Here is a 265,792-nt window from a genome sequence, read left to right on the forward strand (position 1 = left end):
TTTGAGATATTTGTCGATAATGTTGGCCGTGAGCGGGAATCATACTCGGGTTGCCGGATTCGTAGTGCAGCGCACTAACCACCGTGCCACCCATCAAAACACGCTCGCACCCAGTCGCGTTTTGGTCTAAACTCTCGAGCCCTTTGCTGCAAATCTTTACTGGCTAAACAAATTTGACGCGTGTTTAGTTTGGTGTCCTTCCCCGCACCTCCGATTCGCACGGTTGGCTACGTACGGTGCGTAAGAAAGTTCAACACGCATACACGCAATAAACTCTCACAGCACCATCCTTCTTCACATGTGCCACCAACACGACCCTAAAAGGAAAGTATATACATAATAAGCGGCATTTTGTGCAATAGCCCTTCTTCAGAGGAGATATCATTATTCTTCACGTTTCAAGATTATTTTGTTGAACCAGATGAGAACTCAAGAGGCCAAAACGAGTCTTATTTGCAAGCGTGACCTGGGTCACTAAAATGCAGAGAGCAAAACAGAATAAAATAAAAAAAGTACGTAGCAATGCAGCAAATGGAAATCGGCGCAAAAACAATTGTTTCATATGAGAAATCTAAAACATTTCACACACAAACAAAGACGAAAATCAGTGTTCCTGGTCGCGCGAGTTTGGCTTGAGCAGATTATTTTTAGACCGACGCTTGCTCACACACACCAAGGGCCTCGCTCTCCCGAGGGTCCTTGCAAAGATGTCCGGCAACGCTTTGATTGGCCCCACGAGCCCGTCATCATGTGCGGCACAGTTTTGATTTGCGATCACCGGCACAGTTTGATTTGCGATCAACAGTTCGCGCAAACCAGACCTCCCGTTTATCGAGTCATTACCACCACAATACAGGCGCGACTTTTCGGCAAACTGGCACCGCTACATACTTGCCACATTACGAGTGCCTGCTAATGGAAAGGGTCACTCAAGGTCAATTGACCATCAGACTTTGGTGAGAATTCCTCCCTCGCACTTCTCATCATGCTGGCAGCAGCAGCAGCAGAACAAAACAGAAGCACATGGCCCGTTGCTTTTAAAGTGAAATGGCACTGAAACACAGTTGTTGGCACACGGGACTGTGTTTACTTTCCGTTTTCTGGTAGATATTTCTCTTTGGACTGACTTACAAGACTGGCCATAGGATTTAGGCAAACAGATGGAAGTCTTGGAATTGCCCTGCCCTCGGTGTGGATTGTTTCCACTTTTGATCCACCTTCAGTTACAGGACGACTGTACCGTCCCTTCACGCACGCTGCACACAGCCTCCACGAGATTAATGACCCAGTCCAGCCGTGCAGCATTTTCTGGGTGCTTTGTGTTCACACACAGGTAAAACGAGTAAATAGAGAGAAGACTGAATACTTGAACGAGTCAATAAGTGCTTATGGATAATTTGACCTCAATTACATATGCTCTGACCACTGGGCCATCTGGCCGCCTCCTGTGAAATATTTCTTCGTACCAACCCAGTCGATTGTGACAAGATTTGGCATCTGCCGTAGTCATCATCGTCAGCCATGAGCTATCCACTCCTGGATGAAGTTACCACCATCCTTCATAGTAACTTCATACAAACATTAATCTGTATTGTGGATTAATCTGGCTCCTCCACACTGATTTAATTGCCCCACCCTCTTAGTGAACGCACTCGCTATAACAGTTTGCCGTCTCTTTCACGTGTTCCTCTCTCTGTCCGTGAGTGTAATTTCAAAGATGCACCTGCTCATGCTTATTTGTTCAATTTTGTTTAAAGATCTTGTACCTAAATTTCGATTTAAAGCTTTCGTGACTGCAAGGATTCATCTTCTTTGGTTCTTTCGGTAAAGTCACGTAGAATGAGAATAAAATAATAAATTGATAAAATAAAATAACACAATAATATTCTCACGACGTTTCGGCCACAACACAAGCGGCCTTCATCAGGTGAAGGGACGAGACTGTCTGGTAGGACAGCGCTGGAGTGCCACATCACGAGTGCTCCAGCGCTGTCCTACCAGACAGTCTCGTCCCTTCACCTGATGAAGGCCGCTTGTGTTGTGGCCGAAACGTCGTGAGAATATTATTGTGTTATTTTATTTTATCAATTTATTATTTTATTCTCATTCTACGTGACTTTACCGAAAGAACCAAAGAAGATATTGTACCTTTTCAGTATTAACGAAATCAATGAAGGTGAGAAATTAAACCAGAGGTTTGCACTCTCAAAGCTCTACAGCCAGGGATTAATTGTCGCTCGATATTTAATGGAACGCTGCAAGGCTGGTTCAGAGTAGGGATTGCCGGCAAATGGCACTACCAAAAGAGTGCAAGTTACCTCCATCCATAATAAAGCAATATTGTTTTACCCCATATTCCTCTAATCCTATGAACATGAAGTTTATCAAATTTAGATACGTGGACTCACAGAATAAGGCGAGATGGATGCGGCGTGCCAACACATTCTGGACTGTTCCGGCTAAAATGCAGCGCTGTGTAAGAGCAAAGCCTGAGCCTGAGGTTAGCAAAAGCCCCCTTTAGACCTCATACCATGAGCAGTCATCGTCTGTAGGGGTCCCAACCCCCACTCACCACCCACCTTGCTTTATAACCTTAAAGATCACTTGACAAGGCCACACTACTCCCATTGTGGCAAAAACAACTGCCCTTTGAACTCCCGCCAGCCACCGACCGCAATGGAGACCATAAAAAAACCATCCCACCACATCCCCTTGCAGCTGCGAGTCGGCTCTACGAGTGCAAAAAATTGAAGATTGCGCCGGTTATACTTACGTATGATAAAACATACGTACGTGTCTAATTGGTATGATAATAATAATAACAATCATTCCCGTTAGCGTGCCCTTTTTTCAACGCGGGGGGGGGGGGGCATACAAAAATCAGGGGGGGGGGGTGCCAGGGGTGGAAGCAATACACAGCCAATCTTTAAAAAAACTTTAAACAAAAGTTCAACGCTTAAACAGATTGAGCAACGACATGATCTGCGTTTGTCTCGTCACGCATTCGGCTCGAGCTCTATGTTGTTCTTTATTCTGTCCAGCCCCCTCCAACTGCTGCACAGATCTTGAATTTTCAAATCACTTAATTATAAAAATATAAAAGGGGGGTGTGGGGGGGACGAGGGGGGGGGGCGCTACAGCTTCGGCAGAGTGCGGCGCTCAACCCTATATTCCTTCAATCAACCAGCCCCAAACGCTACGGGCTTGATAATAATGTAATCTCAATTCATAGAGGATTTTTTTTCCTTCCCAAACAGATAACAATAAATCGAAATGAGCGTTGAGCTATCGTTGAAAGCGCACGCCGCGACCGTGAATCTGTGTCCACCACGGCCGCACGAGTGGCCACACACAGCAGGCGTCACGTCGGCAGTTAATTCGAGTCACTAATCGAACTCCAGACAAGGCACCAACAAGCAAACAACACTTTGACACCTGCAGAATTGCAAGCTGACCTCACACGAAGGAGAATAAGGTACTCCCAACAGGCACCCGTTTTTACAAGACTTCCCCTTCAACAAGACGAATTGGACTTCACAGAAACCCGCCCCGTTGGATTTCGCCCACTAAAGCCGGCGTTTCACGAGTCAATTTTGATCCTCCCATCCGAGTTTGTTTAACAACGACAGATAGACATATAACATAGATGTAAAACACAGCTGGGAGCGTGTGCACACTGCCAAGCTGTTGGGCAATTCTGGGCAGCACGTGACTGTGGCTGATGTCACTGAGCTTGTAAAACCGAGTGGGCTGAAAATGCTAAATCTCTTTCGTCTTGAACGGCGAAGAATCCGCGGGGACTTAATCGAGGTCTACAAAGTTTTCTAACTAATATCGACCAAGTTGATGTGGACTATGTCTTTACGTAGCCAACCGTGATAATCAGACGTGTGGGGGAAGGACAACAAACTAAATACAAAAAAGCAGTTTTAAAGAAATCAGTTTTCAATCTAGATTTAAAAGTACACATAGCTCCAGTGGCTTCCTGATATTGGAAGGAAGGGGCGTTCCAAACGGCCGCGGAAACGCAGCCGAAAGCGCGCTATGCAGTGGGCCGCCTTTGTTTGATGGCCGGCCGAAAAAGATGCTTGGCTTCTAGCAGTCTGGGAAAGTTCAGGACTAAGGCCAGAGGCGGCAACTTTTATTTCAATGCAAAGCGTGGTAGTGAGAGTGTGGAACTCGGCTGACCACACAGCACACGTGGTCGAAGTGGATTCACAGTGGACTCTTCAACGAACGCGGCGATGAGATTTTAGAATCGATCTGCGATGAACAACGGGACGAGCCGGATGGACCAAAGGGCCACCCCTCGTCTGTAATCTTTCTTACGTTCTTATGTTGTTCTTGTAAAAAAACTTAAAATAACAATTATTTTAGCTGTAATGCTGAAATACTACTGGTAAAAGTAGCCAAACTTTTCAGTCGTGTTCATAGTCTACTCATAGCAATGTCGTGACATCGAGTAAAAAAATATTATTTTGCATTAAAAGTTGAATTTTTCCCGTAAAATAAAAATAAAAAAATAAGATATCTGATTACAATAAATAGAAAAGTAACATTGCTCACACCTCCTATTATCACGGTTGGCTACGTACGGTGCGAAAGAAGTTCACCATGTATCCAACAGTCGGTAGTTATCTGTTCCTGCAACTACACAGCACAACACTGACATATACAATTCAACTGTGAGGCTTTGTTGCATTGTTTTTGACTCAATGTAATCCTTTATCACGTTTCACAGGCTCAATATGTGAATCAAATGCTCATAATTAAACCATTTACATGTCCTGTATCAAGAAACAAATTAGTGCAATATACCATCATCATTGAGCATCAATGTGTGACCTCATACACTGCAATGCTATCACGAACCACTTTAATTAAATTATTCACATAAAGCACCATACGTGCGTCTGAGTGAATATTCTGGAGGTCATTTCGTTGACCAGTTCTGTATATTACGTTTTTGGAATTGACTGCATTTAATAGTAATACTAAAACACATACCGATATCATTTCACGACGTATATCAAGTCGCACACATTATAAACATAGATGTGAAGTCCCACGAAAATTAATACAGTTCGTTAATTTATCAGATCGACAATGTTTTTATCTATATATGTACATGAATCATTTTACGAACGTAACCACAGCAACACCATCATCGTCGTCGTCATCACAAGCCATGTTCAATCCACTGCTGAACCAGGGGCTTCCAAAGCCACCGAAATATCCCGCGATCCTGCGACGTTATAACGACCGCTCGTCTATGCCACAGCACGATGTGGCTTTAAGTTGGGACACTTTTTCAAACATTTGCCTAAAATAATACAAACACATTTTACATTTTAAAAACAGTCCATGCACTGCTGTGGAAGGGTAAACGTGACATCTCGACGTGCCGGGAATGTAAACGTCTCAAACAAAAAAAACACTCCCCCAAAAGGTGACGCAGAGAGAAAGTCCCGCCACGGAATGGATGCATGGAGGCCACACTGATCAAAGCTGCCGAGTTAATGTGCCCATTCTCACCCAGGAGCTTGGGGCTGCTCGAAGTTGGTGGGGTGTGGGGGGGGGGGACGAAGGACGTCTACGGCATTCTAATCGGTTTAAAGTAGAGTAATTTGCCCACTTTACTGGATTGTTCTCTGCTCAAACACAGCTGTGCAAAGGGGGAACTGGCACGGCGCAGATTATACACCAGGAAATGGCCTCTCCTCCCTCTCTCTTTTTTTTCTCTCCTCCCCCTCCTCGGCAAAACTTCAAAAACACAACAGGGGAGCGAGACGGCAGCCCTAATCGCTGTAAACAGGGGACAAAAGGACGACTCCGCTGCGGCGCACACGATGAAACGTCACCACCCAGCCGCTCGACGTTTGCCACCTGTCCCGAGCTTTCTAACTACAGAGTTGTCCTCTTTTTGAGGTAGCTTTTCTTGGGGGGGGGGGGAACAACAAAATTATGCAGAGTCGTTCATAGGATACGGCGAAACGGGGCGAAAGCCCCGGGCCCCGCGTTTTGGGGGTCCCCCGCGCTTTGACGCCACAGTGTTAGGTGTAGGTAATACTCACGGTTTAGTTTGAGGCGTCCGTGGAGGTGGGGGACAGTGAGATTTACCTCGGGCCCCGCATCCCCCTCGGGATGGCCCTGCTTCCGAGGACATTCAAAGTCCGAGTTTTTGTAAGTTGTGTAAGAATACTCATAATTATTAGTATTCTTAATCCCAATACTGTACACCACGATGTATCTACATGTGATTCTCCCGTATTCGTCTTCCCATAATAAGTCTCCGTTTTTTATACTCCGGGGGTGGCATCCTGATAACCGCACATACACCCATCATCCCTGACACGGCCACCCAAGCTTGTCAATGTGGCCATCTAACCACCCACCCTGTGCACTGGTGGTGGCATATGCGCAGACCGCTCCCATCTGCTCATTATGTAGACAATGCGTCCGTGCGCATATGCTCGCTACTCCCGCAGAGAACGAAGACATACGCTGCTGCTACCACATGTTGCACTCGATTGTGTGACCCTAATTTACGGGCATGTACTTTGTCTTGCTTTTAAAGGGCCGGATGGCTCAAGATTCAGCACGCTGAACCATCAAACTCTGAGTTTCCTGGGTTCGAATCTGGGCCTCCACTCGCGGTTAACACAGTGGTTTCTAGAACCAATGACAGTGACAAAACAAGCGTCGTGTAAACTTAGCTTCTCGCTTCTATCGACCAGAATCCTGCTCGCGATTGAAAATGCTTGGCTTGAACATCGTCGCAGCAGCGCGGATGGGAAAATGACAGAGCCCCGAGAATGTGAATAAGAGGTCACTCGTGTGGACGTAATTTGTTGACCCATGTTTCCCTTGCAAAAAAGGGAAAATGTCTCAATGTGTCCTCATCACGTTAAATAAAGCCTGCAACTCCTACGACCGCTACTCATTGAGGAGAGCTCAGAAATGGTTCAATGCTCTCACCTTTCACAGGTCCGATGTCTCACTCGGACGATGCACTTGCTCTGTGAGAGCTGCGAAATGGACCTTCCTTCATCCCATGATACGAAGCCGACAGCACAATAGGAATATAATTGCGGTAAAGGCAAAAAAAACAACCCGTAAACATGCCAGGCCTACCCACGCCATGTCAGTTATAAGCGTTGTTCGACCATACTCCCCCATGTTGCTCAGTGCGTGTTGGCGAAGAGTACAAACGTGAGAGCCCAGATCCAATTAAACAAAAAAATCACCAACCTACTGGTGGTATAGCCTTGGCCTTGAATGAAACTCAGATAACCAGCTTCATATCGCAGTTCACTAACAACTCCACCACAGCGCCCGCTGTTACTTGCTCAAGCATCAGTGCAGAAATACCGCGATGAAACGTGTAACGTGGCTTTCATTTGTGCGAAAAAGCTGTAGATCAGCGTTCCACATTTTACGAAACTGTACTGTATTGAGACTCGGAGATTTATTACGGCTTTAAATTGTGATTACTCTATTATTACTTATGATGTGAAACACCCCATTGAATTGCCATTATCCAATAATGATATTGAATTGAATGCTCCAGGCGAGTAATTACCACTCACACGAATAATATACTGCAATTGTAGAATTGATTCATAAGTCACACTTAACGTGCCACGGTTGCTTCCCCGTTCATTATCAAATTACCCTTGAATGTGCCCGATCTTGTCAGAAGAAAAACAGAGTTGAGGCCGGTTCGTACTTGAACGCGAAACTGCCTGGAAATACCAGAAGCTGTAGGCTTGGGCCTGCGAGGTGAACAAGAGGTGGAAGCACAAGCAATGGATTGTTGACCGTAGATGTTATACCCCCTCAATTTGTTGTAGGCGTTCTCTGGGAACATCGGTCGCCTGCCACGAGATAAGCACTCCCAAACGTCCCGATCAAGGACCCCTCCTGCAACAGAGATACGGAGACTCAGTAAGGGCACCCCCGGTTGGCAGGGTTGGCTATGTACAGTGCGAGAAAAGTTCAACATAGATACATACATGGGGGGATTTGGCTAACGGCGTTTTTTTTCATTCTTTTTCCAGTACAGAGAGGGCTGTATCGGCAATCATCATGTGATAATTACCATGTTTCTTTGGGTACAATGCCAAAAACTAAAATGATTTGTATGGAAAGCGTACAAAGAAACACGGAGGGACGCATGATTGTAATTACACTGAGGAACATGTACAGGAACAACATATTCGAGTTCATGCAACGTTAGAGGGATCATATCGACTGTTAAGAAAAGTGAGCGGGCTTGGTCTTCACTCGAAGGGGACGTCGGCCGATGGTCGAGATTGACGAAGGAGTGACAGCCAAAGGAGGGAAACACGCTCCGTGAAACAGTCCACCGCGGAGATGGAGCGATGAAATCAGCTGTGTGTGCAGGAGCTGTATTGATTGTTGTCCTTTCCCAGCACCTCCGATTAGCACGGTTGGCCACGTACGGTGCGAAAGAAGTTCAACGGCCATACATACATACATCGCAGGATTGAGAGATGGCAAAATCTTGGGGCTGCCTTCACCCAGCCGCTGATCATGATGACGGTGCAACACTCACATTCAAGTTATAATAGGTGGGTGCGCCAAAATGAGAACAGTGAAACAGTTTGCTGTTGTGTGTGTTTTTAGTTTTAAACAAATATATATAACAGGAGGTGTAATTCCCCCAATATACAAGAGCCCATGGAAAATAGCCCCCAACACACAACCCCCCTCCCCCTTCACCTTGGCTTCCACCTGGGAATTGAGCTTTCGTTGTGCTCCTGCAACTCGAGTCGCCTTGGATTAGTTTCACCCGTAAAGGCCTCCGGTAAAAGCAAATTGTCCCTGTTGGGGGCACTTGATGCCAGATACGGCGATCGTTAAGGGGGGGGAGGGGTGGAGCTCTGCGATTCCCATCCGCCCCCGCCCCCCACACCCCCCCCCCCCCCCCAGTGTCACGACGCGCGCCCCGCGTGTGCACCCCAGGCAATCGAGCTACACATCGTGTCAACCACTTTCCCCTCCGGTGTATCCTCCCTCCCTCCAACCGCTCCCCCCCCCCACCCCCCCGACTCCCGTGCTCCAACCTTCCCCAAGGAACACACGATGTTCTGCGCCTTTTTTCTCGTGCATCAGTCGTCGCGTAAGAAGAAGAAGAAGGAGAAGACTCATCGTAGGAACTTTGCGACGTACCGTATTTGGTATTGGCAGCATTCTCATTGCACGGTTGGCCACTCGCGTAGCGCATTGGCTGTCACAGTGCAGCTGCGCGTCACAGGCGAGGGTAGTCTCGCAAGTCAGGGGTGACGTTACCAGGTGTCGGTGATGAGCTTCGGGCTTCACCTACAAGTGTCCCTTCAATTTAGACAACGTTGGCTGATGTTGTGAAGCATCAAATGCCCCCACCACTTCCCTCGTCATCGCGAACATGCTCAGATGTTGAGCAACAGCCCGAATAGCCGCTCGTGGAACGTTGCCACAATGCGTACGGGTGTCACCGCGTTGAGGCGCTAACCTTCAATAAATCATGTCAGTTGCGATTACATCGTCAGAGGATGAACGGTGAATAATGACAGCTTGCTGCTGCTACTGCTGCTGTGTTTCTAATGTGCCGGTGTTTAAGTGTGTCGCAGTCTTTGATCAAGCCATACGCCTGCCGTGTTAAAGGGGAAAATATGGAAAATATATATTGCACACGAACAGCAGGGCCGTGCCACGTTTACGATGACAATGTTTACCGAAATCACACCGAAAACACGGATTTTTTTTGTTTTATTTGTTATAAATGTCTTAACTTAATTTAACAACGCCATGCATTAACTGATTTTGTAATTATACCGCGTTGTTAGCACAGACGAGTGGTGGTGGTGTTGACCATTGTTCTGTACGAAATAAAAAAATACTCACGATAAACACGATGTATTACGCTCACATATTTCGCGAATCAGATGCAACGATCGATCGAGAACACGGAGGCGTGGAGCCAGAGCTCAAAGTCTCTCGTACGTCAACAGCCTGGACAGGTGAGAGCCTGGACAGGTAAGAGCCTCAACAGGTGACAATCTACAGGAACAGTAAACGAATCGCTTTAAAAAATGACACAAAAATAAACAATGTTGTATCTTACCAAGTAAGGTCAACTGAGCTATTAGCTTCCTTTTCAGAAGCGACCGGGCCACAAATGAAAGCTCAACGAAGTGGCTTATCATGTGGAAATTGATATATGTTCGAGCGTATGCACCACTGCCATCACAGTATCACAACAACAACAACAAAAACAATACGATATCTGGATATATTCCACACCTTAAAGCTGCCTTCACAGTTTAACAAAATAAAATCCGTGGTTATTTTCCCCCTACATATAACAAAAAAGGATTGCAAACTATCACGTATACTTTAATCGTTACAGTTGTTTTTTGATAATTTGTTTACGCAGTGAACAATGCACAAAGTCTTGTAGAAGCTGTCGGAGTGAATGGACGTTGGCAAGGGTCGTTAATTGTCATAACATCCCAAATTTGACCATTTACGAACGAGAGATACATTGTAAAAGCAAGCATCCCCATAGGAACTTGTATAACATAAACCTCTTCCAGTAACAACCGGCTTGTCATAGCATAACGGTGGAACTGGTCCCAACACGTACTCGCTAAACGCAATGCCATTCACAATAAACGTGACGCCATTCTTATACTTTAGGATCTCAGCAGTATAATGATAAGGGAAAAAAAAGAGCCGATCAAAGGTTTTCGCAAAGTCATCAAGATATGTGTGTTGTTGTTGATTTTGTTGCGTGTGTGGCCCTCGCGAGAGACCGCACAAGACAAAGTCGTTGAACGACACACACACACAAAAGGCGCGCCGCTAAAACGAATCCAATCTTGGGAGAAGAACGCGATCGAACCCATGTGGGCTCTGGCCCGGGCCGCCCTTGATCACTCCTCCTCCACTGGAGTTTCACAGGAATCTTCACGCTCAGTTGGAGCTAAACAAACTAATAATAAATTAATAAATGAGCCAGGGTGCTGCCCCACGGGGGAAATGGGGGAGGCAGACGTGGGGCGGGGGGGTGCGGTGTGGGGGGGGGGGGCTTTGGGGGAGGGTGGTGGGGTTGGTGGGGGGGGGCTTTGGGGGAGGATGGTGGGGTTGGTGGGGGGCTCTGGTTACCGTGACGTTGGAGTGTGCAGGTGCTGGTGACACTTTTCTGACTCGGCAATGCCGCTGTTGGCAGCCTTGACGAGCCCTCTTCAGCAGTTAACGAATGCAGCGTCCATTGCAGTGGTACGGATGGGAGCGATGTGTGTACATTGCACAATCACGACCGCACGTTCATACGTACCTACTTTAAAACAATAAGGGGCCTTCCATAAATTATGTCACGCGATAATATGACGTCACAAAGCTCTACCCTCCCCCCAAAAAATAAAACATGCTTCAAATCGCTTTAAACTTTTGCCATTGTAGTGCGTATTTAATGTGGCGCTGCACTCTGATGTTGTAGGAGAAAACATTTTTAAAAAGTCTATTTCATTAAGTAGAACGTGTTGTCTATATTTATTTAAAGTTGCGCATTTTGATGTGACGTCACATTTCTCAACCCCCCCCCCCCCTTGTCACACATCGTCACAAATGTCTGACCCCCCCCCCCCGCCCCTAGGTGCGTGACGTCATTTATGGACGGTCCCTAACCCCAGACACGAGACCGCGCACCGCATACATACAGTGGACATTTCTCTAAGGCAGCGGTTCTGAATCCGGGGTGCACGCACCCTCTGGGGGTTGCGAGCCTGCAGTAAAGGTTAAAAACTACTGCTCTCAGGTCTAATACAGTTACCAAAAGTAAAACGTATGTCATGCAAGTCGTAATTTACGATCCAATGTCAACTCAATGCCTCATCGCCATGCTGCGTGTGACTTTATTAAACCACGCTAGTCATTGCGGATTGTTGAATGCCATTTAGACCCAGGGACCGGTTGCAGTCACCACGTGGAATCGAACTCGGGTCGCTGGGTTCATCGTGAAGTGTTCTAACCACTGTGCCACCACTCTCCCCACCACCATCTGTAATACAACAATGTGTTTATTTTTGTTAAATAGGGAACCTCAATGAAATGTTCAAACACACGGCCTCTTAAGAGAGAATAAATTTTTGCTCTGCAAAAAAAAACCCCATCGGACTCCCTTCATACATATGCAAAAGAGTTTGGTTAAAGGTGCATTAATCGTCTTCATCTTTGGGGCGGCAGTGAGCAAACCTCGGGGCAATCATCTTTTTGACCTCTGCTCATCACGAGAGCGATGTGTACCCACGTGCGTGGCTATCTCTCTCTGGGCAGTTTAAAAAAGAACCCAACCACCACACCGTCTATCGTGTAAAACGCATTAAGTAATAATAGAACCCGTTTGCTAAATAAATAAAAAAGCAGCGTCGAGAGTCGTCTTGCCTTGTAAATCTAAAAGTATTAAGGGTAACGGGGGAGAGAGGCGGGGAATTTAAAGTGTTTTTGAATGAACCCCCCCCCCCCTCCACCGAAAGACGCAATTTGTCGCTTCACTACAAACACAGCTGACACGAACTGTTAAGTGTCAAAATCTTTTTTTTAAACCGCCAGTTAAATTTCACATTGTGGGTCTCCCCCCCCACCCCGGTAGTGGTTAAGAAAAGGGGGGGGGCAAAGGGCGATTAGCATAAAGATTGCGGTGCGGATGCGGAGAAGCAGCTGTTTGAAGATGTTTTCTCGTGCGCGTTGCGTGCACGCGCGCTCGGCTATGAATGTTGAGAAGATGACAAGAGGCATGGGGGGGGGGGGGGGGGCTTATCTGAGTGCATTAGGCAACGTCTAATCCACGAGCCGAGCCGGAACCTTTATCCCCGGAACACTCTCATTCCAAAATCCGCTCGCTCGGGTAATCTGCACAGAAAAAAAAAATCATTTGCATCCCATCCAAACACGGAACGAAATGTAAATGGGCGATAAAAGGGAACGGGGGGGGGGGGGCTAGGGGAGGGCGTTTACATTTTAATTCGAAGCCCCGGCCAGCCCTCTTGCCGTGTCGTGTGTGTGTGTGTGCCCGTGTGCTTTAATACCTTAAAGTGCACATAGCCTGGCACAAGCGCCGTGGTGACATCACCTTGACTTAGTGGCGAATGTCGCTTGTTGTTGTTGTGGCCGTGTTAAAATTGTTGTGCGGAGGGGGAGGGATGGGGAAGAGAAAAATAACAGGCATGAAAGTGTTTATTTTGTAAACAAGTGTGTTTTATAAAGTTGCTACGGGGTGCCCCGCGTACTCATAGAGACGTCGTTTTCTTTGTAAAGAGTCATTGTGAATAGTGTGGGCCTTGTTCTTTGGGTCTTTCGGTAAAGTCACGTAGATAGGTTCAAAGAAAATAACAAAAATATCAAAAAAACTACGACGTTTCGATCGCAAAGCCTTTTTTCAGCCTGATGACGACCGCTTGCGTTGCGATCGAAACGTAGTTTTTTTTGTTATTTTTGTTATTTTCTTCGAACCTATCTTCGTGACTTTACCGAAAGACCCAAAGAAAATGAATTCCTGCAGTCACGAAAGCTTTAAGTCAAGATTTAGTGTGGGCCTTACCGTTGACACTGTGGTGATGGAATTTATCCGAAATTACCGAGTTTACACAAAGGACCCTGTGGGGGTTTCCCCCCGTTGTATTAAAAGCTCCATTGAGTCACTAAATGAGTGCTAACCATGTGCCATTAAGCACATTAAGCACGGGCACATTTTTTCACGCATTAAAGGGGAAAAATAAATATATATATAAACACTGGACAATGACTAAACATTGCTTCTTGTTCCACTTCGTTTAGCAAATGAAGAGTTTTAAATGCAGTAAAAAGAGTTTAAAATGAAGTAAAAATAAAAAGGTTGGAGCACACATAGGGCTCATGCTTTATTAATGATTCACCCCTCCACTCCAGAAATTCGGTGAATTTTCCCAATTTGCGGTCACGACTCGATCACGAATTTTCTTTTCGAAGTCATTGTATGCCGTCTCTCTTTGTGTCGTTTCTCATTTCATGTCTCGTTTGCAGAGCATTTCCATTGTAGTCATTTGCACACATTGCAAAATGATTGATGATCACGCGTCAGATTCGATGCACGTGCAATCGGTTATTTTGTTAACATGCCTACGTTTGGCAATATTCTCTCCAGTGCCCAAGTCGTATTTCTTATTTGCTCATCCGGAGTCTCTGCTCAGGAGCGCGTCCGAGACGATTCCTGCGGAACAGACGGCGCGGTGACATCAGCTCGTCGTGTGTCGGTACTCGGTGGATAGCGGCGTCGCAGATTAGCGAGAGGTGGCGACTGACCTTTGGGGGAAGCTTCCATCCAGCAGCAGATTGATCGTTGTTGGTGGTGGTGGTGATGATTCTCTTCTGCCCACAGTGTGGCTGCTTTGACAACTTTGCACGTACATGATATATTATTATTATTTTCTACATACGTGGCTTTACCGAAAGAACCAAAGCGTATGGATTCCTGCAGTCACGAAAGCTTCAAATCAAGATTATATTCAGAACTTAAACTAAAATTACTGTCAGTGTTTTCTTCGAATGTACAACATTGGATCGCATTCATTCACGTGAATGAATCTAGAGGTGATCTATTGGTGCCAGCAGTGTCTCACAACAAAGCCGGGAGATTTCAGGTGGACAGATTCGTTTCACTTTCATATCTGCTCATGTTAGCACATCAACCAGGGTTGAGTTTTCAAGATAGTCGGAGCATTGTCCGTGCCAATGGTGAAATGAAGAAGGCAACCTGTTCCTACCCAGCGATTCCCAACAGCGCTTTACACCTACATCTACCCTGCTGTCATCATGGATTAATGAAATCAGGTCATCTCCTTTTTTGAGTAAAGGAACACATATTTTCACAGAGCGAATAAAGGATCCCATTTAATACCGAATATCCAAGTTCGGAAACGCTTCCACTCATAACACGGTGCAGCATTTGAAAATGCATTCAGAGTCCAAAGATTTTCGACAAAACTAATAATGAGGTATTGATGATCACATAACTTGTGTAACCTGTCCTATTATGCTTAATTTGAGACGCATTAATGTGAGCCCCTTATTAAAACAAAATGCCGAATAACTTACCTAGGGGCAAATATGCAAAATTGTCCTGTGTAAAAAAAAAAGTGCAGTAAAACGCTGCAAAGATCCACCTCGGCAGTGCCGAAGGTGGCCCTAGGCAATGTGTTTATTGCGTTGTGAATGCGGGACAATTTTGCATATCTGCCCCTTGGTAGCTAATAGGTATTTATTTAATAAAGGGCTCACTTAAATATAATCTCCCGAGAAGGGATGATGGAACAATGTCAAGAATAGTAATGGAGTGACAGCCGAGGAATGTACGTCCCCCACCGAAGAGACGGAGCCATGCAATCAGTTCGTGTGTAGGTACTCGGTGGAGTATTACATCGCAGCATTATCAGAGATGGCAATGGCTTAATGGGGGCAGGCCTCCATCCAGCCGAGGCTGACGATAATGAAAGTTACCCTGTACAACCTTTTTGTTTTCAATGAATACAAAATAAATAAGGGATAAACTTCCCTAAATAGGGAGGATACATTGAATGTTGTAATTTACACTATCTGATGACATTGTATATAACAGCTTACATTTGCAGCATCACTTTATTGGCTAAATATAGAAACAAATTGGTGTTTGGTAAACAATGCAACCCCTACTTCTATCTACCACGATGCCCATCCATTGTTTTCACACTGCCAGCAACCATACACATCACCGTCAGCCCCTATTCAACTGCTGAACGCTGGAATTCTAAAAGACAGTCCCTTCCCTCAAGATCCTACGGTGCGATGATCCACCTAGTACCTTCAAACGAACTGATTTCATAATTCCATCTCCCTGGCGGACGTAGAAATCGTTGCACTGTCATGCTATGCTCTCACGCCTGCGCTCCACCACCTTCGCCGATCCGCACTACTCATTAGCCAGTGTGGTGAAGTATGGTCAATCCGAACCTAGCCCCATGACTGGTACACCTAAACCAACATAGTCAGCGAACGTCATCAACCAAGACCTGAACAATGTACATTGCCGCCGACACACGCCTTGTTCTCCCTACTGGAATCACGCTGTCACCATCATAGGGCTTCACCCATATTCAAAAGAACGTCGGTGAACAGAGTGGAATAACGCGGCCGTCCAGAATCAACGCCTTATGCCAGACCCAAAGATCATCACGCCTCCTGGCTTCGACATTCCCTGAAGGCACCGGTGGAACGATCAGCGGCATCAGAATATCGACAGGACGATGTGCACATCTTCTTCATGCATGGGAAATTAAAAACAAGCCACAGTGGTGTGATTGTGGCCATGAAACCCAACCCATGGACCATATAGTGAACCACTGTAGTCTGCGCTCCTTCTACAGAGGAGGAGGGGGAATAATAAAATTACACAAACTCTGTTTCCTGAAGCCCTCTCGTCGTGGCAAGCAGACCTCGACATTGGCATTTAGTGCCTGAACATCTTGCTGCCATCACACGCAAGAACAGAATTACATTAAATGACACACACCGTCCTTCAGCACAGCAATTCAAATCTACTCAAAGATGATGGCTTAAAACCATCATGAGAGTAATTCCTCTCACTCCCGGCCATCGTTCAGAAAGCAAACAGTAAGGATAGAGTGTTTGCAGATGGCAGGGCAATGACCGTCCCATTTGCTGATCTTTTTCCTGGAACGGGTCCTTGTGGGGGGAAACGAAAGGAATTGCTCACAAGATAAATTCAGCACGAGTGCAGCTTCTTTCTTTAATCAAATCAAGATGTGACATCTCACATTCGCAGTGCGGTATCCATCACGGTGTAGCCAAAGTCATTCTCTTGCATTTTTTCCATATGCACGCACGCCACTGTGAACCGTTAATATGCGGAGACTTGAAAATAAAATAAACGACGTGCACTATTGAACACAATAAAACTCTGGACCGGTTTCAACATTCAACGTCGCATCAGCAGAGTAAGGCTTTCTTAAACCGATTGTTCAACATAACCAAACAACACCTCCTTATATCAGAACATATTTCGTGAGGCTGACGTTTCAGGCAACGGCCCTTTTGATTTTAAAGAGCAAAGCAGAAACAAGAGCCATTTCTAAAAGCGTCAGCCTGTGACCTATTTTCCAGATAATAAAAACAAAGCACATTTCCTGATGTATATTAAAGAAAGTTGGGGGTTGCGTCTCAGAATCCAGATATGTGAGCAGACTTGGATAACTTTATTGACACTGGACTCGAGTTATGGGTGCGTTTTACTTTCTGGAACTACTTATAACTCAGAGAATACGGCACGGTATATACACATATTCTGCCATGGGGCCACGTTAATATCAAATATGCTGGGTTTATTTAAATTCACGCTTGCACACCATTGCCAGCGCAGTCCAATATTTATTTGATAAATGACAGAGGCCGTGTTATCTAACGGTGCCGAACGAATACACTAACTACATTTGGAAGCAGGCAGTGTAAATGTTATAACGGCGAGTAAACGACACAATCCTGGCCGGAATGCTCCCGATCTCGTCTGATCTCGAAAGTTAAGCAGGACTTTTAAGCCTGGATTGTGTTGGGATTTGGTGACCACACAGCGCATAACGACAGGTGCTATAGGCTGCTGCGGGACTACGTGGTGGGCAACAGAGGGCAGTGCAGCAAACTCCACTGTTGTCCTGTACTTCTATACTCCCACGTCTATGCTCCCCGCCTTCGCCAGTGGTTGAAGCGTGGTTAAATAATCACCACGAACCGCAACGGCGTCGGGAAGAGTCCTCATCTAGCCGTGGATTGACATCGGGGGCTGTACGTGTACACACCTTCAATAACAGACAACATGGTCATGCAAGGGCACACCCAGTCCTGCCACGTGTGAGTAGAGCCTAAAGCCACTAGAGGGCAGACAAGACCAAGTAATGAGCAATGGCATAGCAGGCGTAAGGGGTGTGCTATTGCTCATCGTTACGTAGTTCTAGTACTCTGGAAGTAAATGCATAGACATGTATTTTGTCAGTCCACTGCTGGATGAGAGCTTCCCGACGCCTTACGGATTTGTGGGGGTTATTTGACAGTACTTTACTACTCCGGACAATGCGGATCTTTGCTGTCGGCAAGGAATGTGTTTTTTTTTTTTACGTGAATGACCCATGCTCCCATTCTCAAACTAACATTGGGTGATGTGTATCTTCAGTGCGAGTGTAAGTCTTGAGTCAGTGGTGGAAATTCCATATTTATATGGCAAAGCAAAGTCTACCCTTAGCAGAACCGGCAATGTCACCATTGTGCTTGTGCCAGGCTAGGTGCACTTTGAAGCCTTAAGGAATTTCGAAGTCTTGCTTTGCACAACAACTGACTGCCTTTCGCCAATATTTTGTGGCATTCTCACCACGGTGTTGTGTCAGGCTAGATGCACTTTGAGACCGCGTCAAATTTTAAAGGTTCACTGTCATGGGAGAGACCCATGTGTTGTGGGATAACTGACTGAATTTATTGACAGATGCTGGCACACACGCAAACAATTTTATAACATGGTAATAGGAATTAATGTTAATAGTGTCAGTCAATTGAAGCCAGATTAAGTTCAGCAATATTACCAATTATAGAGTTTAAAACCATTCACAAATAAGCACGTGGTCAATTCGATGGTAAAGGAAGGACAGCATGAGACAACTCACGTGATAATCACAGAATTAAATGTAATCGTGATTTCGGCTTTAAGGAGACTCTAAATGTTTTGAGACAGGAAGATGGTGCTATACATACAACAAACCCATTACATGGCTCTGGCTAATACTTCAACATTGTTCTTGTCATTCCGTTACCGTGGAACAGACCATATATGTACAGTATAATATATTACAGCACGGTATGGATATATGGTTCACCTTCAATAGGGTTTGAGCGGGCGAATATGAAAAAAGAAAACCAAAACAAAATCTTGAATTCATTGAAAACCCATTAGAAAATTATATCGCGCTGTAAGAGGCCTCTGTATTACAGACATTTATGAATCATAGTGACCCCACGTAATCATTCCCAGGTCTCTGAAAAATCCATGCCTGATTAAGTGAAATGATCGTGCGGTGAAGTCACGAGTGTGACTCGGCCGAGGGAAAGTGCTCAATTAACTGCAAGAGAGTTCGAGCATCCTTTTTATCCTCCACACAGCGCGCTACCTTGACGGTACACACGTGCGACACGGACTTCGCATTCCATTTATCTGCATGGGGAGGCCCCCATCCAGCAGTGGATTCCCAAAAAGGCCTGTACATTGCAGCAGTTAACACCAGGTCACCTCTGTGCAAGGCTGGCAAGCAAGCCGTGTTCATGCTTGGGCGCCACGGTGGCTAGATGACACCTCGGTCTCAGGAAGATTGTGGTTTCAATCCCAACTCTGACGCCTGTATATTTGGAGTTTGCATGCTCTCCCCGTGGTTGCGTCGATTTTTCTCTGGCTCCTCCGGTTTTTTTCCTCCATATTTAGAATCATGCGTTGAGAGTATTTGGCTGCTATAAATGTCCACTTGGTAAGCCAATTTTGTTAGCCATTATTTGTTCCCATGTAAGGCCCACTGAGCTACATAGCTCTTTTTCAGAAGCGACCTGGCCACAAATGATGGCTTTCAACACAGTGGCTCATCGCGTGGACATTTATAGCAGCCAAACACAACCATAAAAGGCACGTTTAACAAACAAAAAATAGCGTACAGCGTAGTGTGAGTAGAAAATGACGGGAAAGATGCAGATTTCCTCGCGCTTGTCCCCGATCGTTCGCGTACTGACCGACGCCAGGGCGCGAGGCGGAGAGGGCCACCGAGACTGGAGACGGCGAACCGCTCGGAGGTCCGTTTCCCTGCGAATTAGTAACGCGGAGTTAAAAAATAAAAATCACTCGGCTCGGAACAATGCGGGCACGGTCGTGCGTAACCAAACGCCGCGCTAACGTTCATTCGTTAGCATTCACGCTGCGCACGAATTTCGATTGCGCCTAAAGTAGCCGCCACCCGAGTGGTTTTAGGGTTCCCAAGAAAATTTGCCGTGACGCAACCCCCGAGAACGTCGCTCGATTTTTTGGCCTCGCACTGCACCTCGAGGTTGCGTGTGAGAACCCCGCGTCCTATATACTGTCATCTGGGGGCGTTGATGTCGACGTTTACGGGGTAATTCAAATAATAATAATGATAAAATTTCAGCCCGTTGTCAATCCGCTGCTGGTTGAAGGCCTCCCAATGCTTGCTGCTGGACTGAAAGCCTTCCTTATGGACGTGTGGGCCACGGGCGTTGTTTGAATGTACACTCTGTTTTCCTATAACGCCGCGTGTTTTCATAACGTGAACTGGACATAGCGCGATGAATGTATTAGGGAACAATTTTTTTGTTTACATATAACGCGATCGAGTGAACGGAACTACGCCACGCGAGTAGGAATAAGTGGTTGTACGCTTGTCCTCGGCGTCGAAATCACGCATGGCGGGATGCTGCTGGATGCTTGTAGATACTACCCACGCCCCTTAGTCTTAGTTTAAGCCTGCACACGCATCTCGCGTGTTACCGCGGACTATGCTTTACCCTACATGAAATATATATTTTTTATTATGACGCGATATTCCATAACGCGGTGTTATTCAGGAACGCAACTACCGCGTTATAGGAGAACAGGCTGCTGTTATTCACCACGCTGGTCACTGCTGGTTGAAGGAGGGCAGCTGAGGGAGGATTGGTTCGGATATCACTTACCGCTGATACTAGATGTGGCCGAAGAAATGATTGCATTACTTGCAACAGGAATGTAGGACATACGCAGACCATGTGTTCACACCAGTGAATTAACAAACATTTGTAATACTACTAGTTATCATATTTGCGAGTGATTTGAGAGGGCTCGCTGCCATAGAACGACGGATTACAATCTGGCTGCACGACATTACATGATTGTGCGGTCCTATATTAAAATTCGCATTTATCTTTGAGGCGCTCAGCAATTAAATAAATAAGCAAATCAATGAAAATATGCTCGGTGTGAGTGCAAACCACATCATAGGGTGAGTGGTCATCCTCTGAAGAGACTGGACTCAGGTTACCAGGTTTATAGCACAGTGCTGAACCACCGTACCGCTCCTCCCCATCCTCGCTTGTCGTCGCTTGGGTCAATTAATAATTGGCACCTCTTTTGGTTATTTGAAGAGGTGAGGATTATTGCCCTGGTTATCGTGAATGTGTCACAATCTGCCAGATACCAAATTGTGACAATGGACACGTACGGTGTAAAAGGAAACGGGGATGGATGTACTGTACGTTGAACTTCTTTCGCACCGTACATAGTCAACCGTGCTAATCGGAGGTGCGGGGGGGGGGGGGGGAAGGACAACAAACTAAACACAAAAAGCAGTTCTAAAGCAATGAGTTTTCAATCGAGATGATGATTTAAACGTGTACAGCTTCAGCGGCTTCCTAACATCGGAAGGAAGAGCGCGTTCCAGACGGCCGCAGAAGCGCAATCTGAAAGCGCGCGATGGCCCGCAGCCACCGCTGCGAGGACTACCGGGGATGTGCCCGGCTGCGGTCGGCTTGGACCGACGAGGGCTTAGCCCCGTCCGACTCTTTACACGAGCCCCCCCCCCCTGCCCCCGCTGCTCAAACCCGGCCCACGCTGGACCCCCCCTCCACTCTACGCAAGACTTCGGCGTGAAGACGCAAGGCCACCGCCAGCAGAGCGCGTTGCCCGAGGCGACCGGCGGAAAACCCGTGCCCTTGGGTGCCGTTGGGTGCCCTTGGGTGTCTTAAGTCGACCGCGTGCTCTTCGAGCGGCGACCTGGCACTCCTGTCGACTAGAAATTAGACGGCCACTGACTGCGACGTTTTGCCGCGCGCTCTGCCTGCAAGGGGCGCGTTGCGCTGCCTCGCCGGGTCATTTGTGGCCAGGACACTTCTGAAGGTTATGACAATAGTGGCGAGATGTTAACTACCTCACCTGTATTGCAGGAGGTCGTGGATTCGATCCTAACCCTGACGCCTGTTATATTTAGAGTTTGCACGTTCACCCCGTGATTGTGTGGATGTTTCTCCGGATCCTCTGGTTTCTTCCCTCCACATTTAGAAGGATGCATTTAGAGTTTTTGGCTGCCATGAATTGTTTCAAAACAAATCATGAATTTAAAAAATGTATCGTTTAAATTCAATAGAATATTTCCATCAGCCGCTTGGTCAATGCACACATTCAGGGACGTCGAGGGCACGATGCACGACAGAGAGAGAGGGAGGCCTGGTGATCGCGTGTGGGCTAACAGCATCCCGCATTAATTACCAGGTAAACTTTCCCCCTATTGGCTGCATGAGTGTCATGTAATTAAGCCAATCTCACCTGATCAATGCCATGAGAAGTCCCAAAACAGTTTATCTGAACGAAGTCATTAAGACCACCTATCAACCCTCCGGCACTCCGGAAAATGGAAATATTCACAACGAGCATTGGTGTGTTTTTTTTTTATACACCGAACTGGATTCTTGTGATGGCAAATGTATCTTTGTCACGTGATTTGTTTGGCAATGATGCACTTTTGGGGGTAGAACGACGATGCAATCGCTTCGCTCAACGCAAAAAACCCAGTGCCCTGAGTTCGATTTCCCAGACGTGGAGAGGCCTTCATCCAGAAGTGGATGAAACATGGCTGATAATGATGATGATAAGAAGGAAAACGAGAAAATACAATTGTACATATATGTTGTTGCTTGACTAAGGGTAGTTAAATCGTGTTCAAGTCAGATTGTCTGTCCGCCTCAATCGAGCTATAGGGCAATGTTTGTCTCTGGTGGCAGCCCTGAGCCAGTGTTGAAAGACCTTTGTGATTGTACTACTTATAGATTTATTTACAGATGCTTGTTTGTCATTCCGTTTATAACTCGACAACCAAGATAACTACAAGAATGAGCATTACAATTCACCCAAAAAAATAATCTGAAATTAAATTCCCCTTTCCAGATTACCACGGTTGGCTACGTATGGTGCGAAAGAAGTTCAACATCCATGCTATCGTGGAGGAGCGAGCAAAACAAATGTAATGGGGCGATTGTTTGGCGGTGGCTGTTGCCGTTCGCTAGAGACACAACGAGACAGATGGCAGAATTCCAAAAAATGTAAAGTCCTCAATATACTTCATGTCCGATTTCACGGCGTGCGTCCACAAACACAATTCTCTTTCAACACACGAAGCTCCCACGTGCGCGGTCTGGCCCACCGCACTTTTAACTGCACAACAACAACAAAAACAGCGACACAAAACTTTAACAAAACGCGACTGAAGGCCCTTGAGCTAAAACCACACGGCATCACGTGCAAGCCATTACAGCCGCCAAAAAAAGCCCCCCCCCCTCCCGCCACAATTGTTTTTAAAAACAATTTAGAACCTTAAACAAACGAGCATGAGAGACAACTAAATTTCAAAAGCTGTGTCCGGAATGCCCCACTGTTATTTGCGCTCGCGTTTAAGGTTATTTGTTTGAAAAGTGTCTTAAACGCCATGAGATTATTGCTCGCCGCTGTTGCGCCTATCTGCAGACGACGGATTAAATGTTTAAAAAAGAAAAGCTGACTTATGCGTGTGCGTGTGTCCTGGAAACAGCTTTAGGAAGATAAAGAGGTAGCCCCATAGACGGACGCACTTGACAGCGATGGATAAAGCACTGTGCGTTTTTACATCCTATTTTAATGTTACTACATGGTGCAAGTGACACAAGAGCGCAATTGTAGCTGATGGGCAGGAAGCCTTGGATGTCGGCAGGAAGGTAGGTTGGAATATATTGTGTGTCGTAGGTAGGTAGGCTGGGGGGTAGAGTTCCGCGATGGCGAGATGTTAACTACCTCGCCTGGTATACAGGAGGTCGTGGGTTCGAATCTCAACCACTGACGCCTGCTGTATATTTGGAGTTTGAATGTTCATCCCGTGGTTCACGTGGATTTTTCTCCGGGTCCTCCGGTTTTTTCACCCTGCACATTTAGATATATGCGTTTAGAGCATTTACCTGCTACTGTATGGAACTGGTGAAGCGTACCACGGCCGAACATCGGTGCTGATATGTACAGTAAACTGGTACAGGGCCCCACCTTCACCAACCCGAGCTGACCAGCGTGGTGAAGTATGGTCAAATAACACGCATGACCGACGCAGTAGGGGAAGACCTTCATTCAGTAGTGGATTGGAAAATGGGCTGCGCGTGATGCAATTACATAATAAATGTAGGCAGGAATGTCGACAAGCAGACAGACTACGATGTGGAGGTAAATTGGTTGATATATGTGTTAGTGTGCTGAGACATAGCCTCGAGGTATACATTACTTAGAACAAGGTTAGAGGCTGACAGCCTAATGAGATAGGTCTATTTTGACGAATTTGGGAAATATAGCATAAAATAAATATTTAAAAAACCTGTTTCCCGCGTTCACTCCCTGATGAAGCTCAAAGCAGTTTCAGTAAAGCGTCGCCATGTGTTGACGTTCACTTCAGCCGTGAAGAGTCTTTACACCTCACGTGAGCGGGGGCTTTATTGGTCAGAACTTGATCAATACATTGGTGTGTGTGTATGTATTATTAATATCTCTGGTGGCGTAAAACTGTGGCCCAAGAAAACAGTGCGGTAAATAGAAACGCACTGTAGGCGATGGTTGAGAAACATTTCCTTCACTTCGGCTTGCTCGTGAGAATGGTTGTCCTCTAATGTTGCTGTTATTCTGTCCTCAATGATCTTCACGAAGAGCCTCTAACCTTGTGATTGGAGCTGAACAGAAATACAGGGTGCTTCTGAAAAAAACGCTCACACTTTTATGGGACTATCGCTTTTAATAGAAAAAGAACGGATAATGCAGTGTAACATGATAATAAATTTATGTTAATAGCCGAAAAGAGTATCCACGTGTTCGCCATCGTTGTCAACACGTGGCCTGGAATCTTCTCCAGGTGGTCTCCAGAGCCCGAAGGCAGCAGCACATGTCACGTGGTATTGTTGCAAAGTCTCCGAAGTGTTAACATGTTTTTGAAGCGCTCTGTATTGGCAGGTGCTTACTTTATGGGTGCCACACTCGCAAGATGTTAACTACCTCACATCGTGGGTTCGATCCCGACGCTATTTGGAGTTTGCATGTTCTCCCCGTGGCCGCGTGGATTTTTCTCCGGTTCCTCCGGGTGTTTACCTCCACATTTAAAATCAACGTCACGTGTTTAGAAAATGGGTCTGCCATACATTTTTCCACGTGATAAGCCACTTCCTTGAGCTAGCATTTGATACCAAGTCTATTCTGAAAAAAAAGTTAATAGCTCAGTTGGCCTTACCTGGTAAAATAAAAAAAATTAAACGCTTGAGTTTAGTTTGGGAATGACACTGAGAGACGGTGTGACACGCGGATTAGAAAACAGGCAGGAATTAGAGACATTGTGAAAAGTAAGTGAAGTCTGACAGGAAACGTAGCGAGAAGGGATTATGGCTATGGTTGAGACTAATGATGGAGTGGCAGCCAGACTAGGTGACACTTCTAAGATAGCGTTGACCGTGGAGATGACTTCTATGTCAGCTTGTGTGCAGGCACTAGAAGGACTATTCCATCTCGTGACCGTGATAAAAAATGGAGTGGCAGCCACGGGATGGAATGGATATGAGATCACGTATGCTAAGGAGATTGGAGCAATGAAAAATGGACATGTACAGGTGTTCCGTGGTTTATGACATCGCATGATTGTGACAGGCGGTGGCGACTTGGGGAGGCCTTCATCCACCAGTGGATTGACCATGGCTGTTAATGATGAAAAAACAGTGACAATATATTTGTATTAAAAACTAAAACTGAAAAAAGTCCAAATCAACCAATTAGGAAAAACAAATCACGCAAATCACAATGCATTTATGATTTATTTTCCCAATAGTTGCTGAATACTTTGGGATTTGCCACACGTTATCAGTGCTGTAATATGCCATGGCATACTTACCAACAGTATAATCTACAAATTAACAGGCCCTTACCTGTTGGTTCAGTATCTCACCTGGTTCAGGCTCTCACCTGGTTCAGACTCTCACCTGGTTCAGTATCTCACCTGGCTCAGGCTCTCACCTGGTTCAGACTCTCACCTGGTTCAGACTCTCACCTGGTTCAGGCTGTCACCTGGTTCAGTCTCTCACCTGGTTCAGACTCTCACCTGGATCAGTCTCTCACCTGGTTCAGACTCTCACCTGGTTCAGGCTGTCACCTGGTCCAGACTCTCACCTGGTCCAGACTCTCACCTGGTTCAGTCTCTCACCTGGTCCAGACTCTCACCTGGTCCAGACTCTTACCTGGTTCAGTCTCTCACCTGGTTCAGTCTCTCACCTGGTTCAGACCCTCACCTGGTTCAGTCTTTCACCTGGTTCAGGCTGTCACCTGGTCCAGGCACTCACCTGGTCCAGGCTCTCACCTGGATCAGTCTCTCACCTGGTTCAGACTCTCACCTGGTTCAGGCTGTCACCTGGTCCAGACTCTCACCTGGTCCAGACTCTCACCTGGTTCAATCTCTCACCTGGTTCAGTCTCTCACCTGGTTCAGACTCTCACCTGGTTCAGTCTCTCACCTGGTTCAGGCTGTCACCTGGTTCAGTCTCTCACCTCGATCAGACTCTCACCTGGTTCAGGCTGTCACCTGGTTCAGGCTCTCACCTGGATCAGACTCTCTCACCTGGTTCAGGCTCTCTCACCTGGTTCAGTCTCTCACCTGGTTCAGACTCTCACCTGGTTCAGTCCCTCACCAGGTTCAGTCGCTCACATGGTTCAGTCTATCACCTGGATGAGACTCTCACCTGGTTCAGGCTCTCACATGGTTCAGACTCTCACCTGGTTCAGTCTCTTACCTGGTTCAGTCTCTCACCTGGTTCAAGCTCTCACCTGGTTCAGTCTCTCACCTGGATCAGACTCTCTCACCTGGTTCAGGCTCTCAGATGGATCAGACTCTCTCACCTGGTTCAGTCTCTCACCTGGTCCAGGCTCTCACCTGGTTCACACTCTCACCTGGTTCAGGCTCTCACCTGGTTCAGACTCTCACCTGGTTCAGGCTCTCACCTGGTTCAGGCTCTCACTTGGTTCAGACTCTCACCTGGTTCAGTCTCTCACCTGGTTCACACACTCACCTGGTTCAGGCTCTCACCTGGTTCAGGCTCTCACCTGGATCAGACTCTCACCTGGTTCAGACTCTCACCTGGTTCAGACTCTCATCTGGTTCAGTCTCTCACCTGGTTCAGGCCCTCACCTGGTTCAGTCTCACATGCTGGCTAACGAGGCACTTCGATCTTTGGCCGGACGCCTCCAAGTTCTCCATCAAATTGTGTTCATCATCATTATTATGACTGCATACTTTGTTTTAATGACCCAAAGTGGGGTTCAGAGACTTTGTCCTCTGATAAGAGTCGAGCCAAATTGCTGTGACCCAATTAACGGGTTGTTTTGTCGCCAGAGTGAACTAAACCCCGCCAATGGGCTAATGCGGTGTCGAATGACCCACTTTTCTTTTCTCTCTCTCTCACTCTCTCACCTTATTTAACGCTTTAACTTCGACGAGGCGAAAATGGACAAAAGGCGCCTATGGTATATACACGGGGCTTGCGCAAACCAATTACGAGAGTATGAATGCGCGCCGTCGAATTACGCAGTTATAAATAGACATTCGAGTTTGTGCGGCAGCCAGCCCCATCTTAATCAGTGTGAGACTTTTTTTACATGTAAATATATAAAGTGCTCGGTGTAAAAAAAGACGCCTCGCCAACGTCACAACAAACGAACACAGGTGTTTAATTACGCGCACGCCGAAATACACCATCGCCACGTGTTAATTTCCATTTTACACCAGCCCCCACATGAATATACAAACACGTCCTGAACTGCAAAACGCGAAAACAACAAAATAACAAAGTTGGGTAAAGTCACCTTCGGCCGCGAACAGACGTTAATAATAACGACTGAACCCTCCCTCCACGCAAATTGCCACAAGCTGGTGGAGACGATCGGAATCGTTGATTTATACCGGAGATATCCGGTAATCTATGAAGCTCTTTTTTCACACATGTCCAGTAGTTAGGGGATACGGTACATGGGGGGGGGGGGGGTTGGGTTAGATCGCGTAAATATAAATGTGTCGTTAAACCCGCCACCACCCGACAATTGGTAAGGTTTGTCACGTAAACAAAACGTGTGAATTCGTCACTAGTACAGGCCACCGGTGATTTGGAGAGTCGCGAAAGCCTACCTGTTAAACAGTAAATTGTATTGCTTTCGAAAACTAACGATGGTTTTACGGTCCCCTTTTGTAAAAAAAAATCGCCGATCCCTCCCAACAATGGTTCGCCGTGGTTCAGTGACCCGTGATGTACGTGGCTTATTGTCAGGCTCACTTTGATATGCGTATTGGGCCCAACGTTGCAAACCTGCATCATTCATATATAAAGGGGTTTTACACTTTACGGCATAAATACAGGAGGTGTTAAGACGTTCAAACACCAATAAGACACCAATTACAAGGCATCAATTTGCGCATTAACTACACGGACTTGTGGTGAAACATGCAAACGAAATATATATGCACTGATACGGTATGCATTGGTCTCGAAACTGATTGTGCCTAACCCGAGCTATTCATGATTTGGGCGTTCGCATTGCCCTTGTACTGTTCGCACTTTGGTGGCCCTTGGCCAATCAGTTTCAAGGACTATGCACACATTACCAAAGCATTTTTTTCTTGCATGTTTGTTATAGTATGTCAAACATTTCCTGTACATTAGCTAATTTACGTTGGAGTGTAATAATGAATGGATATTTGAGAGGTAATTATAATCATAAGTCCTCTGTCAAACATAACTGGAATTGTTTGGTTATATAATTAGAGGCGCTGAAATGTAAATATTATTAGTGTAAATTTTAAATACATTTATGTACATAAGGTGGTTTCTAAAATGTCAATATAAAACGTTTTGACTATTGTGCATATATATTATACCTGTCAACCCACACGTTTTACCCGTATTCTTGTACAGGGAAATTGAGTTTTCAGGTCCATACGGCGTACAGCCGTTTCACTACGGGCAAAATTTAGTTTTTGCCTATTTGTTTGCGTTTCTCCCTTGTGATGGGACTTTTTAGGATGAACATTGAGATTTATAAGCGCACGGGATGACTAATTAGGTCTCTGAATTGGTTTGTAATAAGGTGCGGCATTGATAAGGGGTTGACAGGTATGATGTATAAGTTCAAAATTTTAGTTTGATTTACACGTGTGAATACAATGCAATGCATTGTGCGGTAAAATATACTAGTTTGAAATACCATTGTTTAAGTGCGGATTGTTTTTTTTTGTTATACATTTCACACCTTTGTAATTATCTCACATTATCGTGCCGTGATTAGCACACTTGTGATTCAAGGTGCGTGCTGGCTACACTTGACAATGTTACCGCGAGCCGTTCTTGGCACGCATGCAGCGAAATGTGTTTTTTTGTTTAACCAAATAAGCAAAAGTTTTCCTGGGGTAAAACAGACTTCTGTTCGAGCGGTGGCGCAGTGATTAGCGCGTTGCGCCATCGTGAGCCCGGCAACCCGGGTTCAATTGCCTGCGAACATCAGCGGCGAGTGATGTCTGAACTTCTCCGATGCAGTCCGCACTGACCAGCGAAGGTGAAGTGTTGGTCCAACGACCCCGAATACTGACCAGCACGCTGCGTACGGGGAGGCCTTCATCCAGCAGTGGATTAACTTTAAACAATTATGCAAGGAACGAAACGGGTGGACTTTTCCACGAATCTGGCTGTCGCCTGATGAAGCTAGTTGTAATTACTGGCGGAACGTCGTACTCAGATTGTAAATGTTGTGGCTCGGCTCTCCAACACACCGGTGTGCTGTACTAGTGACGAATTTGCCACGTTCTGTTTACGTGACAACCCTTACTTCTGTAGTTGGCCGTGTCGGGTGGTGGCGGCTTTAACGACACATTTATTTATTTACGCGATCTAACCCAAAAACAAAACCTCTATTATGAATGATATGCACAGTACTTTATAACAGACTTAGAGGACAATCAATGGTGAACTAACCCGAGCCCAATAGTCAAAACAAATGAAATGTCCAAATTGTTCGACATACGAACCGACCACATAATTTAAGCGGATTGCTTGCATGTGATGAAACACAGACTTGTGTCGGACGATTAACTTATACCCATCCAGCGGTAAAATCAACGCCGGCATAGGCCATCAACTTAACATCAGCATCTACTGAACCCGAGTCCCCCAGTGCTCTGTGATCCAACACTCGGCAGTGAGAACCAGGCATGGGTTTTTTTTTTAAACTAGCCCTGCCACGTACGGAAAATGTAACAGCCCCCTTTTTTTGTTTTTGTAAAATCCACTGCTGGATGAGGGCCTTCCCCCACACACCCTGAAGGTCGTGCGGCTGTTTGGACCCACGCTACACCACGCTCGACATCGCGAGTTGGTCAAGGAAGGGGAGCAAAGATTCGCGGTACGCGTGACGGATGTTGCCGCCCCACCACTCACGTGACACCTCAGCATCACACGCAGCACGTGCGTTATGCCTGGCGGTTCTCCCCATAAGAGCCACTATCCAGGTTCAACCCCGCTTATCTTCTTCCGAGATCTAACGAGATCGGGAGCATTGTGGGTGAATTGGTCACAGGCCTATGGGCGTGCAGTCATTGCCAAGCGGCCTGCTCGATAAGTGGGTTATGTTTTCAGTAAATATCTGTTTATTTTCCATTTCCGTGCGCACCTGCATTACTGGCAAAGTGGAACCCTAACACCCCCCCACCCACCCCCCGCCTCGTTCCCTCCCTCGCTCCGTCTGTCCAGTCTGTCCGTCTGTTCTGACTTGTCGCACTTCGCATGAAAGGCTAAACCTACCAAACAAGGAAACCCTATACAAGAGGTCACTGGGCAGGTGAAAAGAGGTTGAGCTCTTAAACCTCGCCCAAGGAAGGACAAGGTAAGTGAATCCTTCGCAGATTTGCGACCGACACGGAAGTGAGATGAACGAAGATTACGTCGGATTCAGCATCCGGGCTGTCAGCACGTACAACAAAGCGGTAAGCGCAATACACGCGCACGCAGAAAAGGCAAAGACCACCCCCCCCCCGCCCCCCACAAATGGCCATAAACACTTTTGGGGCTAGTGCTGTTAGCGAGCACCTATTAAGGGCAACACGGTGCATGGGGCAGTGGTGGGTCAGCACCACGTCCGGCCACCTTTTTCTCCCCAGGTCCTCGTTTAAGGGACTCATATGAGGCTGAGTCGACGTAGGGGAGACCCAGGACCAGCTCAGACAATCGCCACTAATTTTAGTTGTGGCTCGGAATCCAAGTCGGGTTTGCTGGAAATGTGTGTCACGTGCATGCAATTTTATCATCAGCTCAAATGAAGAAAGTATTCCATCAGGGAAATATCCCATCGGCTGTGCGCTTTACACCGTTACGCACTCACATAATCGTGTCATCATAACGCTTCTTTACGCAAGGTCCTGCTAGGTTGCCACACTAGGGGGCGATGTTGCCATGTGTAATCCCAATCGAGAAATTGTTAGGTGCTGTAATTATTCAGCAACATTCGGTCATTACCACCTACAATGTATATATATATATTTTAGTGATTGGACGACAAGGGGAAAATCCATGAGGAAACCGGCTGGGAGAACATACAAACTCCACACAAAAAGACGCCCGAGTTGGGAATAAAACCCAGGACCTTGTTGGTGTGAGGCATGAGTGTTGTTAGCACCGCGCCATGCACCCTGTCTCATTAGCGAATGCGAAAGCTGCGCTCCCTTAAAGGGTTCACCCTGCCACGCGCGCAGTATAAAACTGCACGTTTGGTTAATTGTTACGATTCGTGTTGCGTTGGCATGCAAGTATTCCAGGCTTTAGTCAGACCTGCGCAGATGAGAAGAGATGTCCCTTGCTTTACCGACGTGCAAAGAGTGGGAACTTCAGCACATGACAAAGAGTTTTAAAAACGTTACAATAAAAAGAATTAAAATGTAACAATAATACTTTTATTATTATTATTCAAAGGGAAATATCGGTCTCATCTCTGTGCCAGCTCGGGAGCAATTAAGTTGTGGCAGTTCACGCTCCGAGTAATACCGCCGTCAACAGACTATCGCAATAGGGATATTTCTCTTAGCTCTTTCGGTAAAGCCACGTTGAAGGGAAACAATAAAATAATAAAATATATTAAAAAGCAATATATATTTTATTATTTTATTGTTTCCCTTCAACGTGACTTTACCGAAAGCGCTAATAATATGAATAACTGCAGTCACGAAAGCTTTAAATCAAAATTTAATGGGGACATTATTAGGCCTACATCTTTTATCACGAAGGTGACTTTCCAACATTAAAAAAGCACGAGTGAAACGACAGGTGAACTACACCCAACCATGCCAGCGTGTGACCCTTCGCCGCTCTGCTTATTTGTGTCTCTTCCACCTTGTAGAAAACTATACTCAGAAAGTAATGTCACGTAGGTATAAAATAAAATAAATCACGACGGACGCTTGTGTTGCGCCAGAAACGCCGTGATTTATTTTATTTTATACCTACGTTACTTTACCGAAAGAACCAAAGAGTATGGATTCCTGCAGTCACGAAAGCTTCAAATCAAGATTATACTCAGAACTTAAACTACATTTTTATTTTGTATTCTTTACCAGGTAAGGTCCACCCAGCGATTAGCTCTTTTTCAGAAGCGACCTGGCCACAAATGATAGCTCAACAAAGTGGCTTATCATGTGGGAAAATGTATAGCAGCCAAATACTCTAAACGCGTGATGTTGATTCTGAATGTGGAGGGAAAACCCGGAGGACCCGGAGAAAAATCCACGCGACCACGGGGAGGCATGCAAACTCCAAATATACAGGCGTTCGGGTCGGGTTCGAACTCACGACCTTCTGTGTTCCACCCGACAAGATCATCGCGTTTACAGAAATATAAATTATACACACACATTAATGTATTGATCAAGTTCTGACCAATAAATCTCCCGCTCACTGGAGGCGTAAAGACTCTTCACGGCTGAATTAACGTCAACATATGACGACGTTTTACTCAAACTGCTTAAAGCTTCATCAGGGAGTGAACTCGGAAAACATGTTTTTAAAATATATATTTTATGCTAAATTCCCCAAATTCGTCAAAATAGACCTATATCATTAGACGGTCAGCCTCTAACCTTGTTATAAGTACCTCGAGGCTATGTCTCAGCACACCAACACATATATCAACCAATTTACCTCCACATCGTAGTCTGGCTGCTTGTCTACATTCCTGCTTACATTTATTATAATAATGCATCACGCGCAGCCCATTTTCCAATCCACGACTGAATGAAGGTCTTCCCCTACTGCGTCGGTCATGCGTGTTGTTTGACCATACTTCACCACGCTGGTCAGCTCCAATTTACATATCACCACCGATGTTCGGCCGTGGTGTGAATCACGCTTCGCCAGTTTCATAGCACAGTGTGCTCACCACTTTGTAACTATCTGACCTGGCCACAAATGAAGTGGTTTATCGCAGAAAAATCCACCGCGACCACGGGCAGAACATGCAAACTCCAAATATACAGCGGGCGTCAGAGTCGGGATCGTACCCACGACTTCCTGTACCCCAGGCGAGGGAGTTAACATATTGCCACCATAGTGCCAATGGCGTGGCTCTTTACCCACCTCGCGTTCTTCCCAAGAACCACCTCCCTTAACAAACGTGACAACAGAAACTCTAAAGTTGCCTCTGCATAGTCCTGCCGAAATCACTTCCCACGTTCAAGTTCGGTCAAATTCTCTCGCCAGCCGTTATTTTAACCGCTTGTTCGCAGCTAGGATGAGTGATGATGCAATATGCTTTGTATCGTGCATTCTGCTCCAGCTTGCATCCCATGTGTATCAGAGGAAAGGCAGAAATGCCCACTGCCCTAATTGTATTCAGTTACGCACCATTTGTTTTATTTTTTGGCAAGAAGTATTTAAAGGAGGCTAAGCCTCTTCCAGCTAGGACTTATTCATGGGAATAAGAGCATCTCATAATACCTGAATAGACGAGAACTACATGTAAGGGCGTCGCGGTGGCGAAATGTTAACTACCTCGCCTGGTATACAGGAGGTCGTTGGTTCGAACCCGACCCTGACGCCTGTATAATCGGAGTGTTCATGTCTCTCTCCCCGTGGTCGCGTGGGTTTTTCCTACGGGTCCTCCGGTTTGTCCCTCCACATTTAGAATGAAGGTGCGATTAGTGCATTTGGCTGCTGTACATTTCCACACGATGCACCACTTTATTAAGCTATAATTTGTGGTCAGGTAGCTTCTGAAAAAGAGCCTTATAGCTCAGTGGGCCTTAACTGGTAAAAAAAGGAAAATGGTTAAGTTTAAAATGCATTGCCACGAGTGGTGCAATTATTACACAACTGACATTAGGCAACCATGGTAGGCCCAAACTCTGAATAATGAACGTCCGTCAGACGTGAGCCTGTTCGTCTGTGAATGCCGCTCACAGAAACGAAGTAGCAACCCCAATCTGACCCCGCGGTGTGACCTTGTTTGAAGTGGGGGTGGGGGTTGGGGATAGACAACTCACGGGGGCACAACACAGCAATGGTCAACAAACGTTAAACAAATGTTAAACGCTACATTGCATGAGTAATGACACATCGGCGTTTGGCTATCGTGCAATTCTGCCCTAGCTCACTCTCACTCCCTGTGCATATGATGAAAGACGACGCCCATGGGTTTAATTGCACTAATTTTTGTACTAATGTTATTTGATTTGTCTATAAGTCTATATATATATATTATGGGGGTCTGAACCTTTAACAGCCAATACCCCACCCCACCCTCGATCAGTGGAAGAATTAGAAAAGCCCTGAAACCATACCCGGAGAACCTTGGCATAGTTCAACGAGGGAAGAGCAGAGGTTAACATTGCTTCCACTCACCTCGCGGAAAAATGGGGTGAAGAGCCCTCTTGGCTCGCTTAAGCCAGGGACTCAGGAAGGTATTAAACCAAAGCAAAGCTTAGAGAAAGGAGGCCTGGAGAAGAAGAAAAAAGAGAGAGGGAGAAAAAACAAAACATAAAAACATGCCGCTCCTTTTTTTCTGTTTTTCGCAGGTGCGTGAAACTGTAGAGGCTCTCGCTTTAACTGCCGCTGGGAATTTGTGGAATTTTTTTTTAATTCTTCTTCTTCTTCCCTCCTTTCCTTTCGAGCAGGACAAAGAAATACAGCTGCGTGGTGTGGGGGGGGGTGATGAAGACCAGCAAATTAACTTTCCATGCCGAATTACCTAGAGATTGCTTTAATTTATATTTCCTTCTTAATTCGTACCATCTGGTCATAATTGCGTCACATCTGAGATGCGTTAGGCCGGCTATTCAATTTTGACAGCAAAATGCCGTAATTTTTTTATTCTGATTTTGCACCGCGTCCCACCGAGCGAGCTGAAGAAAATAAAAACAGAATAACATCACCGTAGCAACACAGTCGTAAGAAATATTGCAATGATGCAAAATGCTGCCACGATATGAGCTGGGTGCCAGCTCTAAACAACTGCGCAGGGTGCGGATGGTTGAGTGTTGTATTTGTTCACCTTTCTTGTACTTTGCACGACTATCATGGTGTTGTACTGTTTGTTGTTGTAACGTTCTTACCCGCCCCTACTGGACATCTGTGAAGAAGAGCTTTGCAGCTCATCGGATTCCACACGTATAAATACATATTGTGATTCTGAACAGTGCCATACCGCTGTCATCTATGAAATAAAGTGGTTCCTCTGGACGTTTATAAATCAGTGGCGTGCCCTCTTGTCCTGTTTTGTTTGGCATGAAGCTCCGTTGCAGATGTGATAGAAGAGAACGCGTTTGTGTGTGTGTGTGTGTGCTTTCGTACCGCTCTCAGTGGCAGCATTCCTTTGCCTTCGTGACGTCGCTGGGTCCTAACTCTCCAGCTAAAGGGGGAGCTGCGGGGATGTTCGCAGGTGCGCTTCGCTTTAGGATTCTTCAGCGTTCGCTGGAAATGCCCCCCCCCCCCCGAGGCTTAAGGAGAATCAAACGAAGGCATCTTTGACAGCGACGACGAGTGATAAGGCTCCGGCTTGAAGGAACACGACTGATTATTTCTAATAAAAAAAAAACGTGCTCACTCGTACGTCCCTTTGTCCTGCTTGAAAAAGGTGGAGTTTTACAAGGCGGGACAGGTGTGTTCTAACAAAAAATGGGACCTTTCTTTTGGGCCAGTATCAAAGTATGGCAATAAAACTATTGTCGGAGCGTGATGATTACACGTTCACCACAAGTACCGCGCGTGTGGTTAACGCAAGACAATATTTCTTTGCAAAAGGTTACTATTTGGTGTTTGAACATCTTAACACCTGTTTTATTTAACCGCAAGGGTAAAATCTATTCTTATTTTGTCAGGTGTGTTCTTAGATTATTCAGAAAATTGTATAACAACCCAACGTTCGTTTTGCTTTGCTTTGTTTAATAGTAATCTTGAACTTGTTTGTGTCATCGGGCGATGCTTTTTAACTGTTTGTTTACATCACTCGCCACAAACATTAATGTCCATCGTCAACGGACGGCACGGGCTAATGCAAGGCGCGCTGCGGGTATTTATTACCTTATCGGGACGGCGAATCGCAGATTTCAATTCATCTTCACGGGGGGGGGGGGGAGGCAGCAAAAGCAAGGCTTGAGGGTGGGCGAGGCGAGCCAGGTTTGGGGTGCTCTCCATCAAGATTACCATCGGATGGCATTTTTACACCAAGCGTTTTAAACGCTGTTTCTTTGTCTTCTTCCAAGGGTAGAAAATAATTGCTCAGGGGGTGAGCGGCTGGGGCTGGGAAGAGGTTAGCGGCAGGACAACGGCGGTTTAATGGGCCTCGTGATTTGAGGTGTCGCTGACCGGGAAGCCCCATCTTGACGCGTCCGTTGTCAAAACTAAAGCCAAATCTGCTCCACTTCTCTTTCTGCCTTCTCACGGTCAGTTGCTTCTGCGATTTGGTGGATGGTCACGAAGAGAGCGGAAAGAGTCGCCTATAATTTAAATGCTCACAATGGCCCTGTTTGCACCTAGCAACTCGCTCGCTTCGCCGTCTGTACGAGCGTCCGAGCGGCGCGCTGACAGCACTGAGTAAAGAGCCGCCCCCCTCCTTTGTAACCATAAACGTCAAGACCATTTTGCAGCTAAGTGCCCAGGAGGGCACACAGGTGTTTGGGTGAGCTGGGCTGGGGTGCAGGGCGAGTTTGAGGTGGCGGGGTGGGGAACGGTGAGGCTGAGTGGCCTGTGGGCTTGTTGGGGATAGATATAGGTTGTTGCACTGAAAACTGCTGTGATGGTGGTGTCTGCAGAAGGAGGGGGCTGATGGGATTTAAGGGAGGGAGGGCTTTCTCTTGTGCATATGTGACACGCTTAATGAGGGATGCGTGACTCACCCAAGGCAGCTTATCTCAGCGAAGGTATTCAACCGAACCCAGCTAGCTTCCAGTCATGAATCTTTCCAAGAAATAGATTCCCGTGACTTACACCGTCAAGCTGTGAATTTTTCTTCGTGACATTTATTTGCTGGCCTTTCGGGAGGCGGGGGGGTGGTGGCTTGCGGGGGTTGAGATAATGTGTGTAGCAGCTTGACAGATTGATTAAATTAGTTTCAATGTTGCAAAGGGGGTACTCTTTTTTCGTTAAAAGGTCTCACTGGAGTTTGTAGAGAAGCACACGGATGCAGACATGCGGGCGTGTACAGAAACACACAGACACACAGGCGTGCACGCACATACACATATACAGGCATGCACACGCGGGATGATGTGGCTGTGTGGGAAACGCTGCGCTCATTCAGCGGCTATTTCCTCTCTGCGACTGGATGTTTCCTCGTTACGAGTACAACTTCACGTTTCCTAATTGGCGGGCTCTACCCCTGTCGAAAGCAAAACCTACGAAATGGATTTAGACAGACAACGCCGTGGAGGTGATAAACTGCAGTACGCACCGATGATAATAATTATTGTAAGAGTTATAGCTCCAACATAAATATACTACGTGAAAATGATCTCGTTTCAAGATCACAGAAGAAAAAAAAGTCGCACTTATATATCACGTTTTTATCAACGTTGAAAGGTTCATAATGCTGTATTAAAACAATGGGGGGGGGCAGCAGTGGTGCAGTGCAGGGCGGTCCAGATGTATTGAGACCTCCAAACAATTGGCCCCTACATATTTGTTTTTCCTTTGCATATTCATTGTTTTAAAATTTGTGTTTAATAAACGTTACTTTAAAACAACTACGACAATGGACCACCATTGTCGTAAACGCGCTGCACTCTGCACATTCTTGCTGCGTGCGTTCGAGTGAAGAGCGTTATCTGAACCACTCCTGTCTGCCCCCTACTTCAAACAAACGCGCCCTGACCGGCGCGGTGAAGTATAGTCAAACAACCCCCATTACTGACACGGCATGGAGGAAGATGCCTTCATCCGGGAATAACTCAACAAAGAGCTGGGAATGATTACGAATTGCATATAAAACACATTCAAGGGATTTAAAAGGCTGGAGAACTAACATACGGACTACCCTCATATATTCTACAGAGTCGGTGAGATATGCATTCATATTCTGTGTGATTTGCAGAAGATTGACAATCTAAGTAAAACAATGGGCTTTGAAAGTGATCAAAAAGGCAATTTACAGTTCTGCAGATAAAGCCTTTTGCCTTGAGCCCTTTCGGTCGCATTTACATTTGAAATCCCTCAATGGCACTTACAGCTCCATAAAATGTCCCAGAAACAACCCTACCCCCTGGTAAGGGTCGGATTGGGTCAATAAAAAAGCCCTCTTAATTAAAGGAGCAGGAGGCTGATGATCTGTTTGTGACAATTCCTGCATTTTATGTCACTTCTTTGGTTGCGCTCCAAATCTCAGGATCTCCAAGTTGTTTCATCGCGGTTGCAAACGGGAGCGTGCGTGCACGCGTGTGCGTTCATTCTCATAGCGACCGGGCACAGGTGCTGTCATTGTTGATAAGCTAATTGATGTTTACATTTAAGATTTTTTTGCATGCGTAAATTGATGTTGATTATAGTTCAGAATACAGGTTTTAAGTATGTAAATAAATATATAACCACATTTAGATATTTACGCGATCTAAACCAAAGAAACATGTATTATGGATGATATTGCTTGCGAAAGCCGACGTGTTAAATTGATTATAGTGGTTTGCTGTCCACGACGTTTGGGAAGGAATACACTCAATTTAAGTCTAGATTTTCACTGGAGCAGTGAAGCATGTTTGTATAATGAAAACCACCCCCTCTTAAAATAAAAGCACATCCCAGTTGATGTCCCACACCTGCCTTATAGCCTATATTATTACGAGACCATCACATAGTTTTAACAATGCATTCATCATCTTCTTCAGGCATGAGCTATCCACTGCTGGATTAAGACCTCCGCAGGTCACCACCTCTCCACGGTCTTGTGATGGCGACAATCCATCGAGCTCCTGCGCATGAAGTTGACGTTGTTGCTCGGGTCCGGAGGGTTGATAGTTCATGTATTTTCAGATATTTTATCTTCCTTTTGGCTGCCACGGCATCGTCAGTCTCGACCACTGGCCCATCGTCCTGCCTGAGCCCACTTACTTTTCTTCACAGCGAATATGGCGTCTATAGAATTGGCATATGCTCTCTAATCTGTGCGTGTTTCTTTCTGAAAATTCCAAGCCTGCAACGTTCCATCACCATGCTTCCTGCATTTAAGGAAATATTTGTTGTTTATTTATTTAGTCACCAGGTAAGGTCCACTGAGCTATACACCTCTTTTTCAGAAGCGACTTGGCCACAAATGATAGCTCAACGAAGTGGCTCATCGCGTGGAAATGAAAAGCAGCCAAGTCCTCTCAACGCACGTTTCTAGATGTGGAGGGGAAAACCGGATGATCCGGAGAAAAATTCACGCGACCACGGGGAGACCGCGCAAACTCCAAATAAACAGGCGTCAGGGTCGGGATCGAGCCCACGACCTCCTGTATACCAGGCAAGGTAGTGAACATCTCCTAGCCACCGCGGCGCCACAGAGGCAATGCCTTATATGTCGTTCGCCAGCCCACCAACAAAGCAAATCAGTTTAATTGTAGAATTGATAAATATACATTGTATTGCTGTAATTTGGCCAAGCTCCGATAAACATCGACGGTTGCGCTGCACAGCTTGCGGGATGAACACTAGGAGGTGCTTTGGCTCCACGGTTGACGCGAGGCAGGTCTCGTGGCATTTCCCACCCAGACAGGGTAAGCCGGAGTCCGTCCCCGCCTGCGAAAGGAATGCCTGCTGTCTTGCCGCAATGTTCATCGCAACCACAGACGTGCAACGCAGAGCTCGCCCGTCCAATGCGATCTCTCGGCGCGGCAGCTGAAACAATGGGCAAGTTTAAATCCACGCCCCCCGGCCTCTGTCCACGCAGCAAAATGAATGGTGTGTTTTGGGTTAGATCGCGTAAATATAATTGCGTCGTTAAACCCGCCACCACCCGACGAAGCCAATTAGTAAGGTTTGTCACGCAAACAAAACATGGCAATTTGTTACTAGTACAGCACTGTGTCGGGTGGTGGCGGGTTTAAAGACAGATTCATATTTACGCGATCTAACCCGGCAAACCTCTATTACGGAGAATATCGGTCGCGAAAGCCTACTGCGTGTTAAACTTGGGACACCACAGTTAGTCGACCGGTCGGTCGTGTGCCATCGGGAGAAGTGTGGTGAACACACAGGTGTGGAAGAGCAGGCCAAATACCGTTCAGAGGGGTCCTTCAGAGCTCCCTCGAGCGGAGACGCGCTTCAAGCAATGGCGCATAGGAGGAGAGACACTGCAAAAGCTGCATCTTTTAATTGTTTTACCACCACCTTGCGAACCAAACGCCAGATTTGCCGTCACGCTACGAGATTGCGCAGAAACCACGCTGCCGTTCGAGCCAAAGCGTCCCGGGCAAATAACATCGGCGCCGCGCTCAATGTGTCGCTTTTAAAAACAGGTCACCTGCCTGACATGTCGCGTGTAAATTGGCAGGCGCACGGGGCCTTCCACTCGCACGGCATCCGACCGCGCGCGCGCTTTTTGTGCGTGGGCATTAGCCGTCGCTCGCAAAATGTTTTCTTTCAAGGTATTTTTGTTGTTGTTGTTGTTGCTGCAGCGATTGGATTATTTACGCCGCAGAATTGTGAGAGGTGGCGGGGTGGCTTTGGGGAGGCCCCCACCCAGCAGTGGATTGACGATGGCTGATGAGGATCATCATAATGATAATGCAAATATATTCAGGGGAAAGGGGGCAGCGGTGGAGCGGTGGACTGCAACATCAGCTGATCTTGTCTCTCCGGGTACGTATCCCTGCTTTGTCTGCCGTTCCGTCCCTTAGTCTCGATCACCGGCCAATGTTGCTTCTAGAAACGCGCCCTGCTACCCAAGCCCCCTTGCTTTGAAGTCAAACGACGCCTCATTTCTTTAGAACCGCTTTTTGTGTTTAGTTTTGTCGGTTGGCTACGTATGGTGCGAAATAAGTTCAACATACGTACGCACATCTCTAGTTTGCATTTGTTCTCCCATCTATGCGTTCGTCTTCCTGTCAGTGTAGTTCCCACCGTGCACCTCTCACGAGTCTCTTGTTCATCTTCCTCGTTAACGTCCGTGCTTCTCATCCATGTGTCATGAGTAAATATCGCGCGTTAAATGTATACTTTTGGCGTCCTCTGGTCTACCACCGTTTGAAACGAGGCTCAAAAGGAAGCTGTCTCTGGTGTGAACAAATCAGTTTCAAGGACAATGCATATATTATCAGAGTGTGTTTTTGTTTGCATTCTGACCGCAAGTATTGTGGTTAATGCAGACATGATTCCTTGTAAAAGGTTTCAGTTTTGTTGCCAGAAAAAAAGGGGAAAACCCCATTCTTATAGCTTTATCAATATTTGTTTAATTTTTCTTGTGATTTTTTTTCACCGTCAACGCTTCTTTGTTGATGTTTATAAAACAACAACATTACTTAGCTTTCCGCCACAGCAAGTTCTCAGCTTACATCTCAGATCTCCCTGGCAACAAAGGACTCGCGTTCATGGGCTGTCTCACCATTGCACACACAGTTATCTGTGTGTTAATTCGAAGCGTAGGGTGATAATATAACGTATCGTACAACGTCGCCTACACGACCTGCTGGCCACCGAGGTAGAGGCTTATATGTGGAAAAGGTCGGATATGAGAATATATTTTTATATATATATAAGATTACAGCTACACCACGCACTGTCGCGGTACCGATCAACAAAACAAAATGAAGTTGCCAAACTCCATTCGACCGCGGGCGAACAATAATCGCCGTGCTCGAGACGCAAGCGCGTTGCACGACGCGATATTTCGGAAGAGCGCATTGCCTGCGCGTGAACATTTGTTGTTGTTCGGATATGAGAACGCTTGAAGCGGACGGCGGTCAACAACCTCGGGCGAAACAAACAAACAAACTAACAAAAATAGAGCACCGAGTCGTTGCGCGCTCGGATATGCGACTCTCCGCTGCTGTCCCCACCTCGCGCACGCAACCGGATCACTCTTCATCCCTCGCACACGCAACCCCCACGGCTCACCTCCCTCCCATACGAAAACAAAAATGTTGTGCGTTAAATAACGAGCGGACAAGCAGTGACAGGACTGCACGCTCCGTCTGCTTTCGCGCTGCGGTTTCAATGGCATGAAAAATGTCCGTCACCACCTCACTGCAGGCACTCTTCCTTGCTGTCACCTGTGGCTCTGTGCTCCCTAAACTGTTATTAAATGGCTGTTTTATTGCAGCAGCAGCAGCAGAGGGAGAGGCTGGGTGTGGAGCGGAGCCGGGGGGAATCGAGCATGCGAGGGGTTGAGATTTATGCCGAGGCGTCCCGGACAAAAAACTGACAAGGTGATTAATGGCAGATGTCTACTTAAAAAAAAAGAAGACAAAAATGACCCGGTCTCGAAGAAACTTAAGATCGTTATCGCCCGTCGCAAACACAAAGGCCGGCATTGTTCCATCACCCACCCCCAAACCCCCCGCCGAGCGCTCTGCTGAAGCAGCGACGGCGGTCCTGGAAACCACAAAGCGCATTCATCACTCAGAGCGGGGCCTTAAACCCTGCCCAATGCTTCAGCACCTTTGGAGTCCGCTAATGTGACAGCGCAGACAAATTATTGCAATTACGCCGTTCTTAAGGGCCACGTTCGGGCACGTGGACCCGAAAGTGCCGTGTGACGAGAGGACAAGCTCCGTTTAAGGCGTGGTCGTCGAAGGGTTGGGGTTGAGATAGGTGGAGCGAGAGTTGGGGACAGGAGGGGGGGGGTACCCCTATTTCTCCCATCATCCCTCATCATCCCACCAGGACCACCACCATCCCCAATTTCCTGTCTTTAACACCATCGCTGACCAGGAACCCGCAGCGACGCTGCTCCTGCAGCCCAGCGCCCACCACGAGCACGCGGGAACGTGACGATGGCAAATAACGTCCGATTAGCACGGTTGACCACGTACGGTGCAAAAGAAGTTCAACATACATACACACACAGGGAGACAAACGGACGGTCGCGCGAGGTTGTTCAGCAACTGAGATCTGCTTCCGTGGGATCCTCCCTCTTGTGGAATGTACAAAGATACGTCGTTGTCCACCCCCACCGCCCGCTCCCCCGCAACACAGATGCGGTATTTAACTTTGCAATGCGCCTTGCAAAGGCCATGTTATGAGTCCAACTTCTAAGCTCAGACAAGTTCGTAGGCCGGCCGCACAACTCAGCGTGCACACGTACTGAGCTGCTATAAAGTAATATCGGTATGCACGTGTGTACGCACGTACGGGTGGCGAACGTCTTTTCGCGCCGTGCGTAGCCAACCGTGGTCATCGAAGGTGGACAAATATGAATAGTTTCTTTCGAATAATAATTTAAATGAGCCCCTTAATATTACCCAGGAAAGATTGGTGATGTTCGTGTAAATTCCATTAATTAGTGGAATACGAAGAAACTGAAAACAACAGAGAAAACCCACGCACACTAGGGGATAACATTCAAAGGTTCACCAACACAATTTCAATTCACGAATAGACTGTATATATAATCATATGTAGAAGATCCCACTGTTTGTTGTTTGACCATACTTCACAATGCTGGCCATTGTGGGTTGGTGGAGGGTAGGGACCAGTTTCAGACGTCACACGCTTCTGATGTCTGCCGAGAATTGAACTCAAGTTCGCCAGCTTCAGAGCACCGTGCGTGAACCACTGCACCCCCCACCCCTCCCTTAACATCATCCCCTGCTGAAAGAAGGCCTCCTCCAATATGTCCCCATCTCTCATGGCCTCGCAATGCAACACTCGTTCCAGCGCCTGCATATTCGCCGAATTCACCGCTCCATCTCCACGGTCCCTTGCCCTCCTCCCTCGAGTGTTTGTTTCCCTCCTTTGTCTGCCACTCCGTTGTTAGTCTCGACCACTGGCGGTCACTCCTTTCTCGCTACGTGTCCTGGCCAAACTCCCGAAGCTTCATGAACAGTCGACACGATGCCTCCAGCTTGCACGTGTCCTCCGATCCGGAGTGTTCCCCCTCAGTCTCAACGAATCTCAATGCACTTGGCCGCAGTGTGGTTTTCTAAGTATAAATCACCGGCACTGTGGGTGAAGGCACTAAGTGAGGCTTTATTCTCAGCGGGGGTGGGGGGGAAAACCCCATTCCCCTGACAAATTGAGACCCATTGTTCCATGTAGTGTTCCTCGCAGCCACTCCTTTGTAGCTGCTGTTGCGGCAGTGACATGGCAAGACATGTTGTGCTTTGGACTGTTGGAAAAGTGACACGTAACCGTATAGATTTACGTGTCAACATTGCTCTAAGGTGAGCTTTTTTTGAACGGGCATTTATTTAAAACTGACACTTTGCCGATGAGTATTTACAAAAGTCACACATGGGGAGGGTTTCAGACTAGGGGGAGGATGGTGAATCGCCACTTATATGTGTAAATACGTTTTAGCCAACTGTGTATTTTTGCTGAAAACAAAAAAAATACCAACGTCAATGCAATGTGGATCATTTACGTCCCATAGATAAGAAGGTTAACTGTTACGCGAACACGCATGTTCAACAATGAATCACTTCTGTCTGCAATGAATCTCAATGAGGTGATTAGTCTGAATTGCACAGATTGTCTGACTATATTCAAGATGATAGATTCCTACTAGGTGGGGAAAAAAGGCACGCAACATTTTGCAACTTCCTCTATTTCAGCCACACATTCCATTACTCCTTGGGGTCAGCTGCTCCGATTTTCTGTCTTCATGTGCTCTGTTTACATCCACTGTGCTCATATCTGCTGGACATCTGTGAAAACTACTAGACATCTTTGAAAAAAAGCAGTATAGTTCATCAGATTCCTCCAGTATAAATACATATTCTGATTCTAATCTCATTTCACTGCATCTTTCAATTTCTCCCTCGGCCCCCCTCTAGCCTTTCTGCCCTGCACCAGTGACATCTCTGTGCGACTCTATGGGGTTTTCTGTGAGTCTATGGGTCCCTCCGTGAGTTTCTAGATCGCTGTGTGAGTCTATGGGTTTCTCTGTGAGTCTATGGGTCTCTCCGTGAGTTTCTAGATCGCTGTGTGGGTCTATGGGTTTCTCAGCGAGTCTGTGGGGATTACCGTGTGAGTCTGTGGGTTTTTGTGTGAGTCTGTGGGTTTCTCTGTGAGTCTATGGATTACTGTGTGGGTCTATATGTTTGTCTGTGAGTCTGTGGGTCTCTAATCTCCATAGGCCTTCTCATGCTATAATCTTTGTCGCTTCTCCCAGTCTCGAGAATATCAAAGGCTCCCACAAAGGCAGTAGTAATGTCTTCATTCTACCTTTCCGCTCCCTCGGAGGAATTTCAAAACAAACGTGGATTTTTTTTTCATCCAGCGTTGTATATTTCCCACATTTAATAACCATCACATTGTACGCAATGCCTTTGAAATGCTGCAGCATATGCTCTAATGACATCATACACAAAAGTAATTATCACACATCTGTCTTTTTTCGCGACTACTAATATGTTTTTGCATGCACACTATTAATACTCACAAGGCCCACGTGACGTTTCACCCCCCCCCCCCCACCCGAGTGACTGGGTTTGATTGGAACGAGTCTGTCGTTTTTTTAGCCTCTCGCTCGTATTGTTTCTCGTTTTATTTTTTGTCTCGTTGGTACAGTTTTGCTCGCTCAATTAGCCTGAATGTGTAAATATTGGCATATAATTAGCATATAATTGGCATATAATTAGCATTTCATTTGCATACGGTGTCACGAATTGATTGCCACGCGCGCGATTGGCGCGTGTATTGCGAGCACCACAATTGATCGCATTGATTTGATTAATTATACTTCATTGTGCCTATTAATCAATGCGAACTGCTTTTTCACTTAACATATCCAAAACTGGGTAACGAACAGAGAACCCCTCTAGTGTACTTGCACACGACCAAACAGCAAACACCTTCCGTCACTTAGTTCAGTTTTAATAAACTCACGCAAATTAGCGAGTAACAACACCTTAATGCATTGGATGTGACTTCTTTGGATATAATTAAGTAGTTTAAAAGGCCCCAGGGTGGAGCACTTTTTTATTTTTCACAATTTTTTTTTTTACAAAAAACATGAATCTTTCCTGTTTGTCACTAGAAAGAGAAAACGGATCGAGTCTTGACACGGGAAACCTTGCTCAAAGCAGACCATGAGGCAAGGATGGGATTAATGCCTTGACCTCTCATTGATAGTTGCGCGGCGTGGCTCTCTTTTTTGTTTAAGAGCACATTGTGGCATCAGTCGTATGAAATATGAAGGGCAATGACAATCACGGTTTCTCACACACTAAAAAAACCCCGTATTTGTATGAAACGCCAACATGTGCACACATTATTGCATTCCCCCCCCTTCTTCTGAAACCGTACAAAGAGCGCTTTTATAAGCAGCAGGGCATTACACGGGAGTAATAAACTGTAGGGGCAAGTGCTGTTAGCGAGCACCGACGAAGGCCGGAACGGTACACGAGGGGGTGGGTGGCCAGCACCACGCCCGACCGCCTTTGTCTCTCTAGCGGCGATGTTTACACGCCACACCAGGTACTCATTTGAGGCGGAGTCGACCTAGGGGAGGCCCAGGACCGGCTCAGATAATCGTCACCGGTGTTGGCCGTGAGCGGGAATCGAACTCGGGTCGCCGGGTTCGTAGTGCAGTGCGCTAACCTCTACACTACCGCTCCCCATACTTGGATACACGCACACACGTTACATTAGACAACACAACAGTCAAACAGCTCTTAAGTTGTAGCCACACGCATCGAGTGTGTGTGTGTGCCCTGTCTGGACTGTCCGACGCGAGGCTGAAGCTTAATTATTGAGGGGGGAGAAATCATTTTAAGTTACATTGAAGTCCATAATACAGTTTTTTTTTGGGATTAAATCGTGTAAGTATATGTGTGTCATTGAACCCGCCACTACCGGACACAGCCAATTGCTAAAGGGTTTTCACGTGAACAGAACGTGGCCAATTCATCACTAGTACAGCACACCGGTGTGTTGGAAGAGCCAAGCCACAACATTTACAATCTGAGCACGACGTTTCGCCAGTAATCACAACTAGCTTCATCAGGCGACAGCCAGATTTGCGGAGAAGTCCACCCGTCTCGTTCCTTAAATAGAGGCGTAGCTGCGATGACGTCACTTGTGCGCTCTTCTCGCTGCGAAGTGCAATGCCACAGCAGCGCCGTGACTCGAGCATCCGCGGACCTATTGTGACGTACGCGAGTGACGTCCCCATGGCACGGCGAGGGCGACATTGTAATGACGGCGCGTCTGGGTGTAACGTGAGTGAGCCGGGTGGGGTAGTCCGCATTCAAATATCTCCTAACGCGTCCCAGATGATCGGAGTGAAGAGACGCGAGGCTGCTGAGAGACAACGACGGATTTGAGCTTGCATCGTTCTAGCAGTGGACAGATCTTGGCGCGCGATTATTTGCCTGCACTTTGTTGCGAGCAATACGTTATGATCGATGCATAATTTGTCTCGGATCAGAGTCGCAGCGTAGTGGTTTACGCACTGCAGTATAAACCCGGAGCAGCCGAGTTCCATTCGCGGACAAGGCTAACATCGGTGATGACAAATATCTGAACCGGTCATGGGGAGTCCCGCTTTACCGACGCGCACGCACTAGCTTTGGTGAAGTATGGTCAAACAACCCCCATGACCGACGTAACACGGAGAGGCCCTTATCCAGCAGTAGATTAACCTCGGCGAGACCACACCGTATAAATCTCGTACACCTTGATTTGAAGCGATGGATTGGTTGGGATTCGGTATCAGGATGTGATTCGAATACCATGTGTCGTTAAAACCCGCCAGATTGTAAATGTTGTGGCTTGGCTCTCCAACACACCGGTGTGCTGTACTAGTGACGAATTGGCCACGTTCTGTTTACGTGACGACCCTTACTAGTTGGCCGTGTCGGGTGGTGGCGGGTTTTAACGACACATTTATATATTTACGCGATCTAACCCACAAAAAAACCCTCTTATGGACCATTCCCTTTGTTTACGCTGCTTCGCGAATGCAGTAAGTGAGGGGTTGCAGTGGTGAGGTGACCCCAACGACAACGCGTACACCATAGACGAATCAAGAGGTCCATCCTCACACACACACACGTGTGATTCCCGGCGGGTATCGCGAGATGAAGAATCGCTATTGATTTGACGCACTGTTACACCCCCTAGCATGGCCAAGAGCCGTTGTGATTTCGTGGTACGCAGATGTACTGAAGCAAACGTCATAAGTAAACAGGACTAAGTTAGAGTTTCAAAAGGCATGGATTTGGTGGGGGGGGGGGGGGTGACTTGAAGAGAATGAACATTGATTTGCAGCACTGTGAGATCATCTATGCAGTTACCTCCAAATGAAACTCCGCTTCACGACTTTACCTAAACACAGTTAATTGAACCGCAAAAATATTTTACCGATGACACGCATGGATATGTTTCGTAAAAAAAAAACCCTACATTCTTTGAATTCAATTTTCATTCGTGAAGAAATAAAAACAAACCCGCAGCCATTCAAGTAGATTTGCAAAACAGCATTTCCCCAATTATCTTCCTGCATCATTACTTGATTACATAAAATGCGGTAATACATGGCCCTCCACCGCTGACTGAGTGCAATTGTGGCTAATCGTACAACACTTGTGTGGCGCTTGCATTCAATCCGCAGTGAAACTTTATTTTTCTTTCGGATTACCGCCTTCCAATCGGCGATTGCTGTTATTAGCTCTTGGGTAATCTCTTCAGACGTATAGGTGTGCCCCGTGGAATTTTTTCAACGGCAGTCTTTTTTTTAATGGGTGGGGGGGGGGGGACGTGGCTGGGTTGTTCCCTACGCCGCATGTCTCTGGCTTGCTCGCGCGCGCACGCGCGCGAGTGGACGGTCCCTCGTCGTGATCACGTGGGCGGCCCCGGCTCTGTTTTGGTGTCCGCACACGCGGCGATTGGGCACGCGTGGCCCGAGATGCAGCGGTCGGCTCGTGCAGCGAGCGAAGCGCCGCGTGGGATTGTCGCCTCGCGAGCAAGCCGAGAGACGCGAGACGGATTTGAGGTGGCATCCTTCCTTGGAGTGGACGGATCGTGGCGCGCGATTATTTGTTTACTGCGTCGCGTTCGTGCGTGCAAATGTTGCGTGCAATACGTTATGCCTGACGCATACTTTGTCTTGGATTAGAGTCGGAGCGTAGTGGTTTACGCACTGCAGCATAAACCGGCGGCAGCCGAGTTCGATGCCCGGACACGGCTAACTTCGGTGATGACAAATATCTGAACCGGTCATGGGGAGTCCCGCTTTACCGACGCACACGAACTAGCTTGGTGAAGTATGGTTAAACAACCCCCATGACCGACATGACATGGAGAGGCCCTTATTCAGCGGGTGGATTAACCTCAGCGAGACTCCACCATGTAAATCCAGCTCAACTGTCTGCAAGTTATATACCTGTACTAAAAAAAACTCATTGTGCCCCGTACGTTTAATTCCTTGCGCAAGCAAAGTTCATTTTCCCTACGGAAGTCACCATGATCTCATCATTATGTTATGAGACCTCCTTTTCCAGTAACAAGATAAAGTAATAGGTTTTTACCCTTTTAGCTGGCACAACAAACTGACACCTTTATACAAGGGATCATGTTTGCAATAACCACAACACAAGCAGTCAAAAATGCAAACAAAAAGAAACAACTCTGATAATGATATGCACTGTCCTTGAATTTGATTGGTCCACACCCGAGACGGCTTTTCTTAGAGCCTAGTCTTCAAGGACAGTGCATATCATTATCAGAGTTGTTTCTTTTTGTTTGCATTTTTGACTGCTTGTGTTGTATACTCTTTGGTTCTATTCGGTAAAGTCACGTAGGTAAAAAATAAAACAACAAAAAAATTACGACGTTTCGGCCACAACACAAGCGGCTTTCATCAGGTGAAGGGATCAGGCTGTTCAAGGACAGCGCTGGAGTGAAGCACAGCCACGCTCAGACCGCGACCTTTAAGCTGTGTGCGAGGAAACAAGGTGCTTTGACAAAGGAATTAGCATAAAATTATGCATTTGATTGGCCGACTTAGCATAGAGGTGGTGTACATGCAAGTGCACATGCTGGTTGGCGCGGGGGGGGGGAGTTTAACTATTGATAGTGTGAAAGGGAAATTTAAGAGCTGCGAAAGTTTGGGGTACCACTACTTGAAAAATATACCGTACCATTGAAAATTAGTTTAATGTTTGGTTCGATTTAGAACATGTTTCCAATGGTTGCTTAATTTGAAGCCATCTTCTCGGTTGAAATTGTGTCTGTGCTTGTAGATCTGAATTACCTCGTGAACAAATCTCTGATAAAAACCCGTGGGTTTGCAAAGAACCTTGGTATCGGAGAAAATTGTATCGTGATCACCCACAGCGTTGTAACAATGATCAGCTACGGCAGAAGAATTCGTTTTGCCGTGTTTCAAATCTGATTTGTGCTCGCGAATTCGGTCAAAGACATGTCGCTTTCGATTTAAAGCTTTCGTGACTGCAATGATTCATCTTGCATTTTTGACTGCACTAATTTTTTTGACAGCACTCCAGCGCTGTCCTACCAGACATTCTCGCTCCCTTCACCTGATGAAGGCCGCTTGTGTTGTGGCCGAAACGTCGTGAGAATATTATTGTGTTATTTTATTTTATCAATTTATTATTTTATTCTCATTCTACGTGACTTTACCGAAAGAACCAAAGAAGACATGTCGCTTTGTCTCCCCGATATAGCAATCACCGCAGGTACAACTCAATTTGTAAACCCTGGGGTACTGTAAGTCAGGAATGACATCCTTCAAGGATGGGATCAGATCACGAATTTTGTGTACTGTATTGAACCGGACCTGGATCTTGTGTTTGTTTAGATTTTTGGAAATCCTTTTAGTAACGCCTGCTATATACGGTAGTGTGATGGTTTTGACCAGAGTATCAAGTGGTTGTTTCTGTATGGAGGGAGAAACAGCTTGGCGGATGGTACGGTCAGAGTATCCATTCCTTTTGAGGGCCAGGTGTACATGTTTTAATTCACTGGTCAGGTGGTGTTGGTCCGAAATGCAATGAGCCCTATGGTATAAAGTTTTGATGAGAGAATTCTTCTGGGCTGGGTGGTGGTGGGAATCAGGCTTCAAGTAGGAATCCGTGTGGGTGGGTTTCCTGTAGACAGAATGCCCCAATGAGCCATCAGGTCTCCTCTCAAACAGAACATCCAAGAATGGTAGCTTGCCATCTTTCTCCACCTCCATGGTGAATTTGATGGCGGGATGTCTGGAATTGATGTGGTGTAGAAAAAGTTTCAGAGCTGGGAGGCCATGTGGCCAAATGACGAAAGTGTCATCCACACAATTGCTTGTGTTGTGGTTATTGCAAACATGATCCCTTGTATAAAGGTGTCAGTTTTTGTGACAGCCAAAAGGGTAAAAACCTATTACTACCTCATCGTTATAATTCAGCCATGCTCAATCGACTGATGGATGAAGGCCTCCGCAAGATGCCCGCCAGCATTCAATGGGGGCATTTGTTTGCGAGACCAGAAAAGGTATCGCCAACAACCTCCGTGAGCGAAATGCAGCGCACGCCCCTTGCGATGGGGTGACGCGCAGCTCCGCTCCAGGAGTCCGTTCCATCTCCGTGGGCTCCACGTCCGGCTTTATTGGCAGCACGCCGACACATTTTATTTGTGATGCGCAAATTCATAACAGTAATTTTCACTCGCTTCTAAATTAGCACTATTTTTTTCTACTACCTTCCCCCACCGCCCCCCCCCCCCTATTTAAAAAAAGAGATAAGTGGCTTACCAGCTGTGTGTATCAGCATGGGACAACTGCGTGATAGAGGCCAGACAGCATTCTAACCGTTCTTTTGAGGCATGTTTATGGCTGTCAAAATGCGAGGGGCTATGAGGCGTCTCAATGCCAGAAAACTGTAGAGTTTTTTGTTTCCCCCACAGCACAATTTGAGGTGATTAATAAAGAATGGGCCACCAGGGTCCCTAAACTGTAATTAAACACCTTCTTAATTGCTCTTAAACATAGCATATTGTTTAAAATGACACGGTTGTAACTTGTAATTATTTTTTTACGTGTTTAATTGATAGATTACTGCAGCAACGAGGATGACATCGGCAAATGCTGAGACTGGAATTAAGTTTTATGCAACGAATGAATAAGTACGTTTAAAACGCTGAAGACATCGCGCCAAAACTGGAGAGAGAGAGAAGAAAATAAATCCCTTCATGATTTGAACACAAACACACTCATCGTCAAGAAGCCACTTGGATACCCCCCCCCCCAGACCCAGCATTGCCGCGCAAGAAGAGAAGCGAGGAGGACCACTCAAGTGCGTGTGTCGGTGTGCTCGCCAACAAACGTTGTTGTAATGTGGCTCAATTAACGACGTCAAATCAACCTGAACTCGGTCGCGATCACCTCCCCGTGCAGCGGTGGTCAATTCAGGCGACAGGGACGGTTACACGGCACAGGGCCAGAACGACCACGGTGGGCCGTGCCGATTTGGACTGGGCGCTTACGCCACCCGACTCGAGCACTATTATTCCTTTATACCGCCACTCACTGCCTCTCTCTCTCTCTCTCTGTCTCTCGAGAATTTAGAAATCCGCAGAAGCTCTAAAGTCCACTTTACCCAGGATTCTAATCTTACCGCGCGAGCCCCAACAGATCTGCCGCCCACATCCAAGACTTAAGCTTAACCGTGTTCCATGTTTTTTTTTCATCATAAACTAGGTCATACATGGAGGCATCGCTGGGTGATTTGGTTTGTTTGTTTAGTTGGTTTGCTATGCACATACACTGAAGTGTTGTAAATATCACGCCTGTTTTCGGGTCAAATTATTGTTACCCAAAACGTGGGAAGAGACTGCAGGATCATTGACGAATATATTCCAACTCGAATTCCACAACTAAATTACAAAAGATACGTTGGTCGAGTAGAATTTCTGAAGGGAGAAAAAAATACAAATAACGTAGCTTGTTAGATCTTATTTTTTAACAAAACTCTTATTTTGACGTGGCAAGAAAATATTCATTTTAATTGGCTGCAATTATGTACATCGGGGTTGTAATGTTTAAAATGTAATAGACCGTCAGCAGATGTCAAAATATGCCAACAAATATGATTGCATAAATAAACAATGATCTATTTTCAACAAGCACTGATCCTATTAAAGTGGGTTTTGGCAAAGGTTCAAGGTTCCATATTAGAATCATTAGCTTCTCAACGTCCACCATAGATTTTAATTCTCAGGTGGGGAGGGGGGGGGGTATTTTGTAGTTGTTAATTGTTCGTTGAGGCCACGCTATTGGAACGGATGCCTTCAGACGTGCAGACGTGGTGGGAAACGCGCAGTAATGTGGGAAGTGAGAAACGGATCGAGACGAATGTGGCGAGTGGTTAGGCAGGCAGGGGGGTCAACCCAAGTATTTGCCCCACCGCGTTCGATCAGATTGACCGTGAATGCATGCGTCAATTAAACCTCGTGCCCTTCCTTGTTACTGTATTAGTGCGTGCTACATCACAGCGTTTAAAATAAATGCGCAATACCGTGGTGGGTCGTGGTGGAGCGGTGTGGCGCAGTGGTTAGCGCACTGCACTATGAACCCGGCGACCAGAGTTTGATTCACGACCGCGGCTAACATCAGTGGTGAGTGATATTTAAACCGGTCCAGAGCTTCCCACTTTCACCAACTCAGACTGACCAGTGTGGTGAAGTATGGTAAAAAAAAAAAACTCAAAATGAAGGCAGTGCATGGAGGCCTTCATACAGCAGTTTTTTTTTTACAAAAGGCTGTGAATATTTGTAAGACCATAGCACTCTCATAGCAGAGCTTTCGTGAACGAGCACACCCTAACGTGCAGAGGATGGCAGGCCAATTTAAGTACTTCCCTTGACATGATGACAGCACACCATTTTGGAATTAAATGGAATTCCTACATGCTGTATGTAATTGGTTCACATGACCACTGCAGCCACGAGTGCTGTCACCACAATGTCGAAGAAAATTATAATCCGTTACAAATTATGAGCCCATTATTTCATCAAATCATGTGCCCATTATTTGTTTTGACATCACATTCAATCGAATTATTTTACATATTATATCCAATGCATTTATCAAACAGAGAAATTGACCCAAGAATATAAAAATTGGCAGTACCTCGCAAATTCTGTCAGATTCTCTCTTTGGAAGAAAAAAAAGAAGTAATGGGCTTTCACCCGGTTTTCAACAAAGGACTCATCTATCATCTGGCAGTGGATGGAGCACGGATGCTGCTGATTGTGATGATGCTGATGACCAAACTCCTGTGGATTTTAGCAAAACTGACGGTCAACGGCATCGCAAAGCAGCAACATTCCGCTTCGCGTCCACGCCGTTCATAGCCCTGCGTCTCTCTCTCGATCGCTCTCTCTCCATCGCTCTCTCTCCATCGCTCTCTCTCTCCATCGCTCTCGCTCCATCGCTCTCTCTCCATCGCTCTCTCTCCATCGCTCTCGCTCCATCGCTCTCTCTCCATCGCTCTCTCCATCGCTCTCGCTCCATCACTCTCTCTCCATCGCGCTCTCTCTCTCCATTGCGCTCTCTCTCTCCATCGCTCTCTCCATCGCCCTCTCTCCATCGCTCTCTCTCCATCGCTCTCTCCATCGCCCTCTCTCCATCGCTCTCTCCATCGCCCTCTCTCCATCGCTCTCTCTCCATCGCGCTCTCTCCATTGCTCTCGCTCCATCGCTCTCTCTCTCCATCGCTCTCTCTCTCCATTGCTCTCTCTCCATCGCTCTCTCTCTCAAACAACTACATGATGGCTTCAGCTATTAAGGTTGCCAGTCTGAATTGTAACAGCGCTCGCAGTGACAAGAGGTGGGACCAGATCTGCCGCTTTGTCAGGGAACACAAAGCAGATGTGGCTCTCCTCCAGGAAACTCACCTCGACGCCACTCTGGAAGCCCAACGGCAGCCTTTCCTAGGCGGCCGGGCCTTCTTCAGCCATGCCGAGGACAACCTCGCCGGCGTGGCAATTGTGCTCAGTTCGCAGTTTGCACCAGAGAATGTCTCCTTCAAAGAAATCGTCAAAGGTCATTTGATTTCTGTCGAATTCGTCCTGAATAAATCCTGCCTCAGGTGCTTTAACGTGTACGCGCCGAGCAAGGCCCCCGAGAGGAAGCTCTTCTTCGACGCGCTGCGAGATGTGCTCGCGACAGACGACGTGGACGACGTTGCTCACCGTCGTGGGAGGAGACTTTAACTGCACCCTCGACCCAGCTCTCGACCGTAACACTGCCGAACCTCACCCTGAATCCGCACGGCCGCTCGCCGAGCTCGTGCGGAGACTGGATCTGCGTGACGTGCGGCGACTACAGCATCCAGGCCAGCGGCAGTACTCTTGGTGCCGCTACGGCTCTCAAGGCAGGATAAGCCATGCCAGGCTCGACCGACTGTACGTCAACGCCAGCGGCGTTAACCTGCTCGGGGACAGTAAAATCGTACCCTCCGGTTTCTCTGATCACCGCCTGGTCTCTGTGCTGCTGCGAATTCCCAGAGCGGAGTAACACAGCGCCTACTGGAGACTCAACGTACAGCTACTTGATGACACCGACTTCAGAGAAACCTTCAAAGCCTTCTGGGCTCAGTGGCTGCCTACCAAAGGCAGCTTCAGCTCCCACCAGCTGTGGTGGGACAACACAAAGGCGCAGGTCAGGGTTCTCCGTCAGCAGTTCATGAGCCAGCACGCCGTCGCCAAGAACGAGGTGGCGCACCAACTGCAGAACGAGAGCCGCTGGCACTTGAGGCAGAGCTGAGCTCATCCCACGGCACACAGCAGGGTGAGACGCTACCGGAGAAGCAGCGGCTTTTCAGGTCCATCACGGATGAGCAGGCACATCGTGCTTTTGTGTGCAAAAAGATGCAGCACCTGTCGCAGATAGACTCTCCCTCTAAGTTTTTCTTCCCGTTAAACAAAGCACCGGCCAACACCACAAAAATTTCCAGATTGCGAACTCCAGATGGACAAACAGCAACATCTGAGAGCGAGATCGCCAAGACCGCCAGGGATTTCTACTCACAACTTTTCGCCGCCGAAACCATACACGACGAGGCTGTCCGGGAGCTACTGGACGGGGGCCCTACCTTAGGAGTCCCCAAGCGGGATCGTCTGGACAGCCCCGTCACCCTGCAGGAGCTCCACACCGCTGTGAAATGCTCGCAGCTGGTAAAGCCCCGGGGATTGACGGCCTGCCGGTTGAGTTTTATGCGGCCTTCTGGGATGAGCTTGGCCCTCCACTACTACAATTGTTGACAGAGAGCCTGCAGAAGGGGGAACTCCCCACAGAGCTGCAGGAGAGCGGTGTTCTCCCTGCTACCCAAGAAGGGGGACCTGCGCCTCCTCGTGAACTGGCGACCCGTTTCTCTCTTGTGTGCTGACTACAAAATTTTCTCCAAGGTGCTGGCAAACCGTCTCAAGACAGTGCTGGGTCAGCTGATCCTGCCAGAACAGTCGTATTGCATCCCCGGATGGTGCATATACGACAACATCGGTACGGTCAGAGACATAATCTCCCTTGCAGAAGTGCACAATATGGACTTAGGCCTCCTCTTCTTAGATCAGGAGAAGGCCTTTGACAGGGTGAGCCACGAGTACTTGGATAAACTCCTAACGTCGCTTGGCTTCGGCCAGGCCTTCATCTCGCACGTTAGGCTCCTGTATACTGGCACATCCAGCCTCTTGAAAATAAACCAGCGGCTCGGCGCCCCTTTCCCTGTGACGAGGGGGTTAGACAGGAATGCCCCCTCTCGGGGCTGCTGTACACCCTGTCCATTGAGCCACTGCTATGCCACCTGAGACGAAATCTGACTGGCCTCAAAGTCCCGGGACCTGAGAACGTGGTCATCAAGCTCTCGGCTTACGCAGACGACATATGCGTCATCCTCAACGACGCGCATGACGCCTCCGTGCTCTGCCAGGCGGTTGCGGTGTACGAGAGGGCCTCCTCCGCCAGGGTCAACTGGGCCAAGTGCGAGGCCCCCTGTGTGTTTGGGGTCGCGAGGCGGCGTTCGCTCTGTGCTCCTCCCAGGAGGAGTCGTTTAGCGGGTTGACGGAATCAAGTACCTGGGGGTTTACCTGGGGAAACTCACACGACGTCGCTCTGAACAACTGGACAGATCTGGCCGACACAATCGAGGCTAAATTACTGACATGGGCACGCCTCGCTCCGCAGATGTCATTCAGGTGCATCTCCTACGGTGCCAGGGAGGATCTGCCCCACTAGTACTTACACTGCCAGCGGCTCAAACTCAATGTTCCGTCTTTTGGGGGACATCTTCAGGAAACTGGGGGTACCCTTCAACAACGGCAGCTTCGTAAATAGGGTGCCTTACCTGGTTAACAAACGCCATGACCTCGCCAACTTCGCCTGTGCTCAGGCGAAGATGGCGGTGTACAGAACGAGAAAAAAGATGCTGGAAGTTGACACTGACGGCTGCTCTGTGGTGCTGGAGCACGCATACCACACACATGTCGGTGATGTGCACGTCTTCTTCGAACGCTGGGGAGCCGGAAAAGCCCTCTGTACTAGCGTGGACGGCACCCTCATGTTCATCTTCTGAAGCGCTCGCTCGTCAACGTGGCGTGCGCAAATGACCACCACAACCACGTGACTTTTCTTTCGTGTTGTGCGCGGTGCTTTTTAGTGCCACAACGCGTGGATTTGTAACGTTTATTTTAATTTGTTTGCTGGTGACTGTGTATTTCATATCGAGATCGCCTCCAGTGCTTTTGCTGCTGGCGGCAATAAAAAGTTGTTTAAAAGTCAAATCTCTCCATCGCTCTCTCTCTCCATCGCTCTCTCTCTCCATCGCTCTCTCTCTCTCCATCGCTCTCTCTCCATCGCTCTCTCTCCATCGCTCTCTCTCCATCGCTCTCTCGCGCGCGCATTAACATCCTCGTCGTACAACAAGGGATTAGGGAGCGCGCACATGCCGTTCACGGCACGCCGCTCGGATGCTTGCATTATGACAGCAGTAAATCCTCCACACCAAAGCAATGACAAATCAAACTTGAAACAACATCAAAGGATTCTGGCCAGATAAGGCACCTCTTCCGTGGCAGCGGCCAACAAAGGGATGCATTGATAACGTAGTGAGAAAAATAGATGGAACAGATTAAAGCCCGCTCGGAGCACATTACCAAAAACATGGTATTTGCGGGAAACTGTCGGGAAAATGACAAACGCTGACGGTGCGTGGCGCAGGAATCTGGCCCACGTCGAAGGATCCACATCGCAAACCTGATCCGACAAACCAAGGAAGACGCCGCCGAATGTTAACAATAAAAAAAAAATCGCTGTGGTGATTACCATCGATCTATAATGGCCGATATTATGATTGATTATAATCATAATATCCATTGATCATTAATCAAATAAATGTCAGAACGTGAGATGTATTTTATTTCGCATTCATGGGTGCGTTCCCTCTGATCTGTTGTGTGTATTGTCTGCGTTCTATTGTTTTTAACAATACAATACAATGCATTGTGTTCGGTCTATCCGAAGCAATTACCTCGAATACAGTAACCCTTTTGTTCTGCCGCTTCAGGATATTCTGCACGGGTGGTGCGGTGCACATTAAATGACGATGGTGATATGGTTGTCGCAAATAACGCTCAAGAGTTGCTCTATAACGATAATGGTGACTAATGGGCATTCGCTCCTCCAGCACATTTTTTTTAAGTATCGTGCACGATTCAGTGTCATGTGATTCATTTCGATCATCTATCATCTTTCGTCTTGCTTTGTACCATTTCGTTTGGATCGTTTTGTTTCATTTCCAATTGCTCCGTTGGCATAAAAGCAACGTTCGCAAATCATCTGCAGAAAAGGTTAATGAATTGCAAGAAATGCATTTTCATGTTGTACGCATTGAACTCAACGATCGATTTTTAACCGACGAATCGAAGCAATTGAACACTTGCCTCGTGGCTAGCGAAAACACAAAAAAAAACAATCAGGTTTCACGCACCAAACCAAGCGCCTGGCTATGGTAAAATCAACGCAAGCGCAATACAAGCGTGTGCGTGCGTGCATGCCACCATGATTCATACTTAATTTACACTACTTTTAAACAACAAGCGGGTGTTGATGGCATCTGGTGCCTGCAAGAATGGGGGTGGAGAAAGGAGTGGAGAGTGAGCGGACACGGGGAGGAGGAGGAGGAGGGGGGAGGTTCGGCAGTTCTCGCTGGGCGTTAGCACACACAGCGGAAACACCTTGCACAAGACGAGACACCTCCATCCGTCAGTCAGGATTGCTGGAATTAACGTCCAAATGACATAATTAAAACCATTTTGACAAGAGACGGCTTCGGAACGCCCATTATGCCCCGTTCGGTCTCTGCTCAAATGAAGGCCGAGTGTGTGCGTCACGTACATCTTTCTGCCAGCCAGACGGCCGGACTGCTTCCTCAAGAGGGCTTTTTTCAAACTGCCAGGTGATTAATACCCATTCCCTTCTGGTTTCAACACATAGCTTTAAGTGGCGATGTGTTTAATTAAAGTGCCAGCACTTTTTTTCCCTTCTTCTGAACAGCATTTTGTTTTAATTCCCTTCCTGCAATACGGCCTCTTTGAAAAGTGGGGAGTGCGCTTCGTAGAGATCTGAAGGTTTGTCGCGAAAAGTTATCGTGCCCTGTGGACACCGTTCTTCATACTCATTGAACTCCGTTTTCAAAACGGCAAACATAACATAAATTATCCCTGGAAATTAATAACGCTCTATATTGGCCCGCAATTAAAATTCTCAATTTGATCTTTTTAAAAATTTTCCTCCCAATGTTTTTCTTCTAATTGTGCTATTGGTGTCGAGTCGCGTGACAAAGTATCCGCGCGAAACTCTCACGCTGAGTCGTCTAAGAGAGTGGCCCATGGAAGAATATATTACAGACTTACTTCTGAAATTCCACCAAGTGACATTTTTGGTTGTATCCACAAGCTAGGGAGCACATGTCCCCACATGCCCTGCTGCAAATATGTGTTTGTCATGTGACAGACAAAGCAATATTTTTTTAATTCTCAGAGATGTAATTTTGCTCGCGTGAAAAATCTAATTTAGTTTGATGGGGGTATTTTTTGTATGTGTGTGTGCAGTCACTTGGTAGCTGGGCTGAGAGCGTGCATTTACTACATTGGGGGACTCAGTTTAATCTTGGTGGCTGAAACCTGGATTATAACCAAGGGCTTTAGTAGTGCCAACTCAGTGCCTCTGACCTTTGAAGCACCCGGCCACATTAATGCAAAATAATAATTCAAACATTTGTTTACATAATAATTTCCTGGAGTGATTGCAAAATGTCCTGTTTTAATGTTAAATGTTCATGACAATTTTGATTTTCATGTTTAATTAAAATCTGCTCGCACTATAAAACCGACATAACCCACACACACAGAAATAACAGCGCACAATATTATTAGGGAATTCGGTGACTGCCACGGGTTTATTCTATGACCCGTGGCAGGTTCCACTCGCCACTGATTTTAACCACAGCAGGCAAACTCGGGGAGCTGGGTTTACAACGCAGTGGATAATGAATGTATGCTTAACTTATTTCGCGCGAAGCCAATCGTGCTAAACCACTGTGCGACCGCTCACCCATGCTACGGTTAGGGACGAGAGGAATCGATGTAAAAGTCGCTGGTGCTGATTACCGAGTACAGAAGAGACCCCCTACTCGTCCCCCTTCCCCAAATCCCCTCCCAAGAAAGAGTGAGCGGGAGAGTCTGCGCAGGATTAAGACTGGACAAATCGCTCGCACCTGGGGTTCGTTTGTCAGCGAACCCACGAAGGCTTGTAAATGCCTCGTGTTAATCACACGGACAACTTGGCCACAGGGGGCAAACGCTTGCTTCTTAAGCAAGAGAGGCGATTATTTTTGTATATTTGAAAAGACGAGATTAGCAGGTTTTCTCCACGTGTCTTTTTTGTGCGCGTTTATTAAAATGCATCCTTCAAAAGGCTGACAGTTTAATGTCCATAAACGTCCCCGGGCTGACTTGAACCTAAAGGTATCTACTCAGAGCGGTGACAGCCTGTGCCTGCAATCCTCTTCAGTCTTAGACGGCCCTGAAAACAGCAAATATGACATCCACACACACACACAGCGTGTTTGTTTGGAAACAAAATAAAATTGTGTCCTTTCCATCGATGTTAATTAGTTTTCGTTTGGCAAAAACGGCTGTTTGCACGCAGTCACGTAACGTCGCATTGTGATGTGGCGGTGGCCGCTTGTTTTGTGGTAATATTCTGCTCGACAAATGCAGTCATAAATCACGCCACTTTTACTGGCACGAACAAAATGCTACATAGTTCGGCAGGGCTTTACAGAAAGAGCAAATAGGCCAGTGTCATCCCATGCATGACTGCTTATCCGAATCGCTACTAAGGCAAAGAGGAACAGGGTCACGTTTGTCATCTCCGACCCTATTTTTAGCAAAACATCCTGAGAATGCTATAACGATGACACAGCAATGACACTCATCACCCAAAGTACAAATTAGGCAACTCCACCACCACCACGTGCAAGGAGCTGCCATTAGCGTGGTTGGCAAAGGCCCTGGTGCAAGGTATGAAATGGGCAGCCCCCCTCCCCCCCCCAAATAAACTTTCCCCCTTTATCCATAGTCCAGTGCCTGGGGCCCTGCAACTTGTGGAGCTCCAGCGCAGTTGCACCGCCTGCACACTCGATGGCCGAGCCACCCGATCGTTAAATAGCTTGCCCGCGTGTACGCGTTTACGGTTACAACTCGGATAAGTTCACGAGGCTGAAGCGAAACGGGAGCGCGTGGAGTTTGAGCGGGGTGGGTGGGTGGGTCGGGCTAACGAACTGTGTTCACCCAAAAAACGTTGTGGGGGGGGGGGAGAGTCTGACGTTTTGGGAGATAATTACAAAAGCGACTGTATACGTGAGCGCATGTTTGCGTGCGTGCGCGTGGCTGCAAGGACACACACACACACGCGCTCGCACACACACAGGCGAACAAAACGTCTTCAAATATCTTGAAATCTTTATTAATTAATCAAAATTATGTATTTTCCTCTGCACGGTAAATGTAAACACCCACCTTCCCAGATCCATCACTTGATAGAATGTGTGTTTACAGACAAACTTCCTGGCACGTTACAAGGCGAAAACGCGATCGTTGTTATTATTTGCATCTCCGTAATGTATTTATTTTCTCTTCTACCGAACGTCATTTTGCAAAAAAACGTACACCCTTACGCACGTGCGTTCGGTTCAGCCATTCGTTCGGTAATCCTCCTACGTCTGGATAGCTTCCCTTTGCCTGATTAGGATTAGGGTGGGGAACCAAGGGAGGGGGTTAGGGGGGCAGGGGCAGTGAATAAGAGAGAGATGCAAAAAACACAAAGACATCAATGCAGAAAATTGGACCAAAATTTTAAAAGAAAATTGTGCAAATAAGCTTTCTCGCGTAAATAACGAAGCATATTTTTTTTGTTTTTATTATATTTTGCATGGGCAATCATACAATCATAGTCAAACCCACTTCGTACGTGCAACGCCTTTTTAAAATCACTTGCATGAAAAGTTCACACAGACGGCGTGGGGAGACGCAGGGTTGGAATTACACCGAGACAGAAAGAGGAACACGTGGTTTAAGAGAATATACGCAGGAGGGTTCCGAGACATCATTTTCACTGTAAAAAAAATACGTTGGGTTTGGTAAGGCGTGACAGGTGGTCGCGATAGGGGACATGAGCCGGTGATCGAGACTAACGATGGAGTCGCAGCCAAGGGAGGAGGAACGCGCCCCAAAGAGGATATCCATCGTGGAGATTGAGCGACGAAACCGGCTAGTGGGCAGATGCTAGGTGGATTGCGGTGTTAGCTAAACCACCTCTTCGTGTGCCGTACCGGCTTTAATAGGTGCTCGCTAACCGTCTGTTAAGACTATATGGTGGGGGGGGGGGGCATATTTGCCTTTGTTATATCGCTGAACGGAGAGAAATGGAAATTGCTTTCAACCAGCAGTGGATAGATCACGGCTTATGATAACGATGATAATCATGACGCATACAAAAAAATCAAGCTTTTAACCAAGCAACAGGTGTGACCCGAACTCACTGGGTTTTATTGCTTTGTTAGGCTGGAGATGGGCACTTAGCGAGATTCGCCCTCAGGGCCGTAATAAATCAGGCTAATGGCTCCGTTAATGGCTCGCCCGCACCCAGCACACAGGCGCATACTTGCACAGGAGAAGAAGGGGAAATGTTTTTTAGAAGAAATGGGGGAGAGAAAAAAACCCGCCGAGAAGTGTAATTTTCTTCATAAAACGTCACCGTACACGATGAGATAATTGGCAGGGCTCATTAAGGTCAGATTATTGCAAGGTAATAATGGTCGAGGTTATGACTTTGAAGCGCACAATGCAGCCCTCTCCACGTTTCCAACGGGTTTCGATTAATCTGGTCCGTTCCGTTGCGTTTTTGGCAGATGTGGAATGCGAAGGTATATCTGTAACAGTAGTCCCCCCCCCCCCCCCACAGTCGGAGCCTGGAGGCTTGAGTTACACAACTGCCATCTGGGAAGTCGGTTATCAAAATTGGTGCGGTAATTACGGTATTTATAATGTCAACGTGATGGCCTGGCTGAGACCTCCCTGGTTAACTTCCAGCAATGTTGAGGACTATAAACAACAACAACAACAGGTAAAGACTACTTATTGTACACGTAACATGCGCAGTCATATTTTGGCAATCCACTGCTGGATGATGCCCCCCCCCAACTTTCTGATAGTAGGGGGGAGGGGGGGGGTTTGTTTGACCATACTTCCCCCACGCTGGTCATTTGCGGGTTTGTGGAAACAGGAGGGAAGAGACGTGGGAGCATAGAAGTACAGCAGAACGATGGATTTGTTTTTTCCACACGGCCCAGCACATAGCCCTGCAAGCCCTACGATAACATTTTTGGGTACGTCGTGGTCGCACAACCAAGCACTATGCAGGCTCAATATCTGCTTAGCTTCCGAGATCGAATGTGATCTATTGGGTGCATACCAGGTGATTAGGTCATAGGCATGGCCGGATTAACCCATAGGCTTATAAGCCTTAGGCCCTCGTATTTTATAGACCCTGCAAAAGTGTCTCCATTCCACAATGAGCGATGGTAGCGTGGCCATCGGAACATTCTTTGTCTTTGAATTACGATGACAGCATTCATGACGTGTGCCACAGCTAGAGCTAAGAAAAAAACAACTGCATTTGTTTTAAGAGTGCGGCGAGTGATTTACGTTTCATGAATTTAGCTTGAGTCGAATGCCTTTGTCAATTTTACATAGGAAAGTAAATAAATATCTTTGATGACTTCATCATTTTTGTTTGCAATATGTACTACATACATATGCCCTTACTTCCTATTAGCCTTTGGGCACTCATAACCTTATGTTCTCTCAGTGGGCACGTGGATTTTTCTCCGGGTCCTCCGGTTTTTCCTTCCACATTTAGAAACGTGCGTTTACCGTATTTGGCTGCTATAAATTTCCACACAATAAGCCACTTCGTTGAGCTATCATTTGTGGCCAGGTCACGTCTTAAAAAGGGCTGTATAGCTCAGTGGGCTTTACCTCGGAAAAAAAATTATAGTTTATTTTAATTTTTAATCCGGCCCTAATCATACGTAAGACTTAATCATTTGATTCAAATTCCTCTCTAATGGAGCTACTTTCATGGATGGCAACAGACGTTACGTGAGCATACTGAACTCTTTGTCACCACGCCTTGCCCTCTGAGCTGCTGCCGAGGCATTTCCCCCAAAAAGTTTGGAGGCTCACAAAAGGTCGCTCTGTTGGTCGCGGCACTGGCAACGACGAGGAGCCACTCTCGTGCACATCGGAGCCCCGATTACGAGAGGCTTGAGCAGTATCGCGTTACACGATTGGCTGACGGAGCAGACACAATTGTTTATTAACTCCTCGAGGCATTCGCCATTTGTTTTTTTTTGTAATCCCCCAATTATTCGCCATTTATTAAGTGACCAACCTGTCAAACGTTACGCGCTGGCGAAGTGGTGGACTTAGGGACAGAATGAAATGCAATGTACCACTTATCCCAACACATTGCATGTAAACCTTGGTGTAAATCCCCAAAGGCAAGCCTGTGATGGCTGTTAAGGTTACAAACGGCAACAACTATATTTACATTGCCAAGAAATGTAAATGGGCAGGACGCGTCGCCAGATGCAATGATGGCCGATTGGAAACGACTGGTGGCAGACTGGCAAGCCAAAAGATGGAGGTGGACAACCACCCTGGAGATGAAGCGGTGAGATCAGTGCAGCCGCGAGACGGATGGTCGTGGCGGAATGTGAGTTCCCGGCCACAGCTAATATCGGTGGAGAGTGATATCTGAAGCAGTCCGGCCGGGCCAACCTCCTCCGACTTGACAAACTCGCATGAACCAGCATGGTGAAGTCTGGCTAAACAATCCTGATGAAACGGCATCAGGAGCAGTGCCGGATTATCCCAGTAGCAAAAGTAGCTACATATGTGGCTACGGGCCCCGCACTTTCAAGGGCCCCACGCTAAATGCTTTCAAGCTATCATTTCCGGTTCAGTGATTCTGCACTTGCTCTATTACTATAGTACTATACCGCCTTCAACTTCTATGAACGACTGGTTGTTTAAGGTTAGCGATTTGTCGTATTATCTGGCTGCATATCAAATGAAAAAAATACAATTACTCTACTATGCAAGTAAAAAAAAAGTGTGTGGTTTAATATTTATGTTTTTTTTGCATATAGGGCCCCTTTATAACAGATGCTACAGGCCCCGCACTAGCTTCATCTGGCACTGATCAGGAGGCCTCCATCCAGCAGTGGACTAACAAAAGGGTTGTAAATTATTGTATTAATCAGCAGCATAGCATGGCTGGCGCGGGGTCCCTTGCCCAATGTTCTTTTCCCTTCGTAGTCCCCCACCTGGGCCCTCCTCTGGCCCATGCCCACACATGCCCCCCTCCCCCCAGTGCGGTTGCACCGCCTGTACACTTCACGGCTGCGCCACCGACGCGGACACATATCTGTGACAGCACCCAGCAAAATGCAACTCGTGCGGTGTCATACATTTGCGCTGACCTGGCCAGGTGAAGCCCGATACGCCGAAGACGAGAATAGGTCATAGGATGACCCCTGTCTTGTTCCAAGGAAAACAGGGACGCCTCTTCACCTTCCACCGTCCTCTCCGCCTCCACCCCGACACCAGGGTGTTCCTGCTTAAACCTCCCTCTCAGCGTCGGGATTTCTTTCAGCAGGGAGAGATACGTCATGATTTCTGGCGAATGCTTGTCAAGGGAACACCCTTGCCGAGGCTACGGAGCGCGACAGCAAAAAGAAAGTTCGCGACGGCGGCGCTGTCGAAGGTTCTCGACGACAAGAATCGTCGGTGAACGAGAGGCCCAGTCGCATCGAATCCGTGTCCTCGTGTAATAACAGGGCGCCACGGTGGTGAGATGTTAACTACCTCTGCTGGTTTACAGGAGGTTGTGGGTTTGATCCCGGCTCTGACGCCTGTATATTTGGAGTTTGCATGTCTCCCTGTGGTAGCATGGATTTTTCTCCGGGTCTTCCGGTTTTTCCCTCCACATTTAGAATCAACATGCGTTCAGAGCAGTGGTTGCGAAATGCCCTTTCTGAGAAGCAAAGGGGTGCGTGCCGGTTGCAGTGAAGGTTAAGAAACATGCGTTTAAGAGTATTTGGCTGCTATACATTTCCACATGATAAGCCAGTTCGTTGGCCAGGTCGCTTCTGAAAAAGAGCTATACAGCTCAGTGGGCCTTACCTGGTAAAATAAAAAGTTTCGTTTCGGTCGCACATTGTACTTGCAATGTCGACCGTTTAATGTCCCGGCGGAACAGTAGTAAGGTGAAGTGTGGGCACTCCCACCTCTTCCAAGACGTCTGGCCAGTCGTGGAAGAGTAGGCCAAATACCCTTGAGAGGGGCTCTCTAAATCTCTCTCTGTAGCGGAGGCCATTCTGCTAGCCAAGTACTTTCAGGGCTGCACCCTTATCTTTTTTAGCCACTTACTGCGCACGCATGTAAATTGCCCAAGAAGATCATTCGGAACAAAATAATGGGCATATTTTGGGTTAACCACCCACACGATTATGCTGGGTTTAGGAAAGGTTAATCTACCTTTGGACACACACCAATACTATAAATCGTATTCTGGAAAAGACTAATAGTGAATTAAAATGCGATTATGGGGAGTCTTTGTCGACATTGAAAAGGCGTTTGATGTGGTGGGAAGCCTTCCCTGACCTCACAAAGCAAATTAATAGCCTAAATACAAAATAAATAAACATGTTTAAGTAACGACGCAGCACATTGGAAGGGGAGTCGGACCTGGAGATGCTCCTTTGCCAAAGGTGTTTTTCACAGCGACATCATAACATGATATTAGAATGTGATTGGAGAGAAAAAAGAAAGGAAACAAACATAAACAAATAAAATGTGAACCATCTCAGGTTTGATGATATAGTCATTATGAAAACAAGCAGGCCACACTCATATATATAGCTCAGTGGGCCTTTCCTGGTGAAATAAAAAAACAAGTTTAGCTTCGTAAATGCTCAATACTACCTCATTAGCACCAGCATGACGCTGTCAAACCGTCTTGAGAGAGCAGGATGTTGAAAATATACGTGCCCACTTATTTCCTTACCTTTCATCATCATAAAAAAAGAAAACCAGAAAGCTGCTTGGCCTCACTAGGCTGACGAGTTTTAGTCTCAAAACTTTTCGACAGCTCCTCCGATTTATACCTGTTGTTATACCATTGACAAGAAAAAGTTGACGCTTGGATGTTTCCATTGTTGTATCAATTGTTGTCTAAAATTAGTCTGGACGTGCTGTCTTACTTGCTTCGCTGCGTGCTGCAGAACTTGCGCTCTGCGAGGGAAAAATACGCGCGCCGTTTAATTTGCTACGATAATGATGCGCGGTGCGCTTTCATGCCGGAGCCCCTTTTTTTCTTTGCTGTTTACTTCTGCCGGGACGGACGCTGCGCATCGCGGCGTAGCAGCTCTTCGCACCTCCTCTCGCAAACGGAGGGTTTTGTCACCATTTTCGCACCTCCTCTCAGGCGGCGGCCTAACGATTACATCCGTGCGGATTCGAAGGCCCGCTTTTGCAACTGGCGTGCAAAATATGTAAAAAGCAATACATAAAAAAATACATACACCGGCCGAGGCAATAAACCACGAAACAAATAGCCGCGACAGAGCGCGTTTGCTGTCTAACTTGCGCCGAGCGGCGGTCAAAAAACATTCCGGGAAGGAAATTAAAGGTGTATGAAAGCTCACACTTGTTATTTTTGTTTTTCAATGCACTCATCGGTTAATTTCAAACGCGCGCGCCTTCGATTAGATCATTACCACGTATATTTGGGGCTTCAAAATAAAGCAAACGTTATATTGGTGTCGACCTGTTTATAGACCTCGCGCTTAAACCGTGTCCATTGCTCTGCCGTCAAACTCAAAAGCGCGCTCGCGCAGTCCGGCCATTCGCGAACTCTGCTGCGAAATAACCTTTCAGATCACTGTTATAATTCAGTAGGCTCACATGACATTGACTTCTCCAACACAGAGGTTCTTTGCAAGCCATCTGGCTACCATGAAAGATTCGTCCATGAGGCTATCCCCATATACAAGCACAGAGACAATTTCAACCGAGAAGATGGATTCTGCCTTAGCAATCATTGGAAGGATTTGATAAACCATTTCGGGTCTTCATTGATTGTTCACGCTTACGGTGGCTTTCAGACCGCATCCATTATTTTCGTCTCCCCCATCCTCTTTTCCGAACATAGATGGACTCGTCCATTTGAATAACTGCCAAATCGCTCTCCGTGGTGCTAACGTTAAAAAAACAGCCACTTTTTTCAAATTTTCTTGCTGTGGTTTTCATACCTGATGATGATTGCTTGTGTTGCAGTCGAAACGTCGTGATAATTGATTGTTTTAAATTTTTATTATTTTATTGTTTCCCTTCTACGTGACTTTACCGAAAGAACCAAGAATATAAAAAAGGCAGTTAAGTGTTGGTGGCATATTTATGAATTGTTTAGAAATTGGAATAAAGCTGGTAGAGAAACGTCCACCAGCGTGTTTTGCTTTTGAGAATCTGAATCTGATCACGAATTATGGCATAGCAATGTGCTCGAGAGAGAAAGGTTTCAATCAGTGCATACAGCAAACCTATTAAATATGGATCAGAGCACATGGTACAACTCGACATAGGAGAGAGAACAAAGCGTACGTATGTTGAACGTCTTTTGCACCAGACATAGCCAACCGTGCTAATCGCGAAAAAAGGCACGCAGAGATACATGCTGTGGGCGCCATGGTGGTGAGATGTTAACTACCTCAACCGGTATACATGAGGTTGCAGGTTTGATCCCAGCCCTGACGCCTGCTGTATATTTGGAGTTTCCAAGTTCTCCCCATCGTAGCGTAGATTTTTCTCCGGGTCCTCAGGTTATTCCCTCCACATGTAGAAACAACACGCGTTTAGAGAATTTGACTGCGATACATTTCCACGTGATAAGCCACTTTGTTGAGCTATCATTTGAAAGAGAACTATATAGCTCAGTGGGCCTTACCTGGTAAAATATTTTTTTTATAGTTTAAATACACCGAGAGGCAGAAAGAGAAACGCGTGGACTAGTTTGTTGCCCTTCCCCCGCACCTCTGATTAGCACAGTTGGCTATGCACTGTGTGAAAGAAGTTGAACATACATCCATATATATCGGTGATGGTAAGTGGGCTTGAGCAAGACACACGACACGGACACATGTGTCTCCCGAGCACCAATGTCTGCGCACCATGCCCCAGGTACTTTTCATTTTGTCACCCCAGTGGGGATGAAGATGACGGTGACGATGGCGATGATTACAGTGATGGTCTTTATTAATTACAATGACGGTGGCAATAGTGAAAATTGCAGGGAAATAACGACGGTGTTTATTGTAATGACGATTCTCATAATAGTGATGATTACGGTTATTATAATGATGACAGTGACGATGACAACCGATGGGGATAAGAATATCAAGGTTACCGTTTGCGCGTGTGTGTGTGTGCACGTGATTATAATCTGCGGCCAGGATACGAGCCACGTTCTGCAGGGGGATGTTCCCGCTGTGCAGCCGGGCGGCCGTCTGCTGCATCAGGTGTCGCCACAGCTCTTCCCCGCCGGCCAATGGGGAGCCCTCCAGGGCACCTGCCAGCTCCGCCACCGTCATGTGACCCACCCCCTTCCCAGCATGCACCGCAAGCCTGGACTCCCACTGGGAGGCGCTCACACACAGACGGGCGACAGGTCGCACAGATTAAATCAACTACATCGACGCAATTAAAGCAATCATCCGTCCCTTACAGCAGCTCATTAGTGATGACGGCTCCAAGCAAATGTCTCCCTTTGTCCTCTTTCTTTATCCGTATTACGGCTTCATTCAGTCTCAAGCCTCTCTTTTCTAGGCATTCTACCGCTGCATCTATCCACTTAGTTGTTTTTGTCTTCCCCTTTACTCCTTTTTCCCTTCCACTCATGTGTGCATCGCCAGGTCTGGGGGTCCTGTCTGGCGTCGTGACGCAGGATGCTGTTTGCACACGGAAGCATCTGAAGCAACGCACGAGCACAATAAGACGTTTTGGAGGGAAGTGTTCATCTTAAACCCCAAGAGCGAGCAGGCGCACTGATCTGCAATGAAGTCCAATTATAAACACAATCACATTGTCAAATTAACATGTAGGCTTTCGCGACCAACATCATCCATAATATAGGTTTCTTTGGGTCAGGTCGCGTAAATGTGTCGTTAAACCCGCCACCACCCGACACAGCCAATTAGTAAGGTTTGTCAAGTAAACAGAACGTGGCCAATTCGTCACTAGTACAGCACGCCGGTGTGTTAGGGAGCAAAACCACAACATTTACAATCTGAGTACGACGTTTCGCCAGTAATTACCACAAGGATCATCAGGCAGACAGCCAGATTTGTGGAGAAATCCTCCTATTTCGTTTCATAAATAGAGGGATAAATGTGATGACGTCCCTTGTGAGCCCTTCACATGCGAATGGGGGGGGGGGGGAGGATTAGTGAATGCATATGAATGACAATGGATATACATTGCTGCTTGGGTTATTCATATGGTAATCAGCGTGCATTATGCAATCATATTGTGCTCGCCAATTGCTCAAGTCTGAAGGCACTTTCTGCAATGAGTGAACACAGAATTGTCAAGGGGTTCCTGGATCGTCGATGCTGCAAGTATTTGGGTGCAAAATCATCACGCACTTGGCAAGGAAGAGGGGGGCAGTGGTTAGCTTTGCTGAGTATCATCAAACGTCAGGAGGCCGAAAATAGAATGATATGTTTAGTAATATGTTCCTACACCTCCGATTCGCACAGTTGGCTACGTACGGTGCGAAAGAAGTTCAACATACCATACATAATATGTTGTAAATATATCATGACGTTATGTAGCGACAAGTAATTGTATCGTGGCGTGAAGCGAGCTACTCAACGCCGTGCTCAACTACAGGCTGTACGAGCAGAAAATGCACCGCAGAGCTCGATTCAATAATAATAACAATAAAAAAAATAATAGTTACGGCACCGAACAGAAATGAGAAACACGGGACGGGTAAAATCCAGCTGCGCGTAAAAGCAACCCAGCGACTCACAGGTGTTGGGATGTTTGTTGGTCGTGCGTTACGGCAGGGTATTATATTGTCGCACTCGCTCGAATTATAAGGTGGCGGAGAACGAATGGGAGGGGACAATGTAATATTTATTCTGTTGCCGCACTTATTAAACAGGTGAAAAACTAATTTCGGGTCAAATAAACGTAAACGCGCGGTTTTGGATTTCATCGTTTTGTGGTGTTCATAACAGAGAAGAGGATACGGAGAAAAGGGGGCGGCTTTGAAACGTAAGAGCCACTGTACTGATTCAAACGAAACAAACACAAATTGGCCACGATAAATAACAAAGCAATCATACGGTGTGACACAACAATAGCGGTGGGGCGGGGGGGGGGGGGGCTTCCCTGCAAATTTCAAACCGTATCGTCTTTAAGAGATCGCTTTCAAACTGTTGCCTGTTAACCACACAATACTCCGAGTGACGGCCACGCAGACGCCGTGCGATTGCCGACATCATCCTGGCCAACGCCGCTGTCCGTGCGGCGTGGACGCGATACGCCATGTGGTGCGATGCACGGTGCAAACCCTGCTTCGCCGGTTGACTCAACCCATCATTGCTCCCCGGTTGATACAATGACAACCACTGTGTCGGGAAGTCAACAGTGGGCCGTCCTATGGATCCACTGGCCCCGCCATAGCAATGCGGAATTTACACGACTGGCTCAGGGATGGTAAAAAAAAAAGATCTGAGCACAACCTCAATGCTCATTTGAGTAGGAAAAATTATTATAATGCAATGTAATTCACGGTGCTACGTCAATCCACTACTGGCTGAAGGCCACCCACACCGTGTCCGTGTCTGCTGTGGGAATCATTTCACCCATACTTCACCACGCCGGTCAGTTCAGGTTGGTGAAGTGGGGTGGGGGGGGGGCAGAGGGGGGGTCCTATACTCTTCTTTGGTTCTTTCGGTAAAGTCACGTAGAATGAGAATAAAATAATAAATTGATAAAATAAAATAACACAATAATAATTTTATTTTATCAATTATTTTATCAATTTTTTTTTATCAATTTATTTTATAAATTTATTATTTTATTCTCATTCTACGTGACTTTACCGAAAGAACCAAAGAAGATGAATCATTGCAGTCACGAAAGCTTTAAATCGAAAGGGGTCCTATACTGTTAGGTATCACCCGACGCTGATGTTATTCCAGGCCTGGAATTGGAATTCAGGTGGAAAGGTTGATTGCGTCCATGCGCTAACCACCACGCCGCTGCTTGTGACGTGAGAAATGTCACGACTATTAATATGCAACAAGCGTGGTCATTCGCAGAAAGGAGCTCTGCGTGAAGCAGACACACGTTTCAACCAAAAATGCTTCGTGACGTTATAACAATTACTCTCCACGTTTGCAACGTTTGGCTGACAATTCAATAAATGGGACCTCCTTTGCCAGTACCAAAATATGATAATTGGTTTTTCCCCTTTTTTTCTGGCAAAAAAACAGGTGTTACGATGTTAAAACACCAAACTGAAACCTTTTACAAGGAATCATGTCTGCATTAACCACAATGCTTGCGGTGAGAATGCAAACAAAAAAACTCTGATAATATATGCATTGTCCTTGAAACTGATTGGTCCACACCAGAGACAGCTTTCTTTTGAGCCTCGTCTCAAACAGTGTTCGACCTTTTGGCTGTCTCTGGTGTGGGCCAATCAGTTTCAAAGAAAATGCATATATTATCAGAGTTTATTTTGTTTGCATTCTGACCACAAACTTTATGGTTAATACAGCCATGATTCCTTGTAAAAGGTTTCAGTTTGGTGTTTTAACATCTTAACACCTATATTCTTGGTTCTTACGGTAAAGTCACGTAGAAGGGAAATAATACAATGATACAAATAAAACAATAAAATTCTCACGACGTTTGTTTTATTTGTATTATTTTATTATTTCCCTTCTACGTGACTTTACCGTCGTGAGAATTTTATTGTGTTATTTTATTTTATCAATTTATTATATTATTCTCATTCTACGTGACTTTACCGAAATAACCAACGAAGGAGAACCAATAATATTAATCCTTGCAGTCACGAAAGCTTTAAATCGAAATCTTAACACCTGTTTTGTTGCCAGAAAAAAGGGGAAAACCCTATTATCAAATTCAATAAATGTTTTGGAAATTCCCCACCACCACCACCGTCAAACCCCGGTATACAAAACAACGTGCTCGTAATGAGATATGACAAAGCATGGCAATTAGAAATACGTTAGGCCGAAGATTACAACGTCTGGTTCTGTGGGGCTCTTTATTTATTCGTTCAGTCTGTTAAATTGTTATCATCTTGAGTTCTAAACAAACCAAAACTTATGCCATTGTGTCAAATAATTTACGCGAGTATCCTGGGCAAACGCAACCGGCTCAACAACAGCGGAGTGTCGTTATATATTCTCAGACCAGGAACACATAAACCTTGGTCTTGTTACGTAAACATTTAAGAAAGGTAGCATTTCCAGCTGCTCCCCCTTATTTAGTTTTTCATCCGCCGATCTCCTGTGTGTTTAGTAAAGTGTCACGCGTGATTAATATTAAGCCTTCTGTCTTTACACCGTAACTAACACCCGCGTATTATTTTGTCCCTGGCGCGGTGGTTTATTGTTCCGCTGTTTACACAATGTGTCCACAAGGCGCCAACTGATATCAAAAGCGTAGTGTCTTTTCGGCAGAGTCAATATCGAGAATAGTGTAATTACAATGAAAGGTTTGACTGATTTTGAACACTTGATGACATACATACAAGGTTGTCTGTGGCCCGGCCTGGATGATGTAAACAGTCATAAGCCATTTAGTTTGGCGCAGTAGACAAAGCTCTAAGCTCATTCACTGCACGGTCCTTGAGCCATTTGCCCAGAAGTGCCTTATGGGTACCCCATGGGGTGGCAAATACGAACTAGTATTCTCTAGAACCATGTTCTATGTTATTAATGAATCTTTCGGTAAAGTCACGTAGATATGTTCAAAGAAAATGATCAATAATAACAGAAAACAACGATGTTTCGATCGCAACGCAAACGCAAGCGTTGCGATCAGTATGTTATAGCGTTGCGATCAGGGGCGGAGGCAGGATTTCAGGCCGGGGTGACATTCAACAAATATTAATTTCAAGAATGATTAGAGAGTCAGGCTGTTGAACTAGACGCCATCGGTTGGCGACACACTCTGGACAATGCAGTTGCACGGAGTCCGCCAGACTGAGTGTCGTACAATTATAACGCAGAATGTCACCCCTGTCACCCCCCTGGCTCCGCCCCTGGTTGCGATCGGTATGTTATAGCGTTGCGATCGGTATGTTGTAGCGTTGCGATCAGTATGTTATAGCGTTGCGATCAGTATGTTATAGCGTTGCGATCAGTATGTTATAGCGTTGCGATCAGTATGTTATAGCGTTGCGATCAGTATGTTATAGCGTTGCGATCAGTATGTTATAGCGTTGCGATCAGGTATGTTATAGCGTTGCGATCACTATGTTATAGCGTTGCGATCAGTATGTTATAGCGTTGCGATCAGTATGTTATAGCGTTGCGATCAGTATGTTATAGCGTTGCGATCAGTATGTTATAGCGTTGCGATCAGTATGTTATAGCGTTGCGATCAGGTATGTTATAGCGTTGCGATCAGTATGTTATAGCGTTGCGATCAGTATGTTATAGCGTTGCGATCAGGTATGTTATAGCGTTGCGATCAGGTATGTTATAGCGTTGCGATCAGTATGTTATAGCATTGCGATCAGGTATGTTATAGCGTTGCGATCAGTATGTTATAGCGTTGCGATCAGTATGTTATAGCGTTGCGATCAGTAAGTTATAGCGTTGCGATCGGTATGTTATAGCGTTGCGATCGGTATGTTATAGCGTTGCGATCAGTATGTTATAGCGTTGTGATCGGTATGTTATAGCGTTGCGATCAGTATGTTATAGCATTGCGATCAGTAAGTTATAGCGTTGCGATCGGTATGTTATAGCGTTGCGATCGGTATGTTATAGCGTTGCGATCAGGTATGTTATAGCGTTGCGATCAGTATGTTATAGCGTTGCGATCACTATGTTATAGCGTTGCGATCAGGTAAGTTATAGCGTTGCGATCAGTATGTTATAGCGTTGCGATCAGTATGTTATAGCGTAGCGATCACTATGTTATAGCGTTGCGATCAGTATGTTATAGCGTTGCGATCAGTATGTTATAGCGTTGCGATCAGTATGTTATAGCGTAGCGATCACTATGTTATAGCGTTGCGATCAGGTATGTTATAGCGTTGCGATCAGTATGTTATAGCGTTGCGATCAGTATGTTATAGTGTTGCGATCAGTATGTTATAGTGTTGCGATCAGTATGTTATAGTGTTGCGATCAGTATGTTATAGCGTTGCGATCAGTATGTTATAGTGTTGCGATCAGTATGTTATAGCATTGCGATCAGGTATGTTATAGCGTTGCGATCGGTATGTTATAGCGTTGCGATCAGTATGTTATAGCGTTGCGATCGTTATGTTATAGCGTTGCGATCAGTATGTTATAGCGTTGCGATCAGTATGTTATAGCGTTGTGATCAGGTATGTTATAGCGTTGCGATCAGGTATGTTATAGCGTTGCGATCAGGTATGTTATAGCGTTGCGATCAGGTATGTTATAGCGTTGCGATCAGTATGTTATAGCGTTGCGATCAGGTATGTTATAGCGTTGCGATCAGTATGTTATAGCGTTGCGATCAGTATGTTATAGCGTTGCGATCAGGTATGTTATAGCATTGCGATCAGGTATGTTATAGCGTTGCGATCAGGTATGCTATAGCGTTGCGATCAGGTATGTTATAGCATTGCGATCAGTATGTTATAGCGTTGCGATCAGTATGTTATAGCGTTGTGATCAGTATGTTATAGCGTTGCGATCAGTATGTTATAGCGTTGCGATCAGTATGTTATAGCGTTGCGATCAGGTATGTTATAGCGTTGTGATCAGTATGTTATATCGTTGCGATCAGGTATGTTATAGCGTTGCGATCAGTATGTTATAGCGTTGCGATCAGTATGTTATAGCGTTGCGATCAGGTATGTTATAGCGTTGCGATCAGGTATGTTATAGCGTTGCGATCAGGTATGTTATAGCGTTGCGATCAGTATGTTATAGCGTTGCGATCAGTATGTTATAGCGTTGCGATCAGTATATTATAGCGTTGCGATCAGTATGTTATAGCGTTGCGATCGGTATGTTATAGCGTTGCGATCGGTATGTTATAGCGTTGCGATCAGTATGTTATAGCGTTGCGATCACTATGTTATAGCGTTGCGATCAGGTATGTTATAGCGTTGCGATCAGTATGTATTAGCGTTGCGATCAGGTATGTTATAGCGTTGCGATCGGTATGTTATAGCATTGAGATCAGTATGTTGTAGCGTTGCGATCAGTATGTTATAGCGTTGCGATCGGTATGTTATAGCGTTGCGATCAGGTATGTTATAGCGTTGCGATCGGTATGTTATAGCATTGCTATCGGTATGTTATAGCGTTGCGATCAGTATGTTATAGCGTTGCCATCGGAACGTCATAGTTTTCTGTTATTTTTGATGATTTTCTTTTAACTTATCTACGTGACCTTACCAAAAGACCCAATAATATTAATTCGCTTTAAGTCACGTGTTATCTTCACAATTATCTATGATAACAAGGTCCCCGTGGTAGCTTTATAACAGAGAACGTTTTTTTAAAAATGTGTTTGATAGAGAATATTGTTTTTTTACTAGCCAAATAACGTGATATGAAAAGTCCGCGGATTATGAAAATAAACAGCAAGTATAAAACTGACAGTATGAAAACGTACAAAGTGTCATGCCCATAGTGGACACTTACCACGGTGGACATTTGCTACCCCAGGTGGGACGAGCACTATGCGTAAAGAACCACATCTGCACCCGCGTTCTGCTGACCCATACAAAAGGGTTTCGCATTAATATCTCAATCGATGGAATTTCAAGTTCGGCCGGGAGTGATCTCTGGCTCGGAATTCAACTGAGACGATTGTGAGTGGGAATCACTGCTGCCAAACCAGCCGTGCTACATTGCAGCGTTGACCTATTTCGCCCCCAAATTCATGCTCGCACGATGATCCGATGTGAACTCTCTCAGCTGCTCTTGCACGGCTTGACTGCTGTAGGACATTGCACTTTGGTCATCTGTCAATCAACGCAGCACCGCACAAGGTGCACAAACTGTAATTTGCTTACGAGGTAAAGTACTCTAAATAACAATTACAACGTTCACAGCCCGTTGTCATTCCAATGCTGGATGAAGACCTTCCCAACGCCATATCAGTTATCGGGTTTTTTTTACCATACTTCACCATACTGCTCAGTGTGGTCCAGAAAAGGGGGGACCCTGGACCCATGCGTATGCCACTCGCCACTGATGTTAGCCGTGGCCGTAAATCGAAATCGGGTCTCCGAGTTCGTAGTGCATTGCGGTAACCACTGCACCACCGCTGCACCTCCACAGTTATAAATTACCCTTATGTCATCATCATCATCATCAGCCATGATCTATCCACTGCTGGATTAAGGCCTTGGGACGGGCGACCCTAATGTATAATTCCCATATTTAGATTGCCTTGGTGCCTATTTGATTAGGCAGGAATGGATTCACACATCCAGATTTTTTATGGATTATCACGATTCTATTTTAAAAAAATATATACTTTTCGTATTTTTTTTTTACATCTCACAGCTACAGTTGTATTCAGTGCCTTAGTCCATACGTATACATCGCATATAACGTGCATACCAGTTCGAGGAACTCAGAAATAAACCATTCTCGTGCGGATGATTTTACGTGCGGCACATTGAAACAATTCATCCACGGGAACCGACGTCCCGGTCGTAGTCGTATCGCCAAAGTCGATATCCGCGCATCGCATCGTGAAACACGATGTCGCGGCCATGCCCCGTGTCTGCAAAGGCGGTGTTGGTTTGGGTTTGCGAGCGCTACCTCCGCGAAGGCTGGATCCGCGTTCCCAATGACGCGCTGCAGCAGGAACTCCAGCACAAGCCGCTCGGAGAAGGAGTTTTCGCTGAACGCGACAAATCCCATCACCAGCTCGTCCAAATCCTCCTCCTGCGGGAGGGTCGGCGGGAATAACGGCGGACGCACGCTCACGGAACGTCCATCCGTCCATCGCGCCCCACTCATTCTTTCATTCATTTCCACATCGCGAACGTAGTACACTTGCAATGCACGGTCACACACGTACCGCTGCGTAACACGTACCCCCCACACTCCGCCCTCCCTCCCCATCGCCAGCGATTCCACATCCTCCTCCTGCTGAGCGAGCGTCGGCACACGCTCTTGTAACGCCGTGCCCCCCTCTCGTTCGTTAGAGATTTGCGAACGAAGGCGGCGCTCCACCGATACTTCTTTGCGAGCGGTTTAAAGCGGCGTTGCAGTCGGCTTCACCGCTCGGGCAATTGGCCACGACTGGCATGGCAACGAGCGTCCGTCCGTTGTGCGTGCGTAAATACCTGCTATAGTTGCGCAAAATAGCGCGCCGTCACTTAACCCAATTGGCAATTGAACTACCAAACGGCCTTGGCCATATGTTTGACCCGCACCTCTGCTGAGCACGGTTGGCTACGTACGGCGGGAGAGAAGTTCAACGGTACATGCATACACATGTTGTTTTATTCTTTTGTTACAGATTTTTGTTTTTCGATTACTGGATCTTAGGTTGTGGCTAAATATAAACGAGCCGGCCCTGCCGAGATGCTGGGCTTGCATGCGCGTTTCAGCCACCCATGCTCAACCCGGCTTCTCAAGCGTGGCGGGTTGATGATGGTTGTACTAAATTAGTTTGTTCACTTAATCTGGTAAATCCTCAATTCTCAGAATGAACGCGTTTCAGTTTGATTACCACGTGACAAACACTGGTATAGCATTGCACAACCCTTGGTAATTTGATGATTTCTCACAATTCAGGTGTTTTATGTTACATATATTTAAATGGTGGTGGATGTAGCAGCCTCTAGTAGAAGTAGTATCAGGGGTCACACGATCTGGTTACGTACAAAGTACATAAGTAAAAATAATACATTTGTCCTATGCACGGTTCAAATAACGCGTGGTAAAGTGTAAAGATCGATTTAATTGATGTTTTTGCCTTCGTAAGTTGTGTGACAGAGGTCACTCTTGCAAATGAAACTTAGCCTGGTCTCTTAGAGTTCTCACTTGATTAAACAAATAAATTGAAGAATCGATGCAACGGTGCACCCGCATTGATCAGTGTGTGCTTACACACGTAACAGAGACAACATTAAGCTCACTCTGTTAATTCTCTCTCTACGAAAACATTTTAACGACCGATTTACGGACCGACATTCGCGGCTCCCAGATTTTAACTCCGCTGTTGGAAACAACGCACGAGGCTTCGAACGCGCGCCTCCCGCGTAAAGCCTAGCTACAGCAATAACGACGACGCAATGGATGTCACGATAAAACAGCTGGCTGCAAGCATCATAGAGTGAATAGCAGCTGCATTGATTAAAATACACCACGTGAGAAACGCAAAATATAACTATGGCCGAGTGATATTGACAAAATGCGGAACGCCAATTTAGCATTGTATCCCTGTACACACAAAAGCACAGCTGACACGTAGCTGTGCTGGCACAACAAGCTCGTACCAAAGAGAGCACGCACAGCACGGGGCAGTGTACACACAGGTGAGGGTGAGTGCGTGACAACGGCTCGGCGGACAGATAATGATCACCCCCGCGGTGAAGGGACGCAACCCCTTCGCTCGTTCACTCGTTCATCCCAGCTGGCTTACGAGCGCACTCATCAGCTTTTGTTACGTTTTCTGTGTCCACGTGAAAAAAAGTATCGACACGTGACTCACGAAGTTTGGTGGCCGTCCGAAACAGACCGCCTATGTGCTGGATCGCTGCGATTCGGTTGTCGCCATCCGATCCAAGGCCCCGTTCTACCTTTTAAAAGCACGGTTCGCGGAATCAGCGGCCTCCATTGAGTGTGCGGGTCATGTTGAACCCATTCCACACAGCATGTACGAATATTGCGAGCTCAAAGAATCGATGTCAATCGATTATTAGACGCATCCTTACACCACCGAAATTACATTTTCTCCGAGTAGTTTGTCTGAGCAGTTAACCTCTCGTAATAAATATTAATGAGGTGGCACGCTTTGGCATGAACGCGGTGACCTGAGTTTGATACCCAGCCACAGCTAAAGTCAAATATGGAGCGATCGCTGGGTTACGCCCTTCACCAACCCACACCGATTGGCGTGAAGTATTTTTATCAATAAAAAATAACCTCTACCCAAATGACACGCGTAGAGGCTTTCCACCAGTGGATCTACTTGGCACCCTGTTGTCTTTCTCTCGCAGACACGGCCACTCGATGAGGCGCGCCGCATCGCGGTCGTACGCGGAGAGACTACGAACGGAGTCGGAGCCGACGCCAAGAAGTGTTAAGGGGGGGGGGGGGGGGGGGAGAGAGGAGGAAAAAAAAGGGCGAAAAAAAAACTGGTGCAAATTTTCTAAATCAAATTGGTCTGGCACCAATGCGCAGGTGATGTGAAGACTCCGTGTCAGCTCAGGCTCACCAGTAGTTGGCGTAAACAAGCGCCGCTCCACCGCTCGCGATAATTGAGGAACAGTTTCTGTTTGCCATGCCTTGGTGTGGCCGCAGGGACTGCGGGCTTCGCAATTTTAACGATGAGATCTGCGTCCGCACAATTAACAGGATGCGGAATTCCTATTTCAGGAGACGGAGTCAGCGGAGCGCCTCGCGCTGCGCTTTGTTCCGCCGACAAACGACGGGGCGACCGACCGAGCGTTGCCGCGTTCGCTTTGCGATGCTTACGACCGTGGGCACCGGAGTTCAATTCCCAAACCATGGCTAACATCAGCGGCATGCAGTCACACGGTTTAAAGAACGGCACATGAGCAACACAGAATGAGACCTTCATCCAGCAGTGGATTGACAAAGGCACTGTACACGTGAGCACACGTGCACATGTCCACAATGCAGTTCGGGAGTCAGGTCAATGCGTGACAAGAGTATTTTTACATTGTGACCGGAACATAAATCAGTTCAGCGTGCAGATGAATGAACTTAAACAAATATATGTCATACGTCCAGAAGCCATGTGAACAAAAACCTTCGGTAAACCGAAATGATGATGTCATACAAAATGATTCACATACAAAGCAATGCATTGCGCCGTAACAATGCTTCCAATAAACGGCACACACGTGGCTGCATTGTGTGTATGTGTGTGTGTACAGCCCTCTGTCATTCCTGCTGGAAGAGGGCCTCCTCCATGCCATGAGGATCGTGGGGTTTATTCGACCAAATGAACGTGGGGACCATGGACGTGGGGATAAAGAAGTGGTGGACAACAATTGACTTTGCTTCACTGCCCTCCGTTTCAGTTTTTTTTTTACTTCAGTTTCTTTATTTTGGTATAGCCCTGTGAGCCATTCGGCTCTTGAATCGGGTGCAACCGCAACAAACAAAAAACCAAAAAAACACGAACAAGAAAAACATCTTAAAGTGACGCAGCTCGTGATGCAGCGCCGGAGCCGTACGTGCGACGTCATCCCGGTCGCATCTTTAAAAAATTCGTAAAACCCCTGCCTTACATCCCCCATGATGCGGACGCTCCCGCTTGCAGAAGCGTGCGTTCTAGAGTATTTGGCTGCTGTACATTTCTACGTGATGAGCCACTTCGTTCAGCTATCACTTGTGGCCAGGTCACTCCTGACAAAAAGAGTAAAGCGGTAGGCTTTACCTGGTATAACAAAAAAAAAAACATGTTTATAGTTGAAATAGTAATGGTTAAAAAAAAAAACATTTTCCCGTGCAGTGCCTCGAGCTGCCGACTGATGCCCCTTTTCGGCGCTGCCACGCAAATTCCGAACCGTGCCGCACTGCAACCGCGCTCCGGACGAACGAAGCTCGCGTCGCGTGCGACGTGCGGCGCGCGGCCGTACCTGCAGGAAGGGGTAGAGCGCAGACGCAAGCTCGTAGAAGTCCACGACGCCGCCACACGCCACGCAGCCCGCCGCCTCGGCGAGGAGACTCGCGTAGCGCACGGCGGCTCCGTCCAGACCGCCGCTCAGCGCCAGCGCGAAAACCCTGCACAGCTGCGGCGACGGCCGCCGCGGGTGCCAAGACCGACACCACGGCGACGATCGCTTAGGCGTTAAAGTCACGGGCATCAGGAACGGCAAAACGATGGCGCGACTCCCTGCCTGGGACCAGGCTGCGTGGTGGTCGGACGGTGGCGATACGGCGATGGATCGCGTTGAAGCTATCGGAGCTCTGGAGATGTATCTCCTCGTACGTGCTGCGGGCTCTCTCCGGGGCTCTCCGGTTTCGGCCCACACGCTGAGCGCTCGTTTGCGCCGTTGGTCAATCACCCTGATGCATGGCCGTCCTCCCCTTAAGCATTGAGGCTCAGTGAGGCCTTCCTCGATAATAAATGGCATATTTATTCTTCGTCCTGTGCATCTCATTTTGTTGTTTCATAACCAGCCACTTGACAGTTACGAACAGGACACAGCAAAACAAACCGGGATTTGTTTCCCACTGCGGGCGATTGAGTGCGCATGCATGCGTGTGCGTGCGTTTGGAAGTATTTACTTGCATTTTTGCATGTAAATACTTGTGACCCGAGTTCGATTCCCACTCACGGCCAATACCATTGACGATTATCTGAACCGGTCCTTAGCCTCCCCTAGGTCAACTCAGCTTCAAATGAGGAGACAAAGGCGGCCTGGCGCGGTGTTGGCCACCCACCGCCCTCGTGTGCCGTGCCGGCCTTCATAGGTGCTGCTCGCTAACAGCACTTGCCCCAACAGTCCGGTAAGGCTAGACGGTGGATCTTTGTCTTTGCTGTTGTGGTACCTTGTTGGAGGTGCCGTGCTTCATAACCGCGCTGAGGAAATGGTGCGCGGCCTCTCCCTCCAGCTCGTCCGTGTAGCGCTCAGCGATGAACTTCCACAGGCAGCCCTGGCGCAGCCACACGAGGGGAAAGCACCCGGCGAGGGTAACGACACGACCACTGCACCCCGAGTGTGCTCGAGCTCGCAAGCTAAAGCAGGCTTTTGAACCTGCTTAGTGCTTGGATGGGAGACTGCCTGGGAATGCCAGGAGTATCTGCGGCGCCCGTGAGATGTCGCCAAGGAGATGGTAGCAGCAGCAGCAGCGATGGATTAAATCCATCAGCAAAACAATTATTAAAATTGCAAGAGAAAATATTAAACCAATTAAATGTGAATTTTACATGGCCAGGAGATGTAAATGCGGCAATAGATTCTGGAATCTCTCAGCAAAGAGCTCTCAGTGTTATCCCCGTTCACGTGTAGTTATTCTTTGGGTAGTCTGGTTTCTGACACGACAGAGGCAAATCATGATGGATGAAGTTGGTCACCCCAATGCAGGACCCTCCTGAAAAATGAGTCGGTGAGACTTTTGCTGGTGCACACCAAGGTCGTTATTAAAATAATTCTTAAAGCATTTCTAGTTTTCTAATTCCGTTTTTGAGTGGGAGGAAACCACAGTACCAAGGACAAAGCCACACATTGCCAGTATAGAGCATTCCCAACATCCATATGGATAGGTCAACGCTGGTCTAGAGCACTCCCAACATCCATATGGATAGGTCAACGCTGGTCTAAAGCACTCCTAACATCCAGATGGATAGGTCAACACTGGTCTAGAGCACTCCCAACATTCATATGGATAGGTCAACGCTGGTCTAGAGCACTCCCAACATCCAGATGGATAGGTCAACGCTGGTCTAGAGCACTCCCAACATCCATATGGATAGGTCAACGCTGGTCTAGAGCACTCCCAACATCCAGATGGATAGGTCAACGCCCTTCTGAGCCCATTGCTCAGGCCACGTCATAGATCTGGAGGTGTTTGTGTCTCGTGCAGATGAGTGGTCAAACAACGATGCCACTAAAGGCTATAGGCGTGTGGCACTATGCAAGCAGTAGTCTTATTATAAATAGGCCTGTGCCACTATGCCCAGATAGTATTAGTGTGAGTATTAAACATGCAAATAGGAATCATGCATCAAGTTTATACAGCAGCCTCGCTGAATGAGACTTCAATGTCAATTTCACAAACAGTTTTTCTTCCAATTACCAGTTTGTGTGTCACAAATTGCTTGTGATTTTTTTTGTTTGTCAATAAAGAAAGTGTTGCATTGATTTAACCAGTGTTCTCATTTGCCTTGCTTTCTGGATAACACACGATCACGTGACTTGGCAATAACATCCGTAACTCCAACTTCGCACAAAGGCAATTTGAGCTTTAATTAAATTAGGATTCATTAAGCAGTTGAATTTGCTTAATTACAATGTATTTAACATCCAGTGCGACATGAACAAACACTGTTTTAAACAGAAATAATGTCGCAAAAACAAGTTCAAAATACAAAACTGCGTCCAAAGTCATGATGCGTTGCTGCGGGACATGATGGAAACTATAACATTCTAAAATTCCACCCTATAAATAAAAATACGATTTATTTCACCAGCCTATTGGGTTTGCAGACGTAATATTATCCAGCAGAATTAGTTTTCGTGGAACAAAGTCCGCTCCGACAAAACTGGTTGCTGTCGAGTCAATGCGTCGGGATGGATAGCTGCGTGTACGCATTATATGTTGAACGTCTTTCGCATCGTACGTAGCCGACCGTGCTAATCGGAGGTGCGGGAAAAAAAATGCCTCCGTTGCGCACGTTACGCTGGGAGTACCCGATGGCTCACCAGGACGGACGGACTGGGAGCGCCGGCACGACCCGCGTCGTCATTCCACAGCAAAGTGGCCACAAACTGCTCCACCAGAAACAAGCAGCGCTCCTGAGCGAAAACAAAAAAAACGTTCAGAAAACAACGGCGATAGACTCAAGGCAGGGGTCCGGCAAAACCCGCCGCTCCGGAGTCACGTGCGGCTCTTTGAGGACTGGCCTCGTGACGTCGTTTATTAAGGACCCCCACCGTCTACGCATTCACGTGCATTGCTGCTCCTGAAATATTGTTTACCGAATTCGGAAAAAAAATTGTCTCTTCTTGTTATGTTTGGTTGCCGACCCCTGAATCAGGTCAACACATTATCCTTACGCCAGGATGCGAGCAAAATATATAAAAATGCTCGTATTTAAGCATTTAACAAAAAAAAATCACAGCCCTTTGTCAATCCACCGGTGGATGAAAATATCCCCCATGCCATGTCAATCATGGGGGTTTATTTGGCCATACTTCACCATGCTGGTGAGTATAGGTTCGTGAAGGAGGGGAGGGCCCAGGACTGGTTCAGACATTACTCGTTCGCCACTGATGTTAGCCGTGGCTGGAATTCGAAAGCAAGTAACTGGTTTTGAAGAACAGCGCGCTAACCACTGTGCCACCACTCCCCCCACCCCACCTGCCACCTCCATTATGCCTTTACAAAAATTAAAATGTAATCATCCTCCAAGTCATTTGGAAGAAAACCAAAATGCACATGGTAAAGATGATTATTAATAACATCCAAATATTCGTGAACATCAAGGTATAGTCTTAAAATGTTTTGTCCTGAGGGGAATATTACCTGCACGCATGTGTAAGTCTTAATTTGTGTAATCGCCCACATTATTCATATGCCGTATTGGATTATCTGTGGTGATGGAGGGGAGGGGTGGAGCGGATGAATAATAAAAAAAAAACATTGATAAAGCAAGACATCTACTTGAGGATATAAACACGAGTATTTTGGTTATTCATAGACTCCGGCCGGCAGCACACGGCGACTTGATTGTACCAAGACATCAAGATACGGTCCCCCGCAGTCTAGTAGTGTCCGGCCCATCTCCTCACCTACCTACTCATCCACTCGCTCACCTACTCACGCACTCGCTTGCTCACATTAGTAGTGTCCGGCTCTTCTCGTCTACCTAGTCACCAACTCACTCACCCAATCAATCAAATCACATTCGTAGTGTCCAAGCCCATCTCCTCATCTACCGCCTCACTCACCCACGTGCACACGTTAGTAGTTTGCCGGCCATCTCTTCCCATTTCTACTCACCCATTCGATCACCCACTGACTCCCTCACCCACTCACGCACGTTAGTAGTGTCCGGGCCCTCTCCGTGAAACTCACTGCTGGTCACCGTTCGCAATTTGTCTGCAAGTCCCAACCAGTTCTGCAGTAGTCAAGTCAAGACAGAACACTTCAGTAAAGCTTATAATCAAAATGAGAATCTGTATTCATCCTGGAGAAATCCAATGAGCTTTGAAGCTCCCTTTCACAGCTTACAAACCATAACCATGGCACCTTTGTGACGGAAACCTTTGCGCTGTAGGAATGGCGCGAATACCACGTGTATTGATTTATCATGTACTTTTCCTTACCTAAGCAGGACGGGGGAAGGAGGTGACGATTTAGAATGTGTAATCTTATATTGGTTTACTTGCCAATTCGTTTGTGGTCATGTGGCCAAATGAGTCACTGTCTGCAAACGGTGTTAATCCACAGCCCAGATAATCCAACCACAGTTGATCGACAGTGATCTGCACTTTAGGCCCATGATTTCCCGGTTCTTTTTCTTGTTGCTCAAATTGAACTGAAGTGCTGATTGTGCGGAAGGAAGTTCGGCCGGATGGCAGTAAAGATTTACAGGCGTAGCCCTGCTCGTTCCTCGCGCCTTCAGTGAGCCTCTAACGAGAGACAGAGCGAACACACCTGAGCACGGCATTGCGCTCTGCCACTTCTTACGTGTCACCGAAAACGCCGTGGCCGACATCGTAATCGCTTATTCACATTCCAGCGTGTGCCAAATCAGTCGTGTGACATTTTTAATAAACCGTCATCACTGACAGCTCTTTCTCAATGCCCTGCTGGATGAAGGTATCCAAGCATCGTCAGTCATGCGGAATGTTTTGACCATACTTCACCATGCTGGTGAGTGCGGGTTGTTGGGGGGGGGGTGCCACTGACGTTAGCCACGGCTGGGAATCGAACTCCGTTCCCCAGGGTCGTAGCACAAGGGATGCTAAGGCACTGCCCCACTGACTTGTGAGCCACTGCTCTGCACGCACAAATGGTTGTAGTAATATGTAAACAAAGCCCGAAAGGGTCGTCACTCCACGGAGACGGAGCGATGGAATTAACTCGTGTGCAGGAGCCAGATTAAGAAATGGTGATGGCCGGGTGTGGGAGGGGGGGTGAGACGTTAATCCAATGGTGGATAGATCACAACGGAGCTTGGTGATGGTGAGACCTATGACACTGCAGCAAGGATCATGATGACACTGATTGCTGCGCCCTCTAAAGCGCGCTTTACTCCTCCCATCCCCTCCAAACGCAATTAGATGCTCGGTACACTTGAAGGCAGCGGGTGACCTTCACATTGCACCTGTAATTGGATCAATTACGTGGACACCCTTCTCTGAAAACGACATTTGCCTTGTGTGTGCCCCCTTTTGTGCAGTAAACGGGCAACAAAACACGGGCGATGGAGACTGTATGAGCTCTAAATAGAAGCATCCCCAATGGCAAATCAATGGTGCCTCTCATCCACCAGCGCCACAGCAGAATGTATCCTATCCAGTATATCTTGCCCTCTGCTGCTACAGATACGCGACTGGTCCAGAAATGCGCTTCCTTAGCGAAAGCCTGGAATCAAACTGAAGTCTCGCAAATCATTGCTCCACCCACTACCCCCTCTGCCATCATTGGCATTAAATCATCGTTTCTAACGCACAACGGCGATTGGATGCATGCATCCCGAGCAGCAGTAATCACGATAATTAATCGACGCGTCACGCGCTCGCTCGCCGACTCGCGCCGAGACTCCAGCTCATGATGTTCGTCCGACAGCCGCATCGCAGCCTGTCGGCCCACCGAGCCACTCCAGATCACCTCTGGACTTTAATTCCATCGAATCCAGTAATGTGCAAATAATATTTTTAAGCGTTAATTGAGTCTCGGAGGCACGTCTATAATGAGTTTTCGGCAAACAAAACTATAAAGTTAATTTCCTCTAATGGAAAGGCCCCCCGCGGTTTCCCAAAGACTGTGGGAGATGAGCTGTCACGCCGCAAAGTGACGGCGGTATTTATAAACACAACAGAGCGAAACGTCACTGGCAGACTCGCACATGCAGGAAGCGGGTTAATCAAGAGGGTTTCATGGAGGCGTGTGGGTTTTTTTTACTGGCATAATAATAATAAACAGCAAGTCAACGCATGTGCTCGAGAATATTCGCAGCAGGTTAAATAACACCATCAATCTGTTAGGAAGAACCGAGAAACAAGCCGATGCCACAAACAAAATCTGGTGACTTTTTTTGTCTTAAGTGTGAAGCAAGCTCAGCTGGAAACAAACCGTAATAAATGATTCCGTGGAAATTACCGTGTAATGACTGCAACGCGCAACTAATATGTGCCAATTGAAAAGTACGAAGGCATTTTCGTCACTTGCGATGATTACAAAGACGGTCCCACAAACTGACCCCCTTTGCGAGCGCAATTTCTTGATTTTTTTTTATCTGCGAGGCGCTAAAAATAAAAAATGGCCGTGCGTCTCACGGGAGAGTTTGGGCCGACCGTCTGCGCGTGTTCAGGTGTCTGACCGCGGGGGTTCGTTCGACGCAACACTTAATTCTGTCGCGCGCTACCCCACGGTGAAATTACCTGCTTTGCATTGCTCACACAAACAAACAACAAAAATCCCCCCCCCCCACCCCGCGTGGCCTTTGAAGAGACTGTTGGGGAAATCGCTGTTCGCGAGCACCTATGAAGGCCGGCACGCCACACGAGGGGGTGGCCAACACCACGCACGGCTGCCTTTGTTTCCCCAGTGACGATAATTATACACCACACCAGGTACTCATTTGAGGCTGAGTCAACTTCGGGGAGGCCCAGGACTGGCTCAGATAATCGTCACTGGTGTTGGCCATGAGCAGGAATCGAACTCGGGACGCCAGGTTCGTAGTGCAGCGCACGAACCGCTGCACTACCGCTCTCCTTACTCGCACAAACACACACACACGCAGCACGCACACACACACACACACGTGCACGCTGGATACATAAGAGGAACTGACGTGCTTGAATGACGGTGGAAACAGGGCAGATCACGGTACGTACCAAAGTTATGTTTCTTGGAAGGTCGCTTATTTCTTGGTGCCTTTTCTTAAATTCCTTCCAGATACACTCAAACGATTCATCCTGTGTGGGAAAGGAAATGTTAAAATCGTATGAAAACACGAAGGGAAATCTAATAGGGCTAAACCTAAACCGTCATCGCCATATCCTGTGCGGTAGATAACGAGTATGCAGGCGGTGCAACTGCACTGAGGGCCCATGGGTCGGAGAGGCCCAGGCGCCAGGCTACAGGACCCATGGCCAACCACGCTACGCTACTGGTTCCTTGTCCCGGCAACCCTTGGCCCCAAGCGCAAGTTCAGTTGAGGAAACCAACGGGAATTATTATAATACTCCACAGGACAATACGTTGATTTTGTTGCACGTTTTTTCTATTGCCAACCGGGACACATTTAAGTCTTGCACGCATTCTCAAGTGAGCTGTGCCCAGACTCCAGTTCACCCGATTGAGGTCGAGTTTTAAAAGATCGAGCAAAGTTGCAGCGGGAAGGACGCCTTCTGCAGTTCGGTATTGGGGAAGTAAAGTGCCGTGGTAGCAATGTAAAATCTAAACGAGCCTCCTTCACCTCGTACGTATGGCTTTTCTCCAGGGCACTCACTCCAGTTTCCTCGCGGGCGGAATAAAAATAAAATCCTGAACAACGGTGTTCGGCTACCACTGGCCGAGGTTGTTGCGGTTGTGCTGCTGCTGCTGCTGCATCTCTCCGGTGTGTTTTCTGGTCGTACCGCGTGGTATGTGGCATGGTGTCCGACCTTCCTCTCCGTCGGACATCATGCCAAACAACACGCGGCGGTACAACCCGAGAAACAAAACGGATTTCATTTATTTATAAACATATATACATGTATATTGAACTTCTTACATAGCCAACCGGCTGACTGGAGGTGCGAAATATATCACGGTTGCTTGAACAGAGGCACAAAGTGCAAAGCTGCCAGCAATAATAACATTATGAAAATTATCATGGACGAAACTTCACACGATACAGTGCTGCATTGGACAAACATCCCAAGCAAGGCCATCCAGAAAGAAACAAGAATCCTGCGATTGCCCTCAATGAATCCCGCCCTCCCGTATAAATGAAGGGATAATGATAACACCGTTATTACAGGACGCCGGCGCGGGTGAAACGTGCGGATTTGCATTTCCGATGAGCGCAGACACTGAGCGCAATCGTGCCCCGTGGCACCGCACGGCCTGGGAACGGGCACCACACTGGCAGAACCAAAACAGGCGCTGTGCTTGCGCTCCAGTGGGCATCAGAGCAGGGGTTAAGCATACCCTTCCCGGGTGGTTAACTACACAGATTTTGGCACAACGGGGGAGATGGGGTAGGGTGGAAGGGGGAGGGGGGGGGACGTGAGGAGGAGTGAGCGGCTGGAGGGGCAGCCGTTGCGACCGAAGGACGCAGGGGAGGAGATGGTAAATGAGAGTGCGTGGAGGGAAGAGTGGGCGGCGGGGGGATAGGCAGAGGTCAAGACTCCGTGGGGGTGCGTTATTCTGGCTCCCAGACGCGCTTTTCCGAACGGATCAAAGTGGCTACAACGGGTCAGTGGCCAGGGACACTGTGTGGAAAAACGATGCCGTCCCCCGCGGACAGACCCCTTGCCACGCTGCAGACAATTGTCCCGCTCCGCTACCCACCCCCCTCCCTCACGCCGCCCCCCGCCCATCATCCCCCCCCCCTCCGCTACCACCCCCCCGCCTCTCCTCTCTCGCCTTCAGCCAACGCTCAAGGGATAATGTATGTCGTAATGAGCCGACCAGATTACACTGAAAGTATGCGCGTTTTAGTTGTTGTGAATATATTATTAATGAAATCTAATTGCCGCTCTAAACTAATGAAATGTTCACGCGAGCTCGCGCGCGCGTGCGGAGATAAATACCAAAACATGAGCGAGCCGCCGCGAATATATTATTTGTGTGCGCGTGCGTGGGTGTGTGCCGTAGCTAACGGCGTGACGATGGCGAGAATTCAATGAAGCATTTGGTCCACGAGAGCAGGAGTGCAGGTTGTGATCGCCGTGCCGTGCGACTAACTCAGACCGCAGCCGGGTGGCATCTGACCTGGTCCCAGGCATCTTTTGCCACGAAATGAGCGCGTAATTTCAGTTCCAGCGTCATTTGAACCTTATGGCGGGACCCCGGGGGCCCGAATAAACGGAAGTCAAAATCGTAATGATTTAATTTTATTTTTGGTGACTCCGTCCCACCGCGCACATAAACGCCGCGACCCACCTGGCGCGGATCATTCTGTTGTCATGTCGTCCAAGCGCAGCGAGGACGAATGCCGTAGTCATAAACAAAACTTTTAAACTTTGATTAGCGCATCGTGTAGAGCCCATCGAGAGGAATAGATTGCAGCATCGTTCGCCTTCGACAGACATCAAATGACGTCGCAACGCAGAAAGAGCCGGGGGCTTATGGGACCCTGGGGTCCCGCCATAAGGTTCATTTCACCAATCACGTGTTTGCTACCTGGTGATCTTCCAAGGGGCGGTGCGTGAGGCCAGATATCGGCGGTCGATCTTCGGAGGGCGCTGCCACATCAGCGGCAGTTACGGCGGCGGCAAGGCTTGCGCCTTGCCCTGGCAGTGACCCACCGGTGGGAGACCCGTCGCTCTTGCCGCCACCACCACTTTTGTCAGAGGAGGAAAGCAAGGAGAACAATATTAATTAAAAAAAAATATATATAGGGGTTTTTTTTTTATAAAAAAAAACACGTTATTTGGTTTGCAAGTTTGCACAACGTCTTGTCTACAAGTATTTCTGGTGTTGTTGTTCGCACGCATGTTTTGGACATTGCATGTCCTACTTGCCGATAATATTAACACAACAAAGAACACGCATGTTAACAGGATCGTTGCATGAATTTTTTTTTATATACTCCACCAAATGTCCCACTGCATTATTTTTTTTAATTTACTTGACTGCCACCACCGCACATCTGCGGGATGTGACACAGGCGCGCGCTAAAACGTAATAAAGGATGCGTCAATTCTTGCACAACGCTGGCACGGGAATACTTGTGGTTGCCGTGTGCCTCGACAGATTAATGGTGATGTCGCGTGCAGGTGTCGGGAATGCTTGAGACACGTTGGGGAGGGGAGAGGAGTTTGCCGAGGAGGAAGAAGGTGGGTGGGGTGGAGTATTTTACGTCGGCAGGAGGCCAAGCCAGAGAGCCAGAGGGTGGTAACTGTCGAAACACCAGAAGGGAAATAGGTGAGACCCATGCACAGGTGCTAAAAGTGGAAGAATCCAGAGCACGCTGCCGCCCAAATGAGCATCAATACAGTGGGCCATGTCACGTCTACAGCCCTGAGCCATCGGTGAAAATGTCACGTTTCTGTGGCGGGTGGCGAGTCTATCTGTTGCACAACAAACAGTGTATTTATATATGTATGTTGAGCTTATTTTGCGCCGTACGTGGCCAACCGTGCTAACCGGAGGTGAGACTACCGACTTATTGAGAGCATGGGCTCAATCAACGGCCCACCCAACCCCACGACCACGAGCTGAACTCGCAACCATTCCGATTGCGAGCCTCTCGCTGTACCGCCGAGCCACCTGGCCGGATTAAAATATAATTATATTCTTATTATTTATATATCTCACGGCACCTGAACGTGCCTCGGCGCGCACGTGTGTGTGTGTGCGTGTCGCGGTGGAAGTACCGCTGGCGGGGGCCTCGGGGAAATTATCCGCTTAATAAGCGGCGGTTTTGACTCCCGGCACAGCGGCCCCTGAGAACAGCGCATGCCACCTACAGCGGAGTCGTCTGCACAAAGACAAAAATCCCCCCGCCCGTATGTAGCCTCAACAGGCTGATGGGGCAAGTGCTGTGAGTAGCGCCTATGAAGGCCGGCACACGGCACAAGAGGGGATGGGTGGCCAGCACCACGCCCGGCCGCCTTTATGACTCGCACAATTGTTTACACGTCGCACCAGGTGTACTCATTTGAGGCCGATTCGACTCACGGGAGGCCCAGGACCGGTTCAGATTATCGTTATTGGTGTTGGCTGTGAGCGGGAATCGAACTCGGGTTGCCATATTCACAGCACAGCGTGGAAAACCGCAAAACCACCGCTCCCCACGTCTGCACGCACACTCCCGCACGCACGGGCACTGTATGCAGGAAATTCGCTCTTTAGTGCCGGTCACACGAAAACAAAGGTAGCCCTGGTGGGACGCTTCCACGAGGGTGTAAAACTTCTGGCCAAGATTTTTGTGCGACGGTTTGCGTGGACGTGTTTAACGGAATTTTTTTTCGTAATATTTCGGGGCAGAATTATCGTACTTAATATATATGCATATATACGCCTCGATGTGTATCCGTGTGTTTGGTGTTGCGTCAGTTACGTTTGGGCTACCGGGGCACCTCGAGTTATCCGTTTTCAATGCACTGCAAGAAGAAAGCCTCTGCAAGCCGATGTCACAGTCTGATACGCACATTTTTTTGTGATTCTGCATTGGTAGTGGTACACAAGTATTGTAAACAAAAAAGAATCAACACAATCATCCATACCACTATCTTAAAATAAAAAATAGGTGATGTTTACTCTTTGGTTCTTTAGGTAAAGTCACGTAGGTAAAAAATGATAATAAATAAATAAGAACAAAATCAAATCACGATGTTTCGGAGGCAACACAAGCTTCCTTCATCAGGAATTCACGAAAACTTCAAATCTAGAATAGGTGATGTTGCAGGCAATAGCCCTTCTTCGTAGCACATAAATAGCCCAGAGAGAGTGAATTAGGTTTGGTATTGCACTTAACAACAGCATGAGGGCCTATTGAGAATTACATTTTAAATATGCTCTTTGATGACCAGTTCTTGAATTCGCATATCAAGAAACCTAATAGTAGCTACTGAGTGCCATATAAACCATTCAATAATAAAAAAAAGTATTCCTGAATAAACTCATTTGTAATCAAAGAAAAATAACAAAATGTTGCTGGCACATTGCATTGTCATGAAGAGCCATTGCCCTAAACATTGCCTGTTATATAAACTAAACTATTTTTTTTATTTGCCCACTGAGTTACATAGCTCTTTTTCAGTAGCGACCTGCACACAAATGATAACTCAAAGAAGTGGCTTATCGTGTGGCCATTTATCGCAGCCAAATACTCGAAATATATTTCCCTTTCAAGGCCACACACGCGATGTTGTTATTTTCGCGGAACGTGTCGAGTGGTTTCGTTGGCTGTGCTTGTGCACCACTGCCAACATTGCGTCACCCAATAAAATATTACCGTTGGATCAGCAACCGATTTGCCGCTAACCGCCACCACCACTTTTGGCAGAGGAGGAAAGCAAGGCAGAACAATATTAATAAAAAATTTTTTTTTTAAAAAACCCACGTTATTTGGTTTGCAGGTTTGCCACAATGTCTTGTCTACACAACAATTATTTCTGGTGTTGTTGTTCGCAAGCATGTTCTGTACATTCATCGTCCTACTTTATGATCTCCACCAAATGTCCCGCTGCATTTTTTTTTTAAATTGACCTGAACTTCCGCCACCGCACATCTGCGGGACGCAACACGATGGAGACAAGCGCGGCCGGGCGTGGTGCTGGCAACCCACTTCCTCGCGTGCCGTGCCGGCCTTCGTAGGTGCTCGCTAACGGCACTTGCCCCGACAGTCTGTCAAGGCTCTACAGGGGATCATTATGTGCGTGCCACACATACGTCTCCACATCACTCAATTACCGACGCGTAGCCGCCACACGTTCCATACGTGTGCGTGTGCATACAAAAAAAACACACACACGGACGAGCGCACGTATGAAAACATAATTACCGTTGATGACTTACGAAACACCGCCACTTAATTTTAATACGAGCGCTAAATGCTCAACGCCGAAGGGGCACGGACGGCGCAGGCTGGCCCAAAACTGATTTCGACCATGGCACCGAGGCAGAGATGATAACAATAATGCAACACACCGAGGAGCTCTTTATCTGTGCCGTTTCCACCCCCTCTGCTGCTTTTGCAAAGGGGGAGGGGGCGGGTTTTTAAAGGGTGGGATTAGCGGGGGGCCCGGTGAAAGGCCTAATTAATCCCCCTTCACGCACGCACAAATCGGCCGGCTAGGGGACGAAAGCGAGCAGTCAACCAGAAGGGCGGTGGGGCGTGTCGTCTGCTCGAGAACGACTGTTGTGACAACAAAGGATGCAAAGCAGATGTCTGGGGGGGGGCCCATCGGGGCAATCAATGCGCCTCCTCCTCCATCCCCACCCACCCACCCCGCCGCGCCCGTTCTCTCTGCCGCTCCTCACTCCGCTGGGACCTTTTCAGCCGCCGCCGCCGTCATAATCATCTCCGAGGATTTGTAATCAGCAGGGAGAGTGTAGAAACGACTCCCAGCCCCCCCCCCCGGGCCGCCTGCCCCCCACACCCCACCCAACGCCCCCGCCCATCATCTCCGCCGTAGGACCCCGTCAACTCACGCGGACGAACGGGCCGCAGGGATGAGGGCGGACGGTCGAGCGATCATGATGCAGCGGCAGTTTTCAGGCAGCTGGATGACGCGGTGGTCGGGCATCAGTTTGTGCGGGCAGAAGAGCGTCTGTGGATAGAGCGTGGAGTCGTCAATTCCTTTGTTTGCTCCAAGGGACAACCTCCATTTGAGCCGCAAGCCTCTTTTATTCGGCACGCAGGCAGGCTTCGATGTGGGATGTTCAGACAGTTATATGATTGGGCGTTCAAAAAAGAATCGTACAACTAACCCAACCGATAATAGGTACTGCATATTCTCAGATTAACATCATCCATTGTGATTTAAAGCTTTCGTGACTGCAGGGATTCATATTTTTGGTTCTTTCGGTAAAGTGACGTAGAAGGGAAACAATAAAATAATAAAAAAATATATATAAACCTTTGTGAAAATTTTATTGTTTTATATTTTTATTATTTTATTGTTTCCCTTCTACGTGACTTTACCGAAAGAACCAAGAATATCATCCATTGTATTTCATATGGCGATATTTACCCCCCCCCCCCCCGCTCTGGTCTCCGCACCTGATAGGCTCACAGCGATGACATCACCTTTACTCTGTTTCAGACCGAAGCAGGAGGACTTCTTCACAATTCTGGCAAATCGCCTGATGAAGCTGGTTGTAATCACCAGCGAAACGTCATACTCAAATTGTCAATGTTGTGGGTTTACTATCCAACACGACGGTATTGTTGACCCTTACTATATTGTTGAACCCTTACTAATTGGCTGCGTCGGGTGGTGATGGATTAACGACACATTCATATTCTCGCGATATAACCCAGACAAACCTTTATTATGGGGAATCTCTACAAATTGGTAGAAATATAGATTTATTCACATGGGCGTTATTCAAAAAGGACTTTTGCCTAAGAGACGTGTTACAGTACCTAATTGGGGCTCACACAGAAGGTTGAGATTATGGTGCATTTAGATAATGTGTTATGTTCAATTGTATTGTGGCAAGATGTATTATAATATCTACTTATGAGCTGTGAAACTTTGTTAATTAAACAATATACGTGTGTACAACCGTGCACTGTTTGGTGTATTTATTAGGCAGCACTTGGCAAAAAAATTGCAATGATCAACTACAGCTCTCGGTAAACACACCACACCGTGTCGGTCATGAGAGTTGCTTCACCATACTTCACCACAATGGTCAGTGCGGGCTGGTGATGCTTATTTTGCAATTCATGCGAAAACGAACAAAGACTCAAATGTTTAATAATCAGCCCAAATGCAAATACAGGTACTTCGCCAATACTTACATTACCGTTGGCACGAACAACCCTGACGTGAAAATTTCACCTCATCCCTGTATCATCAACCATACGCTATCCTGCCACTCAAAAGACAACCTCACGTACGTATGTTGAACTTCTTTCCCACCATACGTAGCCAACCGTGCTAATCGGAGGTGTGCGGGGGAAGGACAAAAAAACTCAACACAAAAAGCATTTACAAAGAATCTAAAAGTGCATAGCTCCAATGGCTTCCCAGACGACCGCACAGGCGCATCTGAAAGCGCGCGAAGTATTGACCATCATTGTTCGAAGGTTAGCCAAAAGCCGCCGCTACTGCTGCTGCGACGATGACCGGAGGTTTGCGTGATGGGTTATGCCCCTTGACGTGATCGGCAAGGTATTGACGTTCATTTGTGGCGAGCGCTTTGTGTGTAATGAGTGCCACATCAATGCTGGAATCTAAAGAATTCAACAAATTTCGTAAAAACACTCGCACCCAGAAGCGGCGCTTAATACCCCCCAACACCATATTAGCGGCGGCGAATGATTACGCACAGACACACACACACGCACAGACACACACACACACGCACAGACACACACACACACGCACAGACACACACACACGCGCGCGCACACAGACACACACACACACGCACAGACACACACACACGTGCGCGCGCGCACACGCGCGCACGCGCGCGCATGGGAAAGGAATTAAAACGCCGTAATAAAAGGGGGGAGGTAAAACGCGCGGACAAAGGCGCTAATCTGATCACCAGTGGTGGGGAGCGGCGGCACACAAAGCGTGTAATGGAGTGAGACCGCACGCGGATCAACGCGAGCGGTGGGGAGACAAAGGCAGCGCGAGCGGGACACGAAAGAGCGGACAAAACCGGGAGATCAAAAAGCACTTGGCTGTGGCAAGCGCTGGGGAGCTGGGGGGGGGGGGCTCCGTTGGCAGGTTCGGCTCGTTCACGTGCGTGCGTGAGAAGCGCGGACAACCGCTCATCATCGCTCGCGCCAATGAGCAACAATGCAATGGGTGAGCACACGTTGCTTGAGGATCCATGGGCCCAAAGTCAGTGGTTCTCAAACGTTTTGGTAAGGCTGCCCCCCACACACCCCCCCCCCACCCCTCCCAAGATTGAGACGACTTGTCCTCTGGCCACAACACCACAACTGAGGTCTACGACTTTCGTATGGATATAAACGGAGCAGCAAGTAGCGCGGCTGGTTTGCGAGGACAGCGAATGTGGGTCAGAATCATTATCATTATTTACACTGGAGGAATCCGATGAGCTAAGGAGCTCTTTCTCGCAGATGTCGCCACTCGTGCCCGTGGACACGAGTGCGCGAAGCGTCCCGACGTGGTTCGTTGCGCGCCGCAGTCGCAATCGGGTCGGAGCAGAGATTATCATTATTATTATTATCGGCTTAACGCACGAACCACTCGAGTACAAAGCGCGCCTATCCATAAGCAAACCGATATTCTTATCGCGATTACTTAATAACCACGGGAGCATGTGGACACTGCGGTGACGTTTGCGAAGGTCACAGTACAGAGACATCACGTGTCGACGCCTAGAAGTCAACGCCGCGGTGGGAAGGAGTCGCTGGGCTTGTTGCGCGTGCGCGGTGATCTGTCGCCGAAACGTGGTGCCCACGTTCCACACTCACATCCGAAATTGCTCCTCCCTCGCGGTATTCATTCCACAGCCCGAGCCAACCCTCTCGCCACCTCTGGAAAAGGTGACCTGTGGGTTAGGAACCGCTGGCCTGACTGCTCACTCACCTGGAAAGGCAGCGCTCTTGGCATTTATTGTGTTTCCCATGGGCATTATGTGGAGCCCTTTGTCAGTGCAATGCTGGATGAGGGCCTCCCCAAGTCGTCCAGGTCGCAATGTGACCGTATTTCACGACGCTGGTGAGTCCTCGTTGGTGACGTTAGATAATACAGTCATTGAGGGATGCATAACAGTGCGATACAACAACGGAATTGATTCGTTTTAGACCCCCCCCAGGTTTTGTGTCGATCGTGCTTTTTAACATTTTGCTCTTAATGTTGGTGATGGTTGTGGATTAATGAAAATTCGGTAACTGTAAAGCTACTGAAATTACAATTAGTACACTCACTACTACCAAACACGTGCTGCCTCATCATGATGTTGTGTTTGCGAGTTGCCTGGTTGTGGGCATGACTGGGTCTGTGCCACTGTTTCCATGTTGAGAATTGGCCTGTTCCCCCCCCCCCCCCCCATAATTCATGCTGTAGTTTATTTTGATATTTCACGAAATGTTAATGACATTACTGAAATGTTTATTACTCAAAGTGAAAAAAAATGCATTTTACTTGTTCTGTTTAAGCAAACAGGCAACATCTGTTTTGAAGCCATGTAATGTCGTTTCACAGTGAACATTAATTAAGGGGAATATTAATTGACTATTAGCTATAATGACTCTATTTATATAATTATTTCACAAATTAGTGGAGCTTTTGAGTAGCAACGCTTACAATAAAAGGTAATCAATTCAAGCTGTCAATCACACAAGGAAATAAATAGCAATTTTGTAAACAGGAGGAATTACGAGCACACTGACAAATACGGCACCGTAATTATGGGTTAATTTGTCCATTAAAATGTGGCGGATTTACGACAGAACCACATTCGATAGAATTAGTACATTTACTACAGATCTCCAAACGGCTCCGATCGAAACACGGAATTACTTTACCAAGGATTGCAGAAATGACAGTTTTTATAAGTCGTTTCACACAATTATCAAATGGGAATTAAATAAACATTGTCGACGAATGTACAGCGGCTTCATCTGGTTTCACACATTTTGTTTAAATGTGAAACCTTCATTTTCAGTTCAACGTGGCGGTAATAACGCTCGCCCAAGCTCTCCGATTTACCGCTTTCCAAGCTCAGCAGTCGACGTTACGACGAGAGATTTAATCCCAACAAACCACTGCCTTTCGTAAGGGAAGAGGAATGTAAACGTGTGGCTTTCTTTGTCATGAAATAACGTCCCAGGTTTAATCCGACCGATTTTGTGGCTAATCCGTGAGCGAGGTAGAAAATTATATTGCTCATAGCGAAAATAATAAACAAAACAGATTTAAAATATTTGTTTGTTTTCAGCGTTCAGCCACTTGACGTGTTCATTCACTCTATTGCAGGTCGAGTGTGAGCAAATCAACACTGCGGTTACACGGGAAAATTAAAACTAATGGTGCATCACCACATGAACCAGTAGGGGAAATTCCTCATTCATATGGCGGGGGCAAGTATATCCGTGGGGCAACCGACTGTTGACCTCGCCACAAAGTGGTACTTAATTTATCGACCCCAGAGGGATGATGGGCTGATTAAAACCCAGATCTGGATTTGAACTCGCAACCTTCCAATGTGCGAGCCGGCTTGCAGTAGCGCTGGGCGACCTGACTGCGCAGAGCAACGGGTGCTCACGTGCGAACAGTTTTTTTTTTTATATTAAATCTGTAGGCTTTACGCTTTCCTGCCGACTCAAGTTAACGTCTACTCCGATATTTGTATGACGTGATAAAAAAACGACTACAACAACAAGAACCGTGCGTTGTTAACGAGCGCTTGTTTGCCGATTTGCACTACAGCCGAAATGCAGGGAATATGCATGCATACACGAGTGTATCGTGTGAGTGGAATAAACAGTGGACATGAGTGGCAGTTCCAATGGACAGCATGCCAGACATGTAATGGAAAATAAAACGATACGGGAAACACATCCAACATATCGTGGTGTTACGGTAAAAACGTGAATGGACACGGACACTAATTATGGAGATGCGTCAGTGATCCCGTGCTTTGCTGTCAAGCGCTCTCAAGCACTTTCGTTCATATACCGATGATCATGCTGTGTGCACAATCATCAGGATCGGCAATTAATGGATTGTCCATTTCAGAACACACACGCGTGTAGTCGAAATGTTTACAGCACACGCAAATGAGAATCTACGCTTTGCAGCTGTGTCACTTCTCACTGCGGCAGCTTAATAGTCACATCTTATCATTATCTGCTGTGCTGATGTATCACTGCAGCCCCCCACCACATTCCTTGTCAACGATGGAGGTCGTTTGACCATACTTCACCATGCCGGTCAAAGTGGGTTGGTGAAAAGTTGTGCCCAGGACTGGTTCACTTATCACTCGTGGCTGCCATATATATATATCCCATGGCTTTGTATCGAACTCAGGTGGCTGGGTGCATCACACAGCACACTAACCCCTGTTTCACCGCCGACAAAGACTGTAAGCGTCAGCAATTACTTCTTGCCGGGCACCTGGAAAAGAGGGTTGGGTGACCATCACTCGATCCAGCTGCAAAGCCCTGGGATTTTTACTCCCCAAGTTCTTCCAGCTCAAGGTGCACATTCCATGACACGAATCCCATGATGCGCGCATCACCAATTGACCTGGAGCTGGCATCTCTCCTTCTTTAATCCACAGATGGATGAAGGCCTCTGCACGTCGCGTCGGACATGGGGGTTGGTTCGCCATATAGAATCAGAATGAGAATATTTATTTATTCATACTGCAGGCATCCGATGAGCTATAAAGCTGTTTTTTTCATGGATGTCTAGTAGGGGCAGGTCAGAAAGTTACAACAACAAACAATACAAAACACGATAGGAGTGCAAAGTATAGGAAAGGTAAACAAATCATACAAAAAATGTAAGTTTTTTTATATATAAATAGTTTTTTTTTTATTTTACCAGGTAAAGCTTACTGAGCTATAAACTTCTTTCTTCAGAAGCGACCTTGCCACAAATGATAGCTCAACGAAGTGGCTTATAGCAGCCATTCAATATAAATATTATATTATAAATATTATACATAATATTAAATATTATAAATAATGTAAATAATATAAATATTATTAATAATATAGATAATATAAATATTATAAATAATATTAATATTATAAATAATATAAACAACCAGACTATGCTGACCAGTACAGGTTGGTGAAAGGAGGGCCCAAAAATCAGCTCAGACATCACTCGCCACTGATGCAATCCACAACGTGAAATAAAGCTCAGGTCGCACACTGTCAGAATGCAGTGACCTAACTACTATGCCACTGCTCCCCAGTGGTCATGAACCCACTGTGAATGAGTAGCACCTCCTCACACCCAGTCACCTCCCTCCGCTCACACATCACAAAGGGACGAAAGGAGATACTTACAATCGTATATACACAATGTGCTGATGGACGAACAAACGTACAGATGGACAGAGTCCACTGACTGATGGACAGAATCAGGGACAGACACTGAGGGACTGATGGATGGAGGGTCAGACTGACGAACTGACACACAGAGTTGATGGACAGACACACTGATGGACTGACCGATCGACCCACATACTGAACGTACTGATTAACAAACGGACGGATGGACGCGCGACTCTCATAACCCAGGCGTGATCACGGAGCGCGCGCGTACCCGTTGAGCACAGGAGCGGCAGTGCGTCGCCTGGGGCAGCTCGCGGAAGGTGAGCCCTCCATCCGGCGACACGAGCACAGTGCCGGCGTATCGACTCAGCGGCCGCTCCTCGGCGCACAGCAGGTCGGCAAACAGCTCCACGGGGCTTCCCGACTCGGTCTCCGCCGCGCCAGCGCCTAAGGTCATCACGGGCACGCCGGGCGAGCGAGCACGGCTGACATCGTCGGGCTAGGAGCCGCAGGACGTGACTTGCTGACCCGCCCACACTGGACGTATGTGAAGAAGAGATTCGTAGCTCATCGGATTCCTCCAGTATAAATAAAGATTCTGATGGATCCTCTGCATTGTTTTTGTTATTGTTTTCGGGGCCGTACCGTGGGGTTGGGCACGATGTCTGAAGTTTCGCTGTGCGTGCCGGGAGCTTCTTCAGGAACCGAACAATACGGTTGAATAATTCAGAACTCAAGAAGCTCCCGGAGCGAAACGTCGCGACATCGTGCTGAACAGCACGCGGCGCGAGCCTGGAACACGTCGGAGAGTTAACGCAGCAGCGCAACCGCGAAATCCTACGCCGTAGCCACTAGATGTCACCGGAGATCTTATCGTGAGCTTCGCTTGATGGGAGCCGTGATGGGGGGGTGGGAGGCATCTAGTCAGTGGCGCTTGCGCTGGGATTTTAAAACATTTCTCTAATTTCCACAAGCCGCGCTTCGCTCTGCACACCAATAATCGAGCGCTTCCGAGGCTGGGTTGGTGAATCGAGCAAACGTAACCAGGCGCAGGACAGCAAGCCGGCCCATCGACCTTTCTGTTCAGATTTTGGAGCGTTATCCCTGATTATCTTTGGGCACGACTTTTTTTTTTCTTTGAGCGAACAAAACAGGGCACGTTTGTTCTGGAAACAAATGTGAAAATGTGTCTCCAGGCTCAATACGGTTTTCTTGCTGAAAATAAAGGACTAAAATTTAAGAATTTCACTTGAACTCATCCCAGCGTATCATGTTTGTTTTGTTTTTGTGCATAAAGCCCTGACAGCGAGGCAACCATAATGGGTGTCACGGCAGCGAAATGTTAACTACCTCGCCTGGTATGCAGGGGGTCGAGGGTTCAATCCTGACCGTGCTGTATATTTGGAGTTTGCATATTCTTCCCCTGGTCGCATGGGTTTTTCTCCGGGTCCTCCGGTTTTTCTCTTCACATTTAGAATCAACATGCATTTGGAGTATTTGGATGCTATACATTTCTACGTGACAAGATAATTCATTGAGCTATCATTTGTGGCAAGGTCGTTTTCTGAAAAAGAGCTATGCATAGCTCAGTGGTCGTTACCTGGAAAAATAAAAAGTTTAAGCTTAGTTTTAGTTTAATGTCATTCAGGTTACGTGCGTCACCCACCGTGCTTATTATCACACTAAACGTGACATCTGGAAATGATCCTTTGTTGAACAAACACCGTCTCATGTTGCTGGCGTGCGGCAGTGTTGCGCACTTATGTCATCCTAGCAGACTCCGATTCCGGAACTGTTTACGATTAGGGGGTGGAATTCACAGATTACTGGTTTATTTGTCTATACATCAAGTATAGTGACATTTAAATTAAAATAATAACATGTTTTCGAAAATGTGCTTTAACCACACCTATTATATATTTTATCTTATGAATTCGTAACTACACGACGCATTTGGCTTTCACCTACAAATATATAATGACTACGCATGTCTGGTTACACTTGTTAAAAGGATGGGCCATCGACTAAATTCTCAAGAGCGTGGGGACATTTTTAACTTTAATAATCCGAGCGAGCAGTCAGGAGGGAGTTCTGCCCTGGGTTTTTGAGATTTTATTCAGTGGGAATTTATCCAGGAAGCAGGGGTCAATGCTCCAGGCCTTTATCAAAGAGCCCTGCAGAATCTCCAAGGTCCATATGGTTGAGAGGGCTTAGATTTAACATCTCATCCCATGAAGCAGCTAAAGCACGTTAAGCGAATGTTCTGAGTAGGCATTACGATTTAAGTTGATGTTAAAATTAATTTTCTTAATGCCGTATTTGAGATTTATATTTTCTGTTATGTGGTCTTTTTTTGTACTACAAAAGATTGCGCTGAGAGAATTGTTCGTCAAATGCTGACAGCTGAATGTCACAAAAACTAGCTCCATCGCACACGCTTGTGACAATAACGCCGGCACCAATCACGGTAATGCATCACGGTACAGCGCTTTAATTATTCATTTTCTTTTTAATTGCAATTATTCTCATTTTCAAAGATCAACCCCCCCCCCCCCAAATAAATCTTATTAAAAGTAATGAGTAACAATTAAAAAAAAATAAGCCGGGCAACTTACCTGGGTTTAAATTTCCAACGCTGTCAGTTGCCCTCAGCTTCATAATGTGTTTCTGTCGTTCCTGAAAAGTTATTTAAAAAGCTGTCAATTCTGCGACACTCGAATTTGGGATGAGGCAGTGCTTAATTTGTTGCGGTGAAATTAAAATCCATTGCACACGGAAAGGTTGTTATAGCCGCTAATTCGCGAGGCGTGTTTGCCGAAAATGATTTTTAGCGCACGCCAAAAAAGTGACTGAGTATGCCACTTTGGACTTTTGTCACATCTTCAGAGGGCCATTTTAAAATAAACATTTGAAAGTGTGATCCTTTTCATTAAGTGAGAATATTCAAATTACGCAAATGGAACGTGTGATCGAACAAAGAGCAGTAACGGCAGAGAGAAAGATCTGTCCTTGTGATATTAAAAGATTCTTGAGGGTCCCATTAGAGGCGTAAGGATTCAGTAGACATTTTTTACATCTCTAAGAGAGAAAACGACGTTTTATAAATAAGATAAATCAACGGCTAAGGGCTACGAAAAGCAGGAAACACATTCTACGGTGAACTCACTTTTCCAAAATCAACCTCTCTTACAATTCACATTAAATATCCTGTAAAAAAAGTGATTACTATAACTATTAACAGTGGTGGCGCTATGCGGTTAGTATGTGTAATGTGAATTATATTTTAAAGCTTGAACCTTCGTGTTAAAGGGCATTTGTTGCATTGAGATTAAAGGCTACACTCTACTTTAACAGTGGGACTACATCTCAATTACACCTATGATCGCTGATCATGTACTTTGTATTTTTTCATGGCAGTGTTATTGAGATATGTGTTGCGTTTGTTCAAATCCCCATTGGAGGGGGGGGGGGAGTTGGTCCATTCAGACCTTCATCGTCACTCCAGGGTCGATAAAACGAGTACCACAATGTGAGAAGTCAGCAAGTGGTTGCCCTAAAGAGTGGATCACCCCTGCCACAGGAATGTGGTGTTTCCACCGCTGGCTTAGGGGCTGTAATAGTGGGAGACGGGGACCGCCAACGCGCACCCGAGCAGCAAACCATCTTTGACCTTCCATTGACTTTTTTCGCTAGTAAATAAATCACCCTGAATGCGCCCGATCGTGTGAGCCAAGCAGGTGTGAGCTTGGTTATGGATTTACATGTGCAGGAGAATGCTTGGGGAAGCGCCAGGTGGTCTAAACTTGGACTTGGCAGTACCGCAGTGGATTTTTGAAGCTCTGTACGAGTTTGAGCGTTATGCCCCAGACCCCTACCCTGATGTAGGATTTCTCCGGTTGATCCAGTTGCTTTGCACAAGCCAAACATTCTCAAGACGGAATTGGCCGAGCATCCTCAGGCAGGACTGTCCTGAAAGAATTTTACATCTCAGTTCGGCTTTCCCAGGTAAATAAAGGACATTGTGAAACTGCTACAACCATTCGCGTACAGTCCTACCAAAACGAGTCCAGGTGTAGCTTACAAGGCTTTTTTTATTCATTCAAGAGCGCAGCTGAACTAACCTCATCCCAACATCCGGATAGCGGCACGCAGTGGCCTAGTTTTCGAGTGTGCAGGCCGGTGCAACTGCACCGAGGCCTACGGGCCACAGGGGCCAAGGAAGCAGCTGGGCTACAAATAGACGGGAGGGGAATTTTTTTTAAATATAAACGAAATTTTGTATTTGACAAGGTAAGGCCCACTGAGCTATATAGCTCTTTTTCAGAAGCGACCTCGCCACAAATGATAGCCCAACCAAGTGGCTCATCACGTGGAAATGTACAGCAGCCAAACACTCTAAACGCACGTTTCTAAATGTGGAGCGAAAAACCGGAGGACTCGGAGAAAAATCCACGCGAGCGCGGGGAGAACGTGCAAAATCCAAATATACAGGCGTCAGGGTTGGGATCGAACCCACGACTTCCTGTATACCGGGCGAGGTAGTTCACATCTCGCCACCGTGGACATGTGGTGGCCCCATCATTTCATTCCCAGCACCGTGATGCACGCCAGCCCACGGCTAAACCACTGGCGGCGGCGGTCGCGGTGGGTGAAGGGAGCGTAGATCGTCACCTGCTCCGCGCAATCCTCCAGGAGGCTCAGCTCCTGCTCCAGGCTCTCGCGGTGCCGCCTCAGGAGGCCACGCTCCAGGCTCAGTTCCGCCGCCGCGCCGCGAAACGCGCCGCGCTTGCGCGCGCCCTGCACGCCGCACGCGCCAGGGTCTCATTCGTGGCGGTTTGTCCGGGGGTTGGTGACCCAGAAAATATTTCCCTTACCACAACACAACCACCACATCCAGGGCATAATTTATTATGGAATATTTTTTCTGGGGCCACGGCAACACCACCCCCCCCCCACTCCCCTTCCCCCCACCACCCTACGACCCGCAGGGACGATGGTGCAGAGAAATATTTTCCTGAGCTTAGCCCCGGGACAGCTCCGGACTGAAATGAAGCCTCTAGCTATGACCGCGGCTACGAGACATGTGCCACCTACTCGAGTCTACAAACGAGCCGCACAATGAAGAATCGTTCTGCATCCCCAGACGCCACATCCAGTACACGTCTCGCTATGGCTGTGGCTACTCTTAGCCACGTGCCACCTCGTGACTCCCGAGAGTCTACCGGGGACCGAAAACACTCCATGAGAAATTCAGAGCCCTGGCAAGACAACAAGCACGCACACCCGGGCGCACGCAGCAGCACCTCCGATGAGCAAGGTTTGCTAAGCACGATGCCAAAGAAGTTCGACATCGACACATTAGCATGAACAGTGAAGCTCTGCCCCTCTCGCCTGCAGCACCATGTGCGTTGGGTGATGGCAATAAGTCCGGACTCACGCGCCTATTGGTTCTGTTATGGAAAATTGCGTGGGGTGTTTTTTTGGTGGGTGGGTGGGTGGATGGATGGCGTTCAATGCTGACCCGCCCATACTGGGCATCTGTGACAAAGAGCTTCATAGCTCATTGGATTCCTCCAGTCTACAATAACGATTCTGATTACGAATGTACAGGGTACATTCAATTGTTACTACTGCGTCGGTTTTGACGGTTGTGCCGTGCTGCGCTTTTGGCTTGTTCAGCACGATTTCAACGGGCATTAATTTTAGGGCAGCTTCCTCAGGACTATTAACTTCTTTCCGCGCGCCATTTGCTTTGCGAGCGATGTGGAATGCCTGCTCAGATGCTGCGAAGGTTTAAATAACAATGAAAAAAAAAACATTTTTTCTATTTCACCGGAAAAGCATTTGTAAGTAGGGCAGTACGTTGGAGCGTTTGACCAGTTCCTCAAACGAGCGTTTGGCATCCGAGAGGAAACTGAGCTGCTGCCCGGAGGAATCCGAATGCACACGAAGGGGTGATGCTCGGAGCTCCGATTCAACACTCCATTGCTCCACTGCCACTTGCTGTCCAATTCTAATGGCAACTGCAAAAAAACCCTGCAGCTTAGTTTAATTGTCCTTTCCCCACACTTCCGATTAGCACGGTTGGCTACGTACGGTGCGAAACAAGTTCAACATATATGCATACGGTGGTATATACAAATATAGTCATTTACAACCCGCTTTGTCAACCCACTGCTGGATGGTCTCCCGTGTCAGTCGTAGAGGATTTTTCTTATTAATATTACAGCTATTTGATTGCACTGGGTGCAATTGTGAACAATAGCCGTATCAGATATGAGTACATCTAATCGGCATGATCATTGGTTGACTGCAGCTCAAAGACTCAGTCCTACACGGCGCGTGGTGAAGTCAGCAGATGTCCAGGTGCTCAGCATTTGAAGGCCCGAAGACCGGAATCGGTGATCTCGCCAACAATGTGTCCGAGGAGGCAGTTTCATATCGCGGACAGCAGAGTGAAGGCAGCTTCTGTCCAGGGAGCATTGTTTGACCATACTTCAGCCACGCCGGTTAGTGTGGGTTGACGAAGGGGCAGACACCCAGAACGGGGTCGGATATCACCCGCCGCTGGTGTTTAGCCGCGAGCGGGAATGGGAGCGGGGCGGTCGGATTTGCAGGCGCAGTGCTCAAACCACTGCACCACCATTCCTCCCAGCGTGAGCAAGTTTAACATTTACAATTACCCTTGTGTACAACAAAAAGCAGCCCCGAGCACCGATCGCTAATTTGACAGTAAAAAAATCGTAAAGCAGATAAAAAAAAATTGCGTTAATTGTGCTTCTGACATGTGCAATAAATATCGATTATCGAGAATATCACCGCACCACCAATTAAGCCCAATGCATGAGATGATTTTTCCCCCATATAAATGCTAACGGCACTATTATATGAAATATGTTGCACAATCAATTTAGATAATACATGATTTCCTCCTTTAAAAGTATATTTAACAGTCCCATTTATTAAAAATCACACTTTGGCAGCAACATAGGCCCAATAATGAACAAAAACCATCTCATTTACAGTAAATGAGGTAATTCAATACAAATGTCGAAACAGTAACGTGTTTGAATGAAGAAAATGAATAAACCTTCCACATCGAACAGTAAGACTATTATACAGGGTGTTCATACAAAAATATACGTTTTGCTTATAGCCTGTACTCATGATGGAGACATAACAGCGAGCACTGTCTACTCGGAGCTCATCTCCTCCCCTCCTGCTTCTTCCCCACGTTTATCCTTCACGAGCCCCCTTTCTCGAATCTTCCCTCGCTGTTTTTTTTTCTTCCCCGCAACCAATCCCCGTCCCTTCACTGGCAACGGTTCCCAACCGTCACCGCTCCGTTTCCCCGCTTTTTTCCCCCTTAAATATTTTCCTCCAGTCGCTTCGAACCCTGCCAATCATCGTGGAGGCCTCTTTCCGCCAACAGGACGCCTTGGCCTACGTTTTGAATAACAGTTTGGCTGCACATTGGCTTGAGGTGAGTGCCTCTTAATTTCGGTCATCATTAGATCATGATTTTATCATCGCACAGCAGGGTTGAACTCGATGGTTGAATGTTGGGTACGCGTGCGCGGTAAAGCACGTTGCCAAATGAATTAAAATCTTGAGTGACCTTCAACGGTGCAATTGAAAACGGAAGCATTTGAGTGACCATTGCGCAGCTGGGATGGTGGCCAAGACCTGGGACTCACTCCCTCTCTCTCTCTCTCAAAGCTCGACGTGACGCATGTCGCCAACGCCCTGGTCGACACGTGGAGGTTGAGAGAGGGATGAGACTCATACGAGGAGATATTTCATCATAACTACCGGAGTGTGAGTGGGCATGCATAGCTCTATTGACCTAGCTCAAACTGGTGGGGAGCGGTGGTGTAGCGGTTAGCACGCAGCACTCCGGACCAGGTCACCTGGGTTTGATTCCCACTCACGGTCAACACCGGTGACAATTATCTGAACCGGTCTTAGGCCTCCCCTTGGTAGACTCAGTCTCAAATGAGTACCTGGTTGCAGTGTGCAAACATCGCCACTGGGGAGACAAAGGCGGCCGGGCGTGGTGCTGGCCACCCAACCCCTCGTGTGCTGTTCCAGCCTTCATAGGTGCTCACAAACAGCACTCGCCCCAACAGTCTGTTAAGGCTACACGGGGGATCTTCGCATAGCTCTATCGACCAAGCTCAAACTGTAGTTGAATTGGAATTCTTTAATAAACAATCATAACTTTATGGCGGGGAGGGGGGGGGTAAATCCTATGTGGGTCACATACAAGCACATCATTTCATTTCTCGCGGCTCTGACGCATTGAGGCCTTCCGTTTCGACCGGCTCCACAAAACGATATTCATCCGCTGCCGCTGCGAGCGTCTTAGCTGCACCAATCGTACACTTTGACCCAGCGGGGCTACGCTTCTCATCTCAGCACGCTCATTCACATGTAAAAAAAAAAAAGGACCATCGTTATTTGTTGTGACGTTATTGATAACGCTAAGCCGCGTGTTAAAGTGTGGTGGCCCGCCACAAAGGAAAGTCACCACTCTGCCCTTGGTATGTTATTGGGTCACTTTGGCCCCCGCTTTATGAATGCCCTGTATATAGATCATTAGAAGCGTGTGTGTGTGTGTGTCTGCTCTATACCCAACCTCATCGTCGTCGGGCAACGGAGGAAGAACTTTGTCCAAATTTTCTGGGAGCGCTTCCACGTCTTGAGTTCCCAGCGTCAGCCATTGTCGCAGTTGACTGTCCAGGTATTCCTCGTATTCTGGCAGAAACACGTCAAACGTTCAGCACAGCCTTAAAAAGAGTTGTTCATGTGCTATGCAAACACAAGCCTTCTGGGGAGACAAAAGCAGCCGGGACGCGTGGTGCTGGCCACGCTACCGCCCCGCGCGCCGTGCCGGCCTAAATTGAGCGCTCACCACGAGGCCCTTGCACCCCCGCCCGACCAGTCTGTGAAAGGCTACACGGGGGATCGCTGTCTTTGTGCGTCGGACAACCTAACGGCGTGCTAACAAGGGGGCTCCGTATTTGGACCTTTTGAAAAGGCTTTGTCTGTCGCACAAAACGCCTCACGGTGCGAGAGCGTCGCAAGATGTTTTAGGCGTCCGCGGACCAATTCGCTTACGCCGTGCACGGGGAGGGGGTAAGGGTGGTGCAGCCTCGCCGTGCAAGTTGGGCGGGCGTCTTGCCAGTGAACGGCTCCCGGCAGCTTTTATTATTATTATTACTCGGGACAGCCTTACCGAGTCTCGTAGCTCTTTTTCAGGAGGGTCCTGCCAAGTTTGTCGCGCGAAGCGGGCGACAATTGCTATTGTATGACCCCCCGAATGAGTCAACTGTATGTATACGTATGTTGAACTTCTTTCGCGCCATACATAGCCAACCGTGCTAAGTGGAGGTGGGTTAGGCGACGGATACAATCCGCAAAGTTCGCCTCGCACTTCGTCGCAGATGAAGAGGGAGTTCTGTTGCACCACGATTATGTTACATTTACGCAAGCGCTGGCTAAGCACAAAGTGCCGAACCGGCCGCCTGAGTGCTACTGCGCGCTTAAAGGTTCCGTCGTCAGCACAATCAGCATCCTACGTCGCCTCGTCGGATGCGGAGAAAAAAATACGGGGTTTTTTTGGTCAAAAATGCTGTGGGTGACCTTTTGCAAGATTCAAAACAATTTTAGAGGCATCCGAACGCCCCAAGAGACCAACAGCGACTGTGCACGCTGCTTCATACGATGACGGAGATGGTGGGGGAGGGGGGCTCGAGACTAAGGGGGGGGGGGGGGCGCCTTGGTGGGGGTTCAAACACAGGAACCCCGAACCCAGAGGGACACAACTCACTTGAGAATCACGCAATCCGACATCCTCATTACATGAGAGACCAACACTCCTTGGGGCAAAAAACCTTTCGGCAAATACCTGGCCGAGTTGCAAGGACCGTCGGGCATTACTTGACGAGGAAGTTGAGGGATGGAGGGGATAGGTTACCTGCGAGGTAGCTCAGCAAAAAAGATAGAACAATTGGCCGTGGGCATTCACATGCCCCTTGCAGCAAGGCCTCTGATTTAGTGGCGTCCATTGCTCAACGTTAAGAAATCGTCGGTCTTGCACGGCCGGACGCTAAAGCCAGCCGTCCCAAATAATAATTATTCACGTGGCACACGCGCCAAAAGGTACCCGTCTCGGACGAATTTTGCCAACCTCACCCGCCACGAGCTAATATGTCTCTGCTAATGACATCTAGGCTCCCTTTGAACCCAGTGGAAGATCTGGGCCAAGCCATGAATAACTCTTCGGCCGCTAATCTAAAGCACTTGCAAAGACCTGAGAAGCACGTGTGAGCGCACATCGACGGTCGCGACGACGATGATGAATCGGGCGGTCGCGACGCAGAGAACTGTTTTCGCTTTCCACGCATTCACAAAAGTATGCGGCGTTCAAACAAAGTAATTGTTGCGCCATTGATCTCGGAGGCAGACCCCCTTTAAAGTGTAAATGTTTCTCCTATTAGTACGAGTGATATTAATGGCCTGCCCAATTGTATTTGAGAATAACAACATATTTTGCGGATGAATAATACATTGAACAATACGGTTTATTTGATTTTACATTCTTATAGCCGTCTACGATAGACACGTACACATATCACGTAATTGATTATTTAAACAATATTTATTTAAATGGGAATGACAAAACGCATTACAGATGTCACGCCTTACTTTAAGACAATGCGGCAATTGTTCACTAAGTGTAATTATTGCTCCCGGCTTCGCGTGCCAAAAAACGTGTACACAATGACAACAAAATATCATGAGAGAGCTGCACAATTCGCGCATAGCGTATTTCTTGTGTGTTTCGTTTGTTGTCCTTCACCCGCACCTCCCATGAGCACGGTTCGCTATGTACGGTGAAAAAGAAATTCAACAAATGGAAATGTGCACGGCATATGCGCCATGTATTGTATGCGAACCCCAAGACTAATTAAATTATTCAACACGTGTGGCTTGGTTGCACATTTATAATATAATAATTAAAACTAGATGTCCTCTCACGCAGCGGAATAAAGATTCATGAAATGTACGGATGGTATTTGAATATGCTAGGGGGGAAAAAAAAAACATTAACCTCAATACGTAATTAAAACGATATGAAAACAAACGCATCAGGACTAAAAGTTATGGTTGTCCCAGGACACACTGGGTCATTGGATGAGAGGCTAAGGTTCAGCAATGTGCCAGTGCATATGTGGTACACATGTGGTCATCATTTACAAATGTTACCAAGACGTTGTATTCAGGGGCGGGGCCAGGGGGGGTGACAGGGTGGGTGACATTCTGCGTATAATTGTACGACACTCGGTCTGGCGGACTCCGTGCAACTGCATTGTCAAGAGTGTGTCGCCAACCGATGGCGTCTAGTTCAACAGCCTGACTCTCTAAATCATTCTTGAAATTAAAATTTGTTGAATGTCACCCCGGCCTGAAATCGTGGCTCCGCCCCTGGATGTATTTATCACATTAGCTATTATCTTAGACGCAGCAGCTTATCGACTGGAGTCGACTCTTACGGTCACGATGCCTGCATTGCGCTGCGTCACGTGCGTGTAAGAATCGATTAATAATTTACAGTTTAACGAGACGTTGCGCTAGCGCTACGGCTGAGCAAACGGACCGAACAAAACTGTGCAAACAAGACAGAGAAACAAGAAAAGCGATACAAAACGAGACAGATAGAACAAGGCGACAGCTAATTATTGTTGAATTGAATCGCGAGCCCTGAATCATGATGGTCTATCGAATCACTGGAGGAATGAAGCGTGCCATGCCTATTCGTCACAATAATCATCAGCATCATCATCATAGCCACACTCTTGAGAACCAAACATCAATGCCCATCTAGCCATCGGCTCATTGATTAATCTAATTTCTGGGAGAAGTGGGAAAGTGGCAGCTGGATCATCGCATTCTTACATCGTACAAACTATAACCGCTATCGGTGAACATTCACCAAGTGACACGACAATTGCATTTGAAATTTGGGTTTCCATGAATGCCTAAAACACGTTCAGACCCACACACAAACGCGCGGCTTACACTCACCGTCCATAAGTTGGTGACGAGTTGGTAATATTTGATTTTCCAACTGCCGGCTCATCTCAATATCACTCAGCAGATGGTTCTGACGGTCGGGAAAGAGTAGTACGCAGAAAAAAACACAACACCAAATCTGTGATGTATTACTGCTCCGAGTCTTTTGATTCATTGCCTGTTACAATGTGCAACGGACATCGTTTTTTGCGCTTTGCATTTGCGCTACTTTTATGTAAACGTTTTGATAAAGCTTGAAAGCATAACTGGACGTCTAAGCCATATGTCATTGTAGTAATCTTCACAGAGCAGCATAACCAGCTGCAGAAGCTTACACAATGTGCATTAGACATTTGAGAAGCACCAACGTATTTTGTATGCAGTAACGTGGCAGATTAAGCGTTGAGAGAAAATATTACATGAAGAGCCAGGCATTGACAGAGGAGTTAGAATAGAATATTCGTGCGTGCATGCATGCGTGCGCGGGCATGTATGTAAAAATGAGTTTGCAAAGCCACTCTCGGCACGGTGTATAAATCGCACGACGCACATTAAAAAAATATACAACTTCCTTCCCTTGCGCAGAACGGGTGTGGTGTAAGAGGATCAACAGCAATAGCAGTGTTGGTGGCCGGCCCCACAATGGGGACCTGTACATAGTCTGCTAGGCTGTGTAGTTGGGTGTTAGGGCAGTGGTGGTGGGGTGTGGGAGCTGTACAATTGAACCAAAAAAAATGCCCACCAACCCTAACGCAACCTGCACCATCCCCCCCACCCCACACGTAAAAAATCCGCCCACATTCAAGGGGTCCCCAGACGATGCGTCGTGCAGTAATCCACTGGCTAAGATTATGTTGAACTTCTTTCGCACCATACGTAATCCAACCATTCTAATCAGAGGTGCGGGCGAAGGACAAGCCTAGGACACGCCACGCCCGGCACACCACATATTTAATAACTTTCCTAATGGCGAGGATCGATTAAGCTTATTAATCGCCTAAAATTACAACTGGGCCGATTTTGTTTGTCAGTTACTCGGGCCCATTTAAAAACGGCGGGTCACTCTCACAAGGCAGAAAACCCCCGGTAAGCCACGCCCAGCGTGATGCAGGCGATGGCATCGCCAGACTCCGCCCATCACCTCCCATCCAGCGGCACACGTAGGAACAGAGGTGAAGCCGTATTTCCAGCTATTTTCTTGCAATCCGTTTCGTCAAGTAATTCAACCTGTGGTATAATCGGTAGGGTAATCGGTTACTAATATGAATCGGATAGCCCGGCTCTAACAACTATTACCGATCCGTGCGTAACTTTGGTCGACACAAGCTAAGAGAGCAATAAACGCACGCTCCCCCCAATCCCCCTCCAACCCCCCCCCACCCCCCCCCCCCCCCCGCTATCTCACAAACAGATTTGCGATAATTGCCCGCACTTATACACAAAGCGAGGGTGCGATTATCAAGTGTGAATAATTTATATGTATAAAAAAGAACTACCGTAAGGCAATTCACCAGAGCACGGTTGGCTGTGTACGGTTCGACGACATATACCCACGTGCACACAACGCGGGAGAGATGACTGTGCGGGAGTCGGAGCACGCTGGATAGTGACGGACGCGCTGATTCTACCTTTTTAGACGCCAGCACAGCTTGTCTGATGCTGGTCGGCTGCTCGCTGCTTGAGCTCCCATTGTTCTCTTCTGCAGGAAATTGAAATGCTGAAACCGACACGATGATTAAAGTCAATTATCTGAATGCTTGCGAGGGTAAACAACGACACTAATTACATTACTTAATAGGCAAACAGCAACGTGGCCAATTTAGCCCGCGTTTATTATCAGTTAATGCCTATTAATTCCACATTGCGTCTTAGGAGGATGGCTCCATTCCAAAGTCATAAACACGGTAAAGCTGATGCTTTTCGAGTACCTCTTAACAGGTGGAGCAATTAATTGGAACAAAAACGTATTCGGCGATCAGCCAATGAATTACAACCTTCATTTGGCCAAACTTGGCACGAGTAATGCTGCTTTCCCTTTGGGGGAGATTGTTCCATGTACGTATGTTGAACTTCTTTTGCGCCGTACGCAGCCAACTGCGCTAGTCGGAGGTGTGGGAGGAAGGGCAACAAACTAATTGAGATTTAAAAGTGCAGAGCTCCAGTGACTTCTGAATATCGTAAGGAAGAGCATTCCAGACGGCCGCAGAAGCGCATCTGAACGCGCGCGATGCGGTGACCGCCTTTGCTCGAAGGCTAGCCCAAAAGCTGCTACGAGTTCGTGCGATGGTTTATTTGTGGCATGGGAATGTGGAACTGCCACCACTGGCTCGGGACCATGAGCACGGCTCATTTGAGCTGGGGGACGCGTTTGCGTGAACTCGGACAACAATCGTGGGATTGTAAAAGTGCGTCGAGGCTGAAAAGAAATAAGGACACAATAATTCGGTACTCACAAAATGTGACTTATAGACAGCAAAAGGTGAAAATGTGACCGTAGGATTATTCTTCCCAGCGTGCTCTCCCATTGTTACAGATTCTAGGGACACAGTCGCATTTTTTGCCGTCTAGAAATCACTTTAACATGCATTGTTATTCTTTTAATCTGTGTCGAACCTACAATCTTTTTTTCTGACACGCAACGCATGATGGAAGGGCTGATCCTACGGCGGTGACCAGATTGTACAGGAGCCAACTGGACCCATGGATTGCAGTTTTTTGCATTTGTTATTAACAAAGTCAAGTAGTACAGAAAAAAAGCAATGGCACCTATTGCTTTCTGAAATCGCCTTCTCCTCTAAATCATCAAACTATCCAATGAAGGTAGACTGATAGACTGATACAGAGCACAGAAGTGTCAGTGCAAACACACGCAAGTGAATTTAACAGCAACAAGACGCGACCAGGCTGGCCTAGGAAGGCAAACCACGGAAGGTCCTGGGCCGTGTGCACGCAGCGCGTCACTGCGGACAGCCGCTGACCGGCTTCCAGCTTCCTGATGCCCTCCCGGTACTGCAGAAGCGATCGTCTCTCTCCAAGCAGCCTCTGCATCTGCCCGTTGGCCTCACGCAGGAAATCGCGGCACTGCCCAGTGTCGGCCCTGCTCTCCTCCAGCTCCGACTCGAAGCGCGCACGTGAGCTGTACGCCAAGAGAGACAGAGGGGAAAACAAACGTGGAAATGCAAAGCTCCATTGTTTGGTTTTTTTACACCAAGGAAAGGAAGGAAGCTGCCCGGAGTCTCTGGAACAAACGCCAGGGCAGGCGTTTGCCGCATAAACCTCGCGAGCGCTGGCGACACGGCGCCCGTGCAAACACGCCCGACCGCTCGCAGTCCCGCGCAAGCCCAAGATGCACGCACACACACAGCGAGCACAGCTGTCCGCGCGTGATAATGGGTGTGCAGGTATAGCTTTATCGCGGATTTGCAAACCCGGTCGGCTGATTGAAGTTGCCGGAGCGGCATCCCCTACGAGGGGTGTTAGCCGGATAAGAACCCGGCCCCTGTTCTTTGGCACCGCGAGCGCTGAGCTGCCCCCAATTCCCTTTACTCTTTATAGGGGGGGGGGGGGAGAGTTCTTCCGCTTTTCTCTTTAGTACTTTGGCTCTGCCCCGAGAGTTCAAACCCACGAGTTTTCCTATTCTGTGCTCTTTAATCAGCTGATTAAGCCTTAATTAAAGGGAAATCCAAGTCTTTTTGGTGTAATGCAACCATTTTTTTTCTAACAATATCCTTTTAAAGTAAGCCACCAAAGGAATATGCCCTCATTAAAATTACCCTGGGCGCACGCACTTATGTATGCATGTGTGCGCGCATGCAGCAATTCGAGATCCATTAGAGCAATCGCAGACGATAATTTGTAAAGTTCATCGGTAAGATAAGTGAGCATGGATGGTCCGCTTAGTTGTTGGGGGCGGTCATGCTGTTGTTCTGTATTGTGGTAATTTCAATCGGCATTCAACTATGCACGGACAAATACGTTGTATAATATCTGGTATCAACGTGCAGAATACACACGTGCAAAAATATCCCCCGTAAAGCCTTCACAGACTGTTGGGGCAAATGCTGTTAGTGAGCACCTCTACACATGTTCATGCACTTGTACACACATACACACCCCTCGTCCAGAAGTGCAAATGTCAAAAGGGCTCCACATGTGCACATACATATGTAGTGTATGTGCACATACATTTGTAGTGTATGTGCACATACATGTGTAGTGTATGTGCACATACATGTGTAGTGCATGTGCACATACATGTGTAGTGTATGTGCACATACATGTGTAGTGTATGTGCACATACATGTGTAGTGTATGTGCACATACATTTGTAGTGTATGTGCACATACATGTGTAGTGTATGTGCACATACATGTGTAGTGTATGTGCACATACATGTGTAGTGTATGTGCACATACATGTATAGTGCATGTGCACATACATGTGTAGTGTATGTGCACATACATGTGTAGTGCATGTGCACATATATGTGTAGTGTAATAGCGCCGGCTGGTGACCAGCAGCGGCAACTGTGGTGGACAGACAGGACACACGCCGATGAGCGTGTGCACGGTGTGTGTTGGCAGGGCGGAGGAACTGAGGCAAGGGGTCATGGAGGACCCCATCTGGAAGCCCCTGGAACCTGCTAGCGTGTTCGAGAAGGGAGGCACGGGCAGGGCGGAGCCAGGCCGCGCTGGTAGGATAAAAGGCGCCGAGGCTGCCGGTTCTGGGATTGGATTCGTCTCGTCGTCCTGTCGTCTCGTCGCCGTCGTCACTACCGTCTTCGATTGATATTGCGCTGCTAGATAGTTGTTGGCTGTCTCCGTCAGCGCCGTCGGCGTTAGACGGCTCGTGTTGTGTACAGGCTAAGCGACTGTAGAGAGTGTGCAGACGAGACCGTGAATGTTCAAATAAAAGAAGTTGCCTCCTACAAACTTCGCCTCCGAAACACTGACACTACATATGTACCGTAAACGCACGTGCTCATGTATAAAGAGTAAACAATCGCACACGTGATGGGGAGTGATAGGGTAGTGGTTTCCGAACTGTGTTACAAACCCAGCGATCCGCAGTCAAAATAATGGTGACAGCGGATATTTGAACCGGTCCTCAGCCTCTCCTAGGTCAACTCAGACTTAAATGAGTATCTCATACAGTGTGTTAACATCAGCACTGGGAAGACAAAAGCAGCTAGGCGTGGTGTTGGCCACCCATCCCCTCGTGCTCTCTGCCTTCCTTCATAGGTGTTCGCTAAAAGCACTTTCCCCAAAAGACTGTTCAAGGCTATACGGGGAATATTTGTATTTTGCAGTAAACATAATGACCCATTTGTTAATTAGCATGTTTACACAGAGTTATCGTCAGTTAATAAAGCACCAATCAGTCCCAATGAAGCCCTATTTTACTCTCGTGTGAGTAATTCTTGGTGGTCTCATGTAAAAGGCCGAAGTAATTTCTGTCTGGGAATTCTTTGTTTTCCATGCACCCAGGATGAACGCTAACTTTTCAGAATTTTCTTTGCTTACAGGGTTTATATATATATGTCAGTAGATATATGTGTACTGGGGTCCGTGACTCTGAAGACATATACTCATCACATACTTGGATTTTTATAACCGTGTCATCCGTCGACCCCGAAACAAACGGGTTTTTTTTAACAATCAACAAAGGGGGGCGCCTCCCCATGTGTGCCAGAGCCTTCGTCTAACGGCAGACAATTAACGCAAATTACCACTGGGTAAAAAATCCCGTTAATTTCATCTCTTTGGCGTAATTAACAAAAACAGCCACTGTGCGAGGCAATTATCATAAATAAACAAAAGCTTGGAGCGGTTAGCAAATAGAGCGCCCGGCTTGGATGTAATTATCACATTAATGCACTGGGGATTGTTTACATCTTTACTCCCCCCCCAACACCCAGCCTTAACAACAGCACAACTTCAAAATTGCACACTCCATATCTTTAGCGCACACAGCGCTTATGGAAGAGCAAATCATACTCTTCACAAACAGATGGACGCTTTATGATGTTATACATATAATTTGTATATGTTTTTTTTCTTTCAGAGACCCGATTCTCACATCACAATTCAATAAATTTTAAAGGGAAAGGGGGAAGGGGTGGGGCAAATGGAGGCGGGAATTGCTTTTACAACAGGGGCCCCGATGAGAGTTTGCTTAATCCATCCGTGCAGAAGGCTCTGAGCACGTGGTCTACACATTACTTTGTCATTTTCGGAACAAAACATTCAAGTGGCTTCACTTCTGGTCAAGGTTGTAGGGGACATAGTGGGGCCCCTCCCTGATTAACGCGGAGCACTGAAGAAGCTGTTGCTGTTTTGAACTCGTTGGCAAAACACATTTTTCGTCTCGCACAAACGGGGCACTATGTTCCTCGTGACTCTTGAGATAAGCATTTTAAATATATATAAATATACGCCTATTACAGCAACTAACCATACCAATGTACCAAAACACACAAAATTGCTTAATACAGCATTTAGATGCAGTGGCGTCTCAAGATGCTGTAGAGAAACAGTGGGCATGTGTGTCGTATAGAGAGTAACTCTCAAAATGCTTTGACAAGTGTCGTGACGGGTACTGCAAGATCTGACTAAGTCTGTCCATTGGCTTCCAGTTTCCGAAAGAATACATAAGGTCGCACTCATTACACACAAAGTGCTTGCCACAAATGAACCTCAATACCTTGCGGATCTCATCAAGGAGCATAAACCATCACGTGAACTCCGATCATCCTCACAGTGGCTTGTGGCAGGCCATCAAACAAAGACGGTCACTGCATCGCGCTCTTTCAGATGCGCTTCTGTGGCCGTCTGGAACGCTCTTCCTTCGGATATTAGGAAGCCAATGGACCTATACACTTTTAAATCTAGATTGAAAACTAATTTCTTTAAAACTGATTTTTGTGTTTAGTTTGTTATCCTTCGCCCGCACTTTGGATTAGCAAGGTTAGTTATGTATGGTGCGAAAGTTCAACATACATACAGTGAGGGAAAAAAGTATTTGATCCCCTGCTGATTTTGTACGTTTGCCAACTGACAAAGAAATGATCAGTCTATAATTTTAATGATAGATTTATTTGAACAGTGAGAGACAGAATAAAAAACAAAAAAAATCCAGAAAACGCATGTCAAAAATGTTATAAATTGATTTGCATTTTAATGAGGGAAATAAGTATTTGACCCCTCTGCAAAACATGACTTAGTACTTGGTGGCAAAACCCTTGTTGGCAATCACAGAGGTCAGACGTTTCTTGTAGTTGGCCACCAGGTTTGCACACATCTCAGGAGGGATTTTGTCCCACTCCTCCTTGCAGATCTTCTCCAAGTCATTAAGGTTTCGAGGCTGACGTTTGGCAACTCGAACCTTCAGCTCCCTCCACAGATTTTCTATGGGATTAAGGTCTGGACACTGGCTAGGCCACTCCAGGACATTAATGTGCTTCTTCTTGAGCCACTCTTTTGTTGCTTGGCCGTGTGTTTTGTTGGTCATTGTCATGCTGGAATACTCATCCACGACCCATTTTCAATGCCCTGGCTGAGGAAAGGAGGTTCTCACCCAAGATTTGACGGTACATGGCCCCGTCCATCGTCCGTTTGATACGTGAAGTTGTCCTGTCCCCTTAGCAGAAAAACACCCCCAAAGCATAATGTTTTCACCTCCATGTTTGACCGTGGGGATGGTGTTCTTGGGGTCATAGGCAGCATTCCTCCTCCTCCAAATACGGCGAGTTGAGTTGATGCCAAAGAGCTCCATTTGGTCTCATCTGACCACAACACTTTCACCCAGTTGTCCTCTGAATCATTCAGATGTTCATTAGCAAACTTCAGACGGGCATGTATATGTGCTTTCTTGAGCAGGGGGACCTTGCGGGCGCTGCAGGATTTCAGTCCTTCACGGCGTAGTGTGTTACTAATTGTTTTCTTGGCGACTATGGTCCCAGCTGCCTTGAGATAATTGACAAAATACTCCCGTGTAGTTCTGGGCTGATTCTTCACCGTTCTCATGATCATTGTAACTTCACGAGGTGAGATCTTGCATGGAGCCCCAGGCCGAGGGAGATTGACAGTTCTTTTGTGTTTCTTCCATTTGCGAATAATCGCACCAACTGTTGTCACCTTCTCACCAAGCTGCTTGGCAATGGTCTTGTAGCCCATTCCAGCCTTGTGTAGGTCTACAATCTTGTCCCTGACATCCTTGGAGAGCTCTTTGGTCTTGGCCATGGTGGAGAGTTTGGAATCTGATTGATTGATTGATTCTGTGGACAGGTGTCTTTTATACAGGTAACAAGCTGAGATTAGGAGAACTCCCTTTAAGAGTGTGCTCCTAATCTCAGCTCGTTACCTGTATAAAAGACACCTGAGAGCCAGAAATCTTTCTGATTGAGAGAGGGTCAAATACTTATTTCCCTCATTAAAATACAAATCAATTTATAACATTTTTGACATGCGTTTTTCTGGATTTTCATGTTGTTATTTTGTATCTCACTGTTCAAATAAACCTACCATGAAAATTATAGACTGATCATTTCTTTGTCAGTGGGCAAACGTACAAAATCAGCAGGGGATCAAATACTTTTTTCCCTCACTGTACATGAGGTTGTCTTTTGAGTGGCAGGATAATGTATGGTTGATGATACAGCACTGAGGTGAAATATTCACTGCAGGCTCTTCGTGCCAGCAGTAATGTAATATTGACGAAGTATCTTTCCTTGCATTTGAGTTGGTTATGAAACATTCGAGTCTATGTTCGTTTTCACATGAATTGCAAAATATAATCGTCACCAGACCACACTGACCATCATGGTGAAGTATGACCGACGCGGTGTGGTAGGTTTTACCGTTTAGCACGGTTGGCTACGTACGGTGCGAAAGAGTTCAACGCATGTGCACACGCGTGCGTGCGTACAGAGGGGGAGAGAAAGATGTGGAGCCTGGGCCTGAACAGGGGCTAGGAATCGAAGCATGGACTGGTGGTGGCAGGGAGTTCTAGAACGCTCGGATAGCAAAGGAGAAGGGGGGGCGACCTCCCGCTGAGTGGAGGTTGATTCGGGCTTCGACGCAAGGGCTAGGATGTGGGAGTGGTGATCCATGTCAAGTGAGTTCTAGGCCAAGAATGGTTGAGAGTGAATGAACAAAGCAACTCTTTTCGTGGCATACGGAGAGCATCCAGCCATTGAGCGGAGATGTCTGACAGTGTTATTACGCTGCCAATTGATCAAGTGTTCAAGTAAAATTTTTTAAACCAAACTGAGAACTCAAGAGGTCGAGGACAGTCTAAATTGCTGCTCAAAGTGAGTGTTAACCGGGGTCCTGAACACAACAAGAGTTCAACTTTTCACCACACTCAAAAGATGCGAGGCCTAAACATCGTGGCTCACCTCCAAAATCAATCACACATCACCATATCAGGTCATTTTTCACAACAAGAACCATGACCAAAGAGGGTGATCCATTTCAATTGAATGCCTCCTTTGTGTTCTCTTAATTACATTTTTATTGAACTGACATGCATCTTTAAATGTTCATTGATGGGAATCGTCAGGAGGCTTATAATCATAATCGCAGCAGATTTTTCTGTCGTGTCTGAGACCTCTGCAGTTTCTAAGTCAATCAACGGTGATTAGCCACCAAATGTCCAGGGGACCTAAATTATTTACGTCCATTTGTCTGATGGTAGGGGCTCCCTCCTCTGATACAACATCGCCAGACCACGCACAAGCCTAAGGACATCAGAGGTCATTTTCGAGTTCAGGTGAACTGTGCTGCCCCCATCCACCACGCCTGTATATTTTGAGTTTGCATGTCTCTCTCCCCGCGGTCGCGTGGATTTTTCGTGCTTTTAGAGTATTTGCCTGCTATAATTTCCACGTGATAAGCCACTTTGTTGAACTACCATTTGTAGCCAGGTCACTTCTGAAAGAGAGCTGTAAAATAAAAGCTCAGTGGGCCTTACCTGGTAAAATAAAAATAGCTTATAGTATTTATAGCCCAGATCTGGCACGCCTCATGTCTCATCGTACCATATTTTAATTTATATCACACCTTTACCAAGGTGCTGAACATAGAATTAAGCTATTTGTACAGCGGAATAGTGGTGATGAGATGAGTTGATGAGAAGGATGGTTGGACATGGATATGACGATGCGTGAAATAAACGGTGATGAAAGTGGCAATAAGTGGTCAATGATGAGAGAGTGTGATTAATGGGAAGGGAAATTGGGAAGACGGATGGTGTTAGTGATGGGGGAAGGCAGGGGGAGGAGGAGTTTGGGTAAGCGAGGGAAAAGAAGTGAGTTTTAAGGGGAGAATGAAAAATAAAGAGTGAGCCGATTGTTTGACGTGTAGGGGCAGCTTGTTCCAGTGTAAGGGGAGCAGAGGTGAGAGAGAGAGTGGAACCGTGATTAGGCACAGACAGAGAGACAGCTGGGATTGTGAACAACAAGGACGAGCAAGAGGATAGAATGGAACGCGGGAGGCCGGATACTTTGGGGTGAGACCATGGACAGAATTTTTAAACTAGGGTTCACCTACTCGCCACCATGAAGAATGACCTACGTGGGGCGGAAGTTTAAATATCACACTGCTGTGTACAACAGGACGCTTTTCACTCGTGGTCACGTGACGCTGATAGAATGCCAGTCGTGGGTGCACGTTGGCGCGGGTGCACAAAAAAGTAAGTAAACATAACCTTCACGGAATTACTATTAATGAATATGTAACATTCTGGATCAATTCTAGATTTGAAGCTTTCGTGACTGCAAGGATCCATACTCTTTGGTTCTATTCGGTAAAGTCACGTAGGTAAAAAATATAAAACAACAAAAATCACGACGTTTCGGCCACAACACAAGCGGCCTTCATCAGGTGAAGGGACTAGACTGTCTCGAGGACAGCGCTGGAGTGAAACACAGCCAAGCTCAGACCGCGACCTTTAAGCTGTGTGAGAGTTATCGAGAGCAAACGGGAGGAAATACTTTTGTGGTGTCTCTCGTAGTAAATGCCCCTGCTGCACTTGTGTTCGCTGTGTCGCCGTGTGGCGCAAGGCACCGGGTACTACTCACCTCTGCATGCACTTCTCTTTTTCCGCCAACTCGCCCTCCAGTTGCGTAATCCTTGCCGTCAAACACTCCTCCTTCTTTGCGAAATCCTCAACAACAAGCTGCAGATTTCTGATTTCATTGCATTTCTCTCCAAGCCTGCGAGAGAGATATTTTAAAAGAGCTTTCATTGTATGGTAGCGACACGGTGGCAAGATCTTAACTCCCTCGCCTGGTCTGCAGCAGGTCGCGGGTTCGATCCTGACCCTGACGCATGTACAGTGAGGGAAACAAATATTTGATCCCCTGCTGATTTTGTACGTTTGCCCACTGACAAAGAAATGATCAGTCTATAATTTTAATGGTAGGTTTATTTGAACAGTGAGAGACAGAATAACAACAACAAAATCCAGAAAAACGCATGTAAAAAATGTTATAAATTGATTTGCGTTTTAATGAGGGAAATAGGTATTTGACCCCCTCTCAATCAGAAAGATTTCTGGCTCCCAGGTGTCTTTTATACAAGTAACGAGCTGAGATTAGGAGCACACTCTTAAAAGGAGTACTCCTAATCTCAGCTTGTTACCTGTATAAAAGGCACCTGTCCACAGAAGCAATCAATCAATCAGATTCCAAACTCTCCACGATGGCCAAGACCAAAGAGCTCTCCAAGGATATCAGGGACAAGATTGTAGACCTACACAAGGCTGGAATGGGCTACAAAACCATTGCCAAGCAGCTTGGTGAGAAGGTGACAACAGTTGGTGCAATTGTTCGCAAATGGAAGAAACACAAAAGAACTGTCAATCTCCCTCGGCCTGGGGCTCCATGCAAGATCTCACCTCGTGGAGTTGCAATGATCATGAGAACGGTGAGGAATCAGCCCAGAACTACACGGGAGGATATTGTCAATGATCTCAAGGCAGCTGGGAGCATAGTCGCCAAGAAAACAATTGGCAACACACTACGCCGTGAAGGACTGAAATCCTGCAGTGCCCGCAAGGTCCCCCTGCTCAAGAAAGCACACATACATGCCCGTCTGAAGTTTGCTAATGAACATCTGAATGATTCAGAGGACAACGGGGTGAAAGTGTTGTGGTCATATGAGACCAAATGGAGCTCTTTGGCTTCAACTCAACTCGCCGTGTTTGGAGGAGGAGGAATGCTGCCTATGACCCCAAGAACACCATCGCCACAGTCAAACATGGAGGTGGAAACATTATGCTTTGAGGGTGTTTTTCTGCTAAGGGGACAGGACAACTTCACCGCATCAAAGGGACGATGGACGGGGCCATGTACCGTCAAATCTTGGGTGAGAACCTCCTTCCCTCAACCAGGGCATTGAAAATGGGTCGTGGATGGGTATTCCAGCATGGCAATGACCCAAAACACACGGCCAAGGCAACAAAGGAGTGGCTCAATAAGAAGCACATTAAGGTCCTGGAGTGGCCTAGCCAGTCTCCAGACCTTAATCCCAGAGAAAATCTGTGGAGGGAGCTGAAGGTTCGAGTTGCCAAACGTCAGCCTCAAAACCTTAATGACTTGGAGAAGATCTGCAAAGAGGAGTGGGACAAAATCCCTCCTAAGATGTGTGCAAACCTGGTGGCCAACTACAAGAAACGTCTGACCTCTGTGATTGCCAACAAGGGTTTTGCCACCAAGTACTAAGTAATGTTTTGCAGAGGGGTCAAATACTTATTTCCCTCATTAAAATGCAAATCAATTTATAAAATTTCTGACATGCGTTTTTCTGGATTTTGTTGTTGTTATTCTGTCTCTCACTGTTCAAATAAAGCTACCATTAAAATTATAGACTGATCATTTCTTTGTCAGTGTGTAAACGTACAAAATCAGGAGGGGATCAAATACTTTTTCCCTCACTGTATATATGGAGCTTGCATGTCTTTCTCCCCATGGTTCACGTGTATTTTTCTCCGGGTCCTTCGGTTTTTTCCTCCACATTTAGAAACATGCGTTTCGAGTATTTGGCTGCGATAAATATCCGCACGACGATAAGCCACTTCGTTGAGCTATCATTTGTGGCCAGGTCACTTCTAAAAAAGATTTGTAAAATAAAAAAAAGAGTTTAGTTTTAGTATATATAAATCAATAGGTCGCCAGTTCCATCCCCTGTCATTTCAGTTGCAACAATGGTGCACGTTTCTTAAATCCTGCCTACCACTAGGCTTGCCAGCCCTGACTAAAGCTATTCTGGGAGATAGAACGTATTTTCTTATTCTCTTAAAATATCCTCTTCTTAAAACTCCCGGATTGCTTTCAATAATCAACAGGAGATCGATACTAATTCCGGGAGGGTTGGCAACCCTACCCACCTCCTCTGGCCACCGAGCAGCGTAAATGGGAAACACCCGCGGGCAAGTCGATCGGCAGGTGCAGCAAAGTGGTGTCTGGCCAGTGTGCTAGTAGGCCAAAATGTCCCCCACTAGAGAGGGCTCTACTCTAGAGCTCCCTCGAGTGCAGGCACTTGCACCAGCAGGCCTGCGCATTTTCCACGTGTGTTATCATAGCGGAAGATGTTTACGTGATTTTGGAGACTCCAGCAGCTTGAAAATTGTGAAAACTGAGAGACCACCAAACATCCAGAGACCTAAACTATTGTAATAAAAAAAGTCAAACAAGCATTAGGCAGTGCTTATCTCTGTGCAAGCTGTGATCACAACAATCACGTGAACATCTTATATTCTGCACGGGTCAGCTCGTCTCTAAGTTAAAGTACTGCAGGCATATGACGTTACCCACGGCAGATTAAAATGTGGGCAGCCTCACAGTCGCAATTGCTAAAATCATCCTAATAATGCGTATGGAGTGTAATTTCGGAGGTAATTATCTACAGTTTTAGAAACTGGCTTATTTTTGGAAAAAGTGAGGGGTGACCACAGTCGCACACGGGAGAGTTTTTTTTTATGGAAGATTAACAGACCACGGAACGTATAACAGACTCAATGGACGATTCACAAATACGAATGAGGCATCGCCACAGCGATACGCTCCGCTACTCTTGATGCAACCATCTGGGTCAACCACCTCAAAGTACAATCATGATTGTTGATCTGTATGTATGTTGAACTTCTTTCCCACCGTACATAGCCAACCGTGCTAATCGGAGGTGCGGTGAAATGACAAATCAATCACAAAAAAAACAGTTATAAAGAAATTAGTTTTCAATCTAGAAACATCCTGTACGAAGAAGAAGACAAAGGTTTGATAAATTAAACTTAGTGCACCACCAACTGCCGATCCCAGCGTGGATACGAAAAATTGTTAATCTGAGTACATTGGACACCTTGGAATTTTACGAGCAAGATCGGCGGACAAGTTATTTCCATCTCAATGGTTGGCGCACTGTTGCCAAAGTGAAAAGCCACCTCACGATTACATCAATGGTTTACCCAACATCTTTCAAGTGTCCCAAACGCACATCCCAAAAACCTCGGAACTACCCATGCCATTCTATTTGCGCTGTGTTGGACTAGTTTATAAGACCTACACGTTATTGGCTGCGTGACAAACATAAGTTATCAGGCACACACTGACCGACTGATGCTGCTAATGCATTGTAGGGAATACATTCCTACCATCTACCATAGACTGTACGTACAGTTGGAAAGTTCAAATGCAGAAGATACGTTAATTTTATCATCAACATCAGCAGCAGTAGCCATGCTCAATCCATCGCCCATCTCTCACGACCATGTGACATAACAATCCAGAGGACGCATGCATGTGCTCAATACACCTACAGTGAGGGAAAAAAAGTAATTTGATCCCCTGTTGATTTTGTAGGTTTGCCCACTGCCAAAAAAATTATCAGTCTATAATTTTAATGGTAGGTTTATTTGAACAGTGAGAGACAGAATAACAACAACAAAATCCAGAAAAACGCATGTCAAAAATGTTATAAATTGATTTGCATTTTAATTAGGGAAATAGGTATTTGACCCTTCTCTAAAACATGACTTAGTACTTGGTGGCAAAACCCTTGTTGGCAATCACAGAGGTCAGACGTTTCTTGTAGTTGGCCACCAGGTTTGCACACATCTCAGGAGGGATTTTGTCCCACTCCTCTTTGCAGATCTTCTCCAAGTCATTAAGGTTTCGAGGCTGACGTTTGGCAACTCGAACCTTCAGCTCCCTCCACAGATTTTCTATGGGATTAAGGTCTGGAAACTGGCTAGGCCACTCCAGGACCTTAATGTGCTTCTTCTTGAGCCACTCCTTTGTTGCCTTGGCCGTGTGTTTTGGGTCATTGTCATGCTGGAATACCCATCCACGACCCATTTTCAATGCCCTGGCTTAGGGAAGGAGGTTCTCACCCAAGATTCGACGGTACATGGCCCCGTCCATCGTCCCTTTGATGCGGTGAAGTTGTCCTGTCCCCTTAGCAGAAAAACACCCCCAAAGCATAATGTTTCCACCTCCATGTTTGACGGTGGGGATGGTGTTCTTGGGGTCATAGGCAGCATTCCTCCTCCTCCAAACACGGCGAGTTGAGTTGATGCCAAAGAGCTCCATTTGGTCTCATCTGACTACAACACTTTCACCCAGTTATCCTCTGAATCATTCAGATGTTCATTAGCAAACTTCAGACGGGCATGTATATGTGCTTTCTTGAGCAGGGGGACCTTGCAGGCGCTGCAGGATTTCAGTCCTTCACGGCGTAGTGTGTTACCAATTGTTTTCTTGGCGACTATGGTCCCAGCTGCCTTCAGATCATTGACAAGATCCTCCCGTATAGTTCTGGGCTGATTCCTCACCGTTCTCATGATCATTGCAACTCCACGAGGTGAGATCTTGCATGGAGCCCCAGGCCGAGGGATATTGACAGTTCTTTTGTGTTTCTTCCATTTGCGAACAATGGCACCAACTGTTGTCACCTTCTCACCAAGCTGCTTGGCAATGGTCTTGTAGCCCATTCCAGCCTTGTGTAGGTCTACAATCTTGTCCCTGACATCCTTGGAGAGCTCTTTGGTCTTGGCCATGGTGGAGAGTTTGGAATCTGATTGATTGATTTCTTCTGGGGACAGATGTCTTTTATACAGGTAACAAGCTGAGATTAGGAATACTCCCTTTAAGAGTGTGCTCCTACCATTCTTAGATGTTCTGATTGAGAGGAGACTTGATGGCTCATTGGGGCATTCTGTCTACAGGAAACCCACCCACACAGATTCCTAATTTAAACCTGATTCCCACCACCACCCAGCCCAAAATAATTATCTCATCAAAACTTTATACCATAGGGCTCATTGCATTTCGGACCAACACCACCTGACCAGTGAATTAAAACATGTACACCTGGCCCTCAAAAGGAATGGTTACTCTGACCGTACCATCCGCCAAGCTGTCTCTCCCTCCATACAGAAACAACCACTTGATACTCCGGTCAAAACCATCACACTTCCATATATAGCAGGCGTTACTAAAAATATTTCCAAAATTCTAAACAAACACAAGATCCAGGTCCGGTTCAATACAGTACACAAAATTCGTGATCTGATCCCATCCGTGAAGGATGTCATTCCTGATTTACAGTACCCCGGGGTTTACAAATTGAGTTGTACCTGTGGTGATTGCTATATCGGTGAGACAAAGCGACATGTCTTTGACCGAATTCGCGAGCACAAATCAGATTTGAAATACGGCAAAACGAATTCTTCTGCCGTGGCTGATCACTGTTACAACGCTGTGGGGGATCACGATATAATTTTCTCCGATACCAAGGTTCTTTGCAAACCCACGGGCTTTTATCAGAGATTTGTTCATGAAGCAATTCAGATCTACAAACACAGACACAATTTCAACCGAGAGGATGGTTTCAAATTAAGCAACCATTGGAAAGATGTTCTAAATCGAACTAAACATTAAACTAATTTCAATGGTACAGTATATTTTTCCAGTAGTGGTACCCCAAACTTTCGCAGCTCTTATAAATTCCCTTCTCACACCATCAATAGGTAAACTCCCCCTCCCCCCCCCCCCCCCCCCCGCTGTCTGAGTGTGGTTGTGTTTCGCTAAATTCTCATGTTTGATGAGTACTAGGTGCCTCGGTGAATGTATATGCTCTAACTTTAACATAGCTATTTCTGTGACCAGTTACTAGCTAATCACTCAGCTATTTCAATGCTAAATTCTATGCTAATTCCTTTGTCAAGGGGTACCTCTGCGGATGTGTATACTTTAACTTAGCTATTTCAATGAGCCATTTCAATGCTAAATTATATGCTAATTCCTTTGTCAAGGCGCTTAGTGTTTTTCTTCTCACACAGCTTAAAGGTCGTGATCTGAGCGTGGCTTCTTCCACTCCAGCGCTGTCCTCCTGACAGTCTCGTCCCTTCACCTGATGAAGGCCACTTGTGTTGTGGCCGAAACGTCGTGATTTTTTGTTAATTTTTTTGTTATTTTATTTTCACCTACGTGACTTTACCCAATATAACCAAAGAGTATGGATCCTAGCAGTCACGAAAGCTTTAAATCTAGAATTATGCTCATAATCTCAGCTCGTTACCTGTATAAAATACACCTGGGAGCCAGAAATCTTTCTGATTGAGAGGGGGTCAAATACTTATTTCCCTCATTAAAATGCAAATAAATTTAGAACATTTCTGACATGCGTTTTTCTGGATTTTTTTGTTGTTATTCTGTCTCTCACTTTTCAAATAAACCTACCATTAAAATTATAGACTGATCATTTCTTTGTCAGTGGGCAAACGTACAAAATCAGCAGGGGATCAAATACTTTTTTCCCTCACTGTATACGTTTGAACGCACATTTTTTTTCAACCTAAGCCACGGAAGTTGAGTCGAAAGAACTTGTTCAAAAATCCACCTCGCCCAAGGGAAACGCATCTCTTGACGAACTAAACTTTTCACAAAGGGCCCATTTGTGCCACCGTATCACCATTGTTCATCCGCAAAATCGGGTAAAACGGACAAAGCCTCGTGCCCTTCTGATACATTGCTCACACAAGTTTAATTTGCAGGTGTTTTGATCCGAGAAAAGTAGAGATGAGAGCATCGTTGCAATACGCTGATGAGCTATATTTATTTATCTTCCATAAGGCCTCAAAACCCCTGGTGTGATTATGACAAAAATTCCCACCCAATAGAGCCCATTATTTCCTCTATCCAATTAAAGCAGCTTAATAGAAGCTCTACTTCCCATGCCTTCCCAATATTAATTCTTCATTAACATGCATCTATCCCAACAGGGACCTCAATCTATCTGATCTGCACCATTTCCTGGCATCATGGCCGGCCCTGAATAATTTAAACCTGTTTAGAATTTAATAATTGGAGAGAAATCCCGCTGGAGCAAGAGACAAACAGAGGTGTAATGGAGTGTCGAGTCACGGTAATGCTGCAGTAATTGGAACAAGCTGGCTCCTCCTTTAGCCTTCTCCTGGCAGCAGAAGTTCAGGAGAGAATACGTGCAAATACAAAGAGGCTCCTTATAGCCTGCGCAAGCCGCTGGGGGCAAGTGCTGTTGGCGAGAATCTACGAAGGCCGGTGCCGGGCACAAGGAGGTGGTGAGGCCAATTCCACGACCTGGCTGACTTCGTCTCCCCCTGTGCTGATATGCACACACCGGCACCAGGTACTCATTTAAGACTGAGTCGAGAATATAAACACACACACACACGGGATGCTCTGCTCTAACGGCTAGCAGCACCTTGGTCATTGCAATGCAGAGGTTTCCGGTTCAATTCCATCTGCCGATGCGGTAGTTCAAATAAAGGTGCAAGTTTCTTAAATCCCCCCTGTCCACCCAGCAGTGTAAATGGGTACAGGGCAAGTTATTCGATTGACAGGGTGGCATGTGGTGGAATACAGTGTCGGTATATTTCCACTTCTTCCAACACATCTTGCTGGCGTGGAAGAGTCGGGCAAAACACTGTCTCGTGGAAGCCCTTTCTGCCAGCAATGGCGTGAGCAAGGAATTGCAGGGCTGCGCTTTCACCATTCACCTTGACACACACGCTCGCGTCCACAGACGCGCGCGCGCGCGTGTCACTGTTTGGAGGGAGCGGCTTTGCAACCAGCTGCCGCACCTGCTGAGTTGCAAGCGCTGCCACTCCGCTTGAAGACACGATGTGCGACCGCGGAGGTGCTAAGCAAAGCAAAAAAAATCCGGCACCCCCCCCCCCCGTCCACCCACCGACTCCCCGCTTCCACACGCCCCGCTCTCGCCGGAAGTGAGTTTCCGCAAGCGTTATCGGAATGCTGACTTCGTGGCTGCCCACTTCCCCCCCCATCCCCCCCCCCTGCCCCCCCACCCCCACCATAGACGGATCCTATGCCTCCGGAGCTATTCTTTCTGCAAGATGCCAACGCTCATTAAGAATGTGCACACGTAGAGCACATGGCAAGAACAAAACAAACAAAAAAGCCGTCACCCAAACACACACCGACGAGTGATCCGATGAAAAGAGACCGCGAAAAGCAGGAACGGATCTTTTGTCGCTCGCTGCAACGTCAGTTTGTCCGTCCGTCCGTCCGGCAGTGTCGATCTTCAAGTGGTGCTGCGTCGACCAATAAAAAAAACCGAGGATCTCTCGAAAAACATTTCCCATCTCCCCTAGCTGGAAAGATTTTCATCGTCATGATCATCGTAATCAGCCATGGTCAACCCACTGCTAGATGAATGCTCCCCAATCTGCCGCTACCTCTCACCATCCCGCAATGTAATAATCCACCCAGAACCTGCACATTCACCGATTTCATCGCTCCATCACCCTCGGTCAATGTCCTCTTGGATGCATCCCAGCCCTTGGTCGCCACTCCGTCGTTATTCCTGAGCATTGGCAATTGTCCCTTCTAGCGATGGCAAGCCCACTTATTTTTTCTTCATAGCTTGAATGATGTCATGACCTTTACGTGGTCTCCAAACAATTCGTTCTTCTTCGACCTCTCTCTATCTCTGTAATTCCAAGCGTGCACCAATCCACGCTTCTGTGAGCAAACATGTCAACGTGCTCACATTGAGCCAGCTGGCGTAACCGACTGCGTTCAAATTAAACAGCCGACAGACTTTCCGTTGCTTCACGGTCCTGAAATGAAGTGTTGTTGAAACCAAATGGCTAAATACAGTCGACTGTAGATTAATCCGTGGGCAGCTATTAATAGCTGCTCCTCACCCGTTGAGGTCAGAGACTCAGTGCAACGTGAGTGCAATAAAGAAAGAATAAACGACATTTGTGACAGCCCCTGCATGATAGAGTGATTACCCCGAAAGAGTCAGAAAATTTTTATAATTTGATGCATAACAGGCCCTCATCCCGGCAGTGGATTGAAAAGGGGTTCTACAGTAATACTGTTACTATTGAATGCGATGTAGGATATGGCGGTGCTCGGCTGAGGTGGGGTAAGCGGGAGAGCATGCGATGCGGTGGCACCACTCACTCGCCCGTGACTCGATCCAGTTGTCCTTGAATCTCTTCTGCCTCGATGTTTCTGGTGAAAAGAATCGGACATCAGCGCGGCGCGTTAGCGGCCGCGCTGCTGACGCGCTGTGTTGCGGACGCGTGGCTCCAACCGCGGCGGAGCGAGCGACTGCATCGCAGCTGACGGAATGGGACGGTCTGATATCACACTCAACCATCGTCACCATCGCAAATGCTGAGTGCACCTTGCCTGAAGCAGAAGATTAGTGGCGGATACAGCAGTCACATTTGCAAATGTGGTTTGTAACTTTCATCATTACCTGTAGTATCGATAATTCAATGTTAATGTGTCAATCTCGATTTGCTGTTCCATTGCTGGATTATTTTTTTTTCCGCCTGAGGACGACCGCTTGCGTTGCGATCAAAACGTCGTGATATTTTATTTTTATCTGGTTCTATTTTTCTACCTACGTGACTTTACCGAAAGAACCAAAGAGTGTGTTAATGTGTCATTTTATTGAGGGACTACTGCTGTGTGGTGTTATCTTGGTGTGGACTGGGACTGGCTTGTTGTTGTTTTTGTTTGCTGCCTTGCCCAATCTTGATAAATGGGACTTAGATAATTAATGAATGCTTATTTATTTCTATTTAGTGACTTGCTTACGATTTTCTCTATTTTGCACTCCTATTGTGGTTTTTTTGTATCGTTTGTTGTTGTAACTTGCTGACCCCGTGCCGGTACTGGACAGCTTTGCAAAAGAGCTTCATAGCTCATCGGATTCCTCCTGCAGTCGAAATAAAGATTCTGATTCTTGCTCTGCACAGGAGCGACTGTGCAAGACATAAGCTTCGGGTGAGGCAAACAAGACTGCGTCTGTTCATTGATCGAAATCGATTCCACACTCGCGATTGCACGCATTCAGTCTGAGTGTTGGTGGATTATTTTTTATTTGCCTACGTTAGTCATAACAATAATTGTACATTTGATGAGTCCATGAGAACTTTGTAGATGCATGAACCTACATCGCCACAATGTAATGTATATATAAAAACATTGTTAAATATTATACTCAACAGGTGTTCAAATTGTCACGTTCCTACTTATCGCAAAGTAATATATATATACTTTGTACCAAATTAACCCTCACTGAGTCGAAACACTTTTTAAGCTGGGTCCTGCAATGACATTTTTGCAAACTTCCACTTGACAGTAATGAGTATTTGGCAAGTGGGCAGGAAAAGGGGAATACCCTGAGAAATGTCCCACACTCTAAGCCTTGCACAAACATACTCATGACTAGTTGTGTTGTTGTTATTGTTGTAACTTTCTGACCCGCCCCTGCTGCACGTCTGTGATAAAGAGCTTCATAGATCATTGGATGTATCCAGAATCAATACAAATTCTGATTAATCGATTGCTGTCCTGATATCTCCTGACCACTTCGCATCCCAAACCTAAAAACATATTTTGTATTCCTGGGCAAACCTCACTTCCAAGTAATAACCAAGCTCAACATTTGCTCAGCTTCTGAGATCCGACAATTTCCACGGTAATTTGATCACAGTTACTGTGTTAATGACGACGGAGTCAACGTACTTCTCAAACGTATGTTTTTGCTCATGTGCAGATGCTGTCAAGAAAGAAAAGCCGACCGTTATCCGTTTGCGCACGCGGCCAAGAGGCAAGCTCACCTGTTAGCGAGCAGTCTGCTGTACAGGATGAAGTAAGGGATCCTTGAGTACGCGCTGCGACTGTCGGACTCATCGCACGTGAACTGTGGGCTGTAGACGTCATCTGCATGGCAACCGGAGACATTGCAACCAATGCGCTGTGTTTGCCGCATGAAACATGCTTCCAAAATAGCCTGGAGGACTCTATCAGTGTCAGTGATGCCGAGTGTCCTGGTAGGTCTACAAAGTCATTTTCAATGACCTCAATGTCCTCAATATTCTCAACATCATCTCGTAACCTTACTTTTTATTTATTTATGTATTACCACAGTCACCGAGCACAGGCCCAAAGGCCCAAAACAGCAAGCGGACAGATATAAACTGCACCGTTAAAGTCGTCATAGCTAAGAGTTAAATCGTTTTCTTGAATTTCACAAGGTCATAAGGGCTTGAGGTGAGAGACGATGGGAAGGATTCCTAGGTCAAGCCATGCGAGGAGCGAAGCAGAAAGATAAGCGTGTTGACTTGCAGTGTGGCGAGCGAGTAGGTGGGTGAGTGAGTGAATGTGTGAGTGGGTGGTTGAGTGTGTTGTTGTAAAACCTGCTGTGTGGTGGATGAACACAGCACGGATGGGACAAAACAGTCAGTCGAGTAGATCGAGTCCACGGCATTGCCGGAGAAATCCATGACTGAAGTTCACAGGAGGAGTCACAAAGGTAGCAGCGATAGAAGATTAATAAGGAAGCAAGTGACCGCCACCGATGAGTGAGTGACAGAGTGAATCGGCGATTTCTGGATGATCAATCAACCGTAGCCTGCTTTAAGTGTACGAAGGAGAAGTGTACAAAGTGCAGCCAAGAAACTTGGAAGAGCACATGGGAAAGTCGCTGAAGAAGCATTGCAAAGAATTGGGTGAAACTTTCAAGGCAGATGATGAAACTGTGATAGGATTAATACACTGCATCCGAACCACCCTCGCTGCGTTCCAAACGTCTCACACGTGAAACCAATGTGCTCGTGCGACCCAATTGGGTGTGATGGGTACACGCGCAGAATCAAAAAGAAGGGTGGTCAAGTTGAAGTGTCAAGGGCGGAGAACACGAGTGGTTTCACTTGTTGCGTTACCCTACATTTTAAGGCGTATTTCAAATTGAGAAACAGTTGAGAAGATACGCTCCGTATGTATGTATGTTGAACTTCTTTCGCACCGCAAGTAGCCAACCGTGCTAATCAGAGGTGCGGAGGAAGGACAACAAACTAAAAACTAGGATTAGACTTTACAAAAAGGCCGTATAATATATAGCCTGTTATAATATCGATACTACTTTCCTTTTATTTAGCTCATGTGGGAGTAGGCAGCGACTTGGTTAAGTAGTCCTTGATCATTGGTGATGATGATTAAGACTTTTAAAACATGTGGAAGACCGGCACAGTGGTTGGCACACTTTGCTCTGAACCTGATGGCCTGCGAACCGCAGGCCACAGCTACCTTCAGTGGGGAGCAGTAGCATAACTGGTGTGATGGCAGTGTGTGCCTTGCCCCCCCCAAGTTACGAGTTAGGGCCCCATTGACAACCACCACGAGATATGTTTTCAACAACAGTGTAAAAGAACAACAACGTAGGTAACGATGTGATTAGGCAAGAGGAGCCACGATATATAGCTTAGGTGCGACCGTGCGAGACAAATAAAATATTGGGTTCCCACCTGACCGACTGCAGCACCCCCTGAGCTGATAGTGTCGTTACGAAGCAACTGGTGGGAAGTGAAATCTGAATTCCTTCAAGGCCCCCACCTTCACCCTGGTCTGCACGGTCAAAGATTCCCATGGCTAACAATATGGCATGGGGAGGCCTGTATCCAGCAGTGGAATGGCAAAGGGTCCCAACATTGTTTACTTCATATTTAATATTGTGAAACAAACAATCGCATTCAGTTTAACACGTAGAGTTTTGTGACGAAATATCATCCATAATACAGGGTTTTATGGGTTAGATCGCGTAAATATGAAGCTAGTTTTAATTACTGACGAAACGTCTTACTCAATTCGTTACTAGTGTGCTGCACTAGTAACGAATTGGCATGTTCTGTTTACGTAACAAACCTTAATAATTGGCTGTGTCGGGTGGTGGCGGGTTTAACGACACATTTATATATTTACGCGATATAACCCAAAAAAACAGTATTATGGACAACCGTATTAGTTAATTCATCACGTCCCACCCACGACGTCACACACGACTCAACAACACAAACCTTACTTGTACATAGAAAAAACCAAAAAAACCCTTTTGAGCATCTCATTTGAGAGATGAAAAATTACCCCACAATAATTATAAACACGTGTGGTCGCGCATAATTACCCATAATTAGAACACATAACAGATCGGGCGATGTGTTTATTGCCCAGCTGCTGCTGTTTGCGTGTTTTCTTGTTTTGGTGTTTGGTAACACCCATGTTGGTGATGTGCCAGGGACCACGAATGTGTGAGTATACGTCATGCTGATTTTTTAACAAGCACACAGAACCAGGGAGGGAGATGAGAATAGCTTGGCATCTTATGAGATATCATTTATGGATCTTTATATAAAATATACTCCTGGGAGGAGGAGCAGTGGCCTTGTGGTTAACGCACTGTGCTACGAACCTGGTCAACCGAGTTCAATTCCTGCACCCACTGCCTCCCACCCACTCGGCCCTACCCCTCCCTCTATCAATTGGCACTAACCAGCATGGTGAAGTATGGTCATATAGTATCAACCTGCACGACTGCCACATGCAGAAGTGGATTGATTATAGCTGCTGGTGCTGATGATGACTACTATCTGAATTATAAAAAAATATATATTGTTCTGGTCATTGTTTTTCATACGTAGGCAGGAAACAACAGCAGGTCACACGGTCTCTTACAGCAGGCATGTAACCACGCAGCGACTTGTCAATTCATATAGATTGTTACACTCTCAACACCCAACATCAAATCATGCGTTTAAGAATCGAGTACTCGCTATTCATGAACATGAGATTATCGTGTCGCATTTAGGGAATATAATTACGCAAATGGAACAGAAATAAAATACGAGAAAAAATAAAAACACAAAAGTATTTGGTTCTCGAATCTAACTCCAACCCAGAATTGTAACAGTTAGTGATTTGCAAGGATGCTGAATCGTTACACATCAAAGCGGCTCTCTCGCTCTCTCTGTATTGGGGATCTCTCTCTATCTCTGCCAGAAAGTGGAGCTGCCTAAATCGCCTAGTTGTTTCGTCACTTAAATAATTAGTAAAATGTTTTTCTTTTGCATAGCACGCCCTTGCCATGAACTAATGTATGAAGAAAGATAATAAAATACTCGCATGCGAATACAAAATTCATGATTGCTCTTTGAATTGAAACAAAAATGTATCACTTTGTTAATTTCATCGTTGCAAGTCTATGGGCATCATAATTTTATTTCTGCTTTCATTCGCGAATTACATTACAAGGACTTTGAATGGAATGTAGCACGTGTTTGGGGTGCGACGATGCATCAATTACTATCAATTACTATTGATTCTTAAATTCACGATGCATGACCATCAACGTCATCACATCCAACCGTGAGTTCTTTTGGTATTCGTGCAATTATTTTCCATGCAAAACTATCATGGAGGTGCTGCGTTTCACAGATGAAATCTGAGAAAGTTTCACAGAAGGGAATAACACTGCATGTGATGTGCACCCCCACCCTCCCCCAATTGTGTAATTTGACAGTATTGCATTTTTTTTTATTCAGCAAATTTGGACCAACAATACCAGCAAATATTGTTTCCTACTCCCTTTCGAATAACACGGCATATTCAATGTCCACTGTGAAGTAGACGACACGTAGTGTTAGTCGATACCGTACATAGACCCAAAGTATATATACAAAATATATATTTTACCAGGTAAGGCCCACAGAGCTATACAGCTCTTTTTCAGAAGCAACCGAACTGCAAATGACAGCCCAACGAAGTGGCTTATCACGCGGAAATATATAGCAGCAGCCAAATAGCTCGCTGCGCTACGATCCCGGCCGCCCGAGTTCGATTCCCGCTCACGGCCAACACAAGTGACGAACGTCAGAGCTGCTCCTGGGACTCCCCTAGGTCGACTCGGGCTTAATTTCAGCACCTGGTGCAGCGTGTAAACCATCAGTGCTGGGGAGACAGCACACTAATGCCGACCGCATCAGCATTCTCGTATGCCGTGGCGGCCTCAAATTGGTGCTCGCTGACAGCCCCAACAGTCCGTTAAAGGCCACACAAGGCGAATGGAGAGCAACATTGGATCGTGCAACTCAAAACGTTGCTTTTAATTAGGGATTATACCGATGTACGCCACTGCTAAGGCTGTTAAATGACAACATTGGGAATGAAATGCTTTCACATTTCAAAGATTAGTATGGGAGCTGCAGACAAGAGGTTGACAGAGCAGCCAAGGGGCAAGCTTACCACTGCACAAAAGCGGCAGCTTCTCCTGACATTCCATAACGACCACCGCCAATATTTGCTCCATGTCTTTAAGGTGAGGTTCTTGAATTAACCTATATTTTGAAGGTCTGCTGCGGCGACGCGTCAAGGAACTTTGTACGGCGGCGAAGAAATACAAAAAAATCGCAGCGGCGTTTGCCACCTTAAAAAAAAAATGTGCTCTCAATTTTGTCGCCTTGACAGTACAACTTTAAACATCTTAGCGCCTACAATGCAGCACTAATCTGCTTTATATTTTCTACGAGCGGCCTAACGCTAAGTCTATTTTATTTTATATCCAGATTATTCGCGTTTTATTATTAGCGCCGTATGCGCGAGGGGAATATGGGGGGGTGGGGGGGGGAGAGAGAAATGTGATATCGAAAAGCAAACGGACGAAATTAAAAATGGAGGCCCTCCTTCTCACTTCCAAATGAACCTGACGTGATTATACCCATCGCCTACGGCGTGACCCGAGCGCTTACCGCAGGGTTAAGCTGGGCAAGCAGGTATGACAGGGAGTCGGTCTAATTCCTTATTTATTAACCTTGTACGGAGGGAGCCAACGGGCGGATGGGCAACCGCCGCTTCGGAACGCGCAGCGAGCGCAGGGGGAGATGTGTGAGGTGACGGTGACGGGGGGGGGGGGGTGGGTGCCAGCGTCAGAACGTGCGGACGGACGGATGGACGGGGAGCCGAGGCCAGATCAGGGCGTCCCCTCTTGCCCCTGTCCAACAAATGAGAACGCGACCCCTATTCCTCGACAGTGTTTGCTCAGTTCCCGGGGCCGCTCCAATCAATTGTGAAAACAGTGCCCCCCCCCCCCCAGCTCAGAGATCGCTCTGCTTCGTCCGTGCGTGCGTACAGACGCACGCCCAGCCCAGCCCGGGCCCCGCCGCCCGCCCGCCCGCCCGCAGAAAAGTGAGAGATCTGTGCCGGGATTTGAGAAGCGCTTCTGCGTATTTGCACAATTTTATTACCTCCGGGAAATTGGGAGGGTGGGGAGGTGTCGTGTCTTCAACTGGGAGCTAAAAAAAAAACTTGTCGCCGGTGTGGGACAACTTGTTCTGTGCAATGACAAAAAAAAAACTAAATTTCGCACGGCCGTCTATTTAGTCGATCCACTGCTCCATTTGGGGCTCCCCACGCCGTCTCTGGGGTCGTAGTGGGTAATTTGCCTCACTTCACCACCTTGGTGAGTGCGGGCTGGTCGAGGCAGGGAGTGTACAGCTGGGAGAATAGAAGTGCAGCACAACAATTGGATTATTCTTTGGGTCTTTCGGTGAAGCCACGCAGATCGGTTCAAATTTATAAAAAAAATGAAATAAACAAAAAACGACTTTGCCGAAAGACCCAAAGAATATTAATTCCTGCAGTCACGAAAGCTTTAAGTGAAGATACAACAATGGATTTTTGCTGGCGCCACGCTCTGCTTCCCACTTCTCTTTGCCTCGCAGCCCCATGGCAACCTGTTTGGGCACGGTGATGTCAGCCATTCGCTTTGACCAATTTGGCCAATTTTATTCTGATATTAGTCCCCTAACAGCAACACATTTGTTCTGTGATGTTTGTTTATATTGGGTCGAGCCCTACCGAGGATTATTTAACGAGATGGGTGCATATTCCGGGTGATTTGACCACCCATGACGTGTCACTTAATGCTCATTAAATGTCTCGTTAATTTAGTGAAATAAGCAGCTCCTTGAATACATTATATATTATAAACAGCAAAGCGTATCAGCATCCATGTAATTCAACCCTCCCAAAAGAAATGTGCCGGTGTTAACAGCAGCAACATCGTCAGCAGCAGCTTTCGACTAAGATGTTTAAGGAATCCAGCATTTGGCATGTGCAGCTGTGAACGTGAATGTGGAGAGTTGTTCACTTAGGGCCGCCTAATTCAGTCATTAAAGCCAATTATCCGCACCTGACGAATTCGCCCCGAAAAATCCCACGCTCCCCTTTGGCACCGTCTCTTGATTGGCTCTTTCATCCTTTGCCAAGAATGCCATGAACACTTTTGTGCTCTTTGCTGCCATTTTAAAAAAAAACAGCAATAACAACAGTCGTAATGAGTTAGGGCCTTCTTCGATCCACTTCTGCGTTTAGGCCACCGCACGCCGTGTCGATCGATGGGGGCTGTTTAACCATACTTCACCAATCTGGTCAGTGCAGGATCGTGAAGGGACGGGCCACTTAATTGGACGATAATTTGTAATAGCCAGGTCGTTTCTGAAAAAGAGCTACATAGCTCAGTGGGCCTTACCTTGTAAAATAAAATAAAAAAAAGTGTAGTTTTAAGTTTAGCTTACCGTGCAGCTTGTCTCGCAGGAGGCGCAGCACGGGGCCATAGACTCCGAGCCGGGGCAGCAGCTCCTCCAAGATCTGGAAGGAGAGCGCCGTGCGACCCTCGCTCGGCTCCTGCGGCAAGCCGGCCTGCTTCACCAACAGCTGCGTAGCTGAGCGACACAGCCACGGGTGGAGTCACAGGTCACCGTCATTATCATCATTGTCACCATTGTCATCAATGTCCTCATCACTATCATCACGGTCATCATCGTCGTTATTGTAATTGTCATCGTCATCATTGTCATCATCGTCAACTTTGCAATCATCATCATCATCATCGTCACCATCAGCACCATCTTTGTCATCACCATCCTCATGGTCATCATCACCATTATTATTATCTTCATATCATCAGCCATCATCAACGTCATTGTCATCATCATTTTCATCCCCATCATTATAACCATCGTGAGTCTCGACAATCGGCCATCATCCATTCCCAGTGACGTGTCCTGCTCTAGCCGACTCACACTTCTGAACAACCAATGTTTCTGAACTTGCATACGTTCTCTTAGCCACGTGTTCCTCTTCATGTCTGACAACGTAATTCCAAGCATGTTCCGCATGCTAAACTCTAACGATATGCACATTTTCCCCACGTACTCCAACTTACTCTCAGTCTCAAAAATACTTATCAACAAAGAAATTGGCCAAATTGGCCAAATACTTCACTGATTAAAAGAGACTGCTACACACAAACATTTAATCCCACGTTGGTGAAGCCATTATTTATTATTCATGCCAATTGAGTACACAAATGGTGAGTATGTATCTTTGGGAAAACAGAAAATACAGTGAGGGAAAAAAGTAATTGATCCCCCTGCTGATTTTGTACGTTTGCCCACTGACAAAAAAATGATCAGTCTATAATTATAATGGTAGCTTTATTTGAACAGTGAGAGACAGAATAACAACAAAAATCCAGAAAAACGCATGTCAAAAATGTTATAAATTGATTTGCATTTTAATGAGGGAAATAAGTATTTGACCCCTCTGCAAAACATGACTTAGTACTTGGTGGCAAAACCCTTGTTGGCGATCACAGAGGTCAGACGTTTCTTGTAGTTGGCCACCAGGTTTGCACACATCTCAGGAGGGATTTTGTCCCACTCCTCTTTGCAGATCTTCTCCAAGTCATTAAGGTTTCGAGGCTGACGTTTGGCAACTCGAACCTTCAGCTCCCTCCACAGATTTTCTATGGGATTAAGGTCTGGAGACTGGCTAGGCCACTCCAGGATCTTAATGTGCGTCTTCTTGAGCCACTCCTTTGTTGCCTTGGCCGTGTGTTTTGGGTTATTGTCATGCTGGAATACCCATCCACGACACATTTTCAATGCCCTGGCTGAGGGAAGGAGGTTCTCACCCAAGATTTGACGGTACATGGCCCCGTCCATCGTCCCTTTGATGCGGTGAAATTGTCCTGTCCCTTTAGCAAAAAAACATCCCCAAAGCATAATGTTTCCACCTCCATGTTTGACGGTGGGGATGGTGTTCTTGGGGTCATAGGCAGCATTCCTCCTCCAAACACGGCGAGTTGAGTTGATGCCAAAGAACTCCATTTTGGTCTCATCTGACCACAACACTTTCACCCAGTTGTCCTCTGAATCATTCAGATGTTCATTGGCAAACTTCAGACGGGCATGTATATGTGCTTTCTTGAGCAGGGGGACCTTGCGGGCGCTGCAGGATTTCAGTCCTTTACGGCGTAGTGTGTTACCAATTGTTCTCTTGGTGACTATGGTCCCAGCTGCCTTGAGATCATTGACAAAATCCTCCCGTGTAGTTCTGGGCTGATTCCTCACCGTTCTCATGATCATTGCAACTCCACGAGGTGAGATCTTGAATGGAGCCCCAGGCCGAGGGAGATTGACAGTTCTTTTGTGTTTCTTCCATTTGCGAATAATCGCACCAACTGTTGTCACCTTCTCACCAAGCTGCTTGGCAATGGTCTTGTAGCCCATTCCAGCCTTGTGTAGGTCTACAATCTTGTCCCTGACATCCTTGGAGAGCTCTTTGGTCTTGGCCATGGTGGCGAGTTTGGAATCTGATTGATTGATTGCTTCTGTGGACAGGTGTCTTTTATACAGGTAACAAGCTGAGGTTAGGAGCACTCCCTTTAAGAGTGTGCTCCTAATCTCAGCTCGTTACCTGTATAAAAGACACCTGGGAGCCAGAAATATTTCTGATTGAGAGGGGGTCAAATACTTATTTGCTTCATTAAAATGCAAATCAATTTATAACATTTCTGACATGCGTTTTTCTGGATATTTTTTGTTGTTATTCTGTCTCTCACTGTTCAAATAAACCTAGCATTAAAATTATAAACTGATCATTTCTTTGTCAGTGGGCAAACGTACAAAATCAGCAGGGGATCAAATACTTTTTCCCTCACTGTAAACGGGACAGATCGGACGAAACGATACAAACGAGACGGTACAAATTTCGACCAAAGCGATTTCATTTCTTGTGTCGAATCGTGACCGAGAATGATGGAAATTCATGATGTGCTCCATAAAGATGCAGTTGGAAGCATTGCTGCGACCCGCTTCCACAGCCCAATGTGGCGTAAAAGCAACGCGTGTCATTGGCAGGCTGGATCGATGTTAAGCCACACCACAAGTGACAAATCCTCTGTGTTTCCTAGGAGCAGAGCAGGCAGGACTTGTCAACACTTTTAAAAATAGGCTGTGTGGCTGATACCTCATTTATCCTGCAGTTTCACAGGCAACTCACATTTTTGTCAAGGAGGATATTTACCAAACCTGTGGTGTGTTTTGTCCTCCAACGAGACGGCGTATACACTTTAAGAACTGTGGAAACAGGATAAGCCTCACCACTTCATGCTAAACTGTATCAAAGGATATGACAGCATCTAATGACTTGCATCCGGGTGAAAAATTGTCTATTACAGACCGCATATATTACACATAGCCAAGTGGAAACGTTTGCTGAATTATGCTTTGCTGCGCATAATACGGCACCTCGGCTATGAGTTTTGCAACGTGGCTTCATTTCAAAGGAGTCTCCCTTCTGCACCGGCACATCAAGTTCAAGTGTATTTGCTTGAAAAAAACAGGCGTGGACGTCAAGAGACCAGCGTCGTCTCATTTTCAATAGTGGCCTGGAAAAGAGTACAGGCCACCGTGAGGATTGAACTCGCGAGGCCCCCTGGCTTCACGATACCGGTGCTCTAATCGCTGAGCTACACAGCCGGTGATTTCGTGGCTCCTGGAAGACATCCGTGGAATTTCCTCCGCTGAAAAAAAATCTCACAGTTGTCCCCCATTGCATTTGATTTAACGTCTTCAAGTGACTTCCACTTCAAAGCAAAAAAAATGACGTCATGTTTTGATGCGGGATGTTACAACACCGCAAGAGTTTCGCGAGGAAGAAAACTTCCCCAATGAAGACGACACTTGATGCATTTTATTTCCCTTTTTACCCCACGACAATTCACAAAATCCCAGACTCGTTTTGACGGGGGCCTGCTTGCTCAGTCGTCGTTGCGGAACTACGCGACTAGGTGTTGCGTACAATATACGGGAGGGGGACAAGGACGAGGGGAAAAGTCGGTTTCACACAAAGCTCATGCCATTTACACCATCCCCCTCAACTGAAAAACTAAAAATATAATGACGCGAACCTCTTGACTGGACTTCGCACGTGACAGGAAAATTACCAAACGTGAATCCAAATTAAGAACATATCACAGGAAGTGGCACGCTCCACTCTAGGTGCTATGAAAATAAATAAAAAAAACATCAATGGTATTAGAGCAGTGTGTTCTTGACTCCTATCCTTGCAATGCCCCACTGAGGACCACGTTTTTATGATTACCGATCTTTATTATTCGGATACAAATTAAGCCGCAATGCATGCACCGGGTGGTGGGCAATCACAGAAAGCTGTACCATGGGAGGGTGCGAGAACTGGGGTTGATCGACACTGTGTTAGAGGATGCGTTGCTGTATAAAACGTCCAAAATCCTTGGAAGATTGTCACGATTCTGGGTCACGATCCAATTCATTAACAGATTATTTTTTTTCTGGTTGGTACTACCTTGTTTGTATTCTGTCTTGTACCTTTTCTTGCGTGTTCTCTTTCGCTCGTTCTGTTGGCCTAAAGGTATGTTGGAGTTTTTATTTGCATAAATTTTAAATCATTATTTCCTAGACACATGATCGTATGCATGCATTATGAGCAAAATAATACATACAAACTGTGTCCTACTGTGCACAGCTTCATTTTCTGCTGTAGTTTTGAGGTTCATTTTTTGTTAATGTATTCATTAATTTTGTGTAGCCCTTCCGGCTTACTTCAAATTCTGGCGAGTCCAGCTTCTAGAGGTTTTGCTGTACTCTGTCACGCTGGTCAGCGCAGATTCGTGATGGTGGGGGAGGAGAGAAGTGGGAGCACAGATGTACAAAAACATTGTATGGCTCTCGTTAAAATGATGGGTTGTATCGTCGATTATGCATGGAAGCACCTGGTGATCTGGAGTCCAGGATGGACAGCACACTCTGAATATCAGAGCTTGAGCACTCCTCATTCTCCATGGCTCAAGATTCTCACTCCCACCTTCCAAGTGTGCGTTGTTTGTAACCTGTCAGCAACACAGAACAGAAAAAAAAATCAGTCGCGATACCTCTAGTAATGTGAACTCGGCACATAAGCTTTCGTAGCTACTCGTAATGAAGATGCTCGCAGTAGTGCATGGCAAAATCGAGAGAGATATAAAGCTCAACACGTGTCCTAACCGAGAAGACCACACCTGGATTCGTTTTTGTGAAGGCCATTTCTGTACATGTTTGAGTGGATATAGAGCCCTCTTTGTCAATCCACTGCTGGATGAGGACATCGCCACAATGTGCACGTCATTTGGGGTCATTTGACCGCACTTCACAAGCCAGTCAGTGCGGGGTTGCTGAAGGCGGAAAGCATAGATATTAGGGCATATACAGTAGAACAATGGATTTTGCTGCACTCAGCCTTGCTCTTCTCTACACAGACCCCGCAGTCTATAAGCCATAACACACTCACCGTGCATGGTGGTCAACCATCCACGCACTATCCTGCCTCAAACCTGCCTGGCTCCCCAAGATTTGATGAGATGCTTGTCATCAGGCATCCTCACGGTTGTATCACTTGGGAACGAATCAAACATCGGTTTGAAAAATGGATATGTATTGTTTAAGGGTTTACCCCCCCCCCCTCTCTCAAAATTCACAAGCTGATTACAAGCCAAAGTATCCTTAAATCGAGACATTACTGGAACATTGTATCTGCTCATGGTGGGCAGAGTGAAACGAACAATGGACAACAATGTTTGCGTCCAAATCACAACTCTCCTTTCTAAAACACGCAAATACACAAACTCCGCTCTGTGTGTCCACATATAAATAAGCGTACAGTATATATATTTTCTGTCAGCCTATTGACTCTCAAAATCAATATTATCCAGCACAACTCCGGGCTGGTATAACCTCCGGAGTCTCAAAAGCAGGGACATGCTTCTTGAAACAAATGCTGCACTTATAAATGTTGTTGGCAAAAGCCCTCCCTCTAAAAGACGGGGCCCTGTTCAAACCCAATTTTGTGTACGGGTATTTTCTCAAGCATGCGCGCCGTCGCTGCTCGCTAACGCACTGATCAAATGTGCCAAACCCACCCCCACCCTCCCGGCTTTAATTTCGCCCGTTGGGTTAAAGCAACGTCATGCACGAGGAAACCGGGGGGAATGTTTTGAATTACGATAATCACTCGAGTATGCCCGAAGCCCATATCCACTCGGCGTGACATGGAATTTTGTGTATTTTTTTTTACTGGTTGGAGAAATGCTCAGATTTTCCGTACGGTAGTAATATTTTCAGAAACCCACGTGGCGTTTACCAGGAAGTCCCCTTCGAAGGAACGCTTCTGTTGTTTTCCACCGCGGTGGGGGAAACGGAAGGCGTCTACAACACGCGCATCGGTCTGCATTTGCATCAGAGCCAGAGTTTCTCAGCCAAGACGGCAAAAAAACGGCCAAGTACGGCATGTTTCGACTGCGAAACCCATTAACAATTGTGCTGTAAAACTCATGAACGTGTACTGCACTATCGCCACGCTCGTGCGCTGATCTAAATTGGGCTTATTACAATCCATCGTGCGAGGGGGTGATGGAATAGGGATTCATCCAGCAGTGGATTGATCATGGATGATTGATGATGATGACGACAATTGTCACTGCAGTCTCAAAAATGCAAAGCACTCAGCAAGTGAATACGAAGAGAAATTCAGTGAGACACTCTGAAAGTTTTATGTAAATACCAAAAAAAGATATACGTCATATTAATTACACAATTATGTACAAATATTTTAATAACTCACAATAAACAGTTTACAGCCCTCTTTTTCAGTGTACTTCTGGATGAGGGCCTGCCCATGCCAAGTCGACTATAGGGGTTGATTGACCACGCTTCAACACCCTGATCAGTGGGGGTTGGTGAAAGGAAGGTGGGAGGTCAAAGACGAGTTTAGATATCACTTGTCACTGAAGTTAGCTATGGCTGGGGTTTGAACTCTGGTTTCTGACTTAAGGTGTTGTATGATTATCAAATTAATGTTTGTATAATACATTTTTTCATCAGTGTATATTTATAGAAAACTCCCCGATGAGTTAACATAATAACTGTAGTGAATATTAAATTATTTGTTATTTTTAAGGATAATACAGAAACACTTAACTGCACCAACACAAATACATTAACTAGCGTAGTATTTTGACTTTACCGTAAACAAATTTCAGAGAAATCATACAATTAAAATGTAAACGCACTGTGTTGTGGATTCGGAACATTTTTTTTTAACAATCCTGATTTTGTTTATTCACTGCCACGTAATTTTCCGGCTCACAGATTTGTAAGTGGCAATGTGTGTGATGGTAAGTCGGCAGATTACAGGACCCTGCATCGCAGGCCACGTTTCCACCAACCGAATCCAACAACATAGAGGCACATAAACTAACAGTGATAAAAAGCGAGAGGCAATGAAGAGAAATTGGGCGCGAACGGAAATGTAAAAAGAAAAATACGTCATCGTTGTGTTAGCTTTTAAGTAGAAATGTAACTACAGTGCTGGATCGAGATTAGGATGCTGTAGAACCAGGGCTTAATTTCTCACTCAATATTTTCCTGGTTGTTGGTAGCATGTGACAAGTAACCACAGCCGCAGCACTATATATACTGGAAGTGGTGTGCCGGTTGCGTGAATATCTTCAGGATTTGAGACCTGGACAGACTCAGCTGGAATTAAGCCCTGTATAGAAGACCATTCCATACCCAAGACAGGGGGTAAAATGGATTTTTTATAGGCGAAACCAGGATTCTCTATAAAAGACAGGCATTTGATGGTCCCTTAAATATATTGCAGAAGAGTTCCTTATGACATTTTTGATTCGAAATATTTAACTCTAACGATTGTGCTGCTTGTTGCTTTGCATGATCGTGGGAGGAAATCGCGACGTCTTTGGGAGGCCTTCATCCAGCAGTGGGTCAATCATGGCTGCAACGTTTCACTCGGTAAATTGTCACAATTTGATTCGATTTGATTACGAATATCTTTTTGGTTTAAACATATTTTGCCCTGTTGTTTGTATCGCTTCTCAATTTTTTTTGCCCATTTCTACAATCTCGTTTGCTCTTTGAGCTTAAATTTAACATCAGTTTAACATTTTCACATAATCTGCACACGCGGTAAATGATCAAGTGTTACACGCACCGTTTATCTTGAGCGTGAGACTCGATTTCAATTGATGAATCGACGTATCATCGCATGCCTATTGAACAGCAGTCATAGCCTTGAGGCATGGCAATCGTGCCGTGTATTTAAAACTGACAAAAAAATGGGAAACCAATCTGATTATGAACACTGGTGTTCTGTGCTCAGTATTTATATGCCCTAAATATGCTTAGGATTCAACACGGTTTTTTTTCCCTTCCCCTGGCTCTTTGAAGCTTTTCAGCACTGTATTTATCCAGGATTTTGAGAATCCCTGTACCGTAATGTCAGCGGCACTGCGAAGCCAATTGTGAATCCTCCAGCAGCTGCTGAGCTCGTACCTGTGTGTCCACAGCTGGACAGGGCTAGATATGGGGGAGAATAGCAAAACCCCAACCGCATTTGTCAATAGCGCTGCCCCTTAAAGGAAAAATATATATGAGACGGCGACGTTTCGGGCAGTGGGCCAAAACATCATCCGTTATATATATTCCTCTTTTGAGGCATTATTGACGAATGTGTGGAGATCCGTTATACGTGCGCGTGTTCACCAATGCAAACGCGGTATAACATGTTTTTTGTTAGATACGACAAAAAAGGTTATCATTGTGGGTGACTGCGTAAAACACAAAACAACCAATAGACGTTAACATCAATTAACTCACTTACAGGGTCCCAAACACAACGGTGCTCTTAAAGTCGGACATCACACGTCACGAGGCACCAAGAATGGGCCCAATCTCGTCAGATCTCTGTAAGCTAAGCAGGGTTTGAGGCTGGACAATTCTTGCGGATGTGCGACCGCCATGCGTGTGTAGCAGGTGTTATAGGTAACAGTCTGCAGGGCCAAAGTGGGCAGTAGATGGCAGTGCAGCAAACCCCACTATTGTACTGCACTTATATGCGCCCATGTCGAGGGTTCCCTGCCCTTCACAAACTCGCGCTGACAAGCATGGCAAAGTACGGTCATAAAACCCCCAAGACTTGCACGGCGTGGGGAAGCCCTCATCCAGCAGTGGATACACGAAGGACTGCACACGTACGCGTGCAGACTAATCAGACAGCGTGCACCACCGAATTATGTTTTCTGGCCACACCTGCCTTGGGAAATGAAAAAAAAATCTGAACCGTCTATACAGCGTGGCTCCATTGCCTGGAGGAAAACCTTCAGCCTTACTGCTCTTGCGCAAACCGTAACGTATAAGTAACTTTCGCAATACAATGCTGTTTGGATTCGTGTGACAGCTGCTATGCGTCACCACATCTTAACATGCCTGACAAAAAACGAGTGGCCTTGTCTCTTTCTTCGCGAGAGAAAATCATTAGTGTCTATGCGAGTCTATAAGTCTCTATGTTTCACCATTATTACCCTTGGTTTTACCCACGACGCCTCACTGAGTCTCGTGACTCTCTTTCTGAGTCTATGGGTCTCTCTATCCGAGTCTATAAACTGCGATCTCAATGGAGTCCTTAAGAGACACCTCAAGACAGGCAATGTCAATGTGAAAACATGGGAGGACATGGCAGCCAACTGTAAGCAGTGGATAAGTGCTGTAGCCGACTCGGTCAAGAGGGTTGAAGAGAAATGGGAAGAAAAAACACCAATCAGAATCAACACCAGCAGTGGTACAACTTAAATCCCATCCAGCAGATGAACAAGTCTTGCCCACAGTGCGGCCGATGCTTCCACTCAAGGGCAGGCCTCTCATCCCACCAGTGGGCAGGCAAATGCTGCTAGCTGTTCTCCGCAGTCAACTATCATTCGCGATGGACAGCTGCAGAAAAAGACGCGAGTCTTTGGGTCTCTGAGTCTGTGCAGTTATCACGGTTGGCTACGTACGGTGCAAAAGAAGTTCAACATACATAAGTGCAATACAATTTGGATTTATGTAGCACCTAAATGCAAGCGCATCTCAAAATTCTGCACAGCAGTGGGAATATTAATTTTCTAGAGGAAACAGATAAAAGGAAAGGTATTGAGCGGGGACTTGAAGGGGGGCAGGAAGCCGACAGCATTGAGAGCTTTGGGATGAAAGTTCTGTACTATGCAGGGAGCAAAGGAGATGAGCTGTGATAAAAGGGCCCAAGTTACAGTCAGTTTATTTCAAGGTAAGGCACATTGCACCTTCGAAGCTCTTATTCAATGGCGAACCAGCGAAAACGGCAAGCATGTTACATGTTAAGGGAGAGACACATCCCATAAGGCGACAAATAAGAGGAGTTCCACTATGCAATCACTAGTCGTGGTGTCACAGGCTGAACCAAACCATATCCTATTTCATGAGCATGCATCACGGCTCACTTTACGCAACTAACAAGGAATGTGCAGCATCAGCAGGTGCAACACACGAAACCAGGGACATTACTAATTTGGTCACACTGGGTTGCTGCCGTGACTAAAAGCCAGCTATAATTATCTGGGTAAGGGGCAATGCATAATCTGTTTTAATGTAACTATGCTTGGTATGGAAGAATAATTTGCAGTCCAGACACGATATGGGGTTTCCAGATAAATACTATCCAGTAGCGGGCTGAGCGGTGGTGCAGTGGTTGGCACACTGCAATGTGAACCCAACATTCTGAGTCTGATTCCAAGCCATGGCTAACGTCAGGGGGTGAGCGATGTCCGAATCGGTCTTGGGTGCCACTGAACGCTTCAGCAACCTGCACCGACCAGCATGCTACTGTACGTCAATGTCCCCCCCCACTCCCCCCATTATTATTAACACATGTGGGGGCCTTTGTCCAGCAGTTGAGTGAAAAAGGGATGGTACATATATGTATACACGATCCAGTGGAATTTGTTTAGTACAAGCGAATCCTGAACTGGATTCCACCTTGAGGGTATTATCAGCACAGTCAGCCTTGGTTTACAAATAACCAATTGTTAATCATAAGCCCGGCTTTGCTGATGAGACCAATAAAGTTGAAACCAGCCCAGCGTTTGGCTTGTTTAAACAAATGCTACTGGATAATAAATGTTGCCCTGGAGAGAGATGAACAGAGTTTAATTGATTTCATTACCCATGATCCTCCACTATAGCACCGATTCAATTCTTAAAATACATTTGGTAAAAATCCAGCGTAATGTTTTCAGACGCGTGTGTATTTAGCGTGACGAGCACATACATGCCAAATAACTGGTTTACACTCCACTGAGTGCGACACAATGCTACTCTTCTGTTTACATCCTTGAGCGTAGTGGAAATTCCACATTCCTATGGAGGGGGTGGGGGATTCTTAGCAGTTAGCGCGCTGCGCTATGAACCCGGCAACCCAAATTAGATTGCCGCTCATGGCCAACACCAGTGATTATTATTTGAATCGGTCCTGGGCCTCCCCTAGGTCGACTCAGCCTCAAATTAGTACCTGGTGCGGTGTGAAAACATTGCCACTGGGCAGACAAAGGCGGCCAGGCGTGGTGCTGGCCACCCACCCCCTCCTGTGATTCACCGGCCTTTATAGGTGCTCGCTAACAGCACTTGCCCCAACAGTCTACATAGAACAACCAATTATTAACTTCCCCAAAAATCAGTACTCATTTTATTTTCCCAGAAAGGGCTAATTCGACCTCTCAACCTTCCCATTGCGAGCCAGGAACTCTACCAGCAGGTCACTTAGTAGAGATAGAACTCCTGTTATCCTTGAACAAAATTCCTCCTAACTCCTATTATCTGTGGTACCTGTAAGGTACATGAACACTCCCTTTGTACATACCCCAAAGCTTATATTATCCGCCATTATCTGCGAATTTTTTTTCCCGCGGATAAATGAGGTCGCGCATATCCTATCGATAATAGGTTCCGCGATATTCATCCCCCACATCACTGCAGACAAGGGAGTTTGTATTATTATAAATTATATTTGTGCAACGATGTACTATGTCTCGTGTGTGTTATATCTTTCTGGATGAGCTCAAACTTGTCCCAAAATAAATTTTCAATACTTCTTCCATAACAAAGTAAGGGTGCTTTTATTAGTGTATTACACAAAGGAAATCCGCTTAATTCTCACGTCAATAATGCTGTGCCAGTTTTGATCTCTCCCACTTCCTGTAATGGCAGTCTTCGAAGCCATCCCCATTAATTGCACAAAACCAGTATCAAATTTCTATATTTTTCCCCCCATCGCATATTATGAAGACAGCAAAGAATTCTTACTTCTTTACCATGAGCCATGATCTATCCAGCACTGGATGAAGGCCTCCCAAAACCATCGCCATCTCACAAGGCTGTGCGTAATAGATCATTTAAGTTGTATCCTATGGAGCCTATTTCATTGCTCCAATATGCACTTGGGTTTGTTCCCGATGGCTACAACTTCTACATTATGTCTCGACCAATACGTCCTGCCAAAGTCCACTTATCTGACATACATGTTATTTAAAAAAATTAAATATCATGTGAGAGAACCTAAAAATGTTAAAACACAGTGGTGACTCATGCAGTCATGGTAGCGATGCCTTCATACAACAGTAGATTGACCATGGCTGATGATGATGATGATGAATGGCTGAAGTGTGTGCCATTAAAATAATTTAACAATATTTCATACAATATTATAGTTTTTTACGTATTCTAAAAGTCTTTACACTTTAAGATTCATCTCATTCATTCCTATGGTTGGAATGCTAATTGGAATGAAAGGAAATGTAAACCCTTGTGATGTCTGCTGTAAATCTTGTGCCACTGGTATCAATATTCTAAATTCCACAAATTAATCATTTAACTACAATTATGATAATTACTTACGACACTTTGTCAAGCCACTGCTGGATGAAAGCCTCCCAATGCTATGTTAGTCACGGATTTCGTTTGAGCATACTTCACCATCCTGGGTACTTGGTGAAGCAGCAGGGTCCCCAAGGCTGGTTACGATATCACTTGCCACTCATCTACGGCCATGACTGGTAATTATAAACATGTGTTTAGATGATTTAGCTGCTATACATTTACACGTGATAAGCCGCTTCGTTGAGGTGTCGTTTGTGGCCAGGTCGCTTCTGAAAAAGAAGCTAATAGCTCAGTGGTCTTGACCTTGGTAAAATAAAATAGTTTTATTCGGATATATTTTTTTAGTGATTTTATAACCTTTCCTTATCCCTGCACTCCTATCGTGTGTTTTGTATTGTTTGATGTTGCAACGTTCTGACCCACCACGATTGGGTATCTGTGGAAAAGAGCTTTAGAGCTCAACGGATTCCTCCAGTATAAGTAAATATTCTGATTCTGAAACTCAGTGTGCTAACCCGCTGCACCACCACTTCCCGTCCACCACCACCCTACCCTCAATCAATTAACCACGAGGGGAATTACAATCATTTAACAGTTTTAAAACAGTTTGCCCAAAAAAATGCAACCAAGGTAACCACAGTACTGGTAGCAGCGTGAACATTTACAAATAAGGTGATGATTCTCTATAGACTCTCACCTGGTTCAATAAAGGACATCAGTCAAGCAACTAATTTCCCACCAACCTGAAAAACAGAGAATTGTGGCTTAGTCAGACATCGGCTTGCAAATGAGTTGAGCTTCAACGGGGTTCACACTCACATTTCTAAGTAAAAGACGTGCAATCAATCGAGAAATGGACTTCCCTTACAAGCCCAGTAAAGTGAAAAATGTGATTTGGCCAGAAAGCTCCCATTACTCAGCAGTGATTGAATTATGATTCTGGACCTATATATACCATAGCTATAAATAACGCTATACATATACACCTGTACCGTACAGAGTACTGCAGTCCAAATGTGAATGGCACCAGGTTATTCAAGAATTAATTAAAGTCGGCCACAAAGTTAGGCTCAAGATAAATATGACAAAAAAAACCACATCGGAACACGTGTATATATCGAGAGAGGTTCTGTAACTAAATGTGGATGGGTGTCAAACTCGTCAACAAAGTGGACAAGAGCAGGTTGAAGATCTTCTGCAAAACACAACTTAATAATAAAAAGGCAACATACTTTACCAATTCATGTATTGTACCAAACGAATACAGTTTTACTCAGAAAACTTTCCCCTATAACGGTACACAATATACCAGCACCATACATAGTACTGTACATACATGACACTTTGTACGATACATACGATGTACAGGATACACATTATACACATTAGTCTCGGGACATTGACTTATATACCAGACATATCATTTATAAACATCACACCGACTTTAAGTTTACTCTCCTGGTTTGTAGTATAGTCTACCTTGACTATATATGACTGTATAAAACACAGACTTACAGCACATAACCTGCACATATTGTACTTAGCTTTAAGATATTACACTGACTCTTATCACCTGCACTACACAGTATACAGCACAATACAATTGTACAGGACTTAAACAATGGCACAACGCGAATTAATTACAATCGACGTATTGCCACTACCCTAATCATTACCACCGCTACAACAACGAAGACAATATAACATTAACAAAGACACAAAAAAAATCAAAACTCGTGCGTAACGTCAACCTCGGGATGATGTTGCAATGCATCAACACAAACTGAAGGTCTCCCTGGAGACACACGTGGTGAGTGGGTGGGTAGGGGGGAAGGGCTTTAGAGCGTGGGTATTTAAAAGGAGTGGTTGTGGAAAGGGGATGGGGTGGGTTTAGGAGTTTGGGGCACGTGAAGCGAGGGATGGGTGGCAATCGATTAATTTTGGCAACGGCGATGCGTCGGTGGAATTTTGTCGACCCACGCCGCAGCTGGGTTAACCCAGTGCCAGGCTAGGTGCGCTTTGAGGCCACGTGAAATGTGTCTAAAGGCTCGCTGCTAGACGGGAGGTCTCGGGACAGACCCAGCAGGTGCCATGGGTTGCTTGAGATGACTGGTAAGATGCACCAGCTGTACCACCACCACCAATAGCCCCGTCATTCGCCACGAAGTGACGGTGACGTCACCACGGCGCCTGTGCCAGGCTAGGTGCACTTTGAGGCCACGTGAAGTGTCGACGGCTCGCGGACAAGGAGGTCACGGGACAGACCCAAGGTGCCCATGGGTTGACTGACTGAGATGCCTAGCAGGGTTATACATAATGCAACGTGACAGCATTTGCTAACATTAATCGCCGTAGAAAAATGTTTGTGTAGTTGTGTACTACCATTTCAATGAACTATATGCCAATTGAAAAAAACACCTGTTCATCAGGAAAGAATATATTTCGTTAAGTAGGGGAGTCCCTGTCTCGCCAAATGATTGGTGCGGCACTTGCAAATCAGTTTGGCAGCGGATGGAACGGGGAGTCCGCTCAAGGTCCCTAAGATCTGGGGATGAAGATCTTCTCTGTATTCACAGGTCGAGGTTTCGGTCTATGGGTGACCGAGATTTTTCCTGTCGCCCCCAGGCTATACGGAACGCTCTCCCACGCTATGGCAGAGGAATCTCTGAGTCTGTGGACACTTTTAAAATGCGCCTTAAAATTTATGTATACGCTTCCGCTCATTCAACCTTTAGTTAATCTAGAAAGTTATTCTTAAAATGTATTTTTACTATTATTTGTATGCTGAGTGTATGCTGCTGCTGTGTCCCGCACAGCGCTTTGAGATCCTTGATGAAAAGCGCAATATAAATGTAAAAATTATTTATAGCAAAGACGTCACCCATAGTAAGAGGGTGGTGAGGCCACCGGTGGGCGCGGCCTCTCACGAGGGGGGGGCGGGGTTAGAGCGAGGAGGGGCGCTAGCTGTTATAGGGCGTGGTTAGAGATAGGGGAGGCGGAGTTAGCCACGAGGGGGCGTGGCTATATACTCTGCGGTTTGAAAACCGTAGAGCGGATGCGTGCGCGCCTGCTGTGAGAGAAGTCGCCACGCGATTGGCCCAGGCGCGTTCGCGTCGTCGTCGACGGTCACGTGCGCGCCGCTAGCCAATGGGCGACGCCGCGAGCCCACCCCAAGCGCGCTATGGAATTAAACGGGGGCGCTCTGATGGCAACAAGGAAGCGTCAAGGGAGGCGAGAGAGAGGAGAGAGAATGCAGCGCCTTTAACAACAACAAATTATACTTCTCTAATTGTACATACTTTTGTGATTCAAGTCGGGTCTTCTCTTTACAAGATTGTTCTTCAAATTGTCGACTCTTTTGTCGAAGTGTGTTGGGGGGTTGTTATTTTTTTTGGGCGGCGGCTCGTGTTGAGTGACGGATTAAGTGGCGATTTTGGTCTCGATTTTTTTTCCTTCAAGTTATATTTGCGTCTTTTTTTACGTGGTTTGGTTTATTTTATTTGTTGTGATTAAGAGTTTTGGTTTATTTGTAGGGTTCAGTTAGAGATGTAGAGACTTTTCATTCACACAGTACAGTACAAACATACAACGCACATACGTGACCTACAGTACATTACACGTACAGTAGACGTGTATATTGGAATAACCGAGCTTACGCTTGTATCTAACACATTTATAGACAACTCATTAAGTTATATACCGCACACTTGGAGTAACATACACACAATACATAGCACACGCATACTGTACAGCACACGAGCATAACACAACACACTTAACACAACACACTTAACACGTAATTATCTACCATTACACGTAGACCAGTTAAAAAGGAAAAAAACAGTGCCGTTTGATCAAGTGATTGCTTACTGAGAGAACATTTAACCTTCGTATCTAGTGCTGCAGTATTTAAGTGTAGAACTGTAGTATAAATTAAAATTTCGATTGTAAACATCACGAATTGGACCATTAACTAGTATCAGCTGAACGTGTAACTTTAATATACACGTGAAATATAGTATACATCAAATACAGTAATACAAGATATACATTCTTCCGAAAAAATACAACTTTACACGTAAATCCTTACTTTAAACTATACAGGATATTTTACAAACATTGTTCATAATATTTAGTGGCACAAATACATAGCAAACACATTACGCGTTTTCAGCCCATAAACTTACCACATCCACACAAACAAAACGCCACGCACGGGCCAGACAACTCATAGTTGAGCCAGTGTAGACGGGCATCAGGATGGCCCTGTCAGACCAGTCGCAGGTGTGGTTCCCCACACACGTGCAGGTGACCGTCATCCAGGCTCGAAGTCTTCGAATCAAGGGCAAGCAGGGCCTCAATGACGCCTACACCCTCATCCAGCTGGGCAAGGAGAAGTACTCCACCTCGGTGGCCGAAAAGACGCTGTGCCCACGATGGCAGGAAGACTGCACCTTCGAGGTCCCTGCGGACGCCTCTTCGGCCAAGAAGAGCACCCTGGTGCTCACGGTGATGCACAGAGCCCTGGTGGGTGGCGACAAGTTCCTGGGCCAAGTCACCCTGCCGCTGCGTGACATCTACCAGGACAGCACACGCAAAAAGACCCAGTGAGTGCCTTCGTGCGTACGGGTTTTCACTCTTGCGGCGTTGTTGGCGAACGTGGTTGGTTGTGTTGTTGATTGTGTTGCCCTTTGGATGGGCTCACCTGGAGGTGCAGTTCCACCCGCACGCTCCTCGGTAGTGTGAAACCATGTTATCGTTTTACTTCGCGGTGGTGTGCACACCGCCTCGGCTGGGTGTCGTATTGTGTTCTTGCCAGAACATCACCCACAAGGATGCCCACGGGGTGTAACCCACTACTGTTTTAAGTTGTGTTGGTATTTGTTGAACATTGTGGAAGTGTGAGGCTGAGTTGCCACTCGGTCAGTTCTCTTGCTGCTGTGAGCATGGATTCAAACCGATTCTGTAGTCTTAATAGGACAGCACCCATAAGAAGACTTCACTGGGTGCTTTTCCATGGGGTCATTGTTATCTTTGTATTTGAGTGGGTCATTGTTCAGAGGTCAGGATGTTGCCGCTCTCTGGGGTGTCGTAATGGATGGCAGAATGTTTTTTTTTTAACCAGGACAGTGCCCACAAGAAAACCTATTTGGTGTCCTCTCGAAGGGTCAACTATTGTTGGTGGTGTTGCCAGTATATGTGGTGGTGTTTGGGGAGATCTGATGACAAATAGCTCAAGGGGGCATCTTGCTTTGCCACTAGGACACATGGGTTTTCACTCTGCTTTTGTTGAACTTTGTCAATTTTACCAGCACGGTGTCTCTAAGAAGACACACTCAGAGTGTTCCCAAAAGGGGCCACTCTTGTAATCGTTGGTGTTTGGTGGATAATATTCCAGAGGTCATCATGCCATACTGCCACTTGACTGGAAATCAAACTTGGAGTCAAAATGTATTTTTGTTGGGACATTGTCCACATTATACCACGTGAATTCCTTCTCAAGGAGTCGACTCATCCCTTGTTCTTGTTCATATTGCAATTTTTTCTTTGACGACCTAGGTAGGGGCCAGTGCACACACTGGCAGTGGCAAACTAAGAAAAAAATGAAATTGGCCGTACAAATTTTAATGTAAGAATTAACTGCCACGATATAAGCACAATTGTGAAAGTTGTCCTTGCAAAAGATGGGTGATGACTCTCATTGGTGTAATTTAGCAAGGGCATAGTCATTATTTTTTTGGCAGAAGCACATCCCAGTAGGATTTGTCACTGGCTGGCACGAAGGCATCCTGTGCAGCTGCTGTCTGTTGGCAAATCATCCCCACACACAAATCCCCCCCTATCCTGCATGTTAACTATTATAAGAATGTTGGCACAAAGGAAATCATGGTAACTGCTGCCTGTAGACAAATCAGCCTTGACACTAGTCTAATCCCAGATTGTTGCCACTAAGGCAGTCAAATGTAGCTTTTGTCAGCAGAAAAACCTCACGGTCTGAACCCTAACATAACAAGCTAATCCATGAATATTTGTGACAAGTTCTGGTGCACATTATATGATTGAGTCTATAGCTAAATGATGTTCTTCAAATGACTAACTTTAACTCGGTTCCTTAAATAATTTGTTTGTCACTTTTGAATATCACGACGTGGGACAAAATTAGAAATGAATGTTAGAATTAAAAATAGGGTAACAGGTGTAATCTATAAAGTGAAAACAATTTAAATGTAGTTGGTCTAGACATCTAGTATGTATTTTGAACCTCTTTCGCATTGTACGTAGCCAACCGTAGTCATCGGAGGTGCAAAGGGGTTGAACTTCAGACGACAAATAGGCAAAATTAACAATGGAAAAGCAGGCAGTGGAGGGAGGAAGAAGCGCACTAGATGGAGGTGTTGGGCGCACGTGAAGAGTGGAAGGCAGGGGAATGGAGAGGAGTCCTTTGCCCAAAAGTTGGATGTTAATGGCTGAGAAATATTGACACTGATGACATCGGGCATGTACATTCATGTGAGTTATGAAGATTTGTGACATGATCTAATAAGAAGGTGGCAGGTGTCCAGACAGTTTTTGTCAGGAGTTTGTAATATTTTCTTTAACGATTGGTATTTGTAAACTTACAGTTACGGAATGTATACCTTCATTCGAGAAGAAACATGTTGAAATAAGAAGCAGAAAGGACAGCTGTAAGTGTCTGAATGTGTGTGAATGTATCCATATTTACACGAGTTGTATTAAAGCAAATAAATTCCATCCTTTGCCTAATTTCCCTTTCCGTGGATACAGAATTAGCAGTGGCATTGGGCACGTGTTTAAATTGCATGTGTAATTAGGTAGTGTTTTAAACACATCGAAGGCGAAAGCTTTCGCCTGCATATCTGATGCATTTTAAATGTTAGGAGTTTTTTCGTAAAGCCCAGGTCTAATTAATGTAAACATGTGCTAACTCTTTCCGTAAACATTCAAAGCTAATGCTGACGTAAGGCACTATCGTAATACCAATGGCTAACTGTAATTAGAAGGATAATTGCTTTATTTTATAAGCTATTTTATTGAAAATTCGGCTATTGAAATTGCTAATATTTCATCAAACGACTGCCAGTTCTCTAATGGTCAGAAGATCAACACATCTGCTTTCTTGTCATCATCTGTAGGTTACATATTTGAATAAAATCCCAGGCAATGTGGAGTGTAGATCATTGAAAGCAATGTCCAGCGTAAACAAAACCTGCACTGTGCCGGTTTTAGTTCTGTGCATGTTTGTGTATAGTGTTGCCAGCAATTATTTGCCTTATGACTTTGCAACGTTAACCGATGAGGCATTTTAACTTTGTAATTCATACACCAAGGCATTAAAAAGATTGTGCTTTCATAAGATGTAATGTACACTTATATGGCAGTTACAACATGTGCTAAAGCCCTTCAAAGTGCCATATTTTAGATGACTTACACAATGTAATGGATGAGTCTTTTTTCTAGTTCAAGTTGTAAGCGATTAAACTGGAAAGCATAAAACACTTGTTGTAAATACCTTACTTTAAAGTTGTACTTATTCCTTTCAATTACAGCTTTTTGTATTATCTGCTTGGGTGCAATTCTAAATTTTAAACATCTGTCCTTAACAGTGGTCCTTACATGTTGATGTTTTAACTCAATGTATTTTGAGGATTCTTTCAATGCAGCTAATACATGAAATATCCTATATATCCACCACAGCTCACAGTGATTACATCACGTGCTTTTGTTATTTATTTTGTAGATTTCAATGTTCAATTGTATTGTGAGAATTCTAAAAAATTATCATTCCCACATTTTTTGTATGCCAATGGAGACTATTATCACAAATTAATTAACACATTTATGGGAATAGATTCCAATTATAATTGAATGTCAGGTCGCTCATGTAGAAAATTAATTCTTAAGTTAACATCTCATTTCAAATGATGAACGGGGTGAAATAGGTTAGTCTAAATGTCATCGAGAAATGGAGAAATGTTATTTAGGCTGCAAACAATTTACCAAACCAGTATTTCAAGTTATTCATCTATAGTGTTGTCGTCATAGCACGTCATGGCCTGTTCAAAACACTGCAATCAATGTGGTGCAAATCATTCCCTTTAACAGATGTAATCCTCCCATCTGCTTTCTGCCACCATGACCTGTTAATGACATCCCACATTTATTTGGCATCTACTTGTCGCTTGAACATCAGTTGATGCCACCATGCCAAGTTATGATCTTTTGTTAGCATTGTAATTAATTGCCGTGTGTGATTAAACCTTTTTTTTATTAATGTGAAATAGTAGGAGAGAAAAAAAGTAAGCCAGCCAATTTAATAACCTTCACTAAATATAATTAAATCTGAAAAGTTGTTGGTTTACACACGATAGATTACTTTTTTCTTCTATATTCTGGTGGCTTGTGAATGCAAAATGGACTTCTGGGCAATTGGGCACCTGTGGATTTTATTAAAAAAATCAAACGTACAGCCATAGAATTATGTGAAAATTACCGTTGGTAATGAGGCATAAAATTGGTGTAAAAGAAGCTGAGGGCCGGATCATGGGAAAAATTTGACAGGGGGTCACGTAACCCATGAAAACTGTTCTCAAACAAAGAACTTCATTAAGGCCACTCGCTGAGCGCACACATCGACCTTCCAATAAGTCCACCCCTGGCATTTGTGGAATGCGGAGGAGGCTCTGCTCGCTTGCCTGAGCTTAAGACCGCATGGAACGCCGTGATAGGGCTATGTCTTGCCTCGTTCGAAAAATGGTCTTTGCGAGGAACTTGCACACACACTCACCAGTGCTCTGCTTCCTGCTTAAGCCCTCACTCCCACCAGCCTACTTAGTAAGGTTTTTTTTTTTGCAACTGGCTGCCAGCCTGCTTAATGTGTTTACCAAAAAATCCGCTCACACATGCGGTAAAACCTGCTTAACATCGTTCTCATTTATGGAAGCCTTTGATTAGTCACATTCTGCACATGACAGGCATTTAAAACTGCTACAATGGCATGTTTTCATGTTAAACATACCTGTTTAAAGATGAGCGATAACCAACATGCAGTGTTCACTCTTTTTTTACTTGTGTAATTTTAGGGTTTGCATAAGGTTAGCCAAACCTATGCAAACACTATAGTTTTGTGTGCTGGAATTGTTTTAAATAAACTAAGGATACTGGCACACATGCGTAAATAATTTCCCCATGGCTAACACTGGAGTGAACTGTTCTTGTCTGGCATCCCCTGGCCCCTTCGCCAAACCCTACTGACTAGCGCGGTAAAGTATGGTCAAACAAACCCCAGAGTTGATATAGCATGGGGGGGGGGCTTCATCCAGCAGTGGACTGAAAAAGGGCTCTACATTATTATTAACAATTGATTGATATTTGGAATTTGGGCAGTGTCAATAAGAATTGAGCCATTGATTATATGAGTAATGTGTGTAAAACTAAACATCACAAGTCAAACATTGTGACCGAAGTGGTATGGGGGAACCCTTCATCCAGCAGTGGATTCACAAAGGCCTCCTAATGAGTTATTATTAATACTGGAATAAGCATGATGACTGTACAACCTTTCAACTGTTTACAATTTAAGCACGTACGACATTTCAAAACACACCACACAACCTGCTCCGGATGTTGTAGCAGCTACGCAAAACGAGCAGCTACGCTAAAAATGCCTTTCTTTATACGTCTGCACTATCGAATTAAACAATAAAGCCAGCATATAATGTTTATCTGAAAATACTTTGTACGAAGTAAACAAGATTTTAATTCGTTTGGTTTTCCTGCTTTGATGTGCAGATTGAGACCCCGACAAAGGTGTATTCTTTTTCTTCGTTCGGAAACTTTCCAGCTGTCAATATCTCCGTGGCCTCTCTATGTGCTGTAAAGAAGGGCCGTTGTCCGAAACGTCACCAATTATGCACTTTTTTATTTTTTAAGGCAGCGTTATTGACGGCCTTGTCAATTTGTTTTTTAATTGTATTTGTACACCAATTCCAACGCAGTATCATATAATTTGCGCAATCCTGTCGGTGATTCTCTACTAAAAATTTTTTAAGAATATGCACATTAACATGAGTTCTTCAAAAAAAAAATTCACTTGCTCGTGATATTTTCATGAAATCATTGACGCTTCACGCAAATTATACATACAATGACATGCTAATGTTATGTTTGCACTCATATAGTGAACAGAATACAAATGAGACGAACACAATTAAAAACTATACGAATGGGTCTGTAAAAAATGAGACTAAGAAGAGAATCTACTTGGAATCGAAGTGTGATCACGAATTATGGCAAATCGTCGAATTTGTGAGGAGGGCTCTAGATCATTGCATGTTTACTGCATAGCCTGCAGCTTTCAACGCAGCGCATCAACTGCCGTTGCACAAATAATAAACGCTAACACGGACGCAAAACTGTCGTGTGTGTTGGCGTTCCTGTGGCATGTTTAGGTTTCCAAGGAGGATTCCGCGTTTATGCAAACACTCGCGTGATGAGTGTGTGGTCACTGCTGTCCAAGCCGTATGCTCTAAACTCTAAATAGACGCTAAAACTAATTTACAGTCCCGCGTCTCTCGACGTTTCCAGCTGTGATGATTCGTTACCGCCCATGATGATCTTTTATGAGAACAAAATACTGGAATCTGATATTTTTACAATTACAATAAAAAACAATATACAATCAGTTAAATTCAATACTGTAATAGTAATAATATCCTAATTCTTTTACAGTTAAAATACCAACATGAGTATTCGTGATTGAAGCGGCGATATTAATGATATCATTACTGCGTAGGCTTTTACGGTTGTGCTGCATAGCTCTCCGATGTGTTTTCGGCTTGTACCCCGTGTTGTTCCTGAAGAAGCTCCCAGCACGTTGAGTGAAACGTCGGACATGACGAACAACACGTGGTACAACCGGAAAACACAACAGGGAATGATATTATATTCTTAGTTTTTTTCGGTAAAGTCACGTTGAAGGGAAACAACAAAATAATAAAATATATATAAAACAATAAAAATATATATAAATATATATATAAAACAAAAGGGAATGATATTGTTATTATAATGGTCAAAGTGGTTTCCTGCTGGAACTCCTCTCCTGTTTACAGCCCTCAGCCAGTGATGCCAATTCCACATTCCTATGGCAGTGGGAAATCCTTTCTATTGGACAACTGCGGTTGACTCTGCACAAAGTGGTGTTCAAGAGGGATGATAGACTCGCTCAACCTCTGACCAGGAACTTGAGACCTTCCGATAGCGATTTGTGAACTCTATTGCTGTATCACCTGGTTGGTAATTACAGTGCTTAAATACAGCATTATACAATTCACTAATACACTTAATTTTCATTTGTATACGTGCAGCCCTATTGACTGTCGACTGTTGCTGCATGAGGGCCTCCTAATGCTGTGCAGGTTGTGGAGGCTGTGCAGGTTGTGGAGGCTGTGCAGGTTGTGGAGGCGATTTGAACATACTTTGCCACGCTGGTCATTGCAGGTTGTTGAAAGCAAAAGGAACACAGATGTGTGCGCACAGTATGGTACGCCAATATATTTTACCACACTGCTCAAAACCTAGTCCTGCTGCAGTCTATAAATACAAATGCTATGTAAGGTGGTTTGCACATCCAAGCACGATTCAAACTCTTGCCTGATTTACTTCCAAGATCAGATGAGATCGGGTGCAATCTGTGTGATTTGGTCATCGGCCATGAATTACATTAATTTACAATAAAAAATATATTCGCATTCATAATACAACAATTTGATTGTAATTATATCGTTATTAAAATAGTGGTGTTGCATTATCCGATAACGAAGACGGATCGTGAGGGGTGGTGACTTCATGGGAGGGGGGAGGGCCTTCATCCCACAGTGGGTAGATCAAGAATGATAACAGAAAGGAATAAGTACAAGTGCAATTTTAGCATACATAGTTTTGTTTTCACGGAAATCTGGTTCTCTGAAATGGGTGAAAGTTAAGACTGTACAGCACGGGACTCGGTTGCCTTGTGTGGCGGGCACTTTGGTCCCGCAGCTTGTGCTGGCAGTGGAATGTTTTTGAGATTTATTTTTCTCCGCATTCGCTCTGGAAATTCTGTGCTGCAGAAACAGCAATGACACCATTTTCCAAAGAGGCTTACCCGTAAAGCTGTTTCCTTGCTTCGCTGCAGAACGGTGGTCGAGGTGGAGGAATTGGTACACGTTGCTTCGTCATACTTTTCCACTCCGTTTAGAAGTGACATATTATTCTTATTCGAGTCGTAGCTAATACAGTTGCTGGAGCTTATCTTTTTATGCAGTTTGTACTTATGGGGTTATTTTATTTCCTACACTGAAATGGTGCAGTTGCTCCGTAATAGGTCATTTCAGAATAGATGGAGTTAGATTGGCGATTAGTTATGCTCAAAGAGAGCTATGCAAACTTAGACTTGAATGCACATTTAGGTTGTCCAAAAACATGAGAGTGTGAGTTATGTTTCAGAGTCTCTCTGAGCGTGCTGTAATGAAAGGAATGTAGGAATGTTCATCGTTATTTGTGTTCTTTCTTCCTTGAAAAAGAGACTGCAATTTCAGTGGTCTCTTTACCGTTTCTAATTAAATGTTTAGAAATCAAGGAATCCTCCGTGCGAGTGAAAGAAAAAGCTCCCCCCCCCACATTGAGATTGGGAGGTGGGAGCAGAAGCGGACCTCGCTTGACGTGCAGTTTATTTGCAGGACTGCGTGGAAACAATACTTTGCTTATGGATAATGAATTAATGGGAAGGAATTGGAACATTTGCACAGCGGTTTCATTACACGAGAAATACCACAAGCTGGGCATATTAATGAGTGGGCGCTCACACTACTGCATAACTGTACATTGGGCACTGGACTGGCATGAAGAGGGAGCAGGCACCGAGGTTCAATTAACCCACCCGACAGCGCAAAAAAAAAATCCCATAATGAGAATTGAAAACTTGGCTGAAATGTAGCGCACCCCATCGTGATTCGTGTTTCACGAGAGCATTTGATGCTCATTTCTCAGAAATTCAAGCAGCCGAGCCAACAATGGATAGAATATTCATCGGCGTTGATAATCGGACCAAATGGCACCGAATCAGTCGAATGTAAATGTTTGCCTTGCTGCTTACTAAGCACAAGTGTTCTCTTTATGATTGCTGTTCATAATTAGATGAGCGTGTTGCCTGTGTTAATTGAATGTTTTGTGCGTCCAGTTTATATCCATATTTTAACAAAGTTTGCGGACCTCGGTGTCCTATTTATAGTTCAACGAATGCGTCGCTTACCGTTAGATAAGCCTTGCCTCTTCATTCCGACATTGCTCATTGGTTTTATTATACTTTAACAGACGATGTACAGTGAGGGGAAAAAAGTATTTGATCCCCCTGCTGATTTTGTACGTTTGCCCACTGACAAAGAAATGATCAGTCTGTAATTTTAATGGTAGGTTTATTTGAAAAGTGAGAGACAGAATAACAACAACAAAATCCAGAAAAACGCATGTCAAAAATGTTATAAATTGATTTGCATTTTAATGAGGAAAATAAGTATTTGACCCCCCTCTCAATCAGAGATTTCTGGCTCCCAGGTGTCTTTTATGCAGGTAACGAGCTGAGATTAGGAGCACACTCTTAAAGGGAGTGCTCCTAATATCAGCTTGTTACTTGTATAAAAGGCACCTGTCCACAGAATCAATCAATCAGATTCCAAACTTTCCACTATGGCCAAGACCAATGAGCTCTCCAAGAATGTCAGGGACAAGATTGTAGACCTACACAAGGCTGGAATGGGCTACAAGACCATTGCCAAGCAGCTTGGTGAGAAGATGACAACAGTTGGTGCGATTATTCGGAGAAACACAAAAGAACTGTCAATCTCCCTCGGCCTGGGGCTCCATGCAACATCTCACCTCGTGGAGTTGCAATGATCATGAGAACAGTGAGGAATCAGCCCAGAACTACATGGGAGGATCTTGTTAATCATCTCAAGTCAGCTGGGACCATAGTCACCAAGAAAACAATTGGTAACACACTACGCCGTGAAGGACTGAAATCCTGCAGCGCCCGCAAGGTCCTCCTACTCAAGAAAGCACACATACATGCCCGTCTGAAGTTTGCCAATGAACGTCTGAATGATTCAGAGGACAACTGGGTGAAAGTGTTGTGGTCAGATGAGACCAAAATGGAGCTCTTTGGCATCAACTCAACTCGCCGTGTTTGGAGGAGGAGGAATGCTGCCTATGACCCCAAGAACACCATCCCCACCATCAAACATGGAGGTGGAAACATTATGCTTTGGGGGTTTTTTCTGTTAAGGGGACAGGACAACTTCACCGCATCAAAGGGACGATGGACGGGGCCATGTACCGTCAAATCTTGGGTGAGAACCTCCTTCCCTCAGCCAGGGCATTGAAAATGTGTCGTGGATGGGTATTCCAGCATGACAATGACCCAAAACACACGGCCAAGGCAACAAAGGAGTGGCTCAAGAAGACGCACATTAAGATCCTGGAGTGGCCTAGCCAGTCTCCAGACCTTAATCCCGTAGAAAATCTGTGGAGGGAGCTGAAGGTTCGAGTTGCCAAACGTCAGCCTCGAAACCTTAATGACTTGGAGAAGATCTGCAAAGAGGAGTGGGACAAAATCCCTCCTGAGATGTGTGCAAACCTGGTGGCCAACTACAAGAAACGTCTGACCTCTGTGATTGCCATCAAGGGTTTTGCCACCAAGTACTAAGTCACGTTTTGCAGAGGGGTCAAAATACTTATTTCCCTCATTAAAATGCAAATCATTTTATAACATTTCTGACATGCGTTTTTCTGGATTTTGTTGTTATTCTGTCTCTCACTGGTCAAATAAACCTACCATTAAAATTATAGACCGATCATTTCTTTGTCAGTGTGCGAACGTACAAAATCAGCAGGGGATCAAATACTTTTTTCCCTCTCTGTAAGTGGCGGGGAAGGGAGGAGGGAATCTTTGCGCCTGTAATTTTGTTACGTCGACAGTGTCACATTTAAGGACAAAGGCCGTCACAGCCTGCGCTATAAAAAGCAATAATTGACAATGAGTTATGCCGCAATACATTGTGTTACTCATACACTCGTTATGCGCGTGCCATGTGACATTTACTTAATCCGGTCTGGTTTTTTAAAAAAATATTTGTTCGAACAGGTGTGAGAATATGTACGTATGTGTGTGAATGGGGTTGCAGCAGTGGGAAGCGGAAGTGTAGCATTTAGCGTGCTGTGCCACGAACCTGGCGACCCAAGTTCAATTCCCACTCACGGTCAACACTAGTGACGATTATTTGAATCGGTCGTAAGCCTTCCCATGGTCAACTCAACCTCAAATGAGTACCTTGTGTATGTGTAAACATCGCCACTGGGGAGACAAAATTGGCCAGGCGTGGTGCTGGCCACCCGCCCCATCGTGTGCTGTGCCGGCCTTCATAGGTGTTCACTAACAGCACTTTCCCCAACAGTTTGTTAAGGCTAGAGGGGAGATCTTTGTCTTTATATTTTGGGGCAGCAGTGGTGTAGTGGTTAGCACACTATATTACAATTCCAGAATCATTGCGTTTATTCCTGGCCACCTATAGCTATTGGAATATAAATTTGGCCTGTCCCTCAACCAAGTCAATTCAGCCTAAAATGTGTACTTAGTGCCATGTATCAACATCAGCACTGGGAAGACAAGCACCAAAGGTGGTGTTTGTTGGCTCTACCACTCAACCCACTCCATTGTATGTAATGCTGTTTCTGATAGGTGCTCGCTGACAGGAGTGGTGCTGAAGTAAAGTCACCAATGCACTTAATAATGCATATTTAAGAAGTTTTTTTTACATCAACAATATCTATTGGGTAATTGTGCCATGGTCCCAATGCTGCTTGTTTTGGTTGATTGTCAGCTGAATTCGTGTGTGTGTGTGCAATCGACAAAACATTGTCACAATTCAAATCATGGTTCAGTTGAAGTATTGATTCTTCTTTGTCTTGTTTTTGCCATCTTGTATCGTTTCAGAATGTTTCTGTATTCATAGATTTTTTTTGTGCCATTACTGAACATAATATGCATATAATTTGTATATCATTAGAATATATCCAGAACAAGTGGTACACACATACATTTATTGCCATCACAATCGATCCTAATGGATGCATTTTTACTAGAAATGTCATAATCCACCTTTCTCGTGATTAAGTGAATGAACATTAGTTTTTATTGTGTGTCTATAGCAGTCACATTTACATGCAATATTAATCTAGTTAAGAAATGAATCAAGGCATCATTACAAACGTATTGAACATACGCGCATGTTTGTGTTGTTTTGGATTTTTGTGCATGCACCCATACAGCAACAAATCCCCTGACCCGAGTTCCATTCCCAGCCACGGCCAACATTAGTGGACAATGTTTGAACTGTTTTTTTGTTAAGTGGGGGCTCCCTATGTCCACTCATCCTTACATGAGTACCTGCTGCTGTTTGTAAACATCAGCGCTGGGAAGACAAAGACAACTGGGCGGATGCTGGCCACACCGCGCCCTCATTCGCCATGCAAGCCTTTCGCCGGGGCTTGCTGTGACAGCACATGCCACAACAGTCCGTAAAAAAAAAAAAAGGTAACACGGGGGAATCGTGATCTCTGTTTTTGTTTTTTTGTGCATTCACCCGTGCCTTCAAGGTGGTACAAGTTGGAGTCGAAGCCCGGCAAGAAGGAGAAAGAGCGCGGCGAGCTCGAGGTCAACATCCAGTACATGCGCAACAACTTGACGGCCAGCATGTTCGACCTGTCGCTCAAGGACAAGAAGCGCACGCCGTTCGGCAAGCTGCGTGACAAGGTGTCCGGCAAGAAGAAGGAAGGCTCCAAGGGCGGCTACGAGTCCTCCTCGGCGGTCGTGTCGTCTTCGGCCGCGATGGACAGCGACGAGGAGGGGCATGCACCTGACGTTGAGCAGAAGAAGAAGAAGACCAAAACCCTGACCCTGTTTTCCAAGTGGGTCTTCATGCCTCCTCCCTCTGTCTTTCAGGAGGCACTTGCCTTGTAAATGGGAACATCTTAATGATTTACGGCAAATAATTAATCCTCTACTAGTTGAAAGCCTCCTCACTCCCTATTGATGGGTCGTGAGGGTTTGTTTGCGCATACTTGTTTCGTGCGCGTTGAAGAAGGGATCACTCTTGACTGGTTCCGATATCAGTCAATCGCCACTGATTTTAGCTTTCACTGAGAGTTGAACTCCGGTTATCGGATTCATAGCACGTTGCGAGAACTATTCTACCCTCGCTCCACCCTTGGCACACCCTGCTGCTGTTGGTTTACTAATATGTTTGTGTTTGTCATTCCACTTGTATGTCAAACTTAAATAAGTATGGCCAGTGCAACGAAAACAAGAAAAAATCCTCTTTCTCGATGCAAGGATTTGACCTGACCTCGAGATTGTGCAAAAACTTGCACCTCTTGACGTGTGGCCAAATTTCAATTAATAAAAAAAATCATCATACTTTTATTAATTTAATAAAAGATCATTGTATTCTTTATCATCATCATCTTACGACTATTGCTGTACTTGAACAATGTTAGTCCATCATTCCACTTTTAACCAGAAAATTGAAAATAGTAAAAGGATGAATTGCCATGTACACGTGACTGCACCAAAGGTGCCGTTGAAGCTCGTGATTTTATTATGCCGAGTTGAGGTAGTCTTGTACTGTTGCTTCATCCTTCACTTCCGTTACTTCATCATGTACCTCTTCTCAAATCCTGTGGGGGGAAAAGTTACATAGGGGTTGATTGCCATTATTTTGATGAGGAGAGTAGATTTTTGGTACCAATCTTGTCTTTACCTTGGAAATCATCATTGAGTCTTAAGACTAATTTTCATAAGTTTTCTGCATTGAGATGTTTTCCTGATACCCCTCTCGAGTATTCTTTGTGGTTAGAAAAGCATTAGTGCCTAGAGAATAACCCATGAATACAAGCAAAGAACACTCAAAGCCTGCGCAATACTGATCCTAAAAAAACACTTGATACAACCTAATTCCTACAGACACCTCACTGCCCTGCAGATGTGTGTTTCACGGACTTAATTGCTACGTTCTCATTAAGATTCACTATCCCTGTCACAGGCATTGATTCCAGCCACCACCCCCGCTTTTAAGTGGGACGAGTGGACGTGCAGGTTGTTAGTAATAGGAATGTGTTTGACGGCGCAGTGGTGTGGAACAGCACGAGTTGTGATGACCATTCCCCGGGTGCGCACTTGTGCACGCGCATTTGTGTGTACACGCACGACAGGTCAAGCATGCAGAAGGGCTCTGTGTCCCAGTCGATGCTTACTCTCCCCACGAGCAAGGGGCTCGGCAGCCTGGCCTCCCTCTCTCCGTTTCGCCACCACGGCCGTCGGGAGAGCAGTGGCACTGCCTCCGTCAACTCTGACTCAGATTCTGTCGGAGGCAGCAACCCTAATCTGGCCGACAGCCCCGGTAAGCACGGGTTTTTTGTTTGGTTTTCTTGCCACGTTTTAAGGAGTGGATGTTGCTATTTTCCTTTCTGGATTGCCATGTGCAACAGCTGCATGTGTTTTATTTTACGAATGCATACCCCTGTTGTGATGTCGCAATAGATAGTGGGTAACATTCTGTCTCTAATACAGCTCCTTTTCAATCCACTGCTGGATGGAAGTGTCCCAGTGCCTGTTGTTAGGGTTATGTGTGACCATGCTTTTCCGCAATGGTCCGTGCTGATTGGTCAAGAGGAAGGTATACCCTGGACCAATTCAGGCATCGCGTGCACCACTGATGTTCGCTATGGTGTGGAATAGAACTCGGGTCACCGGGTTTTAGCCACAGTGGTCTAACCACTGCGCCTCTACCACTTTCCCACTGACTACGGTTTATTCTTTAAAAATAGTTCTAGTGTTGCTTTCAGAGCCTGCTTGAACTTCAGTTTTTGGGCTTTTTGGGTTATTTAAAGCCACCCCATTTTGCACGCAGCTTACTTGATGATGAGAAAATAGGCATGTTCACGAGATAACAACCCCCTTTGTGGAATTTTTTAACGTTCCAATTTTCTTTGGTGTTTAGAATAATTTATTAACTAAGCTCAATTATTAAACAAAGTTACTTTTTTATGCGGGTTTATGTGGAACTTGCTTATGGCTCTAAACTTTTTATTATGGGTCTCAAGTCAGTCCCAGCTTTACAAGAAATCTTGACCCCTTAATTCATTGTCTTATTTTGGTAGCATTAAGAAGAAACTCGTACATTGTGAACAATGAACAGCCTTGAAAATGTACCTGATAGTTAGGCTTGTATGGCCTTCATATAGTTTTATAATTGTAACTTTTTGAACCTTACTCATAAGTTCAGCTGAGGGTGATTTGTGCTCACTGCAACCCAAGTTGAGTGGCGATCCACTCGTTAAAAAAGTTTGTAAAAAATATAAAACAATTTCAGTTTAATTTGTGATGTGGTATCTGTTATCAAATTCTTTAAATTTTTAATTATTCTGATGAGAAAAATGATCACTTCATTTGCTTCTGTTTTACAGCATAGTTGCCAGATTAAACTTAAAATGGCTTCAAAATTAATCACTATATTTAGGTCATATTTTTCTAACATTGCCCACATTGGTAGAACATTATAAAATAATTTATTGTTCATACGAAATGACAAACGGAGCATTAACTGGCCTAGTTGATGTGTTTTACATTAATTGCTTAATTCATTACAGCCCACATCAAAACATCTACATTAAAAGAGAAATCCAATAACCTCCCTTGTAGCAGCGTGACAGTGTGTAATAGCGATAATTGATAACAAGGAAAATATTTTACTATTTCATAAATTGTGAGACTGAGAACAATCATGATTAAACCAGAATTAAATTACAAACTTTAATCTGAGTTTTTAATATATAATTATTACTATTAAAATATGCCGTGCGATAGATTAAGTTTCCCTTATTAAGAGTGTGGTCTGAATCATTATTGGTTCAACAGAGAGACTACAAAGGAGAGAAACACTGTTTGATGCATGCATTCATAGCTGAGAAAAATATACGCGTTAAAACTAATTTCAATAGCATTTTTAAAAAATATTTCCATTAAAAAGTTTTTTTAATTGTTGTTCTGAAGTACTCATTTGGATAAACGTTGCCTTATTGCAAGCTAATACTACACAGTGCCTGAGTATTTGTAATTTGTAAAACTTTAAATTTTTCTCAGTTAATGTGAAAATAAGATTATTACAATGTTCTGCCTATGGAGCCCATAGGATTCTGTATCCGCTCAACCCAAGCTTGATCTTCTTGATTAGGCCTTGTCGAGTGCTTCTATCCACTACAAACTACCATGGGCATTTTCAGGGATTGAACATACCCGTAATTAATTGTCTCATTTGTGTGGCATTAACAGATAACATTTTGAATAATTTACCTGAGCATTAATTTGGTGTGGGAGAACTGAAGATGCTCCTGGTAGTGCATGGCAAAGCGAGAGCAAAGAAATGCTTAACACGTAACATAACCCGACGACAGACTTGAATAAGTTCCGATGGCTTAGCATTATGAGTGCGTGCGTGTATCCGTCTGGCTCATTAGATGGGTCCCCAGGCCCTTCCAAGTCTAACACCGAACCGCACCCTTCGAACACTGCCGGGCTGAGCACTTCTCCCCTGGCCTCCGCCGAAGTGCAGTCCACTCACCGCCGGCACGTGTCGCTCACGGGCATCGAGGAGGAGGAGGGTAACCGAGAAGGCCTGCCGGGGAAAAGCAAGAAGAGCACCAGCAGCGGCGGCAGTAACCCGTTTGGGAGCGACGACCTGCGGGACGCGAACCCCTTCTCCGACAAGAAGGGGGCAGACGACCCGGAACACAAAAACCCCTTTCAGGAGAAGTCGCCCCCTTCAGGGTCTGTGTCTTCAGCCCCCGGTGATTGTTTAACTTTTTTTACTGTATGTGTGCATTGTATTACCTGTGAGCAAATCACCTGGAATGCACCCGAACTCGTGCTTGTCCATCCAAGCACAATCCCCAATGGGATGGGTGACCACGGTTGTCATAGGCTGGCAGGCTATATGATGGACATTAGAGGGCAGTAGAGCATAATCGGTTGTTGTGCTATACTTCTATGCTTCCGCATCTATGGAGCTCCCCTTCACCAACATGCACTGACCAGCGTGGTGAATTAATGGTCAAATAATTTCCATGACGCCCATGGCATGGGGAAGCCCTCATTTAGAAGTGGATTGACAAAGTGCTATACATGTACATATAATATAGGTGTACTCTAGATGGTAAATAATTTCATGGAGCTTAGAAGGAAGACATTTGTAAGCCGGCTAGTTAGTCTGAGAGAAAATACTTAAGCTGTTGCGATTTGATTAATTATCACAATACATAGCAACATTGATTCAAGTATTAAAAGAGTCAGTGTAGCACCTCCAGTGGTTGCAGGGGTCAAAAGCATTTTACGTGCAATGTCTACAAATCGAAAATCCATAATACAGGTTTTTAGGGTTAGATCGCATAAATATATAAATGTGTTGTTAAACCCGCCACCACTCGACACAGCCAATTAGTAAGGTTTGTCACGTAAACAGAACGTGCCAATTCGTTACTCGTACAGCACACCGGTGTGTTGGAGAGGCAAGCCACAACATTTACAATCTGAGTACGACGTTTCGCCAGTAATTACAACTAGCTTCATCAGGCGACAGCCAGATTTGTGGAGAAGTCCTCCTGTTTCGTTCCTTATATAGAGGGCTAGATGTGATGACAACACTTGTGCGCTCTTCTTGCGCGAAGTGGGGGCGGATTCATGAATCAACGTACATTATGCATGCACATTATACGAGCCCTTTGATCTTGTACTTCCTGTCCATTGTGTGTACTAAAATAGCCGTACCAACGGTAATCCCTATTGAAGTATCGTTGGCCTGTATAGGCATGCATTTAAACATTGTATTAATTGAACCTCCCGAATAAACGGAAGTCATAATCGTAGCTTATTTATTTTTGGCGACTCCGTCCCACCGCGCGCATAAACGCTGCGACTCGCTTGGCGCGGATCGTTCTGTTGTCATGTCGTCCAAGCGCAGCGAAGACGAATGCGCAGAAGAAACAAAACTTTGATTAGCGCATCGTGTAGAGCTCGTCGCGAGGAGGAGGTTGCCGTATCGTTTGCCTTCAACAGATATAATGACGTCGCAACGCAGTTTATACGAGAGCCAGGGCTTATGGGACCCTGGCATCCCGCCATAAGGTTAATTTGATGATTCGCTTCCAAGCCGCACTAAGTCTGTAGCTATCCGAACAGTTATAATAATATTTATATCTCTCAATTTCGATAGATTCTCTAATTAGTCTTGCCCAGTAGTAACTAGTTTTGCACAGAACTTCAACATTATAAAAATTATTTGAGTGTCCTTCTTGGCACATATGTTCTGCGACTGGGGGTATTTAATATTTCGTTGGGGTTCTTTGGTCTCGTGGTGATCATTGATCCTGTTTGCCCAACATAGCATTTGCCACAAGTGCAATTAATCCGGTACACACCTTCTGTTGATAGCTTCGGTATTACATCTTTTGTACCAGATATTAATTAATGTATTTTATGTACCGTGCCAAATCTGACTCGGATGTTTTGTTTTTCTAAACATCTGGCTAGTTTATCAGTTACTCCCGCAATGTACGGTATTTTAATAGCTTTAATTACTTTGTCCGTTTCAACGCTCGTGTTACTTGATTTGGTTTTGACATTCAATGCCCTGTTGATTTATACATCATTGTAACCGTTCAATTGCAGGGCTTCTCTAACATGTTTAATTTCACTTCTCAGACTATCACCATCTGACACTTTCTTAGCTCAATGAATGAGCGTCTTGATGAGAGCGTATTTCTGGGTGGGGTCATGGTGTGACTTTGCATTCAGATAGGCGTTTAATTGCATGCCTATACAGGCCAACCATACTTCAATAGGGATTACCGTTGGTAAGGCTCTTTTAGTAGGCACAATGGACAAAGAAGTACAAGATTAATGGACTCGCATAATGCGCATGCATAATGTACGTTGATTCAACCCCCCGACTTTACATACGAAGAGCGCACAAGTGTTGTCATCACATCTAGCCCTCTATTTAAGGAACGAAACAGGAGGACTTCTCCACAAATCTGGCTGTCGCCTGATGAAGCTAGTTGTAATTACTGACGGAACGTCGTCATCGGATTGTAAATGTTGTGGCTTGGCTCTCCAACACACCGGTGTGCTGTACGAGTAATTAATTGGCATGTTCTATTTACGTGACAGCTTACTTATTGGCTGTCGGGTGGTGGCGGGTTTAATGACACAACATTTATATATGTGCGATATAACCCAAAAAACCTTTATTGTGGATGATATTGGTCGTGAAAGCCTGCGTGTTAAATCGAAAATCTTTATCATTCTTACACTTCAGTGCATTTATTGTCAGCATAACAATAATTTGTAATTGATGCGTCATTTCTTGATTGCCAACTAATACACGCAAACTGACTTTCACTATCTCAGGTTTGTAATGGTATATCATGTCAAATTGTTCTTTTGAGAAAAGTTACGTGTATTTTTGCGACTAGATACATTGGCTAATTGATGTTATTATAACACAGGCCTACATTTCCGTACACATCAGTGTTCCGAACACTCATAAGTGGTTTGTTCTTGTTGACCGCAATTCAAACAAAGAACAGGAGGGAGAATGAGAAAAAAAAAACCCTTTGGGGCATCTGTTTCTCCCGCAGCAAAAAAATCGGAGGAAAAGAAAAGTCACTCTTCAGGGTTCTCCCTGTCGAGCCTCACCAAGTCGTCCAGCAAACCGTCCAAGGTTCCCGAGCAGCCCAAGCACGCGGATGCGGAACAGCCCAAGAAAGAGTCGGGCAAGAAGCTCAAGCTGCCTTTCTTCTCGACGCCCGACAGCAAGGCAGAGTCTGCCGCCGAGAGCTCGCCGGCCGCCACAAAGCACCCGGCAGAGGAGGTGGCGACGCGGGAAAGCCCAAGGCCGAGCGTGGCGGTTAACCCATTCACCATGGAGGGCAATGACACGGAAACTGTGACGAAGCCAGGGTGAGTGCCGTCCCTGCGCCGGTGAAAGCTGTCTGGGGGGGGCCCCACCACTACACCACCACCCGCGCCCCCCCCCCCCCCCCCCCCAGTTCCTCCCCTCCCTCCCGAATTTTGTTGGTTTTACTGCTGCCATTTTTCAGGTCAACAACAAGCTGCTTTAAAATGAAGGATACGTTTTTCGGCGTGTTTTGATTTTGATGTAAAATGAGTTTATTCACACTCTGCGAAGTGTAAATTGGAATAAATCCTCCGTGCATGTCCTAAGGCGATTTTGCCATGTGTCGCTCGCCGTTTTGGGCAGTCTGTCATTTTGACTGCGGCGGCGTTTATAATTTAAAAGAATTACGAGCACCTTCGTGTAGCTCTGCATTTGATGAGGAACTGCTCTTGTTTTGTCATCCGTCTTGTGCAGCGTAACTTTTTCTCCCTCGGAAGCTTACGTCTTGAAGAAACAAGTTTTGCTTTCCCAGAAGTCTGCCATTTGGACTTGAGTACAATATAATACACTTTAAGACAATTAGGAGATAACTTTTCCGATCATCTACACTGCATTTTACACAGCATGTAGAACACAAAATGCATTTCCATTCAATTTAATTGCTTTGCAGTTCTAATTCGTAACGTGTAAGTTCAAGCGTACATTGTAGGATTGTTGCGGCGCAATCCGGTTAGACTAAGGGAGCGTCTCGTTTGTTCTCCCTGCAGACGGAACATGTCTCCTAAGGCTGAAATCAACCCAGTTCCCTCCCTCAGTGCCTCCTTTCCTACTTTCAACTCCTCCTTATCATCTCCTCCTGCTGTCTTTGATAAGCTGCACCCTGCTCGCACCTCGCAAGCATCCGACAAAGTAGGTCTAGATATGACGCCTGACAGGCAACATTCTCCTGGCAGTCTTGAACGTTCGGGGGAAGGGGAAGAACCGACTTTCAAACGCATTGATAGGTCAGCTTCTTCTCAACTGGTAAAGGCCCTTATGGGTTCTCGACGCGGTCAAGCAGATCAGTCGCCGCCATCCACTATTGACGAAGAAGCTACTTCAATTCAAAACATTGAGGTTGCGAAAGTTGAAGAGAAACATGTGGGGCGGAAAGATCCTCCAAGGGAGCCTTTTGTTGAGCCTGTGGCAGCTGAAGAGAAGTCTGGCAAGAGCACACGTGTCTTGAAGAAAACTCCTCTGGTGGACTTGGAAGCTGAACAAGATGTGGAACCACCAAAACCAGTAGCAAGGAAACCACGAGCACAGGAGCCGGAAAGCCACAGCACTCCGGACACAGCGGTTCCTCCTCCAGTTCCACCACGGAGGATCAAACCAGAGGACAAAACGGAAGTGATTCTGCCCCAGACATTCGAGGTGGTCACTCCAGCAGCTGATCTTGGGCCACTTGTTAAACCTCCCTCTGATCGTGTGTTGAGAGGTGTTTTGCCTCTGCCAGAGAAGACTGCATTTGACGTTGAGCCCAAGAAGAGTGTAGACCAAAATGCAGATGCAGAATTTAAAACATTCAGCGAAAATATTGATGATGATTTTAAAATACCTTCTGTTCCAGTTGAATCACCCTTCCATATAGGAAAGAGCAGTGTTGCGTTCCCAGCTGTAGATGATCCCAGTGGTTTTGTAGACGAAGAAAATGAATATGTAAAAACTAGTCCTGTGGAATTATTTTCGAAGAAGTCACCTCCTAGCAGTAATGCCAGCCCAACTCCTGCCAAAACAGCAGAGCCTTTTTCTTTCGAAAGCATATCTACATCAGTGAAGTCTACAGGGCATATGTTTGTAGCAGATGATGATGACGATAATGATGTAAAAACTATTCCTGTGGAGTTATTTTCAAAGTCATCACCTCCTAGCAGTAATACCAGCCCAACTCCTACAAAGACAGAAGAGCATTTTTCTTTGGGAAGCATATCTGCATCAATACAGTCTGCAGACCACATGTCTTTAACCAAAACCTTAGGCTTTGGTGATCTTCTCCAGGAGTCAGAAAGTCGATATGTAAAGGAACTGAGCGATGATGATGATGAAAAAAAATGTGGTGACATTAAGATGCTAGAGCCTCAAGAAGAAACTGTAACTTTAAGCACAGAATCAATTTCACGTATTGAGGATGTATCTTCTCAGCCTAAGTTTGATCGAGAGAGAAATAATCTGTTGGTGGAGCCCACCAAAACCATGAGTCAGGACCAAAGTGAACCTGTAAAATATGCAATTGAGACATTCGATTCAAAAGTGAAAACACCTGGACACTTGGAGAAAAGTGAAAAATCTCCCGTTAACAAGGTGGAAGATGAGTCCAGTGACTTGAGTGAAGGCTTTCAGCTGGAAAGTGTGAAGGATCGCCAACCCATTATTGAACAAAGTGTCGCAAATGTGCCAGATATCGCACAAAAGTCCTCTTCCACATCTGTGAAGCCTTTAGTCAAAGATAGTCAAATATTGGGTTTAAAAGAAACCAGAAACATAGCCAATTGGCAGACTGAACCTACAACAGATTCAATTGAACTGTCTAGTCATAAAGAAGAAATGCCAAAACCTTTGGCACAAAGTAAGACATCTGCAGCTAAGATGGTGCTTCGATTGAAATCAGAGGAGTTTGACGATTTAAAAGAAGGTCTAGATCCTTGGAGTGCTGAGCCAAGTCCACCATTCAGTGAGAAGAGCTTTACCAAAACACTGCCATCATACTCTGTTGAAGTGATGTCATCTGTTCAGTCTTCTACAAAAAATCGCCCAAAAGAAGACCCTACGCTTTCTCCTTTTGAAAGACCTGAAGATGATGTACAGCAGAAGAAGGCTTCCACTAAATCCCACCGTGAAGAAGCTGAACCCAAGCCTAAGACCCTCCGCAATGTTGTTGAGGAAAGTAGTAAACCCTCTGTGGCATCACGGCCTCCCATCACTGAGGACAAGAGCCCAGCACAGTCACTGCCTACGCAGAAGGTAGAGGCCCTTGTCTGGAGCCCCACTCCCGAAGGAGGTAAAACAAAAGGCTTTCCACAGGCATCAGCCCGTGTGCCGCTGACGGATTCCAAACCCACCCAGCCACTAGTTGCCTCTTGCCCTCCAGTACCAAAGCAGAGCCCCGCAGACCCTGAAGCCAACACCAAGAAAACGCTAAAGGTTCTGGTTCTTGACGAAGACGACATGGACGACGTGATTACAGCAACCTTTGGGGAAAAAACGGAGCCGGCTCCATCGCCTGCTGGCATTTTTTCTGCAAAGGATAATCTGTGGGGCGGCACCAAAGACCAATTCGGCACAAGCAACAAATTTCCTCCAGCAGCCTCCAGCTCACCTTTGTCCAATACTGCCGCTTGCTTTAATGTCTCAACCTCCGAGTCCTCGGCTGACATTTTTCCTGCTTTGGACCACAAGTCTGCTCCTAAATCTGGTGCTGCTCCTGTAGCTTCTGAACCCCACTGTGAGTCCGAGGGTGAGGCCCAAGCAGCCAGCGTAGCACGAGTACACCTGGCAGACATCAACAGTCGGAACAGGTGAGACATATGGGTCTCCTAGGGACAAATCAGGTCATGTTACTAACAAGCAGGGCTTGGGTGCGCCTCTAAGCTGCTTGCTTTGCACATCAGTGCTTCTGTGGTCATTGTATTTGTGAGCCCTTGGGGCTCAAGGCATTAATCAAGCATTTAATCAGCCAACTGCCGTCGGTGTCGGCCGTCTATATGTAAATATAATTCAGAAAAAGTTGACAAAACAAGAGCATGTTTACCAAACTCGTACGGGGCACTCTGTCATTTTATGCACTCGGGAGTGGCAAAATTATAATTATCATAACACTTAACCAGGTTACGTGGATTAATAACATTTTTAGGCAACAAGGCATTGTGCACCAGGTGGCAGATGCTGTATTAGTACACAATGACGTGCCGCATCAAAGGGCAATTGGAAACGGCACGTGGCAAACTCATGTAAACTCACCCGGCAATCTACCTGCCCTCGGGTGCAATACGGGGACAGCCCTTTCAGAAAATAGGTAAAGCAGTAATTGAAGAAGCCAGTCGAACACTGTTCGGCTATTACCAAACTCAAGTCCCCTTGTGTCTCCAATCCACATGGCACGTGGCAGTGAATGGAGGGGGACTTATTGTCTGTGGAATTGCAAATGACGAGCTCCCGGGTGTGGTGGGCAGGCACGTGCTCGCCCTGTTTTGACACTTTTGGTGTTTTACAATAGCCGCAGCTGATAGGGAGGGGGGGGGAGGCTTTTCGCTGGCCGGCTGTGGTGTGAAGTTGACACTGCACAAATCTCTGCATCGCTCCGCCTGTCATCGCCATCCTCCGCACACTCTTTCTCTCTGCTCCCTTGTTTTCATCTCTTGATTACTTCTTGGGTTTTACTAACATTTTTTCCCCCTGTCCAGAATTTTGCTGATGGTAGTTATTCGTTATTCCAACTGTTTTTCTTTACTTGTTTTGGGGGATTTTTTTGGGAAATCGAATATAAAAGTGATCTTGGAGTGATATCAATATTTTTTTATTCATGTAACGATTTTCTCCGTGCGATTCGATGAATTGTCACAATTCTTTTGTCGTTGTGATTACATTCAACTATCAGTTATTTGATTTATCTCTTATACGTTATTATTTACACAGTTATATTTGCTCTTTTAGCCTCAAGGTAGCAATTGCATGCCATTAGCATGTAATCTGCCTGAATGATAACACATCGATTCTCATACACACGATTCGATGCATGTATTGTGATAATTTGCTCGGTGATTAATTGACGCATCATTACATGCCTGATCCTTTTTCGCTGGCTGCATTAAAACGTGATCGCTTTGATTGTGTGCCCTATGTTGTTTCTCTTTAACGTTTTGTTGATTTCACCCACCCTGCTGCAAAACCAGCACACCACACCCCATCAAGCCCATGCGAATCAGGGCAGTGGAACTGCCCTCCAACTCCAGCCCTGTTGCAGCCCCGAGGGAGCCAAGAAACCAAGGCAAGCGGCCGGCACCGGCGGTGCCCAGCGGCTTACTGATGAATGACAAGGTGAGTGGGGCCACGCACGGCGGTGGCATTCGGGCCGTAAACTCTGATGGACAAGGGACCGTGTGTTCCAGGGGTAGGGTAACATACGGCAATAGGGCCTGCGACTTAATGGCTTTACGGCCCATGGTCTACCACATGGAAACGGTCCACAAACTATTTATCCAACCTGCAAACATTGTAGCCACACTAATTGAGCACAAGAGTGACTGAGGTCCGTGTTAATGTATGGCCCATCATAGGTTTTTGAAAGTCCTATTTGGCCTTCGGCAATGAAAAGGTTTTCTGCCTCTTAATGGACAGACTGGGCAGTGGCCCAACAAGGCAGTCCTGCGTATGGACTTAAATGCCCTGTGGCTGTAGGCTAGGAGTATCATGATTCACCACCACCCCCCTACTCCGAATGATTTTATGAATCATGATTCAGGGTCACAATCCCATGAATGGGTATAGAGGTCATGCAAACCCTGTATGTACAATGTGTACGAATCGTAAAACGTTGATTATTGTGCACACGATTCAATGGGTGTATCATGAGCTTAAGAATCTGTATTAATCGATTCGTAAATGGATGCATCGTTGTGTACATAGGCATGTTGAACTTCCTTCGCACCATACGTAGCTAACCGTGATAATCAGAGGTGCGGTAGGACAACAAACTAAACACAAAAAAACATTTCTAAAGAAACAATAAAATAATTAAAAATATATCTTTATTGTTTCCCTTCTACGTGACTTTACCGAAAGAACCAAGAATATGAATCCTTGCAGTCACGAAAGCTTTAAATCAAAATTTCTAATAGTTTTCAATCTATATTTAAAATTGCAGTCAATCTATTTCTCAACCCGTTGAGTGGCATTTGTATTTGTGCAGCTGGGTACTAATTGCAGAAATACAATTGCATTGACCGACAGGGAATGTCATCAATGTGGCATTTAATGGTTATTATTTGCAAATAAATTCCAACTGTGATAAAAAATAAGCCCCACATTTTACTGAAGTGCATGATAAGTCTCAGTTTTTTTTTGTGTTGGCTATATTTACTTGCAAATGGTTTTTGTTCATATTATCCACAGTTGTGTTCGTTTAATAAGTCCCTTTGAAATTCGTTCTGTTTACACCTTTGCGTGCAGTGTGCAAAGTAGGGGGGCCCGCATTGCAATTTACCAGGCAGAACAGTTGTGAGAAAATTGCAAAGTGAGCTCTCAGTAATAATTCAAGTTATAATTATAATGAGATGGTTCTTCTCTAGCTTTGCCTGCAGCTACTCTTTGGTGGCCAAATTGTAAAAAAATATATATATCTCACATGAGTGCCAGGAACGAGATAAATTGGTCGAATCGTTCAGAGGCATTTAGGCACATGCAGTAGTAGGTGAGAAGAGACAAGAATACGTTTGGTGAGGGAGGCCAAATGCCCCGTGGAATGTTCGTTTTAGTGAGACATGGCTGGATTTGCTGTCCATGGCCCGATAAGCTGACAGACTTTGAGCCAACTGTGATGAGTTGCAAGTCCAACGCTGCCGTAATAAAAGCATGGGATTTTGTTACAATTTAAACATAATGGTAAACTATGCTAAACCGTTAATATGAGCGTTTTTTAACCTCGGGCTGTCTTTTAGCACGAGCGTCACGTGGCTTAAAATATTTTTAAGTGGCAGCAAAAAGGCTGATATTTTTGGCTTTGACATTTGGAGCATTTAATTGCGTGTTTCAATGGCGATTCTTGTTGTGCGTTTGCTTTAAAGCTGACAATTTGTGCATCGTATCTAATAATAATAATAAAAAACACTTTTGAAGCATTTCATAAAACGGTGTTTACGCAGACTACGTTCGAATTAAAGTAACACATTAATGCTGCCTTTTGACAAACAAGCAATAATTACAAAGAGTGTTGATGCATGTTTTGTTTAGAAATTACTCCATCAGCACCTGACAATTTGTAAGCTAATTTGCCAGGACTACAGTTATAAAAAAAAGGAAAATGATCGTATCAAGCAGACTGGTGATCATAGGGGAAACAACACCATTTACACACTGCTTATTGTCATTAGATACACACTGTTGTTTCATAGCATTTTCTTTCGCTGTTATTATGCAGTTTATAAAACTGACATTTGCAGCTGTCCACTAAACACTTTTCATTTTTTTCTGTTTTGAACTGCCTCTGGTGTAGCCAAGCCATAACTCTAAACTGATGGATTTTCATTGACCATTTCATTCCCGACCATAAAAGCGATTCGTCTTGGACATCGATCAATGCAATTCGTCGTGCTCCGTCTTATCAACAAAACTTGTTCCCCCCCCCCCCCCTACTCCATCCGCCTTACCCATTTTTCCCCTCCCCTATCTGCTCTCTCCCACGGCCGTGGCTTAAAATAAAAAAAAAAACGCATAAAGGACTTGGCGATGGAGATGCGCGAGAGCCAGGGAGGCCAGGACGAAGGGCCCTATGCGCACCTGACGCGTGCCGAGCTCGTGCAGCTGCTGACACGGCAGCAGGCGGAGCTGGTGGACCGAGAGCAGCGCATCCACGCCATGGAGGACTACATCGACAACCTGCTGGTGCGCGTCATTGAGGAAACCCCCGCCATCCTGCGGCAGCCCGAGCGCGGCGCGGGCCGCAAAGCCGGTCGGGTGTGGTGACCTCGCAGAAGTTCCCCTCTGACGCCACCCATCCCACACGTCACTCTTCTTTATTTGTCCACGTGAAAGAGACGTGTGACGTCGGTGGACTACGTTGGCAGTGGTGTTAGGAGCCCAGGCCTGTAAAACCTCACCACCATCACCATCAATGCTGTCTTTTAACAAACAAGCAATAATTGTGTTTATCCAGAGCAGAGAGCTATTGCCCCAAAACGCTAGCTTACTGCACTGTTATTCTGTTGTAAGCAGTGCTAATGATGATGGTGGCGAGTCTTTTTTTTGTTCAGCCTCTGCTTATAAATTCACAATTTCTCGGGCGAGCACAATCGAGGGCATGTTGAGCTCAACGGAGAAACTCCTCTTGGCATAATGCTCTCCCATTGCAATGTCGTAAAATTAGTAGTTCAAGAAGGAGCGTGGTTAAGTAACAGGGGGGGGGGGGGCGCCCCAAACCCATCCCTAATCCTCCTGCGAGCTGTGCAGGTGGTGCTGAGATGTACAGTGGAGACGGCGATAGGGTTGAGCCCTGCAGGTGCTGAGCGGCTGTCCCTTGAAAGCCACCAGCCTCCTGCCCCTCTCTTCCGCCACTCTTCAAACAGCTCCTGTTTCTCTCTCTCTCTTTCGTACCTTCCTTCCCTTTACCTCGGCTCCGCGCCTTGGAAACCCCCTCTCTCTGTGAGATAATCTTCTGTGTGCCTGCCCCTGTGGTGACCACACGGCCGCTCCCGACTCTCTAATCGGCTGTGGGAGGATGCAGCCGCGAAGTTCGCTGTGAAGCGTGCTGTGCGGAGCAGCGCGCCGCGTTGGCAATTATAAACGGTGCCTTCACAGCGCATGTCGCGAGACACTGGGTGGGGGGGGGGGGGGTAGTTTTTAAAACGCTGGCGCGACCACTGACGATGGATGCTCACGGGGGAAATCGGTGCGCGGGTGTGCGGCATCCTTCCAAGATTCAAATACTGTATCCTGCTTCCTTGCAAATTTTGATTAAAACAATAATGGTGGGTTTAAATCTCACGAAGATTAACGTATAAAAACTGTCGTTCTTTCAGCATTTAGTCTTCACAAAATTTGGTGTATCTGATGAAATTGAGGTTTTTTTTTTCTATCCCAAAAATACACATTGTGTAACTGTCTTGTAATAATGATAATGACAAAGGGTGTCGGTGAACGTCTTCGTGCAGATGCAATTTATTTGTATCCTGGAATGTTATATACCAAAGGGCTTTCTTGATAATTATGCACTGTTAGTAGAACGTCCAATATGCTGTTTTCTGAGTTCACCGAATGCTGATGGTGATTAGTTTTTGTTAAACTACTGTTTTGAGCGCCGCCTTGGTTTTGTTGCGCTACGGATTAACTGTTGGCACCCCATGCAATTTGTAAAGCATATGCTGAGATTTCCTCCAGTGTGTCTGATTGCGGTTGCTCTCCCAGCAACGAGGATCACGTTGGAATGTTTTGCCTCATTACTAAGTAAAGTGGCCTCCTACACAAAAGCCTTGAAGAATGAAGTGCAAGATTTGTCACACGAAAAATTATACACTGGCTCCACCTTACATTACTGCTATTTAAATGAATTCCATGAATAAAAAAAATAACAACATACTTCTGTTACACGTATACGGTATATTACAGTGTAGGCTGACGATATGTCTGTAATTGGTGGCGTGGTTGAGTGCAATTGTGCTGTTTTTGACATGTCTAAAAGACACTGGAGTGCTGGACTGGCATATGGGGCCAGTAGAAATCTCATAAAACACTAATAATAATGAGAAATAGTTTTGTGTGTTCACTTTGTCTCACTACCTTACCGTTTTGTACTTTCAGTGTTTGGTTTTTTCTCACACTTGTAAGAGCAAAATAAAGTTTGTTTGGCTGGTACAGACAAAACGGTATGCATCTACTGAGATTACATCTCCTCGACTTGCCGTCAGGTTCCTCATACAGCGTTGGCTTTTTTGGCAAAAGAGATCGTGTCCCAACCCACGTGGCGCGTGCATGTTCATGCTGCATGTCAGAGATGCTTTGTACGCGAGTCCGTGTTTGGTTACTTGAGGGATTTTTTTTTCGAAACCGTACAGGTTATTGGTTTGTATTTGTGGTTAAACCGGTGAAAATTATTATTGGTGGAAGCAGACTCGGTTCACTCTTCAGCAAAGTCATTTGAAGTACAAGCTGATTTTTTTGGCATGCAGACAGATGGAATTTTTTTATCGATTGCCATTTCAATGTTTCGTATGGATGACATTTCAAATAAAACTTTCCACGTGATAGACATGATTATAATGAGATTAATTACAAATCAAAGGAAGTGTGAGGCAAAATCAATCCTGACTTAATATTGTACAAACACTGGTTTTATTTCTTGCTTGTTCATTAAACCAAAAAATGTAATTCAATTTGAGTTCAACCAATGTAGTCCTTTGAGAGATTTCTATTGGCTCCCAATAATTTCCTTTGTTGGTTTCGAGCGTGGAGAACATTCCGTTGGTTTTTGAAGTAATTTCTGTATATTCTTATGTTCCTAAAATGTTTATAATTGTCGTTAGCACAAGTATCGTTTGCTTAGGAAATATATCCTTTCACAGAAATTATATAAATATTAAAAATTCGATGGACGTGTAGGCGTAGTTTCTGCAAGTGCACAATATTAACAATGTACAACTAGATTTAAAAGTGTATTGTAGCCTTCCCTCTAATTGATGACTCACGCCAAATGACCTGCAATAACATGAAACGATTAAATAATTACTTGTATATTGAGTGCCTTCATATCGGACGTATGGCGTTTGTAACACAACCTATGCATGGACAAATATCGATTGGATCTTAGTCACACAATATGGTGAAGGAGGTATGTTGGAAAGTGGTTTATTATTAATAAAGTATTTTATTCTGTAAAATGGCTATTATGGGTCCTCGATTGTTGCCGATTTGCACTGAGAGACAAATAGGAACATGTGGAGGTTATACATAGTGTTAATAAAGTTAGTGTGCTTTGACTCGTCACTAGATGGGAAGAGGGTCAAGAATAACGATAGGGAATTGCAGCCAAGGGAGGGAACTCTCCCGAGAGGATGTCCACTGATGAAATGGAACGATGAAATCGGTTCGCGTGCAAGTGCTAGGTAGATTGTTGTAACGCGGTATCACGAGGGGTGATTTTCCCACGACAAAAATCCAACAGCTGCGGTGCTGTAGTTTATGCCATTGATACCTGTAGCTGATTTGCCTGGAATACCCTCAATCTCATCCCTTCTCAAGAGCTAGAGAGCTGTGCCTGGATAATGCTTGGATGGGTGACCGAGCTTGTGAAACGCAGATGTAATATACTAATGCTATTTTTATTTTACCAGGTAAGGCCCATTGAGTTATATGGCTCTTTCAGAGCGACGTGGCCACAAATGATAGCTCAACGAAGTGGCTTATGTGGAAATTTGTAGCAGCCAAAGAAATACTGTAGTCTCCAAACGCATGTTTCTAAACATGGAGGGACAAACCGGAGGACCCGTAGTTAAATCGACGTGACCACGGGGAGAACATGAAAACTCAGAAATGTACAGACGTCAGGGTTGGGATCGAACCCACGATCTCCTCCATACCAGGCGAGGTAGTTACTAGGAGGGGGGGCTCTTGTAGTAAGACACAACCACAGCACCGGGTCGGTCCGGGCTTCGTTCTTGGCTCTTGAAGCTCGTCACCTCCCCTCGTGCTCTCTCCTTTTACCCTTCTCGAGCTCCCTTTGTGACTGTGCAAAGTGACAATGCACAGTCAACACATAGTCACTTTAAGATGTTTTTCTTGTTCGTGTTTTTTTGTTTAGTTGAGGTTGCACCCGATTCAAGAGCCGAATGGCTCACAGGGCTATACCAAAATAAACTTAAACTGAAACATCTCCCCGCTTGGCCGCCCCAGGTTTGCTGCGAGGCTATGCTGTTGTCAGCACAGCGCAGCAATATCCAATGCCCTGTGGCTCTGTCTGTCTATGCTACCAATTTTCAGCAGTGCACAGTGACTATGGAGTGGCGATGTTCTGGTCATGAGACCCACGGGGACATGCGCGGCATGAGAAGGCGGGGTGTTGATAAAAGGGTTGCGTAGATGCATCCTATTAGAAATGTACGTTTCATACGTGACTTCTTCGTTCAACACTGGAGTTTTATTATTGTGTAGGCAACGGAACAAATATAATACTGTGAACAGTCAACGTGTCTCCATGTTCAACCAATAGGGAGGCACTCATTACCCTAAGCCCATGGTGTAAATTCCACATTTCCACGACATGTGCCCGTCCGATTCTGACAACAAAAAAGCACCGTGTTTGACTCCGTGTATTCATATTTACAGCCCTTCCTCAATACACCGATGTATGAAAGCCTCCCTACACCCATGTAGGTTGGGAGGGTTGTTCGGCCATACTTCACCACGCTGGTCAGTGCGTTTTGATAAGAGGGGAGAGGGGGTGGCTGGAACTGGTTCAGATATCACTCGCCAGTTGTGTTAGTCGTGACCGAGACCTCGGAACTCGGCTCACCAAAATTCATCGTGCAAGTGTGCTAACCACTGCACCCACCGCTCCATATATATGTATATTTAACTCGGTGACTTTTCTAATGTCATCCATCGCCTTCACTCCGCCAACAGCCGAAAGCAGAGCTGCTCGTGCGCATCAAACAACAGAACAATTGCGTCTGTACATATTTAAACATCTTATTAAGCCTCGGCGAAGTTCATTAAAACGCTAGATAGTGTTTCAGAGGCCGTTTAAATGTAATAGTATATGTGTTTGCACCGGAGGCGATGTTGTGGCGTCTTCCTCTGTCCTACTCACTCACCCTCATGCGTATCATATGTGCCCTGTATACATAACCTGTGCGTAAACGCGTGTCCCCTGTAATACACGGGGCCAGAGGACAGCGGATAGATACGCCATCCCATTAAGGCTCAAACTATACGAGGGGGGGGGGGGTGCTCCCTGCCATTGTCAATAATGGATAAATCTCAGCTCTGAATGGCTTCTGATGTCCCGCGTTAACCAATACCCCACCCCCACTCCTCCCTCTTATGTCGAGGTGTCAGCGCGTGTAGACGTCTATCTGGCTCGATTCTCACTTCAGCTCGGTTCGCTCTGACCAGGACGCGAGCACAACAGTGAGCTGAGCACGTGGCTGCGCTCACGATCACGCGCCAGCTGTCATGGTCGCGTCACGGCCACCACCACCACCCCCACCACCACCCCCGCTGCTGCGATGGAAATTTCTGCCGCTCTTATTAAAGGGAACCAGGTGTCTCTTCGTGTGTCCAAATACGGGGGGGGGGGGACGCATTCAGACCACCTGTCAGAGGCCCCTGGGGCTTTTAAACGGCACACGTGTGTACATATATATTTACATCATGCATAATAGATACAGTACTAAAAACGCGGGCTGTGTGTGTTTGTGTGCTCGCTGACAGCACTTGCCCCAGTCTTGTCGAAGGCTATACGGGGGATCTTTGTCTCTTTACGTATATATTCGCGGGGAGCTGTAGTGTAGCGGTTAGCGCGCTGCGTTACGAACCCGGCCACCCGAGTTCGATTCAGGCTCACGGCCAACACCAGTGACGATTATATGAACCGGTCCTCGGCATTCTTCCCTGGATCGACTTAGCCCCCAATGAGTACCTGGTGCGGTGTGTCAACATAGCCACAGGAGAGACAAAGGCGGTTGGGTGTGGTACTGGCCACCCACCCCCTCGTGTACCGTGCCGGCCTGCATAGGTGCTCGCTGATAGCAACTCTTTCCCCAAAGGTCTGTTAAGGTTATACGGGGGATCTTTGTATAGTGCAGTTTGCTGTCATTTCCCGCACCTCCGATTAGCACGGTTGGCTACGTACGGTGCGAAAGAAGTTCAAATATACATACATAGCTAACTCTGGTCTTAACAGACCGCTTCTCAAGCTTTCACGCTTTTTTTCTATTTCAAATACGTGAAATTATAACCGTGGTGTGGTTGACTCACAACCACGCTTAGCTCGTGGTTGCACCCGGTTGGTACAGGCTATGGGAGATGTTGCCTGGCTTGAGCTGCGAAGTGAACCAAAGCTGGCGGTGGTGAGATGTCGACTACCTCGCCTGGTATACAGGAAGGTCGTGGGTTCGATCCCCACCCTGACACCTGCTGTATATTTGGAGTTTGTTTTCCCCGTGGTCGCGTGGATTGTTCTCCAGGTCCTCTCGTGTTCCCCTGCACATTTAGACTCAGCATGCGTTTAGAGTATCTGGCTGCTATAAGTGTCCACATGCGAAACCAATTCGTTGATCTATCGTTTGCCGGCCAGGTCGCTTCTGACAAAGAGCCAATAAAGCTCAGCGGGCCTTACCTGTTCAAGTAAAAAAAAAATGTTTAGCTTAGTTTTGGCGATACTGCCTTGTATTGAATCCATCTGTGCGGATTTTTCGGATGTCGACCAGAGCTTGTCTGGAGTTGTCGACACGTGCTCGTGAGATGGCCATAAGATGCCAGTGCTGGGTGTCATCTCCTCGTACGTGTGTTTACGTGGGGGTTTTTGTTGCAGCAAATTTCAGTTTCCTCTCAGATCGAGCCATACACTCATTCGTGGAATTGGCCAAACAACCCAATCAATGGATTAAAAAAACATAATTACATGTTTTTTTTATTGCATTGTCATTTGCCCATTCCGAAGTGAGTGTGTTTGAGTTGGGAAAACAATCACGGTGCGCGCGGCAAACCCACGCTTTTACAAGGGGGAGGTTCTCAGAAGTCCGTGCAGGTACAGGCCAACATCCTTTGTAGGACGTTGCCTTCTACAAGCCAATTGTGATTCTGCAGTGTGTGTTGTGTCTCACGCAGAGCGCTGTTACCACCCGCCTTCGGTCTTGGTGGGATTTCTCTAGGACCCCCCCACCTTCCCATCAACGTAGTATTCTCATTGTTGATAACGGTTCACTTTGGTGACCATGAATTTTCTCGTGAAAGCAACTTCAACAGCGCCTTTGTGACAGAAGAAGACGAGGAAGAGGAGGATGAAGAAGAAGAAGAATGCACGTATAGTTGGGAATTATTTAAGGAAACAAGCCCCAGCTGATCTACACCGTGGAGATGGAGCAATGGATCTCAGTTTGTGTGCAGGCGCAAGGCAGATTGTTGCATCGCAAGGTGGTGACGGTTGGCAAGCCTTCATCCAGCAGTAGATTGATCAAATCTGATGATAAGAATGGGTAACATTTTTCATTAATGGCTGTTGTTGAGCACATATAAAAGCTATACTGTATTGCAAATAAATCACAGTGCCATTTTGACTGGCTCTAAAATCCCCCCTGGAAGCTTACCCTGTGCATATAAACGGCATTGTCATCATTGATATTGTTCATTAGAATTGGATTTCTTTTGTATTTTTTTTATTCAAACATTGGACGTTGTCAGAGCAGGTGAAACGAACCTAAAAAACACACCGTGTGGTTGCCAATGTTGGCCGATAGCTATGAATAAAGCCCCTCCTGAGTGGGAGTCTTGAGACTCAACGAGGCTAACCCTGTGTAAATAAATGGCATTATTGTTATTTGCATAGGAAGCCTTGGCGGTTGCTAATAAATGACAGCAGACACATGCCGGCAATAGGCAGGTGTTGGATTGCAATGTGGGCTATATGGCATAAACCGCACGCCTTCTATTGTACATTACTTACCATGTTAAAACGCGTTTAATTATTGATGGCGCATTCAACCCAAGAAAATTGTATTTGTCTATAACCGAGAAGCCGTGTATATATTTGCACGCTAATTCACATCATTAAAATACATTGCGATTATCTATTTTTTTTTCTTTTTTTTTTAAACTTTGCTTACAAAAAGGCATATTCATAATTCGCTCTCGCGCGAAGAAAGCTTTGAATTCTAAATGTTGTTTGTCTTTATAACTAAACGTCATTTTAATGTGCGTGCGCGCGCGTGTGTGTATATATAGTTTGAAAGCTATTAAAACAAAATCCCAGGAAAGGCGTACTGCATTTCAAGATTTTTCCAATATAGGCCACACGTGCAACGTTTGGCCAATCCGTTTAAAAACGACGGTTTTTTTAAGCGTGTAGGATGGCAGCAGTTGGGGTGGAGTGGTGGCGCAGCGCTTAGCACACTACACTTTAAACCTGGCGATCTGAGTTATATTAAATCCAACGACCAGCAAGGTAAAGTAAGATCAGACAACCACCCCCCCCCCCCCCTCCATGATTGATACGACGTGAGAACACCTTCATCCAGCAGTGGATTCACAACGGGATGACATTTATCGTATACTTTTAATTGCTGTCTTGGAGTCGAGGGGTAGTGGGGTATGAACCTGACAATGGCAGTTCAATTGCCTGGCCACAGCCAACGACAGTGCTGACTGATATCTAAACCAATTCTGGGGCCCCTTTCACCAAACAGCGCTGACCAGCGTGGTCAAGTATGGTCAAACAAATCCACATACCCGGACACAGCTGGCAAATATTTGTTTGGCGAACCTGGCTCTGCTGATGAGGCCCAGAAGGTCAAAAACCCGTCTAGAGTTTGTTTGCTTAAGCAAATGCTGCTGTTTAACATACGTCTATAGAAGGTCAAATAGGCTGTTATATCCCCTCCCCCCCCAAAAAAATATATATTTTAATGCAGATATGAAACGGGTTTTAATTTATTCGATATATACCATAACCCACACATCATGGGAATGCCTTCATCCAGCAGTGGATTGGCAAATGTATTTGTATGATTATTATCATTGTCATTATTTTTTTTATTTTTGAGGACACTCATATGCATGCGAGCAGCAAGTTACTTTTGATGTGTTTGCTATATTTTTAAATTGGCTTTCTTAGCTTGGCAATTATGAATAGGATTGTTTATAATAATAATGATATTTTTTAATTATATAGTGGGCGCCGATGGCTATGCAAGTCTGTTACACAGCACTGCGAAGGCAAGGTTTGGTGGACCGCACAAATATCGTGAAACTGCCTTGCCATGGGCATCAGCCATACCCTGGCTTGCCACAGGAGAAAGCGGCACAGCAAAGTGTGCACTCCACCTGTTCCATCTCTATGGGATAGAGCAGCGTTCTTCACTAATTTTCAGAGGGGGGGCCACTTTCGCCGATAAGACATCATCAGTGTGAGGGCCGCGACACCGCCTGCAAGGGCTGTTGTCACGTGATGTGTATTGTCGGGGGCCGCACATCAGGGGTCGCACTAAAGGCCACCAGGGCCCGGCAGTGGCCCGCGGGCCTTGCTGCAATGAAGAACATTGGGCGAGAGTGTTGGTCCCCTCAAACGCGTGAGTCGTCTCTGGATGCTCCGGTTTCTTCCCACATGTCAACACCTATTAATTTGACGTTAACACCTGAATATAAAGAGGTTCGATATCCTAGCCACGGATATCGGTAGCCAGTAGCACCTGATTCCTTAACCTGACTGGCCCTCCTCTTCGCGGTCGACTCAGCCTTAAATTAGTCCCCGAAGCAGTGCGTTTAAAACCACAGCGGTTGGGAGACAAACGCGACCGGGGAGGTGTGGCGTTGTGTCACGCCCAACACACACGTGCACGGTACCGCCTTCATAATTGCTAGCCAACTGTGCTGTTTCCCAGCAGTCCGTATGGATCAATGGGGGGTTATGGTCTCCATGTGTATGGGTAGGTGTTGGGAGAGTGGTGGTGTTAGTAAGTTCAGAATAATAATCTCTATTTATCCTGGAGGAATTCGATGAGCTGTGAAGCAGTGCAAAATAGAGCAAGGGTAAGCAAGTCAATAAACATTAATATATACAAACATTATTAGACTATATAAGTACAAAATTGCACAAGTACATGAAGTCCTGCAGATTTTTCAATTCTAAATGCAAGCCAGGGCAAGGCACCAAAACACGTTCGGTTTGTATGATCCCAGCAACCTGGGCTTGATTACAGTTCATGCTTTAAAATTGTTCAATAAACCTCACTTTTGTCCTCTCCGAGGTTGACGAAGCAAATCATCCCGGTCAAGAACAGCAGTGGGGAGGGTGTGATATGTAAGTTTTTAATAGGTGTTCGCAAACATCACGTGACCTTAGCCTATATCAAGTCAATTGAATGCACGGTTGACATTATTTAATTGTGCACCAAATGTTTCTGAATTATCTATTCCAAGTGTGTACGGTCGCTAGCATAATTTATAATTATGATATTCAAAACAAAACTTACAGCCCTTTTTCAATTCACTGCTGTATGATGATAGCCCATCGTTCGTGGAGAGTTGGTTCACCATACTTCACCACGATGGTCAGTGGAGGTCCAGGACCGGTTCAGATGTTTCGCTCGCCACTGATGTGAGGCGTGGCCGGTAATCGAACTCATGTTTTTTTTGTAGCCGTGTTCACAGCGCAGTGCGCTAACCCACTGCGCCACCGCTCCACCACGTCAATGATAATAGTTATTGTTATATCTCCCAACGATATGATCCAACTTCTCTGGAGCAAATTTAAATGCACATAACTCGAGGGGCCAATTATAAACTGCGTCCTTTGCCTATTATGCGCGCGTGTGTATACACGTGCGCGTGTGTATACACGTGCGCACAACGCATCGGTTTAAATATTTTTTTAACCAAAAAAAAAAGTGTCTCTCTCTGTCTGCCAGCCACACTCGACCAAACTTAAATTCGTCACGCTCTCGGAGCCCAAAGTAATGATTATACATTAAACCTCTAATTATGCCGTAATGAGATTGGCGTAATGGGTCCGCTAAGATGTTAGCGAGGCGCGCGCTTATCGGCCCCTCTCACGCCCGCTATTATCGCATTAAGGACTGCCTAATGTGCTGTGTTGAGAGCCTTATCTGCGGCCAGCCCCTGACGCCTCCCAGCGCTGTGGGTGCCGTTTTTTGGGAAGGTCTGATACGAGACGCGGGCTCTGTATTTCTCCGCTCTCCGCTAATAAAGCGTTTTAATGTGAGGACGGAGAGCGGCTCGCCGCTAAAGGGGCTGGTTCGACACGCTCCGTGGCGGTGCGCCTCAGAGAGGGTCTTTTCAACAGCGACTAAGCGCTCGAAGATCGCAGCCAGCTATAAGCCCTCGCCGGCATCATCATCATGCACACCTCCCCCCCAACTCCAGCCACCACCACCACTCACCAACAACAAGACCAGCAGCAGCAACTTCCATTGAACGCCTCCCTCCCCGTCATCCCCATCTCTCCTCTCCTTCACTCCTCTCCCCGCGTCAAAACATGAAATGAAAAATGTCCTTTGTTCATAATCTTAAAACAGCTCACTTGCCACTGGTCACGCGGGGGCTTAAGTATGTATTCCATATGTGTGTGTGTGTGTACCACGTGTGTGTGTGTGTACCACGCGTGTGTGTGTACCACGTGTGTGTGCTTTTGTTTATATTGAAAAGACGAATTAACGGTGGGTTTTGTCATTCTATGAAATTATTAATGCCCCCCACCTCTCTCTGTCTGTATTAGGATCTTGTTTTTGGTGTGGTTCGAATGTGTCACAGTGTGTGCTGTGTGTCTGCGTGCTAGGCAAGCGTTATTGTGCGGGCTACAAATACATGGATGACCCAATATAATGTTGAGCGCCAGTGCTGTTAGCGAGTACCAATTTCTTACGGTTAGAGGCCGTCCATAAATGACGTCACGCGATTTTGAACGATTTTTGACCCCCCCCCCTTTCGTCACACGGCGTCACAATAAGTCAGACCCCCCCCTCAAATATGACGTCACAAAGCTCTGCCCCTCCCCCCCAAAAAATATATAAAACATGCCTCAAATCGCTTTAAACTATTGTCATTGTAGTGCGTATTTAAGTTGGCGCTGCACTCTGATGTTGTAGGAGAAAACATTTATGAAAAAGTATATTTAATTAAGTAGATCGTGTTGTCTATATTTATTTAAAGTTCCGCATTTTGATGTGACGTCACATTTCTTAAACACCCCCCCCCCCCACGCCTCGTCATACATCTCACAAATGTCTGACCCCCCCCCCCCCCCTGGGTGCGTGACGTCATTTATGGACGGCCCCTAAGCACAGAACACGACGTGACTCATTTTCGCCCGAGTCAAGCCAGGAGGCAACGGGACCATGCAGATTACGATACCAATCATGACTGATATTGTTCATTGTCTCGAACCGAACCCGTCCACACTTTAATAGGCACACGCACACGCACACACGTGTTATGACCAGTCACTTAAGAGACTAGCACGACCCCGTGCATGAGTAAGAATGGTTTACAGCGCTTTACTGATCCACCGCTGGATGACGGCATCCCAACGCTGCGTTGACAACGGGAGTTGTTTTGAGCATACTTCACCACGCTGATCAGTGGCAGGGGACCACCGCCACTTCTGATATCACTTTTCACGGATTTTATCCGTGGCCAGGAGTCGAACTCGGTGAGCTGGGTTGGTTCATAGCGCAACAGTGCTAACCACCGCGCGCATCTATAACAAGGCCGTAGACATGGAGTCAACATTGAGGGTGACCAACTCCTCCAGGGGGTCTGGGGGTCCCCCCCCCCCAGAAAAAATCTAAATTTGAAAACGATTTTCCTGCCATTTATTGCTAAAATATAAAAAAATCACTAACACATAGAATGGACTTCTTTTTTACAATAATGTCTAATAGTGTATTGTATTACATTGCTCTGTTTTTTTTTTCTTTTTTACCTTTTCTTGTTTCATTGTATGTAATGGCAGAGATTAGGGATTCATAAAGTATAACCATAACCACAATCATATAAACATAAGTATATTTTATAGCAATATATTGGGGGTGACATTTTGAGCATATTTGGATATTTGGATATTGTGTGTCTCCCAATATATATTATAATTACGGCCTTGATCTATAACACGTGTTTTATTTAAGATGGTCGCACCATCCAGGAACTGTCCAGGCTCAAAAACCTGCTTAGCTTCGGCGATGCGACGAGCTTGTTTAATGTCGTCGCCTTACAACGTGCGTGGAAGTCGCCCTACCCACCACCCCACCCATGCACTTCGTACAGCGATGCACACGCGCAACTATTACCGCAGTCCATCACCATGCAAAATACATGCGGCGGACATTACCATATGACAGCGTGCAAGGTGTAGTGGCTGTACAAACTACACAGCGTGTATGATAATGCCACTCTGCAGGCTCAGTGCTTCTGACGGAGACCATTGAGAGAGGGGAGTTGGGGCATCAACACATTATTCAGCGCCTTATCTCGCCCGGCAGATTGCTCTTGAGACATATGAAAGGCGTTTTTTTTCCCTCTCTCTCTCTCTCGTGCCGAGATTCGTGCCCCCGATAAGCGAGCGCTTTTATTCAAACATATTAAATATATAGTCTTCCATTTTAAAGTAATGCCTTGGTAATGCTATATTTACACACACACACACAGTATCTACTTTGTGAGTTTGCGCATAATGTGACCCGTGGCTTTTCTCCGTGCGCCTCTCATCGGCGTATTAAACCGCCACTCGGGGGCCCCCACGCACATAAATAGGCGTGCTTAGTAAGTAAGCACTTGCATCGGCAGCAGGCGCATTGCATGCAAACCCAAAATGCGGCTGCGTAATCTATAGGAACCATTATAAGCTAGGGGGCATGTTAATGGGGTGGGGGTGGAGCGGGAATGGGGTGGGTGGGTGGGGGGGGGGACGAGGTAGGGGCTCGACAGAAGCGAACGTCACGGCGGGTTACGTCTAAACGCATTACAATATTATCAGAGACGACGCAAGGGCCACTCGTTCTCGAGCAAGTGCGGAGTTTTAGCCTGCTGCAAGCGAGGCTCGCCCGTCGCGTGGCGTCGTCACGGCAAGTGCGTGAGCCACGCGTGTGTCCCGGGCTCGCGCCACGCTGCCGAGAATAGAGATGCACGGCCCAACTTGTGCCCGGATAGCGCTGACAGCTCAGCTCCGCGCAGGTAGATTTAAAGAATCCATTGGTTGCTGCACTGCATCGTTGCTCGTGAAAGAGTAAACAAATAAAAACGCGGGGTTTTTTTGTTGTTGTTATTGTTAATGGCTCTATGTGCGTATGATGCACGATGCCTGATAGAGGGAGCTAAACGGATGCGGCAGGGGTTAGATAAGAGATGGGTCAGTGTGAGGACAAGCTAGCTGCACGCGTTCCACGTTCAATTGCGACGTGTGGTCCCTGTATTATTATTATCGGCAGCACGCGCCATCAGCTGCTACCACATCGCGTTTGCTTTCCAGGAATTAAATAGACTCGGACCCGAGTTAATTGCAGGGGAAGTAAAATGAAAGTACCGTGTATGTATATATATACACACACACGGGTCAGAATGGGCTAAATAAAATAACCAGAAAATTGACAAATATTATGATGAAACATGGTTGGAACCGTTGGGCTAACGTTGTGGCCCAACGTTCGCCCGACGTTCCATACTTGGTTAATCTTGACCAAGTGTAATTGTTGTATTCCCTCCTGAAAGGTATGGGTGCAAAACACGAAGTACAATTCTGGAAAATCGCCTGATGAAGCTGGTTGTACTCACCAGCGAAACGTCGTATTCGAATTTTAAATGTTGTGGCACGTTTAATTTCCATGACAACCCTTAATAATCGGCTGTAGCTGGTGGTGGCGGGTAAACGACGCATTTATATTTCCACGATCTAAACCAGAAAAACATGTATTAAAGGCATAGAAAGGTGCGCCCCGAGTGTAGATGAAGAGGCTATAGCAGGGACTTTAGAATTAGTTTTGTGACATCTGACTCATGGAGATGCTGCGGTTTCACCCAACGTGAATGATGAACACTCACTAAATTTAATGAAACATTTCAAAATAAAAGCCCCATGCAGGACTCTCCTGAGAAGCAGCCCTACGACTCGTTGTGGTTCTCCTTGATAATTAAAACAAAACGCGATGCCAATTTTGGTGGTGCTGTAGAAGGGCATATTCAGCTAAAATTTGGCAAATATATAGTTGAGTCAGTGTGTACAACCAGAACATAAAAAATATATATTTTTTAAATGTGGGCTGCCCGCCGGTTTTTAAACATAAAAAAATAACTCCTTTCATTTATTTTTATCGTCGACCTATGAAAGTTTTTGGCTGCAGGTCTTAAAGTGAGCTGAATCCAAATACAATCTCAGACTTTCGTAGAACTCACATTTTCAGGAAATTATTGAAGAGGGCACCGCTAATGCTGGTGGACAGCGCCTGCTTCCAAGGTGCTCGCTGCAGCACCAGCTGCAATAGCCATGATCGATCCACAGCTGGATTGATGCCTCCAAAAGTCATTACAATTTCTCACAATCCTGCAATGCAACAAATCTACCTCGCACCTCCACATCGCTCCATCTCCTCGGCGCCCGTCCTCTTGGACGCGAATGGAAACCACGGAGCCATGCGTACGCTGGTGAGGTGGAAGTTGTGGTGGTGAGAAGTGGGGAGGAGGTTGGGTGGGAGCGAAAAGGTGGCGTTTGTGGGTGGGTGAGAGGAGGGGAGAAGTTAAACTAACTATAACTAGTTTTATCCTATCAGGTAAGGCCCACTTAGATATATAGCTATTTTTTCTGAAGCGACCTGGCCACAAATGATAGCCCAATCAAGTGGCTTATCACTGAGAAATGTATAGCAGACAAATACTCTCAACGATTTATGTTGATTTTAAATGTGGAGAGAAACCCCCGGAGGACCCGGAGAAAACTCCATGCGACCACTTTGAGAGAGAACTCACAAACTCCAAATATACAGGCATCGTCACGGTCGGGATCGAACCCACGATCCTCCTGTAGACCATGCGAGGTAGTTAACATCTCCTAGCCACCGTGGCGCAATAGGTAAGCGGACGTGTGGGTGACTGAAAGGGAAATGTGTTGGTGCTGGTGGTCGCGAAAAACGAGCAGGTGGATGTGCGGATGGGAGGGAGGAGGTGGTGGGTAGTGGGTGGTGGTGGTGGTGAACAGGCTTGGCTGTTGGGGCCGTGCAAGGCCTTTAATCCATCGCGAAATGAACTCATAGCGCAAAGCTGCCCAGGGCCTCTGGGTTCCCAATCAGCGCGCCACAGCTTGCGCGCAGCAATTCGGTAAACAGCGTTAATCTGAGCAGACTATCTGAAATAGAGGATTAAAAGGGCTTCGAGTTTTTTTTTCCACTCGCGAATCTGCGCTACTGAGACTTGGAACCGTGCGCGCGCGACTTAAATTCATGTAATGTTTTCTCACGGAATTAGTATTGTTAATTATATTCATATTTAGTTTGTCCGCGACGCTCATTAATTCGTAATTTTTCTAGTAATTAACGGCAATCACGCGCGATTATAATATTAAATACGAGCCAGCAAGAGCGGAGCGCATTTTGGGGGGGTTACGAGCATGTGTCACAGTACTGCGTGTCAGGAATACAAAGACAATGACCAAGATCTCCCGTATAGCCTCGACGGACTTTTGGGGCAAGTGCTGTTGGCGAGTAGCACCTATGAAGACCGACACGGCACACGAGAAGGTCGGAGGCCGCACCGCGTTCGGCCGCCTTTGTCTCCCCAGTGATGGTGTTTATACACCCGCACCGGGTACTCATTCGAGGCTGAGTCGACCTAGGGGAGACCCAGAACTGGTTTAGATAATTGTCACTGGCGTTGGCCGTGAGTGGGAATCGAACTCTGATCACGGAGTTTCGTAGCGCAGTGCGCTAACCGCTACGCTGACGCTCCCCTGTCAATCCGTGTGTGTTAGAATAACACGGACACACACACATTAACATATGCACGTGCACATGCTGCAGCATTGTGGCGGCGCAACGGAACGCATCCAGGAGGGCGCCCACCGAGGAGATGGAACGATGAAATGAGCTCGTGTGCAGGTCGCTGGGTGGAGTATTACTGCGCAGGACCGTGAGAGGTGGAGACCACTGGAGGGGACCTTCATCGAGCAGTGGATTGACCGTTGCTCATGACGATGTAGATGCTAGACAGAGTATGGCGTGTGTGTGTGTATATATCTACGTGTTTGTGTGTGCGTGGTGGGGAGCGGTAGTGTAGTGGTTAGCGTGCTGCGCTGCCAACCCGGCCACCCGAGTTCAATTCCCGCTCGTGACAATTACCAGTGGTGAATATTTGAACCGGTGCATGGGCATCCCCCCCCGCCCCCCCCCCCCCAGGTCGACTCATCCTTAATGGAGTACCCGTCGTCGCTGGGGAGACAAAGGTGACCGGGCGTGGTGTTATGGCCGTCGACCCACCCATAGCACTCGTGTGCCGTTCCGGGCCTCCATAGGTGCTCGATAAGAGCACACGAGGGATCTTTGTGTTCGTGATGTGCACGCATCACGATGACTCTCGTCTCGCACCCGTCAATTCCTCAAAGTGGATAATGGTTCAGAGCGTGACAGCTTCAAGCTTCTCTCTGACTCATCTCCTTGCCAGCGATGAGATGAGAGATAAAGCCACGAGTGTAAATGGATCGAGAAGACTTCTGACTCCCAGCCCTTCCGAGTGTCTCGGTCTAAGTTACTCCAAGGTGCTCCGATTACTCCGGACTCACGCGGGCACATCGGTAGGGTTTTGTCTTCTTCTTCGCATCGCACTGACAATGCAACGGCACGGAGTCTGACGTTCCGCTCCACGTGCTGTGTGAGCTACTTCAGGGACTGGGGATTACAATATAGCGTCGCCATATATTTATGGAGAAAGCGAGCCGGTGCTTTCAGTTTCTGAAGAAGCTCCCCAGCACGTGGAGCGAAACGTCAGACATCGGGCTGAACGACACGCGGTACCACGCGAGAACACACCGAGAGCTCTACTACAGCACAACCGCGACAAGCTGCACAGACGATGACGTGATGGTGCCGTGTGGACAGCACCACCAACGCACCGCCAGCACCACCATCACACCAGCACCACCATCATCAAAGCACCACCACTTCCAGCACCATTACCAAAGCACCACCAGGCCCACTACCATCACACCAGCACCACCACTACAAGCACCATCACCAAAGCACCACCATGGCCACTACCATCACCAAAGCACCACCAGGCCACTACCACCAGCACCATCACCAAAGCACCACCATGGACACTACCATCACACCAGCACCACCAGCACCATCACCAAAGCACCATCAGGGCCACTACCATCATACCAGCACCACCACTACCAGCACCATCACCAAAGCACCACCAGGCCCACTACCATCACACCAGCACCATCACTAAAGCACCATCAGGGCCACTACCATCACATCAGCACCACCACCACCAGCACCATCACCAAAGCACCACCAGGCCCACTACCATCATACCAGCACGACCACTACCAGCACCATCACCAAAGCACCACCTGGGCCACTGCCATCACACCAGCACCACCACCACCAGCACCATCACCAAAGCACCACCATGGCCACTACCATCACACCAGCACCATCACCAAAGCACCACCTGGGCAACTACCATCACACCAGCACCACCAGCACCATCACCAAAGCACCACCGTGGCCACTACCATCACACCAGCTCCATCACCACCAGCACAATCACCAAAGCACCACCAGGCCACTACCATCACACCAGCACCACCACTACCAGCACCATCACCAAAGCACCACCTGGGCTACTACCATCACACCAGCACCACCAGCACCATCACCAAAGCACCATCAGGGCCACTACCATCACACCAGCACCACCAGCACCATCACCAAAGCACCACCATGGCCACTACCATCACACCAGCACCACTACCACCAGCACCATCACCAAAGCACCATCAGTACCAGCACCATCACCAAAGCACCACCAGGCCCACTATCATCACACCAGCACCACCACTACCAGCACCATCACTAAAGCACCACCATGGCCACTACCATCACACCAGTACCACCACTACCAGCACCATCACCAAAGCACCACCAGGCCCACTACCATCACACCAGCACCACCATCAGCACCATCACCAAAGCACCACCAGGTCACTACCATCACAACAGCACCACCAGGATCATCATCGCCAACACCACCGGCACCACAAATCAACAACAACAGCAACACGAGCACCACCACCAACCATCTTTAAAAAAAAAAAACCTCTCTCCGATGGAGGGTCCCTCTCCCCGTCTCTTCGTCTCTCTCTCTGCCCCCCCCCCCTCCAACCCCCCGTTATCGGCCCCGCGTGGGCGCGCCCACAATTACACGCTCCCTGCACACCCTCGACGCACATGTAATGGCGTTCTAAAAAAACTCAATTTCTGGCGAGCCCTTTATCTGGGCGCAACAGCTGCGGAGTGTTTTTGGAAGCCGCGTGCCGAGGACCCTGCACCCGGGCAGGCTGAGCTAGACCCGGGGAGCCAGAGGGGGGCATCAGGGTAGAGGAGGGGGGGGGCACGGGGGAGGGGGGTCTCGAAGGGAGAGTTGAGTGGGGGTGGAGAGGGGTTATGCCGAGAGAAGAGGGGGTTTAAGGAGACCCGGGTTTGGACAGTTTCATGCGTATATGTGTGTGTATTTTGTTGTTGTTATCAAACCACCCATAGGGTATGAGTGGAGATGGACCTAGTCCATATAATAATAAAAAACTAAATCCCAGTGGTCTCAAACACTTTCGGGTTGGCGCCTGCTCAGATTGAGTGCCCGCCCCCACCTCCCCGTTTCACGTAAAGCGCAAACCGCTTTGCATTGCAAGACGTATAATGAGTTTGACCGGGTCGGTGTTTACGCGGTAAATGGGGTAAAAGGGGGGTGACGGCGTTCAGTCTGCTTCGCGAGCCTCCCCGTATATTTTATTTCTCGAGACCACGACGTGGAGGGAAGATCGGTTCCTCCCTTTGTGGCCAAGTGCGCATCTCTCTCTCTCCCGGGCGGCTGTCCCCTCGCCTCCCTCCCGCTGTGAGACGATGTCAGTCGCCCGCTTCGCTCGATGCCTGGACAAGGCGGGAGCGTTGAACCGAGGTGACTGATGCGAAATTATAACGGTGGCCTCTGGAAGGTGCTGGAACGCCGACACATTTGCCGCACGTCGTTTACTGCGACGTGGGAGCGTAGAAAAGAGCTTCACAGCTCATCGGATTTCTCCAAGATAAATAAAGATTCTGAATTAGCTGCGCTGCCCTTTGCTGTAAAGCAACCCCAAAGCCTATATCACCGGTCATGCATAGTGGTCACACATTCCCATGCGCTGTCCAGGGTCAACCCTGCTTATTTTATGAAATCGGATATCAGGAGGATTGCAGGATGATTTAATCACAGACGGATTTATGTTTCTAAGTAGATAAATCTCCAAAGATACATTTGAAATTTTTGCCATATATAAAAAAAAATATTGTGCAGAGGTGAGTTGGATTTACTCATATGGTGTCGTCAGAGTAAAGTCCTACCTTGATTTAAGTGCCGCATGGAATATAAGAATGGGTTTTACCCTTTCTGGCAATAAAAGAGTTTTGATTTAAAGCTTTCGCGACTGCAGGGATTCATATTCTTGGTTCTTTCGGTAAAGTCACGTAGAAGGGAAACAATAAAATAATAAAAACATAAAACAATAAAATTCTCACGACGTTTCGACTGCAACACAAGCAATCATCATCAGGTGTGAAAACCACAACAATTTTCTTGTTGTGGTTTTCACATAATTTTTTTGTTGTGGTTTTCACACCTGATGATGATTGCTTGTGTTGCAGTCGAAACGTCGCGAGAATTTTATTGTTTTATATTTTTATTATTTTATTGTTCCCTTCTACGTGACTTTACCGAAAGAACCAATAATATAATAAAACACTTGTTAATGTTCAAACACAAAATTCTCTGATATTATACGCATTGCCTTTGAAACTGATTGGCATACACCAGATAAAGCCTTCTGTATGGCCTTGTCTCACCAGTGTCAGACCAGAGAACGCCAAAGAGCGAACAGTACAAAGACAATGCACGTGCGAGAGCATTCATAGCTCGAGGTGAGCAGCTATATCATGGGATCTCTTTTGCCAGTATCAAAGTATGAAAAATAAGAAAGAGGTTTGACCCTTTCTGACAGTAAGCGCCGCGTGAAACAATCGCAAATAAACGATGGCCATCATCAGTGACCGAACTGCTTCTTGTGCTCGTTTTATTGCTCTTACCCGCACCTCCGGTGAGCACGGTTGGCTGCGTACGGTGCGAAAGAAGTTCAACGTACATAATGCAGCTTACGATTATACATATTTTCCCCTGCTATGAAGAAAGGCCACGTCGCCTGTTAGACATTTTTTTTCACTTTTGGGCCACACATTGTGCTATCGAATAAGGGGTTGCTTTAAAAAAAATGTATTTGTGCTAATGCGCTTTTAATGCAGTGTTACAACATTTACGTATGCCAGTATATACGTACGCGTACGGTTTCTACACGAGGTATGTTATTATTACAAAAATGCAGATAATCATCTGATAGTGGATATAAATCACTTTCATAGCATTTTGCCTGCGTTCAAACCTAGCGCATTACGCATGCCCATTAAATAAAGACGCGTCGTTAACCGTTTGCTGCCTGTTCGTCGTTACGCGGCAATGTGTGCGATATCAATTGCAGCGAGACACCATAATTCGCAAAGCTGAATCCTCTCAATTGATATATCCCAATTATATTATCATACGAACAATCACATTTACGCTCTGCCTCTCTCCCGTGTGTGTCTGTGTGTCTGCGTGTGTTTAATTCTGTTGTGGGCGCGGTGGTTTTAACAGCGCGCCGCGCTATGAACGCGCCAGAACCCCGAGTTCGATTCCTGCTCACGGCTAGCAACACCAGTAACGATTATCTGAACCGGTCCTGGGCCTCCCCTAGATCGACTCAGGCTTAAGTGAGTACCCGGTGCGATGTGTAAATATCGGCACTAGAGAGACAAATGCGGCCGGGCGAGTTTGCAATACAAAATACGAGAAATTATTCCACTTGTGCAGATACAAATATGTATCTTTATTCTCATCCACTGCATACAAAAAAATAACATAATATGCATATGTATCTATGCACGCTACATTTTTCCGAAATGTATTAATTGTAAACGAACACATCACTTGGAATTGAACAGCAGAGGAATGAACTACGAAATCAATTCATTGCAGCAAGTGAGACGGATGGTGGGTTCAAAGTTTCAAGTTCATTTTGAATAACCAGGTGGTTGAGGACCCAAGGGGACCAGGACAAAAGCAAAACAGACAAAGTACAGCAATGAATAAAATATAAATCAGTTCTTCAAGAGCAGTACTAGCACTGGACCATCGGAGATCACAAAATAGTCCTTGTCTTGAGTGGAATTATTTTTGAAAATGAGGAATACACTTATATTTTCATTTCATCGACGAACCAAAATCATTTTAATCAGATGCACAATTGGAATCATGGTCAAATAATCCCCGACGCCCCGCAGTGGATTGACAGGGGAGATGAGAGCCGTACATTTAACCGGCGAATGAAGAATGACTAAAACCAATTTAATTAATGTAACATTCTACAACCCATAGGACTTTGGAGCATCACGTATATCATATACACGCCGCTATGGGGAGTATGGTCAGGTTACCGTGATTGACAGTTGAACGATTCATGGGTTGACAAAGTCCCGCAGCTGCGAGCATGTGATGTGTACGCGCTATATACCCTTCGTGTCGGATTTTTGCGGCTCACTATATTTATTCATTGCTATCATTCTATATATATTAAACGTGACTGCGCACGCATGCACCGCGTAGCATTGCGGCTGGCTTCACAATAGTTTGTTCCAAGCGGAGCAAATAAGCCCGGCGTACGCAGAGGTGTTGAGTGCGTCTGCGTGTGTAACGCGTGGTCTACTCGTGCGGGAGAGCGGTAGTGCGGTAGTGCGGTGGTTAGCACACTACGCTACGAACCCGCATATGCGAGTTTGATTCCCGCTCACGGGGCAATATCAGCGGCGGATATTTGAACCGGTCCTGGGCCTCCACTAGGTCTACTCAGCGTTGAACGACGAGCACCTTGTACTGTTTACAAAGCATTCAGCAATGGGGAGACAAAGGCAGTCGGGCGTTGTGCTGGCCACCCATCCCTTCGTGTGCCGTGCCGGCTTTCATAAGTTCTCAGTAATACAGCACTTGCCCTAATAGTCCTCGTAGGTTACACGTGAGATCTTTGTCTTTGTGTACACATGTGTGTGTGTGTATATAGTTCCGACGAAACGCTATGCTGCCAGGTTTCCCGTTAACGGATATTTCGCTGCCTTTTAACGCAGTGAACGCACGGCGCATTAGGTGACCTGAAAGGCACGGCTCTTCCATTCACGGACATCCAGAACATGCCTTGGACGTCTTGGGTAGAGGAGACCCCAGGACACGGGGTGGTAGTGGTGGGTGGGTGTGATTTAGGGTTCGCAGTGGCAGCTCGGTCCGCGTGTGCGCTGGGTGCTCCATGCACGCTGTGTGTGTTGGGTGCCCTAGGGTGTGTGTGTGTGGTGCTCCATGCACGGTGTGTGTTGGGTGCCCTAGAGTGTGTGTGTGTGGTGCTCCATGCACATTGTGTGTGTTGGGTGCCCTAGGGTGTGTGTGTGTACTCGGTGCTCCATGCACGCTGTGTGTGTTGGGTGCCCTAGGGTGTTTGTGGTGCTGGCCAACCCATCCCGTCTTGTGCCGTGCCGGCCTTCATCAGTTATCGCTTAGAGCACTTGCCCCAACAGCCTGGTAGGACTATATGGGGGGCCTTTTTACTGCGTGCTCCATGTGGGGAGCAGTCAGCGCGCTCCGCTCCGAACCCGGCGACTCGAGTTAGATTCCCGCTCACGACCAACCAACAGAGTGACGATCATCTGAACCGGTCCTAGGCCTCACCCAGGTCGACTCAGTCTCAAGTGAGCTCCAGGGGAAACAAAGGCGGCCGGGCGTGTTGTTGGCCACCCACCCCTTTGTGTGCCGCTCCGGCCTGATTAGGTGCTTGCTAACAGCACTTGCCCCAGCAGTCTGATAAGACTATACGGGAGATCTTTGCCTTCGTGTGTGTATGTGTCGGTTACTTCAGGATGAGTTAGCGCGTTGAAACTGGAAACGCAGCATAGCCGCGTCGAAAAATGCGCCCTTCCAGCGCTCGAAGCGTGTGGCTATTTTACTTTCAGCAATGGATAAACATCGTTCGCCGGCCGTTCTGCCTAAGCGGTAGGGGCTAATGTGTGGCCTGCGAGCCGGAAGAAATTAATTTGAGGGCCGTTTGAAATGAAGTCACGGGCTATAGCGTGCAGCCCGTCGTGTCATTCGCCCACCACGTCCTGTGCTACAAGACCTAGTCATGGTCTTTGCGTAATTGCGTGATAGAAGCCGCTGCTGGCCCGGTACCAGGCGCGTAATATGGTACGACGTGGAATGCACTGACATCTCCATTACTTGTAGCGCGAACGTGTTACGCAAGGGTTATCTGGATAGAATGAGTCGTCCGATATACAGCAGCAGCGGGTGTGGGACACGTGTGTGTGTGTATACACTCATTTTCCTTCCTCCGCGCAATTTAATGAGGTTACAAGAACCATTGCGTTGATATTAAAGGCGCTTGCGTGGCGTCCATTGGGTTGTAGAAATGAGAAGAGGGTGATGTTTGCCTGGCCTGCGTAAAAAAAAAACTTTGGAGAGATTTCGGTTTGCAGGTTTGAAGTGGCGCAAAGAGAATCACAGCTGGCGAAATTAAATTTGTTTTAATTCCGTAAATTTGAATGTCACACGTGGCAATGGGCTAACAGTGGCTTAAAATGCGTTCAACAGTGCCTATCACCAATTGCGGAGCTATCAGACTTTGAGCGCTATGCGTGCTTGATATATACAGTGAAGTTTTAAACGTATTTAAGACAATGCAAACGCACTTTTTACATATTCTTCACATGCACCGAGATCACACGTGAACAAAATTACGATTTTTTTTTTAAAGACCGCAACAGGGAGTATGACTTGACAAATTCTGGCGATCACCCGATGAAGCTGGTCGTTGTAGTCACTCGTGAAACGTCGTTACTCAAATTGTAAATCTTGTGGATTTACTCTCCAACACACCGGTGTGCTGAACTAGTAACTAATTGGCACGTTTTGTTGACGTGACGCACTTCATTAATTGGCTGTGTCGGGTGGTGGTGGGTGAACGACACATTTATATTTACGCGATCTAACTAAAAAAAAAACCTCTATTCTGGAAAATTATGATGGTTAACTTCGAAGGGGTGCATCTTTTAGTCAGTATCCAGAAAAAAAATGTCCACGTCAAATTAAAACTCTTCAATTTACAAGTTTTTTTCTCTCTCTCAAGGTCCCAATGTGTAAGTGTGATCTCCAATTACAAGTCCCTTCCACTGCCCTGTCTCTGCTCTGAAGAATGGTCATTGGCCCGAAATATATCATCCTGCTATATACGTGTCCGTTATAAGCGGAGTTGAATATCTTGCCGAATATATGTTTTCTGGAATAGGCACGTAACTCGCAGCAGCAGCAGCAGCAGCAAATATCGGTATCCTGGGCGTGGTGGGCCGGGTGTGGAAATATTTTCCGGCTGACTGGCCTGGCTGAAATTAAGCGCTGGTGAAAAGTCAGTGATTGTGATACATTTTGGGTGATATTTATATTTATTTGAATAATGTGTTTTTTATATATATAAACTCTCATTAACGGTGTGTGTCTTTGATTAACATAGCAAATGTATGTATCATGTGAATGTGAATATAATGGCAAATGTGAATATTTTCGCAAATTTGTAAAAAAATGTGAATGTTTGTATCATAGCAAATATGTACATGCTGTAGCAGCATTATGCGAATATAATGACAAGTGTTAATATAATCGCAAACATGAATATAACAGCAAATGTTGTACAGTATATAATGGGAAATGGGAATATGAGAGCAAATGTGAATTACAAAATATAACCCCCCTCGTGGCAGAGAGGGGCAGACGGTGATCAACAGGGGATTGAGGATGGTGTGGGTCACGAGACTGGCATGAATGAAGAAAGCCGGGGAAGGAGGCGATAGTGGCCGTGCCCGTCTCAGACAAGGTGTCAGAAAGTCGACTGAGATGGGTGACACGCGTCGCGCCGACGAGAGAGAGATTGGAAACCGCCACGTGGAAGGGCGCAGAGCGATGAAGGCCTAGGGAGGAAGTGTGCGGTGGCTCCACGTGGTGGACGGGGAGGATTGGGGGTACTGTTGAGTAGAAGCGGGGGTGGGCAACAAGAAGGATGAGTGGAGAGCGAGGAGCAGGAACGGGAGACACCCCCACGTGAGTTCATATTGCCAAGAACGTTTCCAAGAATGAGAAGAAGAAATCACATTTTGGCTGAACGAACTCCCCACGTGAGCCGCGCTCGCGTGTTTGAGGTTCTGTCTGAATGCGTTGTATGGATGATTGAACGATTTCAGCATCGTGTATGTACGTATCTCGAATTTATTTCGCATCGTACGAAGCCATCCGTGCTAATTATCCAAAACACGGGCACACATCTTAATTGTTTGCTATCTGCAAACGCAGCGGCGTAAATCTAGACCATATTTTCCACGTGTGCTTACGCTCGTAAGATAAAATAACGGTAATAATACTACGAATAAACACGTACAGCCATCAATCAATGCAATGCTGGATAAAGGCTCGCGCCGTTGGTCACGAGAGTTGTTCGACCATACGTCACCACATTGGTCACAGCAGATCATAACTATTAAAAGGGATGCAACGACCAACAGCGGTTTTAGACATCGCTCGCCGCTGACGTTGAACGATGGGGCCAGGAATCAAAGTCCTGTGGCCAGACTTCGCAGCGCAGTGCGCCGGTTATTTCCGCAACACGACCACGCTGCAGGTGTCGGGAAGAGTCGGTGCGCACACGCTGTTTCCGCATGAACACGCGTGGGTGCCCGTTGATGCCACCCTGCTCCTCGGTGAGCTGAGATATTGGGGGGCTAGTGGGGTAGGGTGTGGGGGCGGAGGGGGGGGGGAGGACTCACCATGTAGCCAGCACCACCGTCCGTGCCATCCCAATCCCAGCACATCTGCAAAAGTGAGAATTGGCGATCTCGTTGTTTTGCCGACAACGGCTAATTGGCCTGCTGGGGGGTGTGCATCGCGGTTCGCAACAATCACCCAGTGGGTGGGCGATTGTCATGCGAATCTGTCCAACGGGAGGCTGTGTTGTACAGCCATTGGTCGTCATCATCATCACTATAATTATCACCAGCAGCAGATTCACCGCTGGTTGAAGGCCTCCCCAAAGTCACTGTTATCCCGCAAGCATTCCGTCTAGCTACTCACACGCGGAGAGTTGATCTCATCGCTGACGTCTGCACGATGTCATCATCCGGGGTGTGATTCCCCTCCTTGAACTGCCGTTTCGTCATTAGCCTCGGCCAAATCACGACAATTGCACGCGCTCAAAACGGAGAGTTGCATGGCATCAAAAACAAACCCAAAACCAAACAAATTGGTGCGACAGCTAATTGACTGCAGTGAAACCTCCAAATATATGTGTGCTTGTTCAACTTCTTTCACACCGTACGTAGTCAACCGTGCTAATCGGAGGTGCGTGGGAAGTACACCAAACTAAACACAAAAAGCAGTTGTGAAGGAATTAGTTTTTATTCCAGATTTAAAAGTGCATCGCTCTATTGGCTTCCTAATATCAGAAGAAAGAGGGTTCCAGACGGCCGCAGAAGCACAATCTGAAAGCGCGCGATGCTGTGAGGGTCTTTGTTGGATGGCCAGCCAAAAAAAAGTCACTATTCCTGAAAAAAAGTCTCCAGACTCGGTGAGGCTTTCCTGGGGGGGAGGGGGGAGCAGAATTGTGAATAAGGCTTTACAAGGGACCAGCCCAAGCGAAGTGAATGTTACATGCGGGGAAATGTTACATTGGAGGATAATGGGGATTTTATTTGTATCTATTTTTATATTTTTTTAAACAAGTGGAGGCTAGATGCAGAAAAGTTCACAAAAGCAAGAATATTATAATGAGGTTTGACCGCAATGGTAATGTAAATACGTAAATGAACCTTGTCTCTCCTCACAGTGTATTCCTGAGAAACTGAGCATGGGTAGGAACCCATCAGCTCTTTACAGCCGTAACAGCCAGGGGTGGAAACGCCACATTCGTATGGCGGGTAAAGTACTTCTTATCTTATCCTGAAGGGGTTTATATTGCGCCTTAACCAAGGCGCTTTACGAAGCATCAACAATGGCACAACATGCGAAGTGGTAATGGTGGAGATGAGGTGAATTAAATTGATGGGGAGGAAGCAGCGGTGGGCGAATCTGTGATGCATGAATTCGGTGAAGGCGAAATTGATGACAGTAAATTACGATGGATCGATTGAATTAATGTGGAATGAGTGACAGCCATATGATGGTAATATGAAGAGGGAACAATAACAGTGGTGTGGTTATGAGGTGGGGGGGGGGGGTTAAGGGGTCGAGGGGTGATCTCGGGAACGATAAGTGAGTTTTGAGTGAGGAGCGGAAACTTGTGAGCGAGTGTGACCGCTTAAAGGTGGAGGATAAGTTTTGACTTAAAACTTTCGTGACTGCAGGAAATCATATTCTTTGGTTCTTTCGGTGAAGTCACGTAGATAAAAAAAAAGAAAAGCAAAAAAACGATCGCAAAACAAGCGGTCTTCACTAGGCGAGCGATTGTGTGCGGTCTTCACTAGGCGAGCGATTGTGTTCTGTCTCCATCAGGCGAGCGATTGTGTTCGGTCTTCACTAGGCGAGCGTTTGTGTTGTGATCGAAACGTCGTGAATTTTTTTCTTTTAATTAAAATTGTATTTCTTATTTTATTTTTTATTTTTTTTCTCCGTCATTTTACCGAAAGAACCAAAGAATATGAGGATAAGTTTGTTCCAGCGAAGGGAGGCAGGAAGTGAAAACGAGCGAAGGTGTGGATTGAGCTGCAAGGAGAAGGAACCCCGCTAATAGTGACTTCTCCACAAAGTGGTGCTCGATTTCACTGCTCCGGAGGAGCAACGGTCGAGCACCGAGCAGGATTGAAACTCTGCGACGCTCTGGTTGTGAGTGCCGCAACTCTACCGCCTGCGTGCCTACTCAGCCGCTCTCCCCGTCTGCCAAAATTAAAATGACACCGGCGTTTGCAGTAAAAGTCAAACTCCCGATAATTCACCATCGTGCGTTTGCCGACACAAGGTGAAACTCTGGATAGGTTTAGACCTCTCTGAGACTCATCGGCAAAAGGCGCGGCGTCTATAAACAGCTGTTTCTGGGTTGCCTGAGGCTATGGGCAAGGACACTCCATGGACACTAGAGGGACCACGTGATTTTCAGTGCCACGTAATTACCTTTCATAGTGAATGGTAGCGTGTCTGTTCATCAGTGTAGAGTATCTATCGCCTGCTGAGACGTACGGATCAGAAACGTGGACGCTGATAGAGAGAATGGAACAAAATAAATTCTGGAAAATCGCCTGAAGAAGCTGGTTGCAATCGCCAGCGTAACGTCATCATCTTAGTTGTAAATGTTGTAGGTGTACTCTCCAGCACACCGGTGCGCTGATGTAGTAACTAATTGGCACTTTTTATTTACCCGACAAAACCTCACTAATTTGACGACACATCTGCATTTACGCGATCTAACCCAATAAAAAAAACTTTAATTGTGAAAGATGCGTGCTTGGAATTACACAGAGAGAGAGAGAAGCAAGCACGAGCGGATGAGAGCGCGCACTTGTGTCCACGACACGTCATGTCGACTCGTGTGACACGTGAAGTAGCCTTGGGCGGGACACGTTACAGGTAGGGATGATGGCCGGTGGTCGAGATCAAAAGGAAGGGAGTGGTAGCCAAAGTAGGGAACCACGCTTCAGAGAACGGCCAGCGTGGAGACGGAGCGATGAAGTCCGCTCGTGCACAAGAGCCGAGAGGATTGTGCGCGTCGCACGACCTCGAGAGACGGCCACGGCCTCGGGAGGTCTTCATCCAGTGGTGGACAGATCATCGCTGACGATGATGAGTCTGTTAATTGTTCCGATGCACGTCTCACGATGCCCCCTTCAACCAGAACGCCGGTGGCATGGTACTCATGTAACCGCTGTGTTTTTCAATTAATCTGACGATTAATAAATAGCCCCCCCCCTCCCCCCCCAAAAAAACACATATTCGGCACGCACATGCGCACTGCTGGATGAATGCATCTTCGTCACACCGCGCGGGCCGAAGCGGTTATTGAACCAAACGTTACCACGCTGCTCGGCTCGGTTTGGTGAAGACGGGGGAACATAGAAGCACAGGACAATAATGGCTATTGCTGCACCGCCCTCTGTTGCCCACCACCTTAGCCCCACGGGTGACAGTAACAATAGCGCGCAGTGATTGATTTCAGCCGGAACGATCCGGAACACTGTTCGGGGAACTATTTTGGCATGGTCCTGTGCTGTCGTTGGATCATTGTACGAATACAATATGGGGAACAATAATATATAATTACTCTAAAACTGAACTCAAAAGATTTTCAAGTTATCAGGTTAAGGCCCATATAGCTATTTTTCAGAAGCGACCTGACCACAAATTATAGCTCAACGAAGTGGCGTACAATCATCACGTGGAAATTTCAAGCAGCCAAATGCTATGAACGCACGTTGACTCAGAGGCCCCGGAGAAAAATCCACCCGAACACACGGGGAACAATTCAAACTCCAAATATGCAGCGGCAGGCGTCAGGGTCAGGATCGACCTCACGACCTCGTGTATACCAGGCGAGGTAGTTAACATATCGCCATTGTAGTTCCCTTGTATGTGCATACCTTGTATGGATATACATACATTGTACTTTTCATGGTGATGGCCTTACGCTGATGAAATCTACTCCAAGCCAGGCTGGACGCGTGATGGAAAACATTGAGAGAGAAATCAAGCCCTGGGCAGACGGAAATACATAATGTCTAACTGACAGTGCTGATGATCCAGCGCTCACAAATTCACTCCAGTCACTCGTTAACCTGTGGTCGGACGCCTCCTTGTAACTCCTCTATCGCTGCTACCATGATACTGCTCCCGTTACATTCACTCGTGGATTGAGGACTCGGTCTACCAGACTGACGTATCCGTCTCATATGTATGTATGTTGGACTTCTTTCGCACCGTACGTAGCCAACCGTGCTAATCGGACGGGAAGGACAAGAGACTAAACACAAAAAAATCTGTTCTCTATTCAACCGCCACCACACCACAGGTCAGAACAACTCACTTGCTCGTCCAAATCTCTCACTCACTCACGCACTCACTCACTGCACTGCAGGTCACGCCACTTCTCCAGTTCCGGATGAAGCTAATGCGGGGTCTGTAGAATATGTTGCAAAGGGGCCCTAAATGAAAGAAGAAAAAACACGTTCATATTAAAACACCAATTTTTAACTTGCATAGAGTAAAGTAATTGTATTTTTTCATTCGCTATAGAGCCAGATAATACGACAAATCGCTAACCTTAAACACCCAGTCGTTCATAAAAGTTGAAGGCGGTATAGTACTATAGTAATAGAGCAAGTGCAGAGTCACTTAATTCCCTCGCACTGCTCCACTCTCTCGTTGCCCCAGAGCTCCGATACCCTCTCATCAATTCAAGACACGCCTCAACTCTTATCGAGTACAACTTGGATGATGCTCTTTGGTTTTTTCGGTAAAGTCACGTATAAATAAGAAATAATAAAATAACATAATAGCGCACGACGTTTCGGTTGCAACACAAGCGGCCATCATCAGGTACAGAAGAGCTAAATTTACGGGAGAGGGGAAACACAAAACCTCAGATGCATATACAGACACCCAAGTAGGGGGAACTAACATAGATACAACAGGGGACACAGAGAGAGAAGCATACCCTGTTTGTCTGGTATGCTTCTCTCTCTGTGTCCCCTGTTGTATCTGTGTTAGTTCCCCCCTCTTGGGTGTCTGTATATACATCTGAGGTTATGCGTTTCCCCTCTCTCGTAAATTTAGCTCTTCTGTACCTGATGATGGCTGCTTGTGTTGCAACCGAAACGTCGTACGCTATAATGTTATTTTATTATATTTTTTATTTATACGTGACTTTACCGAAAAAAACAAAGCGTAATTCCTGCAGTCACGAAAGCTTCAAATCAAGTTTGGATGATGCTGTTCGCTACCGATCGCTTGACGTTTCGAACATTTGGTCCCCTCTGCTCAGCAACTGTGTTTAAGTGCATCCAGTATTAAGGGCCAGTTCCCGAAACGTTTCCTATTATGTATATATATTTTAAGGCCACCGTGTTATTAATGAATGTGTTGCGGTTGTGTGTACCAATGCAACAACAACACCTGCCATTCGCCACGAAGTGGCGGTCACGTCACCACGGCACCTGTACCAGGCCAGGTACACTCCGAGGCCACGTGGAGCATCGAAGGATCGCTGACAGGGAGGTCACGGAGACAGACCCAGCAGGTGCCATGGGGTTGACTGGCTGAGATGACCGGCAGATGCACCACCTGTCCCCACCTCGTCGACCGGGTATCACCACCACCATAATAATATAATAGTCCAGTCCATGTATGGACCGTGTGCGTTCGTCACAAACACTGCGGTTAGGAATACGCGAGCCAGCTGGGAGTTGTCTATAGGAATGTTGCCACCAAGTGGCTAAACAACCGGCACTGCTGCTGTTGCTGCTTGCCCACATGTAGCCTTTGCAGACTTGTGGCGCAGAGTGCTGTCGGGGCCGCCACGGCACGCGAAGGGGTTGGGATGACCAGCAAACACACCCGGCCGCCTTTGTCTCTCCAGTGTGGCGATGTTTTACACACCGCGCCAGGTACTCGTTTGAGGCTGAGTCGACCTAGGGGAGGCCCGCGATCGGTATCATACGACCGTCACCGTTGTTGGTCGTGAACGGGAATCGAACTCCGGTGGCTCGAGTTCGTAGAGCAGCGCGCTAACCGCTACACTATCGCTCCCCCCACATATACACATATAATCTGCATATACAGAGACAAAGATCCCTCGTATTGCCTAAACAGACTGTTGGGTCAAGTGCACCTATGAATACAAAGATCCCCCATATAGCCTTAACAGACTGTAGGGGTAAGTGCTGTTAGCGAACACCTATGAAGGCCGGAACGGTACACGAGGGGGTGGGTGGCCAGCACCACGCCCGACCGCCTTTGTCTCCCTAGTGGCGATGTTTACACACCGCACCAGGTACTCATTTGAGGCTGAATCGACCTAGGGGGGGCCCGAGACCGGTTCAGATAATCGTCACTGGTGTTGGCCGTGAGCGGGAATGCGAACCCGGGTCGCCAGGTTCATAGCGCAGCGCGCTAACCGCTACGCTATCGCTCGCACACAAACACACGTTATTTAAACCGCGTGAGAGCCCAATCAGAGGAGACCTGGGCCACATAAGTCGCGAGAGCAAACATTGTAATCGAACGGTCCAAAACAACATTGAATCGAAATGACCCACTCCACAACAATGCAGAGTAACGTTTAACACGAGAGGATGAACAATTGCTACTAAGGTGGATTCTAGCGGCGGTCTGCAGCACTGTGACTTACATTGTGGCACTCGTGGCTAGCGCAGTGAGTCCGCATTGCGTTCGATTCGCGGCCACGGCTAACACCAGCGGCGAGCGATATCTGAACCGGCCCTGTGCCCCCCCCCCGCCCCCACCCAAGTGACAAATATGGTGAAGTATGATCATACAACACAATGGCCGACATGGCGTTGGGAGGTCATCATCCAGCAGTGGATTGACAACGGTTTAGAGCAATTACAGAACACTGCATTCAAAATGGCCCAAAGCGATTCATCCAATTTCCATTTAAAACTGACCGGAGAAGGTTCGAACAGCTGTTAAACGTAAGGGACGTACACTAACTACTCCAATACTATTCCATGACAAATGTGAAGCGTGGCTCGAGGACAATCCTGTCAATAAATAAATGAAACCCCTACGCCAGAATGTTTATGCGGTAAAAATGTGTTAGCAAATTACCCAACACCGCTGATAGCGTGTCTCTTTGTCAAAGCCATTGACGTTATCACTGTTGGTACAGAACTCTTCAGGCGTAAGACTCTTACACCGAATCGATTGACAATTCCCTCAGGACGCGCCTCTTGCTTAATTATGACAGCTATTGTTGCACGCACGTATGTATGTATGTACAAGTGTTTTGTGCATGTATAAAGACACGCATTCAATAGATGCGTATGCAAATAGGCATGCTATTACAGCTGCGCACACGTGTATAGCTGAGACACGTGTGTTTTTGTTGATGTATACGTGCACATTAGTACATAGCGGGCATGCACACAGTGTACTGCGCATGTACATACACACATCTACACAAATGTGCGTACATACACACGGGCATACCGAGTGTCATCGTGCGCGCAGACACGTGTATGTATGTGTGCATGTTGAACTTCTTTAGCACCGTACGTAGCCCACCGTGCTAATGGGAGGTGCGGCGGCGGCGAAGGAGATAACTTAAATATAGCTCGCGATTCTGTCTCGTGAAGCAAAGGACATCTCGCCGAGCTGCGCTTGATCTCGGAGTACTCAGAAGAATATTTATTTGAAGCTTTCGTGACTGCAGGAACCCATACTCTCTGGTTCTTTCGGTAAAGTCACGTGTATAGAAAATAATAATAATAATAATAAAAGAACACGACGTTTCGGTCGCAACACAAGCGTCCGCAATCACCTGATGACGGTATTGCAGATAATGAAACGTTCGTCATCAGGTGATGACGGACGCTCGTGTTGCGACCGAAACGTCGTGTTCTTTTATTATTTTTTCTATCCACGTTACTTTACCAAAAGAACCATAGAGTACTCAGAAGAAGGTGACCCCAAGATGTCAAGGGCCTCGTTGTTGTAAGGCGATGGCAGATGCGATCCTGCAAATAGTGCCGGGCTTGACCCATCGAGTGCCTTTCCAGGTCAGCGGCAGAATCTTCATCCAGAGGTGGACACACCATGGCTGATTAACCGCGATGGCCATGATGATTTAACAATTTTGGATAGCTTCTACCTCCTGCACACTAGGGATGCCCGAAGGCGTCCTGGTGACTGCGATGTTGATGATGATGATGACGTCCGTAACTACCAGCGAAACGTCGGACCCTATTGTTGTGCTGAAGCAATCAATATTGCCGCGTGTGTGTTCACGTGACAGCTTTCGTTTATTGGCTGTGTCGGTTGGATGAGGGTATACAACAAAGATTTTACTTACACAATTTGACCCAACAAGTAATTATGAATCGTAATATTGATCGCGAATGACTACGTGTTAACCACTCACTCACCACCTTCACACACTCGTACTGGCTACCATGGTGAAGTATAGTCAATAATCTCCAAGACCCACACAGCTGTAGGCGGAGGCCCTCATCCAGCAGTGAATTGACAATGGTGCCGCACGTGGACGTGTCGAAGCCCCCTCTAACAACAACAACAACGAAACCTCTCACATTTTCATCCGGGCGCAGTGGCGCAAGCTTGTGATCGAGGCCTTCATCCAGCAGTGGATACATCGTAGCCAGTGTTGGCGATGATGAATCCTAGCCGCTGATGGAGATGGTGAGTTCTCCATTCCACCAGAACCTGGACTATGTCGGTGGTGGCAGTGCACGTGGCTGCCTGTAACCCAGCACTGGAGGCAGCAGCGAGGGTTGGTGGATTACCGCACAGATGGGTTGTGAATCTCCCTTCCCCATGGGCGTCGAGGAGGTGCCAAACAGCCTGACTCGCCAGGAGAAGGCAGTACAGCAAGTGGACTAATCTCCATCTGTTTCCATCTGTACGGGGATTGAGCATTGCCCCCTCGCGCACGTGCGATTTTCTCTGGGTGCTCCGGCTTCCTCCCACGCACGTGTATCATAAACAACTCGTCGTTAAATTGGCTGAATACATCTCAAAATAAAAATAATTGAAAGGAAGGGCCCTTCTGAAAAAAACCCCAACAACTCAGTGAGGCTTTCCTGGATGGATAAATAAGTAGTTATTATTAATTGTTTTTATTATTATTGTGTCTGCCACACGCAAATCGCATGCAATCCCTCCATCTCTGAATGAAACAGAAATATTTATATTCTATATAAACCTTCAGTATGTATAGTCCTGTGGCTTGTGGGGGGGGGGGGGGAGGGTGCGAGCGCGGGCTTGTGGGCGATAGGGCCGCGTGTGCAAAAGGAGTGCCGCTGTCTCATGCCACCTTTGATACCGTGAAGAGTAACGCTGCGAATGAGCTTTACGAGCCAAGAATATCACTGCTGCCCTGGCAATTGAACCAGCGTGTCCTGTTGTATGGCCGTCATACTCGTCCTTTATCCTCCCGCCCCCGTCTGGCGCATAAGCTACAGCTGTTCTATTATTCTTTTGATTTGTATTTGTTTATTATTGTTGTTGTTGTTCAACCGTGCACTCGCAGCTCTTTCAACTCCCTCCATCTATTGCTGATCGAGAGGCTCTCCAAGACGTGCGGGTCCGTGTGGGGCGCAGCCGCGGAGCCATCTGATCATACTTCACCGCGCGGGTTCGTGCCCGGTTTGTGAACTCGGCGAGCGACGACGTTGGAGCATATAAGTAGAGTACAACAATGTATTTTGCTGCACCGCCCTCTGATGGTGATGACGATGATGATGGCAATGCTCTCCTCGCAGCAACCTATAACACACCGTGGTAGGCAGAGCGGTCGCCCATCCAAGCATGATGCAGGCTCCACCTCGCGTAGCTTCTTAGACCTCGGACGCACTCGGTGTGATTTGGCTATAGGCCCATGTCCACGTATTTCATGTGTACCTATTGTACGTGCAGTGGGGTGGAGCGGTGGTGCAGTGCTTAGCGCACGCGCTCATCATGATCCCGGCAACCCGAGTTCCATTCCTTGTCCACGACTAACATCAGCGGAGAGTGATTGCTCAACCCGTTAAGGGGTCACCCACTTCGCCAGCCCGCACTGATCAGCGGTGGTGTAGTATCGCCCATCCAAGCACAGTCCAGGCTTAACCTTTTGCTTAGCTTTTGAGATCTGACGAGGTCGTTATTATTGCATTATTTCTCGCAAGTCCGCACGTCCTTTGGACGCGACCGTCCATCTCTCCCTCCGTCCCTCCCTCCAGCCAGCCAGCAAAAAAAAAACTTTCCTAACAATACATGAATATTCATTCACATACCAAGGCAAAGGTGCAGGTTTGCAATTGCGTTATCACGCCTCTCAGGAGACAAAGGCGGCCGGGCGTGGTTCCTGGCCACTCGACGCATCGTGTGCCCTGCCGACCTTAACAGGTGCTCGCTAACAGAGCTTGCCCTCCCCAACGTCTCTTCGAGGTGACACGGATAATCTTTGTCAAATACTCAGTGGAGCATTCGCTGGCGATCATCCGCCCCTTCATCTCCCCTTTATCTCGTACTCATTGCTTATTAGATTTCTATAACGACACGGCAACAGCGAGAGCCCGAGTTGAGGAGGAGGAGGAGGGGGAGGCTGTGGGAGAGGGCTTTGGGAAAACATCCACGATAAATGCTCAAGATAAATTATCAGAAGTTGTGACGAGCCGAGCTCCTCGTGGATCTGGCGTGCGTGGGAGAGTTCCAAAAACACAACTTGGGACGCCGAGAAATTCAATCGTTGGATTAATGAGCGGTTTAGCCACGTCGGTTTCGCATCTGTGTTGTTTTAACACCCGCGCCCTCGGAGGGCAACTTTCATGCCCCCCTTTGGTGGCGATTATCGGAGAAATTAAGAGTCGTATAGGGTAAATAGAATAAAAACCGGAATGCTTAATACGTTTTTTTTGTATTATAAAGACAAAGATTCCCCGTTTAGCCTTTAACAGCTTGCTGCTGCCAAGTGCTGTTCGCGAGCACTTTTTGCACGCTTAGTATGGTGCTGAATGTGGAATTTCGAGCACACGACCACGGTCGTGAAGAGATTGGTGCGTTGCACTCTGAACCTGAGCGCTGATTCAGATGAATCATTCTTCACTGTGTCGTGAGATTATTATTATTATTTTTAACAATCATCGGGCACGTGCAGCGATTATCGCACTGCACTTTGAACCCGGCCACCTGAGTTTGATCACCAGCCTCGGCTCCCTCACAATTCCATTTCACCAATCCGCACTGAGAACCGGCGTGGTGAAGTATGGCAATTACGACAACACCAACGACCCGTAACTGATACGCGCATAGGAGGCCTTCAACCAGCAATGGTTTGACAACGGGCTCTAAATTATCCTGAATAATAGTTTATTCATTCATTAAATGGACACATTATGAGCTTAATGAACAGAAGGAAGTAATTGCTGCAGAGACAACGTTAACAATGAAAGAGAGCAGATTATTCTTATCAGGCCCCAAGGTGCAAAGTGCAGTCTCCAACTTTCATTCACCCTGCCTCTCCGGCCTCGATTTGTATGTGCTCTTAAAAAGCACTATTGCCCGAAACGTCGCCTATTATATACACACTCATTTAAAACCACAGTCTTTTGGCGAATGCGTCGAGTGTTGTTGTTGATTGCAATTGCGCTTACACACAACAGCCAACGCAGTATCACGAAGTCACGTGTTTGTAGCAGAGGGTGAGCATATGGTGACGAGGATGCATGTATTTATACTTTAGCATAAATAAATACATGTGAATTTTGATTCATTTGTTGTTTTTGTCTGACTTTATGTGAACAAAAAGACAGAAATTCGCCCGTTTTCTCATTGAAAATAGGTAAATTTCAAAATATCACTGTCCTGGTCACAAAAGCAAAGTTTGTGGGGAATAATAGCCATTTTCTATACTTTTTAGGCATAAGCAATTACAAAATAACACTTACTACTCAAGGACAAAAATTGTGTTACATAGTGTAATGATTCCGCGAAGCAGAAAGTGAGATACGCGTGGATTGGAGAAATTATGCACATTAAGGACGTCGTTGTCTCTTAAGAAAGTAAGTGGGGGGTTTGGGGGTGGAACCCATTATGGTAAGAAGGGATTATAGCGCATGATAGAGACTGCTGATGGAATGGAAGCTGATGGAAAGAAGACACCCGAGAGAGAGGGAGAGGGGGAGAAAAACCCCAACAAGCATGGAGATGGAGTGATGAAATCAGTTCATTGCGTGGGGGCGAAATTAGTTGTGGTATCACATGACCGTGAGGGCTGGTGGGAATGTGGCGGAGGAGGCCTTTATCCAGCAGTGGATAAGGTCATGGCTGCTTGATGATGAGTGCAGTGCAAAGTGACACAATCAATGACCGCTATCAACAAAACGAATTCCTGTACTGATTATCTATTTATCCGACGCGTTATAATCAAGGTAGCGTTCTGCTAGTTGAGAAAACTGCTTAGCCGTTGGAATACCACGTGAGGCGGAGAGGAGTCAAGGATTGAATGAAGCTAAGAAGAGAAAGGGACGGGGAAAGGAAGGGACGCCGAGACGAAAGTCCCCAAGACGGGCAAAGAGGGCGCGGCTCAAGACGAGGAGCAACAGGAAGAAAAGGAGGAGCGCCGGTACAGAAAGGCCAGGAGGAGGGGGTGGCGGGGGGGAAGGAATGACCGGGCCGAGATGTCGGAGATGATAGGATGGCAAAAGATGGTGAGAGGGGAGGGAAGAGAGGAAGAGAGAAGGAAGGATCCAGCAGTAGTGAGCCGGACAGAGGAGCAGCGTCTGTTTTCAAAGGGGGCGGAGAAAGAGGAGATATTCCAAAGTTGGGGTTTCCACACAGAAGTCACGTGATTTTAACTGATTTAGATAGATGAATACGCTCTTGATTAGCAACTGTAAATATTGTAACGGGTTTTAGTCATCGGTAATACGCAATGATTTTTTTTGTATTTTTTCTGCCTCGAATAAAATAAGATACTTCATGATGATCCTCCCGCTCTTACGATGATAACAATTTACAGCCCTTTGTCAATCCGCTGCTGAATGAAAGATTCTCGACACCTTTTAGTTCAGGGGCTTGTTTGATTTTGACTTAAAACTTTCGTGACTGCAGGAATTCATATTCTTTGGTTCTTTCGGTAAAGTCACGTAGATCGAAAAAAAAATTAAGTGAATAAAAAAATAATTTAAAAAATGCTGATTGGTAAAGTCGGTGGGGGGGGGGGAGGGGGGGCGGGGAGGACGTCTTGAACCGGTTCAGATACAGCCACTAATATCGGTTCACTATGGCTGGGAATCGACCTCAGGTGGGTTCACTGTGAAGTACTGAGTGCTCCAGACTGCGTCCCAATCCTCATCCTTTCTTTGGCATGCACGCCTTGCGGCGATTGCAGTGGCCCGTGGCTGAACGCATCACAGGTTTCAGATTCGCGATTCCAGTGACCTGCAAGCGGCGCATTGCCAAACGTCGCGATGAAAAATGATTTCCAGAATTGCGCAGCGGACGGCATGATTTGTTACATTGATTGATTAATTAATAGCTTAACGCGTAATGAAATACCGCCCCTACTCCTTTGATCGCCACCATCAAAGGAGGGTCCCGTTCTTGATGCGCGTAATTACATTGCGTCGCTGTCATTTCTCAGCCGGGCTCGCTTGCCACCAATCATAGCCGCCAGTTGCCCGGGTGAGGGTGGAATTCCCTCCCCACAAACCCAACCACTCCCCGCGGGCCTGCGTCGATTCCAACTCTGAACGGACACGACCCCACAGACGGGGCTCGTTGTGGTCTAGGCAAGACATTGGTGGCGGTGATGGTGGTTGTGTTAGTGGGCGGTGATGGTGGTTGTGTTAGTGGGCGGTGATGGTGGTTGTGTCAGTGGGCGGTGATGGTGGTTGTGTTAGTGGCGGGGTGATGGTGGTTGTGTAAGTGGGCGGTGATGGTGGTTGTGTTAGTGGGCGGTGATGGTGGTTGTGTTAGTGGGCGGTGATGGTGGTTGTGTTAGTGGGCGGTGATGGTGGTTGTGCAAGTGGGCGGTGATGGTGGTTGTGTTAGTGGGCGGTGATGGTGGACGTGTTAGTGGGCGGTGATGGTGGTTGTGTAAGTGGGCGGTGATGGTGGTTGTGTTAGTGGGTGGTGATGGTGGTTGTGTTAGTGGGCGGTGATGGTGGTTGTGTTAGTGGGCGGTGATGGTGGTTGTGTTAGTGGGTGGTGATGGTGGTTGTGTTAGTGGGCGGTGATGGTGGTTGTGTTAGTGGGCGGTGATGGTGGTTGTGTTAGTGGGTGGTGATGGTGGTTGTGTTAGTGGGCGGTGATGTTGGTTGTGTTAGTGGGTGGTGATGGTGGTTGTGCAAGTGGGCGCTGCACTACGAACCCGGCAGAGACCTACGTTCGATTCCCACTCAACGACCACCAACGAAGGTCCTGGGCCTCTCCTAGATCGGCTCAGCCTCAAATTAGTGTATATTGTGCGATGTGTAAACATCGTCTCTCGAGAAGACAAAGGCGGCCGGGCGCGGTGCTGGCCACTCACCTCCTCGTGCGCCGTGCCAACATTCATCGGTGCTCGCGCTAACAGCGCTTGCCCCCGAAGTTTGTGAAGGCTACGCGGGGAATCTTTGTCTTGTGTGGTCGTGGCTGGTGATGGTCGTGGTGGAAGTGGTAGCAGTGATTTTGGTGACATTGGAGGCGGTGGTGATCGTGTTGTTTCCATCTCTGAGATACACAAGAAATTGGGACATGGCATGGCAAGAGGAAGATGTCACAAGAGCCGACGACATGTATGACTACGCAACTGAAGACTTACAAGGGAGTTTTCTTCTTCTTTTTACGGCAAAAAGGAGAGAGATCCTCATGGGAAAATCTAAGGGCAGATCGTAACCCTAGTGGGCAATGGTGGTTGCGGCTGTGCTGCGGCTGTGGTTGTGCCGGTGGTATTGGCTGGAGAGGAGACGGGGGTGGGGTGGGGGGGCTATCAGAGGGCTCCGTGCGAGGGAGAAAGTTTTCCCATAAACCTGCGTGACCTCCGTGTGCAGGAAAGCAGGAAGGCGGGCGGCAGTTGCCTGCCTCGCACGAGTGAGGGATGCACCACTGATGAACGATCAAAGCCCGTGTCGTGATCCTACAGCGAACCTGCTTTGCCTTACAGCCGCTGCCACCCCAACCACCCCACCCACCCCTTCTTTCACTCAACCAAATGCAACGATCCCCCGTATAGCCTTTCAGGTACTTGTGGGGCAAGTGCCGTGGGCGAGCATCTGCGACGGCCTGCGCGGCGCACAAGGGGGGGGGGTCTGTGTGGTCAGAACCACGCCCGGCCGCCTTAGTCTCTATCATCTTATTATCACGCGTTCAAGCAATTGTAGGTTCATATTCTTAGTTTTTTCGGTAAAGTCACGTTGAAGAGAAACAACAAAATAACAAAATATATATAAAACAATAAAAAATTCTCACGACGTTTCGACCATAATATTTAGTTATTTTGTTGTTTCTCTTCAACGTGACTTTACCGAAAAAACTAAGAATATGAATTACTGCAGTCACGAAAGCTTTAAATCAAAATTCAATTGTAGGTTGTTTTGTTGTTTCTCTTCAACGTGACTTTACCGAAAAAACTAAGAATATGAATTACTGCAGTCACGAAAGCTTTAAATCAAAATTCAATTGTAGGTTGTTCAGCGAATTTCCTGGCGCGGGGGGGGGGGGTTTCCCGGGGTCCCAACTCGTATTGTAATTAATGTATTTAATATACGAACACACGCAGACAAAGATCACCCTCATAGCCTGAGCAGACTGTTGGGGCAAGTGCTGTTAGCGAGCACCTATGATGGTCGAAACGGCACACGAGGGGGTGGGTGGCCAGCACCACGCCCGGTCTGCCTTTGTCTCCCTGCTGGATATGTTTACGCATCGCACCAGGTACTCAATCGACGCTGAGTCTACTTAGGGGATGCCCAGGACACACTCGCGCCAGCTCCCCCGACGCCTTCCCCACCTGGAGTACTCTCGGATGACCCGCTCGCTCACGCCTCTGAGACGAAGCCGCACAGATTTAAAAAGCCAAGCAGTGGAGAGAACCTGTCAGGCGGTACAATTTATTGTCGGAGTCTCGAGGAACGTCGCAATCTTCCACCCATCCCTCTCCTCTTCCCCCCTTCCCGACATATCTTCGAACCAAATGCATCGGAGCCGTGAATACGCTCACCTATTGCCACGCCACCCGGGACAAGGTATGCGCCGAGTGTAAGAGAAGTGGCATCCGTGTGTCGTGATCAATGTCGGCATGGACACGACGCTTCACGTCAACAGATAACGTATTCCATGCACAATGTGGGTGGATCGGTGGCGCGATGGGCAGTGCACTACACCAGTGCCGGATTGTCCTAGTAGCACAAGTAGCTACATATGTAGTAGCTACGGGCCAGGCACTTTCACGGGCCAGTGATTCTGCACTTGCTCTATTACTATAGTACTAGACTGCCTTCAACTGTTATGAACGACTGGGTGTTTAAGGTTAGCGATTTGTCGTACTATCTGTGCTGTATAGCAAGTGACAAAATACAATTACTTTACTATGCAAGTGAAAAATTGGTGTTTTCATATTTTAGTGTTTTTATATATATATTTAGGGCCCCTTTATAACATATGATACAGGCCCCGCACTAGCTTCATCCGGCACTGCACTTCACCGCGCTAAGCGCGAGTTTCATTCCCCAGCCGTGGCGAGCTAACATCAGCAGCGAGTGATTTAATCCGAACCCTCTGCTCCCGACCGCTGCCCGCGCTCATTTGTAATCCCCCCGCTCCTCCGATTAGCACGGTTGGCTACGTACGGCGCGAAAGAAGTCCAACATACATAATGTACATTCACCAACCTGCAATGACCATCGTGGCGAAGTATGGTCAGACACACTCCCCAATTGCAACGATCTTTGGAGACTTTCATCCAGCAGTGGATCGACAAAGGAGTGTCGATCGCTTACCATAGAGTCTACATATTTGTATACACGTTTATTTCGTATGTGCGTGTAGAGTATATGCCACGTCTGGAGAGAACCCCAACGATCCAAGTTCAATTCCCGCTCACGGTCAACATCAGTGACGAATATCTTCACCCGTCCTGGGAATCCCTTAGATCGACTCAGCGTTAAATGAGTACCTGCTGCGGTGTGTAAACATCAGCACTGGGGAGACAAAGGCGGCCGGGCGCGGTACTGGTCACCCACCCCCGAATGTGCCGTGTTGCCCTTCATAGGGACTCGCTAGCAGCACTTGCCCCAACAGTCTGTCAAGGCTATGGGTGGGGGGGGGTCATCTCTGTCTTGTGTGTGCCGCGTGCATTGCCATTTTGACAATGTTTGCGGTGAAGACAGACGGAGGCATCGCCATCGATGCGAACGCGTTCTTCGCTGCTCTTGAGCTTGAAGAGAACAGCAGACGTGAACAATATGTAAAAGCTCTGGGAGTAAATAACATTAGCGGCCTGAATGCATGTTTTTTTTTTAAGCGGGTGCGGGTTAGCGAGAGAGAGGGGGAGTGAGTGTGTGGGCCGTGTACACACGCCAATTCAGAATCTCTGAAAACGCTTCCTAAATCCCGCGTCTCGTATGCACGGTCACACACGCGCACTCGTGTGCACCCACACAATCAAAATCCCACACCCCTCCCCCCACCCCTCTCTTCAAATTCAATTCATCCCAAGTTCAGCCAACACCACCGTCACCCGCCCGACCGACAGACCGACCCGTATAGAATGGCCAAACCGCACGAAGACACACTCTTAACGCCTTTGCACCATCTGATGATGATGATGAAGAAGAAGATGATGATGATGATGGCCGATGGTTAACAACAAATGACAAAATCGAAGCAGCCAAGGAACGCAACGCGTCTGAGACGACGCCCAGCCACCGGGGAGATAAAGCGATGAAATCAGCTCGTGCGCATGTGCTGGGTAGATTATCACCGGGTTTTTTTCACGATTATAAGACGCGCGTTTTGTTCCACGTATTTGAAAAGCAATCGTGTCGGCGATTTGCGTGAGAATGCGGGTCTCGATCTGCGTGAAATGCATTGACAACGGGCACCAGTTTGGGGTGCGTCTTACTTTCCGGGAGCGTCTTATAATCCGGAGAATTTACGATGCATTACGAGATCGTGAGAGAATGGTGACGGCTTGGGGGGTGGTGGGGGGGGGGGGGTAGCGCTTTCATCCAGCAGTGGATTGATCATGACTGATGATGATGATGATGCATGTGCTTGCTTTTGCACATGGCCCTAGTTAAGAACGGCCCCTCGCATTCCAAACCCAATTTGTGCAACAGTCCACGTGTCGTCGTTGGGCTGCCGCGATAGAGCGACACTACACGATGTATCGTGCGATTTCAGGCACCACGGTGATCGTATCGTTCGTTTTGCAACATATCTTCAAATATATATTACGGTCAATTTTGTTTTTACGTTTCACTTTCTGACTAAATGTTTACGAAATATCAATAAGCACAGTGGAGGATAATAACGTTGATAATAATAACATTAACAAAAACAATGATTGCTTTTAATCATACAAATTCTGCTTTGACAAAGATTTTCCGAATAAATTGAAGGCGTGGCGATTGATCCATTATGACGCCATCACTTCCTGAGAGCACGCGCGTTGTCAGCGTGCGGGATTGGAAAGTTGCAATCGATGATTGTAAAGACTTCCGTTGGGATTGTGTTGAGTGGCCTGCGAAAGAGGAGCTGTTGAAGCAATATTTATTCGTCCTCAAAGTCACCGTGTAGTGCACCAAAGCATAGATTAAGTTGACTTTACTTGTTACGCGGATGATGGCGTGCAGCCAGTTACCCGGCTATTTCACGCGGGAGATCCGTGGTGGTGCGTGAACAAAGCAGGAACAACAGAACGACGACAACTTTAAAAAATAAAAAAAAACATCACATTTGCAGAGTCTTGCACGACTATATGAAACAAGACGATGTCAAAAAATATATTTTTTTTATATAAAAACTCCGCGAAATCCAATTACGATTGTTACTAAAAACTGATATCGTCACATCGTATTTAAAAAAATATATATCGTACCGTGGAAAACAATATCGTTTGTCGGAAAAAAAACGCTCGTGCCGCGACATGGACAGCGGCGGACCGTGCGCGCCGCGAGGGGCAGCCGCCGCCGCACACGGAGCCGCCGTTATCCGACGGATTCAGGACGTGTGCTGTAATGCTGTCACATTAAAATGACAGGGTACATTAGCCCGCCGAGACACTGAATGAGGTGGCCTCTCGAATAGGAGAGAGAGAGAGAGAAAAAAAGTCACAGAGAAAGAGAGCGAGTCAGACAGACAGACAGACAAGAAGGAGAGAAAGAGCAGATAGAGAGAGAGGGGAAAAAAAGCCAAACTATAATAGGCTTATTTATTGGACAGGGGTCTCCCTCTCTTTCTCTACCCGATATCCTGACTTTATTAATAGGGAGAGTGGCGGCTGACTGTTGGGACGGGATAGGCGCAGGGAGGAGGAGAGGGAAGAGGTAAAAGACTGACTTTGTGCTCGCTGGTAAAGATGATCCTGACTGCTGTCTGATGTGACAGAGTCGAAGCCCTCTCTCTCCCTGTCCGGCCAGCTGCCGCTCTGCGTATCTGTGCGTGACGGTGCTGGCTTATTATAATGCGGCCCTGCCACCAGACACACGCTCTCCCCCGCCCCCCTCCTTCGCTGCGCTTGTGATTTGTTATTTGGGAAACTTCCGTTAGATATTCCGTTACCGCTCTCTCAGATGTGGCGGTGGGGGTTGGGCGGGCAGGGTTGGTCTTAATGGGCGATATTTTACTTGATGTTGCCGTGCCTCCACATTTATCCGAAGGGAAGGTGTCTGATTGCAAGCGGCCTTGTCACTGATGGCTTCTTAAAAGTGAGCAAAAGAGGGGGCAAATTATGGAAAACTGCGTGTGCCCATGACCGTATCTCCCTGAATGCGCCCATGCGTGTCGAACATTGGAAAGCTCAGCGGGTTCAAGCTTGGTTGGCACTTGCGTGACCCACTTGCAGGGCTGGCCGGGTGTTATAGGAATGGGCTTGCGAGAGGTGTGGCCAGGTGATGGAAGTGCTGAGTGTCAGCGGTTTCGTAAGCGTGGCCGGGTTTTTTGAGCGAGTGTTCCGGTTTCCTCCCACGTGGAGCCAAAACCAAAAAAAAAACCCACTCATTTATTGGAATTGGCCAAACATCCCCGTGCAGGACCCTCATTCAAAGGAATGTTGAGACTCTTCGAGTCACCCACAACTAAACCGGGTTTTCAAGTGGAGTGAGTTTTAGGCCCTGTCTTCAATGATGGTAGTGGCTGTATATATGATTTGGTCCTTATATATAGTTAATGTAAAGTACAGCGTTATGGAACGTTAGATAAAATTTGAGAATGATTATAATTATTAAAAACCCAATTACATCAAACTCGCTTGAAGCGCTTTACAGATGAGGTTCAACAACGCGATACAACATGAATCGAACTGCGGTTTAAGGCGATGTTGCTGGAAGGGACTTGACCTATAAAAAAAAATACCCCGACAAATTCATCAAAGAGTTGCCGAAAACTTGGAGACACAAACCAGAGCAATAAAGGTACTCATTGAAAAATACGCAAACGCATTGTTGCCTTGACAGCAAACTGGTCAGTTCAGCCTCCAAACTCATCATTAAATTATGGCCGAAGATAACGGCGCGTTGCGATAAGGCGGCGTCAACAAAGCTGTGCGCATTGTTTGTCCCAACTCGTTTCAGTGGCAACGAACGGGGCTGCTTAGCTCAGTGGGCCTTACCCCGAAAGCAAACCGACTTCACTTGACTCAACTGTGGCGGATTGCAACTGCGGCATATTTCGATGTTTTAAGGTTTGACGGACGCGTTTCAAACACCCTTCGCCGCCGGCGTACGGATGGATGGAGACCTTTGAAGTGACTTCAGAAGTAGTCCTGTGACTTCTGGACTCAACGCTGCTGTTTACGTGCCCAACGTGGTGCACTGCTCACTGCCACGTTTATTTATTTATTTATTAGAATGTTGTTCGTGTGTTTTTTCATCCCACGTCTTCTGAGGGCACAAGCGGAATAAAATGTGCAGAATATAAACCGTGACAAATAACTGAACCTGATGATCACCGGTCACACCTGATGATGATGATGGGGACGGTTGATGACTGTATGATGACGGTTCAATGCAGAAGTATTCGGTGTTATCAGTGGGGAGAGGTGGAGCGGTGGGTCGCGCACTACGCTACGAACCCGACGACCCGAATTCGATTTCCGCTCACAGCCAATATCAGTGACGAATATCCAAACCGGTTCTGAGCCTCCCCTAGGCGAACTATGACCCTGGTGTGGCATGTAAACATCAGTATTGGAGAAAAGACAAAGGCGGCCGGCCGTGTATCACAGTACTTGCACTTGCACTTGCCCCAGCAGCCCATTAAAGGCTATACGGGGAGACCTTTCGATGAATGCGTGGGAATGTCTTTGTCTCGTGGTAGGCCACCGACAGGACAATTTGAATCCCATTAGGAGAGGATAAAAACATTTAAACTAAATATTGCACCACTTTGGAATAAATATCTGGCAATTGCCAACATATTAGCTCAACGTGAAGCCACTTAATTGACCAATTTCCTACATTACTTGGGCAAAAAAAGAGGGATTTTGTTTAAACCTACGACTCAACAGACACATTACTCATAAAGAAAACATTGCGTCGATTGTTGCCAGGGGAGGCGCCTCTTAGCCGTTCACGTAGCCTCGAGCCTCGCGAGTTTAAACGGGTCCTCTGGCAGCGGCCATGCGCTTCGCCCTGCGTGCACCTACACGGAATCTGTCAATTTACTTCACAAAGTGCGCCCACTTTGAGGCTATGGAGGCAGTGGTGGATGAAGGGTTCAGCCTCTTTGTGTCGGCCGCCTTGATCGGGAATAAGAGCCCCGAGTGTGAGCATCTTCTTACTTTACATATGAATGAAAGTGAGTGTCCTTGCTGCACGTGGATGGGGGTGATTGGCAGACATGCAGAAGATGGACTGTGTGTGTGTGCGTATGTCTCTGGGGTGTGGGAAGCGGCAGCGTAGCGGTTAGCGCGCTGCCCTACGAACCCGGTTTCACCCGAGTTCGATTCCCGCTCACGGCCAACACCAGTGACGATTATTATCTGAACCGGTCCTGGGCCATCTTCGCACGGTCGACTCAGCCTCAACTGAGTACCTGGTGCGGTGTGTAAATGTCGCCACTCGGGCGTGGTGCTGGCCACCCACCCCCTCGTGTGCTGTGCCGGCCTTCATAGGTGCTACTCGCTAACAGCACTTGCCCCAACAGTCTGTTTAGGCTGTACGGGGGAATCTTTATTTGTGTATCAATGTGCGTGTGCAAAGAAATGCCACCCTCGCCACGCGCGCACTGCTGTGTCTCTGTAAAGTGTAACTGGTTAGTGAGGTTTCTTTGGTGAAGGCAAGGGAGAGCATAGACGTAAGAGCACAGTCCAGCACAATCGTTTGGATGTTGCTCCATTGCCCTCTGCTCACCACGTGGTCTCACAGCAGCCTCGAGCACTTGCCAGGCTCAAATCTGCTTGGCTACCGAGGTCCGTCGAGATTGGGGGCATTCCGGGGTGATTTATTTCATAAACCACACACACACACAAAACTACTTGAGCGAACTGTAAATACTTAGCGTAATCCCACGATTGAGGCAATATTATGACGGAGATGTCTAATTTAATGACTTACACGCAAGGGCGAAAATGATCGGCAATGTTTATTGAGGTGGAACCCGACCCCTCAGAGTAAACATTGGTCGTGGCACATTTGATCCACCCTTGCGGATCACGATGCCATACAAAAAAAAGTACATAATTGGCATTAACAAGGCACCTCACTCCGCATCTCCCCCTCCCCCTTTTCCCGTGCCCTGCCCAGGTAATCCGGCATTGTCGGGCTAAAGCTAATCTCCGGCAAGCCACCTTCATTGCCTTGTCAAAATGCAGGCCTGCTTAATGGGCACGATACACGCAAGGAGTTAAGAATTTTCAAGAGCGACACACACACACAAAAAGAACTCGGAGAGCTGAGCGTTGTGCTCGCTGCATCCCAGAGTTAAGAGGCAGAGCCCCCGCTTGGAAGCGCTTCACTATCGACGTTGTTTTGTGTTGGCTAAGCCGCATTCTGTTAAGCGGTATAATTATGACCACGTGAGCGCCCATTGAGACTATTTCATCACCACCGTCATCTTCATCCACGTTTAATCCGCTGCTGGATAATGGCCTCCCCAATCCGCCGCCACTCCTTGCGATCCCCGCGATGCAACAATCCACCTACGAACTGTTTTCATAGCTCCATCTCCTCGACAGACGTGTGTGGGTGACCGGTGGTGTAGCGGTTAGCGCTACGCTGCGCTACGAACCCGGAGACCCGAGTTCGATTCCCGCTCACGGCCAACACCGGTGAAGATTATTTGAACCGATCCTGGGCTTCCCCTAGGTCGACTCCGCGTCAAATGGGTACCTGGTGCGGTGTGTACACATCCCCACGAGGGAGACAAAGGCGGTCGGGCGTGATGTTGGCCACCCACGCCATCGTGTACCGGTTCGGGCTTCATAGGTGCTCGCTAATAGCTCGCTAATAGCGAGCACCTATGAAGGCTTTACGGGATAATGTTTATCTTACTTTTTTTACCGTGCATTGAAAATGTTTGAGGAGTACTGCAGTGCCTCAGGACACGCACACGGCCATTGCAGGGTACCAACTTTCACTTTTACCTAACTTTTTTCTTTTGTACAGACTCTCGTCCCGTTTTAAAAAAAAATGTTTTACGCACAACTCAAACACACTCCTGTGTGAGAGGTACACGCATCGCAGAACTGTGCGGGTAACCTCCTGTAAATTTCATGCTGCTCTTGACATTTTCCTTTCTTCGAGAAACTTAATCGCACGACGCTGACTGTCCACCCCCGCCCCCCACCCCCCATCATGACGGACCCACAGTGCGTTGCCAATCGCGGAGTCAGACCCCTCCAACTAGCGCAGAAGTTTGCCAAAGTTTGCCACTTTACCATTCCCGCAAACGGTCGTCATAGCAGTGACCCGTCCGCTTTAACCTTGCACTGCGTTTCGTGGCACCATTAAAAAGCCGTAGTCAATTCGGTCGTTGGGGTTTACCCGGCCACGCGTCGCTATTCGCGTGAAGACGTTCTCGCTCGAGGCGGGCGGAGCCCACGGCCAGCTCAGACATTGCTCCGTAGCGACGCTCAGCCGCGGCCTCAAATCAATCGCATCGAAAGGGCGGTGCGCTGAGCACTGCGCCACAGCTCCACCGCTCGCATGTTGTGCACACCACGTCGCCGGCACTGCCCGCCGCGATCAGCCGCGGGGACACTTCGACGGCGCAAGAGGCGCGCGAGAATGAGAGGAGGCGCTCTAACCTGCTAGCCCCGTTGACTCGACGCTCGGGCGTGTCCTTGAGCTGCACGACGCCGATTTAATTATATCATTACCATCCCTCTTGACTCTCGGAGCTGACACAACAACAGCCAGCGAGGAGCGACCGTGCGCGCGCACGCGCGCGATTGAATTGTGACATTTGAAGGAGTGCTCAAATCCCACCTCCTCTTAGGCATAGGTCAACGGACAATTTTGTAAGATTCTTTTCGTTTAATCCCGAGTCTTTTTCTCTTGTACGTGCCCCCCCCCCCCCCCCACCCCCTCCGAAAAGAAGTGACATTTATTCTCAATTTCAACACTGTCTATTTAGAAACACATCTCTTTCGGACTGAAAGAGTATCCGTGCGGGGCCTTGCACCGTCTTGCCTTGCTCTCTCACCTCCCATGTCAGAGTAATTCCGACGGCTGTTTGCACACCGCCTCGCTACGGAACGGCAGAGTCGAAGGCTCTTGAGGCTTAATAGAATAACCCGGCAGGTTGTGAAGAGAGAGAGAGAGACGGGGGAAAAAAGACTCTTTCAATAAACAAAATCTCCGTAATGGCTTGTTCTTCCTCCCCGCTTTCATCTCAATCACGGAGCGAGCGAGAGGGGTAAGCGACGGTTTGCGAGACCTCGCCTCGAGATTTTAAATCGGTCTGTGGGACCATCGCTCCGACCTGGCCCCCATTTAATGGAGCGGACCTCCCCTCCATCCACCGCGTGGGCTGTTGAAGACGACGATTTTCAATTTATCTATCGTTTTTTTTTTCATGCACCAATCTTCCCCGGCGTTAATAATTCAGGTGTTCACCCCGCCCCCACCCACCCCCCACTCCACCAACCCCCCACCCCCCGTCGTAACCCCCCCCCCCCGCGGCCCCTCACCCCCCCCCCCCCCAGTTCCCCCCACGACGGTGTGGATGTAATGTGGGTTGCAGGGGTGCACGTTGCGCAAACAGCGACGCGAAATGGAGTGGGATTGGTCTTGGCGGAGGAAGCCAAACTCCTGGAGCGCCGCCGTAGATATTAATAAATAAATAAATACACCACCGCTGTCTTTGGCGGAAATAAATAAATGTGAATGCGCGTGTTGAGGAATGCTGTCTGCGCGGACTTTTTGGAGAGAGCTTTAAACACAAAGAGTTCGCTGCTCGTGTCGCTGTCGCTGTTCGGGACTCTCAGCTGGTTGTGCGCAAACCGCTTCGGTGCCGTGCGACTCGTGGGGTATCCATCCGGCGCGCGGTCTCCTCCTGTACGGCCGATGTCTTTGGACAGAAACCGCTGTCAATTGTTTTACAGAGAGGCAGTCTGAGCCAGATGATTGCAGCAGGAGTTAGCGGAGTGGCGAATCGTCGCTGCCGCGATGACGCCTCCACCTTCGTGTTCGTGAAACGGGCATCGAGTCGTCGTGATGTCCCACGGTCTGTCTCTGTGTGACCGCAGTCGCCATCCCTTGGCCAGAAGGCAGAGCCTTCAAACAATATGTTTTGACGATTCCCGTTCGCTCTTCATCATTGGTGGTGTTAATGTTGCCGCGCAAGAATACTTCACACCGTACAAACGACTTTGTCTTAGCCTGCATTCGTTCACATCTATCCCAGGTCTTCCTTGCCACGCGATCTGAACATCAACGTCGTCAGCTATCATCTGACGATGTTGACGAATGCCTAATCCTCGATCCGCCGCCATCCCTCGCGATTCCTTGCGATTCCACAATCCGGTATCTTAACCTCCTGCCCATGAGCGGACATCGTCGCTCCATCTCCGCGGAGGTCGTTAAAGCGCGCGGTAATCCACGGACGCGGCCTATGAAATAGAATTTGGCGAAGCGATTGTCAGGCGCCGCGCCCCAACACTTCACCCGTTTAGCTGCACCACCCAAACCCCCCCCCCCCCCAAACCTCCTCCTCCCAATGCGACGAACGAAGAAACGTGGCCCTTACATCGCTTTCTCGTTTCTCACAGCTGTGTTTATGGTAACCACTCCTGGTTGACGGCAAGGTCTTGTAACCTGATAGCAGCTTTGAACTATACGAGAGCTCTCTCTCTCTCTCTTCCAAACTCGGCCCATTAAGGCAGCAAAGCAACAAAGCAAAAGCAAGACGAGAAATTAGCCCGTGACATCCGGCTGTTAAAGGCGAGAGATGCGCGCAGGTGCGATCTACCTGGTTTCCTACAATAAACGCATTCCGTTGTTCGACATCCGGCACTCAGCCCGTCGGCACGTCGAGTCGGGCTCCACGGACGTTCGGAGTGGTTTGAAAAAAAGGTGTCAGTGATGTCACACGTGTTCGATCGCCTCCAGTGTACACACACACACATTATATACTACACGGGCATGCATTATATACGTACGACATAATGGTGCGTGTATACAGGACTACGCAATGCATTCGAGTGCATGTAATATGCATTCGCTGTACATCATGGTATTCTAGTGCATTTCATATATAGAACATGTTTTGGATAACTACCGAAACACATTGAATGAGTACCTGGTGTGGTGTATAAACATCGCCACTCGGGAGATAAAGGCGGCTGGGCGTGGTGCTGGCCACCCACCGCTTCGTGTGCCGTGTCGGCCTTCGTAGGTGCTCGCTAACAGCACTTGCCCCAACAGTCTGGCAAAGGCTATACGGGGGATCTTTGTCTTAGTTTTTTTTTTGTGTGCGCAATCATTGGCGACGGGGCTGAGACCATTAACCCACCGGGGCTGAAACCCTCATCAACTCACCCAATCCCGCGTGAGAGAGCGGCCTAAATCAACTGCGGCTGAAACAGAGATTCAATTCCAGGATCTCAGCGGTGTCGACTCAGTGTCTCTGACCCCCTGGACTCACCCGGACACCTCAGGGCATCCGCCTTTTGAAGGGGACATTTAATCAATAGGCTTCACCCTGCATGGCCAGACGGGCGAATAGGCAGACAATAAGACAAAGATGTCCCGTACAGCCTTAACAGACTGTAGGGGCAAATGCTGTTAGCGAGCACCTATGAAGGCCGGCACGGCACACGAACGGGTTGGGTGGCCGGCACCACGCCCGGCCGCCTTTGTCTCCCCACTTGGCGATGTTTACACGCCGCACCGGGTACTCATTTGAGGCTGAGTCGATCTAGTGGGGGCCCAGTACCGGTGTAGATAATCTTCACTGGTGGTCGATCCAGTTTGGAAGCGCAGTGCGCTAACCACTACACTTCCCACTCACGACAACGCAGACGCACGCACGCGCGCGCGCGCGCACCTCTCAGCCTTGTCTCAACAACAAACGAAAATAATAATTTTAAAAAACAAGTCGGTGCGTCATGCAACAATTTAGAGTCCTCGTAGCAAGTTTCCGCGTATTTATTTTTGGAATATGTCACTTTGCTCAGATGGTGCTTCATGATGATAATAATGCGCAGCTTCCAGCGAGGAACATCTAAAGATCGGGCCACCTGAGGCTATGCTCTGCAGCTTTGAACTCCTAAATGATTTATTTGACTTTAAGCTCGTCCCCCCCCGCCGCCACTAGACTTCATTTACTGCAGTCACAGCAAAACATTGCGGATGAAAGTTGGGCAGGTCCAGTTGCTTCGACCCTGACGCCTGCTGCGTATTCGGAGTTTGCGGTGTCTCTCTCCCTCCCCGTGGTGGCGTGGATTTTTTTTTGTGTAGAATGAACGTGCGTTTAGAGTAATTGGCTGCTATAGATTTCAACATAATAAGCCACTTTGCTATCATGTATGGCCAGGTCGCTTCTGAAAAAGAGCTATATAGCTCAGTGGGCCTTACCTGGTAAAAGAAAATAAAACATAGTTTTATCGTTTTTAGAACATACGTCGCTTTGTCTTGCTTGCAATAAATATAATCAAAAGTTTTACGTCCCAAGTGAAGCCCATTGAGCTAAGGCGCTCTCTTTCACAAGGGCGACTCTGCTAAGGCGCTCTCTTTCACAAGGGCGACTCTGCCGTGTTCACCATCATCTCTCTCCCATTCATCCATCACCTTCACGAGTGGTTAGCACGCTCTGGAACGGACAAGAACCAGCGTTCGCTATGAAGTGACGGTGACGTAACCAAGGCGCGTTGTGCCCGGCTCGGTGCACCGCGAGGCCACGTGAAGTGTCGAAGGCCCGCTGGCACGAGGTGACGGGGCAGACCCAGGCGCTATAGGTTGACCGACTGAGACGGACACGCGCATTGAATCGATGCTCCGCATCCCTTGGAACACACAGAGGGACAACGATTCAGACGCTCCCGTCCAGACAGACGATTCAGACGCTCCCGTGCAGGCAGACGATAGGCTGTAGAGGAAAGTGCCGCTCGCGAGCGCCTATTACAGGCGGCACAGCACGCACGAAGAAGTGCTGTGGTGACAATCGCGCTCGGCCGCTTTTTTCACCTCAGGACGAATGCTTACACACCCCACAAGGTACACTTCTCATTCGAAGGCCGATCATTACACCTAGTTGTAGGCCCAGGACTGGTTCGCCACTGATGTTAGCCGTGAGCGGAAATCGATCTCAGTCTTGCCGGGGTTTTTTGTTGTTGTTGGAGCGCAGCACGCTGACGACTTCCACTGCCAATCCCCACGTGCTCACATACTCACATCCACACAACGTCTTCATCAATCGACTCAGCACTTAATTTGTCACGTGACAAAATATAAATAACCCCCCCCCCCCGTATAGCCTTCACGGTCTGTTGGGGCAAGTGCTGTTAGCGAGCACCTATGAAGGCCGACGAAGCGCACGAGGGGGTGGGTGGGTGCTCATATAAGGCTGAATCGACCTAAAGGAGTCTCACGACGGGCTCAGGTAATATAATCGTCGCTGATATTTGGCCGTAAGCGGGAATTGGAACACGCCACTGATGAGAGGGGAAGCGAACGCGGTACGTGCATTCAACGGGTCCGCCCTAATCTCCTCCGTCCGTCTCTCGCTCCCTTCTCGAGGTACCACTCGCTATGAACACTCCATCGTTCCACGCGGATTGTCGCCGCGTGACAGACACGGATTAGCGCTGCATCAAGGAGGCCTTGAATTACGCTCGCGTGAGTTGGAGCTGATTTATATTTACAACAAAAAAAACACGCTCGTTTATAGAAAAAAATCCTGGAGGCAATGGGATTAATGGGACCACCTGGCACTCTGTGTAACTGCGGGCCCGAATCAGTGGGATGACTTGGGCAGCAACAACAACAACAAACGCGTGCTGCAGTTGAGCCATTATGCCTAACGAGAGCAGATTGTGAGTGGGTGAGCGAGTGGATGGGTGAGTAAGCTGCTCTGGTGAGTAGATGGGTGAGTGAGTGTGTGAGTTAATAGGTGGGTGAGTGAGTGAGTAAGCGGATGAGTGGCTGGGTAGGTGAGTAGGTGTATGAGTGAGTGATCAGGGGTTAGAGGGTGGGTGGGTGAGTAGGTGAGTGTGAGTGAGCGGGACGGTGACTGGTTGGGCAGGTGAACGAATGAGTGAATGGGTGATGAATGGGTTAGTGGGTGAGTGAGTAAGGAGATGAGTGTGTGTGTGTGCGTTGAGAGATATTCATGCCATAGGTACAGCTGCAAAGTCAGGATGTATCCCTTCGCAGCCACTACCCTTTCAGAAATTCTCAACAGCGCTGTGTGCATCGAGGTTCGCTCGGTTAGTTATAACAATTATTATAGTAGTTTACATTTGGAAGGTGCATCGCACGGCCTTTAACTGTCACTTTGTGAATTTGTCATTCGTGCAGCGCTATGTGCTGTCATGTTTGCTAACTTTTAACGTAAGTAGTACGTGTTTAGGCAAGCCACACCCTTCGCGTGAAGATTTAAATTTTGTAATAATGAATGCATTTTTTGTTGTCAATAGGCCAGCAGGAGGCTTTGGTGCATGTCTGAAAACATCTTAACGTGTAGAGGACCCCCAGAGCTCGGGCAATTGTTGGCACCGGCTGACCGCCTGGCTGGCTGGTGCCTTTCCGCTTGTATGTGGTTCTTCGTCGACTGTGGTTGCACAGGTTAAAATAATAGCTAAAATAATAGCTAAAATAATAGCTAAAATAATAGCGAAAGGGACAAGAGATCGAGGCGATCCACTCAAGAAGTGGACTGACTTAACGGAGAGAGGGTGGGGGGGGTCGACCAGAAGCGATAGCTCTGACCAAGGAAAGAGAGGAGCGGACTAAGAGTTGCCCAGTCTCATCGTCGTCCACCACGGAAGAGAAGACGGAGAGAGATTGGCATCTTGAAATAGATTTTAAAAAAATTAAAATACGTTCCTTTTCGGTAAATAACACTGCTCTAAAACATGCGTCTACGTCATTTTAGATGATTTGGCTTATGTTATTTTTCCACTTCGTTGAGCTGTCATTTGTGGGCAGGTCGCTTCTGGAAAAGAAGCAAATAGCTCAGTGGGCTTTACCTGCAAAAACATGTATGGTTTAGTTTGACTGGTATGTTGTTTTAGTTACTTTTCCTATAATTTGCACTCCTATCGTGTTTTTGTCTGTTGTGGTAACGTTCCGACCCCACGACTGGCCGTTTGTGAAAAATAGCTTTATAGCTCATCGGATTCCTCCAGCATCAATACATATTCTGATTCTCAAAAGTATATAAAGTTATAAGAACTTGGAAAAATAGCAGAGCGACAACTATGAAAAAGGGCCGATGCCCCGTAGCGTTGCCAATTGTTGTAGATCGTTTTCCTTTGAGGGCCGCGGTGTAGCACCGAGTTGTAATTGTTATTTGTACTCGTGCACCGCTGCAAACCCAGTATCGCACGAAAAAACAACCCGCATTCAGCATGACATCCGGAGCAGACATATGTCACAGAGGCACACGTGCACTGCCAAGTCATACCCCACGAATGCTGCCGAGTGTACTCCGTGCGGAACACGTCCAGTGTGCGGCAAGAGAGAGTAAAATCGTTGTCCAAGTGTTCACATCGCCCGCATTTTTTCATTTCACAAAACCACCGCCCCTGTTGCTGCTGCTGCTGCGACTCTCATTATCCTTCCATTTAATTTCGCTAAAGCTTGCAAATCAATTTCAATTGCTTCGTCAATAAGTGTCTCCGTGCCGCCTCTACGCATTCTAAGCCGGCGTCGCAATCCCCCCCAAAAAAGCGTCTGCTATTTACCTTTTACTTTTTGGTGGGATATTATGAAAATAATTTCACATGTAACGGTGTCGTGTCCGCTTGAGGGACGAAGTCGCCAGTGGCGCTTTAACCATCCCTATTGGGCTGCGAGGCAATGACCGAAAGTGAGAAGGTCGAACACCTTGCTCCTCCGTGTTGTTGTTGTTGTTTGTTTTTTTTCTCACGGAGGGTGCATGCGACGATATCGCGTGCGTACGGGCGAAACACGATTCCGGCATACACCCACCAAGTCCTAGTAGTTTAGTAGCCGCAGTCGTCGCTAAGCCATCGATGGGGGCTGCCGTCTCGCGAAAATTCTTCCAACGTGTCACGATCCATCCACCCCCCTTAGCCAGGCCTCCTCTGGATAGGCACCGTTCGCATCTTTGGAGCGAGCGTGCCCAGCCACCGCATGCCCCAACCCAAGCGACTTCTGTTCGGTAGGATAGAGGGGGTTAAACGGGCGCGGCACGGGCAGGAGAAGAGACGGGCTGATGTGGTACAGAATAATGTGGAGCTGAGTGGGCTTGCCGATAACTGATACCGGTGGTGTCAAGATCGGCCTCGGTGGGCAGAGCAGCGCCGCTCACAACAACGAGCGGTGCGACAGGCGGATAAAACGCAGACAGTTAACACAGCGGGGAGCACAGGTGGTGCATCTGCCGGTCGTTTCAGTCAGTCAACCCATGGCACCTGCTGGGTCTGTCCCGTGGACCTCCTACCGGAGAGCCTTCGACGCTTCACGTAGCCTCAAGGTGCACCTGGCCTGGCACAAGCGCCGTGGTGAGGTCTCAGCCACACTTAGTGGCGAACAGCGTTTGTTGTTATCGGTGTATTGTGTGCGTGGTGTATTGTATGTGTGGTGTATTGTGGGAATAGGAAAGCACAGTGATTTTGCACTGCACTGCGAACCAAGAAAGTTGAGTTGAATTCCCAATCACAGACAACAAATTGCACTTGTAATGGGCCTCATCTAGGTCAACTCAACCTTAAATGAGTACGCCTCTCCAATCAACACCACCGGTCCACACCCCATCTGCCCCGCTTGGTCCTCCACGCCCTCCCCAGCCCCAGTGGTCACACCTAAACATCTCTCTTTGCGCTGTTGCCTACAGTATTCGTGTCTTTTTTGTTGTCGCCACAGCGTTGCGCCGACGTTCCCTCCCAGGGACACATTTTTTCAAAATAAAAATAAATTTGTTCTCCTGCACTGTCTCCATGCCGCCGTGAGCGCCACCCACCCAGGCAACCCAGCGGGGGCGTACACGCAAGCCCCGACACATCGGGCGTGTCTCGCCCCCCTTTAGTGCGCTCGTGCGCTCGTGCGCCTTCGCCGGTCGCGCTCGTGTGTGCGCTTAAGCGTACACAAACTTTGAACGAAAATATGCAAATTAAATTTTCATGACAGAAGAAGAAGGAGGAGGAATAATAATAAAAAAAAGTTTCACCCCCACGCGGAATTGAATTTGCACAGACGTCTCATCGTCTGGTTCGCCAAGCCGTGCCGAGTCGCGGCGCTTTGTTAAAAGTTCAACAACACATTCTTCTATTGCGAATGACATTCTTTTTTATATATATATATATGCGAACAAAGAAAAACAATAAGAACCCAGTTTGGTTTCAGGAGACAGCCGGGGAAATGTATTTTGTTGGCGAGCGCCTATTCAGGAGGCTAGTTCGGAACCCCAACACAATGCCCTTAGCTGCGTTTGTTTTCCGAACCTTAACGTTCACTCCGTATACAGTACTGATTTTAGGGCGGAGTCAACCTAGACGTAGGCCATGCAAGTGTCACATACTAAATGTCCTCTGGTGTTGCTCAATGGTAAGAATAGGGTCTATATCAAAAGTGCATCAGTCACCGTGCTACAACGGCCCGAAATCTGTGTAGTGTATATGAATATGTATGCGACACCGATTCTATACAGCATATGGGATATGAGCAGAGCCGTTCCACCAATCACATCCTCATCTTCCCAACTACATAATTGAGGGCGTTCTTTCCACCTTCTATTTTTGGCTTCCAAGTTATTTACTCTATCTTTCTGTGATATTATAAAAGCATCTCTCCTCCACATGGACACGCACCTGCTGCTGTATTCAAATGAAATGTGATAAGTCGTCATTAATATCTTTGGGTGAGATCGCGTGCGAAAAATTGCCAAACGTGTGTCGTGCACCCTTCGCCACCGGTATAAGTCGACTGTGCATCAGGATATCGGTCATCGACATCCTACGCGTGAAATGTAGAGATCTGTCGAGATGCGGTGCGTTCATCGGTGGTCGCACCTCGTTGGATCTCAAGCAGAAGCAGCAGGATAACTCAGCGGGGACGGGGGCATGCACAGGAGCGACACGGCTTCGTCACCTATGTGCCACTGTCAGCAGCGGCTGAGATAGAGAGATCAACGCAACAGCAGCAGCAGGGCGCTGAGCCACGCACGGCTCGGCTGACTCACTCGCTCACTCAATCGAAGGGCAGGTCATCGGCAAATGTCATCAGCTCGGCGAGAGAGAGAGAGCGAGCGAGAGAGAGAGAGAGACGCAGATAAGCGCAGCGAGCGAGCTGGTGGCTACTGCAGGGTTCTCGTTTGGCGGCGGTGAGAACCACGCTGGACGGACTGACAGGTGTATACATCCTCAGCAGCGCTTCGTGTCAGCCGGAACGTCGCGGTACGCTATGTCGCCTTGTTCTGTCCTCGCGATAACGCCATGGTTGTGTGCAAACAACAACAACAACGACGACAACAAAACAACAACAACAAACCACGTGCGCGAACAGCGCTCAGTCGGTCAGCAGATGTCCTTGATGGCTATTACGGTCAGACGTACCCTTGTACCACAGTGGTAGTGACTTACGCCGATGATATAATCTCTACTCAAAGCCGGCAAAGCAGCCTGGCAGAGTGCGAGGAAAATTGTCGAGCGAGAAACGAATCCGCCCTCGCTCGTGAAAGAGGTCTGCGAGGTTCGTTTGGCGAGAGCAGCGGACGCAATTGAGTGCGCGAGTTATTTGCGTGAGAGCTGGTTTGCTTGATCGCGTTATAATTATTACTCTCCATCTGGCTCCACTTAATGGGTGCCACGAGTCGGTACCGTAATCCATTCATAGATGTCACACAGATTTCTCATTCCCCTCTCACTTCTTCTCGAGCTGCGGTCGAGTAAAGGTGGATGCAATCGCTCCGTATCTCACAGAGGAGAGTGTTAACATTTAACAAGTGCATTGATGTCGATGGGAGACGAGGCTTTGTAATCCTTTATCGTTCATAACCATCGCAAAACACCGACGAATTAAAATACGATTCCATCATGGACATCAAACCAAATTGTGTTACTCGCTGGCCTCTCACGATCATGTAGCCTTACATTTCATGCATGTGCAGATTGATGGTGATGATGTTAATTGTGATGATGATGTTTTATTAACATTGATAATTTAAACGACTTGCTTGTGGAAGCAGTGACGAGTCTCATTCATGTTGCACCCACCAAAAAATGTAATCGTGATGATGATAACGATCGATTGATTGATAATGGTGGTTAAGGAGAAACTCCACCCCAATGGGAAATTTAACTCTCGAGTACAAATTTAATTGTTATTATTTCCAAAAGTGTTGATGATGTCTGTTGGGAATTATGATTATGGCGATGGTTAAACAATTCCACTCCAATGACCCTGCAACTGGGGTTCAATGTATGCCTAATTCGGTTTCCACAGAATATTTTGTAATGCTGGTTGAGCATTTCAATCAATAATGATCGATTAGGATCAATTGAACATGGTGATCGATCGATCATCATGATGATGGTACTCGCGCTGATAATGAATCTCATGCGTTGTCTCACCTGCCAAGTTGCAGCAGCACTGTTCGCTATACAACAACAACAGCCGCCATTCGCCACTAAGCACCAATAAGCAAGGCACACTTTGAGGCCACGTGAAGTGTCGAAGGCTTTCTTGGCTTCATGGGGCCAGAGCCAGGTGCCATGGGTTGAGTGACCGATGCGACCGGCAGCGGCACCACCTGCACTCCCCGCTTTGCAAACTTTCTACGTTCTATCCACCAGGCGCTCCTCTCCTCATCGTTGGTGTTGGACGGTGGCTGCCTCCAACTGCCCAGGAGCGTCCTTCGCGAGCCTTCTCGCCACACAAGCCAACAGACTCCCCCATAGAGCCTTGACAGACTGCCCCAACAAATGCTGTTAGCGAGCACCTGTGAAGGCCGGCACGGTACACGAGGGGGTGGGTGGCCAGCGCCACGACCGGCCTCCTTTTGTCACCCCGGTGGCAATGTTTACACCCCGGCCGCCTTTGTCTCCCCAGTGGCAATGTTTACACCCCGCACCAGGTACTCATTTGAGGCTGAGTCGACCTAGGGGAGGCCCACGATTGGTTCAGATAATAATCGTGACTGCTGTTGGTGGTGGCTGTGAGCAGGAATCGAACTCGGGTCGCCGGGTTAGCAGTGCAGCGCGCTAACTGCTGTGCCACCGCTACCCTATACAAAGACACACAGACACACATAATCACATGTCAACAAAACAATCAACATCTCTTGCAAACGAACAACAACAGTACTTATGTTAAATAACTCACTCAACTCGATAGATTAATGATCAAGTAACTTATTCATGTCCTCTTCAAATCTACAGCAGAATGTCTTGGTGCGTACAAGAGCCGTCTGGTTTGATCCTCGTCGTCGTTAAAAACCAACATCTCCCTCGCGATAGCACCCTCAACAAACCGCTCCAGCAAACAAATACCCTGCCTGACGTCTCAGCCCTGGGTTTGGGTGGTCGCTCCTTCTCCTCTGCTACTCCTCTGCTTCTCGTACGGACCGACACGGTCTGCCGCATGCTGATTTAATCTCTGGCAAGAAAATAAATAAGTCGTATATATCTGTTTTAAAATAACTCGACTAGCGCGATAAACTATAATCGTCAGGTCTGTTCTCATTTTCCCTCTGCACAATCGAAAGATAACAAAAAACCTCCCGCGTGCTAGATCTAAGTAACTCTCTTTTTTTCGTTTTAAAAAAATATATAGATTGCGTTTGCTGACAAAACATTGCGTTTTCTCTGTATTGCCTGTCGCAGCACGCTATTGTGTGCATCGCAAACACGAGTAATATATGTAATTATTATCATTAATTTCTCCACATCACGTGTTCTATAATAGATTTTATCCATAACCAAGGTCAAGAGGTCAATATTCCTTTGATGCCACCACAAAATATATATCTTCCAGATCTCGTTATTGCTGTTGTTGCTGTTGTTTCAAAATCGACACTCGACCTTCAAGGACCGCTCCTACAATGCCATCTTCACCATTGCCACTACCGCGACCAGCAGTGCCACTCTTCTTGCTTCAGCTCTCCCCGTGGTCCCAGACCTCTGTGGGACACTCCAATGCCCGTCTCGGTGACCTGGCTTCCTCCTCCACCTCCTTCATCCTGCACACGTGCCCCACCCATCACAACCGTGTTCAGTTTGTTGTCCAATTTGCACTGTTGGCTACGTGCTGTGCAAAATAAGTTCAACACACATACGTACAACCTCCTCGCCCTGGTTACAACAACAACAACAACGCTTTCCTAACCCACATTCAGTTCACAACTTCCAAGTAAACTACCTAATACTTGCTTGACACCACAAACAGTGCCGGATTATCCCAGTAGCAAAAGTAGCTGCATATGTAGAAAAGGTCCCCGCACTTTCAAGAGCCCCGCGCTAAATACTTTCAAGCTATCAATTCTGGTTCAGTGTTTCTGCACTTGCTCTATTACTATAGTACTATACCGCCTTCAACTTTTATGAACGACTGGGTGTATAAGGTTCGCGATTTGTCGTATTATCTCGCTGTATAGCAAATGAAAAAATACAATTACTTTACTATGCAAGTTAAAAATTGGTGTTTTAATATTTGTGTTTTATTTTTAATTTAGGGCCCCTTTATAACATATGCTACAGGCCCCGCACTAGCTTAATCCGGCATTGACCACAAGCACCCTATGCTGTATGCGTGAATTACCGAAATATATTTAATACGGGTAGCCGCATCTAAAATCACCTGTTAACGCACCCAATCTCGCCAGATGTCAATGTAAAACAAAACGACGCAGGTTTGAGCCTGACTAGTACTGGGATGGGAGACTGTCTCGGGCCACCACTTCTTGCCATGTGAAATTGAGAACTTCTCAGACGCGTACCGTGTAATCCGTCAACACACGAAGCAGAGGCTTCAGTAATGACACAACGACAAAAAGCGTCGTGTACTGCCGTGCATATACAGACGTGAATAACGACGGGTATACATGCATTCTGTACACACTCTCCCCGAAAATTATACATATATAGAGTCTTCAAGATAAGTTGCGACAGCAGAAAATGTCACGGATTGGCACCCAAAGGGAAGGAACGCGTCGCTGGAGGGAGCCCACCGAGGAGACGGAGCGGTGGAATCAGCACGTGTGCAGCGGGTGCCAGTGGTGATTAGCAACGTCGCAGGCTAACGAAGAGACGGAGACGACGTTGGGAGGCCTTCGTCCGGTGGTGGATTGAACAAAGCAGAAGCAAGATAACGAGTGCGATAATCATATACAATTAACAACTAGACATGAGTATAACGTTGACTGCACACATAACCGGGTAATGGGTACTTCGAAGGCTCGAGTCAAGGTACAAACAAAGCAAACAGAACGGCTCCCGATACCGGCGGCCTGCAACTGAACAGGTCCCTTTAACGGTAATACAGGAGAGAGACAGAGAGAGAAAAGGAAAGAGACACGCGTCTGGTTTTGTTCTCCCTTCGTTATTTTTTTTTTATTCCCGCAAAAGGAGCAGTCAATCTCCCCCTTCACGCCAGCCCCTAATGTGACGCCGAGCGCTTGTAAATAATATAATGGCGAGCTAATGACATAGGACCCCTCCTCTCCACCTTATACCATCCCCCTGCAGCCCCCCCCCCCCCCCCACGTTCTACTGCCCCCCTCCTCCTCCGCTCCCCCGCCCCCCAACCCAACTCGCCTGCCCGTGGCTCCTTTGGCCGCACGTCATCAATAACTCATGCGCGGAGCGCACGCGGCAGACGTGAATTATTGAAAGGGTGCGCGTGTCATCGCCGCACACGAAACTACGCCCTCCCTTGCCCACCCACCATCACCGCCATCGTCACCAACATCAGCACCATCAGCACCACTACTATCATCATCATCATCACCGCCAACATCGTCACCAGCGTCATCATCATCACCACCACCACCACCAAAACCACCATACTTCTTGGATGTTCGCGTCCTACGTTTGTCCTTCTCTGTGCCTGCTTGTCTTCGCGTTTCTCTGTCTCTTCATGGATTTGTCATTATTTGTATCTGACTCTTGTCTCCGTGTCCCTCTCTCTCTTCGTGTCTCTGTATCTCTGTGTCTCTGTGTGTGTCTCTCGCCGTCTCTCTTTTGGTTTCTCTATCTCCGGCGTCATTTTTCTGCGTCTCTTTCTGTCGCTATGATCATTCTCCCCGAGTTTTGTACGGAACCCAGGGTAGTATTGATAAGATTCCGGTGGCTCGGTGTGCATAAGTGGTGTCTGGTTTGTTCTTCTGTGTGGGTCGCTTTCGCTGGTTTGCTGAATGGACGAGTGGTCGTGATGGATTGCTGGTAGGGGGAACTGTGTGCGTGGTTGTCGCAGCATAGCTGGGTGGTTATAGGGTAGCCGAGTAGCTAGGCAGTTGGGTTGCCTGGGTGCTTGAGTGACTCGGTAGTTCTATGCGAGTGGGTAACCGAGTGTATATTGGCTGGGTGGTCGGGGGAGTTTCTGGGTGGTTTGGGCGGCTAAGTGGCTGGGTGGTTGAGTGGGAGATGGATGGTGAGCTTGGCTGGATGGTGGATGCAACTGGGTAGCCGGGTGTATATTGTCTGGGTGGTCGGGGTAGTTTCTGGGTGGTTTGGGCGGCTAAGTGGCTGGGTGGTTGAGTGGGAGATGGATGGTGAGCTTGGCTGGATGGTGGATGCAACTGGGTAGCCGGGTGTATATTGGCTGTGGTAGGAGCTGGGTGGTTAGGGTGGTTTGGGTGGTTGGATTAGATTGGTGTTCGTGGTGGTAGCTGGGTAGCTGAGTGGGGTTAGGGTTTCCTGTGATGATGAACGAGCTCTCACGCACGCGCTCGGGTTTCGCCGATGTCGGGGTGTCGCGTGCATGGGTCGAGCGCGCGGGGGACATCCATTATTAACCACCCCCCCCCCCCATCTCCATCCTCTTAACCTCCATGTACCTCCCCTATCACCAACCCTCTAGACCCCGGCCTACCACGAACCTCGCCACCACCGCCGCCGCAGCCATCCCCATTCACCCAGGGTAGTGACGACTTCATCTTGCGATATCAATGGCATGCGCAATGCACTTCAATTAATCCACTCAACACGACACTCATTGTGATCAGACGCATCGTGGTTGCATGGGTAGGATGGAAGGGGGTGGCTCCTCAGCAGACGGATCTGTGTAAGCTTATTTTACATTATATAACTCACGCTGTGTGCGCATCCATGGCTCGTTACGATTCAACACTCCCCCCCCCCCCCAACATCATCATCATCGTCGTCGTCAATCAGCCTTGGTTAATCCACTGCTGGATGAAGGTCTTCCGGCCGCTACCTCCTCCGAACCTGCGATGTTACTGATCCACCTGCACGCGAACTGATTTCATCGCTCCGTCTCTTTGGGCGACGTCCTCTCGGGCGCGTTCCATTCCTTCGCTGCCGCTCCGTTATTATTCTTGACCGGTGGCCACCATCATCATCATCATCGTCATCCCTTCTGACCTGCCTAAGCCCACATTGATTTTCCTTAACAATCAGGATGATACCAATCAGGATGATAGGTTCTCCAATCCACGTGCTCCTCTTTCTGTCTCTCAGTTTCATTCCCTGCGTGCCTCTCTCGGGGCCCAATTTTAAGATCGCGAATCGATTGTTTATCATCGCCCGGCTCTTCTTTCTTACCCCCTCGTTTGTGCTGTTTGTCAGAATTAGAATTAAACAAAAAATTCTGGAGGAATCCGATGAGCTATAAAGCTCTTTTGTCAGCAGTCTCGACGAATACAAAAACAGAGACTCGTGTTCTTCCCATACCTGTGCACGCTCGTCGGGGCAAGGGATACTTGTGAGCACTCATGCAGGCTAGCACGGCATTAGCACGTCTCCCCCAGTAACAATGAGACATCACCGAACCAGAAACTCATTAAAGGCTGAGTCTACCTAAGAGAGGCTTTGGACCGGATCAGATATTAGCCACTGATGGCGGCCGTGGCTGAACATCGTAGTAGCGCAATGAGCTAACCACTGCGCCACCGCCCACTCTTGGTAGACAAAGACAAAGATGCCCCGTATAGCCCTTAACAGACAGTTCGGACAAATGCTGTTAGCGAGCACCAATGGCCGGAACGGCATGCGAGTGGTGGGTGGCCAGCACCACGCTCGGCCGCCTTTGTCTCGCCAGTGGGAATGTTGGCACATCGCATCAGGTACTCGCTTGGGGCTGAGTCGACCTAGGGGAGACCCGTTTGCAGCGCTTCATTTTATACGGACCAGTCCGGAACCATGAGGACCACCCCGCATCGATCTCGCTTTGTTTCATTCTCATGATACTTGCGATGATGTGCGCCGTGGCGTAAATATGACAATAATATTAGTATTAGTATTACGATTATGGGCAGGGCGCACTTTGTGCTCTCGTGGTAGTGCCTTACGCCGATAATGATGATCCCTTCTGCGACCCTCACGCGTGTCCACCGCGAGCGTCCTTGCGGGTGCACGAGGTGGTGATTCACACTCGCCGCGCTCTCAAACCACGCAGCAGCTGGATTTCAAACTTAAGACACATCTATCCGTCCGCACATAGCTGCTGCTCGATTAATATCGACACGCCAGACGCGAGGAGGAGAAGAGGCGTAATAATTCCGAGCGGGAAATGAAGCCGTGCGTGGCTTTGTAGCGGCGGTGGGGGTCTGTGGAGTTGACTGTGATTAATAATTCAAGGGAGAAAGGGAACACCTCTTTAAATGCCCAATGCACCGCCACACGAAGCTGACACCTCGCAGAACAATATAGAAAATGAGCGTGTCTCTTTGTCCACGAAGGCCTCTTTGCCACTGAACCCGCGGATGATTTTGACGATCGCGCGGACGTACACACCCAAGGGTTTGTGCGCATGACGCTGGTGCCGCGTTCAGTCGACGCGTGCGTTTCGAGGGCGGACGTTCCTTTGAGCTCGCGTAAAACATAGAAAAAAAGTGCGGCACAAGTGCATCGACTGTTCAACGCCAGCCCAAGAGCACGTGGTTCGTTGCTTCATTTCGTCCTTAGTCTTTGTGTCTAAGTAAATTGTTGTCGCGGCATCTTTTGAGATATTCTGCGTTGACTTTTCCACCTGAAGACGGAAGCTTGTGTTGCCTCCGAAACGTCGTGATTTTCTTTTATTTTGTTTTAATTTACCTACGTGACTTTACCGAATAAAACCAAAGAATATGAATCATTGCAGTCACGAAAGCTTCAAATCTAGAACGAATGACATCATATTTGCCAGTCCACTGCTGGTTATTAAAGCCCTGCCACGCATGCCCTGCTGGTTATCGATGTTGTTGGGCCGTACCTCACCACGCTGGTCAGTGCGGGTTGCTGCGGGTGGGGAATAAACGGGGCCAGCTTTGGATGCCCACTCGCCACTGATGTTCGATATGGCCTGGAATCGAACTCGGGTATTGTGGGCTCTTGCGGTTCGAAGGGCGCGCCACCCCTCAGCCTTACCTGCACGACCTTGTCCCGGGGGCATTGAACGTCGACGCTAAATTCGTGAACCTTCCGCTCAGCGTTTTGGGGGAACCTACGGCCCGCGACTTTCTTTTCAAACTGCGTTTTTGTGGTTAGTTTGTTCGTCCTTCCCCCGCACCTCCGATTGGCACGGTTGCCTGCGTACGGTACGAACGAAGTTCAACGTACACGCATTGATTCCAAAAGGTCCGTGGCCGCGCGAGGCCCAGCGCTTCCCAAAGGCCCGATAACAATATTCGTATCGGTCACTGCAAGCAGCTGAGCCGCACTAATCGGGTACTAGAGAGGAACAAAAAAAAGTTGACCCGGACAAACAAAAAATACTCCAATGTGTTTCTAATTGTATCGCGCCCGTTCGCTTCTGTTACCGCAAGGGCCCTCTGAAATGATTAAACTATTGTTGTTTTATCAGGCAGGGCCCACCACTCACCTATGTAGCTCTTTTTCAGAAGCAACCTGGTCAAACATGACAGCTCAACGAAGTGGCGCATCGCGTGGAAATGTAGAGCAGCCAAGTACTCGAAACGGGTGACGTTAATTCTAAACGTGGAGTGAAAACGCCCCGATGACCCGGAGTAAAAATCCACGCGACCGCGGGGAGAGAGGCTCGCACACTCCAAATCTACAGCAGGCAGGCGCCATGGTTGGGATCGAACCCACGACCTCCTGCATATTAGGCGAGGTAGTTAACTCTGTCGACACACACATGTCGTGTTAATGCGTGGCCTTGCTTGGTATTCATTAATTTTATCCTCCGAATAAATAAATAAATATACACATTCGGAAAAGGTGCAGCTGTGCAAATTTCTTGCTCACAATACTGCTGGCAGGAGGAGATCCACTCGAGAAGGGAGCTCTATACGGTCCTTGTAGAGGGTACTTGGCCTACTCTTTCGCTCTGGGCCACTACTTGGCCACTTGTTTCAACTGCTGTACCGGGAGATATAATATAACGGACGACCTCTGAATAGCCAACCATTGAGTCCAATGCGCCACCACTGTGGCAACATCCCGAATGCACGGGTAGATAGATAGAGAGAAACACGAGGACAAATATCCCCGTTATCGTCTTAACAGACTGTTGTGGCAAGTGGTGTGAGCGAGCGAGCACCTATGAAAGCCGGCACGGCACACGAGCGTGTGGGTGCGCCGAGAGCCACACCCGGTCGCCTTTGTCTCCCTCGTGGCAATACTTACACATGTTACAACCAAGATACTCATTTGTGGCTGAGTCGACCTAGGGGAGGCCCCGGACCGGTTCAAATAATCGTCGACTCGTGTCGACTGCCTTGAGCGGGAATGGAACTCGAGTCGCCGGGTTCGTAGCGCAGCGCGCTCGCCGCTGCACGTCATCCCGTGTGCACACACACACAGGCGCGGGCACCCACCACTCGACCCAGCCCCATCGTCCTCCTCCGTTTTAATTTGCTAATGACGGGGAACCGGCAGAGGCAGCGCGCCGGGGCGCACGGTCGCTTCTAATCCTTCGGCGGAATGTATTATTCATGGAGGCGGTGGGCTAATGGGCCGCTGAAAGTATGGTAATTACTCATTAAGGCTCCAAATGATCGCGTCTCTTTTTTTTTTCCCCGTGTAAGTGCAACTGCCCCCCAGCCCGCTTGCGGTGTCGTCTCATTACCGCGATCATCCTCGGGAACGGAGCACGTCGTGTCACGAGGGCGAGGCCCACCGTGTGTCTCGTGCACGCGCGCGGGTTGCGTTACCGCGCCGCGCGCGGTGGGGGCGAGGCTGGGTGGCTGGGAGGGGGTGATGTGGGCAGGCAGGCAGGCAGGTAGATAGGGGTGTGTGTGTGGGTAGGTAGCGGTGGGTAGGTGTATAGGTGTGTCTGTGTGGGTAGGTGTGTGTGTGTGTGTGTCGTGAGGAGCGGTAGTGCAACGGTTAGCGCGCTGAGCGAGGAACCTGGCGACCCGAGTTGGATTCCCGCTCACGGCCACCAACAGCAGTGACGATTATCTGAACCGGTCCTGGGCTTCCCCGGAAGGTCGACTCAGCCGCAAATGAGTACCTGGTGCGGTGTGTAAACATCGCCACTAGGGAGACAAAGGCGGCCAGGCGTGGTGTTGGCTACCCACCCCCATCTCGTGTGCCCTGCCGGACTTCATCGGTGCTCGCTAACAGCACTTTGTCTGTGTGTGAGTGGGATACGCTTATGTGCGAGTGTAGGTGGAGGAGTGGTGCGATGGTTAGCGCACTGGGCTACGATCCCGGCAACCCGAGTTCGAGTCCCGCTTACGGTCAACACCTGTGACGATTATAATAAGATAATTATCTCAACCGCTTCTGTGCTTCCCCAAGGTCAATTCAGCATCAAACGAGTGCCTGTTGGAATGTGTAAAACTTCTCCACTTGGGAGACATGGTCGGCCGGGAGTGGACCTGGCCACCCACCCATGCATGATACGTGAATCGCTAACGGCACTCGTCCCAAAGGTCTGTCAAGGCTATACGGTGTGTCTTTATCTTTGTGTCTGAGACCCGCGTTGTTTTGTGGTGGGTGGAGGGGGCGGGTGGCTCTTGCCTGGTCGATGCGCCTATAAATAGATCTGTCTTTGCCTGGCTGTCATTCCTGCAGGAGTCGAGCAAGACTCCCTCTCTCCGTCGTGGACCTTCTGAATTAATTTTGGACTTTAGCAGTTGTGATGCAGTTTTGTGCTGTTGTTGTTATTGTCAACCTGCAACCTCCAACCGGTCACCGAAAGTCCTCTCCCTCCATTCTCTTCTAGTTTCTTCCCCCAGTTGCCCCTTTTCCCACGAGTGACCTCCGAACTGCTGCCAACTCTTCTGCTGTTGTCATCTGTTACTTTTTTTTTGCACTGCTCTCTTAGATGCCCGGCGACCTGAGTTCAAATCCCGGGGGCCAATGGGATGCGTAAACATCGTGCCGGCGGAAAGCGTCGTCTGAAGCTGTGCTGTGTATCGGTGTAGGTGGACTCGGTGGTAAACACGAGCTCTGGAAGCATCAGCACTGGGGAAACAAAGACGTCCCGGCGTGTTGCTGGCCACATCATTCTTGTTGTGCGATGTTTGGCCGACGAAATAGCATCTTGCTAACAGCCTGCTTCCAACCAGACTACAGGGATTATATGGAGATACTTGTGTCTCTGTTTTCGTCTATAACTGCGCTAACGCCTGAGTAATTAAATACTAAGGAGTTAGCGCAGTGTGAGTGGTTCTGAATATTACGGGAGTTTAAACAATGCAGGGATCTCTAAATAATGTTTTAAGACTATAATTAAAAGTATTTTATGTATCCAAAACTTTTGTCTAATTATATACAAACAACGAGGCAATTAAATTCAACAATTACACCAATTATGTCAGTTCGCAAGTTCAGGCGTTTCACTGTCAGTCGAACGTTAAGGTTAAACGCATTCAATTATATTATAGCACGCCGTTTTTAATTAGGTAACACATTGACTACTGTTACATTTTGATTTAAAGCTTTCGTGACTGCAGGGATTCATATTCTTGGTTCTTTCGGTAAAGTCACGTAGAAAGGAAACAATAATACAAATATGTTTTATTATTTTATTGTTTCCCTTCTAATTTTTTTATTTTATTGTTTTTCCTTCAAATTTTATTTTGTTTCCCTTCATAAAAATATGTTTTATTATTTTATTGTTTCTCTTCTACGTGACTTTACCGAAAGAACCAAGAATATACTGTTACATTCGTTTAATTTCATTTTGTTTGGCGATGGGGAAAAAATTGACACCTTTGTTTGTTTATTAATTGCAGCATTCTGATTGCATAACATCTTGCATTGTAATGTGTGTACACATGCAGCGCTAAAAGGGACCAGTGTACGGTTGTGGTGGTGGGTTCATATATGGGGCGCCACGGTGGCTAGGAGATGTTAACTACCTCGCATGGTATACAGGAGGTCGTCGGTTCGATCCCGACCCTGACGCCTGCTGTATATTTGGAGTTTGCGTGTTCTCCCCGTGGTCGCGTAGATTTTTTTACCATGTCCTTCTTTTTTTCCCCTCCACATTCAGAATCAACATCACGCGTTTAGAGTATTTGGCTGCTATACATTTCCACGTGATAAGCCACTTCGTTGAGGTATTATTCGTGGCCAGGACGCTTCTGAAAAACAGCTATATAGCTCAATGGGCCCTACCTGGTAAAATATAAATAGTTTAATAGTTTATATATTGTATATAAATAATAACAGCCACATGTTAAACGGGACAAACACCGTTGATGAGACTCGGACGAGTCGAGACCGATGCAAGTTTTCCCAGCTTAAACATTGTAAATGCTGCTGGAAAGTTGACACCGAAGTCTCTTTATTTATTTGGTTGATGGAGCTACGTAGCATGCGTTTTGGCAATGACCAAACTTAATTATCATCACTGTCAGTCAAGATCTATCCACTGGTGGGTGAAGACCTCCCTACAGCCGCGTCCATCTCTCACGGTCCGGTTGTACGCGAGGCGGCTTAATCGCTCCATCTCCGCGTTGTATGTTCTCTCGGGCGAGTTGGTATTATTTATAGGCTATAATTATTAATTTATTTGCGTATCTTCTGTCAACTTCAGCTGCGCATTTAACAGTCATTCACGTTAGCTCGTCATTACGGAGCGATGATAAATTGGTCATATCCATGTGGGGGGTGGGGGGAGGTGGGCAGGGGGGCGGTGGCTTAGTGGTTAGGACACTGTGTCATGAACTCAGCGACATAAGTTGGATTTTCGACCGTGGCTAACATCAGTGGCAAGTGATAGCCGACCCGGTGCTGGGGCCAAACCTATCCGACCAACTCTCACGATGAAGCCTTCCCCACGCCGTTTTGGTCAAAGAGATTGTTTGACCATACTTCCCCACGCCGGTCAATGCAAGTTGGCGAAGAAGTGGTGGCCACGACTGGTTTCGATATCACTCGTCACTGATGTTATACCGTGGCCGAGAATCGAACTCTGTTCGCCGGGTTCGCTAACCGCTGCGCCACCGCTCATCGCGATGTAGGTATAGTAATAATAGTGCCACGTGTTAATCCTGCAGGAAAGCCTCGCTGAGGCCTTAGCCCTGCTTCATGAGTCGTCCTACATCGGAATGTTTGGGCAACCCCAAACTCATGGGCGTTTGGGATTAATAGCTCGACTACAGCACCATTAACATCATTACCACTTTCCTTAATACATTCTCACCTGGGATTCGGGTATGCATGCGCTCATTTCCGCACTCCTCAATTCACAATCTGATATGTATATAACCCTAACCCTCTCTATATACTGTATGAGTACCTGGTGCGGTGTGTAAACATCGGCACTGGCGAGACAAAGGCGGCCGGACGTGGTGTTGGCCACTCAACCGACTCGTGACACTAACAGCACTTGTCTCCCACAGTCTGCATGTCTATACGGGGGACCTTTGTCTGTTGTGGCTGTGTGTGTGTGTTGTGTTTTCTTTGGGGAGACGGTGGCGTCGTGTTTTAGCGCCGCACTGCGTCACCAACCCCGCGTGCCACGTGGTATAGATTGCCGGGGACGGCTCACGTCGGTGGATGGTTGACGTCTGAACCAGATCCTTGGCCCTTCCCCTAGGTCGGCTCAGCCTTAAATTGAGTACCTCATGCGGTGTGTAAACAAAGGTGTCTGGGCACGGTTCTGGACCACACCACGCATCTTCCGTGCCGTTCAATCGTTTTAATACGTTCTCGTTAACAGAACTTATCCCAGGAGTAAAAAAAAGGCTATACGTGGGGATATTTGTCTTTGTATGAAGAAGCAGCGGTTCATTCAGTGGATCGTGCAACTGCTCGATTCCAGACCACCTCCGAATTGGCACGGTTGACTACGGACGGTGCGAAAGAAGGTCAACATACATACATTCGTGGTACACGTGAACATATGAACTCATGATGAGCCTCGCCGTGCAGGTGGACTCAGCGCCTTGGCGCCGGAGAAGGAAGACAAAGACGGTCCGGCGTGGAAGCGACCACGCCACTCTGCCTCTGTGATGGCGTCTGTTTTAATAGGTGCTCGCTAACAGCACATGGCCTCCTACGACCTATAACCCATGGCTAATCATACGGATGATTGCTGAGTTTTGACGTGTGATTCAAGTATGATGAATGTGTTCGCCCTGTACCCGACAGAAATAAATGGGTCTATTATTCCACGGAGGTGCCAAAGTTTCGTGTTTAGCTTCGGGCGCGATGTGGAGATGGCGCCAACGATGACAAAGCTATTAGGTTTAGAATACATAGGTTCTACCCTTGTCTGGCTATAAAACAGGTGTTAAGATGTTCAAACACCAAGTAACAAAAACCCTTTGCGATTGATCACGTCTGCATCAACCGCACGTACTTGTGGTGAACATGCAAACAAAAAACATGCTCTGATAATAATATATGGACATTGCCTTTGAAACGGATTGCTCTACACCAGAGACAGGCTTCTTTAGGGCCTAGTCTCACCAGGGTCAGACCAGAGAAAGCCAAAAGGGGTTCTCTGTTCGCGTATACTCTGTTCGCCTTTTGGCGTTCTCTGGTCTGACACTGGTGAGACCAGGCCCTAAAGAAGGCTAACTCTGGTGTAGAGCAATCAGTTTAAAAAACAATGCCATATATTATTATCAGAACATTTGTTTTCATGTTCACCACAAGTACGCGTGGTTAATGCAGACTTGATTACTTGCAAAAGGTTTATATTTGGTGTTTGAACATCTTAACACCTATAATATAGGGTTCTTTGGGTTAGACTGCGTATACATAAACGAGTCGTTAAACCCACCACCGCCCGACACGGCCAACTAGTAAGGGTCGTCACGTAAACAGAACGTGGCCAATTCGTCACTAGTACAGCACACCGGTGTGTTGGAGAGCCAAGCCACAACATTTACAATCTGAGCACGAAGTTTCGCCAGCAATCACAACTAGCTTCATCAGGCGACAGCCAGATTTGTGGATGAGTCCTCCTGTTTCTTTCCTTAAATAGCTGGGTAGATGCGATGACGTCACTTGTGGCCACACAACTGACCGGACACTGGTATTGTTGCACAACCTGTTTTATTGCCAGAAAGGGTCAAACCTATTCTTACTTTTTCATACTTTGACACTGGCAACAACAACAACAACAACAAAAGGTGCCGTGTTATTAACACTCCGGTTGCAGACTCGACGTGTCCAGAAGGACGATGACGGTCCTCGTCACGCCGATCCGAGGCATTCCCGTGGCCAGTCAGCTGTAGGGCCGCCCTGCGTCACCGCACTGGTTGGCGCGGGTTGATACAAGTCGCGCTAGGCAGGAGCCGTTCGGATACCGATGATAGCCGTGGATGGGAATGCAACTCAGGTTCGCTGGGTTAGGGGCCGTCCATAAATGACGTCACGCGATTTTAGACGAATTTTGCCCCCCACCCCCCCTTCGTCACACGGCGTCACAAAAAGTCAGACCCCCCCTCAAATATGACGTCACAAAGCTCTGCCCCCCCCCTCCTAAAATAAAACATGCTTCAAATCGCTTTGAACTATTGTCATTGTAGTGCGTATTTAATGTGCCGCTGCACTCTGGCGTTGTAGGAGAAAACTTTCATTAAAAAGTATATTTAATAAAGTAGAACGTGT

The 265,792-nt window shown here is 46.9% G+C and overlaps 2 protein-coding genes across 4 annotated transcripts; one reads left to right on the forward strand and one right to left on the reverse strand.

The window, feature by feature from the left end:
* Window positions 1-62,794: 62,794 nt before the first annotated feature.
* On the reverse strand, window positions 62,795-159,028 carry LOC116941278 (uncharacterized). 3 transcript variants are annotated; one of them, XM_032952154.2, is made up of 24 exons: window positions 158,965-159,028; window positions 157,911-157,956; window positions 149,209-149,325; window positions 144,686-144,832; window positions 137,900-138,002; window positions 136,227-136,277; window positions 126,834-126,968; window positions 118,732-118,889; window positions 117,382-117,470; window positions 115,766-115,844; window positions 112,314-112,432; window positions 108,347-108,472; window positions 106,291-106,351; window positions 103,947-104,122; window positions 97,162-97,280; window positions 93,184-93,343; window positions 90,687-90,767; window positions 86,322-86,414; window positions 84,448-84,552; window positions 83,532-83,684; window positions 79,510-79,635; window positions 70,932-71,109; window positions 66,898-67,093; window positions 62,795-63,091 (listed from the first exon to the last, which is right to left on the reverse strand). In XM_032952154.2, exons 3-24 carry the CDS (start codon window positions 149,276-149,278, stop codon window positions 63,067-63,069), a joined length of 2,550 nt encoding a protein of 849 aa, XP_032808045.2. In that variant the 5' UTR covers window positions 149,279-149,325; window positions 157,911-157,956; window positions 158,965-159,028; the 3' UTR covers window positions 62,795-63,066. The 3 variants fall into 3 exon arrangements, with proteins under 3 accessions (XP_032808045.2, XP_032808047.2, XP_075922458.1); XM_032952156.2 differs by lacking the exons at window positions 157,911-157,956; window positions 158,965-159,028 and adding an exon at window positions 149,494-150,359; XM_076066343.1 differs by lacking the exons at window positions 103,947-104,122; window positions 106,291-106,351; window positions 108,347-108,472; window positions 158,965-159,028 and having other exon boundaries at window positions 157,911-158,958.
* Window positions 159,029-160,317: 1,289 nt separating this feature from the next.
* On the forward strand, window positions 160,318-191,904 carry LOC116941277 (uncharacterized). Its single transcript, XM_032952151.2, has 8 exons — window positions 160,318-161,820; window positions 173,924-174,235; window positions 175,538-175,725; window positions 177,842-178,171; window positions 181,019-181,340; window positions 182,046-184,832; window positions 186,207-186,351; window positions 188,749-191,904. The coding sequence occupies exons 1-8, from the start codon at window positions 161,474-161,476 to the stop codon at window positions 188,992-188,994; spliced, it is 4,677 nt and encodes a 1,558-aa protein (XP_032808042.2). The 5' UTR covers window positions 160,318-161,473; the 3' UTR covers window positions 188,995-191,904.
* Window positions 191,905-265,792: the final 73,888 nt, after the last annotated feature.

Source organism: Petromyzon marinus, chromosome 11, assembly GCF_048934315.1.
Source record: "Petromyzon marinus isolate PM22_M1 ecotype Great Lakes invasive population chromosome 11, UKy_Petmar_22M1.pri1.0, whole genome shotgun sequence".
Lineage (NCBI taxonomy): Eukaryota > Metazoa > Chordata > Hyperoartia > Petromyzontiformes > Petromyzontidae > Petromyzon > Petromyzon marinus.

What these genes read in the sequence shown, in the direction of transcription:
- LOC116941278 (XM_032952154.2), bottom strand. Translation starts at nt 149,278, where the DNA reads ATGGAGAATGAGGAGTGCTCAAGCTCTGATATTCAGAGTGTGCTGTCC. An exon ending in CATCAGGAAGCTGGAAGCCG is followed by an intron (nt 117,471 to 118,731) that starts GTCAGCGGCTGT and finishes TGTCGGTTTCAG; the next exon opens with CATTTCAATTTCCTGCAGAA. An exon ending in CGGATCCAGCCTTCGCGGAG is followed by an intron (nt 71,110 to 79,509) that starts GTAGCGCTCGCA and finishes AGCGCCTCCCAG; the next exon opens with TGGGAGTCCAGGCTTGCGGT.
- LOC116941277 (XM_032952151.2), top strand. Translation starts at nt 161,474, where the DNA reads ATGGCCCTGTCAGACCAGTCGCAGGTGTGGTTCCCCACACACGTGCAG. An exon ending in AGCACACGCAAAAAGACCCA is followed by an intron (nt 161,821 to 173,923) that starts GTGAGTGCCTTC and finishes CGTGCCTTCAAG; the next exon opens with GTGGTACAAGTTGGAGTCGA. An exon ending in ACCCTGACCCTGTTTTCCAA is followed by an intron (nt 174,236 to 175,537) that starts GTGGGTCTTCAT and finishes CACGCACGACAG; the next exon opens with GTCAAGCATGCAGAAGGGCT.